The sequence below is a fragment of the Pseudophryne corroboree genome, chromosome 6, assembly GCF_028390025.1.
Source record: "Pseudophryne corroboree isolate aPseCor3 chromosome 6, aPseCor3.hap2, whole genome shotgun sequence".
Classification (NCBI taxonomy): domain Eukaryota; kingdom Metazoa; phylum Chordata; class Amphibia; order Anura; family Myobatrachidae; genus Pseudophryne; species Pseudophryne corroboree.
The window spans coordinates 87354610-87642967 of NC_086449.1; the positions used below are offsets into that span (position 1 = coordinate 87354610).

General features: G+C 46.9%; 2 protein-coding genes across 6 annotated transcripts; one reads left to right on the forward strand and one right to left on the reverse strand.

Moving 5' to 3' along the window:
* The first annotated feature begins 309 nt into the window (after positions 1 to 309).
* On the forward strand, positions 310 to 184983 carry DNM2 (dynamin 2). 5 transcript variants are annotated; one of them, XM_063931416.1, is made up of 22 exons: positions 310 to 714; positions 37930 to 38003; positions 40007 to 40156; positions 42515 to 42718; positions 44538 to 44636; positions 45660 to 45820; positions 57973 to 58115; positions 65570 to 65705; positions 67533 to 67600; positions 67702 to 67840; positions 90530 to 90616; positions 91091 to 91161; positions 92556 to 92582; positions 95628 to 95679; positions 96372 to 96383; positions 99313 to 99426; positions 100909 to 101018; positions 101212 to 101323; positions 102262 to 102426; positions 103294 to 103529; positions 121914 to 122162; positions 143269 to 146801. In XM_063931416.1, exons 1-22 carry the CDS (start codon positions 554 to 556, stop codon positions 143336 to 143338), a joined length of 2640 nt encoding a protein of 879 aa, XP_063787486.1. In that variant the 5' UTR covers positions 310 to 553; the 3' UTR covers positions 143339 to 146801. The 5 variants fall into 5 exon arrangements, with proteins under 5 accessions (XP_063787486.1, XP_063787489.1, XP_063787487.1 ...); XM_063931419.1 differs by lacking the exon at positions 143269 to 146801 and adding an exon at positions 183979 to 184983 and having other exon boundaries at positions 311 to 714; XM_063931417.1 differs by lacking the exon at positions 96372 to 96383 and having other exon boundaries at positions 311 to 714.
* A 10991-nt stretch (positions 184984 to 195974) lies between these two features.
* Positions 195975 to 229146, reverse strand: TMED1 (transmembrane p24 trafficking protein 1). The gene is made up of 4 exons (XM_063931421.1): positions 228858 to 229146; positions 213830 to 213927; positions 213514 to 213697; positions 195975 to 197914 (listed from the first exon to the last, which is right to left on the reverse strand). Exons 1-4 carry the CDS (start codon positions 229017 to 229019, stop codon positions 197696 to 197698), a joined length of 663 nt encoding a protein of 220 aa, XP_063787491.1. The 5' UTR covers positions 229020 to 229146; the 3' UTR covers positions 195975 to 197695.
* Between the last annotated feature and the right edge of the window lie 59212 nt (positions 229147 to 288358).

The following is a 288358-nucleotide window of genomic DNA, read 5'->3' on the forward strand; positions in this document are numbered from 1 at the left end:
TGGTAAGTTTGGAAATTGTAAAAGTGTTGTTATAGCACAAAAAAAAAAGCGACAGGTGTCACGAGCCAATTCCAAGACACGTGGAACGTTTGTGCCGTAGCTTGATAAGTCTTCACACCTGCCTGACCCTCTGCAACTGTTGAAGAACTAAAAGTCCCAGCATGCCCTGCCCAGCTAGGACTTGCAGCTCCATAACAAATAGATGTAAGCGACGGCCAGCTTCCGGGTCCGTGGGAAATGTTCATGACTGGTGGATCACGTGACGTGAGTGACTGCAGAAAGGAGCCAATCAGATTCGCTCGCCCCTGACGGCCATCACGTCGCTGAGCAATCAGAGCTGCTTAGACTGCCCTTCCTACGTAGCCCCGCCTACCGGCTTCTCCGCCCTTCCTCGGCGGTGACGAGCCCGAAAGAGCCACCAATCAGGTCACAGAATTTGCAGACTGACATAAACGGTGACCAATACGGAATGCCGGGTGGCGGCCGTTGGGCTGAGTGGATGGCAGAGGAAGCCGAGCGGTAACGGAGAGAGCTGCGGAAACCGTGAGCAACCATGGGGAACCGGGGGATGGAAGACCTCATTCCCCTCGTCAACAAGCTTCAGGACGCCTTCGCTTCCATAGGCCAGGCCTGTAACCTCGACCTGCCGCAGATAGCCGTGGTGGGAGGACAGAGCGCCGGCAAGAGCTCCGTCCTCGAGAACTTCGTAGGCCGGTAAGTTGCACCAACCGGGACTCTGGGTCGCCCGGCGCCTCCCAGGCACTCGTCAGGGCTACCTATTCACGGAACGACTTTGCGCACTTCCCGTAGCTTCCTGCGGGCTTCTCAATGGGTGACGTCACCGGGCAACGCTCCTACTAGTGACAGCAGGGGCTGCTCAGGAGTAGGGTTACCCCACAGATGTCTCCAAGGAGATGGGAGACTGATAATGTTGTCCAAACTAATCACTTAATTGTTTCAAGGGTGTGAATGTTTGTATGTATGTATGTATGTATGTATGTGTGTGTGTGTATATATATATATATATATATATATATATATATATATATATATATATATATATATAAAAAAAATGTTGTATTTATTTCATTTTGTCAGTTTAATTTTTACCCACAGCAGTGTTTTTTTTATACATATCTTCTATGCAAGTCACGAATAACAAGTGTCTCACAAGCTTAGCATATTGAAGCAAAGTACTGTTTGTTATTTTAAGTGTATATTTACACATTTGTAGTTGGCTGTATAATGTGTCTCTGCTAGTCCCGCTAGGCAGAAACACTTGTGTATGTTAGTAAAGTGATCTGCATGAAAGCTTATAGTTGTCACTGATGTGTCTATGAGGCTGCGTATAGTAGAATAGTTATCTATTGTTATGTCTATACAGGGACCTGGGAGTGTGAAACAGGTATTGCTTCATCTGGTTCTGCATGAATTGATAGGTTTAATATTGGATCAACCTACGTAATGGCTGCTTCCTCTGTAGAAAACCGACCTGCATTTAATGTGAATCGTTGTTCTTGTCCCCATGTGGGTGTTCAGGAGGTTTTCCTGGAACATCAAATTTCAAACGTTTATTACCAACATTGATAAATGTTGAGAAATTCAGATGTTGGGCGCCGGACTGGTGGTATTCAATGAGTTCCGCGTGCGTTCACCATTTTTGCTCACACACTACGGATAATGATGAGCAGAAATCCAACCAAATCTGGGACGTTTAAGTACCCAAACTCAATGGGGTTGATTCAATTCGGCAACTTATGAATAGCGCCGGGAATTAGCTCCCGACGCTATTCAATTCAGCTAAAGTTAAGTCGGCGAATGCCCGTTCTCGCCGACTTAACAGGTAGTTTTGTCGGGAGAACAGGCATTTTCCGACTTAACTACCCGCGGCGATGCTGATTCCCGACAGAATCAGCCGCGCGGCAGCACTTTTGTCGGATTTCTTCTCTCACCCCCAGGGGATGAGAGAAGAATTCCCGACAATTGCGGGTAACCAGCAGCTGAATTGAGTAGCATCGGGAGCTAATTCCTGGCGCTATTCATCTGTTGCCGAATTGAATCGACCCCAGTGTGTCCAGTAGGGTTTAGTAATGGGCATCTGTGACACTTTTGCCAATCGACAAACAATTAAATTTTGTCCATTACTGAAAGTCTCCCAAAAACAGTTTAATCCCCCCCCCCTCCCAATGCGTGGTACGGGTTTTGTTCTGATGTAAAGATATGGGGAGGATACAATTGTGCGCAATACATGTGATGTCCCTTTCCAGAATAGCACTTTGAGCCCACTGGCATCGCAAGTTTTCCCTTGTAACTCTACCTTGCAAAGTCTGCACTACTGTAGCTGGTAGATGTGTGCAGCCAGGCTTTCATGGCACATCACCTACAATCAAATTGCCCTGAAGGTTTGTTATGTCATTGTCCAGGATTTAGTAACTTGTAGTAGATGTGTGTTCAAGGGTTGCCTGCAACCAGTTGATAAGTGAAACAAGCCCACCCATAGGACTCAGTGGGGTGGAATTCAATTCGTTTCACCCCCTTCAACACCTGTTATGTTTCTGTTGATGGGCGAGAGCTAATAATTTCAGCGGCGCCCAACCTTTTATGTAGCTAAACCTGATTACAATGGGCACGATACGCGCAATAACGGTTATCACTTTAGAAAGGAGATTGGGCGTGATATATCATTTGAATACCACCCAGTATGACTAATTGAGTCTTCTTTAAAATATGGTTAGTATATCGGAAACCTACCCAGCATGCCTGTGACTAATGGAATACTTTTGTTTTTGCAGCCTTTGTTTAAACTTTTACTCGTCGCCCCCACACGCCGCGTAGGCAGCCATTTTTTGAGGCTAAATCAGTGTTTGTGGAAATGCCACCTGCTGATTCACGAGGAACTAGTGACCTCTAGTTCTCCCATGATTGATTTAGCCCACAAATTGGCTGCTGCAATGGTGTCGTACTGCAATTGTGTTGTGTATAGCTTCCTTTAACAAAGACATTAATAAGTATGTGAACCCTTGAATTCTCTGGGGCAACGCCATCCCATTTTAGCTTATCGGACCCTGCTCTGTAGCAGACATCAACCTTCTTCTCTGTAGTGTGGAGAGAACCTGCGAATGGCCCGAACGGCAGTGTTTTATCTTCTGATGACTGTATCAAGATGGGCTGTGGAATGCAAAATTGTTGGGGACAAGAAATCCTGCCCCACAGAGCTTGCAATCTGATGTACAAAGGAAAAGAGAAGAATTAATCCGCATGCATGTCAGAAGAAATGTATTTTCTAGAATGTGCAGTAGGTGATTGATCACATCCATATTGATTAAGCTATTTCCTCATCCATTACTGGCACTCATCCCCCTCCCCTCATTAGATGACTGGAGTCTGGTTGCTGACACAGACAGTAATATACAAGGAAAGTGGAAGTGTTGTGAGAATGGAGTCTTGTACAGACAGCTCTGAACAAAGTGCAGGATTCCAAGCAACAAGCACATTTGTATTACGTAGTCTATTAACTATTCCTGGTAACACCTGCCCTTTTGGAGACTTCATAGGCTATAAATAGTGCTCTGTAAATGGAGACTAGCAAGAACTGGGCATTTTAGTGAATACACCTTTGGTTCCATAGAGGGGGAGTAAGAACTTAATGCAGTAGTAGACAATATGCTGTTGGTGAACTACAAGTCCCAACAGCCAGAAGCTAGTACTCCTACAATAGCTGGACAGTTCCAGGTTTCCTAGGCCTGCTTTGTGTAGTAATGCACAGTAGTTCTGTGATTGTAGTTTATTTAGTCTATGCAGCACGCTCAGTACCCTTTGTTTTCATTCTGTGGGTCTAGATGGTCTGCTCAGCGCACACGCACGCCTAAGGCCTGTTGTAAGGAGGTACCGCTACATACTACGCTGTCGAGTCACATTATTATGACCACTTCCTACATTTGACGTCAGCAGCGCGAAGCCCATGAAATACGTTGCGTGTCGTGCGCTGGCTTGTTGGGTATATAAGGTGTACGATAGGCCATCTGCACACATATCACTCGTTGCTATCATGAGTAAAAGGGCGATTTATACGAGTTGCAAAAAGGGATGATTATCGGCTCTCGGGCCAAGGGTGGCAGTATTTCTGACACAGCGCAGTGTGTGACCTGTCCGCGTGCTGCTGTGGTAAAGGTGTATGGTGACTGGACAAATGGCATAGTTGCAAATAACAGACGTGGAAACTGAGGAGCACCACGCGCCATTGATGTGAGAGGTGAACGTCGGCTGTGAAGGTGCGTGAAGGCTGCCCGACACGCTACAGTGGAGCAGCTCACCGTCAGAATGAACCTGGGGGCTACCAGACGTGTGTCTAAAATGACTGCAGTGAACATCTAGCTGATGTCTGTGCTGCACACGGCGGTTACTCTGGCTATTAGCTGGTGGTTGTAATAATGTGACTCTCGTGTATACGTGTACTTTACTGTCACGCTTACACTTGGCATTTCAGTCCAGCGTACGACTATTTTACAACTACCACTGAAATAAAATGTGTTCTCCTGACATGCTGCTTGGTCTAACCTCGTTTATGGCTTAAATTGATGAGGATGACTTTTTACATGTATCACTTGAGTGTTGTTCCTAACAATTCTCTCTTAACCCTTTTATGACCCATTGTATGTTTCCGGTGTATCCCAGTGATGACACTGGTAAAGTAGACAAATGAGGCCATAAGTAACCCCTAAAAAAATTATAGTTTGATAATTTAGACCCAATGCACACTTTGGTAGCGTTGTACACCAAAACATTGTGTTCTAATTCAATATTTTGTTACTCTAGCAACTCCTTTTCTCTGACGTCCTAGTGGATGCTGGGAACTCCGTAAGGACCATGGGGAATAGACGGGCTCCGCAGGAGACTGGGCACTCTATAAGAAAGATTTGGTACTATCTGGTGTGCACTGGCTCCTCCCTCTATGCCCCTCCTCCAGACCTCGGTTAGATTTCTGTGCCCGGCCCGAGCTGGTTGCACACTAGGAGCTCTCCTGAGCTTCTAGAAAGAAAGTTTAAATTAGGTTTTTTATTTTACAGTGAGACCTGCTGGCAACAGGCTCACTGCATCGAGGGACTAGGGAGAAGAAGCGAACCTACCTGCTTGCAGCTAGCTTGGGCTTCTTAGGCTACTGGACACCATTAGCTCCAGAGGGATCGACCGCATGGAACTGGCCTTGGTGTTCGTTCCCGGAGCCGCGCCGCCGTCCCCCTTACAGAGCCAGAAGCATGAAGATGGTCCGGAAAATCGGAGGCAGAAGACTTCAGTCTTCACCAAGGTAGCGCACAGCACTGCAGGTGTGCGCCATTGCTCCTCATACACACTTCACACTCCGGTCACTGAGGGTGCAGGGCGCTGGGGGGGGGGGGCGCCCTGAGAAGCAATAATATCACCTTGGCTGGCAAAATAACCACAATATATAGCCCCAGATGGCTATATATGTGGTAATTACCCCTGCCAGAATACAGAAAAATGCGGGAGAAAAGTCAGCCGAAAAAGGGGCGGAGCCATCTCCCTCAGCACACCGGTGCCATTTTCTCTTCACAGTGTAGCTGGAAGACAGCTCCTCAGGCTCTCCCCTGTAGTTTTCAGGCTCAAAGGGTTAAAAAGAGAGGGGGGGCACTAAATTTAGGCGCAATATTGTTTATACAAGCAGCTATTGGGGAAAATTCACTCAGTGATAGTGTTTATCCCTACATTATATAGCGCTCCGGTGTGTGCTGGCATACTCTCTCTGTGTCTCCCCAAAGGACTTTGTGGGGTCCTGTCCTCAGTCAGAGCATTCCCTGTGTGTGTGCGGTGTGTCGGTACGCTGTGTCGACATGTTTGATGAGGAGGCTTATGTGGAGGCGGAGCAGATGCCGATAAATGAGATGTCGTCCCCTGTGGGCCGACACCAGAGTGGATGGATAGGTGGAAGGTATTAACCGACAGTGTCAACTCCTTACATAAAAGGCTGGATAACGTAACAGCTATGGGACAGCCGGCTTCTCAGCCCGCGCCTGCCCAGGCGTCTCAAAGGCCATCAACGCTCCCTCAGATGGCAGACACAGATGTCGACACGGAGTCTGACTCCAGTGTCGACGAGGTTGAGACATATACACAATCCACTAGGAACATCCGTTACATGATTCCGGCAATAAAAAATGTGTTACACATTTCTGACATTAACCCAAGTACCACTAAAAACAAAAAAGGGTTTTATGTGTGGGGAGAAAAAGCAGGCAGTGTTTTGTTCCCCCATCAAATGAGTGAATGAAGTGTGAAAAAGCGTGGGTTCCCCCGATAAGAAACTGGTAATTTCTAACAAGTTACTGATGGCGTACCCTTTCCCGCCAGAGGATAAGTTACGCTGGGAGATATCCCCTAGGGTGGATAAGGCGCTCACACGTTTGTCAAAAAAGGTGGCACTGCCGTCTTAGGATACGGCCACTTTGAAGGTACCTGCTGATAAATAGCAGGAGGCTATCCTGAAGTCTGTATTTACACACTCGGGTACTAGACTGAGACCTGCAGACTGCTGCAGCGTGGTCTGTACCCCTTACAAACAGGGATACTATTTTGCGAACATAAGACGTCGTCTTATATATGAGGGATGCACAGAGGGATATTTTGCCGGCTGGCATCCAGAATTATTGCAATGTCCACTCTGTCAGGAGGGTATTAGAGACCCGACACTGGACAGGTGATGCTGACTTTAAAAGGCACATAGAGCCTTATAAGGGTGAGGAATTGTTTGGGGATGGTCTCTGGGACCTCGTATCCACAGCAACAGCTGGGATGAAAATTTTTTACCTCAGGTTTCCTCACAGCCTAAGAAAAGCACTGTATTATCAGGTACAGTCCTTTCGGCTTCAGAAAAGCAGGCGGGTCAAAGGCGCTTCCTTTCTGCACAGGGAAGAGGGAAAAAGCTGCACCAGCAGCCAGTTCCCAGAATCAAAATTCTTCCCCTGCTTCCTCTGAGTCCACCGCATGACGCGGGGGCTCCACAGGCGTAGCCAGGTACGGTGGGGGGCCGCCTCAAAAAATTCAGCGATCAGTGGGCTCGCTCACAGGTGGATCCCTGGATCCTTCAAGTAGTATCTCAGGGGTACAAGCTGGAAGTCGAGGCGTCTCCCCCCCCCCGCCGTTTCCTCAAATCTGCCTTGCCGACAACTCCCTCAGGCAGGGAGGCTGTGCTAGAGGCAATTCACAAGCTGTATTCCCAGCAGGTGATAGTCAAGGTGCCCCTACTTCAACAAGGACGGGGTTACTATTCCACACTGTTTGTGGTACCGAAACCAGACGGTTCGGTGAGACCCATTTTAAATTTGAAATCCTTGAACACTTACATAACAAAATTCAAGTTCAAGATGGAATCGCTCAGGGCGGTTATTGCAAGCCTGGACGAGGGGGATTACATGGTATCCCTGGACATCAAGGATGCTTACCTGCATGTCCCCATTTACCTTCCTCACCAGGAGTACCTCAGATTTGTGGTACAGGATTGCCATTACCAATTCCAGACACTACCGTTTGGACTGTCCACGGCACCGAGGGTGTTTACCAAAGTAATGGCAGAAATGATGATACTCCTTCGAAAAAAGGGAGTTTTAATTATCCCGTACTTGGACGATCTCCTTATAAAGGCGAGGTCCAGGGAGCAGTTACTGGTCGGAGTAGCACTATCTCTGGAAGTGCTACAACAGCATGGCTGGATTCTAAACATTCCAAAGTCACAACTGGTTCCTTCCACTCGCTTACTGTTCCTGGGGATGATTTTGGACACAGAACTGAAAAAAGTGTTTCTCCCGCAGGAGAAAGCCAAGGAGCTGTCATCTCTAGTCAGAGACCTCCTAAAACCAAAACGGGTATCGGTGCATCACTGCACACGAGTCCTGGGAAAAATGGTGGCTTCGTACGAAGCAATTCCATTCGGCAGGTTCCATGCAAGGACCTTCCAGTGGGACCTCTTGGACAAGTGGTCGGGATCGCATCTTCAGATGCATCATCTGATAACCCTGTCTCCAAGGACCAGGGTGTCTCTACTGTGGTGGCTGCAGAGTGCTCATCTTCTAGAGGGCCGCAGTTTCGGCATACAGGACTGGGTCCTGGTGACCACGGATGCCAGCCTTCGAGGCTGGGGAGCAGTCACACAGGGAAGAAACTTCCAAGGACTATGGTCAAGTCAGGAGACTTCCCTGCACATAAATATTCTGGAACTGAGGGCCATTTACAATGCCCTAAGTCAGGCAAAACCCCTACTTCGAAACCAGCCGGTACTGATCCAGTCAGACAACATCACGGCAGTCGCCCATGTGAACCGACAGGGCGGCACAAGAAGTAGGATGGCGATGGCAGAAGCCACAAGGATTCTCCGATGGGTGGAAAATCACGTCTTAGCACTGTCAGCAGTGTTCATTCCGGGAGTGGACAACAGGGAAGCAGACTTCCTCAGCAGACACGACCTACACCCGGGAGAGTGGGGACTTCATCCAGAAGTCTTCCTACTGTTGGTAAACCGTTGGGAAAGGCCACAGGTGGACATGATGGCGTCCCGCCTCAACAAAAGAGATATTGCGCCAGGTCAAGGGACCCTCAGGCGATAGCTGTGGACGCTCTAGTGACACCGTGGGTGTACCAGTCGGTTTATGTGTTCCCTCCTCTGCCTCTCATACCAAAGGTACTGAGAATAATAAGAAAACGAGGAGGAAGAACGATACTCGTGGTTCCGGATGGGCCAAGAAGATCTTGGTACCCAGAACTTACAGAAATAATATCAGAGGACCCATGGCCTCTACCGCTCAGACAGGATCTACTACAGCGGGGGCCCTGTCTGTTCCAAGACTTACCGCGGCTGCGTTGGACGGCATGGCGGTTGAATTCCGGATCCTAAAGCATAAGGGCATTCCGGAGGAAGTCATTCCTACGCTGATAAAAGCCAGGAAAGTAGTAACCGAAAACCATTATCACCGTATTGGCGAAAATTGGTTGCGTGGGGTGAGGCCAGGAAGGCCCCAACAGAGGAATTTCAGCTGGGTCGTTTTCTGCACTTCCTACAGTCGGGAGTGACTATGGGCCTAAAATTGGGTTCCATTAAAGTCCAGATTTCGGCTCTGTCGATTTTCTTCCAGAAAGAACTGGCTTCACTGCCTGAAGTTCAGACTTTTGTAAAGGGAGTGCTACATATTCAGCCCCCCTTTGTGCCTCCTGTGGCACCGTGGGATCTCAACGTGGTGTTGAGTTTCCTGAAATCACATTGGTTTGAGCCACTTAAAACTGTGGATCTGAAATATCTCACGTGGAAAGTGGTCATGTTATTGGCCTTGGCTTCGGCCAGGCGTGTGTCAGAATTGGCGGCTTTGTCATGTAAAAGCCCTTATCTGATTTTCCTTATGGATAGGGCAGAATTGAGGACTCGTCCCCAGTTTCTCCCTAAGGTGGTATCAGCTTTTCACTTGAACCAACCTATTGTAGTGCCTGCGGCTACTAGGGACTTGGAAGATTCCAAGTTACTGGACGTAGTCAGGGCCTTAAAAAATTATATTTCCAGGACGGCTGGAGTCAGGAAAACTGACTCGCTTCTTATCCTGTAGGCACCCAACAAAATAGGTGCTCCTGCTTCTAAGCAGACTATTGCTCGCTGAATTTGTAGCACAATTCAGCTGGAGCATTCTGCGGCTGTATTGCCGCATCCTAAATCAGTGAAAGCCCATTCCACGAGGAAGGTGGGCTCATCTTGGGCAGCTGCCCGAGGGGTCTCGGCTTTACAACTTTGCCGAGCTACAACTTGGTCAGGGGCAAACACGTTTGCTAAATTCTACAAATTTGATACCCTGGCTGAGGAGGACCTTGAGTTCTCTCATTCGGTGCTGCAGAGTCATCCGCACTCTCCCGCCCGTTTGGGAGCTTTGGTATAATCCCCATGGTCCTTACGGAGTTCCCAGCATCCACTAGGACGTCAGAGAAAATAAGAATTTACTCACCGGTAAATCTATTTCTCGTAGTCCGTAGTGGATGCTGGGCGCCCATCCCAAGTGCGGATTGTCTGCAATACTTGTTTATAGTTATTGCCTAACTAAAGGGTTATTGTTGAGCCATCTGTTGAGAGGCTCAGTTATATTTCATACTGTTAACTGGGTATAGTATCACGAGTTATACGGTGTGATTGGTGTGGCTGGTATGAGTCTTACCCGGGATTCAAAATCCTTCCTTATTGTGTCAGCTCTTCCGGGCACAGTATCCTAACTGAGGTCTGGAGGAGGGGCATAGAGGAAGGAGCCAATGCACACCAGATAGTACCAAATCTTTCTTATAGAGTGCCCAGTCTCCTGCGGAGCCCGTCTATTCCCCATGGTCCTTACGGAGTTCCCAGCATCCACTAAGGACTACGAGAAATAGATTTACCGGTGAGTAAAATCTTATTATTGTTTGCGTAACGATTTTGGCGAAATTCGGTTGATAAAGTCCGTCTGTTTACTTGTAAAGTGGGATACTCGCCTCGTGGCAAAATTTCTGGGCAAAGCCATCTTTCAGACTTGCAGCAACCATTACAAGCCAGTCCTGCCATCTGCCGGAAAATTTTCACTGGATTTCGTAAATGTAAATGGACATTGGGATTTAAATGGCAACAGTCATCACACTACAGACTACCTAAAGAATGTTTTAATAATGTCTATTTAAATGGACAAGGGGTCATAGGGGTTACAGTACATCAGTGTGAAATGCGTCTCCAAAGAAAGGATAGGTAAACTAAAAACAGGGGAGGTGACCCAGTGTTTCCCAGCTCACTGCTGGTGCATCATTGAAATCTTTCTTACTAGAGGAAATGGATGTACACCAGTGCTCACAGTGGGATTCTCTACTGCCCTATTGCACACCCACTTGTGGCCACACTAAAACATTGCCACACCTGCTCTCTCCTATTATTCTGTGGATAAAGGCTGTAAGGTGAAGGGTAAGACTTTGTGTCCCTGTCTTGGAAATTATAGTAAATCTTTCATTCATACAGTCTTAACATGAATTAATGAAAGAGTCCAAGAATACAGTGCGCCATCTACTGAGACAGCAATGTAATATGTACTGGTCCTAAACTACTGTTACTAGTCCATGTACCCGGCTTCTATCATTTCTCATAGCATATAATATAAACAATGGCTCATGAAGTTACTGCAGCTACTTATAGTCCCCTGATGAGGATAAATCATGGCTGAGAGAGAATGCTGGGAGTTGTAGTTCAGCGCAGGATTAAAGCGGTTTGATTTAAAAGTGTATTTCTACATAATCCCAATGTTTCCAGCATCCGTTTAGTATTTATGCATCTGAATGTGTTACAGATACAAAAGGAGTATTAGTGATTCCCCCATTCAGTCATCTCCCCAAACGTTGCCTCAGCAGCCATGTTGTAAACCACAAAAGTCTTTCTCCTCTCTCCTTAATGAATAACGGGAAAAGGAAGGGAACATGATATACTGTAGTTCCTCATGTTCTTGTAAATAAATAATTTTTTTACCAGGGCGACCGACCCACTGTATAGCTTTCCCTGCGCCCAGTGATCGGAGGTCACTGCTCTGTGATCGTCTGGCACTGCGACATGGTTACTTCATGCTTTGCATACATGTTATGTCCGGTATTCAACCTGAAAGCTCTTGTGTATTGTCTGCACTCTATTGCGTTATATGAAGCCTATTTGCAGTGCTGTTCATTCTGCTGTCACTAAGCCACAAGAACAGGGAAAAAGTCTCTGAGCCCTAAAGGTAAATTATCCTGAAATACAGCTTCTGAGAGCAGATTGTTTAACTACATGTAGGATATCCCATACCTGAGCAAAGTTTTATTATTAACATATGGGTTTATAAACTCTGTTTTCCGCTATGTTCCACTCATCCCTCAGAGTTTCTAAGTTTATATTTTTCTCCTGCTCATGTATTGTTTGTACCATCAGGATTTTTTTTAGATTGTGTGAATTGTGTTTTGTGTATTTCGGTTCAGCCATGGTCTAGCCCAGTGGTTCCCAAATTCAGTCCTTAAGGACCCCCAACAGTTCATGTTTTAGAGGTCTCCCACATTATCACAAGTGAAATCCTTTGCTCCACATGTGGATCGTTTAAAATGTGTCTGTGAGTAATAACCCTTTTCCACTAGCTCAAAAAACAAGGGTAAATGCACAGGGACGCGCATTTACCCGTATTTTTTTGCTAGTGGAACGTGCTCCCTCTGCAAAAACCCGGATCAAGTGATCCGGGAATCCTACCCGGGTAGCTTACCGGGTTGAACACGAGTTCAACCCGGTAAGCTGTGCAGTGTAAACGGAAGCCGTGTCAATGCGACACGGCTCCCGTTCAGTGTGTGGAAGAGCAGCGCTGGGAGATCATGTGATCTCCCAGCACCGCCCCTGCCACGTCACCAGCAGCGTCACCAACCCGGCAATATGCCGGGTTGGTGAGTGCAGTGGCAAAGGGGGCTCTGATGCGGGTCGCAGCCGAGTAGCACTCGTGTCAGGCTCCCGGCTGCGACCCGCATCACTAATGAAAAAGGGGTATTAATACACCGTTCGCCTGCTAGGTGACCTGGAAAACATGAACTGTTGTGGATCTTTGGGGACCAAGTTTCGGAACCACTGGTCTGGAGCGGTAAGGTGAGCAGCCATCTTGTAGGCTATACCAATAGCTCTACGAAGGGTTGGGTATAAAGGTTGCCGCTAGTGACGATGGGAAGATGCTTGGTCATACCACAGGTTCTCCAGAGACTGCTTTATGCCAGGTACTTATTAGTGCTGCTTATGGTGCAGACTCTCTTTTCGATTTAAATGACCAGTAAAACAGTTTTGGGCATAATTTGCCACACGCGGCAGCATGCATTTGCCTGAGAAGTGCTTGTCTGACGGAGGGACAAACCACACAAATTTCTGCTCGCCACCTCAGGAGTATTGCAGAAATGTGTGCGCCTGCTGCATTCACACCTGAACCGAGTAACAATTGAATAGATATGTCTGTCATGTCTAATTCACTGACATGTTATACCCCTCTGGATAATATAACAGCATGGTGTGTTGTATGCCAGCTGTCATTCAGATCCATCTTCAGTGGTCCACTCGCCAGGTGACCACTCGTGCTGTGATGTGGGATCCAATCAGCTTGGTCTATGCCTGACTGTTAGATTTGACCATACAAGGCACAGGGATCCAGCAGTTCTGTCGACCACCTTAATATCCCTTGTTCTGGAATTATAATTTTCCTGTTGTTGTTTTTTTATTTTTTTATTTATCACATATCTGAGTTTAGGAGTCTGAATCTTCTACTTTCTGTCCTTCTCTTCTTCTTTTTTTGTTTTAAATGAATAATATATAATCTAAAAAAAAATAACTTGTTATATTCTGGGCCTGCAGACATCCGTGTACTAGTAACGTGAACTTCTCTTATGAGAGATGATATATAAATCTCACTGGAGGCTGTACTGAAGTTCTGCCTTATGCCTGCTCTGCGTTTCCAGACTGTCACATGGCAGGAACCTGCCATATAAATATGGGGACATTGTTCTGTAATGTTCTTTCTGTTGACAAAATTCCTGTTTGATTTTAATATCTTATGCACACAAACGTTCACGCTGGAAATAACCTACATTCCAAGAAACAGCACCTTTGCTTTATCTTGTTACCCTTTGGGGATAATATTCCTCAGCCCCCCAGACTCGTGAATATTACGCTGGCTCAGAGTTTATCCATTATTCTGTCCACCCCTGAGTGTGAATAATCTGCAGCCTGTGTAACTACAGGCTGTGTCATTTGTTTTCTGACCGCAGGAGGCAAATATGTTACACGCAGAAAATCTCTTAAGCCGTGAAGTGTAAAACATGGAGTGGCCTCTGACCTGTGCAGGTTTGATGGTAGGCGCTTTACGCTCGGCTGCTAACTGACTGTAAATATTGCGCGCTATTTTCTAAACTGCTGGTGTCTCAGATAAGCTGAACTCAAACAGGTCACACCCTCCGGAGTCCTTTCCCAGAAATGGCACACAACCTGTAGGTATTAACCTTCTGATGATATGTGTATAGTGCACTAAAGATATTCCTCAGGGATAATAGTTCAAACACATACTCCTAACAAGCCATTAATAGGAGAAAATTACACACCGGTAAACTTTATACAAGTGAAGGATCAGTAACTGTCCAAAGTCCCCCTCGTTTATTCACCTCCACAGTGACCCTAATCTGGCTTCACACCTACCCTTCTGGGCTTCCAGCCAAATCCAGGGTCCGTACAGGTCCACACGGTCTTATTACTTTATAGTGCGATGATGGGGCTGGTTGAGCAAACACCCAGATCTGCGCAAATTCATCATGAACATGTATTGGGCGCAGAGCCAATTGTTACTTATGAATTTGTCCCGAATCCAGTTTCCTGTTAATGTCATCATGTTTCTGCTGCGGGGTACACTGGGCTCCTCAAGGAAAGACATAGGGGTGTAGAGTAGGATCTTGATCCGAGGCACCAACATGCTCAAAAGCTTTGACTGTTCCCAGAATGTATAGCGCCGCCTCCAGTATAACGCCGCCTCCAGTATAACCCCGCCTCCCTGCACAGGAGCTCAGTTTGTAGTTGGTGCCGCAGATAGCAGGAACATAACAGAGGGGCTGCTCTGGGCAGCCCTAAGAAGAGCTTTTTTGAGAAGAAAAGTGAAGACTTCAAGGGCTATTGCAGTGTGTACATATCTGGTGACATTCACTGCTGCAGCTCCATCTCTCCCCAGCGGCGCTGTACACTCCCGAGCCCTGGTTGCCGGGTAACTACAGCAGGAGGCTCCGGGTTTCTTTTTGTCAGGCACACACAACGGGGGCTCTCCGGGATCGCATGGCCGCGCTTCGGGAGGTGGTGAGTGGGTCCCGCTCGCGGGACCCGTGCTTTATCGCAATCCGGCGCGGTTGGTGGGAGGCGGGCTGTACGCGCTGGTGGTGGACACTGTGGCAGTACAGGCGATCCCACTAGATCACCAGGGCATGGGTGCAGGTCAGGTTTTCCCTTAAAACCTTTTTATGTGTAGCCCGCAGTACCTGGTGGTTTTGCCAGCAGAGGGGATAAGGCTTAGACCTGGAGCTCGTCCCCCAGCCCCAGGGCGCCATTTCCAGCAAATGTTCCCGCCCTGGAGCTGCATATCTGTCACTCCCTCACTCCCTGTCAGTGTTTGGGCGCCATTTCTCTCAGCTACACTGTTCCTGGGACTGCTTGGGCAAATCCTCCTGTGTAAAGCCGCCTGGTTGTCAGCGCTGTGACTTTACATGACACTTAAGTATTCTACATGTCAATTAGACAGTGTTAGTTAAGAAAGAGTGCATTTAGTCAGGGTTCTCTGGTACAAGTACCCTGTGATATACATTCAGTTCTTACTGTGCAGTGTTATATCTATTGACTGCATAGCTATATATATAAGCTGGTCCAGTGCAGTATTATTGTTTGTAATAACCTCTGCGTTGTTTAACTGTGACTATATGTGTGTGCATTACCTTGCTGAGTGGTTTCCGTTTTGTGTCTCTCACTCAACTTGCTATCCCTATATTCTATAACCTGAGGGGGCTTGGTGCGTCAGGTTTTATATTTATATAGGATTTTCACAAGATATACTTTAATACGTATTTTTCTCTGTGATTTTAGTCACTATATCTCTCCTGTATCTCTGCTTGTGCTGACTACACTGCGCAGGGGTTTGGGTAAGAGGTATTGTGCTTCTGACAATTGTACTGTTACCTGGTACTGCAAGTTATATCATGTCTGCTTCTGAGGGTAACTGTTCTGGGGCTGAACACACTGCCGGTGTTGCTGAAGCCACAGATCCCTATGAGGAGACTATAGCAGCTGTGGGCTCTGGTTCTGGGGGCTCCTTGCCCCCCCAGTGGGACTGTGGCAACGGGGGTACATAATGACCCACCGTGGGCTACTTTCTCCACGCTTCTACATACGCTAGTTACTAAACTAACACCCCCTATGGGACCTCCTATGCCGGTTCAACCGGATGTGATCCCCGCAGCTAACCCGCTGTGGGCGGAATTTTTTGTCTGTTCAATTGAAGAAGTTGAACCAGTCCTTGACTACTAAGAAGTCTGACCCTCGCTCGCCTAAGACCAAGGGGTCCTCTAAGCGAGCTCTTATCTCCTCACAATCCACTTCTGTCACTGACACCTCGTCTGATGAAGATGGCGCTTACACTGACCCCACAGATTCTGACACAGATACTGCTGATGGGGAGGGTAGTTCACATGTGGATGTTCCTGATCTTTTGGAGGCTATTAAGTTAATTTTACAGATTACGGATGATCCCGAGCCATCCGCCCCTCCTAAGAAACCAGATAGGTTCAAGCGTCAGAAGGTGGTTTAACAAGTTTTACCTCACTCTGACCACCTAGTGGATATACGTCAGGAACCTTGGGGAAACCTGGGTAAGAAGTTTGTGCCTCAAAAGAAGATGCTGGCTCGCTATCCCCTCTTGCCAGAGCTGTCTAAAAATTGGGAAACGCCTCCTCCAGTAGACTCGCATGTGGCTAGGATGGTGGTTTCCTCAGCTTTACCTGTCACTACCGTCACGTCTCTAAAAGAGCCTACGGATAAACGTGTGGAGGGTTGTCTGAAAGCGATTTACACCCTCGCGGGTGCTGCACAAAGGCCCACTTTTGCAGCAACATGGGCTGCAGAGGCTGTTGAAGCATGGGCCCTAGAGTTAGAAGATGAAATCTCTTCTGACCATGCTAGACAATGCTTGTCATATATTGTCACAGCTTCTCACTATATTAAAGAGGCGGCTTCTGATGCCGGTATCCTAGCAGCCAAGGACTCTACTACGTCAGTCCTGGCTCGCCGGATATTGTGGCTGAGATCCTGGTCTGTGGATCTGGACTCTAGAAAAACCCTGGAGGTACTCCCTTTCAAGGGAGATATTCTGTTTGGGGAGGACTTAAATAAGATAGTGGCTGACTTGGCTACTGCCAAAACTGCCTGTCTACCAAGTACCGCTCCTTCTGTGTCGAAGGCTAAAGGTACTTCCTTTCGCCCCTTTCGTCCTTCAGATAAAGCAAAAGGTCAGGCGTACAACAAGCAGGCCCGCACTTCCAAACCTGGTAAGCCGAAGCCCAAAAGAGCCTGGGCTGCCAGTCCGCCAGCTTCCAAGACCGATAAGCCTGCCGCATGACGGGGCGGGCCTCCCCCTGGGGGATCCCAGGGTGGGGGGGCAGCTTCTAGGGTATACCCAGAATGGTTGAAGACCACTTCAGATGCCTGGGTACGGGAAGTCGTCACTTGAGGTTACGCCATAGCCTTCAAAAACCGACCCCCTCATCGATTTTTGCCGGACAGACGTCCCGTTGGACCAGGCAAAGGCAAACACTCTACATTCGGTGGTACAGACCCTCCTGGATACAGGAGTTGTAGTACAGGTGCCTCTTGCTCAGAGGGGCCGGGGGTACTATTCTCCGCTGTTTCTAGTCCCGAAACGAAAGGGTCCTCCCGGCCCATTCTCAACCTCAAGGCATTGAACAGGTTTGTGAAAGTTTCCAAGTTCCGTATGGAAACCTTTCGCTCTATAGTTCTAGCCTTGGAACCTGGGCACTACATGGTCTCCCTGGACATACAGGATGCTTACCTGCATATTCCTATAGCAGTGTCACATCAGCAATACCTGAGGTTTGCGATTGGCAACCTCCATTACCAGTTTTGGGCATTACCTTTTTGGTTTAACTACGGCTCCGCTAGTCTTCACCAAAGTTATGGCGGTGATGACAGTGGTACTCCGCCGTCAAGGGGTCAGGATACTGCCGTATCTGGACGACTTGTTAATCCTGGAAAATTCCCCAGAACTTCTCCTACGTCATCTGGATATAACTGTCCGGTTTCTACAAGCCCACGGGTGGCTCATCAACTGGAAGAAATCCTCCCTGGTCCCTGCTCAGAGCATGGTGCACCTGGGAGCGCTATTGGACACTCACAACCAGCGGTTGTTCTTGTCTCAGGAGAAAGTCCTGAAGCTTCAGGACGGGATTTGTTGCTTCCTTTCTCGTCCGCAAGTGTCGATACATTCGGCGATGCAGGTGCTGGGCCTCATGGTGTCAGCATTCGACATGGTGGAGTATGCTCAATTCCATTTTCGCCCCCTCCAGAGGCTGATTCTAGCCAAGTGAGATGGCCTGCTTCACCGGATCAGGTCTCACATGATCTCATTGACTCTGGAGGTTCGTCTGTCGCTGCACTGGTGGCTCCAGGACCAACAACTGTGCAGGGGCCGTCCCTTCTGGATATCCGACTGGGTCCTGTTGACGACAGATGCCAGTCTAAGAGGTTGGGGCGCGGTGCTGGAGCAACACTCCCTTCAGGGTCGGTGGACCAAGGAGGAATCTCTCCTCTCGATCAACATTCTGGAATTGCGGGCGGTCTTCAATGCGTTGAACCTGGTCCAGCATTTAATTCAGTACCGTCCTGTTCAAGTACATTCGGACAACGCCACCACAGTGGATTACATAAATAATCAAGGCGGCACTCAAAGCCGTTTGGCAATGAAGGAAGTCTCGCGGATTCTACATTGGGCGGAACGCCATCTACCGGCCATATCGGCAATATTCATTCCGGGAGTCCTGAATTGGGAAGCGGTCTTTCTCAGTCGTCAGGACGTACATGCCGGAGAGTGGGGCCTCCATCCAGAAGTGTTTCAACTCCTAGTGGAAAAGTGGGGCCTTCCAGACGTAGACCTGATGGCGTCTCGACACCATCACAAGGTTCCGGTCTTTGGAGCAAGGACAAGGGATCCTCAAGCAGCATACGTGGATGCGCTGGCGGTGCCGTGAAGGTTTCGGCTGCCGTACGTGTTCCCTCCGGTGTCACTCCTGCCCAGGGTAATTCGGAAGTTCAAGCAAGAAAGAGGAATTCTGCTTCTCATAGCTCCAGCGTGGCCCAGATGGCACTGGTTCTCAGACCTGCAGGGCCTATCGTCATAGCGTCCAATTCTACTTCCACAATGCCCACACCTCGTTCAGGGCCCCTGTGTCTACCAGGACCTAGCCCGGCTGTCTTTGACGGCGTTGCTTCCGTCTTGAGGGCTAAAGGGTTTTCTGAGGCGGTCATTCAAACTATGTTGCGGGCCCGGAATCCGGCTTCTGCTCTGATTTTACTATATGGTCTGGCATTCTTACTTTGTTTGGTGCGCAACTAACCGTTATGGCGCTTCCAAGTTTAGTATAGCCAAGCTGTTGGCCTTTCTTCAGCAGGGCCTGGACTTAGGCCTGCGTCTGGCCTCCCTCAAGGTTCAAATATCTGCCTTGTCGGTGTGGTTTCAGAGAAAGATTGCGACCTTACCTGATGTGCATAACTTTACTCAGGGCGTGTTGCGTATCCAACCTCCCTATGTCCCGCCTGTGGCTCCTTGGGACTTGTCGGTGGTTTTGGAGGCGTTACAAGAGTCTCCGTTTGAACCTTTTGGTTCAGCTGATCTTAAGTGGCTTTCTCTTAAGGTGGCGTTTCTGCTGGCTATTGCTTCAGCTAGAAGAGTGTCGGATTTGGGTGCTTTGTCTTGTAGTTCCTCATATCTGATGTTTTCACCGTGACCGGGCGGTTATTAGGACTCGTCCCGGATAGTTACCTAAGGTGGTTTCTTCGTTCCACCTTAACCAGGAGATTGTGGTTCCGGCACTTGTTTCTCCTGATCTGTCTCCCAAAGAGCGGTCTTTGGATGTGGTACGGGTTCTCCGTATCTATGTGAAGAGAACTGCTTCTATTCGGAAATCTGATTCTCTCTTTGTGCTGTTTGGATTTCACAAACGGGGCTGGCCTGCTCTCAAGCAAACTTTGGCCAGATGGATTAGAATGGTGATAGCCCAGCCCTCACATAAGCATGTGCAATCAGCTCCTGCTCACATTACGGCCCATTCTACTCGGTCTGTTGGACCTTCTTGGGCGGCCCGCCGTGGTGCGACCCTTGAACAATTGTGCAAGGCAGCTACGTGGTCCTCTGTGAACACGTTCATAAGGTTCTATTCCTTCGATACTGCGCTTCCCAGGATGCTTCCTTTGGACGCCGGGTTCTTGTGCCCGCTACAGTGCGTCCCCTCCCATAAGGAACTGCTTTAGGACATCCCCTATGTCTATCCTTGTGGAACCCAGTGTACCCCGCAGCAGAAAACGAGTTTTATGGTAAGAACTTACCTTTGTTAAAACTCTTTCTGCGAGGTACACTGGGCTCCACAAGGAGCCCACCCTGACGCACTTAGCTTCTTTGGGTTGGTATGGCATTAGCCGCTGACACTTCTCCTGTCGTGAGAGTGTGGTGTATGTGGCTACTAACTGTTGTCTCTTTTCCTGCTACTGCATTGGGCTGGTTAACTAAAAACTGAGCTCCTGTGCAGGGAGGTGGGGTTATAGAGGAGGCGGCGCTATGCATTCTGGGAACAGTCAAAGCTTTTGAGCCTGTTGGTGCCTCGGATCAAGATCCTACTCTACACCCCTATGTCTTTCCTTGTGGAGCCCAGTGTACCTCGCAGAACGAGTTTTAACAAAGGTAAGTTCTTACCATAAAACTCGTTTTTTTTATGAGAAAATGTTTGTTGCTGGTACACTGTGGCCTGTAAAGAAACCAAGCTTTCAACCGGTCATTGTCTCACTCTCCCTTCTGTATTAAAGAGAAATAAGCATTGAACATGTCTTTGGTAAAGCACTTTAGTTTCCCTGCCTGTTTGTATCTGAGCAATCTCTGCTGCTTCGCCCTGCACGATCTCCTGTCCTAGGGATGTCCCGCGGTCATAGGCGTGTGTTAGACAGAGGCTTGGGACATCAGACGGCAAGGTCTGGTACAGACAAGGCTCAGTCTGCGGAAGGGGTCTCACACAGCGTTCAATTACTAGAACTGGATGTACTTTGTCAGGGCTCTGCTCCGTGCTTCCTTCCTTTCTGCTGCGCTTCTAAATCCTGCAGCTCAGTCACACCAGCCATTGCATGTGTGTCATCCCTTATACTGTACCTTGCTTACTCCTGCTCTCCATTCATTATCTTCCCCCTGACATCATTGTATTGTTATGTGCTGCTTTACTTGTATCTGCCCAGGTAATAAGCTGACCTACTTCCTGTGTTCTAAGGTCCCTGACTCTTGTATAAAGTCACCTAGTAACATGTCATTATCACACACTGGTACACAGGTAAGACCACACCTCACATCGATTGTCACCTCTTACCTGGCCATCCTTCTCGTGTCACAGCTCTCACTTTGTCAGCTGTATAAAGTGCCTGCTTACACATACATACGCACACACACACACTTGTATAATACAGCCCTATATTCTGTGGTATCTTGTATTTTCTTTTTGTTGCGTTTCATCTATGCTTTTAAATATAGGGCTTATGTTAAAATTTTACGAAACAAATAAAATGTTGATGGTTTTATCAGTATTAAATCCCTGTGATGGGTTATTTACTAAAACCGTGCGACTCAAGTAAAATCTCCGCAGTCAGACAAACATTGCCTACCTGTGTTTAATTAGCTCTGGGCAGGTAAAGTCTGATTGGCTGATAAATATTTTAGTACAACGTTCACAAAAACATCCGCGTTGTGTGCCGCCAATGGTCTACTTTTAAGGACAGATGGGTCTCCCTGTGGTATAACCGTCATTGGTATACCAACTTTGCTCCACTGTACCAGCTTATAATTGGTGACACCTGGAAACAGGCAACTGCACGCTTACGTCCAGCTCAGCACGCCCACATTGAAATTTGGCCTCAGCTAAAACACCCCGCTGAAGCCCAGCTACACCTCCTCAGTCACAAACGGAGGTTGTGAAGAGTAAATACACTCAATACGCTGTACAAGCAGCCGTGCGTTCAACTCTGCATCATTCCCAAAGTTTGTAATTAAGTCTCAGAAACCCTCTAAAGCTCCTTGTCCTCATGGTTTCTCCATGTCATGTTACAGAACTTTTGACCCCACATTTGGATCAGCCTTATTGTAGTGATCTCTAAACGTAACCAGGATCTTACCAGATACGCCAGCTATAGGCCTAGCTCTCTGCTGTGCACAGATATCAACAGATTCAACAACTATATGACTCGGCAATTTGACCTGTATCAAGTAGGCTGCGTTCCTGCTAGACAGGCTCGTGATAACACCCTAGGGCCACAAAACTAATTTCCCACAGTGGTTTTGGTAGTGGCTACCACTACATTTTTAAAAGACCTTTATCTTTAAACTTTGAGAAATATTGCCAATTTCTTACAGACTATTTTAATTTTTTTTCTTTAATTTTGCATAGTCTTTGCTAATGGGCTAGGATCATCCTTGTTTAACTTGAGCAGTGTCTCTATACAATGTTGGACCCGCTTTCCCAGTGTACACCCTCTGTTTTGAACCCCCTAGCAGCCATGATCACATTTAACCTAAATACAAGTAGAATACCATTTGACACCAAATTGACCATGTACAACATGCTGGGTACAGAACATGTAGAGTATTCGGTCACAAAGGTAGGTTGCTTATCCGTCCATGCGCAGGCCAACCTTCATGGCCAACACAGAAAACTGGTCCTATACCAGATTGTCCCCTCTAAATTACGGGTGTGGATCATTGGGTCAACAGTAACTAGGTCGACCACTATTGGTCGACAGTGACTAGGTCGACACCTGAAATAGGTTGACGTGGCCATTAGGTAGACATGGAAAAAGGTTGACACGAGTTTTTTTTTTTTTTTTTTCTAAGTGGGGTCGTTTTCTTCGTAAAGTGACCGGGGCAAGGTTACTATTCCCAATCGTAGTCCACGTGGATCGTAAAGTATGAAAAAGTAAAAAAAAAAAAAATGTAAAAAATTGAAACTCATGTCACCCTTTTCATGTGTATAGTGACCATGTCGGCCTAAGTGCTATCGACCTAAAGACTGGATATCCAAAATTACATGGCATCTACCCCCTTCAATGGTATTGTCTGTGCAGGGAAAATCAGGACACGTAAGCATGGTCCTACACCTCTGGTGGGACGGGTGTTCTTCAGGTTGCCGAATGTCTGGATCCTGGCACACAGTATACCGGCGCCGGAATCCTGACAGCCGGCATACCACAGATATTCTCCCTCGTGGGGGCCCACGACCCCCCTGGAGGGAGAATAAATAGCGTTGCGCGCGTCGCAAGGGGCTCATTTGCGGTTGGGCTCCCGGCGCCGGTATGCTGGTCGCCGGGAACCCGGACGCCGGCATACCATACTACATCCTGATGGACTGATAAATTCTGGATTTTGGAGTGATTTATGATCCTTAATTCAACAAATTACTTAAATACAACTCCCCCAACACTGACAATGACTGGGGGGGACAAGTTATTTCTGATAGCAGACTGATCTCTTATGTTTTATAATAACACAGACAAAAATCAAGCGGCCAATGATTGCAAAAGCCAGCCCAGCGAGCTAGTAATATATTTATCAGCGGAATCTGACATTCGTGACAAAACCTGGATCCCTTGGTTTCTCTCTAATGATGCAACTTTGCCAGGAAGTATACAGCATTATGACTATCGAATAAATCCATCCCTTCCTTGTTTCTTAATAAAGAAGTTAAATATGATGAAAGAAAATAAGTCCTAGTTTTGTCACTCTGGCCTACTTGCCTTTTTATTTCCTGTTGTTATAACACTTTTGATGTCTTTACTATACAACCTGTCCGTTGCTAGTTCTAGTCATGTGATTATTCTGGTTACTGGTGTGTTACTGTAATTATTTATATGTTCTGAATGTTTGGTTTGTGACCTGCTGGTCTATATATAATAATGAAAATTAAAGAGAGGTGATTTTTTCTTCAGTACAGGATTACTCCATGCCTTATCCTATGTGTATCCGTCAACTTCCTGTTGGTCCTGTGCCCAGCTGAACAATACTTCGGTGCTCCGGTTATCAGAGGCCTGACGCAGCACATGGCACAGAGACCAGGCATATTTCTGTTTGTTTGTTAACCTTGATTGTCACAATCAGCCGCTCTGTTGCCTTCCTTCCTCTGTAGAGAGCAGCACGCTGCACTTGTCGGGGGCTAAAAATATATTCTGTATTTCTCTGACGTCCTAAGTGGATGCTGGGACTCCGTAAGGACCATGGGGAATAGCGGCTCCGCAGGAGACTGGACACAACTAAAGAAAGCTTTAGGACTACCTGGTGTGCACTGGCTCCTCCCACTATGACCCTCCTTCAGACCTCAGTTAGAATCTTGTGCCCGGCTGAGCTGGATGCACACTAGGGGCTCTCCTGAGCTCCTAGAAAGAAAGTATATTTTAGGTTTTTTATTTTACAGTGAGATCTGCTGGCAACAGACTCACTGCAGCGAGGGACTAAGGGGAGAAGAAGCGAACCTACCTGACTGGAGATAGCTTGGGCTTCTTAGGCTACTGGACACCATTAGCTCCAGAGGGATCGAACACAGGACCCGACCTCGATCGTTCGGTCCCGGAGCCGCGCCGCCGCCCCCCTTACAGAGCCAGAAGCAAGAAGTGGTCCGGAAAATCGGCGGCAGAAGACCTCGGTCTTCAACAAGGTAGCGCACAGCACTGCAGCTGTGCGCCATTGCTCCTCCTGCACACCTCACACTCCGGTCACTGATGGGTGCAGGGCGCTGGGGGGGGAGGGCGCCCTGAGCAGCAATATAAACACCTTGGCTGGCAAATCATCACAATATATAGTCCCAGGGCTATATATGTGATAAATTACCCCTGCCAGAATTCCTGAAAAAAGCGGGAGAAAAGTCAGCCGAAAAAGGGGCGGGGCTAACTCCCTCAGCACACTGGCGCCATTTTTTCTTCACAGTGCAGCTGGAAGACAGCTCCCCAGGCTCTCCCCTGTAGTTTTCAGGCTCAAAGGGTTAAAAGGAGAGGGGGGGGCACTAAATTTAGGCACAATATGTGTATACAAGCAGCTATTGGGGGAAAAATCACTCAGTTATAGTGTTAATCCCTGCATTATATAGCGCTCTGGTGTGTGCTGGCATACTCTCTCTCTGTCTCCCCAAAGGACTTTGTGGGGTCCTGTCCTCAGTCAGAGCATTCCCTGTGTGTGTGCGGTGTGTCGGTACGGCTGTGTCGACATGTTGGATGAGGAAGGTTACGTGGAGGCGGAGCAGAGGCCGATAAATGGGATGTCGCCCCCTGTGGGGCCGACATCAGAGTGGATGGATAGGTGGAAGGTATTAACCGACAATGTCAACTCCTTACATAAAAGGCTGGATGACGTAACAGCTGTGGGACAGCCGGCTTCTCAGCCCGCGCCTGCCCAGACGTCTCAAAGGCCATCAGGGGCTCAAAAAACGCCCGTTACCTCAGATGGCAGACACAGATGTCGACACGGAGTCTGACTCCAGTGTCGACGAGATTGAGACATATACACAATCCACTAGGAACATCCGTTGCATGATCTCGGCAATGAAAAATGTGTTACACATTTCTGACATGAACCCAAGTACCACATAAAAGGGGTTTTATGTTTGGGGAGAAAAAGCAGGCAGTGTTTTGTTCCCCCATCAGATGAGTGAATGAAGCGTGGGTTCCCCCGATAAGAAACTGGTAATTTCTAAAAAGTTACTGATGGCGTACCCTTTCCCGCCAAAGGATAGGTCACGTTGGGAGATATCCCCTAGGGTGGATAAGGCGCTCACACGTTTGTCAAAAAAGGTGGCACTGCCGTCTTAGGATACGGCCACTTTGAAGGAGCCTGCTGATAAAAAGCAGGAGGCTATCCTGAAGTCTGTATTTACACACTCAGGTACTATACTGAGACCTGCAATTGCCTCAGCATGAATAGTGCTGCTGCAGCGTGGTCTGATACCCTGTCAATATTAATACCCTAGACAGAGATAATATTTTGCTAACATAGAGCATATTAAAGACGTCGTCTTATATATGAGGGATGCACAGAGGGCTATTTGCCGGCTGGCATCCAGAATTAAGGCAATGTCCATTCTGCCAGGAGGGTATTAGAGACCCGGCAGTGGACAGGTGATGCTGACTTTAAAAGGCACATGGAGATTCTGCCTTATAAGGGTGAGGAATTGTTTGGGGATGGTCTCTGGGACCTCGTATCCACAGCAACAGCTGGGAAGAAATTTTTTTACCTCAGGTTTCCTCACAGCCTAAGAAAGCACCGTATTTTCAGGTACAGTCCTTTCGGCTTCAGAAAAGCAAGCGGGTCAAATGTGCTTCCTTTCTGCACAGAGACAAGGGAAGAAGGAAAAAGCTGCACCAGACAGCCAGTTCCCAGGATCAAAAATCATCCCCCGCTTCCTTTGAGTCCACCGCATGACGCTGGGGCTCCACAGGTGGAGACAGGTGCGGTGGGGGCGCGTCTCGGAACTTCAGGGACTAGTGGGCTTGCCCACAGGTGGATCCCTAGGTTCTGCAAGTAGTATCACAGGGATACAAGCTGGAGTTCGAGGCGACTCCCCCTCGCCGTTACCTCACATCAGCCTTGCGTGCTGCCCTCGGAGAAAGGGAGGTAGTACTGGCGGCAATTCACAAGCTGTACTTCCAGCAGGTGAAATCAAGGTACCCCTCCTTCAACAAGGCCGGGGTTACTATTCCACAAATGTTTGTGGTACCGAAACCAGACGGTTCGGTGAGACCCATTCTAAAATTGAAATCCTTGAACACTTATATACGAAGGTTCAAGTTCAAAATGGAATCGCTCAGGGCGATTATTGCAAGCCTGGAGAATTTCATGTTATCACTGGACATCAAGGATGCTTACCTGCATGTCCCTATTTACCCTCCTCACCAGGAGTACCTCAAAATTGTGGTACAGGTTTGTCATTACCAATTCCAGACGTTGCCGTTGGTCTGTCCCCGGCACCGAGGGTATTTACCAAGGTAATGGCCGAAATAATTATCCCGTACTTGGACGATCTCCTTATAAAGGCGAGGTCCAGGGAGCAGTTGTTCGTCGGAGTAGCACTATCTCGGGAAGTGCTACAACAGCACGGCTGGAATCTGAATATTCCAAAGTCGCAGCTGGTTCCTACGACGTGTCTACTGTTCCTGGGTATGGTTCTGGACACAGAACAAGAAAAAAGGGTTTCTCCCGGAGGAGAAGTCCAGGGAGTTGTCGTCTCTAGACAGAGACCTCCTAATACAAATACAGGTGTCTGTGCATCAATGCACGCGAGCCCTGGGAAAGATGGTAGCTTCTTACGAAGAAATTCCATTCGGCAGGTTCCATGCAAGGATCATCCAGTGGGATCTGTTGGACAAGTGGTCCGGGTCGCATCTTCAGATGCATCGGCGGATAACCCTGTCTCCAAGGGCCAGGGTGTCGCTGTTGTGGTGGCTGCAGAGTGCTCATCTTCTAGAGGGCCGCAGATTCGGCATACAGGACTGGGTCCTGGTGACCACGGATGCCAGCCTTTGAGGCTGGGGGGCAGTCACACAGGGAAGAAACTTCCAAGGACTATGGACAAGTCAGGAGACTTCCCTACACATAAATATTCTGGAACTAAGGGCCATTTACAATGCCCTAAGTCAGGCTAGACCCCTGCTTCAACACGGCCGGTGCTGATCCAGTCAGACAACATCACGGCGGTCGCTCATGTAAACCGACAGGGCGGCACAAGAAGCAGGATGGCGATGGCAGAAGCCACAAGGATTCTCCGATGGGCGGAAAATCATGTGTTAGCACTGTCAGCAGTGTTCATTCCCGGAGTGGACAACTGGGAAGCAGACTTTCTCAGCAGACACGACCTCCACCCGGGAGAGTGGGGACTTCATCCAGAAGTCTTCCAAATGATTGTACACCGTTGGGAAAGGCCACAGGTGGACATGATGGCGTCCCGCCTCAACAAAAAGCTAAAAAGATATTGCGCCGGGTCAAGGGACCCTCAGGCGATAGCTGTGGACGCTCTGGTAACACCGTGGGTGTACCAGTCGGTGTATGTGTTCCCTTCTCTGCCTCTCATACCCAGGGTAATGAGAATAATAAGGAGGAGAGGAGTAAGAACTATACTCATTGTTCCGGATTGGCCAAGAAGAGCTTGGTACCCAGAACTCCAAGAAATGATCTCAGAAGACCCATGGCCTCTGCCGCTCAGACAGGACCTGCTGCAGCAGGGGGCCTGTCTGTTCCAAGACGTACCGCGGCTGCGTTTGACGGCATGGCGGTTGTACGCCGGATCCTGAAGGAAAAGGGCATTCCGGAGGAAGTTATCCCTACGCTTATTAAAGCTAGGAAGGAAGTGAGCGCAAACCATTATCACCGCATATGGCGGAAATATGTTGCGTGCTGTGTGGCCAGGAAGGCCCCAACGGAGGAATTTCAGCTAGGTCGATTTCTGCACTTCCTACAGTCAGGGGTGACTATGGGCCTAAAATTGGGTTCCATTAAGGTCCAGATTTCGGCTCTGTCGATTTTCTTCCAAAAAGAACTGGCTTAACTGCCTGAAGTTCAGACTTTTGTTAAGGGAGTGCTGCATAGTCAGCCCCCGTTTGTGCCTCCAGTGGCACCGTGGGATCTCAACGTGGTGTTGGATTTCCTGAAGTCGCATTGGGTTGAGCCACTTAAATCCGTGGAGCTAAAATAACTCACGTGGAAAGTGGTTATGCTGTTGGCCTTGGCGTCGGCCAGACGTGTATCAGAATTGGCTGCTTTATCATGCAAAAGCCATTATCTGATTTTTTTATATGGATAGGGCGGAATTGAGGACTCGTTCCCAATTCCTTCCTAAGGTGGTATCAGTGTTTCATGTGAACCAACCTATTGTGGTGCCTGCGGCTACTTGGGACTTGGAGGATTCCAAGTTACTGGACGTAGTCAGGGCCCTGAAAAAAATATGTTTCCAGGACGGCTGGAGTCAGGAAAACTGACTCGCTATTTATCCTATATGCACCCAACAAGCTGGGTGCTCCTGCTTCTAAGCAGACTATTGCTCGCTGGATCTGTAGCACGATTCAACTTGCACATTCTGCGGCTGGACTGCCGCACCCTAAATCTGTAAAAGCCCATTCCACGAGGAAAGGGGCTCTTCTTGGGCGGCTGCCCGAGGGGTCTCGGCTTTACAATTTTGCCGAGCTGTTACTTGGTCGGGTTCAAACACTTTTGCAAGAGTCTACAAGTTTGATACCCTGGCTGAGGAGGACCTAGAGTTTGCTCATTCGGTGCTGCAGAGTCATCCGCACTCTCCCGCCCGTTTGGGAGCTTTCGTATAATCCCGATGGTCCTTACGGAGTCCCAGCATCCACTTAGGACGTCAGAGAAAATAAGATTTTACTCACCGGTAAATCTATTTCTCGTAGTCCGTAGTGGATGTTGGGCGCCCATCCCAAGTGCGGATTGTCTGCAATACTTGTATATAGTTATTGCCTAACTAAAGGGTTATTGTTGAGCCATCTGTTGAGAGGCTCAGTTATATTTCATACTGTAAACTGGGTATAGTATCACGGGTTATACGGTGTGATTGGTGTGGCTGGTATGAGTCTTACCCGGGATTCAAAATCCTTCCTTATTGTGTCGGCTCTTCCGGGCACAGTATCCTAACTGAGGTCTGGAGGAGGGTCATAGTGGGAGGAGCCAGTGCACACCAGGTAGTCCTAAAGCGTTCTTTAGTTGTGCCCAGTCTCCTGCGGAGCCGCTATTCCCCATGGTCCTTACGGAGTCCCAGCATCCACTACGGACTACGAGAAATAGATTTACCGTTGAGTAAAACCTTATTAGTACAATGCAGCGTGCATTCCCTAAGCCACGCTCCATTATCACAGCTATACGGTCTGTCTGGAAAAAAAATGGTATTTGCCAAAACGTTCAGTGTTTTTTTTTTTTTTTTTTTTAATCAATGTCTTCCCGCTCAATTAATGGTTTTACCCTGATGTTAACGCAGTAATCTACTCAAAGTTGTGGGGGAACCTGTCTTGCCCCCCCCCCCCCCCCCAATCTGTTTTCAACAGGTGTGTGTGTGTGTGTGTGTGATGCCTCTAGCTATCATTTGGTGGAGAGGAGTGAGTCTGATGTTGATACTGGAAGTGTGACGGGGGGCCCTAGTTTGGAGTTGGATGCTTCCCTTTGTATTACGCTGGCCTTTGGTGTAGTTTCCATTTTCATAGAGAACTTCATGGCAGCTCCCTGACAGCAGTAGCTGAGATTGTAGAAGACTAAGGGGTATATTCAATACCTGTCGGAAAGACGGCAGTTTCCTACAGGTTTAGGTCGGAAGGGGTTCCGACCTATTCAATGCCGGGCCATTTTGTCCGACAAGTCAGGAATTCCCTTCTTGTCCCTTCTTTCGGATTAGTCGCGGATCCACGTGTTCTGCGGCCAAATCGGTCAGGTTTTGACCCCGGTTCCAACAATGTCAGTCCGACTCTTTTTAAAGTCTGATTGCCATTGTCACAATCGGGGAGATGATACTGGGGAGTGGGGACACAGTGAGCATGTGACGGAGACCACCATGGAGAGGAGTGGGGTGGGGACGGAGACCACCATGGGGAGGAGTGGGGTGGGGACGGAGACCACCATGGGGAGGAGTGGGGTGGGGACGGAGACCACCATGGGGAGGAGTGGGGTGGGGACGGAGACCACCATGGGGAGGAGTGGGGTGGGGACGGAGACCACCATGGGGAGGAGTGGGGTGGGGACGGAGACCACCACGGGGAGGAGTGGGGTGGGGACGGAGACCACCACGGAGAGGGGTGGGGTGGGGACGGAGACCACCACGGAGAGGGGTGGGGACGGAGACCACCACGGAGAGGAGTGGGGTGGGGACGGAGACCACCACGGAGAGGGGTGGGGACGGAGACCACCACGGAGAGGAGTGGGGACAGGTGAGTAGTGTAGCACAGTAGTGGCAGCGGCAGCACGGACTGCCACCGGCGCTCAGCATAGAGGACCCGGACGTGACTGGATGGGGTTTGAGCAGCGTCTGCCTCCCCAGAATTGTCGGGAGCGGACAAATCCGACAGTCGGATTTGGCCGCTCATTGCATACTGACCTGTCGGCTCCTTTCCATCGGAAAGGACCTGACAGGTATTGAATACACCCCTTGAGGTCACAAATGCGTCGGTCTCCTGACATCCAGGATCCCAACAGCCGACCAATTAATGCCTCCCCTTTGGGATTTTTATGTGGCATGCAGAGGTCTACCAGGAAGGACTCGCGTGTCGCGTTGATTGAATTTATTGGCAGAGCAAACGTACCAAAATGTTCCATTGAAGCTTTTGGCTATTAAATATATGATGTATGTAGCTAAATATATGACAGAGAAAATGTAAAGGGAAAGAAGGCATTGTATTTGATTCTCTCCCCCAGTACCTGTGTTTAGAAGGAGCTTGGTACTTGCCCATAGACAGGACCACTGAGAATCAGCTCTTGGTGCAGTTTGTATGGGAGATCAGACTGATGTTCCACTAAGGGCTGTTATATAGGGTCTACTGTTTTGGCGACAGCCCTTCAGCTGCTAGTGATCGGCAGGTGTCCCAGATATAGGTAATACAAAGCTGTTATTAGGGGAAAGGGGGATTTGGTAAAATTCATATATTAGGTGGTAAAGCTCTTTAAAATGTTTTAAATGTGTATAAATGTCAAGAACAAGTCATATATGCAAATCCTGTGGTGTGGCAGCCAGTGCACACTGTGATCCTCAGTCACCGCTGTGATTTAGCTCTGCTGGTGTCGGTCTCGCCAGTTCACGTCTGTGCAGAACTTGCCACATACTGCTAAAGTCCTCTCTACTCATCCAGGATGAGATGCATCTAACCTATGAGAGTGATATTGGAGAAGTTGTCATTTTATAGACTGTGCTAGATAATTCATAGATAGGTGCTACTTGGTAGTTTCTCCTCTTCTTTGCTCTTGGTGGTTTGATACATTTCTCTTACGTCCTAGAGGATGCTGGGGACTCCGTAAGGACCATGGGGTATAGACTGGCTCCGCAGGAGACATGGGCACTATAAAGAACTTTAGATATGGGTGTGCACTGGTTCCTACCTCTATGCCCCTCCTGCAGACCTCAGTTAGATCCTGTGCTCAGAGGAGACTGGGTGCATTACAGGGGAGCTCTCCTGAGTTTCTCTGAATAAGAATTTTGTTAGGTTTTTTTATTTTCAGGGAGTACTGCTGTCAACAGGCTCCCTGCATCGTGGGACTGAGGAGAGAGAAGCAGACCTACTTATGTGATAGGCTCTGCTTCTTAGGCTACTGGACACCATTAGCTCCAGAGGGAGTCGGAACGCAGGTCTCCCCTCGCCGTTCGTCCCAGAGCCGCGCCGCCGTCCTCCTCACAGAGCCGGAAGATAGAAGCCGGGTGAGTATAAGAAGAAAGAAGACTTCTTAGGCGGCAGAAGACTATCAGATCTTCCCTGAGGGAAGCCCATTGCTCCCACACACAGCACACACTAACAGGCACTGATGGGTGCAGGGTGCAGGGGGTGCGCCCTGAGCAGCAATAAAAACCTCTCAATCTGGCATTTATAAGTTTATGGGCTGCGGAGGCAGTTATTATATAAATCCCCCGCCAGTTTTTATACTTTGAGCGGGACCGAAGCCCGCCGCTGGAGGGGGCGGAGCTTGGTCCCTCAGCACTAATTAGCGCCATTTTCTCCACAGATCTGCAGAGAAGCTGGCTCCCCGGTCGCTCCCCTGCTGAACACTGTGACACAGGGCTGAAAAAAGGAGGGGGGGGCACTTGTAAGGCGCAGTGAGTGTATTACACAGTAAATTATATATATATATATATATATATATATATATATATATATATATATATATATATATATTTATATATATATATATATGCGCTATATCTGGGAAATTGTCTCCAGTGTCAATTGGCGCTGGGTGTGTGCTGGCATACTCTCTCTCTGTCTCTCCAAAGGGCCTTTTTGGGGAACTGTCTCCTTATAACTATATCCCTGTGTGTGTAGAGGTGTCGGTACGAGTGTATCGGCATGCCTGATGCGGAAGGCTCAGCTAAGGAGGAGGTGGAGCAGATGATTGTGGTGTCTCCGTCGGCAACGCCGACTCATGATTGGATGGACATGTGTAATGTTTTAAATGCCAATGTGACTTTATTACATAAGAGACTGGACAAAGCAGAGTCCAGGGAAAAAGCAGAGAGTCAATCCACGGCTTCGACTGGGTCTCAGGGCCCTTCTGGGTCTCAAAAACGTCCCCTATCCCAAATAGCAGACACTGATACCGACACGGATTCTGACTCCAGTGTCGACTACGATGATGCGAGGTTACACCCAAGGGTGGCCAAAAGTATTCATTATAGGATTATTGCAATAAAAGATGTTTTGCATATCACAGATGACCCCTCTGTCCCTGACACGATTGTGCGCATGTATAAGGAAAAGAAACCTGAGGTAACCTTTCCCCCATCTCATGAGCTGAATGAGTTATTTGAAAAAGCTTGGGAAATTCCAGATAACAAACTGCAGATTCCCAAAAGGATTCTTATGGCGTATCCTTTCCCTGCACAGGACAGGGTATGTTGGGAATCCTCACCCAGGGTGGACAAGGCTTTAACGCGCCTGTCCAAGAAGGTGGCGCTACCGTCTCCGGACACAGCAGCCCTCAAGGATCCTGCTGATCGCAGACAGGAAACTACTTTAAAATCTATTTATGCGCATACGGGTGCTTTACTCAGACCGGCAATAGCATCGGCTTGGGTGTGTAGTGCGGTTGCAGCTTGGACAGATACCTTGTCAGCTGACCTTGATACCCTAGACAGGGATACAATTTTATTGACCTTAGGTCACATTAAAGACGCAGTCTTATATATGAGGGACTCTCAAAGAGATGTTGGGCTGCTAGGTTCGAGAGCCAACGCTATGGCGATTTCTGCCAGGCGAGCCCTGTGGACCCGCCAATGGACGGGTGATGCCGACTCAAAGAAGCATATGGAGGTTTTACCATACAAAGGTGAAGTTTTATTTGGGGAAGGTCTCGCGGACCTGGTTGCCACAGCTACCGCAGGTAAATCTACTTTTTTGCCTTTTCCCCCACAGCAAAAGAAAACTCCACAATATCAGATGCAGTCCTTTCGGTCGCATTAGTCCAGAAGAGGTCGGGGCTCATCCTTCCTCGCCAGAGGTAAGGGTAGAGGGAAGAGAACACCTGCTTCGGCTAGTTCCCAGGAGCAGAAGTCCTCCCCGGCTTCTAAATCCACTGCATGACGCTTGGGCTCCACTGAGGGAGTCAGCACCGGTGGGGGCACGTCTTCGACTCTTCAGCCAGGTCTGGGTTCTGTCAGACGTGGATCCTTGGGCGATGGATATTGTATCCCAAGGCTACAAACTGGAATTCGAAGAGGTGCCCCCTCGCCGATTTTTCAAGTCTGCCTTGCCAGCTTCTCCCCCAGAGAGGGAAGTAGTGTTAGCTGCAATTCAAAAGCTGTGTCAACAGCAAGTGATTGTCAAGGTTCCCCTAGTCCAACAGGGGAAAGGGTACTATTCAACCCTGTTCGTGATCCCAAAGCCAGATGGTTAGGTGAGACCCATTTTAAATCTAAAATCCCTAAACTTGTACTTGAAAAAGTTCAAATTCAAGATTGAATCGCTCCGGGCTGTGATCTCCAGTCTGGAAGGGGGGGATTTTATGGTGTCACTCGACATAAAGGATGCATACCTTCATGTCCCCATATATCCTCCTCATCAGGCGTACCTGAGATTCGCTGTACAGGACTGTCATTACCAGTTTCAGACGTTGCCGTTTGGGCTTTCCACGGCCCCGAGGATTTTCACCAAGGTAATGGCGGAGATGATGGTGCTCCTGCGCAGGCAGGGAGTCACAATTATCCCATACTTGGACCATCTCCTGATAAAAGCGAGATCGAGAGATCAATTGCAGAAGAGCGTGTCGCTCTCCCTGAGAGTGCTACAACAACACGGTTGGATTCTCAATCTGCCAAAGTCACAATTGATTCCAACGACTCGACTATCATTCCTAGGCATGATTCTGGACACGGAACAGAAGAAGGTTTTTCTCCCGATGGAAAAAGCCCGGGACCTCTAGAACAGGGTCAGAGACCTGCTAAAACCAAAAAGAGTGTCTGTACATCAATGCACTTGAGTTCCGGGGAAAATGGTGGCAGCCTACGAGGACATCCCCTTCGGCAGGTTTCATGCAAGGACGTTTCAGTGGGACCTCCTGGACAAGTGGTCCGGGTCCTATCTACAGATACATCAGAAGATAAGCCTGTCCCCCGGGGCCAGGGTGTCTCTCCTGTGGTGGCTCCAGAGTGCTCACCTTCTAGAGGGTCGCAGGTTCGGCATTCAAGACTGGGTTCTGGTGACCACGGACGCGAGCCTCCGAGGATGGGGAGCAGTCACACAAGGAAGAAATTTTCAGGGGCTATGGTCAAGCCAGGAGGCTTGTCTACACATCAACGTACTGGAATTGAGGGCCATATACAACGGCCTACGACAAGCGGAGAATCTTCTTCGCGACCTACCGGTTCTGATTCAATCAGACAACGTCACAGCCGTGGCTCATGTAAACCGCCAAGGCGGGACAAGGAGCAGAGTGGCAATGGCGGAAGCCACCAGGATTCTGCGCTGGGCGGAAAATCACGTAAGCGCTCTGTCAGCGGTCTTCATTCCGGGAGTGGACAACTGGGAAGCAGACACGATCTCCATCCAGGAGAGTGGGAACTTCATCAAGAAGTTTTTACAGAGATAACAAGTCTTTGGGGAATTCCTCACATAGACATGATGGCGTCCCGCCTCAACAAGAAGCTTCGGAGGTATTGTGCCAGGTCAAGGAACCCTCATGCAGTATCGGTGGACGCCCTGGTGACACCATGGGTGTTTCAGTCGGTCTATGTGTCCCCCCCCCCCCCCCCCCCTCTTCCTCTGATCTTAATAATATTGAGAATCATAAGACAAAAGAGAGTGAAAACAATACTCATTGTTCCAGATTGGCCTCGAAGGGCCTGGTATTCAGATCTTCAGGAGATGCTCACAGAAGATCCGTGGCCTCTTCCTCTCAGGGAGGACCTGTTCCAAGAATTACCGCGGTTACGTTTGACGACATGGCGGTTGAACACCGAATCCTAGCTGAGAAAGGTATTCCGGAGGAAGTCATCCCTACTCTGATAAAGGATAGGAAGGAGGTGACTGCGAAACATTATCACCGTATCTGGAGGAAGTATGTATCTTGGTGTGAAGCCAAGAATGCTCCTACGAAAGATTTCCATCTGGGCCGTTTTCTCCACTTTCTACAGACAGGAGTGGATATGGGCCTAAAATTAGGCTCCATTAAAGTACAGATTTCGGCCCTGTCTAATTTCTTTCAGAAGGAATTGGCTTCTCTCCCGGAAGTCCAGACTTTTGTAAAGGGAGTGCTGCACATCCAGCCTCCTTTTGTGCCCCCAGTGGCACCATGGGACATTAACGTGGTGTTATGGTTCCTGAAGTCTCACTGGTTTGAACCTCTTCAAACGGTTGAATTAAAATTTCTCACTTGGAAGATGGTTATGTTGTTGGCCTTGGTATCTGCAAGGCGGGTGGCCGAATTGGCGGCCTTGTCTCACAACAGCCGCTATTCGATTTTCCATGTGGATAGAGCAGAGTTGAGGACTCGTCCTCAATTTTTGCCTATGGTGGTTTCTTCTTTTCATATGAACCAACCGATTGTGGTGCCTGTGGCTACGGGTGACTTGGAGGATTCCAAGTCCCTGGATGTAGTCGGGGCCTTAAAAAACTTTGTAGCCAGGATGGCTCGGGTTAGGAAAACAGAAGCACTGCTTGTCCTGTATGCAGCCAACAAAGTTGGCGCTCCTGCTTCGAAGCAGACTATTGCTCGCTGGATCTGTAACACGATTCAGCAGGCTCATTCTACGGCAGGATTGCCGTTACCAAATTCGGTAAAGGCCCATTCCACTAGGAAGGTGGGCTCTTCTTGGGCGGCTGCCTGAGGCGTCTCGGCTTTATAGCTTTGCCGAGCAGCTACCTGGTCGGGTTCAAACACTTTTGCAAAGTTCTATAAGTTTGATACCCTGGCTAATGAGGACCTTGCGTTTGCTCAGTCGGTGCTGCAGAGTCGTCCGCACTCTCCCGCCCGGTCAGGAGCTTTGGTTTAAACCCCATGGTCCTTACGGAGTCCCCAGCATCCTCTAGGACGTAAGAGAAAATAAGATTTTAAACCTATCGGTAAATCTTTTTCTCCTAGTTCGTAGGATGCTGGGCGCCCGTCCCAGTGCGGACAAAATCTGCAAGTTTTGTATATAGTTGTTGCTTACATAAGGGTTATGTTACAGTTGAGATCAGTCTTTAGCTGATATTGTTTTGTTCATACTGTTAACTGGTTGCGTATATTCCAGGTTATACGGTGTGGATGGTGTGGGCTGGTATGAATCTTGCCCTTAGATTAACAAAATCCTTTCCTCGTATTGTCCATCTCCTCTGGGCACAGTTTCTCTAATTGAGGTCTGGAGGAGGGGCATAGAGGGAGGAGCCAGTGCACACCCATATCTAAAGTTCTTTATAGTGTCCATGTCTCCTGCGGAGCCCGTCTATACCCCATGGTCCTTATGGAGTCCCCAGCATCCTCTACGGACTAGGAGAAAAATGTTTACCGGTAGGTTTAAAATCTTATATTTTTTACCCTCCAGTCTGATGTCTTCTCACACTGCACTTCAGACTTCTCCAGGCTGCTGTCAGTGGCAGAGCGTTTAGTAGCAGGTGCTATGGGTTGGGGCGTCCATTTACCTGTTAATGTGTATATGAAATGTATTATTTGTTACTTCACCACTAAACCGTGTCCGCTGTAGCTGGGTCCAGGACACATTAACGTGTGTTACGGCAGATCTGTTCACCTAGTACCATATTAAACATGTAATGTTCTATTTACACTATCAGTGATCTATAACCCTTATGTAGGTTAAGAGTGAGACATTGCGGGTACTGGATTTCTCCCACAAATTCCGATCTTTAACTTTTTTTCTTAATCTTGTTATTTCTTGCAGAGATTTCCTGCCCCGTGGATCTGGAATTGTCACACGTCGCCCCCTCATCCTCCAGCTCATCTTTTCTAAGACAGGTACTTCTACTGCATCACTTTTCTTCTTTTCAACATCATGTGTATCTGGCCTCTGCCTTTGTGCTGCATCCTGGGTGTGAGCTGCCGAATACCTGTCCCAGGTGTACCCTGGGTGATGTCTTCTCCCGTACCTTGCTGGAGAAGAGACCTGTATAAGCACAGGGACTGTATACCAGACCGTACAGGGAGCAGTCTGCAGCAGCTCCGAATGAGAAGTCCATGGACGTGAGCCAGGCGTATGATCCTTTATATCCACTGACTGTTCTTTGTGCAAATAAATGCAAATTATCTTCAAAGTCCTCCGCTAGGACGGTGGTAGGCAGTCTGCGTTGCTCCAGCTGTTGTGTAACGACAGGGTATCCTGAGCCTTGTAAAATATCTCTATCTATCTATCTTTATATCTCTATCTATCTTTATCTCTATCTAGTCTAGTACCACAAGCTACTTAAAGCCATTTCTTACAGGTAGAACCTGTTTGACAGTTTCCCTTTGGCCAAACTACCGTTTGTAATTGGATCGTAAATTAAGTTACAGATTACGGTTTGCAGAAATGTTTTGCAAGTAGAGCCGCCATTAACCCTTAGAAAACACAAACCGGGCTCTCGTGTCCAGCAGAACATTTATTTTATCAATTCATTTTTTATATATTTAAGTCTTGAGGTGTGTTATGACACTGGATTGCTAGGATTGGAGGCAATAGAATTATATAATAGTTTTAACACAACCAAAACGTAGAACAGAATGTTCCTTACGAAAGAGATAGAGGGACGCTAAAAATTGTATTGCAGTTTTTCCCCTCTAATAAATACATTATAAAGCAACAAAACTTTGTCCTGTGGAGACTTCATAGTAGTGGACATTATAGCAATATTCCTTTTTTATACAGCTATTGTTCACTTAAACTTAGGGTTCCTGTGTGTCTGACAGATGTTGCACTTTACGGAAAATATACTGTGGAAGAGGAGTCCCACAAGAGTGAAGCAAAGGGGCTATTACATGTATCTGGTTAGATGTGTCATAAAACAGGGCACACGCTTGTTGAAAATATAAATGCTATTGCTTGATTTCTTTATATCGTACCCATTTGTATAATTTTGCGTGCATTTGTATTGATCGTGGAAAATAGACCCCTGATATTGTTTTACAAAGGCTAGGTTCCAGACATGGAATCTGTCCCTCCCACCACAAGATGACACAGACAGGAGGGAGCTATGTAACATAGGGTCTGTCCCTCCCACCACAGGGCGACACAGATAGGGGGGAGCTATGTAACATAGGATCTGTCCCTCCCACCACAAGGCGACACTGACAGGAGGGAGCTATATAACATAGGGTCTGTCCCTCCCACCACAAGGCGACAGACAGGAGGGAGCTATATAACATAGGGTCTGTCGCTCCCAACACAGGGCGACACAGATAGGGGGGAGCTATGTAACATAGTTTGTCCCTCCCAATACAGGGTGACACAGACAGGAGGGAGCTATGTGACATGGAGCCTGTCCCTCCCACTACAGGGCGACACAGATAGGAGGGAGCTATGTAACATAGGGTCTGTCCCTCCCAATACAGGGTGACACAGACAGGAGGGAGCTATGTGATATGGGGGTCTGTCCCTCCCAATACAGGGTGACACAGACAGGAGGGAGCTATGTGACATGAAGCCTGTCCCTCCCACCACAGGGCGACACAGATAGGAGGGAGCTATGTGACATGTGGTATGTCCCTCCCAATACAGGGTGACACAGACAGGAGGGAGCTGTGTGACGTGGGGTCTGTCCCTCCCACTACAGGGTGACAGACAGGAGGGCGCTATACTATAATTTGGTGCTTATTTAATAAAATGGAACACTTACATGATGGTTAGTAAGCATCTGGTTACAATCTACTCGTGACTGTACCTTTTATCTGTGCAATTTTCTGGTGCAATAAAAATGTTAATAAACCTCTTTAATATGAACTTGTAACATGACTGACATATAACCTGCACTTTTCCTGTTCTCTAGAATATGCGGAGTTCCTGCACTGTAAATCCAAAAAATTCACAGATTTTGATGAAGTTCGTCAGGAAATCGAAGCAGAAACTGAGCGAGTAACTGGATCAAACAAAGGCATCTCACCTGTCCCCATCAACCTGCGGGTGTATTCCCCCCATGGTGCGTAGTGACGGGGGATAGCGGTCTGCAGACACACAGCTGCTAGCTATCCTGATGGATGAAATAACTTGAATGATCAAAGCCAATGTGTTTAGCCACAGAGAAGTTGTTTCCAGTTCTGGAAGTGACCCGTCGTGCTGCCCCTTTGGACGTGCTCCTTTTATGATCTAGGCCGAGCACTTTCATTTTTGTGTTATTTTTAGATAATACGCTTTCAGCCAGATGTAAGTTAGAGCCTCAGGAAACATATAGAGCACAGCTAGCTGCAATGAAGTGATGCATTATGGGTAACTGTAGTGCCACTGGGTATATCGCATTTTGAGACATAGTAGACAAAAGACGACTGAGTTTCTCCCCCAAGAGCTTACAGTCTAATTAATGAGAATAAGTTGATTTCCGTGTTATTTTGCTAATGACTGTAGTAACTCCATTGTGATGCTAGTTATGAAGAAGTGTATATAAAATGAAATTGAACTGACCCTATACCAAGGGATACATATTCATACTGTACATCAGACTTTCCCAGACTCTGCATTTACAGACCAGGTCTTAAGGATATCCATGCCTGAGTCCAGATGGTTAAATCAAAATGACTGAGGTACTATTTAAGTAGCCTGTGCTCAAGCCTGGATAGCCTTAAAACCTGGACTGTAGTGGCAGAGTTTGGAAAGTTCTGCTCTACATATTAAACCTAAAACAAAACCAAAAAAAAAGTAACGTTCCACCAAATTATTCTTGCCCAGGGTGTTTTTCTCTCCACACAGCTGGTGTGCGGAAGCTGGCACAAAAAGTCACAGGGTAGCATATGATTAGCTGCCATGCCCCCTGTTCACAACTTGTACTGTATCATCTGTTCTCTGGGTTACGTATATTGCAGAAGGTGGAGAGTATGACTTCAATATGTATGGCCCACATGGGGTGTATACTTAATCTGTTTCTGTTTTGGGAGAAGAAATCCTCGAAGGGAATTTGTTTTGCAGAGCTTTCTGTTGACATTGGTGTCCTGAGCCGTGAGTGTTACTGGGCCTGCTCTTAATAGCCGATAGTAGCGAGCACTGCGGCCTGCTCAGTAGGGAGGAACCATACGCTGCACACTCTACACCAGGGGTGGGGAACCTTTTTTCTACCAAGGGCCATTTGGATATTTATAAAATACTTCGGGGGCCATACAAAAATTATCAACTTAAAAAATAGCCTCCCCCCAGCAGATATGCCCCAGTAGTTATGCCCCCCAGTAGATATACCCCCAGTCAGTTGTTATGCCCCAGTAGATATGCTCCCAGTCAGTTGTTATGCCCCATTAGATATCCCCCCAGTCAGTTGTTATGCCCCATTAAATATGCCCCATTAGATATGCCCCCTAGTAGCGCCGCTTACACACACACACACATTAAAAGAAAAAAACCCCCACAATACTCACCAGCCCCGCTCCTGCTTCCGGACCGTTGCCCTCTGCCTGGCCACCCGCTCCTCAGAGCTATGGGAGAGACGTCATGACATCACTCCCATAGCACCGCCAACGTACACTGCCAGAGCTGGAAGCTGGAGCTCAGGAGTGAGCTCCTGCCTCCGTCTGCTGCTGAGGGGAAGAAGCTGGGCGCCCGCTAGTAACAAAATCTCAGCGGGCGCCCGGCATCTCCCTCGGTTAGGTGAGCCTGGCCGGGCCGGATCAAGTGGCTCTGAGGGCCTTATACGGCCCGCGGGCCTGAGGTTCCCCACCCCTGCTCTACACCATGGGCAGTTATGTCCAGCACGGAATGTGTTTGGTGGCTGAATGTTCCAGCTAATGTTTTAGCATCAACTCGTATTTGAGTATGAATCTGTAAGAAGCAGTTTCGACTGTCAGAGAAAATGTCGACTTACTAGATACGTGAGGGGTGGCTGCAGGAGAATGGTGTAAATATGTGCTAACATCCGGCTCCAGTCACCAGGTTACATTACATCACAGGATCAGAGTGAATGTTACATTACTATCATACAATCCTAAACCCACCCTTGTGTGTGATAAGACCCCAAAAGGGAGGTCTGAGAATAAGATTTAAGTACTTATGTGATCGTATAATTGACTTAAGGTGCGTACACAGATGCGACCCGTGCGGCGGCCGATACGGACTATCTTGACGCTGTAGGCATGAGCCTCTGATATATACAGTATATTTCATTACAATGTCGAACCCGCAGGACCACGCATCGGCATCACAAGGTGCATACACATGGTGCGAAATACACTTTATTTACTTCCAATATGGACTATATAGTCCATATCGGAGGTAAAATCGCACAGTGTGTATGCACCTTTAGTTATGTGCTCAGTTGTCTAACTAATTTGTATTTATGGCACTCTTTTCCACCTCTCAGTTTTGAACCTGACCTTGATTGATCTCCCGGGTATTACAAAGGTCCCAGTCGGTGACCAGCCTCAGGACATTGAGTACCAGATCAAGGACATGATTCTGCAGTTCATCAATAGGGACAGCTGCCTCATCCTGGCAGTCACACCCGCCAACACAGACCTGGCAAATTCGGATGCCTTAAAAATGGCAAAGGAGGTGGATCCACAGGGTAAGGCTGAGCCATCATTTATAGTCATCGTTCTGTTTCTAATGCGGTTTGTAAAATGAGAGAAAGCATTTTAAGGTTGCTATGGTTACATTACTTTACATCATATATGTGCTGCAATGTGTGTGGGATGTTTTTTTTTCTGAACAGCATGTAGGGATATCTCTCGGATCCCAGGATTCTCAATATCCACAGCAGTATACACCATCGGCCATTCACTTACTGGATTGATGATTTGGATTTATGTTGGGTAATACGTATGTGTATATACCTTGGGGGTCATTCAGACCTGATCGCACGCTAGATTTTTTTTGCTGCACTGCAATCAGGTCATAACTGCGTATGTATATACACCGCAATGCGCAGACGTGTTGTACAGATACAAAGCGGATCATTGCTGTGCGATGGATTTTACGAAGAAGCTATTCGCACAGCCCATCGCAAGGAGATTGACAGGAAGAGGGCGTTCATGGGTGTCAACTGACCGTTTTCTGGGAGTGGTTGGAAAAACGCAGGCGTGTCCAAGCGTTTGCAGGGCGGGTGTCTGATGTCAATTCCGGGCCCGGACAGGCTGAAGTGATCGCAGCGGCTGAGTAAGTCCTGGGCAACTCAGAAACTGCACAAAACTTTTTTGTAGTGCTCGTCTGCACATGTGATCGTACACTTGCAAAGCAAAACTACACTCCCTCATAGGCGGCGATTATCTGATCGCAGCGCTGCAAAAAATAGCGTTCAGGTCTGAATTAGGCCCCTTGTTCAGTCTGGGTTTTCTCAGTATTACTCATTGGACGGCTGCAGACTGAGAATAGTGTAGTGCATCATTGGGCCAGCTTTAGAATTACACTGTAGTTGGTAGTAGTGATAGGCTGGGCCCCAATCACACATTTAAATTGTGTTTTGCACATCTTTGGTAGTTGCATGTACTGGATCATGGGGTCATATTGCATCATAATTCAGACAGGGGGAAGTAGGTCAGGAAATGTGGTTTAGCTGGAATTAGGAGGTTATTTTGTTGTGTGTGTTTTTATTTTTTATTTTAGAATTTATGGTTTCGGTTGTGTCGTCATGCACAATGTATCTGTTATACAGCACAAATGTAAACTATCTGTACGACTGAACTGTCTGATTGCAGGGACTATTACATCAAGCTTATATAATCCGCAGATACTGTTCTCTCACCCTTCGTACTCAACGTCCAGTAGGGCGACCACTATAAACTCTTGCCAGATACTCCTAGCCCAAACAATGTACCACATTAACTCACAGTACTCTATTAATGGTTTATATTAATTTTGCCTTTTACAACTCAAATGATTTGTTACTTTTTCCATTATCTATCAAGTGTGCGTTTGTCACACCACGTTATTTTTACAGTGCGCACACATTCCGCAGCACTTTATATAGAATATTTGGCCATTCACATCAGATTCTGCCCCTGTAGAGCTTACACTCTATATTCCCACACACATGTACTCGCACACACATTTATGCTAGGATTCATTTTATTGGGAGCCAATTAACCTACCAGTATGTTTTTGGATTGTGGAAGGAAACCGGAGTACCTGAAGGAAACCCGGGCAAGCACAGGGTTTCCTCCGGGTGCTCCGGTTTACTCCCATAATTTAAAAAATATATACTGGTAGGTGAATTGGCTCCCAATAAAATAAACCTGTTACTAATCGTGTTTGCTTATATGGGGGAGACTCAAATGTTTGAAAAGTCGGTTGGGTGTCTGTTTTTTCCTGTCTATTAGATAGGAAAAAACAGACACCCAACTGATTTTTCAAACATTTGAATTCCACCCTATGTATCTTCCTTCTAGGTTTGAGGACTATTGGTGTAATAACCAAGCTGGACCTAATGGATGAAGGCACAGATGCCAGAGATATTCTGGAGAACAAGCTGTTGCCGTTAAGGAGAGGTAACAACATCCTGTGGGCAGCATGAATGTATTATATGGAGGGGCTGCTCAGGCCAGACATATGGAAAACGCCTTGGCCTTAGCCTTATTTATTGCCTGAAAATCCTCCATGTACTTATTGCTGTGTAAATGGAGGCAGCTATTTTATGGGCTGGACCAATATATATCTGGACACTTATAACCAAAGGGACATGTTCCCCTCTAGATATTGATTCTAGTGACATAACATCCTTGACACGGGTTGTCTCAGCACATCTTTGTGGTTCCTGTGCAGCTGTTAACCACTATAATTGTTAAGGAACAGTATCAGAGGAAGTGGTTAATATCAGATATGTCCCTTCCTAAAGCACATATGTCCCTTCCTAAAGCACTCTTTATAAAAGGTTTGCCAGCTCACAAGATAGCTGCCTCCACTGAAGGCAACAGGTGCCCGCTGGTCCTGGTAATGTGTCATGATTACTGCATCTGTTCTAGCATTGTGCTTGGTATCCAGATGAAAGCTTGTCATGTCTACTTCCACAATAAAAAGGTTGTCACCCCATGGTTGACATGCATTAGGTCAACAAGTACAAAAGGTCAGCAATGACATGGTTGACATGTGCCTATCAACATTGTTAGGGGTTGGCACTAGGGGGAGGGTTGGGCAATAGGATGGGACGGTTGGGGTTGTGCTGCTGCGGGGGGCGGTTGGGGTTGGGCTACTGCGGGGGACGGTTGGGGTACTGCAGGGGACGGTTGGGGTTGGGCTACTGCAGGGGACGGTTACAGGTAAGCACTAGGGACAGTTATGGTTAGATATGGATTAAAATAAAAAGAGGAGAAAATGGGTTTACCATTCATCTTTCGACCTAATATTTAACAGGCATGTGGTGTCGACTTATTGATTATCTATCTAGACATTGTCGATCTATTAATCCACACCCAATGTGCTTACCTGGCGGAGTGATCAGAAAGTTCTGTTTTTCACACTTAGCCATATGGTGCATCCTCACCTGTCATGACCCAGGCCCTTCTCTTATGTAGGCTATGTTGGGGTTGTGAATAGAAGCCAGAAGGACATTGATGGTAAGAAGGATATCCGAGCTGCCCTCGCTGCAGAAAGAAAGTTCTTCCTCTCTCATCCTGGGTATCGGCACATTGCAGACAGAATGGGGACTCCACACCTGCAGAAAGCCTTGAACCAAGTAGGTGATGCCTATAATTCAGTGTGATCTGCTTACAGTAATACTCAATAATAAGATAAGGCTGTGCAATTTGTGTAACTGCGTGATTGCTGCCAAAATAAAGGAAAGCTTTAGATTTTAGGGAGAGCCTAAGTGAATGGTCTTTACTCTGCATATACTTGCAGGTATTCATGGTACAGGAAACATGGCTTATTTCTCTAACGTCCTAGGGGATATTGGGGAGTATTAGTACCATGGGGTATAGATCAGGTCCGTTGGAGCCTGGCACTTTAAGAACTCTTCAGTGTGTGCTGGCTCCTCCCCAGATTCAGTTTAGAAAAATGTGCCAAAGGAGCCGGGTGCATTCTCTGGAGCTCCAGAGTGTGTTCTTCAGAAATTTGTTTTAGTTTGTTATTTTCAGGCAGCACTGGCTGGCACCAGTCTTCCTGCGTCGTGGCACTTTGAGGGGGGGGCGGGGCACTGAACCAACCTCTTACAGGGTTAATGGTCCGGATCCCCGTTGACAGGACAAAGCTCCTGAGGTGCTGTTTTGCATACCCCCAGGGTGTGTGCGCACGCCGACAGCATGCCGCTAACCTAACAGATGCCGAAGACGCGGTTCGGTGAGTACAGACACCGGGTCCCCGGTTAGCGGGCCTCCGCTGACAGTGGCGGCATAAGAGCGCGACGGGCACTTGGCTGCGTTGCCCGCTGTGGACACCCACACTGACGCTAGTACAGGAAGGGGTTTTAACTAGTGATGAGCGGATTCGGTTTTACTCGGTTTTACTCGGTTTTACTCGGTTCTCAAAACGGCATCTTATTGGCTCACGGATGTCACGTGTTTTGGATAGCCAATAAGATGCCGTTTTGAGAACCGAGTAAAACCGAGTAAAACCGAACCTCGCTCATCACTAGTTTTAACCCCGTTTCCATGCAATTTGGACACAAATGCCAGTATAATACATGAGAGGGGACCACGCGTCATTACGGGGGCGGGGCTTCCCGGAGAGCGGGACGAGAGGTGAATAGGTGCCATTTCCTGCTACTTTAGCCTGCTGACTGCACACAGGGAAGCGCTGCTCCTACACAGATCCTCCAGAGTCACTTTGTACGGTACCAGTGGGATTTATAGAAAGGGGAGAGCTTTTCTAGTATCAGAAAACCTGTTACCTTATCTAAAGCTCTGGTTTATGACCAGCAAAACACTGCTTTAGCTGTGAGGCATTGTGTGCTGGTCTCATCCCTCTCTATATCACTCCATACAGGCTGTCTGGAGTTCTGTGTTCATATTACTGTGTTTTTCACTATTTCTGTATTATTTCACTTAGTGTATGTGTGTGTGTGTGTGTGTGTGTGTGGGGATCTGGTCTGAAGATCGACAGTGTCTAGGTCGACAATGTTTAGGTCGACCACTATAGGTCGACAGTCACTAGGTCGACATGGATGGAAGGTCGACAGGGTTTCTAGGTCGACATGTGCTAGGTCGACAGGTCTAAAGGTCGACATGAGTTTTTCACATTATTTTTCTCTGACGTCCTAAGTGGATGCTGGGACTCCGTAAGGACCATGGGGAATAGCGGCTCCGCAGGAAACTGGGCACAACTATAAAGAAAGCTTTAGGTCTAACTGGTGTGCACTGGCTCCTCCCACTATGACCCTCCTCCAGACTCCAGTTAGAATCTTGTGCCCGGCTGAGCTGGATGCACACTAGGGGCTCTCCTGAGCTCCTAGAAAGAAAGTATATTTAGGTTTTTTATTTTACAGTGAGATCTGCTGGCAACAGACTCACTGCAGCGAGGGACTAAGGGGAGAAGAAGCGAACCTACCTAACAGGTGGTAGTTTGGGCTTCTTAGGCTACTGGACACCATTAGCTCCAGAGGGATCGACCGCAGGACCCGACCTTGGTGTTCGTTCCCGGAGCCGCGCCGCCGTCCCCCTTACAGAGCCAGAAGCATGAAGAGAGACCAGCTATTGCTTCAGCATGGATGTGCAGTGCTGCAGCTGCATGGTCAGATTCCCTGTCAGAAAATATAGATACCCTAGACAGGGACACTATATTGCTAACCGTAGAGCATATAAAAGACGCACTTTTATACATGAGGGATGCACAGAGGGATATTTGCCGGCTGGCATCCAAAATTAGTGCAATGTCTATTTCTGCCAGGAGAGGGTTATGGACTCGGCAGTGGACAGGAGATGCAGATTCCAAACGACACATGGAAGTTCTGCCGTATAAGGGTGAGGAGTTGTTCGGGGATGGTCTCTCGGACCTCGTTTCCACAGCAACAGCTGGGAAGTCTACATTTTTACCCCATGTTCCCTCACAGCCAAAGAAAGCACCGTATTATCAGGTACAGTCCTTTCGGCCCAATAGGGGCAAGCGGGTTAAAGGCGCGTCCTTTCTGCCCAGAGGCAGAGGTAGGGGAAAAAAGCTGCAGCATACAGCCAGTTCCCAGGAGCAAAAGTCCTCCCCCCGCTTCCTCTAAGTCCACAGCATGACGCTGGGGCTCCACAGGCGGAGCCAGGTACGATGGGGGCCCGTCTCAAATATTTCAGCAATCAGTGGGCTCGCTCACGAGTGGATCCCTGGATTTTTCAGATAGTATCTCAGGGGTACAAGCTGGAATTCGAGACGTCTTCCCCCCCGCCGTTTCCTCAAATCTGCTTTGCCAACCACTCCCTCAGGCAGGGAGGCAGTGTTAAAGGCAATTCACAAGCTGTATTCACAACAGGTGATAGTAAAGGTACCCCTACTTCAACAAGGACGGGGTTACTATTCCACAATGTTTGTGGTACCAAAACCGGACGGTTCGGTGAGACCCATTTTAAATTTGAAATCCTTGAACACATATATAAAAAAAAATTCAAGTTCAAGATGGAATCGCTCTGGGCGGTTATTGCAAGCCTGGACGAGGGGGATTACATGGTATCACTGGACATCAAGGATGCTTACCTGCATGTCCCCATTTACCATCCTCACCAGGAATACCTCAGATTTGTGGTACAGGATTGTCATTACCAATTCCAGACGTTGCCGTTCGGTCTATCCACGGCTCCGAGGGTCTTTACCAAGGTAATGGCCGAAATGATGATACTCCTTCGAAAGAAGGGAGTTTTAATTATCCCGTACTTGGACGATCTCCTGATAAAGGCGAGGTCCAGAGAGCAGTTGTTGGTCGGGGTAGCACTATCTCGGGAGGTGCTACAACAGCACGGATGGATTCTAAACATTCCAAAGTCGCAGCTGGTCCCTACGACACGTCTACTGTTCCTGGGGATGGTTCTGGACACAGAACAGAAAAAAGTGTTTCTCCCGGAGGAGAAGGCCAAGGAGCTGTCATCTCTAGTCAGAGGCCTCCTAAAACCAAAACAGGTGTCGGTGCATCACTGCACGCGGATCCTGGGAAAGATGGTAGCTTCCTACGAAGCAATTCCATTCGGCAGGTTCCATGCAAGAACCTTTCAGTGGGACCTGTTGGACAAGTGGTCCGGATCGCATCTTCAGAAGCATCGGCTGATAACCCTGTCTCCAAGGACAAGGGTGTCTCTGCTGTGGTGGCTGCAGAGTGCTCATCTTCAAGAGGGCCGCAGATTCGGCATACAGGACTGGGTCCTGGTGACCACGGATGCCAGCCTTCGAGGCTGGGGGGCAGTCACACAGGGAAGAAACTTCCAAGGACTATGGTCAAGTCAGGAGACTTCCCTGCACATAAATATTCTGGAACTAAGGGCCATTTACAATGCCCTAAATCAGGCAAAACCCCTGCTTCAAAACCAGCCGGTACTGATCCAGTCAGACAACATCACGGCGGTCGCCCATGTAAACCGACAGGGCGGCACGAGAAGCAGGACGGCGATGGCAGAAGCCACAAGGATTATCCGATGGGCGGAAAATCACGTGTTAGCACTGTCAGCAGTGTTCATTCCGGGAGTGGACAACTGGGAAGCAGACTTCCTCAGCAGGCACGACCTCCACCCGGGAGAGTGGGGACTTCATCCAGAAGTCTTCCAACTGATTGTAAACCGTTGGGAAAGGCCACAGGTGGACATGATGGCTTCCCGCCTAAACAAAAAGCTAGAAAAGTATTGCGCCAGGTCAAGAGACCCGCAGGCGATAGCTGTGGACGCTCTAGTGACACCGTGGGTGTACCGGTCGGTTTATGTGTTCCCTCCTCTTCCTCTCATACCAAAGGTACTGAGGATAATACGGAGAAGAGGAGTAAGAACTATACTCATTGTTCCGGATTGGCCAAAAAGAGCTTGGTACCCGGAACTTCAAGAAATGATCTGAGGACCCATGGCCTCTACCGCTCAGACAAGACCTGCTGCAGCAGGGGCCTTGTCTGTTCCAAGACTTACCGCGGCTGCGTTTGACGTCACGGCGGTTGAACATCGGATCCTGAAGGAAAAGGGCATTCCGGAGGAAGTCATTCCTACGCTGATTAAAGCTAGGAAAGAAGTAACCGCAAACCATTATCACCACATATGGCGAAAATATGTTGCGTGGTGTGAGGCCAGGAAGGCCCCAACGGAGGAATTTCAGCTGGGCCGTTTCCTGCACTTCCTACAGTCAGGGGTGACTATGGGCCTTAAATTGGGTTCCATTAAGGTCCAGATTTCGGCTCTATCGTTTTTCTTCCAGAGAGAACTGGCTTCACTACCTGAAGTTCAAACTTTTGTTAAGGGAGTGCTGCATATTCAGCCCCCTTTTGTGCCTCCAGTGGCACCTTGGGATCTCAACGTGGTGTTGGATTTCCTAAAGTCACATTGGTTTGAAATATCTCACGTGGAAAGTGGTCATGTTGTTGGCCTTGGCTTCGGCCAGGCGTGTATCAGAATTGGCGGCTTTGTCATGTAAAAGCCCTTATCTGATTTTCCATATGGATAGGGCAGAATTGAGGACTCGTCCCCAGTTTCTCCCTAAAGTGGTATCAGCTTTTAATCTGAACCAACCTATCGTGGTGCCTGCGGCTACAAAAGACTTGGAGGCTTCCAAGTTGTTGGACGTAGTCAGGGCCCTGAAAATCTGTTTCCAGGACAGCTGGAGTCCGAAAGACTGACTCGCTCTTTATCCTGTATGCGCCCAATAATAGTATAATAGTTGGGTGCACCTGCTTCAAAGCAGACTATTGCTCGCTGGATCTGTAGTACGATTCAGCTTGCACATTCTGCGGCTGGACTGCCGCATCCTAAATCAGTGAGAGCCCATTCCACGAGGAAGGTGGGCTCTTCTTGGGCGGCTGCCCGAGGGGTCTCGGCTCTTCAACTTTGCCGGGCAGCTACTTGGTCGGGGTCAAACATGTTTGCTAAATTCTACAAGTTTGACACCCTGGCTGAGGAGGACCTAGAATTTGCTCATTCGGTGCTGCAGAGTCATCCGCACTCTCCCGCCCGTTTGGGAGCTTTGGTATAATCCCCATGGTCCTTACGGAGTCCCAGCATCCACTTAGGACGTCAGAGAAAATAAGAATTTACTCACCGGTAATTCTATTTCTCGTAGTCCGTAGTGGATGCTGGGCGCCCATCCCAAGTGCGGATTGTCTGCAATACTTGTATATAGTTATTGTTTAACTAAAGGGTTATTGTTGAGCCATCTGTTGAGAGGCTCAGTTGTTATCATACTGTTAACTGGGTATTGTATCACGAGTTATACGGTGTGATTGGTGTGGCTGGTATGAGTCTTACCCGGGATTCAAAATCCTTCCTTATTATGTCGGCTCTTCCGGGCACAGTATCCTAACTGAAGTCTGGAGGAGGGTCATAGTGGGAGGAGCCAGTGCACACCAGTTAGACCTAAAGCTTTCTTTATAGTTGTGCCCAGTCTCCTGCGGAGCCGCTATTCCCCATGGTCCTTACGGAGTCCCAGCATCCACTACGGACTACGAGAAATAGAATTACCGGTGAGTAATTCTTCTTTTTTTTTTGTTTGTGGATTTTTTCATACTTAACGATCCATGTGGACTACGATTGGAACGGTAAAAAGGGGGCCGAGCGAAGCGGTAGCGGAGCGAAGGCACCATGCCCGAAGCATGGCGAGCGAAGCGAGCCATGCGAGTGGACGCGGTGCACTAATTTGGGATCCCGGTCACTTTACGGAGAAAACGACACCAAAAAAAATAAAAATCCTCATGTCGACCTTTAGACCTGTCGACCTAGCACATGTCGACCTAGAAACCCTGTCGACCTTCCATCCATGTCGACCTAGTGACTGTCGACCTATAGTGGTCGACCTAGACACTGTCGATAAAACGAACCACACCCGTGTGTGTGTGTGTGTGTGTGTGTTTATCAATATGTCTGGTAAAAAAGGCTGTGTCCACCCTGCAACACAAAGTTTTTCCCTTTCTCCAGGGGGGGATCTCTACTATGTAATCAATGCTTTCTCCCTTCTCAGGGAATCAGTACACAGGAACCAGAGTGGTTAAAATCATTTAAAGGAATGATATCTAATGTAAATTCTGACTTGGCTACTGCCAGACAGGAAAGGCAAATGCTAAAGAAATCTGTGGATGATTTTTTAGTCAATGCTGCTGACCAGACAGGCTTCACAGCCCTCCCTGCTGCTATCGCTTAACCGCACACTCCCACATGTACTCCAATCTGACTCTGGAAATGACTTGCCAGATTTGGAAGGTGATAATACGCTGTCTCTGGGTGTTGAAGCCCTAATATATTCTATTAGAGAAGTCCTCAATATACCAGATAAAGAGACAGAACCTGATGAGTTGTTTTTTAATGTGAAACCAAAATCTACTGCCACATTCCCTGTCTCCAAGGAATTAAACACAGTTTTTTTAAAGAGGCGTGGGTTAATCCTGACAAAAAATTTCAAACCCCTAGGCGGTTGCTAAATACCTTCCCTTTCCCCCCTGAGGATAGGAAGGTATGGGAGAACCCTCCAATTGTGGATACCTCAGTGTACAGGCTGTCACGCAAGTTTGTGCTGCCTGTACCTGGTGCTATCTCTCTAAAAGACCCTGCTGACCAGAAAACTGAGACTACACTCAAATCCATTTACACCGCAGTGGGAGTCGCAGAGGCCCACCGTTGCTTGTGGGCGGATCACAAGGGCCATGGTTAAGTGGTCTTGGGGTTTCACACTTTGCCTCAGGATGAGATCCTGACTCTACTGCAACATATGTAAGAAAAAACATTTTGTTATCCCTAATGCACACGGAGTGAAAAATAATACTACATAATAATCAGATAATACGGAGAGCTTAGTTGTGTATATCTGCAGATATAGGGTTAATCCCCCAGGCCGATCGGCAAGGCGTCTCCGTCACTGGGGTCCCTAATACTAGGTATGGCTCAGGGGTGCAGGACACCATCAGGTCGGCTACCCCAGGTCAGCACACAGGTGAAAATTAATAAGGGTTAATAAGAAGCACATAAGTGCTATGTAAGTGAAGTGTGATTAAAATAATACAAAAGTATATACAAAGTGATAGGGAAAATCATAAGTGTTAATAAAGTGTTAGGGTGTGCCGACCTGAATCCGCCCAGCCATACCGACATAGGGGCCACCGCACCCCACACCCACCCCATAAATAACATACCAGGATGCTGCTAACTTCATGAGTGAGGCAATCAAGGAGATAGGCCTCATTAATGCCTGATTCATGGCTATGGCGGTCTCAGACCGCAGGGCTCTGTGGCTGCGACAATGGACAGCGGATACTGATTCCAAAAGTGTGGAAAATCTTCCCTTTATGGGGGATGCCCTGTTTGGGGAGGAATTAAATAAGTGGATTTCTCAAGCAACGGCGGGTAAGTCCACCTATCTGCTGTCTTCTGCGCCTCCGGCTAGACGTCTTTACCCCGGTCCCACTCTACAGTCCTTCCGTGTGGCCAGGTTTAGAGGCAGGACCAGGGTTGCCTCAAATGCAGCCAGAGGAAACAGGTAAATCTCGCAGACCCAGCGAATGCTGGATCACTGGACAAGACCTCATGTTCTTCCTCCACAAAGCTTTCCGCGTGACGGTTGGCCCCAGCTGCAGGGGATCTTTCAGGTGGGTGCTCGACTGCAATATTTCTCTCGTATCGGCGGCGTCCTGCCGGGACCCTCGAGTGAGGGATCTCGTATCCCAAGGGTACCAGTTGGAATTTCAAGCACTCCATCCTCAGAGATTCTTCAGGTCAGGCTTACCAGTTTCACCTGTAGCGAAAGTTACCTTGCAGGACGCAATTCAAAAACTTCTACACACACTAGTGATTGTTCTGGTCCTTCCTCTGCTCAGAAGCAAGGGGTTTTATTCAAGCCTATTTGTGGCTTGAATAAAACCGGATGGTTCGGTACGGCCAATCTTGAACCATAGATCTCTGAACCCGTATCTACAAGTGTTCAAGATGGAATCTCTCAAAGCAGTGGTTTCTGGTCTGGAGGAAGGGGAATTCCTGGTATCCCTGGATATCAAGGATGCATATTTGCACATTCTGATATGGCCCTCGCATCAAACTTATCGCAATACAGGACCACCACTTCCAGGCCTTGCCCTTTGGCCTATCCACGGCACCGAGGGTGGTCACAAAAGTTATGACGGAAATAATGCTGCAGCTACGCTTGATGAGTGTGAACATAGTCCCTTACTTGGACAATCTCCTCATAAAGGCGGTGTCCAAGGAGCTTCTGTTACAAAGCATCAACTTAACTACACGTCTTCTTGCGGACTATGGGTGGATCCTCAATTTCCAAAAATCACACCTGGAACCGTCAGAGGCTTCATTTCCTGGGGATGATACTGGACACTGTGTCTCAGAAAGTTTTCCTCCCTATGGACAAGCCTTGACAATTCAGGCCATGGTCCGCTCTGTGCTCAGACTCCGCAGGAACTCTGTGCACCTTTGCATCCGACTACTGGGCAAAATGGTGGCCTTCTACGAGGCAATCCAATACGACAGTTCCAAGCCCGTCCGTTCCAGCTTGATCTTTTGGACAAGTGGGCAGGGTTTTGCTTCCCTATCGCCGAAAGCAAGGATCTCCCTGTTATGGTGGCTAGAAGTCTCTCACCTTGTGGAGGGTCAGAGTTTCGGAATCCAGTCTTGAACTCTGCTGACGACGGATGCAAGCCTCCGTGGTTGGGGGGCTGTGACCCAGGGGGCATAGTTCCAAGGGAGGTGGTTGAGTCAGGAGTCTTCTCTTCTGATAAATGTTCTGGAACTCAGGGCGATTTACTATGCCCTTCTACAGGCATCCTCTCTCCTCCAACATGAAGCCATACAGGTACAGTAGGACAACGCCACGGCGCTGGTGTACATAAACAGACAGGACGGAATAAAAAGCAGGGCTGCAATGCGAGATGTCTCAAGGATACTCCTCTGGGCAGAAGCCAACGCAAGGGTCATATTGGCCATATTCATTCCGGGGGTGGACAACTGGGAAGCAGACTTCCTGAGCAGGCACGACCTTCATCCGGGGAATGGGGCCTTCTCCCTCAGGTGTTTCAACAGCTGGTTTAGTGGTGGCGCTGCCCGCTGATAGACATGATGGCTTCTCGTCTCAACAAGAAGCTCCGTTGCTACTGCTCCAGGACGAGGGATCTGCAGGCTGCAGCGGTGAATGCTCTGAAGGCGCCATGGACCTACCAGTTTGTCTGTCTGTTCCTTCCGATTCCTCTCGTTAACAGAGTTCTAAAAAGACTCAAAAGGGAAAGAGTTCAAGCAATTCTAATTGCCCCGGATTGGCCTCGCCGGGCATGGTATGCGGCCACTTCTAAAGGATCTTCTTCAACAAGGGCCGTTCATCTATCCAGACTTACTGCGGCTATGCTTGGAAGTTGAGAGGGAGATTCTAGCCAGAAAAGGTCTAACTTCCAGGGTCATCTCAACTATGGTCCAAGCCCGAAAGGTGGTCACGTCGATGCATTACCACCGTATCTGGAAGAATACTTGTTTCTTGGTGTGAGAGTAGAAAATATTCTATGATGGATTTTCAACTTCACTGTTTTCTGCTCTTCCAGCAAGTAGGTGTGGATATCCATCAAGGTTCAGATTTCGGTCCTATCTATTTACTTCCAGAGACAGCTGGCGGTAATTCTGGAGGTACAAACATTCCTGAAGGGTGTCCTTCGCATTTAGCCACCCTTTGTCCATCCTACGACTCCGTGGGATCTCACGGTGGTCCTGACCTTTCTCCAGTCGGACTGGTTTGAACCTTTTACACAGGGTGCACTTGAAATATCTTACTTGGAAGACCGTCATGTTGCTAGTTTTTGCCTCTGCTAGTCGTGTGTCAGATTTGCGGGCCTTATCCTGTAAGAGCCCTTATTTGATATTTCACGAGGATAGGGTGGAGCTCAGGACTCGCCCGCACTTTTTGCCGAAAGTGGTATTGGCTTTTCACATTAATCAACAGATAATGGTTCCGGTATTGTCTGACACTTCGGTTGCTCCAAAGTCCTTGGACGTGGTTCGGGCTTTGAGGATTTACGTCAAGAGGACTGCTTGTCACATTATGTCTGACTCTCTCTCTTTGTCCTTTACGACGCTACCAAGATTGGATGTCCTGTTTTCTAAGCAGTCCACTGCCCGTTGGCTCAGGCTTACTATCAAACAGGCTTATTCTTCGGCAGCGTTGCCTCTGCGAGTTCTATTCAGGCCCACTCCACTAGTTCGGTGGGTTCCTTCCTGGGCAGCTGCCCATGGCGTCTCGGCCTTACAGTTGTGCCGAGCTGCTGCTTGGTCGGGTTCAAACATGTTTATTAAGTTCTATAAGTTCGATACCTTGGCCGGTGAAGACCTTCAGTTTGGTCAAGCGGTTTTGCGGGGATCTCGGCACTCTTCCACCCTTTCTGAGAGCTTTAAGACTTCCCCATGGTACTAATACTGCCCAGTATCCCCTAGGACGTTAGAGAAAATAGGAACTTCATACCTACCGGTTATTCCTTTTCTCGTAGTCCGAACCGGGCGCGCACCTCAGTGCTTCGTTTTCCTGCTTACTTGGTTGCAAGGTCTTGGTTGAGTTTGCTATTGCTGTCCCTATTCCTGTTCTGGTTAGCATTGCTATACTTTTACTGTTGTGTGTTGGTTTGTTGCCTCACCGCTATTATTGTATGTTTTCCTTCTCTCAAAGTATGTCCGTCTCCTCGGGCACAGTTTTCCTAGACTGAGTCTGCAGGAGGGGCATAGAGGGGAGGAGCCAACATACACTGAAGATTTCTTAAAGTGCCAGGCTCCAATGGACCCGATCTATACCCCACGGTACTAATACTTCCCAGTATCCCCTACGGACTACGAGAAAAGGAATTACCAGTAGGTATTAAATTCCTATTTTTTGCTCGCACCTCTGCAAATCTCCTTCAGAATTGTGGCTGCAATCAGATTTCCATATCTAACACAAGGGTCTGACTCAGAAGAGAATCCCTGGCACACAAACCACACCTGCAGTGCCCAGAACTAATACCTATTAATACATTACCGAGCGGTGTCCACCTCCGTGTCGTCTTCAATGCTCACTACTAATACTGCATTTTTTAGTTCCCAGTCATATTTTCCCTGTAGCTCCCAACACTGTATTTTATATTAAACACACTAGCTAGTTATGCTTCAGTAGTTATGGAAGTAGTATACAATTGGTTACAGTACTAGATATAGTGAGTAGCTGTGTTCTCCATGTGAATGTGTGAATAGTTACTCACATGAATTGCTGGTACAGAGCTTACTACTGGTGGGTGGTTGCCTCTGTCATCAGTGGAGCAGCAGCACTGTTTTCCTGGGGCCGACTGTGCTGTAGGTACCACACGGGTTGGGTTTGTCCTGTCCCTGTGCCCTGCCAACTCACCAGCTTCAAACTTCAAGTCTCAGAATACTTTTCCAGCTGATTGGTGGAACAGTATGCTGTGATTTGTAGTTTCGCAACAGCTGTAGAGCCACAGTTTGGCCTGGCTTAGAGGTACTGTATTATGTTACACACCTCCCCAGCACGTCATTGGCTGCTATACCTACAAGGAGACTGACTTGGAGGCAGCCTGTGGCTCGTTACTCAAGTGTAACCACACAGCACTTCATAAAACAACAGATATTAGTAAAGCATAATGTCCTGCCTGACTCGCGATACAAATAAGTGGAGCAGCAAAACCCTAAAATCTCCAGAAAGCTGGTCCGGACCTGTCTGCTACAACCTGTTACAGCAAATTAAGTTTGTAAATCCATCTCCCCCTCCATATTTTAGCAACTCACGAATCACATCCGGGAAACCCTGCCTGCACTGAGGAGTAAGCTGCAGAGCCAGGTGCTGTCCCTGGAAAAAGAGGTTGAAGAGTACAAGAACTTCCGGCCTGATGATCCGACAAGGAAAACCAAAGCCCTTCTCCAGTAAGTGACCAGTCCCCCACCCCCATCTCACTTCACAGATTAACACTGGGGGGAGGGGGGGTTCAGTTAGCCACAGTAAATTCAATTGATGCCGCTAGTTGGCATTATCAGGTATTTTGTTTCACCTTCCTTGAGGCAAACAAAATCCCGGGTAAGTGCCATTTTTTTGTTACTGCGTTCGTGAAAACACATGGATTGAGGAACTTATCCCGGATCCTGTGTGTTCGCACGAAAACAGGTACATTTTTCGACCAAGAAAAGGCAATACTGAAATTGCCCTAAAAAAAAAAATCGGCCAAAAAATATGAATGGAAAATTTACCATGGCTAATTGAATACTCCCCTGTATGTCTGACAAATTGACGTATTCTGTAGTTTAAAGGGCCCTACACACTAATAGATTTTAATAAACGATATGAACGAGAACGCGTTCAAATCGGTTAGTGTGTAGGACCCAACGATGAACGATGTGCGGCCCCGCGCTCGTTCATTGTTGATGCCCAGTCGATTATGCATGCAGGCCAATATGGACGATATTGTCCATATTAGCATACACTGCTATGGAGCCGGGTGAGGGGGGGAGTGAAGTTTCTACCCCGCCGCTGAGTCGGCTATATCCGCAGTCGGGCAGCTCGCCAAATGTGCAGGGGCCTTAAGCGTAACAATCTTTTACTTTCCTACATACAGTACATAATGCAAGGGTAGCTCGTCTCTTAGGGGTATATTTATTAAAGGTCGATTTTTATCAATATTTTTCTCTGACGTCTTAGTGGATGCTGGGCACTTCGTAAGGACCATGGGGAATAGACGGGCTCCACAGGAGACTGGGCACTCTAAAAGAAAGATTAGGTACTATCTGCTGTGCACTGGCTCCTCCCTCTATGCCCCTCCTCCAGACCTCAGTTAGATTTCTGTGCCCGGCCCGAGCTGGTTGCACACTAGGGGCTCTCCTGAGCTCCTAGAAAGAAAGTATATGTTAGGTTTTTTATTTTACAGTGAGACCTGCTGGCAACAGGCTCACTGCAACGAGGGACTAAGGGGAGAAGAAGCGAACCTACCTGCTTGCAGCTAGCTTGGGCTTCTTAGGCTACTGGATACCATTAGCTCCAGAGGGATCGACCGCAGGACCCGTCCTTGGTGTTCGTTCCCGGAGCCGCGCCGCCGTCCCCCTTACAGAGCCAGAAGCATGAAGATGGTCCGGAAAATCGGCGGCAGAAGACTTCAGTCTTCACCAAGGTAGCGCACAGCACTGCAGCTGTGCGCCATTGCTCCTCATACACACTTCACACTCCGGTCACTGAGGGTGCAGGGCGCTGGGGGGGGGGGCGCCCTGAGCAGCAATAAAAACACCTTGGCTGGCAAAATAATCACAATATATAGCCCCAGAGGCTGTGTGTGTGATAATTACCCCTGCCAGAATCCATAAAAAAGCGGGAGAAAAGTCCCCGAAAAAGGGGCGGAGCTATCTCCCTCGGCACACTGGCGCCATTTTCTCTTCACAGTGTAGCTGGAAGACAGCTCCCCAGGCTCTCCCCTGTAGTTTTCAGGCTCAAAGGGTTAAAAAGAGAGGGGGGGCACTAAATTTAGGCGCAATATTGTTTATACAAGCAGCTATTGGGGAAAATTCACTCAGTGATAGTGTTTATCCCTACATTATATAGCGCTCTGGTGTGTGCTGGCATACTCTCTCTCTGTCTCCCCAAAGGGCTGTGTGGGGTCCTGTCCTCAGTCAGAGCATTCCCTGTGTGTGTGCGGTGTCGGTACGGCTGTGTCGACATGTTTGATGGGGAAGCTTATGTGGAGGCAGAGCAGATGCCGATAAATGGGATGTCGCCTCCTGTGGGCCAACACCAGAGTGGATGGATAGGTGGAAGGTATTAACCGACAGTGTCAACTCCTTTCATAAAAGGCTGGATGACGTAACAGCTATGGGACAGCCGGCTTCTCAGCCCGCACCTGCCCAGGCGTCTCAAAGGCCATCAGGGGCTCAAAAACGCCCGCTCCCTCAGATGGCAGACACAGATGTCGACACGTAGTCTGACTCCAGTGTCGACGAGGTTGAGACATATACACAATCCACTAGGAACATCCGTTACATGATCCCGGCAATAAAAAATGTGTTACACATTTCTGACATTAACCCAAGTACCACTAAAAAAGGGTTTTATGTGTGGGGAGAAAAAGCAGGCAGTGTTTTGTTCCCCCATCAAATGAGTGAATGAAGTGTGAAAAAGCGTGGGTTCCCTCGATAAGAAACTGGTAATTTCTAAAAAGTTACTGATGGCGTACCCTTTCCCGCCAGAGGATAAGTTACGCTGGGAGATATCCCCTAGAGTGGATAAGGCGCTCACACGTTTGTCAAAAAAGGTGGCACTGCCGTCTTAGGATACGGCCACTTTGAAGGTACCTGCTGATAAATAGCAGGAGGCTATCCTGAAGTCTGTATTTACACACTCGGGTACTAGACTGAGACCTGCAGATAGTGCTGCTGCAGCGTGGTCTGTAACCCTGTCAAACAGGGATACTATTTTGCGAACATAAGACGTCGTCTTATATATGAGGGATGCACAGAGGGATATTTTGCCGGCTGGCATCCAGAATTAATGCAATGTCCATTCTGTCAGGAGGGTATGAGAGACCCGACACTGGACAGGTGATGCTGACTTTAAAAGGCACATAGAGCCTTATAAGGGTGAGGAATTGTTTGGGGATGGTCTCTGGGACTGCGTATCCACAGCAACAGCTGGGAAGAAATTTTTTTACCTCAGGTTTCCTCACAGCCTAAGAAAAGCACTGTATTATCAGGTACAGTCCTTTCGGCTTCAGAAAAGCAAGTGGGTCAAAGGCGCTTCCTTTCTACACAGAGACGAGGGAAGAGGGAAAAAGCTGCACCAGTCAGCCAGTTCCCAGAATCAAAATTCTTCCCCCGCTACCTCTGAGTCCACCGCATGACGCGGGGGCTCCACAGGCGTAGCCAGGTACGGTGGGGGGCCGCCTCAAAAATTTCAGCGATCAGTGGGCTCGCTCACAGGTGGATCCCTGGATCCTTCAAGTAGTATCTCAGGGGTACAAGCTGGAATTCGAGGCGTCTCCCCCCCGCCGTTTCCTCAAATCTGCCTTGCCGACAACTCCCTCAGGCAGGGAGGCTGTGCTAGAGGCAATTCACAAGCTGTATTCCCAGCAGGTGATAGTCAAGGTGCCCCTACTTCAACAAGGACGGGGTTACTATTCCACACTGTTTGTGGTACCGAAACCGGACTGTTCGGTGAGACCCATTTTAAATTTGAAATCCTTGAACACATACATAAAAAAATTCAAGTTCAAGATGGAATCGCTCAGGGCGGTTATTGCAAGCCTGGAGGAGGGGGATTACATGGTATCCCTGGACATCAAGGATGCTTACCTACATGTCCCCATTTACCATCCTCACCAGGAGTACCTCAGATTTGTGGTACAGGATTGCCATTACCAATTCCAAACACTGCCGTTTGGACTGTCCACGGCACCGAGGGTCTTTACCAAGGTAATGGCAGAAATGATGATACTCCTTCGAAAAAAGGGAGTTTTAATTATCCCGTACTTGGACGATCTCCTTATAAAGGCGAGGTCCAAGGAGCAGTTGTTGGTCGGAGTAGCACTATCTCGGGAAGTGCTACAACAGCACGGATGGATTCTATACATTCCAAAGTCACAGCTGGTTCCTACCACACGCCTACTGTTCCTGGGGATGGTTCTGGACACAGAACAGAAAAAAGTGTTTCTCCTGCAGGAGAAAGCCAAGGAGCTGTCATCTCTAGTCAGAGACCTCCTGAAAACAAAAACAGGTATCGGTGCATCACTGCACACGAGTCCTGGGAAAAATGGTAGCTTCTTATGAAGCAAAATTCCATTCGGCAGGTTCCATACAAGAACCTTTTAGTGGGACCTCTTGGACAAGTGGTCGGGATCGCATCTTCAGATGCATCGGCTGATACCCTGGTCCTTGGAGACAGGGTTATCTCTACTGTGGTGGCTGCAGAGTGCTCATCTTCAAGAGGGCCGCAGATTCGGCATACAGGACTGGGTCCTGGTAACCACGGATGCCAGCCTTCGAGGCTGGGGGGCAGTCACACAGGGAAGAAATTTACAAGGACTTTGGTCAAGTCAGGAGTCGTCCCAACACATAAATATTCTGGAACTGAGGGCCATTTACAATGCCCTAAGTCTGGCAAGGCCTCTGCTTCAAAACCAGCCGGTACTGATCCAATCAGACAACATCACGGCAGTCGCCCATGTAAACCGACAGGGCGGCACAAGAAGCAGGATGGCGATGGCAGAAGCTACAAGGATTCTCCGATGGGCGGAAAATCACGTCTTAGCACTGTCAGCAGTGTTCATTCCGGGAGTGGACAACTGGGAAGCAGACTTCCTCAGCAGACACGACCGACACCCGGGAGAGTGGGGACTTCATCCAGAAGTCTTCCAACTGTTGGTAAACCGTTGGGAAAGGCCACAGGTGGATATGATGGCGTCCCGCCTAAACAAAAAACTAGATATTGCGCCAGGTCAAGGGACCCTCAGGCAATAGCTGTGGACGCTCTAGTGACACCGTGGGTGTACCAGTCGGTTTATGTATTCCCTCCTCTGCCTCTCATACCAAAGGTACTGAGAATAATAAGAAAACAAGGAGTTAGAACGATACTCGTGGTTCCGGATGGGCCAAGAAGAGCTTGGTACCCAGAACTTACAGAAATAATATCAGAGGACCCATGGCCTCTACCGCTCAGACAGGATCTGCTACAGCAGGGGCCCTGTCTGTTCCAAGACTCACCGCAGCTGCGTTGGACGGCATGGCGGTTGAATTCCGGATCCTAAAGCAAAAGGGCATTCCGGAGGAAGTCATTCCTACGCTGATAAAAGCCAGGAAAGAAGTAACCGCAAACCATTATCACCGTATTTGGCGAAAATATGTTGCGTGGTGCGAGGCCAGGAAGGCCCCAACTGAGGAATTTCAGCTGGGTCGTTTTCTGCACTTCCTACAGTCGGGAGTGACTATGGGCCTAAAATTGGGTTCCATTAAGGTCCAGATTTCGGCTCTGTCGATTTTCTTCCAGAAAGAACTAGCTTCACTGCCTGAAGTTCAGACTTTTGTAAAGGGAGTGCTACATATTTAGCCCCCCTTTTGTGCCTCCTGTGGCACCGTGGGATCTCAACGTGGTGTTGAGTTTCCTGAAATCACATTGGTTTGAGCCACTTAAAACTGTGGATCTGAAATATCTCACGTGGAAAGTGGTCATGTTATTGGCCTTGGCTTCGGCCAGGCGTGTATCAGAATTGGCGGCTTTGTCATGTAAAAGCCCTTATCTGATTTTCCATATGGATAGGGCAGAATTGAGGACTCGTCCCCAGTTTCTCCCTAAGGTGGTATCAGCTTTTCACTTGAACCAACCTATTGTAGTGCCTGCGGCTACTAGGGACTTGGAAGATTCCAAGTTACTGGACGTAGTCAGGGCCGTAAAAATTTATATTTCCAGGACGGCTGGAGTCAGGAAAACTGACTCGTTTTTTTATCCTGTATGCACCCAACAAAATAGGTGCTCCTGCTTCTAAGCAGACTATTGCTCGCTGGATTTGTAGCACAATTCAGCTGGCGCATTCTGCGGCTGGATTGCCGCATCCTAAATCAGTAAAAGCCCATTCCACAAGGAAGGTGGGCTCATCTAGGGCGGCTGCCCGAGGGGTCTCGGCTTTACAACTTTGCCGAGCTGCAACTTGGTCAGGGGCAAACACGTTTGCAAAATTCTACAAATTTGATACCCTGGCTGAGGAGGACCTTGAGTTCTCTCATTCGGTGCTGCAGAGTCATCCGCACTCTCCCGCCAGTTTGGGAGCTTTGGTATAATCCCCATGGTCCTTACGGAGTTCCCAGCATCCACTAGGACGTTAGAGAAAATAAGATTTTACTCACCGGTAAATCTATTTCTCGTAGTCCGTAGTGGATGCTGGGCGCCCATCCCAAGTGCGGATTGTCTGCAATACTTGTATATAGTTATTGCCTAACTAAAGGGTTATTGTTGAGCCATCTGTTGAGAGGCTCAGTTATATTTCATATTGTTAACTGGGTATAGTATCACGAGTTATACGGTGTGATTGGTGTGGCTGGTATGAGTCTTACCCGGGATTCAAATTCCTTCCTTATTGTGTCAGCTCTTCCGGGCACAGTATCCTAACTGAGGTCTGGAGGAGGGGCATAGAGGGAGGAGCCAGTGCACACCAGATAGTACCTAATCTTTCTTTTAGAGTGCCCAGTCTCCTGCGGAGCCCGTCTATTCCCCATGGTCCTTACGGAGTGCCCAGCATCCACTACGGACTACGAGAAATAGATTTACCGGTGAGTAAAATCTTATTTTAATTTTTATCGATTTTTAAATCTGTCTAAATTGATATGATTCAGGGACTGAAACACATATAATTACTAACCTTTAAAAATATAAAAAATTGTCTGTTGATAAATGTGTTTTAGCCCCTTAAACACACATCGATTTAGATCGATTTAAAATCGGTTACTATCACATTTTGAAAATATGCGCCATATTCTCTCCTACATAATGTCTGCATTAAAAAATGGGGGGGGGGACGGGGACTGCACACCTTTATTTCAAACATAATAAGAGGTGCTTCCATGCCGAGAGCCATAGTGCCATGCAGAAAAAATAGCAGGTGCACACTTTAAGCACTGAGAATACTAATAATCAGATCGATTATAATTAACTATACAGTTTACCATAATAATAAGCTTTCTTAGTACATGTTTGGACAAAAATGTAAGTCCACCTACCTACTCTTATCGTCCTACATACAGTCTGTAGTGTAAGGGTACTGGTCTCTTACTCCAACACACAGCCTGTAAGTTAAGAGTAGCAGTCTCTTATCCTCCTACATACAGTCTGTAGTATAAGAGTATCTTATGTCAGCATGGATGGTCTGTCAAAATCCACAATGTCAACATGGTGATTATATCGACATTGTATTTTTTTCCCACTATTTAAACCCTACCCTAAAGCTAGTACTTATATGTACTATTGACATTCTGACTGGATATCCTCTTTAATAGAATAAATTACAAAAACATTAATATATATCAGTACATACGTTTTCATAGTGTAATTTTGTTACTCCACAAGTTCCTTCCCTGTTGCCTGTCCCTGTAGTCTAACAATAAAATAGTTTCTTTAGATCTTGTCCATTTATTCAGTGAGGAATGCATTACCCAGCTAGACTACCGTGTTTAGCAATGCGTATTGGTTCGCTGAGAGTTATTGACATCACTAATGCACGAGGTCTAAAGCCTCATTGGTGTCTTCTTACCAATGAACTGACATACTGAATCCGTGTGAATATTACATCTGCTCACAAAATGGTAGCTTTCACCATGTGTAGGTGACAGGTCCAATTATCACTTTGCTCCTCTTGCAGGATGGTCCAGCAGCTTGGGGTTGACTTTGAGAAGCGGATTGAAGGATCTGGGGATCAGGTGGACACGCTGGAGCTGTCCGGGGGGGCCAGGATAAACCGCATCTTTCATGAGCGCTTCCCCTTTGAGCTTGTGAAGGTAATCTATTTCCTTATGTACCTGTAATAACTCTGTATTTACTGTAGACTATTTTAGCACTATCCTCTAGCCTTATCCAAATAAGCTCTGTGGTTAGCTATAGGTGTTTTGCCAGGATGTGTACATTTAAATGGGTGACAATATCCTTTTGCCCTTTTCAATGATGGTTCAGGAATTTGACAACCCTCCCCTGGCTCTTCAGGGCCGCTGCCTGCAGTCCCTTTCCTTCCTCACCAGATCATTTGCCGTCAACCCCTTCCTTGCTTCCTAGGCCTGCAGCTCCACTACTAGCTCTCTAGAAGCTCTGCCTGCGGCCCTTCTCCTGACTACTACTACTGTGTATTTCTGACTGGATGTTCCCCCCCCCCTGTTTCTCCTAATAATCCATGTATCCACTCTAAGTACCTCCCCTGGCTCTTTAGGTCTGCTGTCTGTAGTCCCTTCCCTGCCTTGCTATATCATATGCCTTCAACCCGCCTCTTTAGATAATCTGCTTTCAGCTCCTCTCCTGGCTTTCTAGAACCTGTGTCTATAGACCCAGAACCTCAACTTTCACACCCAACCCTGGCTTTCTAGAACCTCTGCCTGCAGACCCGCCCCTGAACACGCTCTCTAGAACCTCTGCCTGCATACCTACCCCTGGCTCTCTAGAACCTTTGCCTGGAGACCCACCCCTGGCACTCTAGAACCTCTGCCTGCAAACCCACCCCTGTCTCTCTAGAACCGGTGTGGCCAACCAGTCAGAGACAAAAAGCCAACAAATCTTGTTAGGTACGTCAAAGAGCCGACATCAAGCGTGTGCAAAAATGGGGTGTGTCCTTGTACCTGCTAGGCCACACCCCTGGTATAAAATACAATGAAAATTCCAGATCCACATAAAATACATTTTAAAGCCAGAATCAACATAAAATACATTGAAAAAGACACTTTCACATAAAATAATAAAAAAAAATCCAGATCCACATAAAATCTATTGAAAAAGCCATATTCACATAATACACTTCAGCTCCTCCATGTGTCACTCCAGCCAGCTCCCCTATGTGTCAATGTGTCACTCCAGCCCATTGTGTCTCTCCTCCCAGGATTTTCCTTTGTCACTCCAGCCAGCTCCCCATTGTGTCTCTCCTGCTAAGATTCTCCTTTGTCACTCCAGTCAGCTTCCCATTGTGTCTCTCCTCCCAGGATTCTCCTTTGTCACTCCAGCCAGCTCCCCATTGTGTCACTCCTGCCCACCCTCATATGTCACTACAGCCCAGTATCTGGCTCCCTCAGTATTCAGTCGCCATAGTGCTGCTGTGTGTCTGACTGGAGTGCACCAGTTTCCAGGATCTGTTGTGGTCAGGTGACTTTGAGTGTTGGGAGCCACATTTGAATAAAGAAAGAGCTGCATGCGGCTCAAGAGCCACAGGTTGGCCACTGCTGCTCTAGAACCTCTGCTTGTAGACCACCCCCTGGCTTCCTAGAGCAGAGGTTCTCAAACTCGGTCCTCGGGGGCACACACAGTGCATGTTTTGCAGGTCTCCTCACAGAATCGCAAGTGAAATAATTAGCTCCACCTGTGGACCTTTTAAAATGTGTCAGTGAGTAATTAATACACCTGTGCACCTGCTGGGTTACCTGCAAAACATGCACTGTGTGTGCCCCCGAGGACCGAGTTTGAGAACCTCTGTTCTAGAGCCTCTGCCTGCAGACCCACCCCTTGTTCCCTAGAACCTCTGCCTGCTGACCCACCCCTTGTTCCCTAGAACCGCTGACTGCAGAACAACCCACCTTTGACTGCATCTTCTAATGATTTATAAATTGCCACTTTCTTTGTGTTCTGTAAAGATGGAGTTTGATGAAAAGGATCTACGGCGAGAAATTAGCTATGCCATTAAGAATATCCATGGTGTAAGGTAAGTGTGATCAGGGCGAAAATGTTGTCCTCCTCAAAGTCACAGTGGCCACATTGCACTCTCCCATTCCTCTACTGACACATTCATCTCTTCCCATACAGGACGGGCCTGTTTACCCCAGATATGGCCTTTGAAGCTATAGTGAAGAAGCAAGTTGTGAAGTTAAAGGAACCTTGTCTGAAATGTGTGGACCTGGTCATCCAGGAACTGATAAACACTGTGAGACAATGTACAACCAAGGTAGGAGCCTATCTCTGTTACCGTGAGGCACTGTATATCCAGGATGGAGCGACTGTCCCATTGCACTTTGCCTGATTGATATTTTGCAGCCATGTGTCGTTCTAAATCTGAGCAATATAAAACTGAACTATTCTTTAGCAGCATCTGCTTCTACAACCCATTTCCAAGTTTAACATGAGGCATATTTCATTAAGAAGCAAGTTCGCCCAGAGTAATTTTAATTATTGTGCGACAAAGGTCAGGGACTGGAAACTAACTGTATTAGGAAAGTAGGTAATTGGGAACAGAAGCTTTTATGGCCTCGTGATCTATTTATCCTACTTTTAATATGGTAAAAATGAATTATACTGAGTCATATCTTCGCCATGTAGTCGTCATGAGTGGGGGATTGCAGTAAAGGTCTCTGCTTCAGATATTTATAGATGGACAGAATGTAAATTTTGGACCTCAGAAGTATAGCATGCCACAAATACACTGCCATGTACTAATGTACTCCGTGTCATACAGGCACTGGCAGCTGTTACATCCATTACATTGGTGCAAATTTCCCCTCTGGCTCTTTTAAGTTTAGTTACAAAGGAAGATATTATTCTTTCTCTAACGTCCTAGAGGAGGCTGGGGTCCATTTTAGTACCATGGGGTATAGACGGTTCCGCATGAGCCTTCGGCACTTTAAGACTTTTTAACAGTGTGAACTGGCTCCTCCCTCTATGCCCGTCCTCCAGACCTCAGTTTAGAAAATGTGCCCGGAGACTGGATGCACACTAGTGGAGCTCTGCTGAAAAAATACTTTCTTAGGTTTTTTATTTTACAGGGAAGCTGCTGGCAACAGCTTCCCTGCTTCGTGGGACTTAGGGGAGGAAGTAGGAACCAACTTCTCAGTGAGTTAATGGTTCTGCTTCCGCTGATAGGACACCATTAGCTCCTGAAGGGTACTGAACACAGCCCAAGCCTGGCCAGCGTTCACTCCCACAGCACTGCCACCACCCCCTAACAGAGCCAGAAGTCAGAAGGCTGGTGAGTATATTACCGGAGTCCTGCAGAGAGGGGTCCTCCGGTCGTTGTTGGCGGAACACAGGTACACGCGCAGCGGCGGGACGCTGCGCGCCATGTCTCTCAGCACAAAGGTGCAGAGCGCGCGGGGGACACGCCCTCTAAGTGGCATGGTGAAAATCCTTACTCTCACTGGCTTAAACGTACATACAAGTTAGCCGCTGATGTACTAAATCCCCGGCCAGTATAAATATTGCTGAGGCTGAATTGCTGAGGCTGAATCGTGCCATCACAGGGGGGCGGGGCTTCTCCTCAGACTTGCCAGAACACTCACAGGGTGCTATTTTTCTCCTGCAGAGACGCCAGTGGGAAGCTCCTGAACGCTGTTTCTCCTCAGGACAACGCTGATACAAGTACCAGGAGTTGTAGAGGGGGAAGAGAGTGTTCTATATAATTAGATCTGTAGGCCTAATATTGGTTTATGCGCTGTAATTGGGAAATATTTCCTTAATTCACATATAAGGTGCAGTGTGTGGACTGGCAAATCCATCTGTGTCTCTCTGACAGACTTTTGTTGGTTCCGTCCCCGATAGCTCCCCTGTGTGATAGGGGTGTGTGTGTATGTGTACAAGTGTATACCATGTCAGACATCGGGGAGGGTTCTTCCCCGGAAGAACCCATTTTAGATGCACGAGAGCGTAATATGGTGGCCCTTCCCTCTCAGAAGGAACCGGAGTGGGTGAGAATGTTGCAGAAGAATATGTCAATACTGGCAAAGAAATTCTTCGAGTCTGAACAACAGACCAAATATTCGAGGCAGTGTGTCCATATCATACACTCGGATCCCATCCAGTTCCCAGAAAAGGTCTCTGGCCCAGATAATGCAAGGGGACACAGACACGGTTTCCGACACTGACGTAGACACTGGGGATTTGAGAGGGGTAGACCTTAAATTAGCCAAAAGCATACAATGTATGATAGTCGCTATAAAGGAAGTGTTGTAGTTTCCTGAAATAACACTGGTCCCAGAGGAAATGGATTATTTAAAATTAAATAAAAGCAGGTGGTGACTTTTCCTCCTTCAAAGGATCTGAATGCGTTCTTTGAAGAATCCTGGTCTAACCCAGAGAATAAATTTACTATTCCCAGAAGGATACATGTAGCGTACCCTTTCCCTGAGGAAGACGGGCACAAATGGGAGACACCCCCAATGATAGACACCTCAGTTTTGCGGCTGTTTAAGAAAATTGTTTTGCCTGCCCCTGGGTCAGCCTCAACAAAAGATCCGGCTGACCGTAAATTAGAAGCATCCCTAAAATCCATATATACGGCTAATGGAACCGTGCCCAGGCCCACCATTGCTTGTGCGTGGGTGGGTAACGCTGTGGAAAAATGGTCTGACAACTTGCTTGGTAACATAGACACAGTTGACTGGGATGAAATAGTCCTAACTCTCAGCCATATCAAAGATGCTGCAGGTTACTTAGTTGAAGCTATGAAGGATATTGGGTTGCTGAGTTCAAGATCCTTCGCTATGGCGATTTCAGCCCGCAGGGCGCTGTGGATCCACCAATGGAATGCTGATGCGGAATCAAAAAAGAATATTGAGGCGCTCTCTTACAATGGAGAAGCCCTCTTTGGAGACAAGCTGGATGCCATGATTTCAACAACTACATCAGGCAATTCGGCATTTCTGCCTTCCGCAGCTGCTCCACCTAGGAAAGGATTTCATTCTCATACGATGCAGTCCTTTCGGCCCAACAAGTCCAAAAAGGCAAAGGGTACCCCCTTCTTCGCAGGAAAAGGGCAAGGAAGAGGTAAAAAATCTACAACACCATCAGGGTCACAGGAGCAGAAGTCAACAGTTACTTCTGCTAAAACCTCAGCATGACACTGGGGTTCCCCTGCGGGAGTACGATCGGGTGGAGGCCCATCTATGGTTTTTCAGCCAGGGCTGGGTTCACGCATATCTGGATCTTTGGGTTTTACAGATAGTATCCCAAGGGTACAAGTTGGAATTTCAAGACCTCCCCCCCCCCCCATGCCGATTTTTCAAATCAGCCTTACCAGCTTCTGTTCAGGACAGATCAAAAGTGCTGAACGCGATACAGAAATTATGTCTAGACAACGTAATTTCATTCGTTCCTGTGTTACAACCGGAAAAAGGTTTTTATTCAAGCCTGTTTGTAGTGCGGAAACTGGATGGCTCGGTCAGACCGATTCTAAACCTAAAGACTCTAAACCTCTATTTGAAAAGGTTCAAATTCAAGATGGAATCCCTGAGAGCGGGGATCTCCAGCTTGGAGGAAAAGGAATTTCTGGTGTCGATGGACATCAAAGATGCTTATTTGCATGTTCCCATCTACCCTCCGCATCAGGCATACCTGAGGTTTGCGGTGCAGGACTGCTACTACCAGTTCCAAACATTGCCTTTCGGGCTCTCCGCGGCTCCGAGAATATTCACCATGGTGATGGCGGAGATGATGGTTTTCCTTCGCAAGAAAGGAATCAACATTATTCCTTACCTGGACGATCTCCTGATTAAAGCGAGATCCAGGGAGAAGTTAGTGCAGAACATTGCACTATCCCTGACTGTGCTTCAACAACACTGTTGGATCATAAACCCTCCAAAATCACAATTGGAACCGACAATGAGGTTATCATTTCTGGGAATGATATTGGACACGGAAGCACAGAAAGTTTTCCTACCGGTGGAAAAGGCTCTGGAGATCCAGAGGATGGGCAAGCAAGTTTTGAAACCAGCACGCTTATCGATTCATCAATGCATCCGCCTGCTGGGGAAGATGGTAGCGGCCTACGAGGCTCTACAATATGGCCGATTCCATGCCAGGGTGTTCCAATGGGACCTACTGGACAAGTCCGGATCGCACCTACACATGCATCGGAGGATAGTCTTGTCAACAAAAGCCAGAATTTAATTCTTGTGGTGGCTACAAAGTTCTCCCCTCCTGGCGGGACGCAGGTTCAGGATTCAGACTTGGGTCCTGGTGACCACAGATGCAAGCCTCCGAGGTTGGGGGAGCAGTCACGCAAGGGGAAAGCTTCCAAGGAAGATGGTCAAGTCAAGAAGCACTCCTTCACATAAACATTCTGGAGTTGAGAATTGTGTACAACAGCCTTCATCAAGCGGCGCACCTTCTTCAAGGTCGTCCCATACAGATCCAGTCAGACAATGTAACGGCAGTGGCTTACATAAACCCGCGAGGGCGGAACGAAAAGCAGAGCGGCAATGACAGAGGTGACAAAAATACTCCTCTGGGCAGAAAGACATGCAAAAGCTCTGTTGGCAATTTTCATTACGGGAGTGGACAACTGGGAAGCGGACTTCCTCAGCAGACACGATCTCCATCCAGGAGAATGGGGCCTCCACCCAGAAGTCTTTGCAGAGGTAGCAGATCGTTGGGGTGTTCCTCAAGTAGACATGATGGCATCACGTCTCAACAAGAAGCTTCAGAAATATTGTTCCAGGTCGAGAGACCCACAAGCAATAGCAGTAGATGCACTGGTGACCCAGTGGGTGTTTCAGTTGGTGTATCTGTTCCCTCCACTTCCACTAATACAAAAGTTCTCCAGATCATCAGAAGAACAAGGGTTAAAGCAATTCTCATTGCTCCAGACTGGCCAAGGAGGGCTTGGTATCCAGATCTTCAGGAGTTACTACTGGAAGATCCTCGGCTTCTTCCTCTTTGCGAGGACCTGCTTCAGCAGGGGCCATTAGTTTATCAAGACTTACCACGGCTACGTTTGATGGCATGGCTGTTGAGCACCAGATCCTAGTAAGGGTATTCCCAGTGAAGTCATTTCCACACTTATTCTGGCCAGGAAAAGGGGTAACGCCCAAACATTACCATCGTATTTGGAGAAAATATGTATCTTTGTGTGAATCCAAGAAGTCTCCTGCGGTGGAGTTTATATTAGGACGTCTTCTCCTATTTCTACAGGCGGGTATGGATGCTGGCGTGAGATTAGGGTCTATCAAGGTCCAAATTTCGGAGTTGTCCATTTTCTTTCAGAAACAATTGGCTTCCCTACCTGAGGTCCAGACGTTCGTGAAGGGGGTTCTGCGCATCCAACCTCCCTTTGTGCCTCCTGCAGCGCCATGGGATCTTAATGTGGTGTTGCAGTTCCTTAAATCGGACTGGTTTGAGCCTCTGCAAGAGGTGGAGTTGAAGTTTCTCACTTGGAAAGTGGTCATGCTGTTGGCCTTGGCTTCAGGCAGACGAGTGTCTCAATTAGGGGCTCTGTCACACAAGAGTCCTTATTTGATTTTTCATGAAGATAGAGCTGAACTGCGGACACGTCAGCATTTTCTTCTAAAGGTGGTGTCTTCTTTCCATATCAACCAACCTGTGGTGGTGCTAGTGGCTTCTGACACCTCGGCCGTTTCAAAGTCCTTGGATGTCGTCAGAGCGTTGAGGACTTATGTTACAAGAACGGCTCGGATAAGGAACACAGAATCTTTGTTTGTCCTCTATGACCGCAACAAGATTGGGGGGTCCTGCTTCTAAGCAGACTATTGTGCGCTGGATCAGAGGTACCATTCAGCACGCTTATTCCACGACAAGATTGCCGTTACCGAGTTTGGTAAAGGCCCATTCTACTAGGAAAGTGGGTTCTTCCTGGGCGGCTGCCGGGGTGTCTCGGCGTTGCAGATTTGCCGAGCAGCTACTTGGTCAGGGGCAAACACGTTTACTAAGTTTTACAGGTTTGACACCTTGGCTGCTGACGACCTTCAATTTGGTCAGTCAGTTCTGCAGGAACATTAGCACTTTCCCGCCCATACTGGGAGCTTTGGTACATCCCCATGGTACTAAAATGGACCCCAGCATCCTCTAGGACAGGGGTGTCAAACACAAGGCCCGCGGGCCAAATCCGGCCCGCCAGACCTCGTCTGATGGCCCGCGGGGCCGCCGCCAGCCTTGCAGCCTCCCCTTTTTTTTTTTCAATGAATTTACTCCGTGCCTTACCTTCCGGGACCTGGCCCGACTTCTTCCTGCCCCGCACTGCTCCCTGGGTGTCGGACGTGACGTCATCACGTGACGTCCGCCCGACATCTCCAGGGATCAGAGGAGCGCGCGGACGCCGCGGAGAGGAGCAAGAAGAAAGAAGTAAAAGAAAGAAAGAAGTAAAAGGTAAGTAAAGTAAATGGAGGGGGCAGATGGCTGGGCACTATAAAAGGGGGCAGATGGCTGGGCACTATAAAAGGGGGCACATGGCTGGGCACTATAAAAGGGGGCAGATGGCTGGGCACTATAAAAGGGGGCAGATGGCTGGGCACTATAAAAGGGGGCAGATGGCTGGGCACTATAAAAGGGGGCACATGGCCTTGTGTTTTCCATATGTTTAATAAACAGTGTTTGGCAATATTTGTATGTTTAAAAAAAAATTAATGTTTGTTACCAAAAAACATTTTTCAATACATTGTACAATAATTGTACATTTGAATATCTACTTGTCATTATTCTGACTATGTTTCTGCTTTCAGAGCTAGTTATTACTTACATTATTACAAAAAACAGTAATAATTGAATGCAGTGACATTAATTTATGATAATAAAGAGTGGACACATAGACCTACAGATACAACCGGCCCTTTGATGGGGACCAAACTGCTGATGCGGCCCCCGATGAATTTGAGTTTGACACCCCTGCTCTAGGACGTTAGAGAAAATAGGATTTTAATAACCTACCGGTAAATCCTTTTCTCGTAGTCCGTAGAGGATGCTGGGCGCCCGCCCAGTGCTCATTTTTCCTGCAAATTACGTTTTGTCTTTTTACACAGGTTCTCATGTAAGATGTTTTACAGCAGTTGCTGTTACGTTATGCATGCACATTAGCATGGGTTATGTTAAAGGCCATGTTAGGCGGCATGTTTTGTATGGTGTGAGCTGGTGTGAATCTCGCCACTAGTTTAATGTAAAATTCTTCTCTCAAAGTTGTCCGTCTCCTCGGGCACAGTACCTATACTGAGGTCTGGAGGAGGGGCATGGAGGGAGGAGCCAGTTCACACTGTTAAAAAGTCTTAAAGTGCAGAAGGCTCCTGCGGAACAGTCTATACCCCATGGTACTAAAATGGACCCCAGCATCATCTACGGACTACGAGAAAAGGATTTACCGGTAGGTTATTAAAATCCTCTTTTTCTCAGTTTTACATTGTAAAACACCTGAGTGTCAGACGTTGCCAGTGTTGTTCCCTGTCATGTCAATATACCAAAACATACAAATTCCAAGCTGAAATCCCCATAGTGATATTTTATGTATCGCATGCACAGCTAAATCCCAAACTAAACAATCAGTATCTACATTTCTCTATCGTCCTAGTGGATGCTGGGGTTCCTGAAAGGACCATGGGGAATAGCGGCTCCACAGGAGACAGGGCACAAAAAGTAAAGCTTTATGATCAGGTGGTGTGTACTGGCTCCTCCCCCTATGACCCTCCTCCAAGCCTCAGTTAGGTTTTTGTGCCCGTCCGAGAAGGGTGCAATCTAGGTGGCTCTCCTAAAGAGCTGCTTAGAAAAGTTTAGCTTAGGTTTTTTATTTTACAGTGAGTCCTGCTGGCAACAGGATCACTGCAACGAGGGACTTAGGGGAGAAGAAGTGAACTCACCTGCGTGCAGGATGGATTGGCTTCTTTGGCTACTGGACATTAGCTCCAGAGGGACGATCACAGGTACAGCCTGGATGGTCACCGGAGCCTCGCCGCCGGCCCCCTTGCAGATGCTGAAAAGAGAAGAAGGTCCTGAATCGGCGGCAGAAGACTCCTCAGTCTTCTTAAGGTAGCGCACAGCACTGCAGCTGTGCGCCATTGCTCTCAGCACACTTCACACGGCAGTCACTGAGGGTGCAGGGCGCTGGGGGGGGGCGCCCTGGGAAGCAATGTAAACCTATTTTTTGGCATAAAATACCTCACATATAGCCTCCGGGGGCTATATGGAGATATTTAACCCCTGCCAGAATCCGTTAAAGAGCGGGAGACGAGCCCGCCGAAAAAGGGGCGGGGCCTATCTCCTCAGCACACAGCGCCATTTTCCTCACACAGCTCCGCTGGTCAGGAAGGCTCCCAGGCTCTCCCCTGCACTGCACTACAGAAACAGGGTAAAACAAGAGAGGGGGGGCAAAATTGTGGCAAAATTATATATATTAAAGCAGCTATATAGGGAGCACTTATTATAAGGCTATCCCTGTCATATATAGCGCTTTTGGTGTGTGCTGGCAAACTCTCCCTCTGTCTCCCCAAAGGGCTAGTGGGGTCCTGTCTTCTTTAAGAGCATTCCCTGTGTGTCTGCTGTGTGTCGGTACGTGTGTGTCGACATGTATGAGGACGATATTGGTGTGGAGGCGGAGCAATTGCCAAATATGGGGATGTCACCCCCTAGGGAGTCGACACCAGAATGGATGGCTTTATTTATGGAATTACGGGATAGTGTCAACACGCTAAAGCAGTCGTTTGACGACATGAGACGGCCGGACAATCAATCAGCACCTGTCCAGGCGCCTCAAACACCGTCAGGGGCTGTAAAACGCCCGTTACCTCAGTCGGTCGACACGGACCGAGACACAGGCACTGATTCCAGTGGCGACGGTGACGAATCAACCGTATTTTCCAGTAGGGCCACACGTTATATGATTTTGGCAATGAAGGAGGCGTTACATATTCCTGATACTACAGGTACCACAAAACAGGGTATTATGTGGGGTGTGAAAAAACTACCTATAGTTTTTCCTGAATCAGATGAATTAAATGAGGTGTGTGATGAAGCGTGGGTTGCCCCCGATAAAAAAACTGCTAATTTCAAAGAAGTTATTGGCTTTATACCCTTTCCCGCCAGAGGTTAGGGCGCGCTGGGAAACACCTCCTAGGGTGGACAAGGCGCTCACACGCTTATCAAAACAAGTGGCGTTACCCTCTCCTGAGACGGCCGCACTTAAAGATCCAGCAGATAGGAGGATGGAAAATATCCAAAAAAGTATATACACACATACAGGTGTTATACTACGACCAGCTATAGCGACAGCCTGGATGTGCAGTGCTGGGGTAGCTTGGTCAGAGTCCCTGATTGAAAATATTGATACCCTGGATAGGGACAATGTTTTACTGTCTTTAGAGCAAATAAAGGATGCGTTTCTTTATATGCGTGATGCACAGAGGGATATCTGCACACTGGCATCACGGGTAAGTGCTATGTCCATTTCGGCCAGAAGAAGTTTATGGACGCGACAGTGGTCAGGTGATGCGGACTCAAAACGGCATATGGAAGTTTTGCCGTATAAAGGGGAGGAGTTATTTGGTGTTGGTCTATCGGATTTGGTGGCCACGGCTACAGCCGGGAAATCCACCTTTTTACCTCAAGTCACTCCCCAACAGAAAAAGACACCGACTTTTCAGCCGCAGCCCTTTCGTTCCTTTAAAAACAAGAGAGCAAAGGGATATTCATATCTGCCACGAGGCAGAGGAAAGGGGAAGAGACTGCAACAGGCAGCTCCTTCCCAGGAACAGAAGCCCTCCCCCGCTTCTACAAAAGCCTCAGCATGACGCTGGGGCTTCTCAAGCGGACTCGGGGGCGGTGGGGGGTCGTCTCAAGAATTTCAGCGCGCAGTGGGCTCACTCGCAGGTGGATCCCTGGATCCTGCAGATAATATCTCAGGGTTACAGGTTGGAACTAGAGACGTCTCCACCTCGCCGTTTCCTGAAGTCTGCTTTACCAACGTCCCCCTCCGACAGGGTGACGGTCTTGGAAGCCATTCACAAGCTGTACTCTCAGCAGGTGATAGTCAAGGTACCCCTTTTACAACAAGGAAAGGGGTATTATTCCACTCTATTTGTGGTACCGAAGCCGGATGGCTCGGTAAGACCTATTCTAAATCTGAAATCCTTGAGCCTGTACATAAAAAAGTTCAAGTTCAAGATGGAGTCACTCAGAGCGGTGATAGCGAACCTGGAAGAAGGGGACTTTATGGTATCCTTGGACATCAAGGATGCGTATCTCCACGTTCCAATTTACCCCTCACACCAGGGGTACCTCAGGTTCGTCGTACAGAACTGTCACTATCAGTTTCAGACGCTGCCGCTTGGATTGTCCACGGCACCTCGGGTCTTTACCAAGGTAATGGCCGAGATGATGATTCTTCTTCGAAGAAAAGGCGTATTAATTATCCCATACTTGGACGATCTCCTAATAAGGGCAAGGTCCAGAGAACAGCTAGAGATGGGACTAGCACTGTCTCAAGAAGTGCTAAAGCAGCACGGGTGGATTCTGAATATTCCAAAATCCCAGTTAATTCCGACAACACGTCTGCTGTTCCTAGGGATGATTCTGGACACTGTTCAGAAAAAGGTTTTTCTCCTGGAGGAAAAAGCCAAGGAGTTATCCGAGCTTGTCAGGAACCTCCTAAAACCAGGAAAGGTATCTGTACATCAATGCACAAGAGTCCTGGGAAAAATGGTGGCTTCTTACGAAGCAATTCCATTCGGCAGATTCCACGCAAGAGTTATCCAGAGGGATCTGCTGGACAAATGGTCAGGGTCGCATCTTCAGATGCACCAGCGGATAACCCTGTTTCCAAGGACAAGGGTATATCTTCTGTGGTGGTTGCAGAGTGCTCATCTATTGGAGGGCCGCAGATTCGGCATACAGGATTGGATCCTGGTGACCACGGACGCCAGCCTGAGAGGCTGGGGAGCAGTCACACAAGGAAGAAACTTCCAGGGCGTGTGGTCGAGCCTGGAAACGTCTCTTCACATAAACATTCTGGAACTAAGAGCAATCTACAATGCTCTAAGCCAGGCAGAACCTTGGCTTCAAGGAAAACCGGTGTTGATCCAGTCGGACAACATCACGGCAGTCGCCCATGTAAACAGACAGGGCGGCACAAGAAGCAGGAGTGCAATGGCAGAAGCTGCAAGGATTCTTCGCTGGGCGGAGAATCATGTGATAGCACTGTCAGCAGTGTTCATCCCGGGAGTGGACAACTGGGAAGCAGACTTCCTCAGCAGACACGACCTTCACCCGGGAGAGTGGGGACTTCATCCAGAAGTTTTCCACATGCTTGTAACCCGTTGGGAAAGACCAATGGTGGACATGATGGCGTCTCGCCTCAACAAAAAACTGGACAGGTATTGCGCCAGGTCAAGAGATCCGCAGGCAATAGCTGTGGACGCGCTGGTAACGCCTTGGGTGTACCAGTCGGTGTATGTGTTTCCTCCTCTGCCTCTCATACCAAAAGTATTGAGAATTATACGGCAAAGAGGCGTAAGAACGATACTAGTGGCTCCGGATTGGCCAAGAAGGACTTGGTACCCGGAACTTCAAGAGATGATCACGGAGGATCCGTGGCCTCTACCTCTGAGAAGGGACCTGCTTCAGCAGGGTCCCTGTCTGTTTCAAGACTTACCGCGGCTGCGTTTGACGGCATGGCGGTTGAACGCCGGATCCTAAAGGGAAAAGGCATTCCGGAAGAAGTCATTCCTACCTTGATTAAAGCAAGGAAGGAAGTAACCGCGCAACATTATCACCGCATTTGGCGAAAATGTTGCGTGGTGCGAGGATCGGAGTGCTCCGACGGAGGAATTTCAACTGGGTCGATTCCTACATTTCCTGCAATCAGGATTGTCTATGGGTCTCAAATTGGGATCTATTAAGGTTCAAATTTCGGCCCTGTCGATTTTCTTCCAGAAAGAATTGGCTTCAGTTCCTGAAGTCCAGACTTTTGTTAAGGGAGTACTGCATATACAGCCCCCTGTGGTGCCTCCAGTGGCACCGTGGGATCTCAATGTTGTTTTGGACTTTCTCAAATCTCATTGGTTTGAACCACTAAAAAATGTGGATTTGAAATATCTCACATGGAAAGTGACCATGCTACTAGCCCTGGCTTCGGCCAGGAGAGTGTCAGAACTGGCAGCTTTATCTTACAAAAGCCCATATCTGATTTTCCATTCGGACAGGGCAGAACTGCGGACTCGTCCACATTTTCTCCCTAAGGTGGTGTCAGCATTTCATCTGAACCAGGCCATTGTAGTGCCTGCGGCTACAAGCGACTTGGAGGACTCCAAGTTGTTGGACGTTGTCAGAGCTTTAAAAATATACATTTCAAGGACAGCTGGAGTCAGGAAATCTGACTCACTGTTTATACTATATGCTCCCAACAAGTTGGGCGCTCCTGCGTCTAAGCAGACTATTGCTCGCTGGATTTGTAGTACGATTCAGCTTGCACATTCTGTGGCAGGCCTGCCACAGCCAAAATCGGTAAAAGCCCACTCCACAAGGAAGGTGGTTTCTTCTTGGGCGGCTGCCCGAGGGGTCTCGGCATTACAACTCTGCCGAGCGGCTACGTGGTCGGGGGAGAACACGTTTGTAAAATTCTACAAATTTGATACCCTGGCTAAGGAGGACCTGGAGTTCTCTCATTCGGTGCTGCAGAGTCATCCGCACTCTCCCGCCCGTTTGGGAGCTTTGGTATAATCCCCATGGTCCTTTCAGGAACCCCAGCATCCACTAGGACGATAGAGAAAATAAGAATTTACTTACCGATAATTCTATTTCTCGGAGTCCGTAGTGGATGCTGGGCGCCCATCCCAAGTGCGGATTATCTGCAATAATTGTACATAGTTATTGTTACCTAAATCGGGTTATTGTTGTAGGGAGCCATCTTTCAGAGGCTCCTCTGTTATCATACTGTTAACTGGGTTTAGATCACAGGTTGTACGGTGTGATTGGTGTGGCTGGTATGAGTCTTACCCGGGATTCATAAATCCTTCCTTATTGTGTACGCTCGTCCGGGCACAGTATCCTAACTGAGGCTTGGAGGAGGGTCATAGGGGGAGGAGCCAGTACACACCACCTGATCATAAAGCTTTACTTTTTGTGCCCTGTCTCCTGCGGAGCCGCTATTCCCCATGGTCCTTTCAGGAACCCCAGCATCCACTACGGACTCCGAGAAACAGAATTATCGGTAAGTAAATTCTTATTTTTTATTTTTTTAAACCCTTTCCCCACATTAGTGCTGCGGCTGTTTGCTTGGTTCTGCAGTGTCCTAATACATACAGTAGTGGGACCTATGCTGGCTGGCTGGCCGGACTCTCTAATAACCACAGAAGGAAGGGACTTAAGTCTAGAATTAAGCTCCTGGCTGTTGATAGGCTGAGGCATTCTTCTGAGAATGGGTACCGGAAAGAACGTCTAGCTGTGAGTTGTTTAATCAAATGGTCACAGATTACGGAAACTCACCAGCAGAGGTCGTCAGTAAATGGAAGTTTCAGGGCTTTGCTGGTTAAAGCAAACAGTGGAGATATACCCAACAGAGTTCTAGTGTGAGGCAAGAGACTTTAAACAATAACGTTATACATTTCAAAACACTTTATTAGAATATTGTCAAGTTCAGAGCCCCTCTGCTTTTTCCTGCAGATCACACATTGTAAAATCGTACTATTTCTCTTCCACAAGTATAAATTCAGTGAAAATTGGATTTAAGATCCTTCTTGATTGATCTGTCTTTTAGTAGAGGAGTGAAGTATGTTTGCAGCATTAGTACCAAATGCAGTAGTGTGTGGGATGCTGAGAGTCCCAAGATTTTGGCGACTTAGCTGATAAATTAAAGCAGCAATGTCGCTTTAAATATATCTGCTAACTCGCTGAAATCTTGGGACTTTCAGAATCCTGCCCTCTATTACATTTGACCACAAGATATTGAATTTGGCATATATGTGTGTGAAATTATATCCGTCACTTGTTTGCCCTCCCCGCACCCTTCTTCCTCTGTCACCTACTAACTGTATCCTATTGTTTTACTGTCTGTCACTCCTTCTTTTTCTTCCCTCTGCTTTGCTCCTCCCCCGCCTGTGACATCACTGGGTCAGAGGGCATCGCTTCAAACAGAAGGGTAAACGTCCAATAATATCTCCATTTGAGAGTGTATTCAAAACTGGTAATTAAAGATGTATGTATCAAGACATTGGTGTGCTGTGTAATAGGGCAGTGGATTTATAATGTCTCCATGTGTGGGGGAAAAATACTGCCCTGGTATCTCTTGGTTCACCTATAGCTATGGAAAGCATAATGTTCCTCCTAATAGTCATATATGCGTTTCCCCATTTGCAAATGCTGGTTGCAAGGAACGTTTCTGTGTAAGTATCTTTGTGCAAAGGGGATCAGTACGAAATCCCGCTGGACAGGATCCCGGCGGTTGAAATACCGACACCGGAATCCCGACCAGCAGAATCCCGACAGGGGTGGCGAAAGGAACATATCTGGTCTACATACATAAACGCTGATGAAGAGGAATTCCTGTCCCATTGTTGTATTGGGCTGCACCTGTACATATGTCCTTCAAAGCACAAAATCCAACATTAAAGACTGTGTGCCCCCTAATAGGGGTGCAACAGAAGGTGGATGAACGTATGGATCTAGAAGTCTTCACTTTGCTGTGTCTTGATACATATATTTCCATCGTAGATATTTGTACAGTATATTCTCCGTATAGCTGTATACCTTATTGCAGTGGTTCTCAAACTCGGTCCTCAGGACCCCCCACAGTACATGTTTTGCAGGTCTCCTCACAGAATCGCAAGTGAAATAATTAGCTCCACCTGTGGACCTTTTAAAATGTGTCAGTGAGTAATTAATACACCTGTGCACCTGCTAGGTTACCTGCAAAACATGCACTGTGTGGGGTCCTGAGGACCGAGTTTGAGAACCTCTGCCTTATTGCATCTGTTCACTCTGGTCATCTGAAATTCCACTTACTACTATTCTACTTGTGACCATTCATTGGTGCTTCCGTTGGGCTGTTAATCGTTTGCATTTATCCCTGTTTCATCATCCTTGGGTATCATATATTTACCGAATCCACGCTTATTATTTTGCTTCCCATCCTCCTAACGTTTATTTCAGGTCGAGCTTCAATGATGTCTGGAGCTGACATGGGGGCACGTCACCCAGGCCATCTGTGGCCACCTCCAGCTTCGTCGCTGGCCTAGGATCTGTGTGTTTTGTGTCCCTTGCTTGAGGTCCCAGACATGCAAAAAAAAAAAAAAAAGGCACCTATAGTAGCTTCCATGCTTTGGCCACCATATCCCCTTTACTCTCCCACCTAATGGGATGCGTGTGCCATATTCACCTTCACGTGCTAAATACTTTCACTGGGAGAAAATCTTACCACTGAAATATGCAAACTGGTGCAAACTGCACACATTTGCGTCCGGTCGGCTGTGCGGGATTCCGGCTGAACTCTGACTTTTTTTTTTCTCTGACGTCCTAGTGGATGCTGGGAACTCCGTAAGGACCATGGGGAATAGACGGGCTCCGCAGGAGACTGGGCACTCTAAAAGAAAGATTAGGTACTATCTGGTGTGCACTGGCTCCTCCCACTATGACCCTCCTCCAGACCTCTGTTAGATTTCTGTGCCCGGCCGAGCTGGATGCACACTAGGGGCTCTCCTGAGCTCCTAGAAAGAAAGTTTATTTTAGGTTTTTTATTTTACAGTGAGACCTGCTGGCAACAGGCTCACTGCATCGAGGGACTAAGGGGAGAAGAAGCGAACCTACCTGCTTGCAGCTAGCTTGGGCTTCTTAGGCTACTGGACACCATTGGCTCCAGAGGGATCGACCGCATGGAACTGTCTTGGTGTTAGTTCCCGGAGCCGCGCCGCCGTCCCCCTTACAGAGCCAGAAGCAAGAAGAGGTCCGGAAAATCGGCGGCAGAAGACTTCGGTCTTCACCAAGGTAGCGCACAGCACTGCAGCTATGCGCCATTGCTCCTCATGCACACTTCACACTCCGGTCACTGAGGGTGCAGGGCGCTGGGGGGGGCGCCCTGAGGGCAATATATGACACCTTGGCTGGCAAATCTACATCATATATAGTCCTAGAGGCTATATAGATGTAAAATTACCCCTGCCAGTATTCCACAAAAAGCGGGAGAAAGTCAGTTGAAAAAGGGGCGGGGCTTCTCCCTCAGCACACTGGCGCCATTTTCTCTTCACAGTGCAGCTGGAAGACAGCTCCCCAGGCTCTCCCCTGTAGTTTTCAGGCTCAAAGGGTTAAAAAGAGAGGGGGGGCACAAAATTTAGGCGCAATATTGTATATACAAGCAGCTATTGGGAAAAATTCACTCAATATAGTGTAAATCCCAAAATTATATAGCGCTCTGGTGTGTGCTGGCATACTCTCTCTCTGTCTCCCCAAAGGGCTGTGTGGGGTCCTGTCCTCAGTCAGAGCATTCCCTGTGTGTGTGTGCGGTGTGTCGGTACGGCTGTGTCGACACGTTTGATGAGGAGGCTTATGTGATGGCAGAGCAGATGCCGATAAATGTGATGTCGCCCCCTGTGGGGCCGACACCAGAGTGGATGGATAGGTGGAAGGTATAAACCGACAGTGTCAACTCCTTACATAAAAGGCTGGATGACGTAACAGCTGTGGGACAGCCGGCTTCTCAGCCCGCGCCTGCCCAGGCGTCTCAAAGGCCATCAGGGGCTCAAAAATGCCCGCTCCCTCAGATGGCAGACACATGTCGACACGGAGTCTGACTCCAGTGTCGACGAGGTTGAGACATATACACAATCCACTAGGAACATCCGTTACATGATCCCGGCAATAAAAAATGTGTTACACATTTCTGACATTAACCCAAGTACCACTAAAAAAGGGTTTTATGTTTGGGGAGAAAAAGCAGGCAGTGTTTTGTTCCCCCATCAAATGAGTGAATGAAGTGTGAAAAAGCGTGGGTTCCCTCGATAAGAAACTGGTAATTTCTAAAAAGTTACTGATGGAGTACCCTTTCCCGCCAGAGGATAAGTTACGCTGGGAGATATCCCCTAGGGTGGATAAGGCGCTCACACGTTTGTCAAAAAAGGTGGCACTGCCGTCTTAGGATACGGCCACTTTGAAGGTACCTGCTGATAAAAAGCAGGAGGCTATCCTGAAGTCTGTATTTACACACTCAGGTACTAGACTGAGACCTGCAGATAGTGCTGCTGCAGCGTGGTCTGTAACCCTGTCAAACAGGGATACTATTTTGCGAACATAAGACGTCGTCTTATATATGAGGGATGCACAGAGGGATATTTTGCCGGCTGGCATCCAGAATTAATGCAATGTCCATTCTGTCAGGAGGGTATTAGAGACCCGACACTGGACAGGTGATGCTGACTTTAAAAGGCACATAGAGCCTTATAAGGGTGAGGAGTTGTTTGGGGATGGTCTCTGGGACCTCGTATCCCCAGCTGTTGCTGTGAAGAAAATTTTTTACCTCCGGTTTCCTCACAGCCTAAGAAAGCACTGTATTATCAGGTACAGTCCTTTCGGCTTCAGAAAAGCAAGCTGGTCAAAGGCGCTTCCTTTCTGCACAGAGACGAGGGAAGAGGGAAAAAGCTGCACCAGTCAGCCAGTTCCCGGAATCAAAATTCTTCCCCCGCTTCCTCTGAGTCCACCGCATGACGCAGGGGCTCCACAGGCGTAGCCAGGTACGGTGGCGGGCCGCCTCAAAAATTTCAGCGATCAGTGGGCTCGCTCACAGGTGGATCCCTGGATCCTTCAAGTAGTATCTCAGGGGTACAAGCTGGAATTCAAGGCGTCCCCCCCCCCCCCCCCCCGCTGTTTCCTCAAATCTGCCTTGCCGACAACTCCCTCAGGCAGGGAGGCTGTGCTAGAGGCAATTCACAAGCTGTATTCCCAGCAGGTGATAGTCAAGGTGCCCCTACTTCAACAAGGACGGGGTTACTATTCCACACTGTTTGTGGTACCGAAACCGGACGGTTCGGTGAGACCCATTTTAAATTTGAAATCCTTGAACACATACATAAAAAAATTCAAGTTCAAGATGGAATCGCTCAGGGCGGTTACTGCAAGCCTAGAGGAGGGGGATTACATGGTATCCCTGGACATCAAGGATGCTTACCTACATGTCCCCATTTACCATCCTCACCAGGAGTACCTCAGATTTGTGGTACAGGATTGCCATTACCAATTCCAAACACTGCCGTTTGGACTGTCCACGGCACCGAGGGTCTTTACCAAGGTAATGGCAGAAATGATGATACTCCTTCGAAAAAAGGGAGTTTTAATTATTCCGTACTTGGACGATCTCCTTATAAAGGCGAGGTCCAAGGAGCAGTTGTTGGTCGGAGTAGCACTATCTCGGGAAGTGCTACAACAGCACGGATGGATTCTATACATTCCAAAGTCACAGCTGGTTCCTACCACACGCCTACTGTTCCTGGGGATGGTTCTGGACACAGAACAGAAAAAAAAGTGTTTCTCCCGCAGGAGAAAGCCAAGGAGCTGTCATCTCTAGTCAGAGACCTCCTGAAACCAAAACCGGTATCGGTGCATCACTGCACACGAGTCCTGGGAAAAATGGTAGCTTCTTACGAAGCAAAATTACATTCGGCAGGTTCCATGCAAGAACCTTTCAGTGGGACCTCTTGGACAAGTGGTCGGGATCGCATCTTCAGATGCATCGGCTGATAACCCTGTCTCCAAGGACCAGGGTATCTCTACTGTGGTGGCTGCAGAGTGCTCATCTTCAAGAGGGCCGCAGATTCGGCATACAGGACTGGGTCCTGGTAACCACGGATGCCAGCCTTCGAGGCTGGGGGGCAGTCACACAGGGAAGAAATTTCCAAGGACTTTGGTCAAGTCAGGAGTCGTCCCTACACATAAATTTTTTGGAACTGAGGGCCATTTACAATGCCCTAAGTCTGGCAAGGCCTCTGCTTCAAAACCAGCCGGTACTGATCCAATCAGACAACATCACGGCAGTCGCCCATGTAAACCGACAGGGCGGCACAAGAAGCAAGATGGCGATGGCAGAAGCCACAAGGATTCTCCGATGGGCGGAAAATCACGTCTTAGCACTGTCAGCAGTGTTCATTCCGGGAGTGGACAACTGGGAAGCAGACTTCCTCAGCAGACACGACCTACACCCGGGAGAGTGGGGACTTCATCCAGAAGTCTTCCAACTGTTGGTGAACCGCTGGGAAAGGCCACAGGTGGACATGATGGCGTCCCGCCTAAACAAAAAACTAGATATTGCGCCAGGTCAAGGGACCCTCAGGCAATAGCTGTGGACGCTCTAGTGACACCGTGGGTGTACAAGTCGGTTTATGTATTCCCTCCTCTGCCTCTCATACCAAAGGTACTGAGAATAATAAGAAAACGAGGAGTAAGAACGATACTCGTGGTTCCGGATGGGCCAAGAAGAGCTTGGTACCCAGAACTTCAAGAAATGATATCAGAGGACCCATGGCCTCTACCGCTCAGACAGGATCTGCTACAGCAGGGGCCCTGTCTGTTCCAAGACTTACCGTGGCTGCGTTTGACGGCATGGCGGTTGAATTCCGGATCCTAAAGGAAAAGGGCATTCCGGAAGAAGTCATTTTTACGCTGATAAAAGCCAGGAAAGAAGTAACCGCAAACTATTATCACCGTATTTGGTGAAAATATGTTGCGTGGTGTGAGGCCAGGAAGGCCCCAACAGAGGAATTTCAGCTGGGTCGTTTTCTGCACTTCCTACAGTCAGGGGTGACTATGGGCCTAAAATTGGGTTCCATTAAGGTCCAGATTTCGGCTCCGTCGATTTTCTTCCAGAAAGAACTGGCTTCACTGCCTGGAGTTCAGACATTTGTAAAGGGAGTGCTACATATTCAGCCCCCTTTTGTGCCTCCTGTGGCACCTTGGGATCTCAACGTGGTGTTGAGTTTCTTAAAATCACATTGGTTTGAGCCACTTAAAACTGTGGATTTGAAATATCTCACGTGGAAAGTGGTCATGTTATTGGCCTTGGCTTCGGCCAGGCGTGTATCAGAATTGGCGGCTTTGTCATGTAAAAGCCCTTATCTGATTTTCCATATGGATAGGGCAGAATTGAGGACTCGTCCCCAGTTTCTCCCTAAGGTGGTATCAGCTTTTCACTTGAACCAACCTATTGTAGTGCCTGCGGCTACTAGGGACTTGGAAGATTCCAAGTTACTGGACGTAGTCAGGGCCTTAAAAATTTATATTTCCAGGACGGCTGGAGTCAGGAAAACTGACTCGCTTTTTATCCTGTAGGCACCCAACAAAATAGGTGTTCCTGCTTCTAAGCAGACTATTGCTCGCTGAATTTGTAGCACAATTCAGCTGGAGCATTCTGCGGCTGGATTGCCGCATCCTAAATCAGTAAAAGCCCATTCCACAAGGAAAGTGGGCTCATCTTGGGCGGCTGCCCGAGGGGTCTCGGCTTTACAATTTTGCCGAGCTGCAACTTGGTCAGGGGCAAACACGTTTGCTAAATTCTACAAAATTGATATCCTGGCTGAGGAGGACCTTGAGTTCTCTCATTCGGTGCTGCAGAGTCATCCGCACTCTCCCGCCCGTTTGGGAGCTTTGGTATAATCCCCATGGTCCTTACGGAGTTCCCAGCATCCACTAGGACGTCAGAGAAAATAAGATTTTACTCACCGGTAAATCTATTTCTCGTAGTCCGTAGTGGATGCTGGGCGCCCATCCCAAGTGCGGATTGTCTGCAATACTTGTATGTAGTTATTGCCTAACTAAGGATTATTGTTGAGCCATCTGTTGAGAGGCTCAGTTATATTTCATACTGTTAACTGGGTATAGTATCACAAGTTATACGGTGTGATTGGTGTGGCTGGTATGAGTCTTACCCGGGATTCAAAATCCTTCCTTATTGTGTCAGCTCTTCCGGGCACAGAGGAGCCAGTGCACACCAGATAGTACCTAATCTTTCTTTTAGAGTGCCCAGTCTCCTGCGGAGCCCGTCTATTCCCCATGGTCCTTACGGAGTTCCCAGCATCCACTACGGACTACGAGAAATAGATTTACCGGTGAGTAAAATCTTATTTTAAGGGGCAATCTCTTACAAGGCATGGTTTAGCCTTGTAAGTGATTGTCCCTTTAAAAAACTAACCAGTTTGGCCGGCATCCCGCATGGACACCGTACTCGGGCAGCATTAGATACCGCCGTTGGTGTTACACTAATCAGAACTAGCTGGTTACATTTTGGATACATTTCTAAGTTTACATTGGGGTCGATTCAATTCACCGACAGTTGAATAGCGCCGGGAATTAGCTCCCGGCGCTATTCAATTCAGCTCAAGTTAAGTCGGCGAATGCCCGTTCTCCCGGACCTAACAGGTTGATTTGTCGGGAGAATGGGCATTCTCCGACTTAACTCCCCGGCGTGATGCTGATTCCCGACAGAATCAGCATCGCGCCGGCCGCGCGTCAGCACTTTTGTCAGATTTCCTCTCTCATCCCCCGGGAGTGAGAGAAGAATTCCCGACAATTGAGTGTCACTTGGCGCTGTATTGAATAGCGCTGGGAGCTAATTCCCAGCGCTATTCAACTGTCGGTGAATTTAATCGACCCCTTGTTTTCTAAGACACAGCTTTGGGCAAAATCATCTTATTTTTGGCTTTTTTGTTTTGCTTAAATATACCTCTAGTCATATTTATTCCAATAGGATATCTATTCTAGATATTCATACCAAAGTGTTACCAAAAAGTAAGCTCTATCTCATAATTTATCATTTTTATTATTAACAGTTTCATGTAGAGCGCCGTAAATTCCATTGCGCTTTACAATCTATTTATCCAGAAAGTTATGTTTGTGTGGCTGGGATTGGATTTAAGGAACTACCATGAAAAAGTTTCACTTGTGACCTAAGTAGTTGCTGTAGTGGGGGCAATGCATTTCTCTGTGATGTGTCTTCTCTTATTCTGCCCCATACCCCTAGGGTTGCATGGAAAATGTAGCAAAGACTACTTACCGTAATGAGTGGTAATCTGTCCAGCTGGACTTCCAGGCGGCATGTCGCAGAGAATTGAATTGCGCCCAGTGTGTGTGTCTTTCATTCATACAGTTAATTAAGACATAGCAGTAGAACCTAAAATCTGAACTGAAAACATTTATATACAGACTGCATTACCAAATGCAAGTTTTAAAGCTCTGTATATATTAGAACATGTTTCTCAAGTTGCTTGGTAATGTATGGTGTGTTTTATATGTAGTGTGTTCTAGTTTAAGTCACTTATTGTCCAAATGTGTTCTTAGGCGATGAGAACTTCCCTCCCACATTACAGTATTAACGGCTTCTAAATTGTACTTAATTTTTAATACTGTTCCTACTTGTACATTTCTGGTTGTATATTTGTTGCATTTATATCTTGAGGTTTAACAGTGCATAAAATGAGGAATTAAAAACTAATTCTAATTAGGGTTTCTAATGACTGCTTTCCTGCCATTGAAAATGGATTAGATGTGAACCGTGCCGGAATTCACTCCTCTATAAGTAAAGCATGGATGACTGATATGTAAGCAGGGGGCGTTGCTTGTAGTAACCAATTAGTTTTTAGCTTTCATAGTCTAAGCTGTCTAGGTCTGGTATCTATAGGAAAGGCCACCTCCTGTTTACATATCTAAACTATGGTTTATGACTAGTGAGACATGCTCTTTGTGAGGCTATAGGTGTGTGTTGGTCATGTGATGTCTGGCATGTCTGTGTTTCCCATTATTAATCTCCTGTACCATCGTCTCACTCATGCATGCTGAAACTTAAGGAGATTGCTAAGAAGATGCTGCAGAGCCAATATGTACAGTCAACTAAATGCTATTAAGTGTGAAGGAAATAAGATTGGGTGAATTGTGCACTATAGGGACTATCTGTTTCTCCCCCATGTAGCTGGCTTCCTACCCAAGGCTCAGAGAAGAGAGTGAGAGGATTGTCACAACGTACATCCGGGAGAGAGAAGGAAAAACAAAGGAGCAGGTAAGTAATAACTCTGCCGGAATATTCCTAGAACAGACCTAAGTTGTCTGTTAAAAAACAAATAAAAAACAAATTGCTCGTAGTTTTCAATGGAGGTCAGTATGTAGTTCTCCACCAGTGTCATGTAATAGGCTGTACAATGGAGTGTAGTTCTCCACCAGTCTCATAATGGTCTGTACAACTAATGCATGTAGTTCTCCTCCAGACTCATGTACTATTCTGTCCAGAACTTAATAAATGTTAATCAATAATGGGCCTAACTATAGGTTGGTATTTAGTTCTTAGCGTTTATGTGGAATATACCTAATGCCAGATGACCCATATCTGATTGTGAACTCATGATGGGTGCTAGTATAGGAGTGGACCCATTAGCTCATCATAGCTGAGGATGTGGTAAACGATAATGACAGGTGATCTGTTGCAACTGGGGCTCCTTCCAGCATCAGATATAGCCTCTCTCTTCTGTGCCCACAGATCCTCCTACTAATAGACATCGAGCTGTCTTACATCAACACTAATCATGAAGACTTCATCGGATTCGCCAAGTAAGTTCCCGGCGCCCCAGAGGTCACAGCTATGAGCAGCCCGCATGAGGCTTCTCTACAACGACTGCATGGAAATGACTTGTATTCTGTTTTTATAACAATCTTGTTGTAAACCGTAGATGAACTAAAATGTTGAGTGTAAAAGTGGCTAATAACCCTTTTAAGTGGTTTTATATTAACAAAATGCCATGAGAAAGCATCCGGAACATTTGTCAACATTGGTGCATAGGGAGACGGGTTGTTATGCGTGTAGCAACCAGTCAGACCTGTATTGCTAGTGGAGTTTAGGAAAAGCTGATCACTTTTTCAGTTCAGTACCCAATGCTTCGGCCATAAGCCTATGGGAGTTTGTAACCGCACCTGATCTGCGCTGTCACCCTGAAAGGTAACTAGGTGAGATATAAAGTGCTTCCCTGAGCTACACTGATGTTACCAAGGCTTTAGACTTCATATGTGGTAGCATAAACTGTAAATAATCTCCCCAATTATCATTTTATTTTTTTAAAATGAAGATTGCTATCTTTTCTTTTTAGCATTATGCTGGAAGGGAAACAAAAAGGAAGGATACCCAGTTTAGGTGAAGAGGGGATGGCTTGCTTAGGTCTTTTGCTTCAGCTGTGAGATGTTTGTGTAATGTACCCTGTTGCCTGTACACAGTGGAAGCAGCCTAGTTAGGGATTTAATTAGTGACATCACTGATGTACTTTGGAATACAAATGGTGGAAGCAGACATTTTGTGGGCGGAGCCAGTTCACATTCTCCTCAGAAACTGTGACTATACTCTGGCCCTACACATCTCAAAGTTGTCCCTGGCTCTTAGTGAATGGAAAGGGCACATTCTCACGAACATTGGTACAGGTCACAAAATGGCTGCCGCTGCTCTGAGTGGCTGATGGGTAAAACGTTAATAGGCCATGTGCTATCATTTAGCCAATCTTAAGTCAATTTAAATGACAAAAGGTTGGAAAGTCATTAATAAATAGGAGGGCTTTTTTTCTATGCACATTTTGTAGAGATCAATGTGAATGGTGTGGTTTTCTCTTTACGAAACTGGCTGTTATGGTGCATATTGTTATATATTTTCTGCTGTAATTGGGTCCCAGTGTCTGTAACTCCTAACTCTGTGAAATAGTCCAGTTGTTGCTTGAGAGTGTAGTTTGTGTGTGCAGCCATCTTGTTTGTGCAGCACCATTGCTCTTGCCCCGCTCATGCTTGCTTTAGCTCACTCTTCCCTGTTGCTGGTTGTCTCACACTGTCTTCCTCTCCACAGTTTACTCCTCTCTCCAGTAATTTCTTTCCTGTGTTTTTCTTCTCACTGTCACTTTTGACCTGCACTCTGTCTCTTTCTGCATCCTCACGATCATCGTTCGCTCCCCCATTCTTTCACAACCCAGCTGTTATACCGAGCAGCACATCCCAGGGTGGGTATTCAATATACGTTCTACATGTGTGTGAATGTATTACATGTGTCTGAGTACTTGTGTAGAATACATAAATGTCAGATCAGTTTCATTTGTGTTTATAGATTCATAATCCCTGTGACCTCTGTAAATCTACTCCCATCAATGTGCATTGCTTGCACAATGTGGTGGCCGGCCATTTTGTGGGCTGAACAAGCATTCATAAAAATCCAGTGTTGCTGCACTCCAAAATATCATATTGTAACTTAGTGAATGCCATTTTGTGGGAGAAACCAGTGTAAAATCATGTGTCAGTAGGCGGTAATCTCATGTTCAGTCACAAAATGGCTGCCTGCACTCTAAATAGTTGAACAGTACACTTTAAGCCATCTTAGAGATACCTAGTAATGATGTTGCTATTACATGAGCAGAGAATGTGTCCCCAGTTAACGCCTAGAATGATGTTGCTGGATTGAAATTGAGAAAATACCTGGGACACAGAGGAAATCTCATTAACTAGAGTACTGAGTGGTGGTTAGGTTCCCCATGCCTACCTTTTGTGTCACCAATGGAAGACATAGTCCTTGGAGGTAACAAATGTACAGTGCATCCAGAAAGTATTCACAGCGCTTCACTTTTTTCCACATTTTGTTATGTTACAGCCTTATTCCAAACTGGAATAAATTGTTTCCCTCAATATTCTACACACAATACCCCATAATGACAATGTGAGAGAAGTTTTTTTTTTTTTCAGATTTTTGCAAATTTATTAAAAATAAAAAACTAAGAAATCGCATGTACATAAGTATTCACAACCTTTGCTCAATACTTTGTTGTTGGACCTTTTGCAGCAATTACAGCCTCAAGTCTTTTTGAATATGATGCCACAAGCTTGACACACCTAGATTTGGGCAGTTTCGCCCATTCCTGTTTGTAGCACCTCTCAAGTTCCATCAGGTTGGATGGGACGCGTCGGTACACAGCCATTTTCAGATCTCTCCCGAGATGTTCAATCGGATTCAAGTCTGGGCTCTGGCTGGCCCACTAAAGGGCAGTCAGAGTTGTCCTGAAGCCATTCCTTTGATATTTTAGCTGTGTGCTTAGGGTCGTTGTCTTGCTGAAAGATGAACCATCACCCCAGTCTGAGGTCAAGGGCACTCTGGAGCAGGTTTTCATCCAGGATGTCTCTGTACATTGCTGCATTCATCTTTCCCTCTATCCTGACTAGTCTCCCAGTTCCTGCCACTGAAAAACATCCCCACAGCATATGATTCTGCCACCACCATGCTTCACTGTAGGGATGGTACTGGCCTGGTGATGAGCGGTGCCTGGTTGACTCCAAACATGATGCCTGGCATTCACGCCAAAGAGTTCAATCTTTTGTCTCATCAGACCATGTTCATTTTGGCAAACTCCAGGCAGGATGCCATGTGCTTTTTACTAAGGAGTGTCTTCCGTCTGTCCACTCTACCATACAGGCATGATTGGTGGATTGCGGCAGAGATGGTTCTCCTTCTGGAAGGTTCTCCTCTCTTCAGAGGAATGCTGTAGCTCTGACAGAGTGACCATCGGGCTCTTGGTCATAGAATTTGTCGGCAGATAAGAACCACTTGGCCCATCTAGTCTGCCCCTTTTTTTTTTTATATTATTTTTATCTCTAACCTTATTTGATCCTTATTTCTTTGTAAGGATATCCTTATGTCTATCCCATGCATGTTTAAATTGCTCTACTGTCTTAGCCTCCCATCAGAGGTGGTAGAGGCTATTCCACTTGTCCACTACCTCCCTGACTAGGGCCCTTCTCCCCCGGTCGCTCAGTTTAGACGGCTGGCCAGCTCTAGGAAGCGTCCTGGTGGTTCCGAACTTCTTCCATTTACCAATGATGGAGGCCACTGTGCTCATTGAGACCTTCAAAGCAGCAAATATTATTCTGTACCCTTCCCCAGATTTGTGCCTCGAGACAGTCCTGTCTCGGGGGGTCTACAGACAATTCCTTTGACAGCGTGGTTTGTACTCAGACATGCGCTGTCAAGTGTGGGAGCCTATATAGACAGGTGTGTGCCCTTCCAAATCATGTCCAGTCAACTGAATTTACCACAGGTGGACTCCAATTAAGCTGTAGGAACATCTCAAGGATGATCAGTGGAAACAGGATGCACCTGAGCTCAATTTTGAGCATCATGTAAAAGGCTGGGAATACTTATGTACATGGGATTTCTTAGTTTTTTATTTTTAATAAATTTGCAAAAATCTCAAAACTTTTTTCACGTTGTCATTATGGGGTATTGTGTGTAAAATTTTGAGGGGAAAAAAATGAATTATTCCATTTTGGAATAAGGCTGTAACATAACAAAATGTGAAAAAAAGTGAAGCGCTGTGAATACTTTCTGGATGCACTGTATACCTGCAGCCATGTTGCCTTGGGATGGGTTAAGATGCCGGCAGTTGGAAACTCGACAGGGTCAGGACACAGACCCCGGCATCCCGGCCGTAAGTATAGCAGGGGGATTTGGGTGTACACGCCACTTGGGAATGGGGTAGGTTAGGGTTAGGCTGTGGGGAGGGGGGTTAAGTTTAGGCACTAAGGGGGAGGGTTAGGGTTAGACTGTGGGGAAGAGGGAGGTTAGGATTAGGCTGCGGGAAGGGAGGGTTAGTGTGTAGGAGAGAGGGGAGAACATACTGTACTTACCTCGTCCTGTTGGGATTTCAAACATCGGGATGCCGGCGACAGTATTGTGACCGCCAATATCCCATCCACCGGTCAGTTATACTGAACCCATTGCCTTAGAACCTCTCTGCAAAGTCCCACGATGTCAGTAGCTATTTACCAGCTATTGCTTTCTGGATACTGGGATTTGTGATATCCCCCCTGGTGACAATCTCCTCCTTCTGATAACTCTCCTGTAGAATGACCTGTGTGGTTCTATTCTTTTTAGGTGATTATTAGACATGGTCATTATTCATGTTCAGCATTGTTGATTTGTCTACAGCCTTGCAATATAGGGATTGAGAATTAGGCTATAACCTCTCAAGCCACTATAACCCTGATCCTGCTCTATTTTCCAGTGCACAGCAGAGAAGCACGCAGCTCAACAAGAAGCGGGCTGTTCCAAACCAGGTAAAGCACAGGCGCGGCAGGGTCTCCTGTCCCTAGCACAGCCCCATGCTCACGCTTGTTAGGGCGCCAGTGACCGCACCTTAGACGTTAACAGCTGTGTGCACCTAGCCTTGTTAGCCACTTGTGCCCAGGGCACCTTCCAATACAATAATCCTGGCGATTTTCAAGACATGCTGATTTAAGGAGCTCGTGGAGACTGGTGCTTGACATGCTGCATATTCAGGACACGCCCGGGAGCCCATTTAAGTGACTAGAAAGCTTCCTGTATATGAGATTAGGGTATAGTGATACTCTGGAACCCACAGCGTACCGTGTTCCTCACACTCTTGTCTCTGACCTCCTTACACGCGTTCTCCAACAAACTCATTAAACTCTACTGCGTTCTCTACACAGCATTGCATGTGCATTTTAATATTAAAATCGGCATGTACAGATAATTTTCCCACTGACTTTTTTTCTTATTTTACTCTGTTTTGTTGTTGGTATGATGGGATTTTAATATTAACTGTATATTAATTGCATGTAATTTTTTCCCCTTTCTCCTTGTTGCTGCTCTTCCGTTCTGTGTTTACACTCCATCCATCCTTCATTCTCTTTCCATAACTCTTTTCCCATAAAACTTCCTCTCTGTTTTTGCACTGTACTGTACTCCCGCATCACTCTAATCTTGTGGCTCCTTATCCTAAACTCAGGGGGAGATATTGGTAAGTACTTGCTAAGTGTGAGTAGCCATGCTTTGGTCAGAAAAAGAAAACCCACTTCAACCAATGGTACAAATTATATTTATATATTTATGATGGGGAAAAAAAGGCAACTTAAAACTTAGTTCATTTTTAGGATTTGGCCCTTTGTCTTTTTTTAATTAAATTGATAAAGTATTTTATTTGTACTCTATTCCAATTTTAGAGAACATTTGAACCTTATTTAAGTCAAGCCATTCTCGTCCACAAGTCACCAAAGTGGTTGAACGTTGGGACAGATGTATTAAGGCTGGAGAAGTGATGAAGCAGTGATAAGTGGAAGGTGATAATGCACCAGCCAACCAGCTCCAATATGTAAATTGACAGGAGGTGATTGGCTGGTTCGTTATCACCTTCCACTTATGACTGCTTTATCACTTCTCCAGACTTTATACATCTGCCCCATTATGCTAGATTACAGACAAAGAACGGGCAGTGCCTCCTGGCTTGAAGGGTCTTGAATCTTGATAGTTACTCTGAATCAGTGAATGTGGAAGTAATGGCTTCTAGTTACTGGACAGAAATAGCTTAACTTGAGTCAGTGTGCTGCTGCTAGGTCTCTAGACTATTAATTGACCTTGACAAATTACCTAATTTCAAAATTTTCCCGACCAGTTGACCTTATGGGTAGTATTGGGTTAGACAGTGCTTTCATTTTGGAGTTTGGTGGGAGTCCCAGTAGGTTTGATGGAGTAACCCGACTTACTGTTATATTAGGAGGGGTTAGTGGGTCCAAGTTAAAATCACCTTATTGTATTTGCCTTATGTTAACATGATCTCATTCAACAAGTACCACCCACATTTTATTACATTATTATTATTATTATTATATGGATGACTTATGGATTACTTTCTGTAAACCGCATACTGCTCTGGACATACTTATCCACACTTATTATAGAAGCACTCTTCTTAAACATTACTTATTTCAATATCTCTTCCTGTGAGGGTTAGGCTTTATGAGGGGATGGTAAGGGTTAGCCTGCTGAAGGCAATGGTTATTGTTAGGCTGCGGGAAGAGTGAGTTAGGGTTAGCCTGCCAAATGCGATGGTTAGGGTTAGGCTGCAGGAGGCGTGGGTAAGGATTAGCCTGTTGAATGCGACGGTTAGGGTTAGGCTGCAGGAGGCGTGGGTTAGGATTAGCCTGTTGAATGCGACGGTTAGGGTTAGGCTGCAGGAGTAGTAGGTTAGGATTAACCTGTTGAATGCGATGGTTATGGTTAGGCTGCAGGAGGCATGGGTTAGGATTAGCCTGTTGAATGCGATGGTTAGGCTGCGGGAGGAGTGAGTTAGGGTAGGAATACTCACCAAAATTTGTCTGGATTCTGCTGTCAGTATTGTGACCGCCTGGATGGTGACCACCAGGATATTGTACTCAACCCGTTGAGTGTAGTTGCCTCATAATTAGGTGTATCCCTAATACAACCAGACTACTGCGTATCTGTACACTGGAATACTTGTTTTACTTGTTTTCCTACACAAGCTTTCCCAGTACAGACCTCTATGTGAAATTAGTCCCAGTGGGAAGTGTGGTTTGCTTTCAATGGCTAACAAGTGGTTTGTCTTGTTGCAAGCTGAAATAAGGACATGCTTTGAAGTTGTAACATTTTCTGCCTGTGGCACCCCTCTATCTTACCTGGTTTACACTGTGCCAACTATCGCTTGCCCGGGACTGTTATTCTGCAGCCAATCAGATAAACAATATTCTATATGTGCATGATTCATCAGGATCAATATCTCCACAAAACGCAGGGTTGGGGAACTGATTATAGTGTCACTGCTGCTAACGGATGCGTTTATGGTCATATATGTGAGGTTATTGATCTGAAAGGGAACGATACGAATGCTTTGGTGTTGGGTTTAAATTTTTGATTATTATTATGATTATTTTTTATTTTGCTTGTTATGTTAGATGTATGTAGAAATGATTATGTGCTATGTGTGTAGGCCCCTGTGTGTTCTGCAAATTAGCCACACCCACGTATGTGGCCCTCATAGTGACTGCTTGCGCTTAGTGTAGGTGACCGGTTGTCCTTCTTTTTTTTTTAAAAAATTGTATTCTTGGATATGAAAATACAGTGGCTGATATACTTCCAACAGGATGTAGTCATGTTACCGGCAGCCTGGATCCCTGTGGTAAGCATACCGACGCCGGGATCCTGACCGCCAGAATGCTGTCAGGGGGCCCAGGGCTATTCCCATAGAATGGGAGTAGAACCTGTGGCGAGCCACCGAGCCCGCAGGGAGCTTTGTTTCGGTCGCCGCCCCCCCCCCCCCCCCCCCCCAGTCGGCATTCTGGCTGCCGGGATCCCAGTGTCTGTATGCTGGCCGCCGGGAACCTGACCACCGGTCACCCAACCCACTTCTAACACCCCACCAGATCACCAATGCGTGTTAATTGTTCTAAGCGTAAGGCTAAGGCCAAAAATTACAAAAAAAAATAAATTGTATCGCTATGTACACACAGGCCATAGTTAAAGACATTTCTCATGGGCTTGTTTTTGACAAGTTATCAGAGACATGATGGACGCTCAGGTCGAGGGCCTTGACTGCAGCGCAACTAAAATAAAAATTGTCCCTGTAGTGAATAGGATTTATGTGCATAGCACCTATGTAGGTTTTCCTGTGCATCGTGCTTCTGTAGGTTTACCATGGGCCCATCTGACATAAGTAGTGTTAATATAAAGATCATTTGTGCCCGTTTAAAATCTTCAAGTGACAATATGGCCTCTTCCAAGCCACCAGTATCGCCCGCAGCCGTTTCTAAAGGGAAAGTATTAGGCTGCATATAGAACCCGCATAATGGATTCTTGCTGCCTGTCTTTTGTTTCCCTTCTCCCATCCCCCATTTTCTACTTTTTTTTTTTCCCCCCCCCCCTCTGTCTCCTTGCAGGTCATCAGGAGAGGCTGGCTAACCATCAACAACATAAGTATCATGAAAGGAGGCTCCAAGGAGTACTGGTTTGTGCTCACAGCAGAGTCCTTGTCCTGGTATAAAGACGATGAGGTAAAACTGGACACAGGGGTCTGACAATGTTTTTATTTTGCGGTTACAGTTCACATCCATGACTTTTACATATTATGATGACGATATACATAGCTATGCATCTGTGTATGTTCGGCATGCAGCGACTGTTGCTCCTGTAGACGTTTTTTGTGTCTCTCTCTCATCTGTCGTTGTCCATCCCAGTTTAACCAGTGTGTAGACTACTGTTCACATTCAATCCAACGAACACGTAGTCTGAACACTGGGAGAACGGGGCCAGCCATATGTAACCAGTCACTCTCTGTATCCCACAAGTTCAGTTCCAGCCGCTCAGGAAAATTCCTTGCAACTTCCTGTGCTTGGCGTAGCTGCAGAATAGTCAAAGCTTTGTGCCCCTCGGACAGCCAGATGTGCGTCTGTCTCTTTGTAACCTCACATTACATTCTCTAGTGATTAGCCTAGCCCTGTAAATACCATGCGCATTAGCCCTATATATCTTACTGTTCAGAGTCTCCCTGTTACATATATCCATATCTACACCCAGCTGCCAGACACTCTTATCGGTGGCCTTTAGTGGCCAGCCACTATCCACAGCTTCCTATTTAACCCTAGGTAAACCATATGGCATTTCTATCGCCCTCCCTGCACATTTAGGTATGCACTACTTCCCATACCCCGTAACCGTGTATCTTATTCATTCTCATACATACAGCACTGCAATCTTCTACCCGTTCCCCTTTTTCCCATTTGCACCATGCAGTAATCGGCACACACAGCAATATTCTTACCCTCATCCGAAGCAAGTTTTATCCCCCCCCTCGCAAGTATGTTGCATTGTCTGGTATTAAACAAACTGACTATGCGTACACCAGCTTTGTAACCCCTCTCCTGACCCCATCCCCAGTTACAGATCTTACCAGCTTTCCCTAAATCTGCCGTGGACGGATGAGCCGTGCGATCCCAGGGATATCCAGGCTGCTGTGACGTGGCATTGATATGCTGTGAGCCTCCTCGGGAGCACATTTGTGGTTCTGCAGGAAGTGAGAGAGGAGGGGTTAGGAGGCTGGGGGGGCCCTACATCCAGCACCTTCCTTGGGCCAAAAATCCTCCCAGACACTTAAACTGTTCCAGATGTTGCATTTCTAGCCGAAACATAAGTTCCATTCCTTTTAACTCCTCACACTCCTGTCTAGCTAGGCGTGCGCTGGTCAGCGCCATTGCGGCCGGGCCAGTTGATGAAAGTCCTCTATTTAAGTTTATGTTTAATAGTTTGGATAACTATTACACACTAACATAAAAAGCACCACATTTCTGTACTGCTTAGCGCCTTGAAAGTGTAAATGCAAAGCATCGTAAACTGTAAGCCGCACATCTATAAGCCGTTCTTCCCTATTCCTGTTCCATTAGATAATGGGGATGTGAATTGTTAAAAAGACTTGGTACATGTGCAAGTTTCCTTTCCAAATGCTCATACAGTGCTCAGCTCTGCTCTGCCCTCTGCAGGAGAAAGAGAAGAAATACATGCTGCCCCTTGATAATCTGAAGATCCGAGATGTAGAGAAGGGATTCATGTCCACAAAACATATTTTTGCCATTTTCAACACAGAACAGCGGTGAGTAGCAGAGGTGGGGGCTCTTCTGTCCGGTAACTTGGCGCATGTCCTGGCTTTAGGTGGTGTTTTAGGGAGTGGCATGTGCCTGACACATTGCATGATGCATGGGTACCATGTAATTCTAAAGGATGGCCTCCTTCCATGCAGTATTGTCAAGAATCTAGACATATGTACTGCCCATTTGTCATTTCAGTAATGTATATAAGGATTTGCGTCAGATAGAACTCGCTTGTGATTCTCAAGAAGATGTGGATAGCTGGAAAGCATCATTCCTCCGAGCTGGAGTTTATCCTGAAAAAGATCAGGTAAATGGACTGCTCCAGTGTATTGTGTGTTATGGTTATTATTGTGTGTTATGGTTTCTTATTGTCTGAGAGTGAATGCCTTGTCATGGGGTTTGTTGACGCCTGTTCATGGGTTGTAGAATATGACCAGTAGGGCCTGTCATCTTATGTCTGCTCTGGTGGGTGGTTGGGGTGGGGAGGAAGAGAGCAGGTTGCTGCTACAGTCACTGGGTGTGAGGAGAGTGGAATGCCTGCCACAGCAGTCATTGGAGGGGGAGGCGCAGGGGTGGGGGGGTATGAAGAGGAGGAGGAGAGCAAGTTCCTCTGCTGCAGGCCCTTACTGTGATGAGTGGAATGCCTGCCACAGCAGTCATTGGAGGGGGAGGCGTGGGGGTAGGGGGGTAGGAAGAGGAGGAGGAGAGCAAGTTCCTCTGCTGCAGGCCCTTACTGTGATGAGTGGAATGCCTGCCACAGCAGTCATTGGAGGGGGAGGCTCGGGGGGGGGGGTTTGGGGTAGGAAGAGGAGGAGGAGAGCGAGTTCCTCTGCTGCAGGCCCTTACTGTGATGAGTGTAATGCCTGCCACTGCAGTCTTTGGGGGAGTGGTGAGGAGGAGAGCGGGCTGCTGCTGCAGTCACTGTAGGTGTGAGGTAGAGGCTGGACTGATGATGCACTTAGTGTGTGGAGAGGGTGGGTTACCGCTGCAGTCTCTGGGTGTTGGGTGAGTGGGGTAGATGTGGAGTCGCAGAGTGTGGGGATGGAGGGCTGCCGTGGCAGTCATTGTGTTTGTGGAATGGGAACGGTTTCTGATGTTTGACGCACGGATTACTGCTGCAGTCATGCTGTGATAGGAGCGTGGACTTCAGCAAGGTGTGAGTGTACCTTCCATATATCACATGCATAAACGGTGGCTTTTACTTATTGGCATGAAACAGATCATTTCTCTCCTCTTGACTTCCAGACGGAGAATGATGAAGAAGTCCAGGAAAATACGTTTTCCATGGATCCACAACTGGAGAGACAAGTGGAGACCATCCGGAACTTGGTGGACTCTTACATGGGAATAGTCAACAAATCCATCCGTGACTTAATGCCAAAGACCATAATGCACCTTATGATCAATAATGTGAGCAGACTGTAATCTATCGCCGCATATTAGGGGAATAAGCGCTGGGCTTTTCCTCGCAGAATATGTCCATCTAACTCACGAGTTTTACACCATAATATGAACGCAACGTTTCTAACCAGTTCCTATTACGCAAATATGCAATTCCAAACCTGATTTATTATATATGCAAATCGCACTATTTCATTCAATTAGCCCTTTTATGTTTCTAGTGTAATGTATATAGGAAAATAGAAAGATTTTTGGCTTTTGTGAATGATCAGAAGTAGACCAGTTAAAGTGGCAGAGAGTTCTCAATTACTGATCGAGATAAAGTATACAGCGGACCGCATTTTGCTTTATTGGAGCTGTTATGTGTCAGGAGCCCCGGTATCACGCCATGCTCTGACTCATAATTACCACTACACCAAATAATGATCCTCTGCTAATCCTTTGGATCACTATCAAGCATGACGGAAAGTGTGCTAAGAAGTTGATCACTGTCGGCCTTTTTGTGCGGTCATCTTTCACCTCGAATAGGCTGGAATGCAATCCTGGGCATCTTGATAAAAACGATCAAGTAGTGTTACCTGTCACCGTTGCATAGCTAAATAGAACGGTCATCCTGCTGTTCAACTCTCTGGCCAATAGACAAGATCGTCCAATGGGCGGCTACCTTTTCAGCTAGCTGTCTTCACGAGCAGATGATTGCCAAATGTTTTGTCTGCTGATAACACACACAGACAGACAGAAGTGTCGCTTGTAGAGTTGTGGGTTTTATTTAATATTTTTCTCTTTGTTGAGCTGATGTATTATTTCTCATGGATGGGTTCATCCCATCGCACCGGAATTTGGTCACCTGGTAATTTTCCCCTTCCTGGTCTGCAGGCAAAAGACTTCATCCACTCGGAGCTGCTGGCGTACCTGTACTCCTCCACCGACCAGAACAGCCTAATGGAGGAGTCTGCAGACCAGGCGCAGCGACGAGACGAGATGCTGAGAATGTACCACGCACTGAAAGAGTCTCTGAACATCATTGGCGACATTACCACTAGCACAATCTCCACCCCGGTCCCCCCACCAGTGGATGACACCTGGCTGCAGAACCAGAACAGTGGACACAGGTTAGTATCTCATAGGATGGTTTGTACATGGGTGAGAATACTTATCCTACTGTATAAATGAAGGTCATAGTGAGTCTCTCTATATGTGAATATCTGTATTGCAGGTTGCCAAAAGCAATAAGTGATTGCAAACCATAGAGAGCTAGGAAGGGATTACATCAGCATAGATTTCCTCATGGTATATCCTGGCAGAGAGCGCACAGTGGCCAATGCTGCAACATCCGATCTATGGGGATCACCGCTGCTTCTGCAATACAGGGCGCGTTGTGCAGACTGCTCTCCACTGACTTCATCTCATCCTCCCCACATGCCCCTGTCCTTATTGGAAGGTGGGGCTCTTTGCTTGCCCCCACACGCATGCTATGACATCTGCACTCTCTTCACCAGAGCACATTAACCTGTCCTCCTGGTATTGTCGCACCGCAGAGTCCGAATTCTGCGGAGGGATAAAGCCACCAGTCCCAGGGGTCAGCTGTAACACCCCTCCACTTACACTTCCAGTAGAAAGGAGACCTGGTGGCCAGCACCTATAAGTTCTCCCCAGTGAGTGTCAGGTGACCATTGTGTCGCACTTTGGGTTCAGAAAAGGATGCAGGTGTTGTGTATAGGCGCCAAAGAAACATTTGTTTTAAATCTCCCTGTAAGAATCTTATTTCATACATAAAAAGGTGCATAATAAGTAATGATGGGTTTAGTAGCTTTCTTTGATCTGATGGTTGCACTGATGACCATGGAGAATGATATGGGAAATTAGCTAATCCATGCTGATTCACAATTTCAATAGATAAATGAGGGCAGAAATGACATAGCATATATCGCTGGTAACAGTGCAGGTCATTGACTAGATTAACTTATGATTGAGACCAGATTTCTACATCCTGAATTACCAGACATTCAAGAAAAGGCAAGAATCTGCAGTTTCCCTCCCTCTGAAACATGTTCAAATATGGTTTCTCTAGTATCCCATAAGGGATATTTGGGAGACTTAGTACGATGGGGTATAGATGGGGTCCAAAGGAGCCGGTGCACTTTAAATTTCTTCGCTGGGTGTGCTGGCTCCTCCCCTCTATGCCCCCTCCCACAGGCAGTTTAGAAAAAAGTGCCCTCAGGAGAGGAAGCACATCTCTGCAGCTCCAGAGAGTTTTCTTCAATTAATTTTAAACTTTTATTTCTAGAGGATGCTGGGGACTCTGCAAGGACCATGGGGTATAGACGGGCTCCGCATGAGACATGGGCACTATAAAGAACTTTAGATGGGTGTGCACTGGCTCCTCCCTCTATGCCCCTTCTCCAGACCTCCGTTAGATCCTGTGCCCAGAGGAGACTGGGTGCATTACAGGGGAGCTCTCCTGAGTTTCTCTGAAAAGAATTTTGTTAGGTTTTTTTATTTTCAGGGAGCACTGCTGGCAACGGGCTTCCTGCATCGTGGGACTGAGGGGAGAGAAGCAGACCTACTTAAGTGATAGGCTCTGCTTCTTAGGCTACTGGACACCGTTAGCTCCAGAGGGTCGGAACGCAGGTCTCACCCTCGCCGTTCGTCCCGGAGCCGCGCCGCCGTCCCCCTCACAGAGCCGGAAGATAGAAGCCAGGTGAGTATCAGAAGAAATAAGACTTCAAAGGCGGCTGAAGACTTCAGATCTTCTCTGAGGTAACGCTGCGCGCCATTGCTCCCACATACGGCAGGCACTGGAGGGTGCAGGGCGCAGGTTGGGCGCCCTGGGCAGCAATATTAAACCTCTTGGGACTGGCTAAAGTATATAGGTATACTGGGGAGGCAGTATATAAGATAATCCCCCGCCAGGATTGTGAATTTGAGCGGGACCGAAGCCCGCCGCTGAGGGGGCTTGGCTTGATACTCCAGCACTAACCAGCGCCATTTTCTCCACAGCACACTGCAGAGAAGCTGGCTCCCCGGACTCTCCCCTGCTGAACACGGTGACAGGGGGCAAAAAAGAGGGGGAGGGGGGCACATTAGATTGGCGCAGTGAGTGTATATACATATATTGGTATAAAAGCGCTGCTTAACTGGGAATTATGTTTCCAGAGTCAGGTGGCGCTGGTGTGTGCTGGCATACTCTCTCTCTGGGGTAAATTTACTAAGGTGGGAGTTCTATTTAAGATGGGATGTTGCCCATAGCAACCAATCAGATTGTATTTCTCATTTATCTAGCACCTTCTAGATGATGATATCTGGAATCTGATTGATTGCTATGAGCAACATCCCATCTTAAATAGAACTCCCATCTTCGTAAATGTACCCCTCTGTCTCTCCAAAGGGCCTTAGTGGGGAATTGTCTCCATATAAATATATCCCTGAGTGTGTGGGGGTGTCAGTACGTGTGTGTCGGCATGTCTGAAGCGGAAGGCTCATCTAAGGAGGAGGTGGAGCAAATGATTGTTGTGTCGGCAACGCCAACACCGGATTGGTTGGACATGTGGAATGTTTTAAATGCAAATGTGTCTTTATTACATAAGAGATTGGACAAAGCAGAGTCCAGGGATAGAACAGGGAGTCAATCCATGGCTTTGACTGTGTCACAGGGCCCTTCAGGGTCTCAGAAACGTCCCCTGTCCCAAGTAGCAGACACTGATACCGACACAGATTCTGACTCCAGTGTCGACTACGATGATGCGAGGTTACACCCAAGGGTGGCCAAAAGTATTCATTACATGATTATTGCAATAAAGGATGTTTTACATATCACAGATGACCCCTCTGTCCCTGACACGAGGGTACACATGTTTAAGGAAAAGAAACCTGAGGTAACCTTTCCCCCATCTCATGAGCTGAACGCGTTATTTGAAAAAGCTTGGGAAACTCCAGACAAGAAACTGCAGATTCCCAAAAGAATTCTTATGGCGTATCCTTTCCCTGCGCAGGACAGGTTATGGTGGGAATCCTCGCCCAGAGTGGACAAGGCGTTAACGCGCTTGTCAAAAAAGGTGGCGCTGCCGTCTCCAGACAAAGCAGCCCTCAAGGATCCTGCTGATCGCAGACGGGAAACTACCTTAAAATCAATTTATACACATACGGGTGCTTTCCTCAGACCGGCAATAGCATCGGCTTGGGTTTGTAGTGCGGTAGCAGCTTGGACAGATACCTTGTCAGCTGACATTGATACCCTAGATAGGGATACCATTTTATTGACCTTAGGTCATATTAAAGACGCAGTCTTATATATGAGAGACGCTCAGAAAGACGCTGGGCTACTAGGTTCAAGAGCCAACGCCATGGCGATTTCTGCTAGGCGAGCCCTGTGGACCCGCCAATGGACGGGTGATGCCGACTCAAAGAAGCATATGGAAGTTTTACCTTACAAAGGTGAGGATTTATTTGGGGAAGGTCTTGCGGACCTGGTTTCCACAGCTACCGCGGGTAAATCTACCTTTTTACCTTATGTTTCTCTAACGTCCTAGTGGATGCTGGGGACTCCGTAAGGACCATGGGGAATAGACGTGCTCCGCAGGAGACGGGGCACTTCAAGAAAGAATTTGGATTCTGGTTTGTTCTGGCTCCTCCCTCTATGTCCCCCCTCCAGACCTCGGTTTGAATCTGTGCCCGGACGAGCTGGGTGCTACTTAGTGAGCTCTCCTGAGCTTGCTATAAGAAAGTATTTTGTTAGGTTTTTTATTTTCAGGGAGATCTGCTGGCAACAGACTCCCTGCATCGTGGGACTGAGGGAAGAGAAGCAGCCCTACTCTCTGAAGATAGGTCCTGCTTCTTAGGCTACTGGACACCATTAGCTTACCCTTTGTCGTCCGATCCCGGAGCTGCGCCGCCGTCCCCCTTGCAGAGCCGGAAGACAGAAGCCAGGTGAAAGAAGCAAGAAGACTTCGAAATCGGCGGCAGAAGACTCCAGTCTTCAAACTAAGGTAGCGCACAGCACTGCAGCTGTGCGCCATTGCTCCCACACTACACCCACATACTCCGGTCACAGTAGGGCGCAGGGGGGGGGGGCGCCCTGTTCAGCAATTAGGACCTCTTGGCAAAAGTGGGCACATATATACAGTTGGGCACTGTATATATGCATGAGCCCCCGCCAAAAATTGTACATGAAAGCGGGACAGAAGCCCGCCGTCGAGGGGGCGGGGCTTCTTCCTCAGCACTCACCAGCGCCATGTTTTTTCTCCACAGCACCACAGAGGAAGCTCCCCAGCCTCTCCACTGCAATTACACGGTAGAAGAGGGTAAAAAGAGAGAGGGGGGGGGGGGGGGGGGCACATAATTAGGCGCAAAAATCAATATAAACAGCAGCTACGGCGTTAACATTAAGTTACTGTGTTATTCCTGGGTTAATAGCGCTGGGGTGTGTGCTGGCATACTCTGTCTCTCCAAAGGGCCTTATGGGGGAATTGTCTTCAGATGAGCATTCCCTGAGTGTGTGGTGTGTCGGTACGTGTGTGTCGACATGTCTGAGGTAAAAGGCTCCCCTAAGGAGGAGATGGAGCAAATGTGTGTAAGAGGGTGTCTCCGTCGACAATGCCGACACCTGTTTGGATATGTGTAATTAAGTGCTAAGGTGAATTTATTGCACAAAAGATTAGAGAACTGACAGGGACAGACATGGGTAGATTCCCTATGTCGCAGAGACCTTCAGAGTCTCTCAATGCTCACTATCCAAAATAATAGACACTGATATCGACACGGAGTCTGACTCCAGTGTCGACTACGATAATGCAAAGTTACAGCCAAAATGGCAGAAAAGTATTCAATATATGATTATTGTAATAAAAGATGATTTGCATATCACTGATGACTCATCTGTACCTGACACAAGGGTACACATGTTTAAGGGGAAGAAAGCTGAGGTAAATTTCCCTCCTCTCATGAGGAAAAAGAGTGGGAATCTCCAGACAAGAGACTGCAGTTTCCTACAAAGAATTTTCAAGGAGTATCCTTTCCCCACTAGGGCCAGGATACGATGGTAATCTTCCCCTAGGGTGTCACGTTTGCCCAAAAGGTAGCCCTGACGTAACAGCTATTCTCAGGGATCCTGCAGATAGCGTGCGCATTCTGGTACACTACTCAGACCGGCGATGGTGTCGGCATGGGTTTATAGCGCTGTGGCAGCGTGGACAGGTACCTTATCAGCAGAGATGGAGACCCTAGCATATAGATAGATAGATAGATATAGATATAGACTGTCGAAAAATGGAGAGCGCACTCTTGATTATATAAGAAGTAACAACTTTTACTTTGTAGCATTTGATTACATACATTAAAAGTTAAAATTCATCAGCATGGTGTTTCCACCGCAACTTAGCCGGTATATCTCCCGAACCACAGCTCGTCTAGTCTCCGGCTCTGAATCCGGAGGATGACGTCACGGCGTCTACGTCACTTAGCCACGCCCAACGCGTTTCGTACGTCAGGTACTTCGTCAGGGGGTGTGGTTAATTAACAACTTGATCTCTTTATATACCCGTTCTAGGTATTGTTCTCAATGAATTAATTACAACATGATTTCACTTAAAAATACAAATAGACAATTCATACAACTTATAAACCATTGGCATTTCACAATTACATCACAAAAGATAAGCTCAAATTATCCATATTTTCATTATCGATTATCAAAGACTAATAATAACCTTACACGGTTTCACATCAATGAACCTATTAATTAACATTACAGCTGGAGTCCATCTCATACATAAATGAACAGCAAATTAGTTCGTATGATCCATTCGCGCAAAGGTCTGCATCCTACCCTATGTGTAATACTTTTATACACTATTTTTCTCTAAAAAATCCCAGTGGAAATTAATTAGAATCGTTCTGATCTTTAAAGCTAATGTGCTTATTCTCTTCAGTCATCCGCCGCGTATATGCTATTCGAGAACACCAGTCGGGACGTATAGATATATATATATATATATTAAAGATGCTGTCTTAAGAGATATATATATATATATATATATATATATATATATATATATATATATATATATATATATATATATATATATATATATATATATATATATATATATATATATATAACATGCACAAAGAGACATGAGTCTACTGGGTCCTAGAGACAAAAGCTATGTCTATTTCTGCTTGACGTGTCCTGTAGAATATGCAATGGACAGATGATGCCGACTTAAGAGGCATATGGAAGGCTGAGGATTGTGTGGAGAAGGGTTCTCGGACCTGGTCTCCACAGCTATAGCTGGTAATTCTGATATTTTGCCTTATATTCCTGCACAGCCTAGGAAAGCACGACATTATCAAATGCAGCCTTTCAAATAAAGAAACAAAGTCCGAGGTGTGTCCTTTCTTGCCAGAGGCGGGGGCAGAGGAAAGAAGCTGCACAACACAGCTAGTTCCCAGGAACAGAAGTCCTCCCCGGCCTCCACAAGATCCACCGCATGTCGCTGGGGCTCCACAGGCGGAGCTAGGCCCGGTGGGGGCACGCCTTTGTAAGTTCAGCCACAAGTGGGTTCACTCCCTGTTAGATCCCTGGGCAATAGATATTGTGTCTCAGGCATACAAGCTGGACTTTGAGGAGATGCCCCCTCACCGACGGCCCTGCCGGCTTCCCCCCACGAAAGGGAAACAGTGTTAACTGCAATTTACAAATTGTATCTTCAACAGGTGGTCGTCAAGGTTCCCCTCCTTCAACAAGGAGGGGGTTATTATTCGACCATGTTGTAGTCCCGAAACCAGACTGTTCGGTCAGACCCATATTGAATTTAAAATCCCTGAACATATACCTGAAAAGGTTCAAGTTCAAGATGGAATCGCTAAGAGCGGTCTTTGCAAGCCTGAAAGGGGGAGATTTTATGGTGACTCTGGACATAAAGGATGCATACCTTCATGTCCCCATTTATCCACCTCATCAGGCGTACCCCAGAATTGCGGTACGGGATTGTCATTACCAATTTCAGACGTTGCCGTTTGGTCTCTCCACGGCCCCGAGAATATTCACCAAGGTAATGGCGGAAATGATGGTGCTCCTGCGGAAGCAAGGTGTCACTATTATCACGTACTTGGACGATCTCCTCATAAAAGCGAGATCAAGAGAGCAGTTGCTGAACAGCGTATCACTTTCTCTGGAAGTGTAAAGGAAACCCGGCTGGAGTCTATATATTCCAAAGTCGCAGTTGGTTCCTACAGCTCATCTGCCTCTCCTAGACATGATCCTAGACAAAGACCAGAAAAGGGTTTATCTCCCGATAGAGAGAGCTCAGGAGCTCGTGACACTGGTCAGGAATCTATTAAAACCAAAACAGGTGTCAGTGCATCACTGCACTCGAGTCCTGGGAAGGATGGTGGCATCATACGAGGCCATTCCCTTCGGCAGGTTCCATGCGAGGACCTTCCAATGGGACTTACTGGACAAGTGGTCCGGATCACATCTTCAGATGTATCGGTTAATCACCCTATCCCCCCAGGGCCAGGGTGTCTCTCCTGTGGTGGCTGCAGTGTGCTCACCTTCTCGAAGGTCGCAGATTCGGCATTCAGGACTGGGTCCTGGTGACCACGGATGCAAGCCTCCGAGGGTGGGGGGCAGTCACACAGGGAAGAAATTTCCAAGGGCTGTGGTCAAGTCAGGAGACTTGCCTTCACATCAACATCCTGGAACTAAGGGCCATATACAACGCCATACGTCAAGCGGAGTCCCTGCTTCGCGACCAACCGGTTCTGATTCAGTCAGACAACATCACCGCAGTGGCTCATGTAAACCGCCAAGGCGGCACAAGGAGCAGGGTGGCGATGGTAGAAGCCACCAGAATTCTTCGCTGGGCGGAGAATCGCGTAAGCGCACTGTCAGCAGTGTTCATTCCGGGAGTGGACAACTGGGAAGCAGACTTCCTCAGCAGGCACGACCTCCACCCGGGAGAGTGGGGACTTCATCAAGAAGTCTTCACGCAGATTGCAAGTCGGTGGGAACTGCCGCAGGTGGACATGATGGCATCCCGCCTCAACAAAAAGCTGCAGAGATATTGCGCGCCAGGTCAAGAGACCCTCAGGCGATAACTGTGGACGCACTGGTGACACCGTGGGTGTTCCCGTCGGTCTATGTATTTCTTCCTCTCATACCCAAGGTGCTGAGAATCATAAGGAAACGAGGATACAAATACTCATTGTTCTGGATTGGCCAAGAAGGACTTGGTATCCAGATCTGCAAGAAATGCTCACAGAGGACCCGTGGCCTCTGCCTCTAGGACAGGACATGTGCAACAGGGGCCCTGTCTGTTCCAAGACTTACCGCGGCTGCGTTTGACGGCATGGCGGTTGAACGCCGGATCCTAGCAGAAACAGGCATTCCGGATGAGGTCATTCCTACGCTGATAGAGGCTAGGAAGGATGTGACGGCTCAACATTATCACCGTATATGGCGAAAATATGTTGCTTGGTGTGAGGCCAGTAATGCCTCTATGGAGGAATTCCAGCTGGGCCTTTTCCTTCACTTCCTACAGTCGGGAGTGACTTTGGGCCTTAAATTGGGTTCCATTAAGGTTCAGATTTTGGCCTTATCCATTTTCTTTCAAAAAGAATTGGCTTCTCTGCCTGAAGTTCAGACGTTTGTAAAGGGAGTGCTGCATATTCAGCCCCCTTTTGTGCCTCCAGGGGCACCTTGGGATCTTAACGTGGTGTTGAGTTTCCTGAAATCTCACTGGTTTGAACCACTCAAAACGATGGAAGTAAAATATCTCACGTGGAAGGTGGTCATGCTATTAGCCTTGGCTTCGGCTAGGCGTGTGTCAGAATTGGCGGCTTTGTCACATAAAAGCCCTTATCTGGTTTTCCATGCGGATAGAGCAGAATTGCGGACCGCCCACAATTTCTGCCGAAAGTGGTTTCATCCTTTCATATAAACCAACCTATTGTTGTGCTTGTGGCTACTACTGACTTGGAGGATTCCGAGTCACTGGATGTAGTCGGGGCTTTGAAGGTTTATGTAGCCAGAACGGCTAAGGTCAGGAAAACAGAATCTTTGTTTATCCTGTATGCTTCCAACAAGCTTGGGGCGCCTGCTTCAAAGCAAACTATTGCTCGCTGGATCTGTAACACGATTCAGCAGGCTCATTCTGTGGCTGGGTTGCCGCTGCCTAAATCCGTTAAGGCCCATTCCACAAGGAAGGTGGGCTCTTCTTGGGCGGCTGCCCGAGGGGTCTCGGCATTACAGCTTTGCCGAGCAGCTACTTGGTCAGGTTCAAACACCTTTGCAAAGTTCTACAAGTTTGATACCCTGGCTGAGGAGGACCTTGTGTTTGCTCATTCGGTGCTGCAGAGTCATCCGCACTCTCCCGCCCGTTTGGGAGCTTTGGTATAATCCCCATGGTCCTTACGGAGTCCCCAGCATCCACTAGGACGTCATAGAAAATAAGAATTTACTTACTGGTAAATCTATTTCTCGTAGTCCGTAGTGGATGCTGGGCGCCCGTCCCAAGTGCGGACTTCTTCTGCAATACTTGTATATAGTTATTGCTTAAATAAGGGTTATGTTATGGTTGCATCAGGGTTGATCTGATGCTCTGTTGTTGTTCATACTGTTAACTGGGTATGTTTATCACAAGTTATACGGTGTAATTGGTGTGACTGGTATGAGTCTTGCCCTGGATTCCAAAATCCTTTCCTTGTACTGTCAGCTCTTCCGGGCACAGTTTCTCTAACTGAGGTCTGGAGGAGGGACATAGAGGGAGGAGCCAGAACACACCAGAATCCAAATTCTTTCTTGAAGTGCCCTGTCTCTTGTGGAGCCCATCTATTCCCCATGGTCCTTACGGAGTCCCCAGCATCCACTACAGACTACGAGAAATAGGTTTACCGGTAAGTAAAATCTTATTTTCCCCACAGAAAAAAAAACCGACGCAATATCAGATGCAGTCCTTTCGGTCGCATAAGTCCAGAAGAGGTCTTCCTTCCTCGCCAGAGGTAAGGATAGAGGGAAAAAACTGCCGGCTACGGCTAGTTCCCAGGAGCAGAAGTCCTCGCCGGCTTCTACTAAATCCACCGCATGACGCTGGGGCTCCACTTAGGGAGTCTGCGTCAGTGGGGGCACGTCTTCGACTCTTCAGCCACGTCTGGGTTCAGTCAGACGTGGATCCTTGGGTGATGGAAATTGTATCCCAATGTTACAAGCTGGAATTCGAAGACGTGCCTCCTCGCCGGTTTTTCAAATCGGCTTTACCAGCTTCTTCCCCAAAAAGGGAGATAATTCTAGCGGCAATTCAAAAATTGTGTCAACAACAAGTGGTTGTCGAGGTTCCCCGGGTTCAACAGGGAAAAGGGTACTATTCAACCCTATTTGTGGTCCCGAAACCGGATGGCTCGGTCAGACCCATTCTAAATTTAAAATCCCTAAACCTGTACTTGAAAAAGTTCAAATTCAAGATGGAATCGCTCCGTGCAGTAATCTCCAGCCTGAAAGGGGGGGATTTTATGGTGTCACTGGACATAAAGGATGCATACCTTCATGTCCCCATATATCCCCCTCAACAGGCGTACCTGAGATTCGCTGTACAGGACTGTCATTACCAGTTTCAGACGTTGCCGTTTGGGCTTTCCACGGCCCCGAGGATTTTCACCAAGGTAATGGCGGAAATGATGGTGCTCCTGCGCCGGCGGGGAGTCACAATTATCCCGTACTTGGACGATCTCCTGATAAAAGCGAGATCGAGAGATCAGTTGCTGAAAAGCGTGGCGCTCTCCCTGGGAGTGCTGCAGCAACATGGCTGGATTCTAAATCTACCAAAGTCACAGTTGGTTCCAACAACTCGACTATCGTTCTTAGGCATGATTCTGGACACGGAACAAAAGAGGGTTTTTCTCCCAACGGAAAAAGCCCAGGAACTCCAGAACATGGTCAGAGACCTGTTAAAACCGAAAGGAGCGTCGGTCCATCAATGCACTCGTGTACTGGGGAAAATGGTGGCAACCTACGAGGCCATCCCCTTCGGCAGGTTTCATGCGAGGACTTTACAGTGGGACCTTCTGGACAAGTGGTCCGGGTCCCATCTCCAAATTCATCAGAAAATAAGCCTGTCCCTCAGGGCCAGGGTGTCTCTCCTATGGTGGCTGCAGAGTGCTCATCTTCTAGTGGGTCGCAGGTTCGGCATTCAAGACTGGGTTCTGGTGACCACGGACGCGAGCCTCCGAGGTTGGGGAGCAGTCACACAAGGAAGAAACTTTCAGGGGATATGGTCAAGTCAGGAGGCTTGTCTACACATCAACGTACTGGAATATACAACGGCCTATGTTAAGCGGAGAATCTTCTTCGCGACCTACCGGTTCTGATTTAATCCGACAATGTCACAGCCGTGGCTCATGTAAACCGCCAAGGCGGAACAAGGAGCAGAGTGGCAATGGCGGAAGCCACCAGGATTCTGCGCTGGGCGGAAAATCACATAAGTGCTTTGGCAGCAGTCTTCATTCCGGGAGTGGACAACTGGGAAGCAGACTTCCTCAGCAGACACGATCTCCATCCAGGAGAGTGGGGACTTCATCAAGAAGTTTTTGCAGAGATAACAAGTCAGTGGGGACTTCCTCAAATAGACATGATGGCTTCACGCCTCAACAAGAAGCTTCGGAGGTATTGTGCCAGGTCAAGGGACCCTCAGGCAGTTGCAGTGGACGCCCTGGTGACACCATGGGTGTTTCAGTTGGTCTATGTGTTCCCTCCTCTTCCACTCATCTCAAAGATATTGAGAATCATAAGACGAAAAAGAGTACAGACAGTACTCATTGTTCCAGATTGGCCTCGAAGGGCCTGGTATTCAGATCTTCAGGAAATGCTCACAGAAGATCCGTGGCCTCTTCCTCTCAGAGAGGACCTGTTGCAACAGGGGCCCTGCGCGTTCCAAGACTTACCGCGGTTACCTTTGACGGCATGGCGGTTGAACACCGAATCCTAAATGGGAAAGGCATTCCGGAATAAGTCATCCCTACTCTGATAAAGGCTAGGAAGGAAGTGACGGCGAAACATTATCACCATATCTGGAGAAAGTATTTATCTTGGTGTGAATCCAAGAATTCTCCTACGGAAGATTTCCATCTGGGCCGTTTTCTCCACTTTCTACAGACAGGAGTGGATATGGGCCTAAAATTAGGCTCCATTAAGGTACAGATTTCGGCCCTATCAATTTTCTTTCAGAAGGAATTGGCTTCTCTCCCAGAAGTCCAGACTTTTGTAAAGGGAGTGCTGCACATACAGCCTCCTTTTGTGCCTCCAGTGGCACCGTGGGACCTTAACGTGGTGTTACAGTTCCTAAAATCTCACTGGTTTGAACCTCTTCAAACGGTTGAGTTAAGATTTCTCACTTGGAAGGTGGTCATGTTGTTGGCCTTGGCATCTGCAAGGCGGGTGTCCGAATTGGCGGCTTTGTCGCACAAGAGCCCCTATCTGATTTTCCATGTGGATAGAGCAGAATTAAGGACTCGTCCTCAATTTTTGCCTAACTTGGTTTCATCGTGTCACATGAACCAACCTATTGTGGTACCTGTGGCTACGAATGACTTGGAGGATTCCAAGTCCCTGGATGTAGTCAGGGCCTTAAAAAATGATGTAGCCAGGACGGCTAGGGTTAGGAAAACAGAGGCACTGTTTGTCCTGTATGCAGCCAACAAGGTTGGCGCTCCTGCTCCTAAGCAGACTATTGCTCGCTGGATCTGTAACACGATTCAGCAAGCTCATTCTACGGCTGGATTGCCGTTACCAAATTCGGTAAAGGCCCATTCCACCAGGAAGGTGGGCTCTTCTTGGGCGGCTGCCCGAGGCGTTTCGGCGTTACAGCTTTGCCGAGCGGCGACTTGGTCGGGTTCAAACACTTTTGCAAAATTCTACAAGTTTGATACCCTGGCTGATGAGGACCTCATGTTTGCTCAATCGGTGCTGCAGAGTCATCCGCACTCTCCCGCCCGGTCTGGAGCTTTGGTATAATCCCCATGGTCCTTACGGAGTCCCCAGCATCCTCTAGGACGTACGAGAAAGTAAGATTTTAAACCTACCGGTAAATCTTTTTCTCCTAGTCCGTAGAGGATGCTGGGCGCCCGTCCCAGTGCGGACATTTTTCTGCAAGGCTTGGATATAGTTATTGCTTACATAAGGGTTATGTTACAGTTGGGATCAGTCTTTGGCTGATGCTGTTTTGTTCATACTGGGGGCGTATATTCCATGTTATACGGTGTGGATGGTGTGGGCTGGTATGAATCTTGCCCTTAGATCAACAAAAATCCTTTCCTCGTATTGTCCGTCTCCGTTCTCTAACTAAGGTCTGGAGGAGGGGCATAGAGGGAGTAGCCAGTGCACACTCATCTAAAGTTCTTTGTAGTGCCCATGTCTCCTGCGGAGCCTGTCTATACTCCATGGTCCTTACGGAGTCCCCAGCATCCTCTACGGACTAGGAGAAAAAGATTTACCGGTAGGTTTAAAATCTTATTTTTTGCTAAGCTGTTTGGACAACAGCATACCTGCACAGTGAGAGTTAGGGGGGTGGGCGGTCACCTGCCTTGCGAGGTGCAGAATCGCTTCCCCGCTGCAGGACCACCGTCCTGAGAGGTTGTTTGTTCAGCGGGGCACTGTGCCTTGGCTGTCGCAATCGCAGCATGCCGAACACCCCTAATACTAGCCTGAAGGTGACGTCTGTGGTGAGTACAAGCCTGGGGGGTGTTCGGATTGCTGCAACTGAACGCGGCATACGGTACCCTCCTTGGGGGGGACCCGATAGAGCCCCCCCGTGTAAACTGGCTCAAGATGGCTTAAACTAGCACTGATGCGATGTTTTTAAGCGTGATTGGAGATATTGCCAGTATAAAAACCACTGTAGCTCTGGTGCCATGAGGGGGAGGGGGGGGAACTACCTCAGAGCGGGACCAGAGGCATTTTGGCGATTTCCTCTGCTTACTGCAGCAGCAATCAGCACACACAGCTCTTCCTGACTCCCAAGATGTGCTGGAAAACTGGTACAGGGTATAGCAAAGGGGGAGAGCCGCTATTGTACACAATCTGGGTCCTCTACAGGACAGAATTTACTATTGTTTCACTGTTATATAATTAGCTGACAGCCTCACTGGGACTGGTGTCTCTCTCTGTGTGTCTCGTCTCTCACATACAGTAAGGGCAGGCTTGATCAGTATTACTGTCTGTGTGGGTTCCGGTATGAATGGTCGACCATGTTATGGTCGACAGTCATTAGGTCGACCACTATTGGTCGACATTGACATGGTCGACATGGACACATGGTCGACACATGAAAATGGTCGACACTTGAAAGGTCGACACATGAAAAGGTCGACATGAGTTTTTTAACTTTTTTTGGTGTCGTTTTTTGCGTAAAGTGACTGGGAACCCCAATTAGTGCACCGCGTCCCCTCGCATGGCTCGCCATGCTTCGGGCATGGTGCCTTCGCTCCGCTACCGCTTCGCTCGGCACACTTTACCGTTCCAATCGTAGTCCATGTGGATCGTAAAGTATGGAAAAGTTCCCCAAAAGAAAAAAAAGTTAAAAAACTCATGTCGACCTTTTCATGTGTCGACCTTTTCATGTGTCGGCCATTTTCATGTGTCGACCATGCGTCCATGTCGACGATGTCAATGTCGACCAATAGTGGTCGACCTAATGACTGTCGACCATAACATGGTCGACCATGTGAACGGATACCGTCTGTGTGTATGTCATTGTAATTACTGTAAACATGGGTAAACACACACACTGTAGTGTATGCCACACTAGATTATCTCCCTTATCTTGTTTCATGTGAACAATGCAGCCAATGTTCACAACTTGGTAAAGGGGCTGGGGGAGAGGGTCCAGAGCCCTCCTGGCTAGGGGCTCTTAAAACTATGATGTCTGATATGTCATCACAACTGTCTGCAAATGTTCAGAAAACTCATTTACTACAACTGGCTGTTGCAGACTTAGTTGCTTGGGCTGATTTTACACAGCCCTTCATCTCTCAGGCAGGTCCTCAAAAGCGTGTTTTACCTGTTAGTGGGGATCCTGATTCTGCTCAGGGTATTGAACCCCTCATTCTGGCTATATGGAACGTGTTAAAGCTCCCTCTAGAGGACGCTGCGTCAGAGCAGTCGGTTTTTCTTTACGCAAAACAAGTCAAATGTCACTTTCCCTGAATATGCAGAGTTAGATGACCTATTTAAGTTTCTCTGGGGCCCCACCGGCTAGGCGTTCCTACCCGGGGCCGTCTGTTCAGTCTTTTCGGTCTAACAGATTTCGTTCTAGGGCCAAAGGTGCCACCAATGCAAATAGAGGCGCCAGAGGTAAGTCAAAAAGACCTGCAAACACCGGTTCTCAGGAACAGAGCAACAGTTCTGCTTCCACCAAGTCCTCAGCATGACTGTGCCCACCCACCCGAGGGGATCTCGAAGTGGGAGCCTGACTGTATCACTTCAGCCGCATCTGGGAAAGCTCCTGCCAGGATACCTGGGTAAAGGACCTCATTTCTCAAAGCTACAAGCTGGAGTTCGATGGTGCTCCTCCCCAATGATTTTTCTAATCAAGCTTACCAGCTTTGGAGGATACGCAAGTTACATTGCAACAAGCCATACAAAAGTTGGTCCAGTCCCACGTCATTGTTCCAGTACAGATACCACAACGAGGCAGGGGTTATTACTCCAACCTGTTTGTGGTTCCAAAGCCGGACGACTCTGTATTGCCCATTTTTAATCTAAAGTCCTTGAATCCTTACCTAAAGGTTTTCTAGTTCAAAATGGAATCTCTGAGGGCAGTGATTGCGGGTCTGGAAGAACAGGAGTTCCTGGTTTCCCTGGATATAAAGGACGCCTACCTTCATATTCCAATTTGGCCACCGCATCAGGCTTGTCTGAGGTTTGCCCTACTGGACGATCAGTTCCAGACACTACCCTTTATTTGGCCTGTCCACGGCTCCGAGGGTATTCAAGAAGGTGATGGGGGAGATGATGTTCCACCTCCGGGTCCAGGGGGTCAATGTTGTCCCTTACCTAGATGATCTTCTGATAAAAGCAATAAAAGCAAGATCCAGGGAGCTTTTGTTACTCAATATCGACCACACTATCCCAACTTCTGTCACGCCACGGGTGGATTCTCAATCTGCAAAAGTCCCACCTGGAACCGACTCGGCGGCTCCTGTTCTTAGGGATGTTACTGGATACGGTGGCCCAGAAGGTGTTCCTCCCAGAGGACAAGGCGAGAACACTTCAGGAGATGGTCCGCATGGTGCTCCGACCTGCCGTGTATCCATTCATCTTTGCATCAGATTGTTGGGGAAGATGGTCCCCTTCTACGAGGTACCATGCCAGAACATTTCAATTGGATCTCCTGATCAAGTGGTCCGGATCACATCTACAGATGCACCGGATGGTTTGGCTGTCACCTCAGGCCAGGATATCTCTCCTGTGGTGGCTGCAGTCCTCCAATCTTCTGGAAGGCTGGAGTTTCTGTATTCAGGATTGGATCCTCCTCACAATGGATGTGAGTCTGAGAGGATGGGGAGCTATCACCCAAGGGGCGCAGTTCCAGGGCAGGTTGTCAGCCCACGAATCCCTGCTTCCGATCAACATTCTGGAACTTCGGCCGATCTACAATGCTCTGCTTCAGGCCTCTCCTCTGCTCATGAATCACGTGATCCAAGTTCAGTCGGACAACGCCACTGCAGTGGCGTACATCAGTTGGCAAGGAGGGACAAAAAGCAGACCCTGCATGCGAGTGGTGTCAAAGATACTCCTCTAGGTGAAAGGAAATGCAAGAGCAATGTCTCTAATCTTCATTCCGGGGGTAGACAACTGGGAAGCGGGCTTCCTCAGTCGTCAGGACCTCCACCCGGGAGAGTGGGGACTTCACCATCAGGTGTTCCAGCAGACCATCCACTGGTGGGGCTGCCCGCAGATAGACATGATGGCTTCTCTTCTCATCTCAACAAGAAACTTCACTGGTATTGCTCTCGAACCAGGGACCCTCAGGCGAGGGCAGTGGACGCACTGACGTCGCCTTGGCCTTACCGGCTGGTCTACCTGTTACCTCCGATTCCGTTGCTCCCAAGGGTGCTCAAGCGAATCAGAAATCAAGGAGTCCAGGCAATTCTGATTTCCCCAGATTGGCCTCTGAGGGCGTGGTACGCGGATCTTCTGGACTTGTCCGTCGAAGACCCTTGGCCTCTACCACGAAGAAGCGATCTTCTCTTTGTTGTCTTGTTCATTCTCTCAAATGTGTCCTTTCTCCTTTGGACACTGTTTTACCTATAACTGCCTGTGGGAGAGGCATAGAGGGGAGGAGCCAGCACACCCAGTGAAGAAATTTAAAGTCAACCTGCTCCTTTGGACCCTGTCTATACCCCATTGTACGAAGTCTCCCCAATATACCTTATGGACTACGAGAAAAGGATTTACCGGTAGGTAATTAAAATCCTATTTTTTCGGATTTGATTTCAGGAGAAAACTAGAATTAGTTACTGTTGACTAGTTGGGGTTTTCAGAGGTAAGGAGCAGCATTTTACAGCCTTGGTAGAGCTTCTGGTCGTTAGGTGGGCATATAAGTAGGTGGCGAGAGTCAAAGGAGAGAATTGTAGAATATTTGGTACTGAATATCAAGCAAAGTAGGTGTAAGATGGGAAGACTGAATTTCACAATATGTTTGCATTGTCTATATTTCAAAGAAAGCAAAAAAAATATTGTAATAGTTAAAGGAAAAAAAGGATAAGGAATTTATTTATAAGAAGTTTGGAGAGAGAAATTAAGTAGAGAGAGATAAACTACCAACCAATCAACTCCTGTCATTTTTTGAAACACAGCCTCTCTCTCTCTCTCTCTCTCTCTCTCTCTCTCTCTCTCTCTCTCTCTCTCTCTCTCTCTCTCTCTCTCTCTCTCTCTCTCTCTCTCTCTTTGTATGTATGCCCCTAAATTGGTTATGGTGGGATCACACGTTACTGGAAAAACTTCTGATATTTGAAATTGGCTTCCTGCCTGCAAATGACAGTTGAAATTGCAGAAACACACACACACTTGCAAACTGCCAACAAGTTAAAGAACACCTGTAACCATAGTAGTAATCGGGATGCAGTTAATGATCCTGGCGGTTGGGATCCCGGCAGTCAGTATACAGACGCCGGGATCCCGGCCGGCAGGGGGCCCAGGACTATTTCCACTCGTGGGTGTCCACGACACCCATAGAGTGTGAATAGAACATGTGGCAAGCCGCCAAGCCCGCAAGGGCCTTCGTTGCGCTCGCCCTCCTGTCGGTCACCCATTCCCAACCCTAATAAACTGCACTACACTGGCACTTTCTCTGTTTACAGGTGTTTATTATTAACAACCTGTGCCAAACAGGGCAGCTGCTCTATAAAGACCAGAGAAAATTAGCACACACGTAGGTTGATGGGGGAGATGGACGGAGAATGTTTTCTGTTTATAACCTATTTTTTTTTTTTTTGTCCTCTAGCCCTACCGTGCAGAAGAGACCGGTTTCCACCATCTTGCCTCCAAGCCGGCCTCCTGCAGTCAGGGGTCCAACCCCTGGGCCCCCTCTCATTCCTGTGCCAGCAGGAGGTTCTGCTTATCCTCCCATCCCCTCCCGCCCTGGCCCTGCGGGGCCTTTCCCTGCTGCTAATAATGACCCTTTCTCAGCGCCACCTCAGATCCCATCCCGACCGGCTCGTATTCCTCCCAGTCTTCCACCTGGAGTACCCAGGTAAGGGCCACCCTCTATTGCATGCTGTAATGATAATACTGCATGACATTAAATCTATGTACTGATTATGAACACATCGCACTCAGTATGTTTATCTCTCTAGATGAATACTCTGCACAGAGCAACGGTAATGAATGCTGTGCCAGTTTTTTATGGAAATTCTGCAGCCAATTACATTATTTATTTGGTTTTGGGTTTTTTTTGGCAAGCCCAACTTTCAGTATATAAGGTAGACCTGTAGTGGTCCCCAGTGCAGATTATAAACCATACCATCCTCATACATGCCTCTGCCACCTTGTACTGCCCTGTAAGTCAAGACAGAAAAGGCTTCATAGTTTTATCAAGTCTATTTAGGAGTTCATATATTAGGGGTGTATGTGCTTTGTCTTAGTCTTGAGCTGTACACTCACTCAGTGTTTTACCCATTTTCTCTTACGACCTAGAGGATGCTGGGGTCCAATTTAGTACCATGGGGTATAGACTGGTCCTTTGGGAGCTACTGGCACTTTAAGAGTTTAATAGTGTGGGCTGGCTCCTCCCTCTATGCCCCTCCTACCAGACTCAGTCTAGAAACTGTGCCCGAGGAGACGGACATACTTCAGAGAGAAGGAAACACACAGATAGTGGTGAGATTCACAAAAAGGAAATCCAAGCTAACCAACTTGGAACTATTCAGCAATGGCTGAACCAACAAACTGAACCAAGTAACAATTCAGAAATACGAAGCACTGGGCGGGTGCCACTGGCACTTACAGGGCGGTGTTCAATTCTTTTCACCCACTTCCACACCCGTACTGTTTCTGCTGATGGGCGTGGTATAATCATTTCAGCTCGCTACCCCCGGGGTAGCGAGGGCGCCTGACCCTTTACGCAGCTAAACCTGAATACTATGGGCGCGATATGCACGATAACGGGGAACACTTTAGAAAGGAGATTGGGCGTGATCTATCATTTGAATACCACCTTAAGAGTTTAATAGTGTGGGCTGGCTCCTCCCTCTATGCCCCTCCTACCAGACTCCGTTTAGAAAATGTGCCCGGAGGAGCCAGTCACAGCTAGGGAAGCTCTTAGGAGTTTTTCTAGTTTTGTTGTTTTCTAGAGTTAGGTACAGGAAGGCTGCTGGCAACAGCCTCCCTGCTTCGTGGGACTTAGGGGGGGGGAGTAGGAAGCAACTTCCTGAAGAGTTAATGGTTCTCTACTCCGCTGACATGACACTGAGCTACTGAGGGTACTGATCGCAAGCCCACGAGGCGACCGCTCACTCCTGCAGCACGGCCGCCACCCCCTAACAGAGCCAGAAGAAAGAAGAGTGGGGAGTACAGAGTCTGCGTCCCGGTTAGCGGGTCGCCGACGGGAATGGCGGCACAAGGGTGGGAGCGCAGCTCTGATAGGCTGCGCTTCAAGAATGCTCAGCAACACAGTGTAGGCGCTTAGAGACGCGTCCTGAGCCGGCGCGGATACACCCTACACTGGTCACGCACCTAACAGGGGCTAATCCCGCTGTTAGTACAAATAAACTACAGGCCAGTATAAATAATTAGGGTGGAAAATCACGCGCCATTACAAGGGACGGGGCTTCCTCTCCGAGCAGATCCATCACTCACCAGCGCCATTTTCTCCCCGCAGATCATAGGAGACGCTGACAGGGAGCGCTGCTCTCCACATAACTACAGCTATAGCTCTGCGTTACCAGGGTGTTATAGACTGGGGGGGGGGGGGGGGGTGGAGTGTGATAGTAGTACAAATTAACCTATTAAGGTTAGTTGGTCAGCGCCGGGCTTTTATCATAACAACTGCCTACAGGGGCGCTGTGTGGCTGGTTCCTTATACTCTGTGACTCTCTGAAGGTGCTCTGGGGCAAACTGTGTGACATTTTTCTGTGTGTGTGTGTGTGTGTATTAGTGTGTATATCCACATTACCATGTCTAAGGACTCTGTGTCCTGTGCTGCAGAGTGTTTATCTTCTCCTGAGGAGTCTATTCCGTGTACTCAGTACTGCAATTTACTGTCTCAGCCGTCTGAATCCGAACCCCCATGGGTGGATTCTTTAACGGGAATGATATCCCAGATTGCAACTAGGATGTCACATTCTGAGAAAAAAACGCAGTTTTTGAGAAAATCTATAGAGGGTTTGAAGTATTCAGCTCCCACTACTTCGTCTAAACCTCCACCTACATTTTCGAAAAAACTTACACTTGCCCAGATAATGCAAGCTGACACGGATACCGACTCTGATACAGGGGACGGTGATGGGGATATGCAGGGGTGAGATGCATCCCTTGCTAAAGGAGTGCAACTGATTGAAGCCATTAGGGATGTTTTGCGTATTTCTGAGAAAGTACCTGAAAAGGAATCTTATTTTACAGTAAATAAGAAATCCTCGCTTACCTTCCCTGCTTCTAAGGAGTTAACTCCTTGTTTGAAAAATCCTGGGAAAACCCAGAGAAAAAATTCGAGATCCCTAAAAGAATTCACATTGCTTTCCCTTTCCCTGAAGAGGATAGAAAGAAGTGGGAAAACCCACCTATAGTAGACGCTTCTGTATCTAGGTTGTCTAAAAAAGTGGTTTTACCTGTCCCTGGTTCAACCGCCTTAAAGGATCCGGCTGACCGCAAGATTGAGACTACACTCAAATCACTATACACTGCTACAGGCGTGGCTTTAAGGCCCATTATTGCTTGTGCGTGGATTTCTAAAGCCATAGTAAAGTGGTCAGGCACATTACTAGAGGAATTAGATACTATGGATAGGAGTGACATTGATTTGTTTTTACGTCACTGCAGGTTTCTGCAGGTTTCATGGTGGAGGCTATGAAGGACATAGGCCTGCTTAATACAAGGGCTACTTCCATGGCGGTATTGGCATGCAGAGGACTCTGGCTGCGCCAATGGACTGCGGATGCAGAATCCAAGAAAAGTGTGGAGAACCTGCCCTTCACAGGTCAGGCCCTATTTGGGTATGCATTGGATGCGTGGATTTCCATGGCGACCGCAGGTAAGTCGACATGTCTTCCCTCCGCACCGACTAGGAAATCTTATCCTACACCTACACTGCAGTCCTCTCTGACCGCAAAATTTAAAAAGAAAATTACGGTGGACCTCCCAGCCTGGAGATCAGGCAGGTTGGAGCGAGACTAAAAGATTTCAGTCATGTCTGGGCGTCATGATGCCTAGACCTCTGGTTGACAGACATTGTTACCCAGGGCTACAGACTGGAGTGTCAGAAACTCCCACCTCACAGATTCTTCAAATCAGGCTTACCAGTTTCGCTGAAAGAAAGTGCTATCCTGCAGGAAGCCATTCAAAAATTGTTACAGACAAATGTAATTGTTCCAGTTCCACCTCACTTAAAATCCAAGGGTTATTACTCAAACCTATTTGTGGTACCGAAACCGGACGGTTCGGTAAGGCCTATATTGAACCTGAAGTCATTGAACTCCTACTTGAGGGTTTTCCAAATTCAAGATGGAGTCTCTGAGAGCAGTGATCTCAGGTCTAGAGGAGGTGGAATTTCTAGTATCCCTGGATATCAAGGATGTGTACCTTCACATTCCGATCTGGCCGCCAAACCAGGCTTATCTATGATTAGCACTACAGCACTGTCACTATCGGTTCCAGACATTGCCATTTGGCCTCTCCACAGTACCGAGGGTGTTCACCAAGGTCATGGCGGAGATGATGCTCCTCTGACGAAAACAGGGAGTGAACATAATTCCATTTCTCTATCGTCCTAAGTGGATGCTGGGGTTCCTGAAAGGACCATGGGGAATAGCGGCTCCGCAGGAGACAGGGCACAAAAGTAAAGCTTTTACAGGTCAGGTGGTGTGTACTGGCTCCTCCCCCTATGACCCTCCTCCAGACTCCAGTTAGATTTTTGTGCCCGGCCGAGAAGGGTGCAATTCTAGGTGGCTCTCATAAAGAGCTGCTTAGAGAGTTTAGCTTAGGTTTTTTATTTTACAGTGATTCCTGCTGGCAACAGGATCACTGCAACGAGGGACAGAGGGGAGAAGAAGTGAACTCACCTGCGTGCAGGATGGATTGGCTTCTTGGCTACTGGACATGAAGCTCCAGAGGGACGATCACAGGTACAGCCTGGATGGTCACCGGAGCCACGCCGCCGGCCCCCTCACAGATGCTGAAGCAAGAAGAGGTCCAGAATCGGCGGCTGAAGACTCCTGCAGTCTTCTTAAGGTAGCGCACAGCACTGCAGCTGTGCGCCATTTTCCTCTCAGCACACTTCACACGGCAGTTACTGAGGGTGCAGGGCGCTGGGGGGGGGCGCCCTGGGAGGCAAATGTAAACCTTTAAAAAGGCTAAAAATACCTCACATATAGCCCCAGAGGCTATATGGAGATATTTACCCCTGCCTAAATGTACTAAATAGCGGGAGACGAGCCCGCCGGAAAAGGGGCGGGGCCTATCTCCTCAGCACACGGCGCCATTTTCTGTCACAGCTCCGCTGGTCAGGAAGGCTCCCAGGTCTCTCCCCTGCACTGCACTACAGAAACAGGGTATAACAGAGAGGGGGGGCAAAATAAATGGCAATATATTAATATAAAAGCAGCTATAAGGGAGCACTTAATCATAAGGCTATCCCTGTCATATATAGCGCTTTTTGGTGTGTGCTGGCAGACTCTCCCTCTGTCTCCCCAAAGGGCTAGTGGGTCCTGTCTTCGTATAGAGCATTCCCTGTGTGTCTGCTGTGTGTCGGTACGTGTGTGTCGACATGTATGAGGACGTTATTGGTGTGGAGGCGGAGCAATTGCCAAATATGAGGATGTCACCTTCTAGGGGGTCGACACCAGAATGGATGCCTTTATTTGTGGAATTACGGGATAGCGTCAACTCGCTTAAGCAGTCGTTTGCCGACATGAGGCGGCCGGACACTCACTTAGTGCCTGTCCAGGCGCCTCAAACACCGTCAGGGGCTGTAAAACGCCCCTTGCCTCAGTCGGTCGACACAGACCCAGACACAGGCACTGATTCCGGTAGTGAAGGTGACGAATCAACCGTATTTTCCAAAAGGGCCACACGTTATATGATTTTGGCAATAAAGGAGATGTTACATTTAGCTGATACTACAGGTACCACTAAACAGGGTATTATGTGGGGTGTGAAAAAACTACCAGTAGTTTTTACCGAATCAGAAGAATTAAATGACGTGTGTGATGAAGCGTGGGGTGCCCCGATAAAAAACTGCTAATTTCAAAGAAGTTATTGGCTTTATACCCTTTCCCGCCAGAGGTTAGGGAGCGCTGGGAAACACCTCCTAGGGTGGACAAAGCGCTAACACGCTTATCAAAACAAGTGGCGTTACCCTCTCCTGAGACGGCCGCACTTAAAGATCCATCAGATAGGAGGATGGAAAATATCCAAAAAGGTATATACACACATGCAGGTGTTATACTACGACCAGCTATTGCGACTGCCTGGATGTGCAGTGCTGGGGTAGTTTGGTCAGAGTCCCTGATCGAAAATATTGATACCCTGGACAGGGACAATATTTTACTGTCGTTAGAACAAATAAAGGATGCATTTCTTTATATGCGTGATGCACAGAGAGATATCTGCACACTGGCATCACGGGTAAGTGCTATGTCCATTTCGGCCAGAAGAGCTTTATGGACACGACAGTGGACAGGCGATGCGTAGAGGAGTTATTTGGGGTCGGTCTATCGGATTTGGTGGCCACGGCTACGGCCGGGAAATCCACCTTTCTACCTCAAGTCACTCCCCAACAGAAAAAGGCACCGACCTTTCAATCGCAGCCTTTTCGTTCCTTTAAAAATAAGAGAGCAAAGGGCTATTCATATCTGCCACGAGGCAGAGGACGAGGGAAGAGACAGCAACAGGCAGCTCCTTCCCAGGAACAGAAGCCCTCCCCGGTTTCTACAAAAGCCTCAGCATGACGCTGGGGCTTCGCAAGCGGACTCGGGGGCGGTAGGCGGTCGTCTCAAGAATTACAGCGCGCAGTGGGCTCACTCGCAGGTAAATCCCTGGATCCTGCAGATAATATCTCAGGGGTACAGGTTGAAATTAGAGACAGAGCCACCTCGCCGTTTCCTGAAGTCTGCTTTACCAACGTCCCCCTCAGAAAGGGAGACGGTTTTGGAAGCCATTCACAAGCTGTATTCTCAGCAGGTGATAGTCAAGGTACCTCTTCTACAACAAGGGAAGGGGTATTATTCCACTCTTTTTGTGGTACCGAAGCCGGATGGCTCGGTAAGGCCTATTCTAAATCTGAAGTCCTTGAACCTGTACATAAAGAAGTTCAAGTTCAAGATGGAGTCACTCAGAGCAGTGATAGCGAACCTGGAAGAAGGGGACTTTATGGTATCCTTGGACATCAAGGATGCGTATCTCCACGTTCCAATTACCCCTCACACAGGGGTACCTCAGGTTCGTTGTACAAAACTGTCACTATCAGTTTCAGACGCTGCCGTTTGGTTTGTCCACGGCACCTCGGGTCTTTACAAAGGTAATGGCCGAGATAATATTTCTTCTTCGAAGAAAAGGCGTATTAATTATCCCATACTTGGACGATCTCCTAATAAGGGCAAGGTCCAGAGAACAGCTAGAGATGGGTTTAGCACTATCTCAAGAGGTGCTAAAGCAGCACGGATGGATTCTGAATATTCCAAAATCCCAATTAATGCCGACAACTCGTCTGCTGTTCCTGGGGATGATTCTGGACACAGTTCAGAAAAGGTTTTTCTTCCCGAAGAAAAAGCCAAGGAGTTATCTGACCTGGTCAGGAACCTCCTAAAACCAGGAAAGGTGTCTGTACATCAATGCACAAGAGTCCTGGGAAAAAATGGTAGCTTCTTACGAAGCAATCCCTTTCGGCAGATTCCATGCAAAGGGATCTGTTGGACAAATGGTCAGGGTCGCATCTTCAGATGCACCTGCGGATAACCCTGTCGCCGAGGACAAGGGTATCCCTTCTGTGGTGGTTGCAGGAGGCTCATCTATTGGAGGGCCGCAGATTCGGCATGCAGGATTGGATCCTGGTGACCACGGGTGCCAGCCAGAGAGGCTGGGGAGCAGTCACACAGGGAAGAAATTTCCAGGGAGTGTGGTCGAGCCTGAAAAAGTCTCTTCACATAAGCATTCTGGAACTAAGAGCAATCTACAATGCTCTAAGCCAGGCGGAACCTCTGCTTCAAGGAAGACCGGTGTTGATCCAGTCGGACAACATCACGGCAGTCGCCCATGTAAACAGACAGGGCGGCACAAGAAGCAGGAGGGCAATGGCAGAAGCTGCCAGGATCCTTCGCTGGGCGGAGAATCACGTGATAGCACTGTCAGCAGTATTCATCCCGGGCGTGGACAACTGGGAAGCAGACTTCCTCAGCAGACACGACCTTCACCCGGGAGAGTGGAGACTTCATCCAGAAGTTTTCCACATGCTATTAAACCGTTGGGTAAAACCAATGGTGGACATGATGGCGTCTCGCCTCAACAAAACACTGGACAGGTATTGCTCCAGGTCAAGAGATCCGCAGGCAATAGCTGTGGACGCGCTGGTAACATCTTGGGTGTACCAGTCGGTATATGTGTTTCCTCCTCTGCCTCTCATACCAAAGGTATTGAGGATTATACGGCAAAGTGGAGTAAGACTAGTGGCTCCGGATTGGCCAAGAAGGACTTGGTACCCGGAACTTCAAGAGATGGTCACGGACGCTCCGTGGCCTCTACTACTGAGAAGGGACCTGCTTCAGCAGGGTACTTGTCTTTTTCAAGACTTACCGCGGCTGCGTTTGACGGCATGGCGTTTTGAATGCCAGATCCCAAAAGGAAAAGGCATTCCAGAAGAAGTCATTCCTTCCTTGATAAAGGCAAGGAAGGAAGTCACCGCGAAGCATTATCGCCGTATTTGGCGAAAATATGTTGCGTGGTGCGAGCAGCGGAGTGCTCCGATGGAGGAATTTCAACTGGGTCGTTTTCCTACATTTCCTGCAATCAGGATTGTCTATGGGTCTCAAATTGGGATCTATTAAGGTTCAAATTTCGGCCCTATCAATATTCTTCCAAAAAGAATTGGCCTCAGTCCCTGAGGTCCAGATTTTTATCAAAGGAGTACTGCATATACAGCCTCCTGTGGTGCCTAAGGTGGCACCGTGGGATCTAAATGTAGTTTTAGATTTCCTCAAATCAAATTGGTTTGAACCACTAAAGAAGGTGGATTTGAAATATCTCACATGGAAAGTGACTATGTTACTGGCCCTGGCTTCGGCCGGGAGAGTATCTGAACTGGCGGCTTTGTTTTATAAAAGCCCTTATTTAATTTTCCATTCGACATAGGGCAGAGCTGCGGACGCGTCCGCATTTTCTCCCTAAGGTGGTATCAGCGTTTCACCTCAACCAGCCTATTGTAGTGCCTGCGGCTACAGACGACTTGAAGGACTCCAAGTTGTTGGACGTTGTCAGAGCCTTAAAAATATACATTTAAAGGACGGCTGGAGTCAGAAAATCTGACTCGCTGTTTATACTGTATGCACCCAACAAGTTGGGTGCACCTGCTTCTAAGCAGTCGATTGCTCGTTGGATTTGTAACAAAATTCAACTTGTACATTCTGTGGCAGGCCTGCCACAGCCTAAATCTGTTAAGGCCCATTCCGCAAGGAAGGTGGGCTCATCTTGGGCGGCTGCCCGAGGGGTCTCGGCATTACTACTCTGCCGAGCAGCTACGTGGTCAGGGGAGAACACGTTTGTAAATTTTTACAAATTTGATACCCTGGCAAAGGAGGACCTGGAGTTCTCTCATTCGGTGCTGCAGAGTCATCCGCACTCTCCCGCCCGTTTGGGAGCTTTGGTATAATCCCCATGGTCCTTTCAGGAACCCCAGCATCCACTTAGGACGATAGAGAAAATAAGAATTTACTTACCGATAATTCTATTTCTCGGAGTCCGTAGTGGATGCTGGGCGCCCATCCCAAGTGCGGATTATCTGCAATACTTGTACATAGTTATTGTTAACTAATTCGGGTTATTGTTTAGGAAGCCATCTTTAAGAGGCTCCTCTGTTATCATACTGTTAACTGGGTTTAGATCACAAGTTGTACGGTGTGATTGGTGTGGCTGGTATGAGTCTTACCCGGGATTCAAAATCCTCCCTTATTGTGTACGCTCGTCCGGGCACAGTACCTAACTGGAGTCTGGAGGAGGGTCATAGGGGGAGGAGCCAGTACACACCACCTGACCTGTAAAAGCTTTACTTTTGTGCCCTGTCTCCTGCGGAGCCGCTATTCCCCATGGTCCTTTCAGGAACCCCAGCATCCACTACGGACTCCGAGAAATAGAATTATCGGTAAGTAAATTCTTATTATCTGGACGATCTGCTGATAAAGGCATCTTCCAAAGAGAAGCTGTTGCAGAGTATTGCACTCTCACTTCAACTGCTCCAGGATCATGGGTGGATCCTGAACCTGCCAAAGTCACATTTGGAACCGACGCAGAGTCTGTCCTTCCTGGGGATGATACTCGACACGGAAGTGCAGAGGGTGGTTCTACCACTGGAGAAAGCGTTTGTGATCCAATCAATGGTCCGGGATGTTTTGAAGCCAGCCCGGGTATCGGTTCATCAGTGCATTCGCCTTTTGGGAAAGATGTAGAGCCTCGTAGGAGGCTACCAGTACGGAAGATTCCATGCAAGGTTCTCCCAGCTGGATCTCCTGGACAAGTGGTCGGGATCACATCTTCACATGCACCAGCAGATACGCCTGTTGCCGAAAGCAAGAATTGCGCTCCCCTGGTGGCTGCAAACTTCTCACCTACTCGAGGGCCGCAGGTTCGGGTTCCAGAACAGGATTCTTCTGACCACGGATGAAGTCTCAGAGGTTGGGGAGCCAGTCACCCAGGGGGGTAAACTTCCATGGAAAGTGGTCAAGTCAGGAATCTGTCCTTCCAATAAACATTCTGGAACTAAGGGCCATATACAACAGCCTTCTACAAGCGGCTCATCTTCTACAAGATCGAGCCATTCAGGTACAGTCGGACAACGTCACAGCGGTGTCCTACATAAACAGGCAGGGCAGAATGAAGAGCAGAGCTGCGATGTCAGAGGTAACAAGAATATTCCTCTAGTCAGAAAGGCTGGCGCTGGCGGCAATCTTCATTCCGGTAGTGGACAACTGGGAAGCAGACTTCCTCAGCAGACACTATCTCCATCCAGGAGAATGGGGCCTCCACCCTGAGGTATTCGCAAGCCGATGGGGTGTACCTCAGATAGACTTGATGGCCTCTCGCCTCAACAAGAAGTTTTGGAGGTACTGTTCCAGTTCACGAGACCCACAAGCAGTGGCGGGGGACGCCCTGGTAACTCCGTGGGTGTTCCAGTCAGTGTATGTGTTCCCTCCACTTGAACTCATCCCAAGTGTCAAAGTCAGAAAAATATCATGCTACACGTTGCCATATATTCACCTCATGCGCGTGCCTGCTGCACGTGCACATTCTCTCCCGTGCGTGCGGATATACGCAGCCGCGTGATGGCGCCTCGGCCATGCGCTCGAGCGCGTGGTATGTGCATTTACGGTAGAGTTTGTGTGCGTCTAGCGGGCGACTCAATCGTTTAATAATAGAACCAAATAGCATGTTTTATAGATAATAATAATCTTAATAATGACTTAATAATGACTGTAAGTTTGGTTAATGTAAATGGTCGCTGGACAGAGGAATTCCTCTTGGTATGGTACGAAGGGTCAGACAGGGTTTGAACAGCTGTGTCTGGTACCTAACTAAAGAACATTTTAATAGCAACAATCCGGTGTTGATTAGGTAAAGATTAATCGCTCCTGCGTATAGTTATGGCCATTAGTAGATTCTGGACATTTCATATATTTGCGATTCATTACCCATGCGGCGGGAATCTTCAGATTCCCTCCCACTTGAGCAGTTTGATATAGTCACAGCCCACCTGTTTAAACTAACCTATGACCTTTTGTTATGATGCGAGGAGACATTCCTGTGTCCAATGAACAATGAGATTATAGGTCCCTTTGTAGTATACTGTACTCAGTGTATATAAGATCAGCCAGCCTGGGCAGCTCGCTCTCACTCCACAAACGGTTTTCATATTGACTAACTCGGAGCTGGTACCAGGCTGCGCAGCGATCATTCCCAGTGTGTGTAAGTAATTCTCTGCAAACCAACCTATTCTCTGTGTGTATTGGCCATTCCCTTTCTCTCTGTTATAGTATAAGATTGTAACGTTATTGTATATTTCTGTCTAGATAATCTGTTAGAATTATATGTTAGTCTGTAGTGTATGACTTGTGAACTGTTTACCTTTTTCGATATAACTTAAAAGCTTGTTAGTAAAGGTGTTGGATCCTTAGCACGGTATCGTGTGTTCATTACATTGCAGTGGGTAATAGGAGCGTCTCGATCGCTCAAACAGCTTTAGTGTTAATCAGGTTAAGCAGCGTTATATCGCTACAGTGTTTCAGTACAAGGTTTACAGTATAAGAGTATCCTTTCTGTGTGTTACATTCAAGGTTTACTGATTGTCATCTTGTGAGCGTCTGCGCCGCTCGTGATCTCCTCGTGGTCTCGAGCGTCCGCTACGCTGGTAGCGTAGCATTACGGTAGTCGCTCGCCTATAGCGTGCTCGAAACCACGCATTAAGCTGTGAGCGAGCGTGCCGCATGTGCGTCTCGATCACGGCCGAGCGTATGCTACGCTAGGTGTGTAACCTTACGGTACCCCATACGCCAATTGCGTACTGTGTCTCTTACCCATTATTGTGAAGGTTATAAGGTAATCAAATCAGCATTATCACAAGGATTCTCAAACTACTAAAAAGAACAAGTGTTCTGGCGATCCTCATTGCTCCGGACTGGCCAAGAAGGGCTTGGTATGCGGATCTTCTGGCATTACTGCTGGAGGATCCGAGGCCTCTTCCTCGTCGCAAGGACCTTCTACTACAGGAGCCGTTCGCCTATCAAGACTTACCGTGGCTACGTTTGACGGCATGGAGGTAGAACACCAGATCTTTGCTCGGAAGGGCATTCCGAACAAGGTCATTCCTACTCTGATCCAAGCTAGGAAGAGGGTAACGTCTAAGCATTACCATCGGATTTGGAAAAAGTATGTGTCTTGGTGTGAATCCATGAAGTTTCCTACTGTGGAGTTTCAACTTGGACGTTTTCCCATCTTTCTGCAAGCTGTTGTGGATGTTGGCCTACGCTTGGGCTCCATCAAGGTCCAGATTTCGGCCTTGTCTATTTTCTTTCAGAAACAATTGGCTGCTCTCCATGAGGTTCAGATCTTCTTGAAAGGAGTTCTGCACATCCAACCACCTTTTGTGCCTCCTACGGCACCTTGGGATCGTAATGTGGTGCTGCAGTTCCTACAATCGGATTGGTTCGAACCTTTACAGGAGGTGGACGTGAAGTTTCCTACTTGGAAGGCAGTCACACTGTTGGCATTGGCATCTGCGAGACGTGTGTCTGAATTAGGGGCATTGTCGCACAAGAGCCCCTATTTGATTTTCCATGAAGATAGAGCTAAACTCAGCAATTTCTTCCAAAGGTTGTGTCTGCTTTTCATATCAACCAACCTATTGTGGTGCCAGTGGCTACTAACACCTCTATTACCTCAAAGTCCTTGGATGTCGTAAGAGCTTTGAAGAGATATGTGAAGAGGACTACTCGTCACAAGAAGTCGGTCGCGCTGTTTGTCCTTTATGATCCCAACAAGATTGGGTGTCTTGCTTCTAAGCAGACGATTTCTCGCTGGATCAGGCTTACTATCCAGCATGCTTATTCTACGGCAGGTTTGGCATGTCCAAGATCTGTTCAGGCCCACTCTACCCGTAAAGTGGGTTCTTCCTGGGCGGCTGCCCGGGGTGTCTCGGCTATTCAGCTTTGCCGAGCGGCTACTTGGTCAGAGTTGAACACGTTTGCTAAGTTATACAAGTTCGATACTTTGACCAAACTTTAGGTCCTCAGAGGCCAATCAGTTCTGCAGGTACCTCAGCACTCTCCCTCCCATACTGGGAGCTTTGGTACATCCCCATGGTACTAAATTGGACCCCAGCATCCTCTAGGATATAAAAGAAAATAGGATTTTAATTGCCTACCAATAAATCCTATTCTCGTAGTCCATAGAGGATGCTGGGCACCCGCCCAGTGCTTCGTATTTCTGAATTGTTACTTGGTTCAGTTTGTTGGTTCAGCCATTGCTGAATAGTTCCAAGTTGGTGTCACAACTGAGGGCCTGAGCTGACGGGAGGCAGCCTCAGTTGTAGGGGCTGAGATGTACCGGAACCTGGGAGGTTGTATCAGACCCCTGGACATGTAAGTAACATAAATAATAACTGCCCGAAGGCGTGACCACGACAACTTGGATAAAAGTCAATGATGTTTATTATGACAACTCCGCAACACAGCAGCAGTAAAAGAAAACGTAAAAGTCAGCAAAGAATAAATACAGTTCCTGGGTACTACAGGATGGCAGGAGCCACAGGGCACTGGTAGTGTGAGATAGTTCTTATGATCTTCTAGATGGAAAGTCCTTACCAGGCCCGACTGTAGCAATGGAGATAACCCAGGATTGTGCCAGCTGGTGTTCCAGGAAAAGCTGGGTTGCTGAAGATAAAACAGCTGCTGTGGATACTGGCTGGAACCAGACTGTTGTTAGCACGGAGTGGATACTGGCTGGAACCAGTTAAATAATAAATGAACTTGGGAGCGATGAAATATGAACTGAAATGTAGAACTTGAGAGCGGAGAAATAATAATACCGGTGGAGAGTGGTAAAGTGTAGAAAGGACACCGGCCCTTTAAGGGAAGCTGTACTCTGCTGGAAGCTGAGCTGGAAGCAGGTAATGTTGTAGCTGGAAACAGATGAATCCACAATGGATTGGAGAGTCAGGCTACACCGCAGGTGGAATGCTGGTGCGGGTCTCTATGGTGGAAGTCTTGAGACAGGAGCTGGAACCTGGAAGACAATCACAGGAGAGAGACAAACAGGAACTAGGTTTGACAACCAAAGCACTGACGCCTTCCTTGCTCAGGCACAGTGTATTTATACCTGCAGCAAGGAAGGGATTGGCTAGGCAATTATGCAGATTAACAATACTGACAACAGATTGGAGGAAATGATCAGCTGACCGAATCCAAGATGGCTGCGCCCATGCAGACACTTGGAGGGAAGTTTGGTTTGTAATCCATGTGGTAATGAAAACAGTAATGGCGGCGCCGGCCACTGGAGACAGGAGACGCCAGGCTGACAAGTGCACATCCAACCACGCGGACACAGCGGAGGCCGCGGCTGACGTAATCGCCACTCTGACACTCTGCATGCAGAAGCTCAGGGACGGCGGCGGAGGCCGCGGAAGACGCCATGCCAGATGTAATAAGGCGTTACTGTGACAGCGTCTCAGAGAGACAGGAGAGGATGCAGGAATGTGAACATTAGGATAACAGATGGGATCCGGTCCTGGAGCGCTGAGCCAGCCTTAGGAGGCATCTGATGGGTAAGAAATGGCGTCCAGATACCCGGATCGTGACAGCACCCCCCCCTTTAGGAGTGGCCCCAGGACACTTCTTTGGCTTTTGAGGAAACTTGGAATGGAATCTCCGGACCAAGGCAGGAGCATGGACATCAGAAGCATTGGTCCATGAACGTTCCTCAGGGCCGTAACCCTTCCAGTCAATAAGATATTGTAGTTGACCGTAACGGTGACGTGAGTCCAGGATCTTGGCCACTTCATACTCAACGCCTCGTTGAGTTTGGACTTTCGGAGTTGGAGGAAGTGAGGAATGAAACCGATTCAAGATCAGCGGTTTCAACAGGGAAACATGGAATGTCCTGGGTATTTTTAAGAGGGGAGGCAACTGGAGTCTGTAAGCAACAGGATTGATGACTTGTTCAATCTTGAAAGGACCGATATAGCGAGGTGCAAACTTCATACTGGGAACTCTTAACCTCAAATTCTTCGTGGATAACCATATCCGATCACCCACCTTGAGAGCAGGAACTGCTCGACGCTTCTTATCCGCAAACTTCTTGTACCTGAACGATGCCTTGAGCAGAGCTGATCGTACGCTCTTCCAGATATTGGCAAACTGATGCAAGGTGATATCCACTGCGGGAACAGAAGTTGCTGGAAGCGGTTGGAACTCAGGAACTTTAGGGTGGAATCCAAAGTTAGTGAAGAATGGTGTTGAAGCAGATAAAGAATGATACTGGTTGTTATGACAGAACTCGGCCCAGGGAAGTAATTGAACCCAGTCATCTTGAGAGGAGGACACATAGATGCGGAGGAAGGCCTCCAAGTCCTGATTCACCCTCTCGGTTTGACCATTGGTCTGAGGATGGTAAGCCGTGGAAAACTTTAGCTTGACTTGGAGGACTTGACATAAACTTCGCCAGAATTTGGCTGTGAATTGAACTCCTCGATCTGAGATAATTTCTTCAGGAAGACCGTGGAGTCGGAAGATCTCTTGTATGAATACTTGAGCCAACTTGGAAGCTGACGGAAGACCGGTGAGAGGAATGAAGTGTGCCATCTTGGTGAACCGGTCAACTACCACCCAGATGGTATTGAACTTGTTGCACATGGGTAAGTCTGTAATGAAATCCATCGACAAGTGGGTCCATGGTCGACGGGGAACGGATAGTGGAACCAGTTGCCCCGCAGGCGACTGGCGGGATACTTTATGTTGGGCACACTTTGGGCAAGATGCAATAAACTCCAAGACGTCCTTTTTCAGAGTTGGCCACCAATAGGACCTAGAGATAAACTCCAGGGTTTTTTGGATACCTGTATGTCCGGCAAAACGGGAAGCATGGGCCCAATGCATGAGCTTCTTCCTTAGCATCGGCTTCACAAAACTTTTCCCTGATGGGGGCGTAGAGTCCATCCCTACCGTGGAGAATGCCAACGGATTTATAATAGGATGCTTGTCTGAAGACTCTGACTCATTTTCTTGCTCCCATGAGCGGGAAAGGGCATCGGCCTTGCGATTCTGAGAGCCCGGACAGAACTGGAGTTTAAAGTCGAACCTGGAAAAGAAAAGTGCCCATCTGGCCTGACGAGGGTTGAGACATTGTGCGCCCTTCAGGTATAAAAGGTTCTTGTGGTCTGTAAGTATGGTGATTGAATGAGAAGCTCCCTCCAACAGATACCTCCACTCTTCTAGAGCGAGCTTGATGGCTAGCAACTCCTGGTCGCCAATGGCATAGTTGCGCTCAGCTGGGGAGAACTTCCGGGAGAAGAAACTGCAAGGGTGTAAATGGCCATCTTTAGCCCTCTGAGATAACACCGCTCCTACTCCAACGGAGGAGGCATCCACCTCTAAGATGAAAGGAGAGTCGATGTCAGGCTGTTTCAGAACAGGCGCAGAGATTAACCTTTGTTTTAAAAGATGAAATGCTTGCATGGCTTCTTCAGACCACTTGGACGGGTTAGCACCCTTCTTAGTGAAAGCAGTAATAGGCGCCACAATGGTGGAAAAGTCTCGTATAAACTTTCGGTAATAGTTGGCGAACCCTAAGAACCTCTGGACCCCTTTGAGGGTTAAGGGTACCGGCCAATTTTGGATTGCTTGTAGTTTCTCAGGATCCATCTCTAGTCCGGAACCGGACACAATGTACCCTAGAAACGGAATGGACTTGACTTCAAAGACGCATTTTTCTAATTTGCAATAGAGATGATTGACACGGAGACGGGACAGAACCTCTTTAACCCAAAAATGATGTTCCTCTAAATCGTTGGCAAAAATGAGGATATCGTCTAGATAGACCACGACATGACGGTATAGAATGTCTCTGAAGATCTCATTGACAAAATGCTGGAAGACAGCTGGAGCATTGCTCAATCCGAAGGGCATGACGAGGTACTCATAATGTCCGTCACGGGTGTTAAAGGCGGTCTTCCACTCGTCACCCTCACGGATCCGGATGAGATTGTATGCACCTCGCAAGTCCAGCTTTGTAAAGATGGTAGCTCCGCTAACTCTGTCAAAGAGCTCAGTAATCAGGGGTAAAGGATAACGGTTCTTGATGGTAATGTCGTTCAAACCTCTGTAGTCGATGCACGGCCGTAGACCACCATCTTTCTTTTTTACAAAAAAGAAGCCTGCGCCGGCTGGAGAAGAAGAAGGTCGAATGAACCCCTTTGCTAGGTTCTCTTTAATATATTCCTCCATAGAATGCGTCTCAGGCAGAGACAACGGATAAGTTCGGCCTCGAGGTGGAACCTTCCCTGGAACGAGATCAATCGGACAGTCCCATTCTCTATGAGGAGGAAGGATATCAGCAGAAGCTTTACTGAACACATCCGTGAAATCTTGATATGGAGGAGGTGGAACATCAGACGACCTGGGGGAGGAAGAACAGACAGGCAATACTTTAAACAAACATGTCTCAGCACAGGAGGAACCCCATGCCAGGATTTGCGTAGTCGTCCAATCAATTGTAGGATTGTGAAGACGGAGCCATGGAAGGCCCAGGACCACAGGATGTGTGGCTCTTGGAATCACTAAAAAAGAAATAAGTTCGGAATGAAGAACTCCCACTCTCAGACGAACTGGTAGAGTCCTTAAAGAAATGACTGCATCAAAAATTTTGCTGCCATCCACGGCAGTTAAAGAAATGGACGAAGGAAGTCTCTCGGTGGGTAGGGACCACCGTTTAACATAGGCTTCGGTAATAAAGTTCCCAGCTGCTCCGGAATCAAGGAGGGCAATGACGTTCCGATAACGTTGAGCAACTTGAAGCGAGACTGGGAGATTACAATCTTGAGGAGATGGAGAGGAGATCATTACTCCTAGCCGGCCCTCTCCTTGGCGAGCTAGGATTTGGAGTTTCCCGGACGTTTGGGACAGGCATTAATGGTGTGAGACGGAGCTGCACAATAGAGACAGAGAAACTCGGAGAGACGTCTTCGGCGCTCAGCAGGAGTTAAACGGGAACGGCCAAGTTGCATGGGCTCATCTTTAGATGGTGACAGTTGACGAGGAGGAGGAGCAGAAGATTTTGGAGCAGATGATCTTCCACGCTCAGTTGCTCTCTCTCTGAAACGTAAATCAACTTTCGTGCAGAGTGAGATTAGCTCATCTAACTTAGAAGGTAAGTCTCTGGTAGCTAACTCATCTTTAATACGCTCAGATAAGCCATGCCAGAATGCAGCATACAGGGCCTCGTCGTTCCATGCCAGTTCGGATGCCAGGATCTGGAACTGTATCAGATATTGTCCTACAGTACGTGACCCCTGGCGTAAACGGAGAATCTCGGATGAAGCTGAGGTTACCCGGCCTGGCTCATCGAAGATGCGCCTGAATGTTGACACGAAGGCAGTGTAGGAAGATAGCAGGGTGTCGGACCTCTCCCATAACGGTGATGCCCAATCAAGGGCTGAGCCACTGAGAAGAGAAATAATGTAGGCAATTTTTGTACGGTCACTGGGAAAATTGCCAGGTTGTAGCTCAAACTGAATCTCACACTGGTTGAGAAATCCCCTGCAGAATCTTGGAGATCCGTCAAATTTTGCTGGCGTTGGAAGATGAAGACGTGGAGCAGAAATGGGTAAGGTGGGTGGGGTTATAGCTGGAGTCACTGTGGTTGACGCACCAGACGCGCCTGATCCACGGAGAGTTGTCTGAATCCCATCCAGCCGAGTAGAGAGATCCTGGAGACAGCGGATGATGTGGCCCTGTGCAGCCTCCTGATGTTCTAGTCGGGCTGCCAGTTCTTGCATCGGCCTGGCCGCTTGATCCTGGTCTCCGGCTGGATACATTAGGTCAGTGCTTACTGTCACAACTGAGGGCCTGAGCTGACGGGAGGCAGCCTCAGTTGTAGGGGCTGAGATGTACCGGAACCTGGGAGGTTGTATCAGACCCCTGGACATGTAAGTAACATGAATAATAACTGCCCGAAGGCGTGACCACGACAACTTGGATAAAAGTCAATGATGTTTATTATGACAACTCCGCAACACAGCAGCAGTAAAAGAAAACGTAAAAGTCAGCAAAGAATAAATACAGTTCCTGGGTACTACAGGATGGCAGGAGCCACAGGGCACTGGTAGTGTGAGATAGTTCTTATGATCTTCTAGATGGAAAGTCCTTACCAGGCCCGACTGTAGCAATGGAGATAACCCAGGATTGTGCCAGCTGGTGTTCCAGGAAAAGCTGGGTTGCTGAAGATAAAACAGCTGCTGTGGATACTGGCTGGAACCAGACTGTTGTTAGCACGGAGTGGATACTGGCTGGAACCAGTTAAATAATAAATGAACTTGGGAGCGATGAAATATGAACTGAAATGTAGAACTTGAGAGCGGAGAAATAATAATACCGGTGGAGAGTGGTAAAGTGTAGAAAGGACACCGGCCCTTTAAGGGAAGCTGTACTCTGCTGGAAGCTGAGCTGGAAGCAGGTAATGTTGTAGCTGGAAACAGATGAATCCACAATGGATTGGAGAGTCAGGCTACACCGCAGGTGGAATGCTGGTGCGGGTCTCTATGGTGGAAGTCTTGAGACAGGAGCTGGAACCTGGAAGACAATCACAGGAGAGAGACAAACAGGAACTAGGTTTGACAACCAAAGCACTGACGCCTTCCTTGCTCAGGCACAGTGTATTTATACCTGCAGCAAGGAAGGGATTGGCTAGGCAATTATGCAGATTAACAATACTGACAACAGATTGGAGGAAATGATCAGCTGACAGAATCCAAGATGGCTGCGCCCATGCAGACACTTGGAGGGAAGTTTGGTTTGTAATCCATGTGGTAATGAAAACAGTAATGGCGGCGCCGGCCACTGGAGACAGGAGACGCCAGGCTGACAAGTGCACATCCAACCACGCGGACACAGCGGAGGCCGCGGCTGACGTAATCGCCACTCTGACACTCTGCATGCAGAAGCTCAGGGACGGCGGCGGAGGCCGCGGAAGACGCCATGCCAGATGTAATAAGGCGTTACTGTGACAGCGTCTCAGAGAGACAGGAGAGGATGCAGGAATGTGAACATTAGGATAACAGATGGGATCCGGTCCTGGAGCGCTGAGCCAGCCTTAGGAGGCATCTGATGGGTAAGAAATGGCGTCCAGATACCCGGATCGTGACAGTTGGTTAGCTTTGATTTCCTTTTTGTTATGTGTGAGCTGGTGTGAATCTCACGACTATCTGTGTGTTTCCTTCTCTCTGAAGTATGTCCGTCTCCTCGGGCACAGTTTCTAGACGGAGTCTGGTAGGAGGGGCATAGAGGGAGGAGCCAGCCCACACTATTAAACTCTTAAAGTGCCAGTAGCTCCCAAAGAACCCGTCTATACCCCATGGTACTAAATTGGACCCCAGCATCCTCTACGGACTACGAGAAAAGGATTTACTGGTAGGTAATTAAAATCCTATTTTCATAATTTTGCACTGTATTTTATGGTTTTAGATTCTACCTTTTTGTGGGGGTTTTCTGGGTTTTTTTAATAACAAAGTTTGACCTCTTGAATCCTTGATCTGTTAGTAATGCCTTGCGTAGACTAAGCCAGCTACCCCAAGCAAGGACCAGGCTTGCTTATCTGGAGGAACATTCTAGTGCCGTTACTATGGAAAATGGAGGCTTCCATTTTATGAGCTTAACCAATAGTCATGAGACACTAGGTCATTCACTAGGCACTATTGGCATTGCAGAGGCATGAGGAATCCTGTGAGCTCATTGTTCCTAGTCAGACGATGGGCTGAATATTCAGTCAGCCCACAAAATGTCTGCCCCCACTATTTGTAGGCAATGAGTGTACTGTGAGGATCCATATGTTCAGCTCTTTTATAATATTGTCAATAACCAGTACACACTGAATTGTCTAAATTATGCATCTAAAGAGATATGCAGCTTTAAGTTCTATTTAAGGCCGGTCTTTCTGACAAAATAACATCATATATAACGTTCAGATATTGTATAAAATTCTGGATAATGTTAATGCCAATTATTCCTAATAGCAAACGCTACACATTCTGTGAGAGTAATAAATAATCTATTTTAGGACTTGCAGAACGAATGATGATGCCTCTGTGGGGTTTTTATTGTATGGATACCCCACATAACTATCTCCATCTCTGTGCCTTTCTTAAAACAGCTCTTTCTCTTGCCCTCTCTTCCTTTTTGCAGCCGGAGACCTCCCGCCGCCCCAAACCGGCCCACCATAATCCGACCTGCAGAGCCCTCCTTACTAGACTAAGCGTCAGGAGGGGCGGTAGCGAAAAACCAATGGCTCTGCAGTTATCTTTTGGGAAGAGGGAGAGATTTATACGCAGGGTGTTCATTTTCGTTGTCACAGACGCTGTGCCCGCCCAGGCGTGTAATCTGTCAGTATTGTCGTCGTTGACCAGTTTTATAGAAATAGGCTTTATACACCTCATGAAATCCATTAGACCGACAAATGTGTCATTTAATGTTTGTGTGTGTGTTGGAATTACACTTGAGTATATTTCTTGGCTGGAAGCTGAGACTGAGAGAAAGAAGCCATTTTGAATCTGTGAATCTAAAATGACTGGCATCTCCCTTCAGATATTTATAATGCCTGCTAAACATACTGCCATGACAGCTTCTATTTCCATGATCTTCTTTAAAAGAAGCCTGAATTTAAAAAAAATATATATATATTTTAATTGGATTAAATGAGACACAAAGTCTATTTCTATCAGTAGTTTCTGGTCTAATGATAGAAAAATACAGGGTTTAATTCAATGTTGAGTGGAAAAGTGTAACTTTCATGGAAGAAAACTAGATTAACACCAACTATTGTAATATACGACATCCAGTGTATGCTGGTTATTTGGCCCCTATGTAACCATCTGAGTATTTAAGCAATTTCTTCATATTACAGATGTGTAATTTACAATTTGTTTCTAACCTAATGGAATTATGTACAGTTTTTGTTTTTTCGAGTCAATTTGCATTAATTTTCATATATATATATTTAACAGTCTATCAAACCTATGTACTGTGAGATTTTTTTTTCTGCAGAAATTTAGACTGAATTATTCACTTTAAATCGGTGCCTTTATTGCCTACGGGTGGGGTTGGGAATTAGAAGATTCTATGAATTGAGAAACACAAACATGATTTGGAATAATCGTAATTCTGGCTTTGTAAAGAGTTTGACAAACCGCTTAGAACTGAAACCAATAAGGCTGAAGTTAATAACGCAATCGGTAAAAGATAATTTGAATTGTGTTTAATACTAAAGACTGTTACTGAAAAACTACTCCCAAAATATCATGTTTTAGTTTTAACTAAGGCATGATGAATACAGAGGTTCTCTAAACCAGAGATTTCCCAAAGACGTCCAGGTCGGTCCACCGCTGTTCTTTTCCTTTCAGATTTTCACTATTAAATCGTGAGCATAAAATTGACTGCTGGAAGGTTTTTTGTTTTTTTAAAGTAGGTTATAATCTGAAATCCATTACTCACAAACTGCAAAAGTCACATCCCCACATCTACAACAGTGACCAAAGTTCTACTGATAAAGAGCAACGAGCTCAAAGAGCAAAACCTAGCATGTCAGTTGTATTCCTTTTTTGTTGTCGTTCTTTTTGTAATTTACCCGGCACGTATCCATGTTGTACTTTATTCCACTGCTCTGAATAGTAGATTTGAAGGACTACTTGCCGGTCACTCTGACTTTATAGCCTGGCATGCCGCAGCAGGATGGGAAGATGAAGAAGCACATAGCCTTCAAAGAATCTTCTTTAATAAAACACCACCGCTATTAAAGTGTGATCACAACATCCTTGTAAATTGATATGCCACATTCTACTAAATATTGGGAAAGCACACAGAGTGGACACCTATTTGTCTTCTACCTTCGGATGGCTTTAATGTATTGGCTTGTAGATGTGTTCATGCACATTTGACAAAATACTTAGATTTATTTTCTTCCTTCAGTGCTTTTCAGTCCTGTATTTCTAGCAGGATCATTTGTGTATCATACCTCCCAACATTACCCTCTCCAGGAGGGACAGAATGCTCTGTTACTGGACTTCCCTCTTAATGTATGATTGCCGGCACCTGTGGTGAACTAGTTGTTTGATAAGAAAGGTGTTTCACCACAGGTGATGGCAATAAGTAATTAAGAGGGAAGTCCAGGAGCAGAGCATTTTGTTCCTCCTGGAGAGGGTTATGTTGGGAGGTATGGTGTATTGTCATTTCCCAAGGACATGGTACAATTTTGCATCACTCTCTGCATGCATGGAATACAATAGTAACCAGAGTGCATCTTTGTATTTTATCATTATCCCAAGCCTATCAAACTAAATTCTGTGATAACAATGCATTACTAATAAGCACTTAAAGAAGTTGGTTATGAATGTAGTTAGTGAAGTTGTTCGTCTGGCCCCAACACCCCTTGGCACTTTTTTTTATTCAAGTCTGACAAACCTGCTCTGCCTCATTCCCCAGAGACCTCCAGCAATTGAAACTACCTACTGCAATCCGCTTTCTGTAGATGCTCTCATTCCTGCAGCTGCTAAGGTGAAAGCACTGGTGGACGTGCGATCTGCTTCTTTGCAGAATGAGTCATATGGCAGATTGAGGTCTATTTACTAAGCCGTTGAGAGAGATAAAGTACCAGCCAAGCTGCTCCAAACTGCCACGATACAGGCTGTGTTTGAGAATTGACAGGAGCTGGGTGGCTGGTACTTTATCTCTCTCCACTTTTATGCCTCTCTACATGCATCTAACTGTGGTTATACTTCTTGTACTAGACCACTGTTTCCCAAACTCTGGGGCTGATGTATTAACCTGGAGAAGGCATAAGGAAGTGATAAACTAGTGATATGTGCATTTGATAAAGGCACCAGCCAAACTGTTAATTTACATAATGGCACCAGCCAATCAGCTCCAATATCACCTTGCACATATCACTGGTTTATCACTTCCTTATGCCTTCTCCAGGTTAATACATCTGCCCCTCTGTCCTCAGCACCCCACACAGTTCATGTTTTCCAGGTCACCTGTGGAGTTTTAAAATGTGACAGTTGGTGATACACAGTGCACCTGCCGGGTGATCTGGAAACCGTGAACTGTTTGGGACGCTGAGGACTGAGCTTGAGAACTGTACTAGACAGTGCAGATTACAAGAGAGCGCACGCAAATGCTATGTCTCTTTATACCCCTTTCACACCGCACAAATAACCTGGTATCGACCCAGTATATTGCCGGGTCGTCACGGGTTGCTGTGTGGTGTGAAAGGGCCCATGGCGAATTCCCGAGGTCGCCTGACCCGGTAATTTAACCCGGGAATAAAGCAGTGAATTGATTGGCTGCAGTCTTACAGATATTTGTTCAGCCTGTAATATGCCTCCATGTTGTGTTGGTGACAGGTCCACTCTAAGGACCTGCTGCAATCTATAGTGATGCGCTGTGGCAATACACGGTCACTGGGCATATTACACGCTGCTGTTATACTGCCTTTGTGTTTGTTGCAGCAGTTTCCCCCCCAGATTGTTCCCATCATGTTTGTGTTTCAGCAGTTTTTAGTAGGAGTCAAAGAAGAATGTTACAGACTTTTTTTCTTTTTGTAATTCTAAGGAGAGGCTGATGTATTGCCACCAAGAAAACTGTGTACAATTACCTCCCCTATTCTGTATCTTATTAATAAACTAAAATAAAGGGAACTTTATCCTTCTGGTGATTGGTGATTTCACTTGTTGGTGTTTGCTTACTGTTGGTGAATTTATTCTCATGCACTTGGAAACTTCATCACTTTTTTACACTGTGCTATATAACCCTTCTTATTTCCTATTACTCCGTATAACCGCTCCCTATATCTCCGGTTACTCCGTATAACCTCTTCCTATACCTCCTGTTACTCCATATTTCCTCTCCCTATATCCCCTCCTAATACTTCATATACTCTCTCCCTGTGTCTCCTCCTATTACTCCATATACCCTCTCCCTGTATCTCCTGTTACTCCGTATAACCTCTCCCTATATCTCCTCCTATTACTCCATATACCCTCTCCCTGTATCTCCTGTTACTCCGTATAACCTCTCCCTATATCTCCTCCTATTACTCCATATACCCTCTCCCTGTATCTCCTATTACTCCATATAACCTCTCCCTATATCACCTCCTATTACTCCCTATAACCTCTCCCTGTATCTCCTCCTATTACTCCGTATAAACTCTCCCTGTATCTCCTCTTATTACTCCCTATAACCTCTCCCTATATCTCCTCTTATTACTCCCTATAACCTCTCCCTATATCTCCTCCTATTACTCCCTATAACCTCTCCCTATATCTCCTCCTATTACTCCCTATAACCTCTCCCTATGTCTCCTCCTATCTCCTCCTATTACTCCCTATAACCTCTCCCTATATCTCCTCCTATTACTCCATATACCCTCTCCCTATATCTCCTCCTATTACTCCATATACCCTCTCCATATATCTCCTCCTATTACTCCATATACCCTCTCCATATATCTCCTCCTATTACTCCATATATCTCCTCCTATTACTCCATATACCCTCTCCCTATTACTCCATATACCCTCTCCCTATATCTCCTCCTATTACACCATATAACCTCTCCCTATATCTCCTCCTATTACTCCATATAACCTCTCCCTATATCTCCTCCTATTACTCCCTATAACCTCTCCCTATATCTCCTCCTATTACTCCCTATAACCTCTCCCTATATCTCCTCCTATTACTCCATATACCCTCTCCCTATATCTCCTCCTATTACTCCATATACCCTCTCCCTATATCTCCTCCTATTACACCATATAACCTCTCCCTATATCTCCTCCTATTACTCCATATAACCTCTCCCTATATCTTCTCCTATTACTCCCTATAACCTCTCCCTATATCTCCTCCTATTACTCCCTATAACCTCTCCCTATATCTCCTCCTATTACTCCCTATACCCTCTCCCTATATCTCCTCATATTACTCCATATAACTTCTCCCTATATCTCCTCTTATTACTCCATATAACCTCTCCCTATATCTCCTCATATGACTTCATATAACCTCATCCTGTATTGCCTCTTATTACTCCCTATAACTCCCCCTTATATTTATAGCAAGTTGACCTATTTTGTGGTTTTGATTCCTGCTGTTAATTTTTCAAATGCTGGTTTGTTACTTTATTGTACATTTGATGATTTAATTTTTGACAGTTACAACTAATTTTTGGACACTTCCTAAATGAGTTACTCATTTCCCTGCCTAAAACAGTGTTTCCTGAGAATGTCCATATTTGTGAGAACTGCTATAACACACTACTTTAGTGGTAGGCAATCTGATCCACTTCATGGCCCTTACAAAACTTATCTGGTCAGATGATCAACAGTATATTGACATGGTGCAGTGGGTCACCATCATCAGACTGTCTATATGTTCAGTATGCTGTTATCTGAAACGTCGACATTCCCAGAATGACTGTGGATAGGTGCCACCTGAAGGGTTAGGTGGAGGGGCATGGGTTATGCATCGAAGGTTAGGATTAGGGCGAAAATACGGGAATGCTGCAGAGTCGTCTATGCCGGTACTGCTGCATACATGACCGCCGGGACCCGGAAAAAGATGTTGGAGACATCGCTGCCGCCGGGAACAGGTAATTGACCACTGGGCCTCCAGGCATGTTAGGTCCACATTTTATCAAGTCGGCATTATTTATGTTTAGATGTGATGACTGTCGGCCCAACATACCACATCCCTTACAAAAAAAAAAAAGAGACCCCTATCGGTAATAACATCAGAAAATCTGAACACACCTGACAATAATGCAGGATGGGGATGGGGGCCAAGTGATGCCTTGTAGGGCTACCTGTTGCACATCACTGCACTAGAGCAGAGATACTAGTGCATCAAACAGGTCCCCCTGTGAGAGGAGGAGGAGGAGCAGTGTAGTGTGTAGCTCAGGCCTGGCCAACCTTTGGCTCTCCAGCTGTTGTGAAACTACACGTTCCAGCATGCCCTGACACAGTTTTAGCATTCCCTAATTGAAAACTGTGGCAGGGCATGCTGGGACTTGTAGTTTTGCAACAGCTGGAGAGTCGCGTGTTGGCCAGGCCTGGTGTAGCTAGTAGAAGGACTGGGCCTGTAGGTGCCACTGTAAGAATGCTCCGGTGCAACCTTGTGACTAGTAGCAAGGACTGTCTAACCCTTGCACTAGTGTATCTTAACACAATGAATACTTGCTATTAGTTTTGCAGTAACCGCACAACAAAGTTGGTATAACCCATTGTTCTGGAGGAAACCCTCAGAATTTCGTTTCGATTTCCTTACTTCTCAAACCACAATCCTATATCCCCAGCCAGCAGTGAGAGTGGGATGGTATGCAGACAGTAGCCAGGAACACTCCTAGGACCCTTACATCTGCAATGGAAGGTGATCCATAGTAGAGTGACAGCTTGTGGCCATTAATCCTTATATATTCTTATGCTTTGACAGCATTTCAGTGCCTACACGTTCACATTACCTTATTTACCACACTGGAAGGTTCTGTCTGCTGCGATCAGCTGATTTAGGTCTCCTGTCATGTCCTTAATGTCACTGTCTGATGGGCTTGAGAGAAGGGTTTTTGCAGAGTCGGTACTAAGCACTACTACTATCTGTAGGTAGAATCATGCACATTATCCCTGCGGAAAGCCAGCTGAATGTAATCCATGACTGGGTATCCTCTGTACTGGGCTCCCTTTAATGTCTGTTATTTAGTTCTACCAGACAAGTATATGCTCCAGTCACATACAGCTGGTGCCGAATGCTACGGACCGGTTCCCACCAACCAGCCTTGTCTCATGCACAGAGCACCAGATCTTTTATGCCAACAAAATGGAGAATTTATTGTAGATTGACATTCTCACTTTCCCGTATGTGAAAATAGGATTTTAATACCTACCGGTAAATCCTTTTCTCCTAGTCCGTAGAGGATGCTGGGGACTCCAAAAGGACCATGGGGTATAGACGGGATCCGCAGGAGCTTGGGCACACTTTAAATACTTAAACTGGGTGTGAACTGGCTCCTTCCTCTATGCCCCTCCTCCAGACCTCAGTTATAGGAACTGTGCCCAGGAGAGACTGACATTTAGAGGAAAGGATTTTTGTTTAAACAAAGGGCGAGAAACATACCAGCCCACACCACAACATACCGTACAACTGGAGTAGTATGAAACCAGATAACCGTATGAACTAACAGCAACAAGCTGAATAACCAAATACACAACCCATGTGTAAACAGATACAACCAGTAATACTACAACTGCAAGTAACAGTCCGCACTGGGATGGGCGCCCAGCATCCTCTACGGACTAGGAGAAAAGGATTTACCGGTAGGTATTGAAATCCTATTTTCTCTTACGTCCTAGAGGATGCTGGGGACTCCAAAAGGAGCATGGGTTCTATACCAAAGCTCCAGACCGGGCGGGAGAGTGCGGACGACTCTGCAGCGCCGATTGAGCAAACATGAGGTCCTCATCAGCCAGGGTATCAAACTTGTAAAACTTAGCAAATGTGTTTGAACCTGACCACGTAGCTGCTCTGCAAAGCTGAAGTGCCAAGAATTCTCCGGCAGCCGCCCAAGAAGAGCCCACCTTCCTAGTAGAATGGGCCTTTACCGACTTCGGCAACGGTAGCCCATCCGAAGAATGAGCCTGCTGAATCGTATTACAAATCCAGCGAGCAATAGTTTGTTTAGAAGCAGGATTTCCAATCTTGTTGGAAGCATACAGGACAAACAAAGCCTCTGTTTTCCTGGTAAGAGCCGTTCTGGCGACATAAATTCTCAAAGCTCTTACAACATCAAGAGACTTTGGAACCGCCACAGCATCCGTAGCCACAGGCACCACAATAGGTTGGTTAATGTGAAACGAAGAAACCACCTTCGGCAGAAACTGCTGATGAGTCCTCAATTCCGCTCTATCCGAATGTAAGATCAAATAAGGGCTCTTGCAAGACGAGGCCGCCAACTCTGACACTCGCCTAGCCGATGCCAGAGCCAAAAGCATGACCACTTTCCAAGTGAGAAACTTTAACTCAACCTTACGCAATGGTTCAAACCAGTGAGATATAAGGAACTGCAAGACCACTTCAAGATCCACCGGCGGCACAAATGGAGGGTGGATATGCAGCACTCCCTTCACAAAAGTCTGAACCTCGGGAAGGACGGCCAATTCTTTCTGAAAGAAAATAGATAAAGCCGAAATCTACACTTTTATGGAACCCAATTTCAGGCCTGCATCTACGCCTGCCTGCAAAAAATGGAGGAACCGACCCAAGTGAAACTCCTCCGCCGGAGCTGCTTTGGTCTCACACCATGAAACATATTTCCTCCAAATACGGTGATAATATTTTGCCGTAACCTCCTTCCTAGCTTTAAGGAGAATGGGGATGACCTCCCCGGGAATACCCTTCCGAGCTAAGATTTGGCGCTCAACTTCCACGCCGTCAAACGCAGCCGCGGTAAGTCCGGAAACACGCAGGGCCCCTGCAACACCAGGTCCTCTCTTAGAGGAAGCGGCCAGGGATCTTCCACTAGTAATTCTTGAAGATCTGGATACCAGGCCCTCCGTGGCCAATCTGGAACGACGAGTATCGCCTGAACCCTTGTTCATCTTGCGATCCTCTGCACCTTCGGAATGAGAGGAAGCGGAGGGAACACATACACCCACGGAGTCACCAGGGCGTCCACTGCACTGGCTTGGGGGTCCCTTGACCTGGAACAATACCTCGGAAGCTTCTTGTTGAGGCGAGACGCCATCATGTCTATCAGAGGAATTATCCAACGCTTTGTCACATCTGCAAATACCTCTTCATCACACTCCCGGATGGAGATCGTGTCTGCTGAGGAAGACTGCTGACAGAGCGCTCACGTGCTGTTCCGCCCAGCGTAGGATTCTTGTGGCCTCGTCCATAGCCACCCTGCTCCATGTTCCGCCTTGACGGTTTACGTACGCCACCGCTGTTATGTTGTCCGAGTGGATCAGGACAGGGAGACCCTGAAGAAGGTTCTGTGCTTGCAGCAGGCTGTTGGAAATGGCTCGCAACTCGAGAACATTTATGTGGAGACAAGATTCCTGGCTTGACCATTTTCCCTGGAAATTTCTTCCTTGCGTGACCGTGCACCAGCCTCGGAGACTTGCATCTGTTGTCAGCAGGACCCAGTTCTGGATTCCGAATCGGCGCCCCTCTAGAAGGTGAGAGCCTTGCAGCCACCACAGGAGCGAAATCCTGGCCCTGGAAGATAGACTTATTTTCCGGTGCATGTGCAGGTGAGACCCGGACCAGTTTTTCAGTAGATCCCACTGAAACACCTGGGCATGAAACCTGCCAAACGGAATGGCTTTGTAAGCCGCAACCATCTTCCCTAGTACCCGAGTGCATTGATGAATCGACACCCTAGACGGCCTCAGAAGCTCCCTGACCATGGTCTGGATTTCCAGAGCTTTGATCTCTGGAAGAAACACTTTCTGTATCTCCGTGTCCAGGACCATGCCCAGGAAGGACAGCCGAGTGGTCGGGATCAACTGAGACTTTGGCAAATTTATCATCCAACCGTGATGCCGCAGAACCGACAGAGAGAGATCCACATTTCTTAACAACTGTTCTTTGGACCTCGCCTTTATCAGGAGATCGTCCAAGTACGGGATAATTGTGACCCCTTGCTCGCGAAGGAGGACCATCATCTCTGCCATTACCTTGGTGAACACCCTCAGGGCCATGGAAAGCCCAAACGGCAACGCTTGAAATTGGTAATGACAATCCTGCACCACGAACCTCAGGAAAGCCTGATGAGGAGGGAAAATTGGGATGTGTAAGTAGGCATCTTTTATGTCTACTGACGCCATAAAATCCCCCCCTTCGAAGCTGGAGATCACCGCTCGAAGAGACTCCATCTTGAACTTGAAAGTTTTCAAGTATGGATTGAGGGATTTTAGGTTCAGAATCGGTCTGACCGAACCGTCTGGCTTCGGTACCACAAAGAGGCTCGAATAGAACCCTTTCCCCCGATCTGACGGGGGGAACCGGCACCACGACCCTCTGTTGACACAACTTTTGTATCGCCTCCTTCACCACCTCTCTTTCGGGAAGAGAAGTTGGCAAAGCTGTCACGAAAAACCGGTTGGGGGGCATCTCCTGAAACGCCAGTCTGTACCCTTGGGACACTATGTCTAAGACCTAAGGATCCAGGCCGAACGAGCCCAGACCTGACTGAAGAATTGGAGACGGCCCCCCCACCGGTAGGGACTCTCCCTGGGGAGCCCCAGCGTCATGCAGTAGACTTGGTAGAGGCAGGGGAGGACTTTTGGTCCTGGGTGCCCGACACTGCAGGCGACTTCTTTCCCCTACCTCTACCCTTTGAAGTGAGGAAGGACGAGCCCTTACCTCTTTTGTATTTATTAGGCCGAAAGGACTGCATCTGCTGATGGGGTGCCTTTTTCTGTTGTGTGGGAACATAGGGAAGAAAAGATGACTTACCCGCCGTAGCGGTCGACACCAGGTCAGCCAGGCCGTCACCGAACAAGACACTACCTTTAAAAGGGAGAGCTTCCATATTCTTGGAGTCGGCATCAGCATTCCATTGGTGAATCCACAGGGCTCTCCTGGGCGAAATCGCCATGGCATTGGCTCTTGATCCCAAGAGTCCAACATCCCTTGCCGCATCCTTTAGGTAATCTGCAGTGTCCTTGATATAACCAAGAGCCAAAAGAATATTCTCTTTATCAAGAGCATCCATGTCAGAAGCCAAATTCTCAGCCCACTTTGCAATAGCACTACTCACCCATACCGACACCACAGCAGGTCTGAGCAATGCACCAGTATTGACGAAAATGGACTTCAATGTCGTCTCCAGCTTGCGATCCGCCGGATCCTTGAGAGCAGCCGTGTCAGGAGACGGAAGCTCCACCTTCTTGGACAATCGTGAGAGAGCTTTGTCCACATTTGGAGACGACTCCCATTTGTCCCTATCGTCAGAGGGGAAAGGATATGCCATCAAAATTCTTTTGGGAATCTGCCACCGTTTTTCAGGCGACTCCCAAGCCTTTTCACAAAGCTCATTCATCTCATGAGAGGGGGGAAATTTTACCTCAGGTCTTTTCCCTTTAAATAAACAAACCCTTATGTCAGGAACTGCAGGTTCCTCAGACATACGTAAAACCTCTTTAATGGCTATAATCATGTACTGAATGCTCTTGACAACTCGTGGATGCAAAGAAGCCTCATTCAAATCGACATCGGAGTCAGAGTCTGTGTCGGTACCTGTATCTGCCATCTGGTTAAAAGCACGCTTCTGTGACCCTGATACTGTTTGTACCTGAGACAATGCGTCCTCCACAGACTGTCTCCATGTTTGTGTTTGAGAATCAGATTTATCTAGTCTCTTGGACAATAAAGCCACATTCGTATTCAGTGTACTCAGCATAGTCATCCAATCAGCAGGCGGCTGTGCCGACAGACACATACTTAAATATTTTTCTGCAGCCCCCATAACTTCCTCCGGGGAGGAACACCCAGGCTCAGACATGTCGACACCTCGTGCCGACACACTCACACAGTCCACAAGCCCGGGGACAGACCCACAGAGAAGCCCTAGGGAGAACACAGAGAGAGTATGCCAGCTCACACCCCAGCACCCATACACTGACAGAAGCTAGTAGTATGCTCAGCGCCGACAGTAGAAATTGAAAATCGCCAAATTTATGTGGCCCCCCCCCCCCCCATTTTTCCTCCCCGTGTACTTGCGGGAGCTCGGAGATCCGGGCAGCGTCTCTGCAGCGCTGTAGAATAGGAGAAAATGGCGCTGGTGAGCAATGTGCGGCTAAGCCCTGCCCCCTTCTGGCGCGCTATAGCCGCTAAAATTTGAATCTGGAAACTGGCGGGGGCAACCAAAACCTCAGTAACTGCTGCCCAGGGCACTCCCCCCTAGCACCCTGTGAGTGCCGTTGGTGAAGTGTGTGGGAGCATTGAGCGCAGCGCTACCGCTGCGCTGTACCTCCGTTACTGAAGTTTTCTGCCGTCACTGAAGTCTTCGGTTCTTCTAATACTCACCCGGCTTCTTTCTTCTGGCTTCTGTGAGGGGGGTGACGGCGCGGCTCCGTGAACAAGCAGCTAGGCGAACCAAGTGATCGAACCCTCTGGAGCTAATGGTGTCCAGTAGCCTAAGAAGCAGAGCCCTTAACTAAGAAGAAGTAGGTCTGACTTCTCTCCCCTCAGTCCCACGATGCAGGGAGCCTGTAGCCAGCAGGTCTCCCTGAAAATAAAAAACCTAACAAAAGTCTTTTTCCAGAGAAACTCAGTAGATCTCCCCTAGTGTGTGTCCAGTCAGTCCTGGGCACAAAGTCTAACTGAGGTCTGGAGGAGGGGCATAGAGGGAGGAGCCAGTTCACACCCAGTTTAAGTCTTTATAGTGTGCCCAAGCTCCTGCGGATTCAGTCTATACCCCATGGTCCTTTTGGAGTCCCCAGCATCCTCTAGGACGTAAGACAAAGAAAAATTTCTACCCATACTACCTCAGATGTAATCAGTCTTCCCAGAAACCAAGTTTATTTGCCACCAAAGCTGTTTTTCACAGAATCTGGTACTGACAAACTAGCTTCCTTCAGTCTTCACCATTGTTTAGAGCAGAGATGGGGAACCTTCGGCCCTCCAGCTGTTGTTGAACTACACATACCAGCATGCCTTGGTACATTTTTGCTATTTGGCCGTGTTAAAACTGTTGCAGGGAATGCTGGAATGTGTAGTTCAACAACAGCTGGAGGGCCGAAAGTTCCCCACCCTGGTTTAGAGTCTTTTATTAACCATTCATATAACTCATCTCGCATTTTACAGTTAAGGGGCGTATAAATGTTCCTCCTGTATACAAAGTAATGGCTAAGTATGTTTTGTTGCTTCTTCTTTACTTAGAACAATATGTATCATAAACTGGGTGGACAGATAACTGGATCGTGGGTTTGGCAATTGGGTTGAAGCTAGCAGGTGTCACAGGTGGGAGTCTATTCAGTCCTCTGATCTTGTACCCAAAGTATGGGTGAGCAGTCAGAATCACTGAAGGGGACAAGGCAGTGGAGCACTGGTGATATGGAATATATGAGGGAGGAACAAGAGGGAGCTTACATGAACTGGAAAGGATGCACTTTGGAGGTGAACACATGAGTTACACGGATGGGCTGGTTTAGCTAAAATGTATGTTGTGTTTAAAGCTGATCTGACTGGTTGAGGGAGTGAGTTCTAGGGAATGGGGTTGCCTTAAATGAAATTTTGTAAGCGACGTAAGAGGTAGATACGAGCGTGGAGGATGGGCGTTGGTCAGAGAAGTGTAGTGGGCCAAGAGGGAGTGTGGCTAGAGATGAGGTTAGGGTTGTAGGGAGGGGAGGAGTGACTTAAGGCATTGTAATTGAGAGGGAGAAGTTTTCTAACTAGATTTTGAGCGAGATAGGAAGCCAGTGAAGTAGGTTGCTGTATGATATAAGAAGAAAATGTACTGAGCAGCAGCATTAACAAGATGAGGTTACAGCAGTCTGAGGAAATGATGAGTGTGACTGAGCGTATTGGTGGGAGGGGTAATGAAGGGCCAGTTCCTAGTAATATTGTGGGAGAGGAGTTGGTTGATTTGACGTCGCCTGAATGTGGGCAGTGAAGGAAAGAGTGGAAATGAGAATGACACCTAGGAGGTGTATTTGGGGAACAGAATGGAGGTTGATATCCACAAAAACTGGGCGTGGGAGGGAGTGGAGGATGTACCCTGGAAAGGAATAAACTAATTTTGGTTCATCCAGGAGGAGAAGGAGAAGTCAGATAGGCAACTGGAGATGTGGGAGGATGAAGGGTGAGACATTGAGGGAGGAGGATTTGATTGTCTTTAGCTTCTAGATGGTATCGAAGGCTGAAGGAGCTGATTACATTTCCAAGTAAGATATGTAGAGGGAGAACAGAAGGGGACCAAAAAATGGACTCTCGTGGGATGCCTACAAGTAAGAACTGAGTGGGAGGCAGAGACAGGTAGATATAGAAATGGAGTGCTTGGAGAGGTAGCACTTGAACAAAGGGGGTAAGTCATACCTGATCGCTAGTCTGTGTTTTCTCACAGCCTGCGATCAGGTCTGTACTGCGCATGCGTATGCACCGTAATGCGCAGACGTATCGGATGACTGCACCAGGCATAGGTGCATAGCGACGGGATCGTGCATAAAAAGCAATCGCACAGGCATTCGCAAGGAGATTGACAGGAAGAAGGTGTTTGTGGGTAGCAACTGACCCTTTTCAGGGAGTGTCTGGAAAAACGCAGGCGTGTCCAAGCGTTTTCAGGGAGGGTGTTTGACATCAAATCCGGTCCCGGACAGGCTGAAGTGATCACAGCGGCTGAGTAAGTCCTGGGCTGCGCAGAGACTGCACAAAAGTAGTTTGTACAGCAGTGCTACACATGCCTGTAGGCGGCGACTATCTGATCGCAGGACAGCAAAAATCGTCCAGCAATCAGGTCTGAATTAGGCCCAAAGATAGGACAAAGTCACAGTGGTTGTCAGTGTTGAAGGAGGATGAGGGGAGAGATGCAACTCTTAGATTTGGCCATGAGAACATCATTGCTGACCATGGGGAGAGCTGTTTCAGTGAAATAGCTTGAAGTGAATGGGTGGAAAGGGACAATGCTCTCAAGATTGGAGACATTGCAAAGGAGAGCGACAGGACAGTAGTTTAGGGAGTCAAGGTGAAGTGAGGATTTATTAAGTATGGGTGAAACTGGGGCATGTTTGGAGGAAGAGGTGACGTAGCTGCTAGAAAGCATTAGGGGAGAGAGCTTGAATAGTTACGGTTCCACTGTCTGGAAGTAATGATATCTGCTGTCACACTTTTTTCCAAATCTACCATTCAAATTTCTCTGAATGGTAGATTTTTTTTGTTACCATTCCAGTTGGATGGCTCTTCTACATTCAAATAGATGTAAATGAAATCTATTGCGCAATGTCCATAATGAGGCACCGGCATACTTAGGAACTGGAAATGTCTTCGCTCTTTATTCTAGCGCACAATAACCGGAATGCAAACTACATGTTGATAATACCCTAACATGGAGCATATCTAATTGTTTCTTGGTGTGGCCACCTTTGGTGAGGTCACTGTCCGAATAAGAGCTTGATACCAAGTTGAAATCTGTGAAAGTTTTGTTCTCATTAGCCGATAACTCATTATAGTTAATACGGCTTTCATAATCACTCCAGTGCTCTCCAAATGGTTACCTGAAGACCACTTTTATTTCATCATACAAACTTTCTAAGCATAGTTTTTTGTTCTATGTGCTTCTATTTATCTCTGCGGCTCTGCCATCCAGATAATGATTTGAGGATTAGCTAATAACAATGACTACAATGTATAACTAAAACTACAGTGGTAGTGCTGCATCAAGTGCATCTTCAAAATTACAAATAGGGGAACCACATCTAATATACAACTGAGATAAACAAACTTTTAATTTTTCATGTTTTATTGCCTTACAACCTGGAATTAAAATGGATTGTTTGAAGGTTTGCATCATTTCATTCACAGAACAAGGCTACAACTTTGAAGATGTGTGTTTTGTTTTTTTTTATTGTGAAGCTTACAACAAATAGGACGAAATAACAGAAAAAATAAGATTTTACTCACCGGTAAATCTATTTCTCGTAGTCCGTAGTGGATGCTGGGAACTCCGTAAGGACCATGGGGAATAGCGGCTCCGCAGGAGACTGGGCACAACTAAAGAAAGCTTTAGGTCACCTGGTGTGCACTGGCTCCTCCCACTATGACCCTCCTCCAAGCCTCAGTTAGGACACTGTGCCCGGACGAGCTGACATAATAAAGAAGGATTTTGAATCCCGGGTAAGACTCATACCAGCCACACCAATCACACCGTACAACTCGTGATACTATACCCAGTTAACAGTATGAATATAACTGAGTCTCTCAACAGATGGCTCAACAATAACCCTTTAGTTAGGCAATAATTATATACAAGTATTGCAGACAATCCGCACTTGGGATGGGCGCCCAGCATCCACTACGGACTACGAGAAATAGATTTACCGGTGAGTAAAATCTTATTTTCTCTGACGTCCTAGTGGATGCTGGGAACTCCGTAAGGACCATGGGGATTATACCAAAGCTCCCAAACGGGCGGGAGAGTGCGGATGACTCTGCAGCACCGAATGAGAGAACTCCAGGTCCTCCTCAGCCAGGGTATCAATTTTGTAGAATTTAGCAAACGTGTTTGCCCCTGACCAAGTTGCAGCTCGGCAAAGTTGGAAAGCCGAGACCCCTCGGGCAGCTGCCCAAGATGAGCCCACCTTCCTTGTGGAATGGGCTTTTACAGATTTTGGCTGCGGTAGTCCAGCCGCAGAATGCGCCAGCTGAATTGTGCTACAAATCCAGCGAGCAATAGTCTGCTTAGAAGCAGGAGCACCCAGCTTGCTGGGTGCATACAGGATAAACAGCGAGTCAGTTCTCCTGACTCTAGCCGTCCTGGAAACATAATTTTTCAAGGCCCTGACTACGTCCTGTAACTTGGAATCCTCCAAGTCCCTAGTAGCCGCAGGCACTACAATAGGTTGGTTCAAGTGAAAAGCTGATATCACCTTAGGGAGAAACTGGGGACGAGTCCTCAATTCTGCCCTATCCATATGGAAAATCAGATAAGGACTTTTATATGACAAAGCCGCCAATTCTGATACACGCCTGGCCGAAGCCAAGGCCAATAACATGACCACTTTCCGCGTGAGATATTTTAGATCCACGGTTTTTAGTGGCTCACACCAATGTGATTTTAAGAAACTCAACACCACGTTGAGAACCCAAGGTGCCACTGGAGGCACAACCGGGGGCTGAATATGCAGCACTCCTTTTACAATGTCTGAACTTCAGGTACTGAAGCTAGTTCTTTCTGGAAGAAAATCGACAGAGCCGAGATCTGTACCTTTAATGGAGCCTAATTTTAGGCCCATAGACACTCCTGCTTGTAGGAAATGCAGAAATCGACCTAGTTGAAATTCCTCTGTTGGGGCCTTTTTTGGCCTCACACCAAGCAACATATTTTCGCCATATGCGGTGATAATGTTTTGCAGTTACATCTTTCCTGGCTTGAATCAGCGTAGGAATGACTTCCTCCGGAATGCCCTTTTCCTTTAGGATCCGGCGTTCAACCGCCATGCCGTCAAAACGTAACCGCGGTAAGTCTTGGAACAGACAGGGCCCCTGCTGCCGCAGGTCCTGTCTGAGCGGCAGAGGCCATGGGTCCTCTGATATAATTTCTTGAAGTTCTGGGTACCAAGCTCTTCTTGGCCAATCCGGAACCACGAGTATCGTTCTTACTCCTCGCCTTCCTATTATTCTCAGTACCTTTTGTATGAGATGCAGAGGGGGGAACACATAAACCGACTGGTACACCCACGGTGTTACCAGAGCGTCCACAGCTATCGCCTGAGGGTCCTTTGACCTGGCGCAATATCTTTTATAGCTTTTTGTTGAGGCGGGACGCCATCATGTCCACCTGTGGCCTTTCCCAATGGTGTACAATCCTTTGGAAGACTTCTGGATGAAATCCCCACTCTCCCGGGTGGAGGTCGTGTCTGCTGAGAAGATCTGCTTCCCAGTCGTCCACTCCGGGAATGAACACTGCTGACAGTGTTAACACATGATTTTCCGCCCATCGGAGAATCCTTGTGGCTTCTGCCATCGCCATCCTGCTTCTTGTGCCGCCCCGTTGGTTTACATGGGCGACTGCCGTGATGTTGTCTGATTGGATCAGTACCGGCTGGTTTTGAAGCAGAGGCCTTGCCTGACTCGGGGCATTGTAAATGGCCCTCAGTTCCAGAATATTTATGTGTAGGGAAGTCACCTGACTTGACCAAAGTCCCTGGAAGTTTTTTTCCCTGTGTGACTGCCCCCCAGCCTCAAAGGCTGGCATCCATGGTCACTAGGACCTAGTCCTGTATGCCGAACCTGCGGCCCTCTTGAAGATGGGCACTCTGCAGCCACCACAGTAGAGATACCCTGGTCCTTGAAGACAGGGTTATCAGCCGATGCATCTGAAGCTGTGATCCGGACCACTTGTCCAACAGGTCCCACTGAAAAGTTCTTGCATGGAACCTGCCGAATGGGATTGCTTCGTAGGAAGCTACCATTTTTTCCCAGGACTCGCGTGCAATGATGCACCGATACCTGTTTTGGCTTCAGGAGGTCTCTGACTAGAGATGACAGCTCCTTGGCTTTCTCCTCCGGGAGAAACACTTATTTCTGTTCTGTGTCCAGAACCATCCCCAGGAACAGTAGACGTGTCGTAGGAACCAGCTGTGACTTTGGACTGTTTAGAGTCCAACCGTGCTGTTGTAGCACTTACCAAAATAGTGCTACCCCGACTAGCAACTGCTCCTTGGACCTTGCCCTTTTAAGGAGATTGTCCAAGTACGGGATAATTAAAACTCCCTTTTTTCGAAGGAGTATCATCATTTCGGCCATTACCTTGGTAAACACCCTCGGTGCCATGTACAGTCCAAACGGCAGTGTCTGGACTTGGTAATGGTAATCCTGTACCACAAATCTGAGGTACTCCTGGCGAGGATGGTAAATGGGGACATGCAGGTAAGCATCCTTGATGTCCCGGGATCCCATGTAATCCCCCTCGTCCAGGCTTGCAATAACCGCCCTGAGCGATTCCATCTTGAACTTGAATTTTTTTATGTATGTGTTCAAGGATTTTAAATATAAAATGGGTCACACCGAACTATGCGGTTTCGGTACCCCAAACCGTGTGGAATAGTAACCCCGTCCTTGTTGAAGTAGGGGCACCTTGAGTATTACCTGCTGGGAATACAGCTTATTAATTGCCTCTAGCGCAGCCTCCCTGCATGAGGGAGTTGTCGGCAAGGCATATTTGAGGAAACGGCGGGGGGGGAGACATCTCGAATTCCAGCTTGTACCCCTGAAATACTACTTGAATGAAACAGGGATCCACCTGTGAGCGAGCCCACTGATCGCTGAAATTTTTGAGACGGCCCCCCACCGTACCTGGCTACACCTGTGGAGCCCCCGCGTCATGCTGTGGACTCAGAGGAAGCGAGAGAAGAATTTTGATTCTGGGAACAGGCTGACTGGTGCAGCTTTTTCCCTCTTCCCATGTCTCTGTACAGAAAGGAAGCGCCTTTGACCCGCTTGCTTTTCTGAAGCCGAAAAGACTGTACCTGATAATACAGTGCTTTCTTAGTCTGTGAGGAAACCTGAGGTAATGGATACGAGGTCCCAGAGACCATCCCCAAATAATTCCTCACCCTTATAAGGCAGAGTCTCTATGCGCCTTTTAAATTCAGCATCACCTGTCCAGTGACAGGTCTCTAATACCCTCCTGACAGAATGGACATTACATTCATTTTGGATGCCAGCCGGCAAAATATCCCTCTGTGCATCCCTCATATATAAGACGACGTCTTTAATATGTTCTCATGTTTGACAGTGTCACCGACCACGCTGCAGCAGCACGATCTGCAGGTCTCAGTCTAGTACCTGAGTGTGTAAATACAGACTTCAGGATAGCCTCCTGCTTTTTATCAGCAGGTGCCTTCAAAGTGGCCGTATCCTAAGACGGCAGTGCCACCTTTTTTGACAACCGTGTGAGCGCCTTATCCACCCTAGGGGATATCTCCCAGCGTAACTTATCCTCTGGCGGGAAAGGGTACGCCATCAGTAACTTTTTTAGAAATTACCAGTTTCTTATCGGGGGGAACCCACGCTTTTCACACACTTCATTCATTCATCTGATGGGGGAACAAAACACTGCCTGCTTTTTTCCCCCAAACATAAAACCCTTTTTTAGTGGTACTTGGGTTAATGTCAGAAATGTGTAACACATTTTTTATTGCCGGGATCAAGTCACGGATGTTCCTAGTGGATTGTGTATATGTCTCAACCTTGTCGACACTGGAGTCAGACTCCGTGTCGACATCTGTGTCTGCCATCTGAGTGAGCGGGCGTTTTTGAGCCCCTGATGGCCTTTGAGACGCCTGGGCAGGCGCGGACTGAGAAGCCGGCTGTCCCACAGCTGTTACGTCATCCACCCTTTTATGTAAAGAGTTGACACTGTCGGTTAATACCTTTCACCTAACCATCCACTCTGGTGTCGGCCCCACAGGGGGCGACATCACATTTATCGGCATCTGCTCCGTCACCATATAAGCCTCATTAAACATGTCGACACAGCTGTACCGACACACCGCACACACACCGGGAATGCTCTGACTGAGGACAGGACCCCACAAAGCCCTTTGGGGAGACAGAGAGAGAGTATGCCAGCACACACCAGAGCGCTATATAATGTGGGGATTAACACTATAACTGAGTGAAATTTCCCCAATAGCTGCTTGTATATATAATATTGCGCCTAAATTTAGTTCCCCCCCCCCTCTCTTTTTAACCCTTTGAGCCTGAAAACTACAGGGGAGAGCCTGGGGAGCTTTCTTCCAGCTGCACTGTGAAGAGAAAATGGCGCCAGTGTGTCTGAGGGAGATAGCTCCGCCCCTTTTTCGCGGACTTTTCTCCCGCTTTTTTCTGGATTCTGGCAGGGGTATTTACCACATATATAGCCTCTGGGGCTATATATTGTGGTATTTTTGCCAGCCAAGGTGTTTTTATTGCTGCTCAGGGCGCCCCCCCCAAGCGCCCTGCACCCTCAGTGACCGGAGTGTGAAGTGTGTATGAGGAGCAATGGCGCACAGCTGCAGTGCTGTGCGCTACCTTGGTGAAGACTGATGTTTTCTGCCGCCGATTTTCCGGACCTCTTCTTGCTTCTGGCTCTGTAAGGGGGACGGCGGCGCGGCTCCGGGACCGAACACCAAGGCTGGGCCTGCGGTCGATCCTTCTGGAGCTAATGGTGTCCAGTAGCCTAAGAAGCCCAAGCTGGCTGCAAGCAGGCAGGTTCGCTTCTTCTCCCCTTAGTCCCTCGCTGCAGTGAGCCTGTTGCCAGCAGGTCTCACTGAAAATAAAAAACCTAATTCTATACTTTCTTTCTAGAAGCTCAGGAGAGCCCCTAGTGTGCATCCAACCTCGGCCGGGCACAAAATCTAAAAGAGGCTTGGAGGAGGGTCATAGTGGGAGGAGCCAGTGCACACCAGGTGACCTAAAGCTTTCTTTAGTTGTGCCCAGTCTCCTGCGGAGCCGCTATTCCCCATGGTCCTTACGGAGTTCCCAGCATCCACTAGGACGTCAGAGAAACTTAAGTGTGCATAACTATGCCCCCGCCCCCCCCCCCCCCCCTCTCCCTCCCCCTAAAGTCAGTACTTTGTAGAGCCACCTTTTGCGGCAATTACAGCTGCAAGTCATAGAAACATAGAATTTGACGGCATATAAGAACCACTTGGCCCATCTAGTCTGCCCCTTTTTATCCTTTAGATAATCAGATGAGGCCGTACCAATAACCTATACAGTGGCATTATTACTTCTTTTTTCCTGCTACTGATTCCTCTCCCTATGCAACCAAGCATCTGACTTGCCTTTCTCATTGCTTTGTTGCATTGCTTTCCTGCCTTTAAGTCACTTGAAATAGTGACTCCTAAATCCCTTTCCTCCTCAGTAGTTTCCATTATAGTACCCTTTATACTATATTTAGCCTTTGGGTTTTTGAGACCCAAGTGCATGATTTTGCTTTTTTTTAGCATTAAACTGTAGTTGCCATGTTCTTGACCATTTCTCAAGCCTAGCTAGGCCATCAATCATTTGTTGTACCCCTCCTGGTGTGTCTACCCTGTTGCAGTCGCTTTGTATAAGTCTCTCTGAGCTTGCCACTGTGATTTTTGCCCATGCCAAGGCAAAACTGCTCCAGCTCCTTCATGTTGCACGGTTTCCACTTGTGAACAGCAATCTTCAAGTCTGACCACAGATTCTCAATTGGATTGAGATCTGGGCTTTGACTAGGCCATTCCAACACAGTTAAATGTTTCCCCTTAAGCCACTCGAGTGTTGCTTTAGCAGTATGCTTCGGGTCATTGTCCTGCTGGAAGGTGAACATCTGTCCCAGTCTCAAATCACAGGCAGACTGAAACAGGTTTTGCTCAAGAATATCCCTGTATTTAGCACCATCCATCTTTCCGTCGACTTGAAACAGTTTCCCGGTCCCTGCTGCTGAAAAACATCCCAACAGCATGATTCTGCCACCACCATGTTTCACTGTGGGGATAGTGTTCTTGGGGTGATGGGATGTGCTGGGTTTACGCCAGACATAGTGTTTTCTTTGGTGGGCGAAAAGTGAAATTTTAGTCTCATCTGACCAGAGCACCTTTCTCCATACATTTGGGGAGTCGTCCACATGCCTTTTGGCAAACTCAAAACATGCCTTCTTATTTTTAACACTTAAGTAATGGCTTTTTTCTGGCAACTTTACCATAAAGCCCAGCTCTATGGAGTGTACGACTTATTGTGGTCACATGCGCAGATACACCACTCTCTGCTGTGGAACTCTGCAGCTCCTTCATGGTTACCTTTGGTCTCTGTGCTGTCTTTCTGATTAAGGCCCTCCTTACCCGGTCTGTGAGTTTTGGTGGCCGGACCTCTCTTGGCAAGTTTGTTGTGGCACCATGTTCTTTTCATTTGAAGATGATGGATTTGATGGTGCTCCGAGGGATCATCAAAGATTTGGATATATTTTTTTTTATAACCCAACCCTGACTTGTACTTCTCAACAACTTTGTCCGTGATTTGTTTGGAGAGCTCCTTGGTCTTCATTGTGTGATGCCTCTTGCTTAGTGGTGGTGCAGCCTCTGGGGCCTTTCAAACAGGTGTGTTTATACTGACAGATCATGTGACACTTAGATTGCAAACAGGTGGACTTCATTTAACTAATTATGTGACTTCTGAAGGTAATTGGTTGCACCAGAACTTTTGAGGGGCTTCATATCAAAGGGGGTGAATACATATGCACATGCCAATTTTCAGATTTTTATTTTTAAAAAAGTATTTTTTATATAAATTTCTCATTTCACTTCACCAACTTAGACTATTTTGTGCAGATCCATCACATAACATGTAGATTACAACCTGTAATTTCATATTTTTTTAATGTAACAAAATAGGTAAAAAGCCAAGGGGGGTGAATACTTTAGCAAGGCATTGTATATAATATAAACAGTTTCTTATATAGCACAGCAAATTCCGTTGCGCTTTACAATTGTACACAATGAAAAAAAAAAAAAAGTATGTGTGTATATATATATATATATATATATATACTGTGTATATGTGTGTGTGTGTGTGTGTGTGTGTATATGTGTGTATATATATATATATATATATATATATATATATATACTGTGTATGTGTGTGTGTGTGTATATATATATATATATATATATATATATATATATATATATACAGTGTGTGTGTGTATATATATATATATATATATATATATATATACTGTGTGTATGTGTGTGTATATATATATATATATACTGTGTATGTATGTGTGTGTGTATATATATATATATATATATATACTGTGTATATGTGTTTATGTATATGTGTGTGTATATATATATATATATATATATATATATATATATATATATATATATATAATATATTTATTATTATTATTATTGTTTATTTTTTCAGAGTCCCTTGCAAAGATTCACAGTACTTATTACTCTGTAAGGTAGAAAATTCTGATGCTGGGGTATTGAAGAGAAACTAAATTATTAGGGAGGCTTATATGAAGTGTATAGCACTGAGACTTACAGATATGCACGTTTATGATAAGGTTTTGTCCTACATTCTATATGTATATCTATATGTAAAGTCCAGAAATGAAGCGCACACACTTAAATGAGATCCAGGGGTGCCGTGTCAATTCCTAGTAATACAATCGTTCCCAATGTTTACCCAGCAGGGTCATACATAAGGAGACCAGCACACCACCAAGTAGAAAAATGAAAAAAACATTTAATATTTCTCTAACGTCCTAGTGGATGCTGGGGACTCCGAAAGGACCATGGGGAATAGCGGCTCCGCAGGAGACTGGGCACATCTAAAGAAAGCTTTAGGACTATCTGGTGTGCACTGGCTCCTCCCCCCATGACCCTCCTCCAAGCCTCAGTTAGATCTCTGTGCCCGAACGAGAAGGGTGCACACTAGGGGCTCTCCTGAGCTTCTTAGCGAAAGTTTTAGTTTAGGTTTTTTATTTTCAGTGAGACCTGCTGGCAACAGGCTCACTGCATCGAGGGACTAAGGGGAGAAGAAGCGAACTCACCTGCGTGCAGAGTGGATTGGGCTTCTTAGGCTACTGGACATTAGCTCCAGAGGGACGATCACAGGCCCAGCTTGGATGGGTCCCAGAGCCGCGCCGCCGGCCCCCTTACAGAGCCAGAAGGCAGAAGAGGTCCGGAAAATCGGCGGCAGAAGACGTCCTGTCTTCAACAAGGTAGCGCACAGCACTGCAGCTGTGCGCCATTGCTCTCAGCACACTTCACACTCCGGTCACTGAGGGTGCAGGGCGCTGGGGGGGGCGCCCTGAGACGCAATAATAAACACCTTGGATGGCAAAAAATGCATCACATATAGCTCCTGGGCTATATGGATGCATTTAACCCCTGCCAAAATACATAAAAAAACGGGAGATAAGGCAGCCGATAAAGGGGCGGAGCCTATCTCCTCAGCACACTGGCGCCATTTTCCCTCACAGCTCCGTTGGAGGGAAGCTCCCTGGCTCTCCCCTGCAGTCACTACACTACAGAAAGGGTTAAAAAAGAGAGGGGGGCACAAATTAGGCGCATTATTAACTATACAGCAGCTATAAGGGGAAAAACACTTATATAAGGTTATCCCTGTATATATATAGCGCTCTGGTGTGTGCTGGCAAACTCTCCCTCTGTCTCCCCAAAGGGCTAGTGGGGTCCTGTCCTCTATCAGAGCATTCCCTGTGTGTGTGCTGTATGTCGGTACTTTTGTGTCGACATGTATGAGGAGAAAAATGATGTGGAGACGGAGCAGATTGCCTGTAATAGTGATGTCACCCCCTAGGGGGTCGACACCTGAGTGGATGAACTGTTGGAAGAAATTACGTGACAGTGTCAGCTCTGTATAAAAGACAGTGGTTGACATGAGACAGCCGGCTACTCAGCTTGTGCCTGTCCAGATGTCTCATAGGCCGTCAGGGGCTATAAAGCGCCCGTTACCTCAGATGGCAGATATAGACGCCGACACGGATACTGACTCCAGTGTCGACGGTGAAGAGACAAATGTGACTTCCAGTAGGGCCACACGTTACATGATTGAGGCAATGAAAAATGTTTTACACATTTCTGATAATACGAGTACCACCAAAAAGGGGTATTATGTTCGGTGAGGAAAAACTACCTGTAGTTTCTCTAACGTCCTAAGTGGATGCTGGGGACTCCGTCAGGACCATGGGGATTAGCGGCTCCGCAGGAGACAGGGCACAAAAATAAAGCTTTAGGATCAGGTGGTGTGCACTGGCTCCTCCCCCTATGACCCTCCTCCAAGCCTCAGTTAGGTTTTTGTGCCCGTCCGAGCAGGGTGCAATCTAGGTGGCTCTCCTAAAGAGCTGCTTAGAAAAAGTTTTTTAGGTTTTTTATTTTCAGTGAGTCCTGCTGGCAACAGGCTCACTGCATCGAGGGACTTAGGGGAGAGAATTTCAACTCACCTGCGTGCAGGATGGATTGGATTCTTAGGCTACTGGACACCATTAGCTCCAGAGGGAGTCGGAACACAGGTCTCACCCTGGGGTTCGTCCCGGAGCCGCGCCGCCGACCCCCCTTGCAGATGCCGAAGTTGAAGAGGTCCAGAGGTCCAGAAACAGGCGGCAGAAGACTTTCAGTCTTCATAAGGTAGCGCACAGCACTGCAGCTGTGCGCCATTGTTGTCAGCACACTTCATACCAGCGGTCACTGAGGGTGCAGGGCGCTGGGGGGGGGGCACTCTGGGCAGCAATGTATTATACCTTTTTTATGGCTAAAATACATCACATATAGCCCTTGAGGCTATATGGATGTATTTAACCCCTGCCAGATCTCACAAACTCCGGGAGAAGAGCCCGCCGTTTTAGGGGGCGGGGCCTATTCTCCTCAGCACACGGCGCCATTTTCCTGCTCAGCTCTGCTGAGAGGAAGGCTCCCAGGCTCTCCCCTGCACTGCACTACAGAAACAGGGTTAAAACAGAGAGGGGGGGCACTTATTTGGCGATATGATTACATATGTGAAAATGCTATAAGGGAAAACACTTGTATAAGGGGTTGTCCCTGTATAATTATAGCGTTTTTGGTGTGTGCTGGCAAACTCTCCCTCTGTCTCCCCAAAGGGCTAGTGGGGTCCTGTCCTCTATCAGAGCATTCCCTGTGTGTGTGCTGTGTGTCGGTACGTGTGTGTCGACATGTAGGAGGACGATGTTGGTGAGGAGGCGGAGCAAATTGCCTGTATGGGTGATGTCACTCTCTAGGGAGTCGACACCGGAATGGATGGCTTATTTAGGAATTACGTGATAATGTCAACACGATGCAAGGTCGGTTGACGACATGAGACGGCCGGCAAACAAATTAGTACCTGTCCAGGCGTCTCAGACACCGTCAGGGGCTTGTAAAAACGCCCATTTACCTCAGTTGGTCGACACAGACACGGACACTGACTTCAGTGTCGACGGTGAAGAAACAAACGTATTTTCCTTTAGGGCCACACGTTACATGTTAAGGGCAATGAAGGAGGTGTTACATATTTCTGATACTACAAGTACCACAAGTACCACATATAAGGGTAGGGTGGGAATAATCTACTTGTAGTTTTTCCTGAATCAGATAAATTAAAGTGTGTGATGATACGTGGGTTTCCTCCGATGGAAAATTATTGGAGGTATACCTTTTCCCGCCAGAAGTGAGGGCGAGTTGGGAAACACACCTTAGGGTGGATAAGGCGCTCACACGCTTATAAAAACAAGTGGCGTTACCGTCTCCAGATACGGCCGCCCTCAAGGAGCCAGCTGATAGGAAGCTGAAAAATATCCTAAGAAGTATATACACACATACTGGTGTTATACTACGACCAGCAATCGCCTCAGCCTGGATGTGCAGCCCTGGGGGGGCTTGGTCGGATTTCCTGACTGAAAATATTGATACCCTTGACAGGAACAATATTTTATTGACTATAGAGCATTTTAAGGATGCATTTCTATATATGCGAGATGCGCAGAGGGATATTTGCATTCTGGCATCAAGAGTAGATGTGATGTCCATATCTGCCAGACGATGTTTATAGACACGACAGTGGTCAGGTGATGCAGATTACAGACGGCACATGGAAGTATTGCCGTATAAAGGGGCGGTCCATCGGACCTGGTGGCCATGGCAACAGCTGGAAAATCCACTTTTATTACCCCAAGTCACATCTCAGCAGAAAAGGACACAGTCTTTTCAGTCTCAGTCCTTTCGTACCCATAAAGGCAGGCGGGCAAAAGGCCAGTCATATCTGCCCAGGGTTAGAGGAAAGGGAAGAAGACTGCAGCAGGCAGCTCATTCCCAGGAACAGAAGTCCTCCACAGCTTCTGCCAAGTCCGCAGCATGACGCTGGGGCCATACAAGCGGACTCAGGTGCGGTGGGGGGTCATCTCAAGAGTTTCAGCACGCAGTGGGCTCACTCGCAAGTGGACTCCTGGATCCTACACGTAGTATCCCAGGTGTACATTGGAAATTCGAGACGTCTTCCCCTCACAAGTTCCTGAAGTCTGCTTTACCAACGTCTCCCTCCGACAGGGAGGCAGTATTGGAAAAAAATTCACAGGCTGTATTCCCAGCACGTGATAATCAAAGTACCCCTCCTACAACAAGGGAAGGGGTATTATTCCACACTATATTGTGGTACTGAAGCCAAACGGCTCGGTGAGATCTAAAAGATTTGAACAATTACATACAAGGGTTCAAATCAAGATGGAGTCACTCAGAGCAGTGATAGCGAACCAGGACGATATGGTGTCACTGGATATCAGGGACGCTTACCTACAAGTCCAAATTTTGCCTTTCTCACCAAGGGTATCTCAGGTTCGTGGTACAGAACTGTCACTATCAGTTCAGACGCTGCCGTTTGGATTGTCCACGGCACCCCGGGTCTTTACCAAGGTAATGGCCGAAATAATGATTCTTCCTAAAAGAAATATGGACGCTTTCCTGATAAGGGCAAGGTCCAGAGAACAGTTGGCGGTCGGAGTAGCACTATCTCAAGTAGTTCTACGACAGCACGAGTGGATTCTAAATATTCCAAAATCGCAGCTTTTTCCGACAACACGTCTAATGTTCCTAGGGATGATTCTGGACACAGTCCAGAAAAGGATGTTTTCTCCCGGAGAAGAAAGCCAGGGAGTTATCCGAGCTAGTCAGGAACCTCCTAAAACCAGGAAAAGTATCAGTGCATCATTGCACAAAGGGTCCTGTGAAAAATGGTGGTTTCTTACAAAGCGATCCCATTCGGTAGATTTCACGCAAGAACCTTTCAGTGGGATCTGCTGGGAAAATGGTCCGGATCGCATCTTCAGATGCATCAGCGGATAACCCTGTCTCCAAGGACAAGGGTGTTTCTTCTGCGGTGGCTGCAGAGTGCTCATCTATGAAAGGGCCGCAGATTCGGCATTCAGGACTGGGTCCTGGTGACCACGGATGCCAGCCTGAGTGGCTGGGGAGCAGTCACACAAGGAAAAAATTTCCAGGGAGTGTGATCAAGTCTGGAGACTTCTCTCCACATAAATATACTGGAGCTAAGGCCAATTTACAAGGCTCTAAGCTTAGCAAGACCTCTGCTTCAAGGTCAGCCGGTATTGATCCAGTGGGACAACATCACGGCAGTCGCCCACGAAAACAGGGCGGCACAAGAAGCAGGAGGGAAATGGCAGAAACTGCAAGGATTCTTCGCTGGGCGAAAAATCATGTGATAACACTCTCAGCAGTGTTAATTCCGGGAGTGGAAAACTGGGAAGCAGACTTCCTCAGCATAACCTCCACCCGGGAGAGTGGGGACTTCAGCGGGAAGTCTTCCACATGATTGTAAACCGTTGGGAAAAACCAAAGGTGGACATGATGGCGTCCCGCCTGAACAAAAAACTAGACAGATATTGCGCCAGGTCAAGGGACCCTCAGGCAATAGCGGTGGACGCTCTGGTAACACTGTGGGTGTACCAGTCATGGTATGTGTTCCCTCCTATGCATCTCATACCAAAAGTACTGAGAATCAAGGAGATGAGTAAGAACGATACTCGTGGTTCCGGATGGGTCAAGAAGGACTTGGTACCCGGAATTTCAAGAGATTCTCACGGAAGAACCGTGGCCTCTACCTTTAAGAAAGGACCTGCTCCAGCAGGGGCCTTGTCTGTTCCAAGACTTACCGCGGCTGCGTTTGACGGCATGGCAGTTGAACGCCGGATCCTGAAAGGGCATTCCAGATGAAGTCATCCCTACCCTGGTCGAAGCCAGGAAGGATGTAACCGCAAAACATTTTCACCGCAATTGGCAAAAATATGTTGCGTGGTGTGAGGCCAAGAAGGTCCCTACAGAGGAATTCCAACTGGGTCGTTTCCTACATTTCCTGAAAACAGGACTGTCTATGGGCCTAAAATTAGGGTCCATTAAGGTTCAAATTTCGACCCTGTCAAATTTATTCCAGAAAGAACTGGCTTCAGTGCCTGAAGTTCAGACGTTTGTAAAAGGGGTACTGCATATACAGCCTCCTTTTGTGCCCCCAGTGGCACCTTGGGATCTCAATGTTGTTTTGAGTTTCCTAAAGTCACATTGGTTTGATCCACTCACCACTGTGGACTTAGAATCTTCACCTTCCATGTGAAATATTTTATTAGCCCTGGCTTCAGCCAGGCGTGTGTCAGAATGGGCGGCTTATCATATAAAAGCCCTTACTTAATTTTTCATTCTGACAGGGCAGAATTGAGGACTCGTCCTCAATTTCTCCTTAAGGTGTTTTCTGTTTTTCACATGAACCAACCTATTGTGGTACCTGCGGCTACTAGGGACTTGGAGGACTCCAAGTTACTTGACGTTGTCAGGGCCCTGAAAATATATGTTTCCAGGACGACTGGAGTCAGAAAATCTGACTCGCTGTTTAGCCTGTATGCACCATACAAGATGGGTGCTCCTGCTTCTAAACAGACGATTGCTCGCTGGATTTGTAGTACAATTCAGCTTGCTCATTCTGTGGCAGGCTTGCCACAGACAAAATCAGAAAAAGCCCATTCCACAAGGAAGTGGGCTCATCTTGGGCGACTGCCTGAGGGGTCTCGGCTTTACAACTTTGCTGAGCATTTACTTGGTCAGGGGCAAACACGTTTGCTAAATTCTACAAATTTGATACCCTGGCTGAGGAGGACATGGAGTCTCTCATTCGGTGCTGCAGGGTCATCCGCACTCTCCCGCCCGTTTGGGAGCTTTGGTATAATCCCCATGGTCCTGACGGAGTCCCCAGCATCCACTTAGGACGTTAGAGAAAATAAGAATTTACTTACCGATAATTCTATTTCTCGTAGTCCGTATTGGATGCTGGGCGCCCATCCCAAGTGCGGATTGTCTGCAATACTTGTACATAGTTATTGTTACAAAAAAATCGGGTTGTTATTGTTGTGAGCCGTCTGTTCAGAGGCTCCTACGTTTTGTCATACTGTTAACTGGGTTCAGATCACAAGTTGTACGGTGTGATTGGTGTGGCTGGTATGAGTCTTACCCGGGATTCAAGATCCTTCCTTATTGTGTACGCTCGTCCGGGCACAGTATCCTAACTGAGGCTTGGAGGAGGGTCATAGGGGGAGGAGCCAGTGCACACCACCTGATCCTAAAGCTTTATTTTTGTGCCCTGTCTCCTGCGGAGCCGCTAATCCCCATGGTCCTGACGGAGTCCCCAGCATCCACTACGGACTACGAGAAATAGAATTATCGGTAAGTAAATTCTTATTTTTCCTGAATCTGAGAAATTAAATGAGGTGTGTGATGATGCGTGGGTTTCCCCCGATAACAACTGATAATTTCTAAAATGTTATTGGCATTATATCCTTTCCCGCCAGAGGTTAGGGTGCGTTGGGAAACACCCCCTAGGGTGGATAAAGCGCTCACACGCTTGTAGGGGCTCTATCCTCTCCTGAGATGGCCGCCCTTAAGGATCCTGCTGATAGAAAGCAGGAGGATATCCTAAAATGTATTTACACACATACTGGTGTTATACTGCGACCAGCAATCGCCTCAGCCTGGATGTGCAGTGCTGGGTTGGCGTGGTCGGATTCCCTGACTGAAAATATTGATACCCTAGATAGGGACAGTATATTTTTGCCTATAGAGCATTTGAAAGATGCATTTCTATATATGCGTGATGCACAGCGGAATATTTGCCGACTGGCATCAAGTCTAAGTGCGTTGTCCATTTCTACCAGTAGAGGGTTATGGACACGTCAGTGGTCAGGTGATGCGTATTCCAAACGGCATTTCGAAGTATTGCCTTATTAAGGGGAGGAGTTATTTGGGGTCGGTCTTTCAGACCTGGTGGCCACGGCAACAGCTGGGAATTCCACGTTTGTACCCCAGGTCGCCTCTCAACATGAGAAGACGCCGTATTATCAGGCGCAGTCTTTTCGTGGATAAGCGGCCAAAAGTTCCTCATTTCTGCCCCGTGACAGAGGGAGAGGAAAAATGCTGCAGAAATCAGCCAGTTCCCAGGAACAGAAACCCTCTCCCGCCTCTGCCAAGCCCTCAGTATACGCTGGGGCTTTACAAGCAGAATCAGGCACGGTGGGGGGCCCGTCTCAATGAATTTCAGCGCGCAGTGGGCTCACTCGCAAGTAGACCCCTGGATCCTTCAGGTGATATCTCAGGGGTACAAATTAGAATTTGAGACGTCTCCCCCTCGCCGTTTCCTAAAGTCGGCTTTACCGATGTCTCCTTCTGACAGGGAGACAGTTTTGGAAGCCATTCACAAGCTGTATTCCCAGCAGGTGATAATCAAGATACCCCTCCTGCAACAGGGAACGGGGTATTATTCCACACTGTTGTGGTACCGAAGCCGGACGGCTCGGTGAGACCGATTCTAAATCTAAAATCTTTGAACACTTACATACAGAGGTTCAAATTCAAGATTGAGTCACTCAGAGCAGTGATTGCGAACCTGGAAGAAGGGGACTACATGATGTCTCGGGCCATCAAGGATGCTTACCTTCATGTTAAAATTTACCCTTCTCACCAAGGGTACCTCAGGTTTATGATACAGAACTGTCACTATCAGTTCAGACGCTGCCGTATGGATGGTCCACGGCACCCCGGGTCTTTACCAAGGTAATGGCCGAAATGATGATATTCCTTCAAAGGAAGGGAATTTTAGTTATCCCTTACTTGGACAATTCCCTGATAAGGGTAAGATCCAGGGAACAGTTGGAGGTCGGTGTAGCACTATCTCAGGTAGTGTTGCTGCAGCACGGTTGGATTCTCAATATTCCAAAATCGCAGCTGGTTCCGACGACTTGTCTTCTGTTCCTAGGGATGATCCTGGACACAGTCCAGAAAAAGGTGTTTCTCCCGGAGGAGAAAGACAGGGAGTTATCCGAGCTAGTCAGGAACCTCCTAAAAACCGAGCCAAGTCTCAGTGCATCAATGCACAAGGGTTCTGGGTAAAATGGTGGCTTCCTACGAAGCAATCCCATTCGGCAGATTCCACGCAAGAACTTTCCAGTGGGACCTGCTGGACAAATGGTCCGGGTCGCATCTTCAGATGCATCAGCGGATAACCCTGTCACCAAGGACAAGGGTGTCCCTCCTGTGGTGGTTGCAGAGTGCTCATCTTCTAGAGGGCCGCAGATTCGGCATTCAGGACGGGGTCCTGGTAACCACGGATGCCAGCCTGCGAGGCTGGGGAGCAGTCACACAGGGAAGGAATATCCAGGACTTATGGTCAAGCCTGGAGACATCACTTCATAAATATCCTGAAGCTAAGGGACATTTACAATGCTCTAAGCTTAGCAAGACCTCTGCTTCAAGGTCAGCCGGTGTTGATCCAGTCGGACAACATCACGGCAGTCACCCACATAAACAGGGTGGCACAAGAAGCAGGAGGGCAATGGCAGAAGCTGCAAGGATTCTTCGCTGGGCGGAAGATCATGTGATAGCACTGTCAGCAGTATTCATTCCGGGAGTGGACAACTGGGAAGCAGACTTCCTCAGCACGACCTCCACCCGGGAGAGTGTGGGGACTTCACCCAGAAGTCTTCCACATGATTATAAACCGTTGGGAAAAACTCGACAGGTATTGCGCCAGGTCCAGGGACCCTCAGGCAATAGCTGTAGACGCTCTGGTAACACCGTGGGTGTACCAGTCAGGGTATGTGTTCCCTCCTCTGCCTCTCATACCCAAGGTACTGAGATTGATAAGATGGAGAGGAGTAAGCACTATATTTGTGGCTCCGGATTGGCCAAGAAGGATTTGGTAACCGGAACTTCAAGAGATGCTCACGGAGGATCCGTGGCCTCTACCTCTAAGAAGGGACCTGCTCCAGCAAGGACCCTGTCTGTTCCAAGACTTACCGCGGCTGCGTTTGACGGCATGGCGGTTGAACGCCGGATCCTGAAGGAAAAAAGGCATTCCGGATGAAGTCATCACTATCCTGATCAAAGCCAGGAAGGATGTTACCGCAAAAACATTATCACCGCAATTGGCGAAAATATGTTGCGTGGTGCGAGGCCAGTAAGGCCCGACGGTGGAAATTCAACTAGGTCGATTCCTACATTTCCTGCAAACAGGAGTGTCTATGGGCCTGAAATTGGGGTCCATTAAGGTTCAAATTTCGGCCCTGTCAATTTTCTTCCAAAAAGAGCTAGCTTCAGTCCCTGAAGTTCAGACGTTTGTAAAAGGGGTACTGCATATACAGCCTCCTTTTGTGCCTCCAGTGGCACTTTGGGATCTCAATGTAGTTTTGGGTTCCAAAAGTCACATTGGTTTGAACCACTTAAATCTGTGGAGTTAAAATATCTCACATGGAAAGTGGTCATGCTGTTGGCCCTGGCCTGGGCCAGGCGCGTGTCAGAATTGGCGGCTTTATCCTGAAAAAGCCCTTATCTGATGTTCCATTCGGACAGGTCGAAATTGAGGACTCGTCCTCAGTTTCTCCCTAAGGTGGTTTCAGCGTTTCACCTGAACCAACCTATTTGTGGTGCCTGCGGCTACTAGGGACTTGGAGGATTCCAAGTTGCTGGACGTAGTCAGGGCCCTGAAAATATATGTTTCCAGGACGGCTGGAGTCAGAAAATCTGACTCGCTGTTTATCCTGTATGCACCCAACAAGCTGGGTGCTCCTGCTTCTAAGCAGACGATTGCTCGTTGGATTTGTAGTACAATTCAGCTTGCACATTCTGTGGCAGGCCTGCCACAGCCAAAATCTGTAAAAGCCCATTCCACACGGAAAGTGGGCTCATCTTGGGCGGCTGCCCGAGGGGTCTCGGCTTTACAACTTTGCCGAGCTGCTATTTGGTCAGGGGCAAACACGTTTGCTAAATTCTACAAATTTGATACCCTGGCTGAGGAGGACCTGGAGTTCTCTCATTCGGTGCTGCAGAGTCATCCGCACTCTCCCGCCCGTTTGGGAGCTTTGGTATAATCCCCATGGTCCTTTCGGAGTCCCCAGCATCCACTAGGACGTCAGAGAAAATAAGAATTTACTTACCGATAATTCTATTTCTCATAGTCCGTAGTGGATGCTGGGCGCCCATCCCAAGTGCGGATTGTCTGCATTACTTGTACATAGTTATGGTTACAAAAATCGGGTTTTTTGTTGTTGTGAGCCATCTTTTCAGAGGCTCCTTCTGTTATCATGCTGTTAACTGGATTCAGATCACAAGTTGTACGGTGTGATTGGTGTGGCTGGTATGAGTCTTACCCGGGATTCAAAATCCTTCCTTATTGTGTACGCTCGTCTGGGCACAGTATCCTAACTGAGGCTTGGAGGAGGGTCATAGGGGGAGGAGCCAGTGCACACCAGGTAGTCCTAAAGCTTTCTTTAGATGTGCCCAGTCTCCTGCGGAGCCGCTATTCCCCATGGTCCTTTCGGAGTCCCCAGCATCCACTACGGACTATGAGAAATAGAATTATCGGTAAGTAAATTCTTATTTTAAGCAGCATTATCAGGCCTTTTGAAAAAAGTTATTGGTACTCATCAAAGTTCGCTGAAACGAGTCCATAATACATCATATCAGCCATCCCTACGGCCCGTTTCGGTTGTTACACCTTCATCATGCTGACCCCATGATGAAGGTGTAACAACCGAAACGGGCCGTAGGGATGGCTGATATGATGTATTATGGACTCTTTTCAGCGAACTTTGATGAGTACCAATAACTTTTCAAAAGGCCTGATAATGCTGCTTAAATATTAAATGTTTTTTTCATTTTTCTACTTGGTGGTGTGCTGGTCTCCTTATGTATGACCCTGCTGGGTAAACATTGGGAACGATTGTATATGTATATCTATCAAATGTTCTGCAAGTACAGAAGTACTATTGTGAGTTTGTTTCAGTATACAGAAAGCAGGCTACAAATGTCCTTTAAATGGAGCGCTACAGGCCGTCCTGGACTGTGCATCTATCTGTTATTAATTATTAACAGTTTCTTACATAGCGCTGCATATTCTGTTGCGCTTTACAATTGAAAACAACAGTGGTAAAACAAAATTGGGTTATAATAGACAAGGATAGAGGTAGGAAAGCTATGCTTGCAAGTTTACAATCTATAGGGAATAGGCATTGCTATTGATACACAAGGATAGATGCTAGCTATTACATAATGGTCCAGCCAGATTGCAGAGTTTCTTGATGAGCTGTATGATAGTCACACAGCAATATTGACCATGTGGCAGGAGGAGGTCAGATTGAATAAAGGAAAATGTGTGGACTGTACAGAAGGGATGTATGTAATTAGATATGAAGGATACAGCATATTCCTGAGATACAGCATATGCCGCAGTGCATTGGGTGCTACAGGCAGGCCTGGACTGTGCATCTATTAGATCCAGTAGATCCTAAAGTACCAGCATATACGTGGGTTGTGCAATTAGTTTCCGGCTGTGCAGTGCATAGGTAAACTAGACACAGTCTGACTGGTTGTTTACTGGAATCGCCAAAGTTCTTGGGAAATGTCAAGGCACGGAACCATATATAAGCAGCTTTGCACGCCGAAGAAGTCGGCATGTTCACTTCCTTAATGAACTTGTTATGGCACTTGGCAGAGGCCACCGGAGAGCCATGATCTTCTATGACTACAAGAATGGCCTTTGACAGCAGGAAAATTTTGATCAACTGCAAGCTGCTTGTGTGGAGGAAGCACCATCCTGAACCACTGTGTTTGAATAGTTTGCAGAATTTCCGCCCAGGAGACTGTTCATGGAAGACGAGAAGTGCTGTGACCGACCTACATCTGCCATCACCAAGAATATTTCTGCCATATGGGCCATAGTTGAGGTAGACACAAAGGTGAGGAGATAAGCATCTCAGCGGGATCCATCTGCTGGAAACTCCATGAAAAGCTTGGCCTGAGCAAGGTTTCTTCACACTGGGTGCACCATCAGCTGACTCGAGAGCAGAAATGGAGGCTCGAGTGACTTGGTGCTGCAACATGCTGGTCAGGTTTGATGGTAGTTGCTCAAACTCTGTCTGGGAGATAATCAAGCGCAAAATGCATGGAATTTGTTTTTGGTCACCAAAAGCTGAAGTGTAGCATGTAGAAGATATACATGCTCAGACTGGTCCAGCTGCTTCACCAAGTCTTTGCATAGACTGCTCTGGTGAAATCTTTGAAAAAATTTTTAATGTTCACTTTGTAAATATATTTTTTAAGCATCCAGAAACTTATTGCACACACCTCGTACCTGAGAGTATCAGGTGCTATAGGCAAGCCTGGACTCTGCATCTATCACAGTAGTTCCCAAACTTGGTCCTCAAGGACACCCAACAGTTCATGATTTCCAGGTCACCTAGCAGGTGCACAGGTGTATTCATTACTCACCGATACATTTTAAAAGATCCACAGGTGGAGCTAATGATTTCACTTGTGATTCTGGGAGGAGACCTGGGAAATGTGAACTTTTGGGGGTCCTTGAGGACTGAGTTTGGTAACTACTGATCTGTCAGAATACCCATATACCTGAGTGCATAGAGTGCTACAGGCAAACCTGGACTGTTCATGTATCAGAATCCCCATATACCTGAGGGGGATGCGTTTAATTTACCAGCTGTCAGGATACCGACGCTGGAATCCCGACAGTGCCACCAGCCGGGATCCCAGCGCAACAGGGCTGTTCCCACTCGTGGGTGTCCATGACACCCATAGAGTGGGAATAGATCCTGTGTCAAGCGCAGAAGGCCCGCAAGAGGACTCTAAGCGCTAGCCACGCTGCCGGCATTCTGGCGGGTGGGATGCCGTCCGCCGGTCATCCATACCAAACCCTACCTGAATGCATGGGTTGCTACAGGCAGGGGCAACTTTAGGGGTGAGGGTGCCCCTAGGTACAACAGTAATGGCAGTCCCCCCCTTGCCTAAGTTTATTATTTTAATTGATTGGTAATAAGACCTCATTTGATAGTAGCCAATTAAATAGAATAATAAAAAAAAAAACTGACATAATTTTTTTTTTTTTATTATGTACTGTATACATATTACTAAGTAGGGCAGCTCACGGGTGCAGTATGTGCATGTCCTACCCATTTACACTCCATTCAAGATGGCATATGGTACAGTATAGTGGAAATATTTTGCAATTACTGGTACATTCTGGGTTGGCAGTACAAACACAAGCATCCAAGTGCAGCCTGTAGGCACGTGCCTAATGGGAATTCACCACTGCCTGCACCATGCATCTATGAGATCCAGCAAATATCAGAGTCCGTAGGGTGCTGTAGGCAGGCCTGGACTCGGCATCTATCAGATTCTCCATATACCCGAGGGCATGGAGCACTACAGGCAGGACTGGAGCATGCCTGTATCAGACCACCCTATATAGGAAAACCTTTGCACAAGATGCTTTTTCCTGGTCAATCAGCCAGCATTACTGGCTTAAGTAGTCCCAGTGACAAGCACACAGTAGCTCCAAGCCTCTCACATATAAATAAGACTTAATGCCCCCAGTATGTGTCACAGCCAAGTTAGGGAAAGCAGTTGTCTAGGGAGCTTTGAAGGAACCAGAGTGTGACAATAAGGGTTTATGGCCTCGGCCGAGCAAGAAAATATTTCATTTTAATACAACTGCACCAATACTAACCATCAGCTGACCAAAATGTTATTTGAGGAGGCTCCTAAAATAGGTTTACAAGTACCCATAGTTTGCAGGTACCTCACTATCTGGCTGTGTATTCCATGAGATTACAAATTGTTCCATGAAGAACCCTTATCTAATTTATATATTTGTGTGTTGGAGTGGGCGGAGCAGTTTTATTATGAATGTGTGGCAGACCGATAAAAACACTAATCGGCGACTGGGTTTTGTTTTTTTTTTAAACTTCTTTTTATTAACTTTTAACACAAGATACATACGGGATCCGGTCTGAAGATCGACAGTGTCTAGGTCGACAATGTTTAGGTCGACCACTATAGGTCGACAGTCACTAGGTCGACATGGATGGAAGGTCGACAGGGTTTCTAGGTTGACATGTGCTAGGTCGACAGGTCTAAAGGTCGACATGAGTTTTTCAATTATTTTTTCTTTTTTTGAATTTTTTCATACTTAACGATCCACGTGGACTACAATTGGAACGGTAAAGTGTGCCGAGCGAAGCGATGGCACCATGCCCGAAGCATGGCGAGCGAACGCGGTGCACTAATTTGGGATCCCGGTCACTCTACGAAGAAAACGACACAAAAAAAAAATCCTTGTCGACCTTCAGACCTGTCGACCTAGAAACCCTGTCGACCTTCCATCCATGTCGACCTAGTGACTGTCGACCTATAGTGGTCGACCTAAACATTGTCGACCTAGACACTGTCGATTTGATGAACCACACCCGATACATACGGTAATACATGTAGTTCAAGAAAAGAATGCAATAGCAAACATGTACATCAATAAAGACATCCGGATCATAACTAGATTTTAAGTTAAGAAAATCAGCCCCTTATAAAGACTAAAAAGTATGATCTGTAAATTCAATCAAGATTAAATTGTCATATTTTGTGATAGAATGCCATCGACCGTTCAGTAGAAAATGGTGCTAATATCTGCACATGATGTACCAAGAAATAAAAAAAAATAAAAAAAAGATAAGGGGAGAACAGGATGAGAGGGTGGGAATTCCGTCTGACTAGACATGTTAATCCTCATAATAAACAGATATGTTAATAAACCTGCTGTTTCGTGTATCATGTCTTTGTTCTATCTTGGATAAAGTAGGTAATAATATAAGTTCACCTAGTGCCTTAAAATATCATACCTTAATGTTATTATCAGGCCCTTTTACAGGAGATAACTTCAGTTATTCAACAACTAGTGTGTATACTTTTGTTGTGTTTTCAAACACTTTCATAATATCAGTTTGTAATGCGTCATCAAGGTGTCTGATTTAAACTTCCCATCTCTTGTAAAACAAATTCACCCCAGTTTCTATATCAGGAAAAACTGAATGTCTTTCAAAATAAAGGATGTCTAACAAATCACTTTGAACATTGGATAGATATGGGACACTTGGTTTTGTCCACTTTCCTAACCGGGCTTTCTTTGCCACTGTTAAGATTTTTATAGGAAATGGAAGCAGGTCAGGTAGTGAATGCTCCTTTTAGGTGGGGAAGAATAGGTACAACATGAAATGGAAGCCGTAATTTGGTGATGTCTCTTATAAGACCCAAAACTTTATTCCAAAATCGTGCTCCTTTTCTACATTCCCAAAAACAAATAGAGTAGCTCCAGGTTGTTTGCATTTTGGACATTTCCCCACTTCCTCAGTTACAAAGTGATTTTTCTCTATAGGTGAAATATATGCTCTGTTGATTAACTTAGGGGGACATTTACTAAGCAGTGATAAGAGCAGAGAAGTGAGCCAGTGGAGAAATTGGTTGATGGGGCAATCAGCAGCTCTGTATCATTTTATAGTATGCAAATTATAGATGTTACTTCAGTGCTGATTGGTTTTCATGGGCAACTTCTCCACTCTTATCACTTAGTAAATGTCCTCCTAAATGTGTGTTTCCATTAAGGTACAACAATATAAATATCTTGGCGTATTGGGATAATATTTAAGGATGTAATCCGATGACTCTGTTTCTGCTATATTAGGAGCCCAAGCTTGATATGTACGTGACCATACCTTAGACCAAGCATTCCCAACCACGGTCCTCAAGGCACACCAACAGTACAGGTTTTAGTGATCTCCAGGCTGCAGCACACATGGTTACATCTGAATAACTGAGCTACTAATTAAGTCACCTGTGCTGAAGCCTGGATATCACTAAAACCTGCACTGTTAGTGTGCCTTGAGGACCGTGGTTGGGAATGCCTGCCTTAGACAAATCTGTTTCTATTAATTCCGAATAAAGCAGCTTGTTAGAAAGTGGAGTAGTAATTCTAGTTTGTCTGAAGGGGGTAATAGGGAAGATGCAGAGGTTAATATCTTTGCGTAGTTGCGAAGTTGTAAGTACATGAAGGGTTACTGTGGTTTTAGTGTAAATGGCAATGTTGGTGGGGGCCGTTTCCATCATGTCCAACATATTAAATACAACCAAGGTAATGACTATTTTTAGATTTGACTCATAAATTCCTGATATAACCTTTCCATGAGAGAATATGATATTGGAGTCTTCTCCATCTCTGGTTATATACTTTTTTTTTTTTTTTTTCCCCCATACAGGCGACCTCCTCCAACAGCTCCAGCTAAGTCACAGTTCTGGTGACCAGATCTTTCCTTACCGCATGGATCCATGGCCTTACACTTGGGGCTACTCCATGGACTTGGCTTGTTCATCATACTAGTCAAGCATCATGCAGGAATGGGCCACAGGACACTTCTACAGCAAACATCTCAAACAAAGGATTTGAAAAGCTGCTTGAAAACTTGGGCCCATGCTCCTGTATGCATGTGATACTGAAAAGCTTCAAACCTGCCCGAGGATTTAAACCAACTTCCTACAGAAGGCAGCTGTACTCTTTCCTAATCACATGAACACTTTGTTCCTAGACTTATCTGTAGGGTTATTCTGCTTTAACACAACAAATGGCTGATATTGTAGCTACTGGGATCTTTCGTAATAAGCTGCAATGTTATTGCCCCTGTAATGTAATGATTATCGATGCCTTCCAAGGTTCATCTGGTGAAGAGGTCAGGTCTTGTCTCCGCAGCTGGACTTCCTGGCCGTAGGTGTGGAGATACAGTATGAAATGTTCTCATTTTATTAGTGAGCACTCCAAAATAGAACATTATCTAGGGCTGCCTTTGTGGTGCAGCCCATGCCCTGTTGGGATCAGTAAAATGCAGTTAACATAAAACTACAAGAAAAGTGTTTTATTTTTATTTTATAGATATATACATATATGTTTGGCATTTCAGATTCTATTTTGATTGAGAAGATAAAAAGTGGTGAACTCCAGGCTCTCTCACATCCCTTTACTGGCTTGAGATAAGTCCCGAAGACTCCATTCCCACCAGCAGACCACAAAAAAGTCAACTATTAATTAACCGAAAAACCACAAAGGCCCAATGTCTATAATCAGCGTGGTTTCTCTACAGTAGATCTGGTATATTCTGAGAATCAGAGGGTGAAAAGTGCTTGTATGAACTAACTCAAATTTATATTTGATGTAAAAGATGGTTAAAATTAGGGAGTTTCTTTATTCTTAATAAAAATCTTTTACCCAAGGTCTATTTATTTGTATGCCAAGCCCTTGTGCCCAGTTCTCTTCTCTTTATACTTTATTATTGACTTGCAAACCTCATTGTTTTACCACTGCATATATAGACCTAATTATGTAAATAAGAAAACAAACAACACTATTGAATAGAACAAAAATGAAAAATTAATATGGCCTGGGACCTTTCCCTATTATGTGTTCTAATACATCTTCCCATGTCTTAATCTAGTCTGAAACAATATATATACTGTGTGTATATAATATAAAGTGTCCCTTATCCCAGTTTAGTTTCCTTTGCCTCAAAATTTGTAGAAAAAGGTTTAAAAAAATGTAAATTTAATAGGTTGAGATCTTGTGCTTCCATTCTTAGGTCCTACATAATATCTCTGTATAATTAACTGTCACTGTAAACATTCTTTAAAGCATCTTAATAAAGCAGACAATTATTTATGCAAGATTTGGTAAATATGCAAATATTTTATACTCTAATCAACTGCTGCCGGGAAGGGAAGAATGAAGCTTGTTTCTGCACATATTATGTGGAGGAGGCAGCCTTGGGCACGTATGGCTGTGGATGCTAGAACCTGTAGCTTAGTAAAGGCCCATACACACGGTGAGATTCGTGATATGCCCGATTCTCACTATGCGACAGGGGCTAGGTCGCCATCGCAAGCACATAATGAGTATGCTTGCAATACTGACTATGTGTGATTTTGGCTAAGTGTCAATTTTGACTATCTCTTCTATAGATAATCAAAATGACTTGCCTGCACAGTCTATCTAGGCTTGCGAGGCTGACCGCGCATCGGGATCGCAAGGTGACTTTCACTTTGTGATCTGCACTAACTTTCCTTACGATTTTGACTATATAGCCAAAATCGTAAGAAAATCTTATCGTGTGTACACACCATAAGACTACCAGGTGTATTCAATTGATGTCTGATCCTTTCTAATCGAAAGGATCCGACAGTTTAGTATGCAATTTGAGGCCAAATCCAACAGGTATTAGCCATTTTCGACAATGTCAATCCGACTTTTTTTAAAGTCGGATTGACATTGTCGAAAACGGGACCAAAAACCTGTCTGATTTGGCCGCAAATCCGACAAAACACGTGGATCCGCGGCCCCATTGAATAGGTCGAATCATGATTAGACCTAAGAAAAGTCGGAAAACTGCAGTTTTCCTGACTAGACGGCAGTTGCCACTTCAATTTAATACGGTCCTACGTCTGGTTTTAGGGTTTCCTTGTTTTACCCTTTCTCCAATGTTTTTTTCTAATTTTAATCTAAAGCAGGGCTGGCCAGACCGGTCCTCGAGATCTACCAACAGTTCATGTTTTCCAGGCCTCCTGGAGATCTGTAGAATTGTCAGTTAGGAATGAATGCAGCACATCTTAATTAGTAATGACTACACCTGTGCACCAGCTAGGTGGTCTGGAAAATGTGTACTGTTGGTAGATCTTGAGGACTGGTTTGGCCAGCCCTGATCTAAAGCTTCTCTGTATCCCACTTGCTGGGTAACAGACCTTCATATAAAAGTCCTCACGCAGTGTTTCCCAAACCTGGTCCTCAACAGTCCGCGTTTTAAGGCTAGCCATGCTTAGGCACAAGTGACTTAATTAGTACCTCAGGTCAGTTTAATTATACCATCTGTGCACAAGCAGGGATATACCTAAAACTTTGGCTTTTGTGGTGCCCAAAGACCTGAGTTTAGGAACCACTGCCCTAAGGAACCAACCCAGAGGCATTAACAGCTTATTGCAGAGGTTCTCAAATGTGGTCCTCAAGGCACTACAAGGGTCCAGGTTTTAGGTATAGCCATGGCTCTGTACAGATGGTTAAATCAAATTGACTGAGGTGCTAATTAAGTAATCTGTGCCCAAGCATGGATAAACTTAAGACCATAGGGGTGCCTTGAGGACTGCGTTTGAGAGCTTCTGTCATATTTACTAATGCTTCTAAAAATAAAAAGTGGTGTTGCCCACAGCAACCTATCAGATTCTAGCTACCATGTCACTCTTGCATTCTAGAAAATGATAAACAGAAGGATTGGTTGCTATGGGCAACATCTCTACTTTTTAATTTTAGACACTTTATACCCATCTTCCACCTAAAACCCAAATCTGGGTAATTGAACACTGGTTTCAAGCTGTCTCACAGCGGTCTGAAAACCCTGTTAACACCACAGGCTGAACCCAGGTTAGTGGCAGGTCTTTCTTTTGCTGGCGCTTGGAGATATCATCCTCTCCAAGCACCGCTAAGCCAGCTCTCCATAGGGCTTTAACGGGACCCTGGTCTCATAACCCTTGTCATCCGATTTCTACTCCAGGGACATGCGGTGAGCTAAATGGCTTAGGAGCCACTGGCTAGCACCAGAGCCAGATTTACATGCAATATATGAGCCAAAGGGTACATCTGGGCATTATACACAGGTGCAGCAGTATAAACCCCTGGAAATTTGGTTAGTGTTAATCAGAGATGTGCGGAAAATATAAGCAGGTGAGGCAGTGCCATAGACTTTTTACTCCAGAGTTTTGGCTATAAAAATTATTAGAATAATGCAAAGAAGATATTTCAAACACATTCTTTGTATTTGCCATATAATTTATACAGTCAAAACGTTGCCACAAACGTTAGTGTGGCAGGAAAGTCTCTGCCTCAACCCCACCGCACGTCACTGTTCTACTCCAGCCTTACCAAGGTTGGTTTCCGGGGTAACTGGACCTGGGTTATTTTTCAGGGCCCCTATTCCACTGAGCTGCGACCTGGGCAGTTCTGGCAATAATCGCAGGTTATTGTGGCAGTGTTAAAAATGGGTATTAGTAAATGTACCCTTATGGGACACACACGTGCTAAATTACGATCTCAACATATTGTAGACTTGTTTTGGAGTTTTTGGGTGCTTTTTTTTTTTTTTTTTTACAGGTTTTGAAAACTTATCTGCCAAAATAACCCAGTTGTACAGAAATGAATTGGAGGGAGGTTTTGTTGTAAGATAAAATATTGTTTTCTGCAAAATTTCACTCCTTTATTATATTTGCTTGGCAAGTGAGTCACATAGAAAGTTATGTTTGTATCAATTATTCAACAGTGTTTGGTTGGGTGACCAAACTATTTAATAGGCTGTTTCATAAAGGAAAATAAAATGGCAAATGTTAGCTGCCTCCCAACTTTATTTCCTTAACTGATAGCTACAGAGACAAACACACACAGTAGCACAAATTAATTTATTATAAGATTCATTCTACACTAGTACCATTTGTTCTAGCGGCTCATATCTGTGCGGAGAAGGGGGCAAAAAAAAAAAAACGACATTGAAAAAGAACAGATCACGGAAGCTGGAGTTAATGGTTTTTCCAAATCCCATGGTTTTTGTTTTTAAATTGGGTTGAGACAGGCACTGAGGATAGTCTATAAAAATACAAAATTTCTTTGTAGCAGCAATGTGGTTTGTCAAATGGTGTTTGACGTATTAAAAACCCAGCCTCCAGCAGCTCCACGCGGTACCCGACACAAGTAGAGTGATAAGATGATTGCACAACAATTAAACATTTAACATTTCCTGCATTGGGTGTATTGCTTTACAATGACAAACAAAAAAATATCTTCGATAGGCTGACAAAACTACTGTATACACATCCACAGCATTAATAAGTCCTATGCATAGTGTTTCTATATATATTATATGAGGTTGCTGCATCTAGGTAGAATTTTATTCCGTAAATGGAGATTTGACAATGGATGCCGTTTCAGCAGAGTCACTTACTTGACTGTTTTCTCCTAATTAACTCTGATTGGGGAAATCTCAGCTGCATGTTATGTACTACAGGTTGAGTATCCCATATCCAAATATTCCGAAATACGGACTTTTTTTGAGTGAGATAGTGAAATTTTTGTTTTCTGATGGCTCAATGTACACAAATTTTGTTTAATATACAAAGTTATTAAAAATATTGTATTAAATGACCTTCAGGCTGTGTGTATAAGGTGTATATGAAACAAATGAATTGTGTGAATGTAAACACACTGTTTAATGCACAAAGTTATAAAAAATATATTGGCTAAAATGTCCTTCAGGCTGTGTGTATAAGGGGGGTAATTCCAAGTTGATCGCAGCAGGAAAATTTTTAGCAGTTGGGCAAAACCATGTGCACTGCAGGGGGGGCAGATATAACATGTGCAGAGAGAGTTAGATTTGGGTGTGGTGAGTTCAATCTGCAATCTAAATTGCAGTGTAAAAATAAAGCAGCCAGTATTTACCCTGCACAGAAACAAAATAACCCACCCAAATCTAACTATCTGCACATGTTATATCTGCCCCCCCTGCAGTGCACATGGTTTTGCCCAACTGCTAAAAAATTTCCTGCTGCGATCAACTTGGAATTACCCCCAAGGTGTATATGAAACATAAATGCATTCTGTGCTTAGCTTTAGGTCCCATCACCTTGATATCTCATTATGGTATGCAATTATTCCAAAATACGGAAAAATCCCATATCCAAAATACCTCTGGTCCCAAGCATTTTGGATAAGGGATACTCAACCTGTAATAGGAGTAGATGTCACTACAATGGGTTCTTTGAGGGTAAAGGTGTTGGTGGTGGTGGCAAATGATTTTACTTCCTTTACTGCCCTGTGCTTAATACAAATTATGCTACAGCCTGATTTGCTTGGAACATAATAAGCTTCACATGTTTTCCTCTTCTAGGGACAGAAAATAAGATTTTACTTACCGATAAATCTATTTCTCGTAGTCCGTAGTGGATGCTGGGACTCCGTCAGGACCATGGGGAATAGCGGCTCCGCAGGAGACAGGGCACAAAATTTAAAAGTTTGACCACTAGGTGGTGTGTACTGGCTCCTCCCCCTATGACCCTCCTCCAAGCCTCAGTTAGGATACTGTGCCCGGACGAGCGTACACAATAAGGAAGGATTTTGAATCCCGGGTAAGACTCATACCAGCCACACCAATCACACCGTACAACTTGTGATCTGAACCCAGTTAACAGTATGACAAACGTAGGAGCCTCTGAACAGACGGCTCACAACAATAACAACCCGATTTTTTTGTAACAATAACTATGTACAAGTATTGCAGACAATCCGCACTTGGGATGGGCGCCCAGCATCCACTACGGACTACGAGAAATAGATTTATCGGTAAGTAAAATCTTATTTTCTCTGACGTCCTAGTGGATGCTGGGACTCCGTCAGGACCATGGGGATTATACCAAAGCTCCCAAACGGGCGGGAGAGTGCGGATGACTCTGCAGCACCGAATGAGAGAACTCCAGGTCCTCCTTAGCCAGGGTATCAAATTTGTAGAATTTTACAAACGTGTTCTCCCCTGACCACGTAGCTGCTCGGCAGAGTTGTAATGGCGAGACCCCTCGGGCAGCCGCCCAAGATGAGCCCACCTTCCTTGTGGAATGGGCCTTGACAGATTTAGGCTGTGGCAGGCCTGCCACAGAATGTGCAAGTTGAATTGTGCTACAAATCCAACGAGCAATCGTCTGCTTAGAAGCAGGAGCACCCAGCTTGTTGGGTGCATACAGTATAAACAGCGAGTCAGATTTTCTGACTCCAGCCGTCCTTGAAATATATATATTTTCAATGCTCTGACAACGTCCAGCAACTTGGAATCCTCCAAATCGCTAGTAGCCGCAGGCACCACAATAGGCTGGTTCAGGTGAAACGCTGAAACCACCTTAGGCAGAAAGTGAGGAAGCGTCCGCAGTTCTGCCCTGTCCGAATGGAAAATCAGATATGGGCTTTTATACGATAAAGCCGCCAATTCTGACACTCTCCTGGCTGAAGCCAGGGCCAGTAGCATGGTTACTTTCCATGTAAGATATTTCAAATCCACCGATTTGAGTGGCTCAAACCAATGGGATTTGAGAAAATCCAAAACTACATTAAGATCCCACGGTGCCACTGGGGGCACAACTGGGGGCTGTATATGTAGTACTCCTTTTACAAAAGTCTGGACTTCAGGAACTGAAGCCAATTCTTTCTGGAAGAAAATCGACAGGGCCGAAATTTGAACCTTAATGGACCCTAATTTGAGGCCCATAGACAATCCTGTTTGCAGGAAATGTAGGAATCGACCCAGTTGAAATTCCTCCGTCGGGGCCTTCCTGGCCTCACACCACGCAACATATTTTCTCCAAATGCGGTGATAATGTTGTGCAGTCACCTCCTTCCTGGCTTTTACCAGGGTAGGGATGACCTCTTCCGGAATGCCTTTTTCCCTTAGGATCGGCGTTCAACCGCCATGCCGTCAAACGCAGCCGCGGTAAGTCTTGGAATAGACACGGTCCCTGCTGAAGCAGATCACGTCTTAGAGGTAGAGGCCACGGATCTTCCGTGAGCATCTCCTGAAGTTCCGGGTACCAAGTTCTTCTTGGCCAATCCGGAGCCACGAGTATCGTTCTTACTCCCCTTTGCCGTATAATTCTCAGTACTTTTGGTATGAGAGGCAGAGGAGGAAACACATACACTGACTGGTACACCCATGGTGTTACCAGAGCGTCTACAGCTATTGCCTGAGGGTCTCTTGACCTGGCGCAATACCTGTCCAGTTTTTTGTTGAGGCGGGACGCCATCATGTCCACCATTGGTCTTTCCCAATGGACCACAATCATGTGGAAGACTTCTGGATGAAGTCCCCACTCTCCCGGGTGCAGATCGTGTCTGCTGAGGAAGTCTGCTTCCCAGTTGTCCACTCCCGGGATGAACACAGCTGACAGTGCTAACACATGATTTTCTGCCCAGCGGAGAATCCTTGCAGCTTCTGCCATTGCCCTCCTGCTTCTTGTGCCGCCCTGTCTGTTTACGTGGGCGACTGCCGTGATGTTGTCCGACTGAATCAACACCGGCTGACCCTGAAGCAGAGGTTTTGCCAGGCTTAGAGCATTGTAGATTGCTCTTAGCTCCAGTATATTTATGTGAAGAGACGTCTCCAGGCTTGACCACACGCCCTGGAAGTTTCTTCCCTGTGTGACCGCTCCCCAGCCTCTCAGGCTGGCATCCGTGGTCACTAGGACCCAGTTCTGTATGCCGAATCTGCGGCCCTCTAACAGATGAGCACTCTGCAACCACCATAGCAGAGACACTCTTGTCCTTGTGGACAATTTTATCCGCTGATGCATCTGCAGATGCGATCCGGACCATTTGTCCAGCAGATCCCACTGAAAAGTTCGTGCATGGAATCTGCCGAATGGAATCGCTTCGTAAGAAGCTACCATTTTTCCCAGGACTCTTGTGCATTGATGCACAGATACTTTTCCTGGTTTTAGGAGGTTCCTGACTAGATCGGATAACTCCCTGGCTTTCTCCTCCGGAAGAAATACCTTTTTCTGAACAGTGTCCAGAATCATCCCTAGGAACAACAGACGTGTCGTCGGGATCAGTTGGGATTTTGGAAAATTCAGAATCCACCCGTGTTGTTGGAGCACTACTTGGGTTAGTGCTACTCCGACCTCCAGCTGTTCTCTGGATCTTGCCCTTATCAGGAGATCGTCCAAGTAAGGGATAATTAAGACGCCTTCTCTTTAGAATCGGTCTTACCGAGCCGTCCGTCTTCGGTACTACAAATAGCGTGGAGTAATACTCCTGTCCCTGTTGTAGGAGGGGTACCTTGACTATCACCTGCTGAGAATACAGCTTGTGAATGGCCTCCAATACCGTCGCCCTGTCGGAGGGAGACGTTGGCAAAGCAGACTTTAGGAAACGGCGAGGAGGGGACATCTCGAATTCCAACCTGTAACCCCGAGATACTACCTGCAGGATCCAGGGGTCCACCTGCGAGTGAGCCCACTGTGCGCTGAAATGTTTGAGGCGATCCCCCACCGCCCCTGAGTCTGCTTGTAAGGTCCCAGCGTCATGCTGACGCCTTTGTAGAAGCCGGGGAGGGCTTCTGCTCCTGGGAAGGAGCTGCTTGTTGCAGTCTCTTACCCTTTCCTTTGCCTCGGGGCAAATAGGAATGTCCTTTTGCTCGTTTGTTCTTATAGGAACGAAAGGACTGCGGCTGAAAAGCCTGCGGCTTTTTCTGCTGGGAGGTGACCTGGGGTAAAAAGGTGGATTTTCCGGCCGTTGCCGTGGCCACCAGATCCGATAGACCGACCCCAAATAATTCCTCCCCCTTATACGGCAATACTTCCATATGTCGTTTGGAATCCGCATCACCTGACCACTGGCGCGTCCATAAACTTCTTCTGGCAGATATGGACATCGCACTTACTCTTGATGCCAGAGTGCAAATATCTCTCTGTGCATCTCGCATATAAAGAAATGCATCCTTTAACTGCTCTATAGTCAGTAAAATACTGTCCCTATCCAGGGTATCAATATTTTCAGACAGTGACTCCGACCAAGCCACGCCAGCACTGCACATCCAGGCTGAGGCGATTGCTGGTCTCAGTATAACACCCGTATGCGTGTATATACTTTTTAATGTATTCTCCAGCCTCCTATCAGCTGGATCCTTGAGGGCGGCCGTATCAGGAGACGGTAACGCCACTTGCTTTGATAAGCGTGTGAGCGCCTTATCCACCCTAGGAGGTGTTTCCCAGCGCGCCCTAACCTCTGGCGGGAAAGGGTATAATGCCAATAACTTCTTTGAAATTAGCAGTTTTCTATCTGGGGTAACCCACGCTTCATCACACACTTCATTCAGTTCCTCTGATTCAGGAAAAACTATCGGTAGTTTTTTCACACCCCACATAATACCCCTTTTTGTGGTACTTGCAGTATCAGAGATATGCAAAGCCTCCTTCATTGCCGTGATCATATAACGTGTGGCCCTACTGGAAAATACGTTTGTTTCTTCACCGTCGACACTGGATTGAGTGTCAGTGTCTGGGTCTGTGTCGACCGACTGAGGTAAAGGGCGTTTTACAGCCCCTGACGGTGTCTGAGACGCCTGGACAGGTACTAACTGGTTTGCCGGCTGTCTCATGTCGTCAACCGACTTTTGTAGCGTGCTGACACTATCCCGTAATTCCATAAACAAAGCCATCCATTCTGGTGTCGACTCCCTAGGGGGTGACATCACCATTACAGGCAATTGCTCCGCCTCCACGCCAACATCGTCCTCATACATGTCGACACACACGTACCGACACACAGCAGACACACAGGGAATGCTCTGATAGAAGACAGGACCCCACTAGCCCTTTGGGGAGACAGAGGGAGAGTTTGCCAGCACACACCCAAGCGCTATATATATATATATATATATATATATATATATATAGGGACAACCTTAATAAGTGTGTTCCCTTTATAGCAGCTCAAATATTATAAATATCGCCAATAAGTGCCCCCCCTCTCTGTTTTTACCCTGTTTCTGTAGTGCAGTGCAGGGGAGAGTCCTGGGAGCCTTCCTCGCAGCGGAGCTGGGCAGGAAAATGGCGCTGTGTGCTGAGGAGAATAGGCCCCGCCCCCTTTTCGGCGGGCTTCTTCTCCCGGTTTTTTTGGAACCTGGCAGGGGTTAAATACATCCATATAGCCCCAGGGGCTATATGTGATATATTTTAGCCAGAATAGGTATATTACATTGCTGCCCAGGGCGCCCCCCCCAGCGCCCTGCACCCTCAGTGACCGCTGGTGTGAAGTGTGCGGAGAGCAATGGCGCACAGCTGCAGTGCTGTGCGCTACCTCATGAAGACTGAGACGTCTTCTGCCGCCGGTTTCTGGACCTCTTCTCTATTCGGCATCTGCAAGGGGGTCGGCGGCGCGGCTCCGGTGACCCATCCAGGCTGTACCTGTGATCGTCCCTCTGGAGCTAGTGTCCAGTAGCCTAAGAAGCAAATCCATTCTGCACGCAGGTGAGTTCACTTCTTCTCCCCTAAGTCCCTTGTTGCAGTGAGCCTGTTGCCAGCAGGACTCACTGAAAATAAAAAACCTAACAAACTTTTTCTAAGCAGCTCTTTAGGAGAGCCACCTAGATTGCACCCTGCTCGGACGGGCACAAAAACCTAACTGAGGCTTGGAGGAGGGTCATAGGCGGAGGAGCCAGTACACACCACCTAGTGGTCAAACTTTTAAATTTTGTGCCCTGTCTCCTGCGGAGCCGCTATTCCCCATGGTCCTGACGGAGTCCCAGCATCCACTAGGACGTCAGAGAAATGTGTGATTTACAAATTGTCAGACAAGAAAAGTGTGAGACATTGGACTAGTACAGATTACTGCCAGTGCTAAATTGGTTTGTAGACATTAAGATGAAAGAGTTAAGCTGTATACACACTTAACAATTATCTGACCAATCTTTCTGGTTGGAGTGAAAATCTGGTAATGTATGGGAGCAAATGACACTCAACCATTTGCTCCCAAAATGGTCGCTCTGATAAACTGGTTAAGTCAAATGGATTTAACAAATTTGCTTTCCAGTGTTAAGGTGCAAATGGTCAGTTGTCATTTGCTTCCATGGACGATTCTCCGTGTTGCATGGGACAGCTACACAAATTCAGACGACATACTTCTCCAAGATACCAAGATTTTATTGCAGAGGTTCTCAAACTCGGTCCTCGGGGGCACACACGGTGCATGTTTTGCAGGTCTCCTCACAGAATCGCAAGTGAAATAATTAGCTCCACCTGTGGACCTTTTAAAATGTGTCAGTGAGTAATCAATACACCTGTGCACCTGCTGGGTTACCTGCAAAACATGCACTGTGTGTGCCCCCGAGGACCGAGTTTGAGAACCTCTGTTTTAGTGGGTCTTAAATTATAGGGTAAGGCATTGCTACTAAGTAATTAAGTTTTTCTAGAACAACAATTTAACAGACCAGTTTAAAAGAAAAAATGAATTAAAAAAAATGTTTTAAAAGCATGTGATGAACAGGACTTTGTTTACTTTCTGGAGAATCACCCCCATGCATTACCAGATTTTCGCTCCAACCAGAAAGATTGAACAGATAATCTTAGTGGGTATCCAGCTTAAAAGAAGCTATCAGCACAAGCACATTTGCATCATGCAAATTTAGGTACAGCTGCGTAAAGTCCAACTGAAGCGACTTGATCTTTAATAGATATCAAACCCTGTGTATTACAGAGCAAGTAATTAGATAAAAATGTTGTGCAAATACAGTTGGGCAGTAGAACAGGCAGATATGCCAAAAACCAAAGTTCCAGTGACGACTACTGCATTCTGCTGTATATTACTCTGCACTCTGGGCCTAACTCAGCATGGATCGCTATTGAGAATGTCTCAAAACCGCTACTGCTAAAAATCACATGTGAAGTGGTAAAAGTCGCCCACCGATGCAATTGCAACTCTGCGTACTCAGTCGCAGAATCGTGATCCACGCGCAGAAACAGAGTACCATCGACAGCTGCAGTTGACCCAGGCCTACTCAGAATAATGCAGATGCAGTCGCACCGGTGCCATGTTTTTAATCGCAAGCGATCGCAGCTGACGTCACATATACGCCCCAAATACAGCCATGACCCACCTGCCTTTTCCCAGCCACTCCCCACAAACGCCATGCTGCCTCCCACAAGCGGTCACTTCCTGTCAAATTGCAATCGCATCTCACTAAACCTGCAAATGGACGGCAATCGCAATTCAGTCTTCGAGCACGCGCAGTCTGCCAATAATCGGCAGATTGACGTTTTTGCAATTTAGCGATCCATGCTGCACTAGGCCCTGTCTTTGTACATTTGCATTTAGATGAATTGATAGACTAGATCTGGGACGATGACCATTAATGATCTGTGTGGTGCAGTCACTGAAACTGGCACCATGTTCTGACCAGAGAATGAGAAGTCTTTTGCTCATCTCTACAAGTAATATACTTGTAATAAGACAGATTTATACTTTACTAACTGTAAAGTAATGTTTTGTATAGAATAAGACTAAACCTAAAGTCTTGATGCTAAATACATTATTGCCTTACAAACAATGCTGTTGGCACATCAGAATCCCTTACACTAATCAAAAGTCCATTCAAGATAAGAGTCTAAACTGTGCAGTAATCTACATTATGCTGTCAGTGCATTATAATTAAATCCCAGGCTGGTCTATTAAGAAGACAAACGTGACACTGTGGAACATATTTACTAATCTGGTGCAAAAAGCAATGGTATACTGTAACCCATGGGTCTTCAACTTGCGGCCCTCCAGCTGCTGTGGAACTACACATCCCAGCATGCCATGCCACATTTTTGCTATTAAGGCATGCTAAACCTGAGGCAGGGCATGCTGGGATGTGTAGTTCCACAGCAGCTGGAGGGCTGCAGGTTAAAAGACCCATGCTGTAACCCATAGCAATAGGATATAAGCTTTTGTGAGCCAAATTATACAAGGCTGCAAGCTGTTTAGGTGCCTTGGATTATAGTATTGTTAGTTGCACCAGTTTAGTTAATAAGGCCCCTCCACTGAATCCGCTGTAGACTGGCCTAGTATGACACTGCCACAATGAACTCCAAACTGCCAGATTTACGGTCAATTCCATCCTTGTTGGGAACAGGGAAATTGCTAGTCATCCTGAAATGAACGGAAATTAGAGCCCCCATGTTAATTTAACATATGGCTCCTGTATACCAACGTACTACGTCACTATCCATCTGATGCAGACTGCAGGACCGGAACGGATCTTTGTGCTTTTCATTCGAACGTGGATCTCATTCAAGTGGCAACTGAAAGTCTGGCTTGGTGACCTTGTGGAAGACTGTGGATTAGAAATGACTGGACTAAAATGGAGAATTATCCTGGTATTACGTCTGAATCTTGCGCTTGTCATAAAAGAGGCTCTTTAGCATGTACACCTGGAGGAAGGCGACAGTGACCAGTACGCCAACGTTCACAGCTGACCAGAAGTTGACCCTCTCCAGATTGCTCTCCTGTAGGTTGCGGTCTCTGGCTTCAAAGGCTCGCAGAACTGTCTGCATTTGCATGCTCCGCTCCAGCCTGGACTTCATACTCTCTATGGACTCCTGGTGGGAAGAGGACACAATGAAGATGATGGGAGATATATACTGTTGTGGATCAAAAGAAACTGGACTATATTCGCAGAAGTAATAATTGTTAATATGTTATCTCAATATTTATTTTCAGGCCATTTTAGGTCTTAATCGACATAATACAGATTAAGCTAGACATGCCCAAGTATTGGCTCCGCCACAAAATATCTTTCTCCATTATGTATAAGAGAGCATTTAATTAGAACCCATTTTAAAAATGCTGATAAAGTCTTAGAACATCTGATGTTAAATACGTAGTTACGGTAAACTTACCGTCGATAACTCTATTTCTCCTAAGTCCACAGGTTATTCACAGGATAAACATTGGGATATGAGGTAGCGTCAGCAGATTGGCACCAACGATCAAAGCTTTCGGCCTCCCAGAATGCAACGTGCCAGTCCCCTATATCCACACCTCATGGCTCGGGAAATTCAGTTGTTTTCCAAAACTCAAGGCAGGAGCATCACAGAGAGCCCTAATCAGGCGAGAAGAACATACATGCACACCCTTCCATATAAGAAGGTTAGTAGGTGAAAGGATCCTCAAATCAGGTGTGTCAGGGTGGGTTCCCTGTGGATTCTGTGGACTTAGGAGAAATAGAGTTATCGACGGTTAGTCTACCATAACTACGTATTTCTTTTTCATCCACTAGGGGTCACTGGAGTACTCTTGGGATATGGATGGTGTTAGCAAGGACTGGGCACTGAATATTCAAATTTCAGTAACTCTCCTCCCCTCCATACTCCCAGAATACCTCAGTGTTTTTTCGGTGCTCACATGGACAGGAAGCACAAGTGTGGACCTCCAGAGGGGGACATACATTTTTTACTTTTAAATATTTTTGTTTTTATTTTTTATACATTACAATCCTTTCCCAGCTTACACAAAAGCTCTGGGTACGGGATTACAGAAGCTGCTGCGTGCAGCTCTTGGCGTGTCGGGCCTCACAAAGGAGCCCCCTCACAGCCACAAGCAGCTCAGCTAACAACAGCTGAGACTGCAGAAAGGACTGAACGGAGCTTGCTGGAAGAAGCCCCGTCAGAGCCCAAGTACATCAGCTACCTTCAGCTGAGAATGCAGAACGGAGCTTGCTGTAGAAGCCCCGTCAGAGCACAGGAACCAAGGTATTTATGACCGGGGCGGTTAGCTCACGCTGCCGCCCCGCCGTGTGGGGGGGACTGCTCTGTGCGTCGCCCCAGGCATCCCGCTTCTCCGTCCCCGCCACCGCTCCCCTATTCCCGGCCGCCGCTCCGAGGGACGCGCTGGACGGCCGCTACAAGCGCCGTTCTCAGCGCTCCCTGCTTGTAATGCAATCAGACCGCGGACAGCGTTCAGTGCTGCCGCGGTCTGTTCCTGTAACGGCCGGAGGCTTAGGGGAAGGTAACTGCTCAGACCGCGGACGGCGCTCACTGCTGCCGCGGTCTGTCTCAATAACGGCCGGCAGCTCAGCACTGCCAGCGCTCCCTGCACACGCTAAGAGGGTAGCAGGGGGGGGGGGGGGGGGGGGGAGATGCCGGCGCCTATGATCACTCAGACCGCGGACAGTGCACACTGCTGCCACGGTCTGTCCCTGTGAAACAGCCCTCTTAACTAGTGGGCTCATGCTGGGCAGTCAGGAGTTTCCCTGTCCCTATTACATGTAGCGCAGCTGCAGGGGGTAGGGGGGGGGGGGGGGGGGGAGAGATTATGCCACAGCAGCAGCAGCAATAGATCTGTACTAAAAAAGGGGCTTTTTTTAATCAGGTTTCTTATGGTCTGGCCACGTGCACTGCATTTTGACCATATGCACATTTTCGCAATTTTACTGAGGTGGAATTGGTCTATTTATTTGTCTGGTTACATAATAAGTAAGTCACCAGCAAAGACGGGAAAGTTGTTTCAATATTTTATACTCCCATTTCATCTCCTCTTTTGCAAAGATAGTTCTCATTTGCCTTATAAATTACCAGTTTCTGCTATGTTGCAATCCTGACGATTCTATGCCAGGCCTAACTGCGCAAGATGATTGTGAGAAGGGTGAATAGACCAGCAGTCAGATAGTGTGGGTGCGTCAGACTGAAGAGGCTCTGACAATTTATAAGGTGGTCTTTACAAGACCACAGATCTTATTTTTTTTTTTTTTTTCGGAATCTCTAAATAATATGTTAATAGGATCCTGATACACAGGTTTCTAAACCTCGCCGATTTCAGTCTAGTTACCCGTTTCCAAAGTCAGTGACATCTCCATGGGAGCTATGCTAGAGTCGCTGTATACAGCAGCAGGGGTGTTGCTTCGACCGTGTTTGGTTGGCATTTGGGTAACTACGGCGTTGCTTGTCTGTATAACATGACTCAGGTCCGCCCTACAAAACGTCCACCTTATGCTTCTCACTGATCAAATCTGCGAAGCTGCTGATTATCTATGTACAGCTTCTACGGATGTCTGCCTAGTCAGTTCTCGCATTTCAGCGTCATTCGTGGTGGCACGACAAGTGCTCTGGCTGCAGAAGAATCAAAGCATTACCTTATGCGAAGGTTGTTTGGTCCTAATTTGGACAAAGGTATACTCTGGACCAGTGTTCGAATCCTTTAGACCTCAGCCCTTTTGAGGCCATGGTAGAGAAACAGCCACGCCTGGTAGGCGAGGTCGAGGACGTGGTTTTCAACAAACCAACACCAGCGTCCGGACGCTAAGGTCACCGGCAAGCCAGTGGCAGGACGGGCTCCCAGCCCATCTCGGTTCTCCAGTTGTGGGAGCACGCCTTCAGACGTTTCATTTGGCGTGGTTCCAGACATCCACAGATGGGTGGATCCGCAATTTAGTGTTACAAGATAACAGTTCGACTGTCTACCACCTCTGCGGTTTTTCAAGACAGGACTGCCTGTGTCGGACGGCAAGAGGGCGGTTCGGGAAATTGCCATTCACTCTCTGCTGGATTCAGCAGTTTTGTTTCCAGTCCCTGTACACCAACAAGGTCAGGGTTATTATTCCAGTCTGTTTGTGGTACCACAGCTGGATGGCTCGGTCAGGCCAATATTGAATACTTACTACAGATTCAAGATGGAATCTCTGCGGACAGTACTTGCAGGTTTAGAGCCACAGGAAATTCATGATTGCGTTGGATCTCGAGGATGCGTATTTACACATTCCGATTTGCCCACCTCATCAGAGGTTCTTGCGTTTTGCGATACGGCAGATCCATTATCAGTTTCAAGCTCTACCGTTTGCCCTCTCGTCGGCGCTTAGGGTATTCACCAAAGTGATGGCTGTTATGATGGCTCATCTCATATCCCTGGAAGTGATAATAGTTCCGGATTTAGACTATTTGCTCTTCAAAGCTCCGTCTCACCAAATGCGCCTGCAACATGTGTTGCTAAAGTACAATGTGCTGGTTCAGCACGGTTGGATTGTCATCTTCAAGAACTCACATCGGATTCCGTCTCAACGACTTCAATTCCTAGGGAGGATTCTCGATACGGTAGATCGAAGAATTTGCCTACCAGAACAGAAAGTACAGACTATTCGTCATCTGGTACGATTAGTGCTCAAGCCTCGGTACATTTGTGCATTCGCCCGTTAGGCACAATGGTGGCGATTTTCAAAGCGCTTCTGTTCGGAAGATTTCACTCGCGTCCTTTTCAACTGCATGTGCTCGCACAGTGGTCGTCCTCATATCTGCAGATTCACTAGAGGTGAGGTTGTCTCCACGGGCCAGAGATTCTGTACTCTAGTGGCTCCAAGTACACAATCTAATTGCAGGAAATCGGTTCGGCGTCTGGAATTGGATAGTTCTAACCACAGACGCGAGTCTCAGAGTTTGGGGAGCTGTAGTTCAAAATCGTCAACTCCAGGGTCTCTGGGTGGATCACGAAAGATTGCTGTCTATAAATGTCCTGGAACTCCGCGCAATTTACAATGCACTACAACAAGCAGTACACATGCTTCGCTCTCAGACTGTCCAAGTGCAGTCAGACAACGCAACGGCAGTCGCATACATCAACAAACAAGGAGGAACGAGAAGCCGCATGGCAATGCGGGAAGTAGCTCGAATCCTCAATTGGGCCGCCCATCACCAAGTGATATTGTCGGTAGTGGTCATTCCGATAATGGACAACTGGGAGGCGGATTATCTCAGTCATCGTGATTTTCATCCAGGAGAATGGCCATTAAATCCAGAAGGGTTTCACATGTTGGTCCAGAGGTGGGGTTACCCTCAAGTGGACCTGATGGCATCTCGCCATAATCACCAAACGCCCCAGTATGTGTCCAGAACGCGAGATCCAAAGGCAGTGGCAGGGGATGCTCTCACTATTGCGTGGCCGTACAGCCTTGTGTATCTGTTTCCACCGTTTCCGCTACTCCCTCTGTTGCTAAAACGGATTTCCGCTGCTCCCTCTGTTGCTAAAACGGATCAAACGAGAGTCCGCCACAGTCATACTAGTGGCGCCTCATTGGCCTCGGAGAGCTTGGTTCTCGGATCTTCACGGGCTACTCGCAGACGATCCTTGCCCGCTTCTGCTACGTCCGGACTTGTTACAACAGGGTCCATTCCTTTACCCCGATTTAGCGCAAATGCGTTTGACGGGGTGGCTGTTGAGACTGCCTTCTTAAGAAGAGAGGGCATTCCACTATCGGTTATAGTAACCATGTAATGTGCTAGAAATCCAGTTACGACAGCTCATTATTACAGAATTTGGCGCGCCTATATAGGTTGGTGTGAAGCTCGGAAGTTTCCAACATCATCTTTCAAGTTATCCCGTCTTTTGTTATTTCTACAGACTGGCTTAGATGGAGGACTGCGTTTATCTACACTAAAGGTGCAGGTATCTGCTTTGTCAATTTGCTTTCAAAGACGATTGGCTCTATTGCCGCCTGTACACACTTTTCTGCAAGGTGTCCTCAGAGTACAGCCTCCATTCATTCCACCTACAGCGCCATGGGACTTGAATCTGGTTTTAGATTTTGTACAGTCTTCATACTTTGAACCCTTACATCAAGTGGATATTAAGTTTCTCACTTGGAAAACGATTTTTCTCCTAGCCTTAGCTTCGGCAAGGCGTGTTTCAGATTTGGGTGCATTGGCATGCAAGCCACTGTTTTTAGTGTTTCATGATGACAGAGCGGAGCTTCGGACGAATCCCGCTTTCTGGCCAAAGGTAGCGTCATCTTTTCACATCAATCAACCAATAGTAGTTCCTGTGTTAACAGGACATTCTGGAACTTTGGATGTGGTACGCGCATTAGGCGTTTATGTATCCCGAGCGTCTACAGTTTGTAAGACGGATACGTTGTTTGTTCTCTATGATGCTGCCAAAATGGGTTGGCCAGCTTCTAAGCAGACCTGGGGGGTAATTCCAAGTTGATCGCAGCAGGATTTTTGTTAGCAATTGGGCAAAACCATGTGCACTGCAGGGGAAACAGATATAACATGTGCAGAGAGAGTTAGATTTGGGTGGGGTGTGTTCAATCTGCAATCTAATTTGCAGTGTAAAAATAAAGCAGCCAGTATTTACCCTGCACAGAAATAAAATAACCCACCCAAATCTAACTCTTTCTGCACATGTTATATCTGCTTCCCCTGCAGTGCACATGGTTTTGCCCAATTGCTATCAAAAATCCTGCTGCGATCAAGTTGGAATTACCCCCCTTATCCAGATGGATTATACTGACCATAAGTCAGGCTTACCTTCATGCTAGGTTACAGCCGCCTACATCAGTAACGGCTCTTTCCACACGTTCTGTGGAAACTTCATGGGCAGCTGGTCGTGGGGCTTCTACGACGCAGCATTGCCGTGCGGCTACATAGTCATCAGTGCACACGTTTGTGCGCTTTTACAATTTTGATACGTTTGCGGCATCAGCATCTAGCTTTGGCCGCCTAGTGTTACAGGTGCCAAACAGCTCTCCCGCCCACGAGGGAAGCTTTGGTACGTCCCAAGAGTACTCCAGTGACCCCTAGTGGATGAAAAAGAAAATAGGATTTTGGTACTTACCAGGTAAATCCTTTTCTTTGAATCCATAGGGGGCACTGGACGCCCACCCAGAGCAGTTTTACCTGGTTGTGGCAAGTTCAGTGGATCTTATGGTAACACATTCTTACCGATTTATCGGTTATGGTGTCAACTGGTTAGTTGTCAGTTACGTTATGTGTCAACTTTATTGTTGTCCGTTATGTTATAATGTTATAGGTAATTCTCCATTGTTCATCCTCTCTATCCTGTGCGCCTCAGGAAAAAACACTGAGGTATTCTGGGAGTATGGAGGGGAGGAGAGTTACTGAAATTTGAATATTCAGTGCCCAGTCCTTGCTAACACCGTCCATATCCCAAGAGTACTCCAGTGCCCCTATGGATTCAAAGAAAAGGATTTACCTGGTAAGTACCAAAATCCTATTTTCTCCTGCAGGGTCCACAGGATAAACAATGTGATGTCCCAAAGCAAATTTGGTGGTGGGGACGCTCCTGATTGGACAGGAGAATCCTTCACCCGAATTCAGCGTCCTGAGAGGCAAAAGGTATCAAAAGGCATAATGTCTTATGAATGTGTTAATGGAAGACCATGTGGCTGCCTTACATATGTTCAGCTGAAGCACCACGTTGTGCTGCCCATGACGGACCTACCTTTACGAGTAGAGTAAGCAGAGACATTAGTGAGAATAGGGCTGATCAGCATGAGAATATGCTTCTGAATAGTCATCCGAAGCCACCTCGCCACTGTCTGCTTGTCAGCAGGCCATCCTCTCTTGTGAAAACCATAGAGGACGAAGAGAGTGTGTCTCTTTCTGATGGCACTGGTATGATCCTCGTAGATCCTTAATGCACAGACTACGTCCAATGATACATCTCCCGCAGAAAGGTCCGGGCCTTGGAAGGCCGGGACTACAATTTCTTAGTTATGGTGGAATTTAGACACCACCTTAGGAAGATAACCAGATTTGGTTCGGAGAACCGCTCTATCTGGATAAATATCAGAAAAGGAGGGCGACATAATAATGCCCCTAAATCTGAAACTCTTCTAGCTGAAGCAATAGCTAGTAGAAAGAGAACTTTAGCAGTCAACCATTTAAGATCCACTTGCTTCAGTGGTTCATATGGGGCAACTTGAAGCGCCTTTAGGACTAAACTTAGATCCCAAAAGGAGCTGTAGGAGGAACAAAAAGGAGGTTGGATGTAAAGCATTCCCTGGAAAAAAGTGCGAACATCCTGTAGGTTAGCAGTTTTCTTTTGGAACCATACAGTCAAATTTCCAGTCACTGCACCATTGAATAAAGGCTTGCCATATTCTGTGATAAATGTGAGCCGAGGATGGTTTCCTTGATCTGAGCAATGTTTAAATTACCCGTTGTGAGAATCCTCTTGCTTTCAGGGTGGAAGTCTCAAGAGCCACACCGTCAAAGACAGTCAATCCAGGTGCTTGTAATAGCAAGGACCCTGAGACAGTAGATCTGGACGTTGAGGGAGCAGGAATGTAGCATCCATCAAAAGCCTCTGCAGATCTGTGTACCAATGTCTTCTAGCCTGAGCTATTAGTATCACGGCGCCCTTTCCTTGTTTTACCTTTCGCATCACCCTGGGCAACAGGGCAATCGGTGGAAACACATAGGCCACACGAAAGTCCCATCTTACTGACAGGGCATCCACAAAGGTCGCTTTGGGATCCTTTGTTCTTGACCCGTATGCGGGAACTTTGTTGTTCTGACCGGACGCCATGAGATCCATCTCCGGTAACCCCCACATGTCTACAAGAGTCTGTAAGACCTCAAGTTGTAAAGCCCATTCGTTTGCATAAATGGCATGTCGACTAAGAAAATACGCTTCTCAGTTTAGGACTCCCAGAATGAATGCTGCGGACAAGGCTGGATGATGGATTTCTGCCCACCTTAACATGCAGCTTACCTCCTGCATTGCTTTTTGGCTGCAAGTTTCTCCCTGATGATACGCTACTGCCATTGTATTGTCCGAGCAAATTTAAATTGGTTTCTCTTGAAGAAGGAGTGCCATATATATATGGCCCGAAGCTCCAACATTTATTGGCAGACCACTTTCTTCCTTGGTCCACAGCCCTTGGAAGCAAAGTTCTTCCTGACACTGCTCCCCAGCCCCGAAGACTGGCATCCGTTGTCAGAACTTCCCAATCCGATATCCAAAGGGTCTCCCTTTGTCCAGATGGGATGTCTGTAGCCACCAAACTAATGACCTTGTTACTACCAGAGGAAGGACCATAGACTGCATTTTTATTGTCTGATGTAATTTGGAAAGGAAAGGATCAGACATTGTAGAGGCTTTGAGCGTACTCCACCATGTTGAATGTCGACACCATATATCCCATCACACGCATTGCTGCGTAAATGGATACCCTCTGACTTTATAGCAGCTCTTGAATCCTTGACTGAATTTTGTATATTTTGTTCAGAGGTAATATTACTCTCTGTAGACCCGAATCCAACACAGCCCCCAAATGAGTCATCCGTTGTGATAGATCCAGAGACGACTTTGCCCAATTTATGAGCCAACCGTGTCTGTAAACAATATTGTCTGTTGCAGGCGACACTGAAGCAAATCCTGAGATTGTGCCAAGATTAATAAATCGTCAGGGTATGGAAAAACCCTTATCCCCCGCTGACGGAGATAAGCCGCCATTACCAACATAATTTTGGTGAACACTCTGGGAGCTGTGGCCAGTCCAAATGGTAGAGCCTGAAACTGAAAATGTTGCTGGAGGATAGCAAACCTGAGATTGCACTGATGGGACAGTGCTATAGGAATATGTAGGTAAGCATCCTGTATATGCAGGGATATCATAAAATCCCCAGGCTCCATGGCCAAAATAATGGAACGTAAAGTCTCCATATGAAAACGAGACACCGAAATGTACTTGTTCAGCACCTTGAGATTGAGTATAGGCTGAACGACCCATTTGGCTTCTGGACTAGAAACAGGTTGGAAAAAAACCTTGTCCTCGTTGCGCAGGAGGAACTGGAATTATCACTCCTGACTGAAGCAACTTCTAAACTGCCTCTTGCAAAGCTCTGACCTTCGTTTCCACTGAAGACGGACTGGTAAAAAAAAAAAAAAAAAAAAATTTAAGGAGGGTGTTTCCTGAAGGCAAACGCCTAACCGTGAGATACCGCTTCTTGCATCCAGGCATCTGTGGTGGACTGCTGCCAGATCTGTGCAAAATGAAGAAGTCTGCCTCCCACCCTGGGATCCCCCAGGTGGAGGCCCGCACCATCAGGCTGATGGTTTATCTTCTGGATTGGAAGCCAGCACTCTGGTAGCCCAATGCTTTTTAGTCTTACCAGACTTGTCAGATTGAGACTGTTTGCCAGACCCCTTTCCTTTTGCTTGTCCTTGAGTCCAAAAGGGACGAAAAGCTGGAAATCTAGGCTTGGATTTGTGTGTGGAAGGAAACTTCACTTTCTTGGAGTCTGCCTCTGACTCCAAAATACTGTCTAATTCTTTACCAAAAATAAAAGGCAAAAGACTCCAGAACCTTCTTGGATTCTGAGTCTGCTTTCCATGTACGTAGCCAAAGGGCTTTGCAAGATGCTACTGCTGAGGCTGATGCTTGAGAGGCAATTGTACCCATATCCAAGGATGCTTCTTCCATAAAAATCGCCGCCTGTTTAATATGTGTAATATGGTATTTTTGCTCTCTAGATGCAAATGAAAAATCATCCTCCAATGCATCAGCCCAGACAGCCACTGCTTTTGCTATCCAGGCTGAAGCCATGGCTGGTCTTACGATTGCCCCAGAGAAGGAGAAAATGGTTTTAAAAACCCATCTATTTTCCTATCCATGACATCATTTAATGCTGTTGAAGGCAGAGGTCATGTAGATTTTTGCACTAAATCGAATGACATGCGTATCTACTTTGGGAGCCACCTCCCTTTTAAATAGTCCCCAGCTGGGAGAGTATATTGGGAATTCCATTTCTTTGGAATTCTTTACTTCTTACTGGGTGATACCAAGCTTCTTGCATAATTCCCGTCAGCTGTTCTGACCCAGGAAATTCAGTTCTGATTGTTTTGGGACGTTTAAACACAGATGCCTTAGATTTTAACAAAGGCTCTGTTCCTTCCTCTAAGGATAGAATGGCTGTCATAGCACTAATTAGCTCAGGTATGTCCACTGAGCTGCCTTCATCCTCGTCTCTGTATGCAGACCTGGAGTGTGAAGAGTCCTCATCCTCCGACGAGTCCCCATCTGACACATGTGTAGACTGTGAAGATGTTGTTTCATGTCTATGTGATTTACCTTCCACCGGCCTTTCAGCCTGCTTTTGTTGAAAGGCTGCAGTTTCCTGGACTGGATGTGATAAATCCCAGGGGAAATGTTGCATGTAAGGGTTAATAGGATAACCTATCCCTGGTATAGGAGCTGGCATTATCCGCTCAGCTATACTAGATAATTGCCCTCATTCCGAGTTGATTGCTCGCTAGCTGCTTTTAGCAGCAGTGCACAAGCTAGGCCGCCGCCCTCTGGGAGTGTATCTTAGCTTAGCAGAAGTGCGAACGAAAGATTAGCAGAACGGCTTGGAAATCTTTTCATGCAGTTCCTGAGTAGCTCCAGACCTACTCCTTCATTGCGATCACTGCAGACAGTTTAGTTCCTGGTTTGACGTCACAAACACACCCTGCGTTCGGCCAGCCACTCCCCCGTTTCCCCAGCCACTCCTGCGTTTTTTCCAGGCACGCCTGCGTTTTTTTAGCACACTCCCTGAAAACGCAGAGTTGCCGCCCAGAAACACCCACTTCCTGTCAATCATACTACGAACACTCGAGCGACTGAAAAACGTAGCTCGAGCAAAACTACAAAGTTTTGTGTGAAAGTACTTAGCGTACGCGTGCTGCGTACCATGCGCAGAAAAAACGGCAGCGAGCAATCAACTCGGAATGAGGGCCAATGTCTGTGCAAAAGTAGCCCATGGGGGTTCAACTTGAACCTGTGCCTGCCTTGGATTATTAAGGAGGCTTTGGTGAAAACTAAAACAATTTGCACCTAATCCATTGCGAACCAGGTCTTGAGAGGTTAACCCAGTTTTGCAAGACAAACATGAAATCAGTGTTGGTGCTGCTGTGAAGAATGTATTCTCCTCACCCTTGCCTCTCTTAGACATGATAAATAAATCACACACCTGTACAGTGTTAACTACACAATTTGTGACTGAAATCACTTTAAAAACTTGTTACATGACATACAATCCGATCCCTCCCTGCTTTGCACCAGCATTGAGGATCGAAATACACAGAAACGGACAGAAATAGTAAAGTCAGCAATCAGTCACAGGTTATACATTAGTATAATAAGCAATATGAGCACACATTCAACTACAGATACATTTCAAGTATGTAGGAGAAACCTATTACTGCATTACCTTATATAGGATTTTAAACGTATTCAGTCGCACAGCGAAAGAAACAACAGTAATAGTTACAGACTCATATGCATCAGGCACTTATCCAACTACTCGTACTTAATAGTAGGTAGAGACTTAGTGCTGTATCATCCGGCTCAGGAGAGTGGGATACAGGGAGACTTCACCCCGCTTCCAGGATCGATCAATACGTTAGTGAACGCTGAGTGGATCCAGATGCTAACAGTGTACACAACCACCCAGTGAACCTACAGTGAACACAGACGCCCAAGTGAACACAGACACACCAGTCCCACAGCCGCCTTTGCTGCGACTGGGTCCTTTCAGATACACAGCGCCTCAGACGGAAGCGGGAAATCAGTTCATGGCGGGAAACTGGTCATGAACCGGAAGGAGGGGTGACCAGGGGAGCGTCTTACTCCCCACTGCTGACATCAACCCCAGGGATTGCGGCCTCACACTAATCCCTGGAGCCTAGCGCTGGTGCACCAGAGGTGGCAGCTGCGTCAGCTACTGTTCGGTAGTCTCCTTCCCGAAAACAGTGCAGCTGTGTCTTGCATCTCCCCCACTAAGCGGAACCGACGCCTCACCTTCTCCCCGTGCTCCGGCCACAGCCTGGTAATGTCTGCTGGACTTGCTAGTACATCCGACACAGATGCCCACCAAAACAGCACTGTACACATGGGTAAGTTTTGTCGCGACCCGGCAGAGTTGTTGGAGCGACTTTTTCGAAGGTGCGTGTAAGACGCTTGTTAGAAAACTCGCTCAAAAAACGTTTAAGACTATAAAAATAAATTAAATAACAAGCTTATGGCTGCCAAAATCAGCAGCCCAAAGATTGTGGTCCGGCTCCTGCCTTACCAATAAAAAAACTGAATTGCCTGAGCCAGGAGGCGGGGATATAGGGGACTGGCTCCTTGCATTCTGGAAGGCCGAAAGCTTTGATCGTTGGAGCCAATCCGCTGACGCTACCTCATATCTCAATGTTTATCCTGTGGACCCTGCAGGGAAAGTCTATTAAAAGCTAATCCTCCTCCTTATCTCCCTTATACTGTTATTATTGTAGAATGATCTGTGTTCTATCCTAACCTCCTTCACTCCTGCCTGTTATGACACATACAACCAGCAGAGACTAGGGCTATATGAATGGGCGTGGCACAGTTCAGCCTGTTAATAATAGCTAGAAAGGCTATGAGAGAGAGAGAGAGCGAAGTGTCCAAAAATGTTGGTTTTCACAAAGTTTGCTGCTTCAGTGTTTTTAGACCTTTTGATCAGATGGTATACTGAAGTACAATTACAAGCATTTTCATGAGAGTCAAAAGGCTTTTACGGACAATTACATTAAGTTTATGCAAAGTGTCAGTATTTGCAGTGGTGACCCGTCTTTTTCAAGACCTCTGCAATTCGCCCTGGCATGCTGTCAATCAACTTCTGGGCCACATACTGACTGATGGCCGCCCATTCTTGCATAATCAATGCTTGGAGTTTGTCAGAATTTGTGGGATGTAGGAGGCTGGGAGCGTAAAGTACGGGGTGTGCATTATGCAGCAATAAACAAAGACTTAGTCCCTTATATATCAATGTGTGGTATACAAGTCTCGCTATTCCTGATCCAATATTTTTGCTATACTATCAAACAAAAGGTAAAGCATCATACAGCCTGAGATGTAATATAGGTCACTTTGTCCTCGACTCTTCTGCATTGTGAATCTGTCTGCCTCCACTGAGTTGTGATATGAAGCCTCACAGCCATTCATAGATGCTGGAGAGAACATGTTGCCCAATAAGATAATTGGTGTTGTAGTAGTAAAATACCAAGAATCTCTAATAGGGTTTTACATTAAGAGACCTCAGAGCTGCATTCTACCTAGGACAATACTTGCATTCTCCTAGGCCCAGCCATCATTACATATGTCTTTAAAGAGAAAAAATATAAACTATCAAAGGAGATTTCCAATTTTGTTTCATGGCTTGAAAGACCTAAACATACAGAAATCTCTCTCCTACAGACATATAACATCACAGTTAGGGAAAGGATAATGGAATAGGATCACCATCTTGGGAAGCAATGGGTAAAGGTTCCCCAATCATTTGCAAATGATTGTCACAGTTTTCAGCTTCCCCAGCGCCGGGTCAGGTATTTGGGGATATTCAACAGGTAGAAAAGATCTTGATTCCCTGCCCCTGACCCCAAAATTGTAGGGAACTGCAAATTAGGGACTTTTAACTTTTGAAGAATTTCCCTGATTGATCGCTGATCGATGGCCGCGGACTGGAAAAACAGCTGCCAGATGTATCGGGCCCTTTATCCCCAGTGATAGATACATGCTCCCTCAGTAGGATCGTGGTAATGAGATTCCAGATCACAGTTTAGGTCAAATCCATAAAAAAACCATGAGACTATGCAGTGTAATGCCGGGAGATTGGGAAGCCCTCCTGAAGATAGGTGGTGGAGGGAGAAATAAATAGATCAGTGTATCCCAAACCCGGTGCTCATGGCCCACTCACAGTCCAGCTTTTAAGGCTATCCATACGAGATGTAGTTGTGTGACCGGCAGTCAGGAGACCGCAGGTCACAATACCAACGCCGGGATCCCACCGCCTTACAATCCAGATAGTCGGCATGCAGACTAACAGGGACTATTCCCCCTCGTGGGTGTCCATGACACCCACAGAGCGGGAATAGAGCCTGTGGCGAGCACAACTCGCCACCGAGCCCGCAAGGGGCTTCATTGCGCTCGCCCGCCCACCGGGCATCTCAATGCCAGAATTCTGGCGTCTGTATTGTCACACATACCCAACCTATCCATACATGAACACAAGTCCTAGTGATAATGGAGCACTATTCACATCCATAAGTGACCAAACAGCGGACATTTAGCTCACCATTAAAAGGATAATTCCTAAATGTATAGTTTTGATTTGAATATCTCAAGTAAAACCCAGCGAGACAGGATGGTGTTGTCAGGACTTTGGAAATAGTGGTTTAGCATACTGGACAAACGGTGTTTAACAAAGCTTGCATTGTACTTTTTTTTAACCCTATTTGTATTTTATGTCCATTGTACAATATTTAAATGTTGCCTTATGGCTTTGAATACACTGCTATTATTGTGTAAGCATGTCTGTTGTTAGTTACTGTGAAAGGTCTCCTAACCATTGCAGCTATACTTGGGCAGCAGTCATCCCACTAAGCCACATTCTGCTTTAGCGGATATGCTAGAGCCACACAGTGTAGTCCTTCCTGCAAGTGCTTTGGACTAGGAGAGGTTATGAAAAGGGTTTAAAAGTTATGCTAATTCAGGGCAAAAGCTGTCTCTCTCCTGCACAGTGCTGACACACAGTAAGGCTCCGGTTGAACTGGGTGCATGGCGGTAAAGGTTCAGCCACAAGTGTGTGCTGAAGCCTCAGTGGACTTCACTATGGAATGTAGCCACCATAAGCAGGACACTGAGCACAGTCCCTACCACCTGGCAAAAGGAGTGAAGAGAGTGAATTAGCAGCTGGTATTGATATGACATTCACTATTTTATTATTTATATAACCCATGTTATAAACTGGGAAGGGCAGGCTGACCTACAGGCAGACCAGTCTTCTGCCGGTGCGGAACAAGCTAAATCAACACTCCAGTATTGTCAAACAAAAACTGCTGAAAGCGCCTCGTAATATAATATTCTATAGAACAATTCCACAATTTCAATGCGCTGCTGTGTAGGCACTGTGTAATTGCCTAATTTAAGGGAATGAAAATTCTTTTTTATAATATATCTCAGCATACGTCAGCTTTTGTTCATGTTTCCAATTTCATTGCACAGCTGAGTCCTTTTTCAGTCGAGTTCCAGTATTGTCACCCCTGGTCTGAAAAAAACCCAAAACCTTATTATGAGTGGGATCTAGAACATTTTACATATCCCAACTGCTGTTAAATTCCTGCTGCCAGTATGTAGTTGGTGTACCAAACACTGACTATATAAAAAGAGACTGCTCCAATAGGGGCCGGCTTATCCGGTGATGCCTTCTGCACTCTCCTTGCTCCTGCGATCCAGACTGTTGCCAGCACAACTGCATTAAGACGCACACTCAAGACTACAAGGAACCTGGATAGCCAGAGAGTTGAACCTTAATCATTTTTTTGGTTGGAACCAAAAGTTGAGAATGTGGACAGAATATACTTTTAGGTACGAAGAAAGACGGGTATTTATTTTTATGCTTACCTTGATATCCTCTATCTTTATATCTAAGAGTTCATCTGGCTCTACAATGTCCGCCCAACTGTCCGGTTCATCGTCCCCCTGCTGAGTATCAAATATCAACTCAAAGAAGACCAGCTTCTCAGAGATGGTGCTAAATGAATTGTCAAAGCATATCATATAATCTCCAGCTTCGGTGGGTTCCACCCTGCAAAGCGACAAGAGGACAGATCCTGGTCAGACTTCAAAATCATTATAAAACGCACCGCTGAGAGAACAAGAGAAAATGAGGCATTAGGAACATGCAGAACATGGAAGAGGAATGGGTGATTTCACTCACGTATGTACCCCATCAGATCGCCTGTGCTCCATAATCAGCCGTACCCCCGAAGGGGTAGTGACAGAGAAATCCACATCCAGTCCTGCCCCGCCAATCACCTGGGGAGGGAAGGGACATGGTTATTCAATTCAGTTTATCTCACACTACAAATTTTATTAGCCTACACAAACAAAGGTCACGCTGGTTCCTACAGGGTAAAACCACCATCAACTAAATGTGGCTTATGTCGTCTAGGCAAATTTGTTAGATTTTTGGGATTGTGGAAACAACAACAATAGAGTTCTGGACTATGCATTGGATATTACTGTATCTATATAGCAGATCTGTGGTTGTATATTGTCTTTTATTTATCTTTTTTCATTAGAAGCAATATGTACGAATCCCCCTGGACGATAAGAGTTCTCTGCATATAGCAGCAGCCATTTATAGATGACTGGGATAGCTAAACATCCAGATCAGTTCTGTATGCACAAGATATTCCTAAGGAAGTGTTCTCCATATGTGGCTGTGCCGTTCTGACCTGTCATGTAATATATCGTACCAGCGAGTTTTTCCTGTGCTCACTGCTTTGTTGTGAAAGCTGTTCAGCCTTTCTATTCCGGATTCAAACAGGAATGGATGGTACAGCATTGCACCAGTGGTATGTGCCAGATGTCATACACTAAGGGAAAATGCAGGTGTGGGACTAAAGAAAGACTCCAATATAGTTTTCAAAGGGTACGCTGAATTTTAATTGCATTTGGCTGCCAAGTGGGATGGGTTGGGGACAGGGGTGGTGGAGGGTACTGGATGGATGTGTATGGACCAGCTGGTGTGTGATGTGTATAGCAGAATCCTGATTCAGCGATGGACACAAAGTGGCAGTGCCAGTGGATTTGTACAGTCTTTCTTGTCTTCCCTGGGGCCAGTGAAGTGTTCATGTGCTTGTACTAAAGTGCCACCTGCTTGGTTGTGCATGGTGGTGGGACTGAAAGACTTACCAGGAAGTTTTTCTTTTAGCCCGGTGCAAGTTCTCTTTGAATTGAACACTGAAGATGCCTACTTCCCAGCAAGGAAATAGTTTGCTTATGAAGTGGGGCAGATTGGAGTCTGCTGTTTATGTATGGCTGTTGTTCAGCTGAACGCTGCACCTCTGACCGTGCTGTGTTCTGAAGACCCCCCCAGTCAGGGAGCTGCTGGACATCACATTCCTGTAAAGAACTGGGTACGTTGGAGGGAGGATCTCTACTGCCGTCTCTGGTAGCTAAGATCTTTGCAGTATAGACTTCACACAGAGCTTAAGTGTTAACAGGTGTGTGGTGTCATCCACGCATTTCAGCTTGCAGCCTCTCCCAAGAATGGAGTGCTGCTATGTGTTCATTTCAGGTTTTTTTATAGTTTTGACAGAGCCCTAATAGGCACTTGGGAGGCTTGTCTCTAGAAACTCGGTTGTAAAGTTGAGGGACGATGGGTTTGGTGGTCTTCTGGTAACTGAGGGAGTGTATGGCTGATTGGTCTTTGGTACGACAACATACATGACTGAGGTGATGGGAGTATCAGTGACCTATGCATTGATACAGGTGTATATGCGGCGGTTGGGGGTGTGATTATGATGCAGCGGATACAGACTGGATCTTCGGCTGTGTGTTGATGTGATATACAGAAAGAGCAGTGGATAGGAGGAATAGCCTCCCATCAGAGGTGGTAGAGGCAAAGACAGTAGAGCAATTTAAACATGATTAGGATAGACCAGTGGTTTCCAAACTTTTTTGAATCACGGCGCCCTAGAATATCAGAATTTTTTTCACAGCACCCCTAGGCCAAAAATTTCTTATTGAGAAATTTAGAAAGAAAAATTACATTAAGTAGATCGCGTCTGTATGTCATTCTTATGGTCAGCTGTGTGGTGACGGACAAGATTTGCTTCTGTTTGGCCACATATTTTATGACTGGCAGCCACCAGCACTGGTTTTGCCTATTATATCGACCATGAATAATTTGAATTGGTCCTGGACCACCAACCCAGGGCACCCCTGCAAGTGTCCCGAGGCACCCCAGGGAGCCACGGCACACAGTTTGGGAACCTCTGGGATAGACATAAGAACATCCTTACAAAGAACTAAGGATCAAATAAGGTTGAGGTTACTAAAAGGTAAATAAGGGGCAGAATAGATGGACCAAGTGGCTCTTATTTGACGTCAAATTCTATGGGACCGATTCAATTGTTTTGGGCGTCTATTTTGTCCGTCTAAACAGGACTGTTTAGACGCCCAAACAGTTGTCAGTATTCAATTGTTGCTTGGATCACATGCATATTGCACATGTCATGCCCGAACAGACAGGGTTCAGCCGCATAAAACAGCTAAACCCGTCTAAAATCCTGCTTTGGGTGTCCAAACTCCCATTTGGATGCCCTAAGTGCAGACTTATTGCACATTTCTTCTCGTAACTGAGGAGGCGGAGAGAAGAAATGTCATTCCCACGGCTACCGGGCATCTACACGGAGCAAAAATTGAATTGCTCAGTTTTGTACCCCTAGTGGTAGCTGCGGGGTAAAACAATTGATTCTGACCATATGTTTCTATGATGTGGGTAGAGGCAGAGACTGAGAAAAATAAGAATTTACTTACCGATAATTCTATTTCTCATAGTCCGTAGTGGATGCTGGGGACTCCGTAAGGACCATGGCGAATAGCGGCTCCGCAGGAGACTGGGCACATCTAAAGAAAGCTTTAGGACTATCTGGTGTGCACTGGCTCCTCCCCCTATGACCCTCCTCCAAGCCTCAGTTAGGATACTGTGCCCGGACGAGCGCACACAATAAGGAAGGATTTTGAATCCCGGGTAAGACTCATACCAGCCACACCAATCACACCGTATAACCTGTGATCTGAACCCAGTTAACAGCATGATAACAGAGGAGCCTCTGAAAGATGGCTCACAACAATAATAACCCGATTTTTGTAACAATAACTATGTACAAGTATTGCAGACAATCCGCACTTGGGATGGGCGCCCAGCATCCACTACGGACTATGAGAAATAGAATTATCGGTAAGTAAATTCTTATTTTCTCTAACGTCCTAAGTGGATGCTGGGGACTCCGTAAGGACCATGGGGATTATACCAAAGCTCCCAAACGGGCGGGAGAGTGCGGATGACTCTGCAGCACCAAATGAGAGAACTCCAGGTCCTCCTCAGCCAGGATATCAATTTTGTAGAATTTTACAAACGTATTTGCTCCTGACCAAGTAGCTGCTCGGCAAAGTTGTAAAGCCGAGACCCTTCGGGCAGCCGCCCAAGATGAGCCCACCCTTCCTTGTGGAGTGGGCATTTACAGATTTTTGGCTGTGGCAGGCCTGCCACAGAATGTGCAAGCTGAATTGTACTACAAATCCAACGAGCAATAGTCTGCTTAGAAGCAGTAGCACCCAGCTTGTTGGGTGCATACAGGATAAACAGCGAGTCAGATTTCCTGACTCCAGCCCTCCTGGAAACACATATTTTCAGGGCCCTGACAACGTCTAGCAACTTGGAGTCCTCCAAGTCCCTAGTAGCCGCAGGCACCACAAATAGGTTGGTTCAGGTGAAACGCTGAAACCACCTTAGGGAGAAACTGAGGACGAGTCCTCAATTCCGCCCTGTCCGAATGGAACATCAGATAAGGGCTTTTTCAGGATAAAGCCGCCAATTCTGACACGCGCCTGGCCCAGGCCAGGGCCAACAGCATGACCACTTTCCATGTGAGATATTTTAACTCCACAGATTTAAGTGGTTCAAACCAATGTGACTTTTGGAACCCAAAACTACATTGAGATCCCAAAGTGCCACTGGAGGCACAAAAGGAGGCTGTATATGCAGTACCCCTTTTACAAACGTCTGAACTTCAGGGACTGAAGCTAGTTCTTTTTGGAAGAAAATTGACAGGGCTGAAATTTGAACCTTAATGGACCCCAATTTCAGGCCCATAGACACTCCTGTTTGCAGGAAATGTAGGAATCGACCCAGTTGAATTTCCACCGTCGGGCCTTACTGGCCTCGCACCACGCAACATATTTTCGCCAATTGCGGTGATAATGTTTTTGCGGTTACATCCTTCCTGGCTTTGATCAGGATAGGGATGACTTCATCCGGAATGCCTTTTTTCCTTCAGGATCCGGCGTTCAACCGCCATGCCGTCAAACGCAGCCGCGGTAAGTCTTGGAACAGACAGGGTCCTTGCTGGAGCAGGTCCCTTCTTAGAGGTAGAGGCCACGGATCCTCCGTGAGCATCTCTTGAAGTTCCGGTTACCAAGTCCTTCTTGGCCAATCCGGAGCCACGAATATAGTGCTTACTCCTCTCCATCTTATCAATCTCAGTACCTTGGGTATGAGAGGCAGAGGAGGGAACACATACCCTGACTGGTACACCCACGGTGTTACCAGAGCGACTACAGCTATTGCCTGAGGGTCCCTGGACCTGGCGCAATACCTGTCGAGTTTTTCCCAACGGTTTATAATCGTGTGGAAGACTTCTGGGTAAAGTCCCCACTCTCCCGGGTGGAGGTCGTGCTGAGGAAGTCTGCTTCCCAGTTGTCCACTCCCGGAATGAATACTGCTGACAGTGCTATCACATGATTTTCCGCCCAGCGAAGAATCCTTGCAGCTTCTGCCATTGCCCTCCTGCTTCTTGTGCCACCCTGTCTGTTTACGTGGGTGACTGCCGTGATGTTGTCCGACTGGATCAACACCGGCTGACCTTGAAGCAGAGGTCTTGCTAAGCTTAGAGCATTGTAAATGACCCTTAGCTTCAGGATATTTATGTGAAGTGATGTCTCCAGGCTTGACCATAAGTCCTGGATATTCCTTCCCTGTGTGACTGCTCCCCAGCCTCGCAGGCTGGCATCCGTGGTTACCAGGACCCAGTCCTGAATGCCGAATCTGCGGCCCTCTAGAAGATGAGCACTCTGCAACCACCACAGGAGGGACACCCTTGTCCTTGGTGACAGGGTTATCCGCTGATGCATCTGAAGATGCGACCCGGACCATTTGTCCAGCAGGTCCCACTGGAAAGTTCTTGCGTGGAATCTGCCGAATGGGATTGCTTCGTAGGAAGCCACCATTTTACCCAGAACCCTTGTGCATTGATGCACTGAGACTTGGCTCGGTTTTAGGAGGTTCCTGACTAGCTCGGATAACTCCCTGGCTTTCTCCTCCGGGAGAAACACCTTTTTCTGGACTGTGTCCAGGATCATCCCTAGGAACAGAAGACAAGTCGTCGGAACCAGCTGCGATTTTGGAATATTGAGAATCCAACCGTGCTGCAGCAACACTACCTGAGATAGTGCTACACCGACCTCCAACTGTTCTCTGGATCTTACCCTTATCAGGGAATTGTCCAAGTAAGGGATAACTAAAATTCCCTTCCTTTGAAGGAATATCATCATTTCGGCCATTACCTTGGTAAAGACCCGGGGTGCCGTGGACCATCCATACGGCAGCGTCTGAACTGATAGTGACAGTTCTGTACCATAAACCTGAGGTACCCTTGGTGAGAAGGGTAAATTTTGACATGAAGGTAAGCATCCTTGATGTCCCGAGACATCATGTAGTCCCCTTCTTCCAGGTTCGCAATCACTGCTCTGAGTGACTCAATCTTGAATTTGAACCTCTGTATGTAAGTGTTCAAAGACTTTAGATTTAGAATCGGTCTCACCGAGCCGTCCGGCTTCGGTACCACAACAGTGTGGAATAATACCCCGTTCCCTGTTGCAGGAGGGGTATCTTGATTATCACCTGCTGGGAATACAGCTTGTGAATGGCTTCCAAAACTGTCTCCCTGTCAGAAGGAGACATCGGTAAAGCCGACTTTAGGAAACGGCGAGGGGGAGACGTCTCGAATTCTAATTTGTACCCCTGAGATATCACCTGAAGGATCCAGGAGTCTACTTGCGAGTGAGCCCACTGCGCGCTGTGAGCCCACCGTGCCTGATTCTGCTTGTAAAGCCCCAGCGTATACTGAGGGCTTGGCAGAGGCGGGAGAGGGTTTCTGTTCCTGGGAACTGGCTGATTTCTGCAGCCTTTTTCCTCTCCCTCTGTCACGGGGCAGAAATGAGGAACCTTTTGCCCGCTTATCCACGAAAAGACTGCGCCTGATAATACGGCGTCTTCTCATGTTGAGAGGCGACCTGGGGTACAAACGTGGATTTCCCAGCTGTTGCCGTGGCCACCAGGTCTGAAAGACCGACCCCAAATAGCTTCCAAATGCCGTTTGGAATACGCATCACCTGACCACTGACGTGTCCATAACCCTCTACTGGTAGAAATGGACAACGCACTTAGACTTGATGCCAGTCGGCAAATATTCCGCTGTGCATCACGCATATATAGAAATGCATCTTTCAAATGCTCTATAGGCAAAAATATACTGTCCCTATCTAGGGTATCAATATTTTCAGTCAGGGAATCCGACCACGCCAACCCAGTACTGCACATCCAGGCTGAGGCGATTGTTGGTCGCAGTATAACACCAGTATGTGTGTAAATACATTTTAGGATACCCTCCTGCTTTCTATCAGCAGGATCCTTAAGGGCGGCCATCTCAGGAGAGGATAGAGCCCTTACAAGCGTGTGAGCGCTTTATCCACCCTAGGGGGTGTTTCCCAACGCACCCTAACCTCTGGCGGGAAAGGATATAATGCCAATAACATTTTAGAAATTATCAGTTGTTATCGGGGGAAACCCACGCATCATCACACACCTCATTTAATTTCTCAGATTCAGGAAAACTACAGGTAGTTTTTCCTCACCGAACATAATACCCCTTTTTGGTGGTACTCGAATTATCAGAAATGTGTAAAACATTTTTCATTGCCTCAATCATGTAACGTGTGGCCCTACTGGAAGTCACATTTGTCTCTTCACCGTCGACACTGGAGTCAGTATCCGTGTCGGCGTCTATATCTGCCATCTGAGGTAACGGGCGCTTTAGAGCCCCTGACGGCCTATGAGACGTCTGGACAGGCACAAGCTGAGTAGCCGGCTGTCTCATGTCAACCACTGTCTTTTATACAGAGCTGACACTGTCACGTAATTTCTTCCAACAGTTCATCCACTCAGGTGTCGACCCCCTAGGGGGTGACATCACTATTACAGGCAATCTGCTCCGTCTCCACATCATTTTTCTCCTCATACATGTCGACACAAAAGTACCGACATACAGCACACACACAGGGAATGCTCTGATAGAGGACAGGACCCCACTAGCCCTTTGGGGAGACAGAGGGAGAGTTTGCCAGCACACACCAGAGCGCTATATATATACAGGGATAACCTTATAAAAGTGTTTTTCCCCTTATAGCTGCTGTATAGTTAATACTGCGCCTAATTTGTGCCCCCCTCTCTTTTTTAACCCTTTCTGTAGTGTAGTGACTGCAGGGGAGAGCCAGGGAGCTTCCCTCCAACGGAGCTGTGAGGGAAAATGGCGCCAGTGTGCTGAGGAGATAAGGCCGCCGATAAGGGGGCGGAGCCTATCTCCCGTTTTTTTATGTATTTTGGCAGGGGTTAAATGCATCCATATAGCCCAGGAGCTATATGTGATGCATTTTTTTTGCCATCCAAGGCGTTTATTATTGCGTCTCAGGGCGCCCCCCCCAGGGCCCTGCACCCTCAGTGACCGGAGTGTGAAGTGTGCTGAGAGCAATGGCGCACAGCTGCAGTGCTGTGCGCTACCTTGTTGAAGACAGGACGTCTTCTGCCGCCGATTTTCCGGACCTCTTCTGCCTCTGTAAGGGGGCCGGCGGCGCGGCTCTGGGACCCATCCAAGCTGGGCCTGTGATCGTCCCTCTGGAGCTAATGTCCAGTAGCCTAAGAAGCCCAATCCACTCTGCACGCAGGTGAGTTCGCTTCTTCTCCCCTTAGTCCCTCGATGCAGTGAGCCTGTTGCCAGCAGGTCTCACTGAAAATAAAAAACCTAAACTAAAACTTTCACTAAGAAGCTCAGGAGAGCCCCTAGTGTGCACCCTTCTCGTTCGGGCACAGAGATCTAACTGAGGCTTGGAGGAGGGTCATAGGGGGAGGAGCCAGTGCACACCAGATAGTCCTAAAGCTTTCTTTAGATGTGCCCAGTCTCCTGCGGAGCCGCTATTCCCCATGGTCCTTACGGAGTCCCCAGCATCCACTTAGGACGTTAGAGAAACTATATTAGAGTCTATCTTTATTTCCACACCTACACAATCTCACATACAGTAGAAATACTTACCCCTTCCATTGTCGGGATCTGCAATGTCTGGATGCCGCGGTTGGTCATGTGACCGCCAGCATCCCGACAGCTGGGATATACTAAGTATTCCGTTTGTAAGTATTACGTAGCAAGTAACTATACAGTAAGAGGCATACACTATACATCTGTAACTAACTCCTGCATAAGGCATATTGTCTGTAGATATCTATATACAGTAAGGCATATACTAGGTGATCACTATATAACATACTGTCTCCAGGTATTTTGTAGTCTGTAACTACATACAGCATGAAACATACATTATACATCTTTATGTCATCCAGATATAATGCATGTTTTCTGCCTGTATTATGTGGTTGGTGGCTATATACAGTGACAAATACACGATACTGTAGATCTAAAGAGGACACCTATATAAAGAGGACCTTCTGCAGATAGTGTATAGTTGGTAATGATGTACAGTGAGAGGCATAACCAACACATTTACAGATGATCCATACTGCACTGTGGATTCAGATAATATGTAGCTGGCGACAGGCATACAATACAGACGTATAGGAGAGCACTATATAAGGCATACAATCTACAGCTATTATGTATCTTGCTATTATATAGGGTGAGGAGCATATTCTATACATCTTTAGGTGATCGACAAACTTAAGGCACAAAGCGAGAAGCATACACTATACAGCTGTCCCCAGGTACTATAGAACTGGTGATAATATACAGGGAGAAACATACACTATTATACATCCATAGGTGATCCCTATATAAGGCATACTACCTGCATGTATTATGTAGCTATTAGCTATATATGGTAAGAGGCATACACAATACATCTGTAGATGATTCATATAGAAGGCATACTGTATGTAGGCATATCTGGTGACCATATACAGTAAGACGAGGCTGAAGTTAGCTTCTTATTCGGCCAGCTTCTTATTCACTTCTTATTCAAGCTCCAGCTTCTTATTCACTTCTTATTCGAGCTCCAGCTTCTTATTCAGATCATTCAGTTTTGCAAGGGTTAATGTGTCTTGGGCAACACATTTGACGCCTGAAATTCACAGAGTAGGGTCCCTTTCATATGACCCACCTGTATTTTGGCTTGCCAAACGCTGGTTTGGGCATGAAATACGCTGGCAAAGTGGGCACATACACTATAATTCACCATTTTGAATAAGTAGCTGTAGTTTTGCAGGGGTTAACGAGTCTCGGGCAACAATTTTGACACCTGAAATCAATAGAGTCGGGTCACTTGCATATGACCCACATGGATATTGCCTTGCCCAACACTGGTTTGGCCATGAAATACGCTGCCCAAGTGGGCACCTTAACACTATCATTTTCTATTATGAATAAGTAGCTGTAGTTTTGCAAGGGTTAACGAGTCTCGGGCAAGAATTTTGACACCAGAAATCAATAGAGTCGGGTCACTTGCATATGACCCACATGGATTTTGCCTTGCCCAACGCTGGTTTTGCCATGAAATACGCTGCCCAAGTGGGCACATTCACAGTATTATGAATTACTAATTTGAATAAGTAGCTGTAGTTGTGCAAGGGTTAACGAGTCTCGGGCAAGAATTTTGACACCTGAAATCAACTGAGTCGGGTCACTTGCATATGACCCACATTTATTTTGCCTTGCCCAACACTGGTTTGGCCATGAAATAAGTTGCCCAACTGGGCACCTTAACACTATCATTTTCTATTATGAATAAGTAGCTGTAGTTTTGCAAGGGTTAACGAGTCTCGGGCAACAATTTTGACATCAGAAATCAATAGAGTCGGGTCACTTGCATATGACCCACATGGATTTTGCCTTGCCCAACACTGGTTTGGCCATGAAATACGCTGCCCAAGTGGGCACCTTAACACTATCATTTTCTATTATGAATAAGTAGCTGTAGTTGTGCAAGGGTTAACGAGTCTCGGGCAAGAATTTTGACACCTGAAGTCAACTGAGTCGGGTCACTTGCATATGACCCACATGGATTTTGCCTTGCCCAACACTGGTTTGGCCATGAAATACGCTGCCCAAGTGGGCACCTTAACACTATCATTTTCTATTATGAATAAGTAGCTGTAGTTTTGCAAGGGTTAACGAGTCTCGGGCAAGAATTTTGACACCAGAAATCAATAGAGTCGGGTGACTTGCATATGACCCACATCAATTTTGCCTTGCCCAACACTGGTTTGGGCATGAAATACGCTGCCCAAGTAGGCACCTTAACACTATAATTTTCTATTATGAATAAGTAGCTGTAGTTTTGCAAGGGTTAACGAGTCTCGGGCAACAATTTTGACACCAGAAATCAATAGAGTCGGGTCACTTGCATATGACCCACATGGATTTTGCCTTGCCCAACACTGGTTTGGCCATGAAATACGCTGCCCAAGTGGGCACATTCACAGTATTATGAATTACTAATTTGAATAAGTAGCTGTAGTTTTGCAAGGGTTAACGAGTCTCGGGCAAGAATTTTGACACCTGAAATCAACTGAGTCGGGTCACTTGCATATGACCCACATGTATTTTGCCTTGCCCAACACTGGTTTGGGCATGAAATAAGTTGCCCAAGTGGGCACCTTAACACTATCATTTTCTATTATGAATAAGTAGCTGTAGTTTTGCAAGGGTTAACGAGTCTCGGGCAACAATTTTGACACCAGAAATCAATATAGTCGGGTCACTTGCATATGACCCACATGGATTTTGCCTTGCCCAACACTGGTTTGGGCATGAAATATGCTGCCCAAGTGGGCACCTACACAGTATTATGAATTACTAATTTGAATAAGTAGCTGTAGTTGTGCAAGGGTTAACGAGTCTCGGGCAAGAATTTTGACACCTGAAATCAACTGAGTCGGGTCACTTGCATATGACCCACATGTATTTTGCCTTGCCCAACACTGGTTTGGGCATGAAATACGTTGCCCAATTGGGCACCTTAACACTATCATTTTCTATTATGAAAAAGTAGCTGTAGTTTTGCAAGGGTTAACGAGTCTCGGGCAACAATTTTGACACCAGAAATCAATAGTCGGGTCACTTGCATATGACCCACATGGATTTTGCCTTGCCCAACACTGGTTTGGCCATGAAATACGCTGCCCAAGTGGGCACATACACAGTATTATGAATTACTAATTTGAAGAAGTAGCTGTAGTTGTGCAAGGGTTAACGAGTCTCGGGCAAGAATTTTGACACCTGAAATCAATAGAGTCCGGTCACTTGCATATGACCCACATGGATTTTGCCTTGCCCAACACTGGTTTGGCCATGAAATACGCTGCCCAAGTGGGCACCTTAACACTATCATTTTCTATTATGAATAAATAGCTGTAGTTTTGCAAGGGTTAACGAGTCTCGGGCAACAATTTTGACACCTGAAATTAATAGAGTCGGGTCACTTGCATATGACCCACATGGATTTTGCCTTGCCCAACACTGGTTTGGGCATGAAATACGTTGCCCAATTGGGCACCTCAACACTATCATTTTCTATTATGAATAAGTAGCTGTAGTTGTGCAAGGGTTAACGAGTCTCGGGCAAGAATTTTGACACCTGAAATCAACTGAGTCGGGTCACTTGCATATGACCCACATGTATTTTGCCTTGCCCAACACTGGTTTGGGCATGAAATAAGTTGCCCAAATGGGCACCTTAACACTATAATTTTCTATTATGAATAAGTAGCTGTAGTTTTGCAAGGGTTAACGAGTCTCGGGCAACAATTTTGACACCAGAAATCAATAGAGTCGGGTCACTTGCATATGACCCACATGGATTTTGCCTTGCCCAACACTGGTTTGGCCATGAAATACGCTGCCCAAGTGGGCACATACACAGTATTATGAATTACTAATTTGAAGAAGTAGCTGTAGTTGTGCAAGGGTTAACGAGTCTCGGGCAAGAATTTTGACACCTGAAATCAACTGAGTCGGGTCACTTGCATATGACCCACATGTATTTTGCCTTGCCCAACACTGGTTTGGGCATGAAATAAGTTGCCCAAGTGGGCACCTTAACACTATCATTTTCTATTATGAATAAGTAGCTGTAGTTTTGCAAGGGTTAACGAGTCTCGGGCAACAATTTTGACACCAGAAATCAATAGAGTCGGGTCACTTGCATATGACCCACATGGATTTTGCCTTGCCCAACACTGGTTTGGCCATGAAATACGCTGCCCAAGTGGGCACATTCACAGTATTATGAATTACTAATTTGAATGTGCCCACTTGGGCAGCGTATTTCATGGCAAAACCAGCGTTGGGCAAGGCAAAATCCATGTGGGTCATATGCAAGTGACCCGATTCAGTTGATTTCAGGTTTCAAAATTCTTGCCCGAGACTAGTTAACCCTTGCAAAACTACAGCTACTTATTCATAATAGAAAATGATAGTGTTAAGGTGCCCACTTGGGCAGCGTATTTCATGCCCAAACCAGTGTTGGGCAAGGCAAAATCCATATGGATCATATGCAAGTGACCCGACTCTATTGATTTCAGGTGTCAAAATTGTTGCCCGAGACTCGTTAACCCTTGCAAAACTACAGCTACTTATTCAAATTAGTAATTCATAATACTGTGAATGTGCCCACTTGGGCAGCGTATTTCATGGCAAAACCAGCGTTGGGCAAGGCAAAATCCATGTGGGTCATATGCAAGTGACCTGATTCAGTTGATTTCAGGTGTCAAAATTCTTGCCCGAGACTCGTTAACCCTTGCAAAACTACAGCTACTTATTCATAATAGAAAATGAGTGTTAAGGTGCCCACTTGGGCAACTTATTTCATGCCCAAACCAGTGTTGGGCAAGGCAAAATACATGTGGGTCATATGCAAGTGACCCGACTCAGTTGATTTCAGGTGTCAAAATTCTTGCCCGAGACTCGTTAACCCTTGCAAAACTACAGCTACTTATTCATAATAGAAAATTATAGTGTTAAGGTGCCCACTTGGGCAACGTATTTCATGCCCAAACCAGTGTTGGGCAAGGCAAAATCCATATGGATCATATGCAAGTAACCCGACTTTATTGATTTCTGGTGTCAAAATTGTTGCCCGAGACTCGTTAACCCTTGCAAAACTACAGCTACTTATTCATAATAGAAAATGATAGTGTTAAGGTGCCCACTTGGGCAATGTATTTCATGCCCAAACCAGTGTTGGGCAAGGCAAAATACATGTGGGTTATATGCAAGTGACCTGACTCAGTTGATTTCAGGTGTCAAAATTCTTGCCCGAGACTCGTTAACCCTTGCAAAACTACAGCTACTTATTCATAATAGAAAATTATAGTGTTAAGGTGCCCACTTGGGCAACGTATTTCATGCCCAAACCAGTGTTGGGCAAGGCAAAATCCATATGGATCATATGCAAGTAACCCGACTTTATTGATTTCTGGTGTCAAAATTGTTGCCCGAGACTCGTTAACCCTTGCAAAACTACAGCTACTTATTCATAATAGAAAATGAGAGTGTTAAGGTGCCCACTTGGGCAACGTGTTTCATGCCCAAACCAGTGTTGGGCAAGGCAAAATACATGTGGGTCATATGCAAGTGACCCGACTCAGTTGATTTCAGGTGTCAAAATTGTTGCCCGAGACTCGTTAACCATTGCAAAATTACAGCTACTTATTCATAATTGAAATTGAGAGTGTTAAGGTGCCCACTTGGGCAGCGTATTTCATGCCCAAACCAGTGTTGGGCAAGGCAAAATACATGTGGGTCATATGCAAGTGACCCGACTCTATTGATTTCAGGTGTCAAAATTGTTGCCCGAGACTCGTTAACCCTTGCAAAACTACAGCTACTTATTCAAATTAGTAATTCATAATACTGTGTATGTGCCCACTTGGGCAGCGTATTTCATGGCCAAACCAGTGTTGGGCAAGGCAAAATCCATGTGGGTCATATGCAAGTGACCCGACTCAGTTGATTTCAGGTGTAAAAATTGTTGCCCGAGACTCGTTAACCCTTGCAAAACTACAGCTACTTATTCAAAATGGTGAATTATAGTGTATGTGCCCACTTTGCCAGCGTATTTCATGCCCAAACCAGCGTTGGGCAAGCCAAAATACAGGTGGGTCATATGAAAGGGACCCTACTCTGTGAATTTCAGGCATCAAATGTGTTGCCCAAGACTCATTAACCCTTGCAAAACTGAATGATCTGAATAAGAAGCTGGAGCTTGAATAAGAAGTGAATAAGAAGCTGGAGCTTGAATAAGAAGTGAATAAGAAGCTGGCCGAATAAGAAGCTAACTTCAGCCTCGTTACAGTAAGAGACTATGCAGGTGAACCCTATGTAGGACATAATAGGATTATTCCGAGTTGGGAGTAAAGGCAGAAAAAGAAAGTAACTTTGTATCTGGAACAAACCATGTTGCAATGCAAGGGGAACAAATACATATATGTTCCCATGTTGGCTGATTCTGCATATAGCCCACAAATACCAGTTGTTTTAAGACTGCAACTTTGATCTGCTTTTGGTCACACAACCCTCCAAGCTAATTTCCCCTGTGCACTTTACATCAACCCCACCTGCAGTGCAGAATGCCTTGTGTCAGGTACAAAGTACTTTTTTCCTCTTTGCTCCCACTCAGTCCTAATGTGTATATACAGTATATACGGTAGGTGATTCCTCTATAAGGTATACTGTCTGGGGGTGATTATATAGGTTAAGGGATTATGCATCTATAGTTATGATCTCTATAAAAGGCATATTATCTTCAGCTAACTCTACACACTATGCAGCTATAGGTGGTGATACCTATATATAAGTCACACTATATGTAAGTATGTAGGTGGGTAGGCTCACCTGGTACTCCACCTCCATGCTGCCATTATAAAGGGCCGTTTGGTAGAAACACTCCTGTCTCCCAGCCGGTAGCAGGAAGGTCAGCTCCGAGTCCTGAGGCTGATTTATCCCACCTGATACAAGGGGCAGCACTAGCAATAGCAGGCCGCGTAGCGAAGCCATAAGAGCGGCTAGGAAACCACTCGGACACCGAGGCAGCTTCCGCAGAGACAACTCTTCCTCTCACTGGCTGATTCACCTGTCCATTACCGGAAACCGGTTTCCCATTGGCTAGCCAAGCAATCGCTCCATGAAATCCTGCTGCCCATTGATTGTTGAGTATATGCACCGCCCCTCACCTCTCCACCATGTATGGGCAAGAAGCAGTCCTGGACCAATCAGAGCAGCGGCAGAGACAGGCCGGTGTAACTTACACGTACACGTAGCGCAGCACCCTGGCTCTGACCTGTCATGTACATACGCCTATACATTATACAACAGCAGGTCACAGTCCTGCTACTAGTCATGGTCTATGATAAAATGGTGACTCTGTCATGTAGTGTCCAGGGATACATTCCATTCTGATTAATAATATTTTTTTTTTTACAGTATATAGATACAAGGAGCAAAAATAGGAACACTGTAGGTATAGTAGTTAATACATTCATTGTGAATATATGTACTGGCATCTAGGTAAATTTAATAGCCAATGAGAAATCTGTATTATTATTATTACTATTATTATTATTATTACGTAATCATCATCATCATTATTATCCTTTATATGGTGCCACAAAGGTTCCGCAGCACCTTACAAAGTACATAAACATATAATTTTACACATAAAAATCGGTACAAAATAGGGAAGGGGCATGACCACGGGTAAATGGAGGCGCGGTCACGCTCCCTTTCCTATACTTTCATTGGGAGTTTGGAGAGTCAAAGGGGATAATTCAGAGTTGATCACAGCAGCAAATTTGTTAGCAGTTGGGCAAAACCATGTGCAGTGCAGGTGGGGCAGATATAACGTGCAGAGACAGTCAGATTTGGGTGGTGTTAAAGTCGAAAAATATTGTAATGCATATGCCTTTTACTAACCCCATGCACATGCCCGCTGCGCGTGCACTCGCTCTGCCGTGCTTGCGCATATCCGCAACTTGCGTAACGGAGCTTTCCACGGCCATGCGCCTTAGCGCGTGGTATGCGCATTTACGGTAGGGTTTGTGAACGCATAGAGGGTTATTAGAACATTACATATTTAACCCTTATAGTGCACATTGTACACATAGCCCCCTGCACCACATCAGAAAGAAATAGCTGTTTAAAATGATAACAGAACAAAGGGATTCACCTTTACAGGATAGGAGGGGACAGAACAAGGTTACAAGGTGGTGTTTGGTATCCAGCTGTAGGGCATTTTAAGGGAAACATTCTGGTGTTGGTTTGAGGAAAATCGCATGTTCCTGAGGATAGTTAGATGCAGAAGCAGAATATAGGTTTAAACTTTATTTACTGTATATTATGTATGCGGGGGGAATCCAGAGTAGACCACCCACAAGAGCAGTTGAGAAAGACATAGCCCACCTTTTCAAATTAACCTATGACCTCTCCCGTAATGAAAAGGTACATCTCTGTGTCCAATAGACAAAGGGATTACAGTGACCATTGTATTGTTTTGGATGAAGTGAATAAAGAGAGCTTGCAGCAGGCTTGGACACACAAGACTCTGAACGCTATCTGTATGACCAGCGGAGGACCGGCTCGGGTTGCGCTTGCGAATATTCTCACGTATGTACATTCTCTGTAGCCATTATTCTGTTTAGATTTACTTGTTAGCCTGTAGTGTATGATTTGTATTGTTTTACCTTTTTGGAATTAATCCACTGAGGCCTTAGAACCCTGTGGTTCCAACTACAAATCAGTGTTGTGTTTTCACTTTCCTGCATGGGCTTTATGGTGTATTAATCTGTATAAGGTGTATTGGTATTGATATGGTGTACGCACTGCGGGTACTTTATACCGCCAGCGCTACTTAAGGTTTAAAGGTATTACATCGTTGCAGTACTTTGCTGCTAAGGTTTAAAGTGTAAGCATATCATTACATTGTATCATTAACAAGGTTTAAAGGTTATCAATCTGTGTGTGCACCCGCTGTGTGTTCTCTGTACACTCAGCGCGGCGTGAGTACGCCGAGTGCGTACACGGTACGGGACTCTGTGCGCAAATAGCGTACGAAGTACGTAGCGTGAGCTAGCGACCGCAGCAGCTCCATGGTAAAGGTGTGTTTAAAGGTATAGCTTTATGGTTTAAGATAATATCGACATTATCAATTGGGGGCTACGTCCTGGTTTTCCTCATACCCACAGCCTAGCAGGTTAAAGCAGACTCTATCAGCAAAAGGGCGGACAGGTATCCTACGTAAGCTTTTTTTTGGCTGTAGAATACACTGGTAAACCCTATTTCATTGCTGATAAGATGGTGTCTGCTCTGCAAGGTTTGTTGGGATGCTGGTGGGATCCGGAAGGTAAGAACGCAAAGCTATTTTAAAATCTGTAAATTTCTGTTTGGCGCCAAATGCGCACACAATACAAGCATACACCTGTACTCTGCATATCTGATCATATTGTTGCAAAACAAGGTTCAAATGAGTCATGTTGTGTTTGATTCAGATTGGATTGCTTATCTGTTAAGTAGGGTAAAAATAAGATTTTACTTACCGATAAATCTATTTCTCGTAGTCCGTAGTGGATGCTGGGGACTCCGTAAGGACCATGGGGATATAGCGGCTCCGCAGGAGACAGGGCACAATAATAAAAGCTTTAGGATCAGGTGGTGTGCACTGGCTCCTCCCCCTATGACCCTCCTCCAAGCCTCAGTTAGGATACTGTGCCCGGACGAGCGTGCATAATAAGGAAGGATATTGAATCCCGGGTAAGACTCATACCAGCCACACCAATTACACCGTACAACCTGTGATCTGAACCCAGTTAACAGTATGATAACAACGAAGGAGCCTCTGACAAGATGGCTCACAACAAGAATAACCCGATTTTTGTAACAATAACTATGTACAAGTATTGCAGACAATCCGCACTTGGGATGGGCGCCCAGCATCCACTACGGACTACGAGAAATAGATTTATCGGTAAGTAAAATCTTATTTTCTCTGACGTCCTAGTGGATGCTGGGGACTCCGTAAGGACCATGGGGATTATACCAAAGCTCCCAAACGGGCGGGAGAGTGCGGATGACCCTGCAGCACCGAATGAGAGACTCCATGTCCTCCTCAGCAAGGGTATCAAATTTGTAGAATTTAGCAAACGTGTTTGCCCCTGACCAAGTAACTGCTCGGCAAAGTTGTAAAGCCGAGACCCCTCGGGCAGTCGCCCAAGATGAGCCCCCTTCCTTTTGGAATGGGCTTTTACAGATTTTGGCTGTGGCAGGCCTGCCACAGAATGTGTAAACTGAATTGTATTACAAATCCAGCGAGCAATCGTCTGCTTAGAAGCAGGAGCACCCATCTTGTTGGGTGCATACAGGCTAAACAGCGAGTCAGATTTTCTGACTCCAGCCGTCCTGGAAACATATTTTTCAGGGCCCTGACAACGTCAAGTAACTTGGAGTCCTCCAAGTCCCTAGTACCCGCAGGTACCACAATAGGTTGGTTCATGTGAAAAACAGAAAACACCTTAAGGAGAAATTGAGGACGAGTCCTCAATTCTGCCCTGTCAGAATGAAAAATTAAGTAAGGGCTTTATATATGATAAAGCCGCCAATTCTGACACACGCCTGGCTGAAGACAGGGCTAATAGCATCGTCACCTTCCATGTGAGATATTTTAAGTCCACAGTGGTGAGTGGTTCAAACCAATGTAACTTTAGGAAACTCAAAACAACATTGAGATCCCAAGGTGCCACTGGGGCACAAAATGAGGCTGTATATGCAGTACCCCTTTTACAAACATCTGAACGTCAGGCACTAAAGCCAGTTCTTTCTGGAAGAAATTCGACAGGGCCGAAATTTGAACCTTAATGGACCCTAATTTTAGGCCCATAGACAGTCCTGTTTTCAGGAAATGTAGGAAACGACCCAGTTGGAATTCCTCTGTAGGGGCCTTCTTGGCCTCACACCACGCAACATATCTTCACCAAATGCGGTGAAAATGTTTTGCGGTTACATCCTTCCTGTCTTTGACCAGGGTAGGGATGACTTCATCTGGAATGCCCTTTCAGGATCCGGCGTTCAACCGCCATGCCGTCAAACGCGGCCGCGGTAAGTCTTGGAACAGACAAGGCCCCTGCTGGAGCAGGTCCTTTCTTAAAGGTAGAGGCCACGGGTCTTCCGTGAACATCTCTTGAAGTTTTGGGTACTAAGTCCTTCTTGGCCAATCCGGAACCACGAGTATCGTTCTTACTCATCTCCCTCTTATGATTCTCAGTACTTTTGGTATGAGAGGCATAGGAGGGAACACATACTCTGACTGGTACACCCACAGTGTTACCAGAGCGTCCACCGCTATTGCCTGAGGGTCCCTTGACCTGGCGCAATATCTGTCTAGTTTTTTGTTCAGGCGGGACGCCATCATGTCCACCTTTGGTTTTTCCCAACGGTTTACAATCATGTGGAAGACTTCCCGATGAAGTCCCCACTCTCCCGGGTAGAGGTCATGCCTGCTGAGGAAGTCTGCTTCCCAGTTTTCCACTCCCGGAATGAACACTGCTGAGAGTGTTATCACATGATTTTTCGCCCAGCGAAGAATCCTTGTAGTTTCTGCCATTTCCCTCCTGCTTCTTGTGCCGCCCTGTTTACGTGGGCGACTGCCGTGATGTTGTCCCACTGGATCAATACCGGCTGACCTTGAAGCAGAGGTCTTGCTAAGCTTAGAGCATTGTAAATTGCCCTTAGCTCCAGTATATTTATGTGGAGAGAAGTCTCCAGACTTGATCACACTCTCTGGAAATTTTTTCCTCGTGTGACTGCTCCCCAGCCACTCAGGCTGGCATCCGTGGTCACCAGGACCCAGTCCTGAATGCCGAATCTGCGGCCCTTTCATAGATGAGCACTCTGCAGCCACCGCAGAAGAAACACCCTTGTCCTTGGAGACAGGGTTATCCGCTGATGCATCTGAAGATGCGATCCGGACCATTTTTCCAGCAGATCCCACGGAAAGGTTCTTGCGTGAAATCTACCGAATGGGATCGCTTTGTAAGAAACCACCATTTTTCACAGGATCCTTGTGCAATGATGCACTGATACTTTTCCTGGTTTTAGGAGGTTCCTGACTAGCTCGGATAACTCCCTGGCTTTCTTCTCCGGGAGAAAACATCCTTTTCTGGACTGTGTCCAGAATCATCCCTAGGAACAGTAGACGTGTCGTCGGAAAAAACTGCGATTTTGGAATATTTAGAATCCACTCGTGCTGTCGTAGAACTACTTAAGATAGTGCTACTCCGACCTCCAACTGTTCTCTGGACCTTGCCTTTATCAGGAAAGCGTCCATATTTCTTTTAAGAAGAATCATCATTTCGGCCATTACCTTGGTAAAGACCCGGGGTGCCGTGGACAATCCAAACGGCAGCGTCTGAACTGATAGTGACAGTTCTGTACCACGAACCTGAGGTACCCTTGGTGAGAAGGCAAATTTGGACATGTAGGTAAGCGTCCCTGATATCCAGTGACACCATATCGTCCCCTACTTCCTGGTTCGCTATCACTACTCTGAGTGACTCCATCTTGATTTGAACGCTTGTATGTAAGTGTTCAAATATTTCAGATCTCACCGAGCCGTCTGGCTTCAGTACCACAATATAGTGTGGAATAATACCCCTTCCCTTGTTGTAGAAGGGGTACTTTGATTATCACCTGCTGGGAATACAGCCTGTTAATTGTTCCCAATACTGCCTCCCTGTCGGAGGGAGACGTTGGTAAAGCAGACTTCAGGAACTTGTGAGGGGGAGACGTCTCGAATTTCCAATGTACACCTGGGATACTACGTGTAGGATCCAGGAGTCCACTTGTGAGTGAGCCCCCTGCGTGCTGAAACTCTTGAGATGACCCCCTACCGTACCTGAGTCCGCTTGTACTGCCCCTGCGTCATGCTGCGGACTTGGCAGAAGCTGTGGAGGGCTTCTGTTCCTGGGAATGGGCTGCCTGCTGCAGTCTTCTTCCCTTTCCTCTACCCCTGGGCAGATATGACTGGCCCTTTTGCCCGCCTGCCCTTATGGGGACGAAAGGACTGAGACTGAAAAGACTGTGTCCTTTTCTGCTGAGATGTGACTTGGGGTAACAAAAGGTGGATTTTTCAGCTGTTGCCATGGCCACCAGGTCCGATGGACCGCCCCTTTATACGGCAATACTTCCATGTGCCGTCTGGAATCTGCATCACCTGACCACTGTCGTGTCTTCGTCTGGCAGATATGGACATCACATTTACTCTTGATGCCAGAATGCAAATATCCCTCTGCGCATCTCGCATATATAGAAATGCATCTATAGTCAATAAAATCTTGTCCCTGTCAAGGGTATCAATATTTTCAGTCAGGAAATCCGACCAAGCCCCCTCAGCGCTGCACATCCAGGCTGAGGCGATTGCTGGTCGTAGTATAACACCAGTATGTGTGTATATACTTTTAGGATATTTTTCAGCTTCCTATCAGCTGGCTCCTTGAGGGCTGCCGTATCTGGAGACGGTAACGCCCCTTGTTTTTATAAGCGTGTGAGCGCCTTATCCACCCTAAGGTGTGTTTCCCAACTCGCCCTAACTTCTGGCGGGAAAGGGTATACCGCCAATAATTTTCTATCGGAGGAAACCCACGTATCATCACACACTTCATTTAATTTATCTGATTCAGGAAAAACTACAAGTAGTTTATTCACACCCTACATAATACCCTTATTTGTGGTACTTGTAGTATCAGAAATATGTAACACCTCCTTCATTGCCCTTAACATGAAACGTGTGGCCCTAAATGAAAATACGTTTGTTTATTCACCGTCGACACTGGAGTCAGTGTCCGTGTCTGAGGTAAATGGGCGTTTTTACAAGCCCCTGACGGTGTCTGAGACGCCTGGACAGGTACTAATTTGTTTGCCGGCCGTCTCATGTCGTCAACCGACCTTGCAGCGTGTTGACATTATCACGTAATTCCTAAATAAGCCATCCATTCCAGTGTCGACTCCCTAGAGAGTGACATCACCAATACAGGCAATTTGCTCCGCCTCCTCACCAACATCGTCCTCCTACATGTCGACACACACGTACCGACACACAGCACACACACAGGGAATGCTCTGATAGAGGACAGGACCCCACTAGCCCTTTGGGGAGACAGAGGGAGAGTTTGCCAGCACACACCAAAAACGCTATAATTATACAGGGACAACCCCTTATACAAGTGTTTTCCCTTATAGCATTTTTATATATGTAATCATATCGCCAAATAAGTGCCCCCCCTCTCTGTTTTAACCCTGTTTCTGTAGTGCAGTGCAGGGGAGAGCCTGGGAGCCTTCCTCACAGCAGAGCTGAGCAGGAAAATGGCGCCGTGTGCTGAGGAGAATAGGCCCCGCCCCCTTTTCGGCGGGCTCTTCTCCCGGAGTTTGTGAGATCTGGCAGGGGTTAAATACATCCATATAGCCTCAAGGGCTATATGTGATGTATTTTAGCCATAAAAAGGTATTATACATTGCTGCCCAGGGCGCCCCCCCCAGCGCCCTGCACCCTCAGTGACAGTTGGTGACTGTTGGTGAAGTGTGCTGACAACAATGGCGCACAGCTGCAGTGCTGTGCGCTACCTTATGAAGACTGAAAGTCTTCTGCCGCCTGTTTCTGGACCTCTTCAACTTCGGCATCTGCAAGGGGGGTCGGCGGCACGGCTCCGGGACGAACCCCAGGGTGAGACCTGTGTTCCGACTCCCTCTGGAGCTAATGGTGTCCAGTAGCCTAAGAAGCAAATCCATCCTGCACGCAGGTGAGTTTACTTCTCTCCCCTAAGTCCCTCGTAGCAGTGAGCCTGTTGCCAGCAGGTCTCACTGAAAGAAAAAAACCTAACTTAAACTTTTATTCTAAGCAGCTCAGGAGAGCCACCTAGATTGCACCCTTCTCGGCCGGGCACAAAAATCTAACTGAGGCTTGGAGGAGGGTCATAGGGGGAGGAGCCAGTGCACACCACCTGATCCTAAAGCTTTTATTATTGTGCCCTGTCTCCTGCGGAGCCGCTATATCCCCATGGTCCTTACGGAGTCCCCAGCATCCACTAGGACGTCAGAGAAAGTACATTTAAAAGTTGCTGCAAAAGCCTTGATATAGTGTTTTTTTTTTTTTTAACTCAGGCCTAAAATAACTTCAGGGGCTTGCATGGTGTGTGATTTTTTTGTGACAAAGGAAGCCGCATGGTTTGTCCTCCATTTTGGACTAACCACATGGCCTGTCCACCATTTTGTGTAACCCTCATGGATGTGGAAGGGGGAGGAGCAGCGGCCATGTTGGGAAGGTCATTTTTCTAAATGGCTGATTTTCACTGCCAAGAATAATCAGCCCTCCCTGGTCAAAAAGAAATCACCATTTATGAGTTACCAATGCATTTATTTAAACCATGCCATAGTCATTTACAAATAGTTTCAGATGGGGCCTAGTGAAAGTTAATAGTGAGATGAATACTTGATGTAAGAACGACACACAGATATAAACAAAGTTTTTTTTTTTCTCTTTTACCTCTAAGATTCAGTTAACTCTGCTGGCTATAAGATAGCCATTGAAATGCAAATTAACCTGTGTAACTGCTTTTTCCTAGCAGTGGAAAAAAAACACCTTTACAGGCAGCCAATAGCACATAGCATTCATATGCAAATTAGAAGCACTTAATGGGTAAATGAGTCTCAGGAGACCAGTGAATGGTACATATATATAATATTATAATTATGTGTATATTTATATCAGTGTATGTTCTGCAAGATAGCTATCCAATCTGAATCATACCATTTGAATTATTGATTACTAGATTCATTTTGACCTGTACTGAAAAAAATTGTTGCTATTTAGTTTAAATATAGAGTTAATATTTAAGAAATAAGTGTAAGACGCACATGCAGCCTGGCCTAGTTGTAAAGGTTTATACAGAAGAAACTGTGTGTGTGTTAAGTAAGTGATTATAGTTAAATATCGCTTACATTTATAGAAGTGTGGGATTTGTAGTACTGCGGACGTACGGCCTTGGTACACGTGTCTTGGACAAAACACGGGACTGCGTACGCAACGTAAAGGCATACACACGTGGCGGGTTTACGCAACGTGCGTAAAAGTACGCCCACTAAGTACAAATCACACAATAGCATTGTTTTAGTTTAAGCGAAAGACGGTAGCCGCGCGATAATAGCACAAATTTGTTCAGTTTCCAAAATTTAGTTTAAAAACCTTTTTTTTTCTGTATTACCTCTGGGGAAAGCTATCAGTTAACAGGAAAGGATTTTTCTGATCAGAAAACTATAGAATGTTAGTGTGGGCTGAATAGGGTTCGAATATATTGAACCCCGCTTGGTGAACTTGGTGAATCTTGGTGAAGCTTGGTGAAGCTTGGTGAAGCACGGTCTAGGTGAATACGTGCAACGGAGTGTGATAAAGTTTTCGTGGTATTAGGCTCCGGCTGTTTTGGAGCACAGTGTGGAGACTCCAGTGATCCTACCACTTATAGATAGCAAGTGTCTATGAGCGGTATGATTGGACCGCACAGTTGTGTGGGCAATAAACGGCGCAACGTGATACGAAGTTTTGCATATTTGTGCGTAAATCTCGTCATCATAAGCGTTCTGTGAAGCACATACAAGCGTGATTTGTGTAAAGTAAAGGTTTAGGGAGTTTTCGCTGGTCTCTCAGGAAAATCTCCAGAGGCAGATATTCACTGGGTACCTAAAGGCCCAGGGGATATAGGTCGAAGTAGGGCCTGCAACGGCTACACGTGTCTGCTAAAAGGCGGATCCGTGCTACTCGGAGCAGAAAAAGTTAGTGGAAGAACTTTGAGGACTTCCACCGGTAGACTACTGTGTTTGGTGCATTTTAGGAAGTTTTCCCGTGTTAAAAAGGTCCACAATGGAAGCCAAGTGCACAACACAGGGACGTTCAGCATTCAGGGTTCAGACTGCAGATTTCAGACCCAGGGGGTCAGCTCGGTTAGTAATGTGGGGGAAGTATGGTCCCCACACTGAGACCTTTTGTGATGAATGGACACGAATGACTGTGGGGGATAAAGCACCATTTCCTGGGATAGGTAGTTTTGACTCAGAGGTATTGCATAATCTAAGGCTTAGGATCTGTCTGATAAAATCTCAAAAACAAAGGATTAGACACACAAACTGTTTAAATTTATGGCAGCAAGAGGGTGATATGCAGAGGGAACTAGCTTACACAGCCGGTTCCAACCCTAGCAGGAAACTGATGGCAACCGCACCACCACCACCGTATATTACAGGGAAGAAAGTGGCTACAGACAATGGCATACCGATATATGATAAGAGTAAAGTTGATAAATGTATTAATGACGATAAGAGTAAAACTGATAAATGTATTAATTCTAACCCGTGCAAGTTGCATCCCATTTTAAACTTCCCTCAGGACTACAAGCAAGAAGATGAACCCAGCACGATATCGGCACTTTCTCTAGCAGCCACCATACAGGACACCCAGGTGGGCACAGCCCAACCGGTAAGAGCAGTAGCAAAGCCCCCTAGCGGAGGGATAAGTGAAGTCGTGTCCACAGGTAAGTACGGTACTGTACATTATGCAGAGATAATAGCACCTCACATTGTAGAGTCAACACAAAATGGTGTAATTGAACTAAATCCTGTCAGGGTGATCGCAGTCCCCAATGGGAAGACTGATGCTCAGGGAATCACTCCCGTCAGGAACATTGCTATGCATTGTCCTTGGTCCCGGACAGAATTGAGGACAATTATGTCTGAATTTCCCGATCCCAGAAAGGATCTAGCCGCATGTCAGAGGTTTATTAGAGAACTAGGTAATGCCACCGAACCCACAAACAAAGATTGGCGGACAGTGCTACGGGCATGTTTGCCCTCCAATATTGACCCTGTGAAATTCATTGCTGATTGTAAATTAGACGCAGAAGTACCTCTCACTGATGAGTACACTCAGGAGAATGTACGACAGATCAATCTGCAATTAGGAGTATATTTCCCAACTGTTGTCAAGTGGAATAAAATCTTCTCCATTAGACAAAAAGAAGGTGAAACGGCTTCTGAATATTTCCATCGAGCACTGCAGGAAATGGCTAGATACACTGGGGTCGAGGACATTAAGGAAAATGTACATCATAGAGAGGTAGCTATGTCCGTATTAATGGACGGTTTGAAAGAAACGTTGAGAACAAGGGTACAAACCACTCAACCTAACTGGAGAGGTATCTCGGTGACTGCATTAAGAGAGTCTGCTATCGATAATGACCATAATATCCAAAGAACCACAGAGGCACAGGGAGAGCGGTTGATGTTGATGAGCATCCAAGCACTGGAAGCATCAACTCGACCAAAACCCCAGGCCCCTGGCACATGGAGGAAGCCAAGAGTTTGTTATCTGTGTAAAAGGGAAGGGCATTATGCCAGCAACTGTAACAGCACACATAAATTCAGACCCCCTAGACAAGAACACGAGCAAAGTTATGATACACGTAATTGGGATCAGGGATCACATAGGAAAAATTTTGGGCCGCACCCGTAGTCTGCAGCCAGTGAAGTTGATTGCTAGCCTTGGTAGTAAACCTGAGGTCACAGTTGATGTAGTTGGTAGATCATTCCTTGTAGATGCAGGGGCGGCCAGGTAAACTCTGTGATTTATCTTTAAAGTTTCCTCTTCAACTCTGACGTTAACCGACAGATTTACAGCTCAAACGTCACATATCTACTCTGTCTTTTCAGAGGTCTGCCTAACCCCAGTATATCTCACCAGCATCATTGTGCCTGGCCATGCACAGAGGGTGGAGAGTGGAAATACTGGTGAAGGGAGAATGTGCAGAGATACCGATAGACATGATGGTGTGACAGCCTGATGGTGAACGCAAATCTGACAAATTTTATTTTTATTATTCTCTCTCTTTTTTCATTTTCTACGGATGGTTTATTTCACACAACAGTTAAACACATGGTAATGCAAGATTTATGTTCCCTACAGAAAGGTCGCTGACTCAGAAAGAACATCGTATCACTGGAGTGTCTGTTCCAGGAAGGTTGAGAAGGCAGCACTGTTGAGACGGCACCTGAGCACGGAGAACAACAAGACTAGAGACGGTTGTCGTACCAGTTTTTCTTTTTCCTTTTTTATTATTTTCTCCATTACCCTCTTTTCCTCCCCCTTCCTTGCTCCTTTTTCTCTCCCCTTAACAAGATGGACTTACCCCAAGAGACTGCATTCCGGGTTTTCCTGTTGACCCTGTTGTTGACCAGAGCAGTCTGTTTCGGTGAGAGTACCAGAGAGGTCGAGAAAGGATCTGGAATGGGTTCTGATGGCAAGGACGGATTTGTAGAATTCCAAGAGCAACACATCCATCGAGCAAAGGCGAGTATCAGAAAACGATCTAGTAGTCAAGAAACTAGGAGGCACTGTGAAGGGTTATTGGCTGAGGAAAAATAAGATTTTACTTACCGATAAATCTATTTCTCGTAGTCCGTAGTGGATGCTGGGGACTCCGTCAGGACCATGGGGGATTAGCGGCTCCGCAGGAGACAGGGCACAAAAATAAAGCTTTAGGATCAGGTGGTGTGCACTGGCTCCTCCCCCCATGACCCTCCTCCAAGCCTCAGTTAGGATACTGTGCCCGGACGAGCGTACACAATAAGGAAGGATTTTGAATCCCGGGTAAGACTCATACCAGCCACACCAATCACACCGTACAACTTGTGATCTGAACCCAGTTAACAGTATGACAAACGTAGGAGCCTCTGAACAGACGGCTCACAACAATAACAACCCGATTTTTTTGTAACAATAACTATGTACAAATATTGCAGACAATCCGCACTTGGGATGGGCGCCCAGCATCCACTACGGACTACGAGAAATAGATTTATCGGTAAGTAAAATCTTATTTTCTCTGACGTCCTAGTGGATGCTGGGGAATCCGTCAGGACCATGGGGATTATACCAAAGCTCCCAAACGGGCGGGAGAGTGCGGATGACTCTGCAGCACCGAATGAGAGAACTCCAGGTCCTCTTTAGCCAGGGTATCAAATTTGTTGAATTTTACAAACGTGTTCTCCCCCGACCACGTAGCTGCTCGGCAGAGTTGTAATGCCGAGACCCCTCGGGCAGCCGCCCAGGATGAGCCCACCTTCCTTGTGGAATGGGCCTTGACAGATTTAGGCTGTGGCAGGCCTGCCACAGAATGTGCAAGTTGAAATGTGCTACAAATCCAACGAGCAATCGTCTGCTTAGAAGCAAGAGCACCCAGTTTGTTGGGTGCATACAGGATAACAGCAAGTCAGTTTTCCTGACTCCAGCCGTCCTGGAAACCTATATTTTCAGGGCCCTGACAACATCTAGCAACTTGGAGTCCTCCAAGTCCCTAGTAGCCGCAGGTACCACAATAAGCTGGTTCAGGTGAAACGCTGACACCACCTTAGGAAGAAACTGGGGACGAGTCCGCAGCTCTGCCCTGTCCGAATGGACAATCAGATATGGCTTTTGTGAGACAAAGCCGCCAATTCTGACACTCGCCTGGCCGAGGCCAGGGCCAACAGCATGGTCACTTTTCATGTGAGATATTTCAAATCCACAGATTTGAGCGGTTTAAAATGTGATTTGAGGAATCCCAGAACTACGTTGAGATCCCACAGTGCCACTGGAGGCACAAAAAGGGGGTTGTATATGCAATACTCCCTTGACAAACTTCTGGACTTCAGGAACTGAAGCCAATTCTTTCTGGAAGAAAATTGACAGGGCCGAAATTTGAACCTTAATGGACCCCAATTTGAGGCCCATAGACACTCCTGTTTGCAGGAAATGCAGGAATCGACCGAGTTGAAATTTCTTCGTGGGGCCTTCCTGGCCTCACACCACGCAACATATTTTCGCCACATGTGGTGATAATGTTGTGCGGTCACCTCCTTCCTGGCTTTGACCAGGATAGGAATGACCTCTTCCGGAATGCCTTTTTCCCTTAGGATCCGGCGTTCCACCGCCATGCCGTCAAACACAGCCGCGGTAAGTCTTGGAACAGACCTGGTACTTGCTGAAGCAAGTCCCTTCTTAGCGGCAGAGGCCATGAGTCCTCTGTGAGCATTTCTTGAAGTTCCGGGTGCCACGTCCTTCTTGGCAAATCCGGAGCCACGAGTATAGTTCTTACTCCTCTACGTCTTATAATTCTCAGTACCTTGGGTATGAGAAGCAGAGGAGGGAACACATACACCGACTGGTACACCCACGGTGTTACCAGAACGTCCACAGCTATTGCTTGAGGGTCTCTTGACCTGGCGCAATACCTGTCCAGTTTTTTGTTCAGGCGGGACGCCATCATGTCCACCTTTGGTCTTTCCCAACGGTTCACAATCATGTGGAATACTTCCCGATGAAGTCCCCACTCTCCCGGGTGGAGGTCGTGCCTGCTGAGGAAGTCTGCTTCCCAGTTGTCCACTCCCGGAATGAACACTGCTGACAGTGCTATCACATGATTTTTCGCCCAGCGAAGAATCCTTGCAGTTTCTGCCATTGCCCTCCTGCTTCTTGTGCCGCCCTGTCTGTTTACGTGGGCGACTGCCGTGATGTTGTCCCACTGGATCAATACCGGCTGACCTTGAAGCAGAGGTCTTGCTAAGCTTAGAACATTGTAAATTGCCCTTAGCTCCAGTATATTTATGTGGAGAGAAGTCTCCAGACTTGATCACACTCCCTGGAAATTTTTTCCCTGTGTGACTGCTCCCCAGCCTCTCAGGCTGGCATCCGTGGTCACCAGGACCCAGTCCTGAATGCCGAATCTGCGGCCCTTTAGTAGATGAGCACTCTGCAGCCACCGCAGAAGAAACACCCTTGTCCTTGGAGACAGGGTTATCCGCTGATGCATCTGAAGATGCGATCCGGACCATTTTTCCAGCAGATCCCACTGAAAAGTTCTTGCGTGAAATCTGCCGAATGGAATCGCTTCGTAAGAAGCCACCATTTTTCCCAGGACCCTTGTGCAATGATGCACTGACACTTTTCCTGGTTTTAGGAGGTTCCTGACTAGCTCGGATAACTCCCTGGCTTTCTTCTCCGGGAGAAACACCTTTTTCTGGACTGTGTCCAGAATCATCCCTAGGAACAGCAGACGTGTCGTCGGAAACAGCTGCGGTTTTGGAATATTTAGAATCCACCCGTGCTGTCGTAGAACTACTTGAGATAGTGCTACTCCGACCTCCAACTGTTCTCTGGACCTTGCCCTTATCAGGAGATCGTCCATTTTCTTTGAAGAAGAATCATCATTTCGGCCATTACCTTGGTAAGGACCCGGGGTGCCGTGGACCATCCAACCGGCAGCGTCTGAAACTGATAGTGACAGTTCTGTACCACGAACCTGAGGTACCCTTGGTGAGAAGGGCAAATTGGGACATGGAGGTAAGCATCCCTGATGTCCCGGGACACCATATAGTCCCCTTCTTCCTGGTTCGCTATCACTGCTCTGAGTGACTCCATCTTGATTTGAACCTTTGTATGTAAGTGTTCAAATATTTCAGATTTAGAATAGGTCTCACCGAGCCGTCTGGCTTCAGTACCACAATATAGTGTGGAATAATACCCCTTTCCTTGTTGTAGGAGGGGTACTTTGATTATCACCTGCTGGGAATACAGCTTGTGAATTGTTTCCACTACTGCCTCCCTGTCGGAGGGAGACGTTGGTAAAGCAGACTTCAGGAACCTGCGAGGGGGAGACGTCTCAAATTTCCAATCTGTACCCCTGGGATACTACTTGTAGGATCCAGGGGTCCACTTGCGAGTGAGCCCACTGCGTGCTGAAACTCTTGAGACGACTCCCCACCGCACCCGAGTCCGCTTGTACGGCCCCAGCGTCATGCTGAGGACTTGGCAGAAGCGGTGGAGGGCTTCTGTTCCTGGGAATGGGCTGCCTGCTGCAGTCTTCTTCCCTTTCCTCTATCCCATGGCAGATATGACTGGCCTTTTGCCCGCTTGCCCTTATGGGGACGAAAGGACTGAGGCTGAAAAGACGTTGTCTTTTTCTCCTTTATACGGCAATACTTCCATGTGCCGTTTGGAATCTGCATCACCTGACCACTGTCGTGTCCATAAACAACTTCTGGCAGATATGGACATCGCACTTACTCTTGATGCCAGAGTGCAAATATCCCTCTGTGCATCTCGCATATATAGAAATGCATCCTTTAAATGCTCTATAGTCAATAAAATACTGTCCCTGTCAAGGGTATCAATATTTTCAGTCAGGGAATCCGACCAAGCCACCCCAGCGCTGCACATCCAGGCTGAGGCGATCGCTGGTCGCAGTATAACACCAGTATGTGTGTATATACTGTTTAGGATATTTTCCAGCCTCCTATCAGCTGGCTCCTTGAGGGCGGCCCTATCTGGAGACGGTACCGCCACTTGTTTTGATAAGCGTGTGAGCGCCTTATCCACCCTAAGGGGTGTTTCCCAACGCGCCCTAACTTCTGGCGGGAAAGGGTATACCGCCAATAATTTTCTATCGGGGGAAACCCACGCATCATCACACACTTCATTTAATTTATCTGATTCAGGAAAAACTACAGGTAGTTTTTTCACACTCCACATAATACCCTTTTTTGTGGTACTTGTAGTATCAGAAATATGTAACACCTCCTTCATTGCCCTTAACAAGTAAAGTGTGGCCCTAAAGGAAAATACGTTTGTTTCTTCACCGTCGACACTGGAGTCAGTGTCCGTGTCTGTGTCGACCGACTGAGGTAAAAGGACGTTTTAACGCCCCATGACGGTGTTTGAGACGCCTGGACAGGTACTAATTGGTTTGCCGGCCGTCTCATGTCGTCAACCGACCTTGCAGCGTGTTGACATTATCACGTAATTCCTTAAATAAGCCATCCATTCCGGTGTCGACTCCCTAGAGAGTGACATCACCATTACAGGCAATTGCTCCGCCTCCTCACCAACATCATCCTCATACATGTCGACACACACGTACCGGCACACAGCACACACACAGGGAATGCTCTGATAGAGGACAGGACCCCACTAGCCCTTTGGAGAGACAGAGGGAGAGTTTGCCAGCACACACCAAAACGCTATAATTATACAGGGACAACCTTTATATAAGTGTTTTTCCCTTATAGCATCTTAATATATATAATCATATCGCCAAATAAGTGCCCCCCCCTCTCTGTTTTAACCCTGTTTCTGTAGTGCAGTGCAGGGGAGAGCCTGGGAGCCTTCCCACCAGCATTTCTGTGAGGGAAAATGGCGCTGTGTGCTGAGGAGAATAGGCCCCGCCCCCTTTTCGGCGGGCTTCTTCTCCCGTTTTTCTGAGACCTGGCAGGGGTTAAATACATCCATATAGCCCCAGGGGCTATATGTGATGTATTTTTTTAGCCAGAACAAGGTATTCTCATTGCTGCCCAGGGCGCCCCCTGCAGCGCCCTGCACCCTCCGTGACCGCTGGTGTGAAGTGTGTGACAACAATGGCGCACAGCTGCAGTGCTGTGCGCTACCTCATGAAGACTGAAAAGTCTTCTGCCGCCGGTTTCTGGACCTCTTCACTTTTCGGCATCTGCAAGGGGATCGGCGGCGCGGCTCCGGGACCGGACTCCATGGCTGGGCCTGTGTTCGATCCCTCTGGAGCTAATGGTGTCCAGTAGCCTAAGAAGCCAATCCATCCTGCACGCAGGTGAGTTCACTTCTTCTCCCCTAAGTCCCTCGTTGCAGTGAGCCTGTTGCCAGCAGGACTCACTGTAAAATAAAAAACCTAAAAACTTTTTCTAAGCAGCTCTTTAGGAGAGCCACCTAGATTGCACCCTGCTCGGACGGGCACAAAAACCTAACTGAGGCTTGGAGGAGGGTCATGGGGGGAGGAGCCAGTGCACACCACCTGATCCTAAAGCTTTATTTTTGTGCCCTGTCTCCTGCGGAGCCGCTAATCCCCCATGGTCCTGACGGAGTCCCCAGCATCCACTAGGACGTCAGAGAAATTGTATTTGTAGAAACTGTGAAAACATAGTTGAGGACGGGTGCATCCAGAGATGTCAGTCCAGCCTTAATATTAACATGGACCGTCATCCATTGAGTGATTATCACTCACTAGTGGGTAAGGTTTTAAACCAAACAGAATGCTGGGTGTGCTCACAAGTACCTCAAGGTCAGAGCAAGTCAGGACTAGTACCGTATCCATTAACAATAGATGAGGTACTTAAATTAAGGGGTGGGAGACCGGTGGACAAGAAATTTAATATTTCTAGGCCCCCTAGTTTGAAGCTTCACCAATATCATGTGGATAGATCCTTAGTATGTTTCAACATTTCCAATTCCCGAAAGCCGGGAAATTGAGAAGTGACATGGAATAACCAAACCATGGCATTTTCACACAGAGCCGACAGAATGCCCATAGACACTGAACTTATACGCCAAATAGCCGACGGTGGAAGGTATTTTCGGTACAGGTATACTTTAGGAAGTAGGACCATGCGGGTTGGAGAAGTATCACCAGGATACTGTGCGCATGTCATACAGCCTGATACGTGTACTGAACAGATGAGAGAGTTAGGGATAGGATTTTTCACTTGGAAGGTTTGCAATATGGTAATGTCATATTCTGTCCCATATGTTCTCCCCGATGATGCATTATTCATATGCGGGAGGAAGGCGTATAAGTGGCTTGCCCCAAACTCAGAGGGATTGTGTTACATTGGAAGAGTGTTGCCAGAAGTTATGACCATAACCCATGATAAGATGAACGACGTTCACCGCAATGCTCAAGCTCCTCACACTCACTATGAACACATCGTTAAGAGACACCTTATAGATAGGACAGAGCACGCAGCCTCTGTTTAGATCCACGAATCCACCGGGATTCAATTCCTGCTCGCGTTAGATATCACCCGTACCGCCAGAGGAATTATAAATTATAGGTATATTCATGCGCTAGCGAACCTGATAGATAATATCACCGAGATGTATGATGACACCTTCAGGTATACAGGGAGGGAGTTGCAAGCTTACAAAACGGAACTGATCCAGCACAGGATGGTTCTAAATTATATCACAGCGGTGACAGGCGGGTACTGTGTCACCTTGGCAACTCAGTATGGTGTGAAGTGCTGCACGTACATTGCAAACAGCACTGATGACCCAACCGAGGTCATAGATCAAAAGATGGACGATATTTTGCAATTGAAGTGGGAGTTCAGGAGGAGACAGAACCTTACCCTTACTGCTGTGAGTAATGAACTGACCGGCTGGGTCTCATGGTTGAACCCAGGCAATTGGTTCTCAGGTTTAGGAGAATGGGCTCAAAATGTTATCGTGAGTGTATGAAAGTTTCTCCTTTGTATCCTGGGAGTTGTCATAATGATTGGTTTGATATTCAGATATGTTCGAATTTTAATGCGGTGCAAGCGCGGTACCAAAGTGATGAGTTTGAGGAGCGGGGGCATTGTTACAACAACTGATTTAATTTATGACCCATCAATCGAGACAATGTTGTGATAAGACGTGATTCCACGGTCCGTTTCTCTCACCCGTTTCTCCTTTGTTTTCCCTCAAGCAAAAATACATCCATTCGGAAGAAACTTTGATGAACTATACATTCATTCGGAAAAGACTTTAATGGACACTCTAAAGACTTTGATGGACATTCTAAAGACTTTGATTAACACTTTCAGCAAAGATACACCCATCCGGACAAGACTTCAACCAACACCCAAGAATGATTGCACAAATGTTATGTGATTGTATTTGTGATACGTGTCTCATCTTCATCTCTACAACCTTTAGTTAGTGACACACATAGTCGACAGGTGATATATATATACATATTAGTATTCACATGTGTTTCCCCCTCCATGTATCATCAACTAAATTTGCACCCCATTTGTTGGAACAAGAAGCCGAAAAGAGCTCGGTAGTGTTTGTTGGCCCACTTACAGACCCTTAATACGGGATGAGAAGGATTTAATGTATACTTCGCAATACCTCGAAGCTTATCTAGAACATGTACGGCACGATGATACATGCCCCTCAGACATGGATTTCATACATACATGCTTTTACTATCCCACTAGGTCATCCATTTCCCGCCTACTCCTCTCCTCCTACCATCCAATTATTTTTATAGATATTGTAATATATATTTTTCTGTTTAATGTTTAGATAGTGGCAGTTATTATTGACTGCCAAAGGGTGGACTGTTAGAGTCGAAAAAAATTGTAATGCATATGCCTTTTACTAACCCCATGCACATGCCCGCTGCGCGTGCACTCGCTCTGCCGTGCTTGCGCATATCCGCAACTTGCGTAACGGAGCTTTCCACGGCCATGCGCCTTAGCGCGTGGTATGCGCATTTACGGTAGGGTTTGTGAACGCATAGAGGGTTATTAGAACATTACATATTTAACCCTTATAGTGCACATTGTACACATAGCCCCCTGCACCACATCAGAAAGAAATAGCTGTTTAAAATGATAACAGAACAAAGGGATTCACCTTTACAGGATAGGAGGGGACAGAACAAGGTTACAAGGTGGTGTTTGGTATCCAGCTGTAGGGTATTTTAAGGGAAACATTCTGGTGTTGGTTTGAGGAAAATCGCATGTTCCTGAGGATAGTTAGATGCAGAAGCAGAATATAGGTTTAAACTTTATTTACTGTATATTATGTATGCGGGGGGAATCCAGAGGAGACCACCCACAAGAGCAGTTGAGAAAGACATAGCCCACCTTTTCAAATCAACCTATGACCTCTCCCGTAATGAAAAGGTACATCTCTGTGTCCAATAGACAAAGGGATTACAGTGACCATTGTATTGTTTTGGATGAAGTGAATAAAGAGAGCTTGCAGCAGGCTTGGACACACAAGACTCTGAACGCTATCTGTATGACCAGCGGAGGACCGGCTCGGGTTGCGCTTGCGAATATTCTCACGTATGTACATTCTCTGTAGCCATTATTCTGTTTAGATTTACTTGTTAGCCTGTAGTGTATGATTTGTATTGTTTTACCTTTTTGGAATTAATCCACTGAGGCCTTAGAACCCTGTGGTTGCAACTACAAATCAGTGTTGTGTTTTCACTTTCCTGCATGGGCTTTATGGTGTATTAATCTGTATAAGGTGTAATGGTATTGATAAGGTGTACGCACTGCGGGTACTTTATACCGCCAGCGCTACTTAAGGTTTAAAGGTATTACATCATTGCAGTACTTTGCTGCTAAGGTTTAAAGTGTAAGCATATCATTACATTGTATCATTAACAAGGTTTAAAGGTTATCAATCTGTGTGTGCGCCCGCTGTGTGTTCTCTGTATACTCATCGCGGCGTGTGTACGCCGAGTGCGTACACGGTACGGGACTCTGTGCGCAAATAGCGTACGAAGTACGTAGCGTGAGCTAGCGACCGCAGCAGCTCCATGGTAAAGGTGTGTTTAAAGGTATAGCTTTATGGTTTAAGATAATATCGACATTATCAGTGGGTTATTTTGTTTCTGTGCAGGGTAAATACTGGCTGCTTTATTTTTACACTGCAATTTAGAATTCAGTTTAAACACACCCCACCCAAATCTAACTCTGCACATGTTATATCTGCCCCCCCCCCCCCTACCCCCTGCAGTGCACATGGTTTTGCCCAACTGCTAACAAATTTGCTGCTGCGATCAACTCTGAATTACCCCCATAAATCGGTACAGACCATAAAATAAAGGTACTGTACCTGGCAAAAAGGTACAGTTGGAGGGTATGACGTATGCATAAAACAAGAAAACAGGGACTTAAGGTGGGTACACACTGATAGATATTAGATTGAAAAAAGAACTCAGCTGCGCAATGAAATTGGAAACATGAACAAAAGCTGACGTATGCTGAGATAAATTATAAAAAAGAATTTAATATCACAATAAAAGAAAATTTCATGCAATAAAACATATAGTCTGGACTTAAACTTTATAGGGAAAATAGTAAAATACCCTGTACCAGGGACGTGCAGTCAGGGGAGGCAGTGCCTTCCCTGTCATTAATGAGTAAAATAATACAAAGAAGAAACTTATGACACATAAGTATCTTCTTTATTATTTTACTCATCATTAAAGTGTGCATAATTAGTTTGGGAGGCACTGATCGTGGTGCCTCCCGTAGTGATTGAGAAAAGATATGGGAGCGGGGGGCGGGCACAGGCGGGGCCTAGCAATGGGCAGGAAAAGCCCATTGAAATTGCATGGGAAAGCGGCACCGTTAGAGGTGCCGCTTTCCTACAGGGACGTGCTTTCAACCTATGAAAGCACGCCCCTGTGAGTGAGGCCACAGTGATTGGCCAGCGGATCCGTCACTGGATCCGCTGTCAATCACTGTGTGGGCGGCGGAGGTGCGGGATACGGCAGGCCGGGCGGCGGAGGTGCTGGCGGTGGAGATGCGGGCGGCGGTAGCGGCGGCGGGACGCGGCAGTCAGGACAGTTCTGCAGAGTTTGGCAGCAGAAGCGGTACCCATTTCAAAAATGGCGCCTCAGCGTAATTTTTGAAATTCAAGATGGCTGCCGCGAGCCAATCATGGCTTGCCACGTCATCACCCCGCTCCCTCCGCTGACTTATATAAGTCAGCGCGAGGCAGCGGCTGTCAGTCCGACGGCGGAGGAGGAGCTGAGAAGAGCTCCTGAAGACCGAAGATGCCGTGGAAGCAGTGCCAGATTAAGGTCCTCATGGGCCTGGAGCTGAAATTTCTGAAGGGCCTATTGAGTGCCACTGCAGGGGATGTGACCAGCACAGCGGGTGTGTGGCTAATGATATGGCGGTGGGATCAGTGCTGTATATATATTGTGTGTGTGTGTGTGTGTATACATGTATGTTGCATGTGTTTTAAAAATTATGAACCCCCCTCTCCCCTACCCGGCAGCCTAACCATAACCTTCCCCTTTAGTGCCTGACCCTAATCACGCCCCCAGTGGTGCCTAAACCTAATCCCCCATCCCCCGCAGATATGTATTTATGAAAATTTTAATTTATCCTTTATTGAAAAATGATGGATAATTAAAAACAATGGCCCTCATTCCGAGTTGTTCGCTCGCAAGGCGATTTTAGCAGAGTTGCTCACGCTAAGCCGCCGCCTACTGGGAGTGAATCTTAGCATCTTAAAATTGCGAACGAAGTAATCGCAATATTGCGATTACACACCTCGTAGCAGTTTCTGAGTAGCTTCAGACTTACTCGGCATCTGCGATCAGTTCAGTGCTTGTCGTTCCTGGTTTGACGTCACAAACACACCCAGCGTTCGCCCAGACACTCCTCCGTTTCTCCGGCCACTCCTGCGTTTTTTCCGGAAAAGGTAGCGTTTTTTCCCACACGCCCATAAAACGGCCTGTTTCCGCCCAGTAACACCCATTTCCTGTCAATCACATTACGATCGCCAGAACGATGAAAAAGCCGTGAGTAAAATTACTAAGTGCATAGCAAATTTACTTGGCGCAGTCGCAGTGCGGACATTGCGCATGCGCATTAAGCGGAAAATCGCTGCGATGCGAAGATTTTTTCCGAGCGAACAACTCGGAATGAGGGCCAATATCTGGTTAATTAGGACACAGTGGTGTGTAGAGTGGTTAATAATTAAAATGAAAGGTTGTGAAAAATTGATGTATAGGATAAAAAATTCCTAAAAGGAAATTGCTTATGTGATTATTAAAAAGTGAATCTTAATACCGGTATATGGAAATAGGGACAACAAACATGCAATGGACAAACAAACATAGTAACAGTAAGACACACAAAAAACATAAAAACACTCAATTGCCCCAATATACAAGTCTTTAGTGAGTGATGAATAGGATTCCCAGTCTGCGGTGGATGCGCAAAATGCGGCTTTAGGGCCATAACTAGATGTGTGCCAATAGTGCCTTGCCCACAGCGCAAATGCACTGAGCGCACCATCTGGCAGCACACCCGCACGGCCACTATGGCACACTTACACTTACTACCATCGGCCGCCGCTGCTACAAGGGAGTGCTGCCGCACCCGCCGACAGCTTCTGCTTCTCATTAAAGTATGCCGGAGTCGGGCGGGCAGAATAATGGGGGATTTTCAGCATGAGAAGAGGAGGGGGATCCTCTCCTCCCCTCTCCACCTCTGGCTCCTCCTCTCTGAGACCTACAGCAGCCGGCGGGGATGAGAGATCGTGGTGTCTGATCCCCGGCGGGGAGCAGGCTTTGATGTCCCTTACATCTCTCCACTGAAACAGGTAGCTGGGCTGGCGGATTGGGGAATGGGGGGTGGGCTCTGACTGCTGTCTCTTGTGATTTCTAAGTCCCTTAAAGTGCCACCTCTTTTGGTCTATATATGTTGGTTGCCCCCCCCTTGTACTCTGCTGCCACAATGTGTAAAAAGGGGGACTCTGCTGCCGTAATGTGTAAAATGGGGGACTCTGCCGCCGTAATGTATAAAATGGGGAACTCTGCCGCCGTAATGTGTAATAAGAGGACTCTGCAGCCGTAATGTGTAAAAAGACAACTCTGCCCGTCGTAATGTGTAAAAAGCGGGACTCTGCTGCTGTAATGTGTAAAAGGGGGACTCAGCTTGTCGTAATGTGTAAAAAGGGGGACTCTGCCTGTCATAATGTGTAAAAAGCGGGACTCTGCTGCTGTAATGTGTAAAAAGAGAGACTGCTGCCGTAATGTGTAAAAAGGGGGACTTTGCTGCTGTAATGTGTAAAAAGGGGGACTGCTGCTGTAATGTATAACAAGAGGACACTGCCTGTCGTAATGTGTAAGAATGGGGACTCTGCTGCTGTAATGTGTAAAAAGGGGGACTCTGCTGCTGTAATGTATAAAAAGGGGGACTCTACCTACCATAATGTATAAAAGGGGGCGCTACCTGCCATAATGTGTGACAGAGGCTCTACCTGGTGTAATGTGTGTAAGGCCCCTATAATTTTGGCGCACGCCTACGCTGTGCACTGGCCCGTTTTTAAATATAGGTTGGGGGGGGGGGGGGGGGGCACCAATGCTGTTTCTTGCACACAGGGCTAAAATGTCCAGTTACAGCACTGTGCGGCTTATTCCCTTTATTATTCCCAAGGGATCCTGCTGTGTGAAATTGAATATTTGTAATCCTTGTAGGGGTTATTATAATTGAATTGATAATCTCTGCACAGCATTTGGTGCAAATAGCCCTCTTCAAGCTTCAACGGACGTAGTATGTGTCCATGCTCCCTGGGGTAATCTTTCCTAGGTACTGTAGAAATAGGCAGGTCCAGGGACGGATTGGGATCGAAAACCAGCCAGGGAAATTTATGGAAGCAGCCCTAATAGGGGTGGGGTTCTGTTGAGGGGTGGAGTCTGTGAAGTGGGCGGGATTACTGCCCAGAAGGCCTAATTAAACGCAGGAAAGTAAAGCGCACGTCACAAAATTTTAGGGACGTGGCTTCGTGGGGAAGGGGCGTGGCCACATAATAGTGCCAATTCACATTACACCACACAGTAGCGCCGCTTATACACATTGCACCAGGTAGAAACTCCTATACACACTGTGCCAGGTATGTCTACACTTTGCGCCAGGTAGAGCATGGTATACACTTTGCGCCAGGCAGAGCAAATTATACACCTTGCACCAGGTAGAGCACGTTATACACATTGCACCAGGTAGAGCACGTTATACACATTGCACCATGCAGAGCACGTTATACACATTGCACCATACAGAGCACATTATACACATTGCACCAGGTAGAGCATATATGTAGGATGACAGAGGGACAAACAGTGCACATGGACACAATTTTCCCCTCACCCCAATAGCCACTGACCTGGTCGGCTACCACTGTAGTGTGTTTCTTGTCTGCGCGGGGTCTTATGTTATGTGTACCGCTAGCTGGAGTTAACTGCCATTGTAAACAGGCTGCGCATGTTGGGACTCCAGCAAGCCGCTGGGTCCTAGTGACCGGTGGCTGCCTAACTTCCCTCCAGCAGGGCTGCGGCAATTTACAGGTGCAGCCAGGAGTAGCAGAAAAGGAGGTATGGGGGTTGGGAGCAGGGGCAGATCCAGAAGAAAATGACAGTAGGAGCAGCATGACAGGGCAAGGGCGAGTTGACCAATTCTAGGTATATTTGCACTCGCCATAGGCGCGTGTGCTGACAGAAGAGCAGTGTGGTTTCACTCCAAGGGGTGTGGTCTCTCAGGATATGCCATCCCCACGAACCACATCCCTCTTGTTTGTCATGCAGGGTGACAGTGGCGCACATACACAGGGTGATGGAGGGCGGACACACGCGTGGGGTGACGGAGGGGACGTACACACAGGGGTGACGGAGGGGACGTACACACAGGGGTGACGGAGGGGACGTACACACAGGAGTGACGGAGGGGACGTACACACAGGGGTGACGGAGGGGACGTACACACAGGGGTGACGGAGGGGCGTACACACAGGGTGACGGAGGGGATGTACACAGGGTTGACGAAGGGGATGTATGTACGGGAGTGATGGAGGGGATGTATGTACGGGAGTGATGGAGGGGGATGTACGTACGGGAGTGATGGAGGGGACGTACACACCGGGTGACGGAGGGGACATACGTATGGGGGTGATGAAGGGGAGGTACATAGGGGGGATGGAGGTGCACCCTCACCCCCATTGTTAACCAGGCCCTGAGCAGACAGTGACCTGGCAGTGACCCCACATCTTTAATACATTGCCTGATTTACCTCATCATGTCCAGCCTGTCTGTATGGGAAAACAATGACACAGCCTCCCCCCTCCCCCCCCCCCCAGTGCAGAGCTAAGAGTGCTTTTTGTGTCTCCCTGTGGAGCTAATCAGTGACTCGCCAGCGACACAGTAGCTCCTCCTGGCTGGAACGGAGTTTCATGTGCCGGCCAGGGCAGACTCAGCACAGATGATTGATGTGCTCCCCGGCTGCTGGTATGTGGAGGCGGGGCTGCCTGGGAGGAAGGACCTCACAGCTCACACACTGGAGGGAAATGTACAGTGAGGAGTGACAGAGGTAGAGCCGCGGAAGCCGCTCCCCTCACACTCACATGGGGTGCACGTCTTCCGCAGCAGCAGCGCAGCAACACAATATCCGAGCTGGGGACGTCCCTCACTCTGCTGTTGTGATAATGGGCGGCTCACAGAACCTTCCTTCACCGCTGCAGCCCCAGCTTGAGCTGCAGCGGCCGTAGCTATTTGGCATTGGGGGGAACAGCCACTAAATTGCGCAAGTCTGGCAGCCTACTGACAATCTGTCCCGGCGTACCAATCCGCCGCTGGGCAGGTCCTACCTGATGCATGCGGGGGTATCCCCAGGGGCTCAAGGGGCCAGTTAAAGTCCGTGGAGGGTCAGTGGTGGTGGTGCCCACTTGTGAGGCCAGATAGGGGTGTCTGCCTGTGCTGCTGCTGTTCCCAATCCCTTCAGAAGTTCACACACAGAGCGTGCGCCGCGCGGTGGTGCTGGGGCGGTGCTTCTGATATCGATGCACATCCTCTCCTGTGTATGCGGCACAAGGAGGCTCAGGCTGAGAACACAGTTTATCATGCCGCGCCCGCCGTTAATGAGGGAGCCGAGTGAGAGAAAGGGGAGCTGGCGTCAGGACGGATGAACTCTAGCAGGCTGCTGTATCAGGAATAAATGTTTTCCTGTCTACAGTAGCAGCAGAGCAGATACTGTGGGCCTATTTTGATGGGGGGCCTGGAGCTGCAGCTAAATCCGCCCCATTGTTAATCCGGCCCTGCGTGGAAGTCCTGGATGGGCGGCGGCAATGCAAAAGAGCTTAGCAGCCGCCACCTACCAGATGAAGACGCTGGAAGTCCTGGGAAGGCGGCGGCCATGCAAAAGAGCTTAAAGGCCGCCGCCTCCCAGGTAAAGACGCCGGAGGAAGACGCCAGAAGCCCTGGGGAGGTGGCGCCCCCCCCCCCCCCAGGTGAAGACGCCAGAAGCCCTGGGAAGGCGGCGGCCACGCAAAAGAGCTTAAAGGCCGTCGCCCTCAGGTGAAGACCCTGTTTAATAAAGGTTTTTTTAAAGTACGTGTAGTGTGGTTTTTTTATATTTTCTTTACAGGTGGACTACAGGTGCCAGCGGGCCCTTTATGTTCGGGCATGCTGGCACTTGTGGTTCTCCAAGTGCCAGCATGCTGGGGCAGGCTTGCTGGGACCTGTAGGCCACCTGTAAAGAACAATATTACTATTCTTTACAGGTGGACTACAGGTGCCAGTGGGCCATTTATGTCCGGGCATGCTGGCACTTGTGGTTCTCCAAGTGCCAGCATGCTGGGGCAGGCTTGCTGGGACCTGTAGGCCACCTGTAAAGAACAGTATTAGCATACAATGAACCCCTCACCCACCGCCACCAGGGGTGCGGGGCATAGCACTGGTTATTGCTCGGGAGGGGAGACCCCATTTTCATTTTTTTGGGGCCCCACTTTCTGAGGAATTCCAGCCCTCGGCTGACTGGTTTGGGGGGTGTTTAATGGCATGGCAGGGGGACCCCACACTGAGTGTCTCCCCTGCTATGGCATTACCGGGGGGACTGCACTTTTTTTTCCGGGGGGGTGTTTAGCTGCAGTGCCTCCCCAGCCCCTGACCTCACCGCACGTCACTGCCCTGTACTGGATATCAGATAAAACAAGCACTTATGATATGAGCGGTAACAATATGCAACATTTGTATCCAACAAGTAGAGACAGTATTGTATTCTGGATATGAATGAAATGTTAAGATGTAGAGAAATTCATAGGTTTTAGACTGGTAACTGCAGTCCCATGAATGTTTTAATAGAGCTCCGTTATGTAGAAATACTCCGATGTCAGATAAAGTCAAAATTACCTCTCCTGTGGGCTGGTTTCTAACCGAGCGTCCTCGGTTAGACGATCCTACGTTGCCCACCACGTAGCTGTCACTGGGAGGGAGAGTGCAAAGCTTGCACCGGGCGGAGTCCTACACGGAGACGCTGCTGGGGGTATGAAGGAGCCGCTATGGAGACTGAGTTGCCAATGCCGCTCGGCGGGCCTCGATATCAGCTGTCACCACAGGAGTCACAGGGGGTCTCAGCAGTCGGGGAAAGGGGTCCCATGTGTAAACATTGGACCCCTTTCAGTACGTGGTCCGGGTTTTGCGTTTTATTTTTTTGCCAAGTACGTGGATTACAAAAAAGAAGAGGACAGATCTACACTGGATTTTGGTGAGTATAATTTTATTTTCAGGTACCCTGTGGATTCTACTTGAAGAAATGGACCGAGTCGGCGTGTGAACATAGGTAAGTATGTGTGTGTCGGCGTGCATGTATGTAATAAAGTTTTGCTTTCACGGTGTGCGTGTACTGTTTTTATTTGGGTATTTTTTTGCAGTAGAACTACAAGTACCAGCGCCCCCCCCCCCCCCCCCCCGCATGCTGGTACTTGTGGTTCTCCAAGTACCAGCTTGCGGGGGAGGCTTACTGGGACTTGTAGTTCTGCTACAAAAACCAATATTCTTTATTTTTGTCATTTGGCTATCAGCCTCCCATCCGCAGCCCTTGGATGGGGGGGGGGGGGGGGGGACAGCCTCGGGCTTCACCCCTGGCCCTTGGGTGGCTGGATGGGAGGACCCCTTGATTTAAGGGATCCCCACTCCTCCAGGGTACCCCAGCCAGGGGTGACTAGTTAGTGATTTAATGCCACGGCCACAGGGTCCAGTATAAAAGTGTCCCCCGGCTGTGGCATTATCTCTCTGACTAGTGGAGCCCGGTGCTGGTGTTAAAAATTCGGGGGACCCTACGTTTTTTGTCCCCCGTATTTTTGGCACCAGGGCCAGACGCAGAGCCCGGTGCTGGTTGTGAAAATACGGCGGATCCCCTGTCATTTCCCCCCCCGTATTTTTACAACCAGGACCAGCTCATTGAGCCCGAGGCTGGTTATGCTTAGGAGGGGGGATCCCACGCATTTTTTTTCACGATTTTTAACCCACTCCCACCCCTTCCCACTGAAAAACATGCTCTGATCTCTCCATATTATTTTAGTCAGTTAAAAAAAAAAATATTCTTTTAAAAAATATATAAATATTACTTGTAGCTCCTAATAGACAAACCAAGTACATAATCCCTTCTAATATAAATAGATATGCTACTAGCAATAAAAAAAACATGTTTTTAAAAATTTTTATTAGATCCCGCCAGCAAAATGAGGCGGACTGAAATTGACGAAATGACTGTCGAAAAGCACTGTTGTCGAATCGACATTCTTCAATTGAATATACTTTTGTCGAAAAGCCGCATTTTTACCATTGCAGACATGTCGAATTTGAGTAAATGTCGAATTGCAAAAAGTCGAATCTGAAATGGCAGTTTTTTTGTCGAAAAGTACTGTATTGCATTGTCGAATCATTTTTTTGTGTCGAAAATGCCCCGTTTTTCGACATTTGCGGCAATTCGACCGCAATTGCATATACCCCTATATGTTTTATTGCATGAAATTTTCTTCTATTGTCATATTAAATTCTTTTTTATAATTTATCTCAGCATACGTCAGCTTTTGTTCATGTTTTCAATTTCATTGCGCAGCTGAGTTCTTTTTTCAATCTAGTTCCCTTCAATTAGGCAAATACACAGTGCCTACACAGCAGCGCATTGAAATTGTGGAATTTTTTATAGAATAATTTATTACGAGGTGCTTTCAGCAGTTTTTGTGTTTTACACTGATAGATAAATCTGCAGATCAACTGATCTGCAGATATATCTATGGACGGATCAGGCAGTGTGCTGTGCATACACACTGCCCGATCCGTCGGGGACTGACATCATGAACTGGGCGGGCACCAGTTCAGCTGTCAATCACCGCCGGCCGCTGCAGCAGGTGTACGGGCAGCCGGCTGGTCGCCCGTACACACACAGAGATGCACCAATATATCGGTAGATATATTGGCCGTCGGCTGTGCTGCGGGCCCGTAGCGATATGTCTGTGAACGATGGAGTTCACAGACATATCGCCTGTACACACTGGCTGACGGACCCGCGATATATCGGTCGTTCAATAGAACGGCCGATATATCGGCCAGTGTGTACCCACCTTTACAGTACAAGAGACAGTAGGACAAGGTTTACAAACATTTCTGCATCAATGGTCATAACAATCAAATAAACAGAGTGACAGAAAACAAGGGTTAGATGCCATTGTAGGGAGTATGGTGTAGATCAGGGGTGGGGAAACTTTAGCCCTCCAGCTGTTGTTGAACTACACATCCCAGCATGCCTTGCTACCGTTTTGCTATTTGACCATGCTAAAACTGTTGAAGGGCATGCTGGGATGTGTAGTTCAACAACAGCTGGAGGGCCAAAGGTTCCCCACCCCTGTGCAGTGTAGATGATAGTATAAGTAAGGGAAGGAAAAGCACACAAGGGAAGAGGTCCCTTCTCGTGAGAGCTTACATTCTAAAGGGGTGGAGCAGACAGACAGGAGTGACACAGATGGGGTAGACAGTGTGCATGTGGCAGTGGTTTAGTACGAGAGCTGACTTTGATTTAGGCTGCACATCGATGGTTGCACTCAATGTCACCATCAGTGATAACCATCGATGGCACTTAAACTATCTACGGTGAACCATTGATGGTTTGCACCACTTGATGGGCTCCACCGGGAGGTGCTGGCCGGGCCATGGGCCAATAAAAACTGGGGCTTAGCGTGATTCGTGGGCGGGGCTAAGCACTGTGCCAGTAAAAAAATAAAATTATTTGGTTATACTCAGCCATTTATGGCAGGAAACCATTGGCGCTCGGTCATCGATGGCAAAACCATTAACCATCTATAGCTAGCCATCGATGTTTGGTAACTGTTGATAGTCGATGGCCATCCCTACTTTGATGAAGAAGTGGATCTTGAGAGCCCGTTTGAATTTGAAGTTTGTTTAGAGGTGGAAAGTTTGATGGGGAGAGATGGAGAATTCCAGAGGTACGGCAAAATCTTCGAGGTGGGAATGGAAAGAACTAATCAGTTAGTAGGAGAGGGGGCATGCATCTGTGGATGAAGAGGACAGGCGGGTGTGTGAAAGGAGCTAAGGTCAGAGATGTAAATGGGAAAGGAATGGGTGAAAGCTCTGTGAATGTGAAAAGCTTGAATTGGGTTCTGAAAGAGAAGGGAAAGCAGACATACCATGTTTGGAAAGGAAGATGAGCATTGAGGATAGATTGGAGGGGAGAAAGGTGGGAGTTAGGGAGGCAAGATATGAGGAGGTTACAGTAGTCCAATATGGATATGACCAGTGAGTGGATGAGGGTCTTAGTAGCATTCAGGGTGAGAAAGGGTCTGATCCTAGAAATATTTTTGAGATGGAAACGGCAGTACTTCAAAAGGTACTGTGTGGTTTGAAGGAGAGGGAGGAGTTACGTACATCTCCAAGATAGCGCAGTTGGGGGCAAGAGGAGATGGTAGTCAATAGATAATTAAATTGTCGGAGGTGAGGTTATGTGGGAGGGAGAGAAGATGATCAGCTTAAGATAGCCCTGGGACATACAAGAAGAGAAGGCAGAGAGACAGTTGGAGATACGAGTGAGGAGAGAGGGGGGAAAGCTCAGGGGAGGAAAGGTATATAGATGTGCCCTTGCCATGTGTGTACGCATCATGGGTGTGATTATTCACACCTACATGTGACTCAGCCACGGGAGCATGCGCATCATGAACTCCTATGGATCCGGGTGCATACGCAGTGCCCACGCACATTCAGAGTACTGGAAGGTAAAAAAGGCAACTTGGAGGCCCTTGTACAAATTAGCTTTGCATTACTTAAGCTGCCCGACCTCCAGTGTGTACTCGGAGAGAGTTTTTAGCACAGCCGGAAAACTTGAGAGCGAACGGCATAGAAGGCTACTCTCAAAATGTGAAGATGATGTTCATCAAAGTGAACTGGAAATTCCACAAGGAATGCCTTTCCCGGCAATTAGATCAATGTACAGAGACTCCTGTAATGGTTGATTCCAGCGGGGATGAATTAATAATGTGTGAGGATGATATACACATTGATTTTTCCAACTGTAGAGCTGTTGTCTTAAACCGATTGGTATCTTGTTTTGTGGGGGCCCAAACAAACCAAACACTTCAGCCACAACAGTGACAATATGTGTTGCTGAAGTGCTTGGTTTGTTTAAGTATGTTTGTCCATTTTAATATCCAACATATCCAAGGACAATTCCATCTTGCACCAACTTTCATTTCTGCCACTGCTTTGTGGCAATGTTTTATAAATGTGCTATAAACTGCTGTGTGTTTGTGCAAGTGCTTTGTCGCTTAGTAACCAACCAGGTCGATGCAGCCTTAGCAATAATGGTGAAAACAATATTGTAAGCTGTGAGGTGGTCAAAATTGTCTGGAAATTATGGGAAATTAATATTATTGAGGTTAATAATACTATAGGAACAAAGGCCACCATTATGTGATAATAGCTTTTTTTGTCGATGTAAAAAAAAAACAGTTACAGTGGTTTTGCAAATCCAAATCTAGCAAAAATGGTCTGGTGCACATCTCTAACATATATATGCATTATATACAATAACTGTGGTGTTTATTCTGTCAAGTCTAGAATAAATGTATAAATCTATAATACATGTAATAATGTAAAAAAAGGCAACATTTTTATCAAAAGTATTTTCAAATAAAATAAACTGCTTCTGAACCAATAAAATATGTAGCAGTACTGAAATTCACAAATACAACAGCTTAGGGCCTTAGGCAATAAAAAAAGATGAAAAGTAAACAATAAAAATAAAATAAAAAAATGCTCATTGTATGCCTTCTTGAGGAAACGAGGCTGAAGTTAGCTTCTTATTCGGCCAGCTTCTTATTCACTTCTTATTCAAGCTCCAGCTTCTTATTCACTTCTTATTCGAACTCCAGCTTCTTATTCAGATCATTCAGTTTCGCAAGGGTTAATGAGTCTTCTGTCACAAATTTGACACCTGAAATCAACAGAGTAGGGTCCCTTGCATGTGACCCACTTGTATTTTGCCTGGCCCAACACTGTTTTGGGCATGAAATACACTGGCAAAGTGGGCACACACACCATATTTTGCCATTTTGAATAAGTAGCTGTAGTTTTGCAAGGGTTAACTAGTCTTGGGCCACAAATTTGACACCTGAAATCAACAGAGAGTGGTCACTTGCATGTGACCCACTTGTATTTTGCCTGGCCCAACGCTGTTTTGGGCATGAAATACACTGGCAAAGTGGGCACACACACCATATTTTACCATTTTGAATAAGTAGCTGTAGTTTTGCAAGGGTTAACCAGTCTTGGGCCACAAATCTGACACCTGAAATCAACAGAGGGTGGTCACTTACATGTGACGCAGTTGTATTTTGCTTGGCCCAATGCTGTTTTGGGCATGAAATATACTGGCAAAGTGGGCACACACACCATATTTTGCCATTTTGAATAAGTAGCTGTAGTTTAGCAAGGGTTAACTAGTCTTGGGCCACAAATTTGACCCCCAAAAACAACAGAGGGTGGTCACTTATATATGACGCAGTTGTAATTTGCCTGGCCCAACGCTGTTTTGAGCATGAAATATACTGGCAAAGTGGGCACACACCATATTTTGCCATTTTGAATAAGTAGCTGTAGTTTAGCAAGGGTTAACTAGTCTTGGGCCACAAATTTGACCCCCAAAAACAACAGAGGGTGGTCACTTACATATGACGCAGTTGTATTTTGCTTGGCCCAACGCTGTTTTGGGCATGAAATACACTGGCAAAGTGGGCACACACACCATATTTTACCATTTTGAATAAGTAGCTGTAGTTTTTCAAGGGTTAACCAGTCTTGGGCCACAAATCTGACACCTGAAATCAACAGAGGGTGGTCACTTACATATGACGCAGTTGTATTTTGCTTGGCCCAACGCTGTTTTGGGCATGAAATACACTGGCAAAATGGGCACACACACCATATTTTGCCATTTTGAATAAGTAGCTGTAGTTTAGCAAGGGTTAACTAGTCTTGGGCCACAAATTTGACCCCCAAAAACAACAGAGGGTGGTCACTTACATATGACGCAGTTGTATTTTGCCTGGCCCAACGCTGTTTTGGGCATGAAATACACTGGCAAAGTGGGCACACACACCATATTTTACCATTTTGAATAAGTAGCTGTAGTTTTGCAAGGGTTAACCAGTCTTGGGCCACAAATCTGACACCTGAAATCAACAGAGGGTGGTCACTTACATATGACGCAGTTGTATTTTGCTTGGCCCAACGCTGTTTTGGGCATGAAATACAGTACACTGGCAAAGTGGGCACACACACCATATCTTACCATTTTGAATAAGTAGCTGTAGTTTTGCAAGGGTTAACCAGTCTTGGGCCACAAATTTGACAACTGAAATCAACAGAGGGTGGTCACTTACATATGACCCACTTGTATTTTGCTTGGCCCAACGCTGTTTTGGGCATGAAATACACTGGCAAAGTGGGCACAGACACCATTTTATAAATTGCCATTTTGAATAAGTAGCTGTAGTTTTGCAAGGGTTAACTAGTCTTGGGCCACAAATTTGACCCCTGAAATCAACAGAGGGTGGTCACTTACATATGACCCACTTGTATTTTGCTTGGCCCAACGCTGTTTTGGGCATACAATACACTGGCAAAGTGGGCACACACACCATATTTTGCCATTTTGAATAAGCAGCTGTAGTTTTGCAAGGGTTAACTAGTCTTGGGCCACAAATTTGACCCCTGAAATCAGCAGAGGGTGGTCACTTACATATCACCCACTTGTATTTTGTTTGGCCCAACGCTGTTTCGGGCATGAAATACACTGGCAAAGTGGGCACACACACCATATTTTACCATTTTGAATAAGTAGCTGTAGTTTTGCAAGGGTTAACTAGTCTTGGGCCACAAATCTGACACCTGAAATCAACAGAGGGTGGTCACTTACATGTGTCGCAGTTGTATTTTGCTTGGCCCAACGCTCTTTTGGGCATGAAATATACTGGCAAAGTGGGCACACACACCATATTTTGCCATTTTGAATAAGTAGCTGTAGTTTAGCAAGGGTTAACTAGTCTTGGGCCACAAATTTGACCCCCAAAAACAACAGAGGGTGGTCACTTATATATGACGCAGTTGTATTTTGCCTGGCCCAACGCTGTTTTGAGCATGAAATATACTGGCAAAGTGGGCACACACCATATTTTGCCATTTTGAATAAGTAGCTGTAGTTTAGCAAGGGTTAACTAGTCTTGGGCCACAAATTTGACCCCCAAAAACAACAGAGGGTGGTCACTTACATATGACGCAGTTGTATTTTGCTTGGCCCAACGCTGTTTTGGGCATGAAATACACTGGCAAAGTGGGCACACACACCATATTTTGCCATTTTGAATAAGTAGCTGTAGTTTAGCAAGGGTTAACTAGTCTTGGGCCACAAATTTGACCCCCAAAAACAACAGAGGGTGGTCACTTACATATGACGCAGTTGTATTTTGCTTTGCCCAACGCTGTTTTGGGCATGAAATACACTGGCAAAGCGGGCACACACACCATATTTTGCCATTTTGAATAAGTAGCTGTAGTTTAGCAAGGGTTAACTAGTCTTGGGCCACAAATTTGACCCCCAAAAACAACAGAGGGTGGTCACTTACATATGACGCAGTTGTATTTTGCCTGGCCCAACGCTGTTTTGGCCACGAAATACACTGGCAAAGTGGGCACACACACCATATTTTACCATTTTGAATAAGTAGCTGTAGTTTTGCAAAGGTTAACCAGTCTTGGGCCACAAATTTGACACCTGAAATCAACAGAGGGTGGTCACTTACATATGACCCACTTGTATTTTGCTTGGCCCAACGCTGTTTTGGGCATGAAATACACTGGCAAAGTGGGCACACACACCATATTTTACCATTTTGAATAAGTAGCTGTAGTTTTGCAAGGATTAACCAGTCTTGGGCCACAAATCTGACACCAGAAATCAACAGAGGGTGGTCACTTACATGTGACGCAGTTGTATTTTGCTTGGCCCAACGCTGTTTTGGGCATGAAATATACTGGCAAAGTGGGCACACACACCATATTTTGCCATTTTGAATAAGTAGCTGTAGTTTAGCAAGGGTTAACTAGTCTTGGGCCACAAATTTGACCCCCAAAAACAACAGAGGGTGGTCACTTACATATGACGCAGTTGTATTTTGCTTGGCCCAACGCTGTTTTGGGCATGAAATACACTGGCAAAGTGGGCACACACCATATTTTGCCATTTTGAATAAGTAGCTGTAGTTTAGCAAGGGTTAACTAGTCTTGGGCCACAAATTTGACCCCCAAAAACAACAGAGGGTGGTCACTTACATATGACGCAGTTGTATTTTGCTTGGCCCAACGCTGTTTTGGGCATGAAATACACTGGCAAAGTGGGCACACACACCATATTTTACCATTTTGAATAAGTAGCTGTAGTTTTTCAAGGGTTAACCAGTCTTGGGCCACAAATCTGACACCTGAAATCAACAGAGGGTGGTCACTTACATATGACGCAGTTGTATTTTGCTTGGCCCAACGCTGTTTTGGGCATGAAATACACTGGCAAAGTGGGCACACACACCATATTTTGCCATTTTGAATAAGTAGCTGTAGTTTAGCAAGGGTTAACTAGTCTTGGGCCACAAATTTGACCCCCAAAAACAACAGAGGGTGGTCACTTACATATGACGCAGTTGTATTTTGCCTGGCCCATCGCTGTTTTGGGCATGAAATACACTGGCAAAGTGGGCACACACACCATATTTTACCATTTTGAATAAGTAGCTGTAGTTTTGCAAGGGTTAACCAGTCTTGGGCCACAAATCTGACACCTGAAATCAACAGAGGGTGGTCACTTACATATGACGCAGTTGTATTTTGCTTGGCCCAACGCTGTTTTGGGCATGAAATACAGTACACTGGCAAAGTGGGCACACACACCATATTTTACCATTTTGAATAAGTAGCTGTAGTTTTGCAAGGGTTAACCAGTCTTGGGCCACAAATTTGACCCCCAAAAACAACAGAGGGTGGTCACTTACATATGACGCAGTTGTATTTTGCCTGGCCCAACGCTGTTTTGGGCATGAAATACACTGGCAAAGTGGGCACACACACCATATTTTACCATTTTGAATAAGTAGCTGTAGTTTTGCAAGGGTTAACTAGTCTTGGGCCACAAATTTGACCCCTGAAATCAACAGAGGGTGGTCACTTACATATGACCCACTTGTATTTTGCTTGGCCCAACGCTGTTTTGGGCATACAATACACTGGCAAAGTGGGCACACACACCATATTTTGCCATTTTGAATAAGTAGCTGTAGTTTTGCAAGGGTTAACTAGTCTTGGGCCACAAATTTTACCCCTGAAATCAACAGAGAGTGGTCACTTGCATGTGACCCACTTGTATTTTGCCTGGCCCAATGCTGTTTTGGGCATGAAATACACTGGCAAAGTGGGCACACACACCATATTTTGCCATTTTGAATAAGTAGCTGTAGTTTTGCAAGGGTTAACTAGTCTTGGGCCACAAATTTGACCCCTGAAATCAGCAGAGGGTGGTCACTTACATATCACCCACTTGTATTTTGTTTGGCCCAACGCTGTTTTGGGCATGAAATACACTGGCAAAGTGGGCATAAACACCATTTTATAAATTGCTATTTTGAATAAGTAGCTGTGGTTTTGCAAGGGTTAACTAGTCTTGGGCCACAAATTTGACACATGAAATCAGCAGAGGGTGGTCACTTACATATCACCCACTTGTATTTTGTTTGGCCCAACGCTGTTTTGGGCATGAAATACACTGGCAAAGTGGGCACACACAGCATATTTTGCCATTTTGAATAAGTAGCTGTAGTTTTGCAAGGGTTAACTAGTCTTGGGCCACAAATTTGACCCCTGAAATCAGCAGAGGGTGGTCACTTACATATCACCCACTTGTATTTTGTTTGGCCCAACGCTGTTTTGGGCATGAAATACACTGGCAAAATGGGCACACACACCATATTTTGCCATTTTGAATAAGTAGCTGTAGTTTTGCAAGGGTTAACTAGTCTTGGGCCACAAATTTTACCCCTGAAATCAACAGAGGGTGGTCACTTACATATCACCCACTTGTATTTTGCTTGGCCCAATGCTGTTTTGGGCATGAAATACACTGGCAAAGTGGGCATAAACACCATTTTATAAATTGCTATTTTGAATAAGTAGCTGTAGTTTTGCAAGGGTTAACTAGTCTTGGGCCACAAATTTTACCCCTGAAATCAACAGAGAGTGGTCACTTGCATGTGACCCACTTGTATTTTGCCTGGCCCAATGCTGTTTTGGGCATGAAATACACTGGCAAAGTGGGCACACACACCATATTTTGCCATTTTGAATAAGTAGCTGTAGTTTTGCAAGGGTTAACTAGTCTTGGGCCACAAATTTGACCCCTGAAATCAGCAGAGGGTGGTCACTTACATATCACCCACTTGTATTTTGTTTGGCCCAACGCTGTTTTGGGCATGAAATACACTGGCAAAGTGGGCATAAACACCATTTTATAAATTGCTATTTTGAATAAGTAGCTGTGGTTTTGCAAGGGTTAACTAGTCTTGGGCCACAAATTTGACACATGAAATCAGCAGAGGGTGGTCACTTACATATCACCCACTTGTATTTTGTTTGGCCCAACGCTGTTTTGGGCATGAAATACACTGGCAAAGTGGGCACACACAGCATATTTTGCCATTTTGAATAAGTAGCTGTAGTTTTGCAAGGGTTAACTAGTCTTGGGCCACAAATTTGACCCCTGAAATCAGCAGAGGGTGGTCACTTACATATCACCCACTTGTATTTTGTTTGGCCCAACGCTGTTTTGGGCATGAAATACACTGGCAAAATGGGCACACACACCATATTTTGCCATTTTGAATAAGTAGCTGTAGTTTTGCAAGGGTTAACTAGTCTTGGGCCACAAATTTTACCCCTGAAATCAACAGAGGGTGGTCACTTACATATCACCCACTTGTATTTTGCTTGGCCCAATGCTGTTTTGGGCATGAAATACACTGGCAAAGTGGGCATAAACACCATTTTATAAATTGCTATTTTGAATAAGTAGCTGTAGTTTTGCAAGGGTTAACTAGTCTTGGGCCACAAATTTTACCCCTGAAATCAACAGAGAGTGGTCACTTGCATGTGACCCACTTGTATTTTGCCTGGCCCAACGCTGTTTTGGGCATGAAATACACTGGCAAAGTGGGCACACACACCATATTTTGCCATTTTGAATAAGTAGCTGTAGTTTTGCAAGGGTTAACTAGTCTTGGGCCACAAATTTGACCCCTGAAATCAGCAGAGGGTGGTCACTTACATATCACCCACTTGTATTTTGTTTGGCCCAACGCTGTTTTGGGCATGAAATACACTGGCAAAGTGGGCACACACACCATATTTTGCCATTTTGAATAAGTAGCTGTAGTTTTGCAAGGGTTAACTAGTCTTGGGCCACAAATTTGACACCTGAAATCAATAGAGGGTGGTCACTTACATATCACTCATTTGTATTTTGTTTGGCCCAACGCTGTTTTGGGCATGAAATACACTGGCAAAGTGGGCACACACCATATTTTGATATTTTGAATAAGTAGCTGTAGTTTTGCAAGGGTTAAATAGTTTTGGGCCACAAATTTTACCCCTGAAATCAACAGAGGGTGGTCACTTACATATCACCCACTTGTATTTTGCTTGACCCAATGCTGTTTTGGGCATGAAATACACTGGCAAAGTGGGCACACACAGCATATTTTGCCATTTTGAATAAGTAGCTGTAGTTTTGCAAGGGTTAACTAGTCTTGGGCCACAAATTTGACCCCTGAAATCAGCAGAGGGTGGTCACTTACATATCACCCACTTGTATTTTGTTTGGCCCAATGCTGTTTTGGGCATGAAATACACTGGCAAAATGGGCACACACACCATATTTTGCCATTTTGAATAAGTAGCTGTAGTTTTGCAAGGGTTAACTAGTCTTGGGCCACAAATTTTACCCCTGAAATCAACAGAGGGTGGTCACTTACATATCACCCACTTGTATTTTGCCTGGCCCAATGCTGTTTTGGGCATGAAATACACTGGCAAAGTGGGCATAAACACCATTTTATAAATTGCTATTTTGAATAAGTAGCTGTAGTTTTGCAAGGGTTAACTAGTCTTGGGCCACAAATTTTACCCCTGAAATCAACAGAGAGTGGTCACTTGCATGTGACCCACTTGTATTTTGCCTGGCCCAATGCTGTTTTGGGCATGAAATACACTGGCAAAGTGGGCACACACACCATATTTTGCCATTTTGAATAAGTAGCTGTAGTTTTGCAAGGGTTAACTAGTCTTGGGCCACAAATTTGACCCCTGAAATCAGCAGAGGGTGGTCACTTACATATCACCCACTTGTATTTTGTTTGGCCCAACGCTGTTTTGGGCATGAAATACACTGGCAAAGTGGGCATAAACACCATTTTATAAATTGCTATTTTGAATAAGTAGCTGTGGTTTTGCAAGGGTTAACTAGTCTTGGGCCACAAATTTGACACATGAAATCAGCAGAGGGTGGTCACTTACATATCACCCACTTGTATTTTGTTTGGCCCAACGCTGTTTTGGGCATGAAATACACTGGCAAAGTGGGCACACACACCATATTTTGCCATTTTGAATAAGTAGCTGTAGTTTTGCAAGGGTTAACTAGTCTTGGGCCACAAATTTGACCCCTGAAATCAGCAGAGGGTGGTCACTTACATATCACCCACTTGTATTTTGTTTGGCCCAACGCTGTTTTGGGCATGAAATACACTGGCAAAGTGGGCACAGACACCATTTTATAAATTGCTATTTTGAATAAGTAGCTGTAGTTTTGCAAGGGTTAACTAGTCTTGGGCCACAAATTTGACACCTGGAATCAGGAGCCTATCAATACAGTCTCTGCGCATAAAGCTTTTCTTAAATTCTGCAATGTAGTCTCTGCGGGCCTAGGGGGTAATTCAGACTGCATCACTGCAGCAGCAGCGGTCACAGTCTGAATTACTTTGTGGAGTGCGCAATCCGGGAGCCCAGTGTGATTCTATCAGCATCTCAGGGCTTCGATCGCCTCTGCCTGATTGACAGGCAGAGGCGGTCATGTGGTGGGAAGGGGCATGCCACCGGCTTTAGAACCACGGTCCGGACAACGGAGGCCTGTCTGGACCGTTGGGGGGTGGCCCGAGGCAGCTGCGTGGTGTTACACACAGACTCTGCGACCCGGGATGTGGCGAGTAGCAGACTGCCAGCGTGCAGGAGCTTCGTTTGCAGGGAGTTACTCATCAGGTACAAAATCATCGACACCGTGCAATGGTTTTGTACCTGTGCGAGGGGGATGGGGGGGGCTAGGGCCAGTCATGCAGGGCGGACCAGCCCTGTGCTGGGCATCCACCCGCATGTCAGAGTACATGATTGTAGATGTGCTACATTTAGCACATCTGTGATTAGATCTTGTCTGGGGACTGTTTCCTCAGACATTCAGTGAATGATGCTGCCCTGTGGCAAATTCGCGCATGCACCTACGCAGTGGCGGAACAAGACCATGGTGGGCCGAGGTGCAACAAAATGCGTTGCCCCAGCCCGCCCAAGATCCAAAACGTGTGTCAAAAAATAGGGCATGGTCTCATTGAAAAGGGGTGTGGGCACACAATAGTACCACCAATTCAAATTATGCCACACAGTAGTGCAACCTCATTACATTACACTGATTTACATTACATTACACTGAACAGTAGTACTCCTTATATACATTACGCTACACAGTACTGCTCCTGAAACACGTTATGCCACACAGTATTGCTTCTTATACGCATTACGCCACATAGTAGAGCTCCTTCTACACGTTACGCCACACAGTAGTGCTCCTGAAACACGTTATGCCACACAGTACTGCTTCTTATACGCATTACGCCACATAGTAGAGCTCCTTCTACACGTTACGCCACACAGTAGTTCTTATACACATTACAACACACAGTAGTGCCTCTTATACATGTTACGCCACACAGTAGTATCTTAATATACGTTATACCACACAGTAGTATCTTAATATACGTTATACCACACAGTAGTGCTCCTGATACACGTTACTCCACCCAGTACTGTTCCTTATACATGTTACGCAACACAGTAGAGCTCCTTATACACGTTACAACACACTGTAATGGTCCTTATACACTTTACGCCACACAATAGTGCTCCTTATACACGTTACGCCACACAGTGGTGCTTCTTATAGACGTTACACCAGACAGTAATACCCCTTATACAGGTTAAGCCACACAGTAGAGCTCCTTATACACATTACGCCACACAGTAGAGCTTCTTTTACACATAACGCCAATATAGTAGGCACTACGGTAAAGTTTTAGGGTTAGGCTGCTGGGGGGGGAGGGGTGAGGCACTGGGGTGGTGGCTAGGGTTAGGCTGTGGGGAGGGGTAAAGGTTAAGGTTAGCTACTAGGGAAAGGTTTAGGGATTAGGGATAATGGGGAAAATACTCACCAGAACACTGCTGAGACATCGCCAATGCAATGTGATCCAGAAAAAGGCACTGCTGTCACCGGTATAAAGTACGAAACTGCTATATCACAAGGGACTGTTTGTTGACAGTTCTTTATGTCGACATAATGAATATCAATATGATAACTGTCGGCCAATTGTATCCAACTCCCACAAAAACTCAGAAGACTTCTCACTGTATAAAAATGGGACAATTCCTTTGTACAAGGATACACAAGGCCCATGGAGACAGATGTCCACACTATGCATCATGCAGCCAGCAGCAGCACATGCACCCTGGGTGACAACACATGACCCTGTGCCTGGCTGCCTTAGTGGGGTCACTCTATGCTGTGCTGTATGTTATATGTCACTGCACAGTCACCATTACTATTTGCAGAGAGACCACCACCTCCCAATCTCCGCCCCCTCAATGTAGGCTCCGCCTCTTCGAGGTCCGCGATTCTGAGTTTGCAGGATGAAATGTACAATTAGAAAAATGTATAATAAAATAAAAATAAATAAACACACAGCTGCCTTACCGCCTTTACAAGGAATGCTGCTGCACTAACTCTACAGTTTAGCCGCATGGTCACGTGATGCTCCGGCTCCGGTAGCAAAAAGAAACAGCTGGGCTGCCCGTGAATGAGAGGGGAAGATGGCCCCTTCTCCTTCTCCAGACTCCTCCACTGCATCCTCCTCCCCCTCTGGCCAGACTGCAGCTCAGCCTCATTCTGTTAAGGGGAAGCGGCGGCTTGCAGCGCGCCGGCAGGTGGCATGTAATGAGTCAGTCTCACTCATTGTAGTGCCTCCGGCTGTGGGCCCCTTCATCGTGGAGGGGCCCTGCCGGTTGCACCGCTGCAAGTTCCACCCCTGAACCTACGATAATAGCCCACCAGACCAAAGAATATCCTGAGTTGCGACATACATTTTAGCTTAGGCCATGTGAAGACTGCTTCCACCTTGCCAGGTTGAGGTTTAACTTACCCTTGGCATACAATATACCCCAGATACTTTGCCTCCACAGATATGATGGCACACTTCTCCAGGTTAGCTGTGAACCCTTGTGCCTGTAGAGACTGTAACACTGCATCCACCTTTGGAAGGTGCGACTGGAACAAACCCACTGTGGTAGAGAAGGCTGTTGTTGCTTTGGCAGCTTCCATCAGAGGAATTTGCCAGTACCCCTTCAGTAAATCTAGCGTAGTTAGATACAGGCTTATTGCTAAGTTCATAAACCCGGGGCATAGGATAGGAATCAAACCGAGGAACTTTATTTAACTTTCTGAAGTCATTACAGAATCTCAAAGCTCCAAAAAGCTTGGGCTCTAAAAAAAAATGGGATTATTCCATTCACTGTTTGACTACTCTGTGACCCCCAAGCGCCGCATCACTTCCAGTTCCCGTTTTACTGCTGCCTGTTGGGCCTCAGATATACAATATTGCCTTTGTTTTATCACCCCCCTGGGTGGAGTAACATTGTCATGCTGTATGATTTGAGTTTTCCCCAGGAGGGCAGAGAACACAACCTGGTACTGTGCTACTAAGTTTACCACTTCTTGTTTCTGGCTAGGACTCAGTTACTTCAGTAGGCACCTGACATACTGGGGTTTTCATGGCCACTAAAGAGGGATGACTGGCACTTTCCAAGGCTTCAACAAATTCACATGGTAGACTTTTACCTCTTTCCTTCTACCTTCCTGCCGTACCTAGACACAAGTATCAGTACCTTGTTGCCCCTATTGAGAGTCCGGTTGACAGCAGTAACGCCATGACTGCGTTTTTGATCCTGTTGAGCTCTTGCCATATGCTTGGTCAGAAGTGGCGCAATTTGCCTTAGACAGCCATATAATTGGGACACAAACTGAACGATGTTAGGCTCTTGGGACGGGATCAGTACTAAATCCCGCAGGATGGGATCCCGGCGGTCGAAATACTGACGCCGGAATTTCGACCACACAATCCCGACAGGGGTGGCGAGCAGAACGCAGCCCATTGTGGGCTCGCTTTGCTCGCCACGCTGCAGGCACGGTGCTTTGCTATGCTCAGCACACTTTTATATTCTCCCTCTATGGGTGTCGTGGACACCCACGGAGGCAGAATATGTTGGGATTGTGCCGGTCGGGGTTCCGGCGTCAGTATTTCAACCGCCGGGATTCCGTCCGGCGGGATCTTAACCGCATCCCCTTGGGACAATTGCTGCTCCCACCCATCTTTTAATAGATCTAGTATCCCTCTGCGTTGTCTACCATAGAGGAGTTTGAAGGGTCTAAACCCCATACAGTCTCTATATAAAGTCTCTATATAAATAAAGGATAATAATAATAATAATAATAATAATAATAAAAAAAGAGGCTTGGGGTACCTCTCAAACTGCCAACATTAGCTAAGGTAAGAGTAGGTCCTAATCTCGCTTCTCCTGTGACACTGCCCTTTTCATCATCTGCATAAGGGTTCTGTTAAAGCATTCAACCAAGCCGTCTGTCTGCGGGTGGTAAACCGAAATGGTAATTCTATCCACCTTTAACAGGCGACACAGGTATTTCATTAATTTAGACACAAAAGGGGTACCTTAGTCGGTCAGGACCTCTATTGGTATTCCTAGACGGGTATACAGCATCAAGAACTCCTGGACAATAGTGCTAGATTTCATGTTACATAGTGGTATGGCCTCCGGGTACCCGGTGGAGTAGTCCACCGTCACCAATATATACTGATGCCCATGATCCGATTTTTCTACTGGCCCTATCAGATCTATAAAAATTGGCTGAATAGGCATGGAAATTATAGTCAGGAAAACCAAGGTCGCCCTAAATTCTGTCTGGGGTGCATTCTTTTAGTACACTGGGCATTCCTGACAATATTCTTTTACTGCAGCATGAATGCCTGGCCAGGAGAAACATAGCTGGAGAGTTTTCCTCTCCCCTAAATGGCCACCCCATAAATGCATGTGAGCCGCCCTCAGTACCAGCTGCTCGTGTTTTCGGGGAATCAGCAACTGGTCTACCCTTTTACCTTGCAAATAAGTTACAAGGTAAAAAAAAAATGTTTTTCACATAAAGTAAGGTACACCTTCAGGTGGTAAAGCAGAGTTTACCTTACCATTTACCACTACCACATTTTAAAAAGTATTAGACAAGTTGCCATCGTTATGTTGATCTCGCCTAAAGTCCTGCAAAGACACTCTTTCGCAAATGGGGGACTAATGTGTCTCAATCTCACTGGCAAGAGAGGGGTTTACAGTCATACAACCTTGGCTTCCAGTAGATCTTGGCCCCTGCGACAGCTTAACCTTTGTCTGTCTGCCAATGTCATGCCAGGTAACAAACTCCTGCAACAGTGGGAAGTCCTGGCCCAGGATTAGTGGATAAAGAGGTTTGGAAGCTACTGTGACTACCATTTTTACTGGTCTTACTTTAATCACCACCGGCAGGTGCACCAATGGGCATTCTTCTATGTCACCAAGTATACATAGCATCTTTACCAGAAGCACAACCTGGCCAGACCCGGGAAGAACCAGGTTAGCAGAGATGATAGATAATTCATTGCCAGTATCAACCAAGGCCCAGATATCCCAGCCTTCAATCTGTACCATCAGATGAAATGGTAGTTTCAGCTGGGGAAATAATTCCAGGCGCCATACTGAATACAGGTTGTACTGTTTTCCCTGAGCTGCAATCCACTAGCTCACCCTGCTTTAGGAAGTACCGCTGTGCATGACTGGGCTCTCTGCACTCAAAACATATGACTGGAGACGGGCTGTTTGGTTTAACAATGGGGATCTGGGTATTGGGCTTATGTACTGGCTGTAACCCTTGCTTGGCTTTATTAAAATTTCCCAGGGTCAGGTACCTCTCAATCACCACTGCTAGCTCCTCAATTGTCTGGGGTCAGCCTGCAAAGGCCCAGTGTTTTACACCACGGTCTGATACCCGTATAGCCTGGTCTAGAGCCATCACTTCCACTACCCACTGAGAAGAGTTTTTATCTGTAACCAGGTTTTACTCAGTTTGGCCAATTATGCCAGTTTGACCACTGGAGGCTCAGATGGGTTCAGCTGCAACTCATAATATTCTTGGGCTTTGCTGGGACCCGTCACCCCAATCCTGCTGAGTATAGCTTCCTTCAAGCAAGGATAAGAGCTGACTTCAGACAACTTTAACGCAACATAGACTCTCTATGACTCCCCTGTGCGATAAGGAGCTAATCTAACCCTTGATTTCTGGTATCAAATATGTCGCCCAAGACTAGTTAACCCTTGCAAAACTACAGCTACATATTCAAAATGGTAAATCATAATATGGTGGTTGTGCCTACTTTCCCAGCGTAATTCATTCACAAATCAATGTTGGGCCAAGCAGAATACAAGTGGGTGATATGTAAGTGACCACATTCTGTTGATTGCAGGTCTCACAATTGTGTCCCAAGACTAGTTAACTCTTGCAAAACTATAGCTACTTATTCAAAATGGTAAAATATGGTGTGTGGGCACACTTTGCCAGTGTATTTCATGCCCAAAACAGCGTTGGGCCAAGCAAAATACAAGTGGGTCATATGTAAGTGACTACGCTTTGTTGATTTCAGGTGTCAAATTTGTGGCCCAAGACTAATTAACCCTTGCAAAACTACAGCTACTTATTCAAAATGGCAATTTATAAAATGGTGTTTGTGCCCACTTTGCCAGTGTACTTCATGCCCAAAACCGCATTGGGCCAAGCAAAATACAAGTGGGTCATATGTAACTGACCACCCTCTGTTGATTTCAGGTGTCAAATTTGTGGCCCAAGACTGGTTAACCCTTGCAAAACTACAGCTACTTATTCAAAATGGAAAATATGGTGTGTGTGCCCACTATGCCAGTGTATTTCATGCCCAAAACAGCGTTGGGCCAGGCAAAATACAAGTGGGTCACATGCAAGTGACCACTCTCTGTTGATTTCAGGGGTCAAATTTGTGGCCCAAGACTAATTAACCCTTGCAAAACTACAGCTACTTATTCAAAATGGCAATTTATAAAATGGTGTTTGTGCCCACTTTGCCAGTGTATTTCATGCCCAAAACCGCATTGGGCCAAGCAAAATACAAGTGGGTCATATGTAACTGACCACCCTCTGTTGATTTCAGGTGTCAAATTTGTGGCCCAAGACTGGTTAACCCTTGCAAAACTACAGCTACTTATTCAAAATGGAAAATATGGTGTGTGTGCCCACTATGCCAGTGTATTTCATGCCCAAAACAGCGTTGGGCCAGGCAAAATACAAGTGGGTCACATGCAAGTGACCACTCTCTGTTGATTTCAGGGGTCAAATTTGTGGCCCAAGACTGGTTAACCCTTGCAAAACTACAGCTACTTATTCAAAATGGAAAATAGGGTGTGTGTGCCCGCTTTGCCAGTGTATTTCATGCCCAAAACAGTGTTGGGCCAAACAAAATACAAGTGGGTCATATGTAACTGACCACCCTCTGTTGATTTCAGGTGTCAAATTTGTGGCCCAAGACTGGTTAACCCTTGCAAAACTACAGCTACTTATTCAAAATGGAAAATATGGTGTGTGTGCCCACTATGCCAGTGTATTTCATGCCCAAAACAGCGTTGGGCCAGGCAAAATACAAGTGGGTCACATGCAAGTGACCACTCTCTGTTGATTTCAGGGGTCAAATTTGTGGCCCAAGACTAATTAACCCTTGCAAAACTACAGCTACTTATTCAAAATGGCAATTTATAAAATGGTGTTTGTGCCCACTTTGCCAGTGTATTTCATGCCCAAAACCGCATTGGGCCAAGCAAAATACAAGTGGGTCATATGTAAGTGACCACCCTCTGTTGATTTCAGGGGTCAAATTTGTGGCCCAAGACTGGTTAACCCTTGCAAAACTACAGCTACTTATTCAAAATGGAAAATATGGTGTGTGTGCCCACTATGCCAGTGTATTTCATGCCCAAAACAGCGTTGGGCCAGGCAAAATACAAGTGGGTCACATGCAAGTGACCACTCTCTGTTGATTTCAGGGGTCAAATTTGTGGCCCAAGACTAATTAACCCTTGCAAAACTACAGCTACTTATTCAAAATGGCAATTTATAAAATGGTGTTTGTGCCCACTTTGCCAGTGTATTTCATGCCCAAAACCGCATTGGGCCAAGCAAAATACAAGTGGGTCATATGTAACTGACCACCCTCTGTTGATTTCAGGTGTCAAATTTGTGGCCCAAGACTGATTAACCCTTGCAAAACTACAGCTACTTATTCAAAATGGAAAATATGGTGTGTGTGCCCACTATGCCAGTGTATTTCATGCCCAAAACAGCGTTGGGCCAGGCAAAATACAAGTGGGTCACATGCAAGTGACCACTCTCTGTTGATTTCAGGGGTCAAATTTGTGGCCCAAGACTAGTTAACCCTTGCAAAACTACAGCTACTTATTCAAAATAGCAAAACATGGTGTGTGTGCCCACTTTGCCAGTGTATTTCATGCCCAAAACAGCATTGGGCCAAGCAAAATACAAGTGGGTCATATGTAACTGACCACCCTCTGTTGATTTCAGGTGTCAAATTTGTGGCCCAAGACTGGTTAACCCTTGCAAAACTACAGCTACTTATTCAAAATGGAAAATATGGTGTGTGTGCCCACTTTGCCAGTGTATTTCATGCCCAAAACAGCGTTGGGCCAGGCAAAATACAAGTGGGTCACATGCAAGTGACCACTCTCTGTTGATTTCAGGGGTCAAATTTGTGGCCCAAGACTAGTTAACCCTTGCAAAACTACAGCTACTTATTCAAAATAGCAAAACATGGTGTGTGTGCCCACTTTGCCAGTGTATTTCATGCCCAAAACAGCATTGGGCCAGGCAAAATACAAGTGGGTCACATGCAAGTGACCACTCTCTGTTGATTTCAGGGGTCAAATTTGTGGCCCAAGACTAGTTAACCCTTGCAAAACTACAGCTACTTATTCAAAATGGCAATTTATAAAATGGTGTTTGTGCCCACTTTGCCAGTGTATTTCATGCCAAAAACAGCGTTGGGCCAAGCAAAATACAAGTGGGTCATATGTAAGTGACCACCCTCTGTTGATTTCAGGGGTCAAATTTGTGGCCCAAGACTAGTTAACCCTTGCAAAACTACAGCTACTTATTCAAAATGGCAATTTATAAAATGGTGTCTGTGCCCACTTTGCCAGTGTATTTCATGCCAAAAACAGTGTTGGGCCAAGCAAAATACAAGTGGGTCATATGTAAGTGACCACCCTCTGTTGATTTCAGGTGTCAAATTTGTGGCCCAAGACTGGTTAACCCTTGCAAAACTACAGCTACTTATTCAAAATAGCAAATCATGGTGTGTGTGCCCACTTTGCCAGTGTATTTCATGCCCAAAACAGCGTTGGGCCAAGCAAAATACAAGTGGGTCATATGTAACTGACCACCCTTTGTTGATTTCAGGTGTCAAATTTGTGGCCCAAGACTAGTTAACCCTTGCAAAACTACAGCTACTTATTGAAAATGGCAAAATATGGTGTGTGTGCCCACTTTGCCAGTGTATTACATGCCCAAAACAGCGTTGGGCCAAGCAAAATACAAGTGGGTCATATGTAACTGACCACCCTTTGTTGATTTCAGGTGTCAAATTTGTGGCCCAAGACTGGTTAACCCTTGCAAAACTACAGCTACTTATTCAAAATGGAAAATATGGTGTGTGTGCCCGCTTTGCCAGTGTATTTCATGCCCAAAACAGTGTTGGGCCAAACAAAATACAAGTGGGTCATATGTAACTGACCACCCTCTGTTGATTTCAGGTGTCAAATTTGTGGCCCAAGACTGGTTAACCCTTGCAAAACTACAGCTACTTATTCAAAATGGAAAATATGGTGTGTGTGCCCACTATGCCAGTGTATTTCATGCCCAAAACAGCGTTGGGCCAAGCAAAATACAAGTGGGTCATATGTAAGTGACTACGCTTTGTTGATTTCAGGTGTCAAATTTGTGGCCCAAGACTAATTAACCCTTGCAAAACTACAGCTACTTATTCAAAATGGCAATTTATAAAATGGTGTTTGTGCCCACTTTGCCAGTGTATTTCATGCCCAAAACCGCATTGGGCCAAGCAAAATACAAGTGGGTCATATGTAACTGACCACCCTCTGTTGATTTCAGGTGTCAAATTTGTGGCCCAAGACTGGTTAACCCTTGCAAAACTACAGCTACTTATTCAAAATGGTAAAATATGGTGTGTGCCCACTTTGCCAGTATATTTCATGCTCAAAACAGCGTTGGGCCAGGCAAAATACAACTGCGTCATATGTAAGTGACCACCCTCTGTTGTTTATGGGGGTCAAATTTGTGGCCCAAGACTAGTTAACCCTTGCTAAACTACAGCTACTTATTCAAAATGGCAAAATATGGTGTGTGTGCCCACTTTGCCAGTGTATTTCATGCCCAAAACAGCGTTGGGCCAAGCAAAATACAACTGCGTCACATGTAAGTGACCACCCTCTGTTGATTTCAGCTGTCAGATTTGTGGCCCAAGACTGGTTAACCCTTGCAAAACTACAGCTACTTATTCAAAATGGTAAAATATGGTGTGTGTGCCCACTTTGCCAGTGTATTTCATGCCCAAAACAGCGTTGGGCCAGGCAAAATACAAGTGGGTCACATGCAAGTGACCACTCTCTGTTGATTTCAGGTGTCAAATTTGTGGCCCAAGACTAGTTAACCCTTGCAAAACTACAGCTACTTATTCAAAATGGCAAAATATGGTGTGTGTGCCCACTTTGCCAGTGTATTTCATGCCCAAAACAGTGTTGGGCCAGGCAAAATACAAGTGGGTCACATGCAAGGGACCCTACTCTGTTGATTTCAGGTGTCAAATTTGTGACAGAAGACTTATTAACCCTTGCGAAACTGAATGATCTGAATAAGAAGCTGGAGTTCGAATAAGAAGTGAATAAGAAGCTGGAGCTTGAATAAGAAGTGAATAAGAAGCTGGCCGAATAAGAAGCTAACTTCAGCCTCGTCTTGAGGAAGTGCTTAGTTGCACTGAGTAACACATTGCCAAGTACAATCGTAATGGGCCTATTTATCAAATAATATTTGCGGGATATAGACCAAATGACACACATTTTCTAGGGGTATCCAGAAATATTACAGATTCCATGGGTGTTCTCTGGAAGGACTGCAGCAGAAGCCAGCTATATAACATCAGTACACCCCATGCTGTCACTTCCACTGCTCCCTGAGCGCATGCCATCATAAGCTCACGCCCCAGGGGGGGATGGGGTGGAAGTGCAATGACCGGGTAACTACGTCATTACCATTAGGACGCTCCGAGCAGCTGCACAGGTCCCACGATTCCACGCGGGGTACGCGGCTAAGTAAAGCGCCAGTCAGGAGGGCGCTGGCAGCCTGGAGTGGATGACGTCCCCCAGCCTATCGGAGAACCCATGCTGTAAACCGCCAGCTCCAGCAGTGCCTGCAGCCACAAGCAGATGGATGTTGCTATGGAGATGCGGACTAGTTACGCGGGCCGGAACCAGCTGCCAGTGGCGGATTCAGGTGGGGGGTGGGTCTCCATGCAGGCTGCAGCTATAGATAGGAAACAAATGTTTCCTACTACTGCAGCCTGCAGTGTCCTAGGCCCCGCCCCCTCCAACATCAACAAACACTCCCCTTTTCACCCGCGCTGTGTCCTACCCGCCGTGCTGCTCACCCTGGGCTGGCCGGACAATTACGGGAGCTGTCATGGTCTGCCACACACATGACAACTCCCGCTGGAAGATGCCCACCCGCCCACAGCAACTCCCGTCCGCCTGCCTGCCAGTGAGGGAAATAGTGCACGGTCAGCAGTGGTGGTGATGGAGGGGAGTGGAGAAAAGACAGTTCATGCGGTGGTGCCTGCTGCTGGGGCCATGCATGCCGAGGCACAGATCGCGGACAGGAGCGACTGGCAGCCAGGGAGGGAGCGGAGCCTGTGCTGCTTACCTGACAGCACCCAGATGGTGAAGACCAGGTGGAGCACTCTGAACGGTCTGGCCTCAAGTCTCATTCCCCACCCGCTCTGGACTGGGGCAGGGAGAAGGGCAGGCAGGGGTCTGTGAGGGGTCTTAGAAAAAGGGGCACAATTGGGTAGGGGTAGGTAGAATACTGGTGCAGAGTGGGGAGGTAGTATAGTGCTGTTATGTACTTTCGGGAGGCAGTACTGGAAAGTAGTATGGTGGTGTGGGAAGGTAGCGCAGTACGGTGGTGTGGGAAGGTAGCGCAGTACTATGGTGTGGGAAGGCAGCGCAGTACGGTGGTGTGGGAAGGCAGCGCAGTACGGAGGCGTGGGAAGGCAGCGCAGTACAGTGGCGTGGGGAGGCAGCGCAGTACGGTGGTGTGGGAAGGCAGCGCAGTACGGTGGTGTGGGAAGGCAGCGCAGTATTGTGGTGTGGGATTGTAGCGCAGTACGGTGGTGTGGGAAGGCAGCGCAGTACGGAGGCGTGGGAAGGCAGCGCAGTACAGTGGCGTGGGGAGGCAGCGCAGTACGGTGGTGTGGGAAGGCAGCGCAGTACGGTGGTGTGGGAAGGCAGCGCAGTATTGTGGTGTGGGATTGTAGCGCAGTACGGTGGTGTGGGAAGGTAGCGCAGTATGGTGCTGTGGGAAGGTAGCGCAGTATTGTGGTGTGGGATTGTAGCGCAGTATTGTGGTGTGGGAAGATAGCGCAGTACGGTGGTGTAGGAAGGTAGCGCAGTACTGTGGTGTGGGAAGGCAGCGAGTACGGTGGCGTGGGAAGGCAGCGAGTACGGTGGCGTGGGAAGGCAGCGCAGTACGGTGGCGTGGGAAGGCAGCGCAGTACGGTGGCGTGGGAAGGCAGAGCATTACGGTGCGTGGGAAGGTAGCGCAGTACGGTGGCGTGGGAAGGCAGAGCATTACGGTGGTGTGGGAAGGTAGTGCAGTACGGTGGTGTGGGAATGTAGCGCAGTACGGTGGTGGGAATGTAGCGCAGTACGGTGGTGTGGGAAGGTAGCGCAGTACGGTGGTGTGGGAAGGCAGTGCAGTACGGTGGTGTGGGAAGGCAGCGCAGTACGGTGGCGTGGGAAGGCAGCGCAGTACGGTGGCGGGGGAAGGCAGCGCAGTACGGTGGCGTGGGAAGGCAGAGCATTACGGTGGTGTGGGAAAGTAGCGCAGTACGGTGGTGTGGGAAGGTAGCGCAGTACGGTGGTGTGGGAAGGCAGCGCAGTACGGTGGTGTGGGAAGGTAGCGCAGTACGGTGGTGTGGGAAGGTAGCGCAGTACGGTGGTGTGGGAAGGCAGCGCAGTACGGTGGTGTGGGAAGGCAGCGCAGTGAGGTGGTGTGGGAAGGCAGAGCAGTACGGTGGTGTGGGAAGGTAACGGAGTATTGTGGTGTGGGATTGTAACGCAGTACGGTGGTGTGGGTAGGTAGCGCAGTATTGTGGTGTGGGATTGTAGCGCAGTATTGTGGTGTGGGAAGATAGCGCAGTACGGTGGTGTGGGAAGGTAGCGAGTACGGTGGTGTGGGAAGGCAGCGCAGTGCGGTGGTGTGGGAAGGCAGCGCAGTGCGGTGGTGTGGGAAGGCAGAGCAGTATTGTGGTGTGGGATTGTAACGCAGTACGGTGGTGTGGGTAGGTAGCGCAGTATGGTGCTGTGGGAAGGTAGCGCAGTATTGTGGTGTGGGATTGTAGCGCAGTATTGTGGTGTGGGAAGATAGCGCAGTATGGTGGTGTGGGAAGGTAGCGCAGTAATGTGGTGTGGGAAGGTAGTGCAGTAATGTGGTGTGGGAAGGTAGTGCAGTACGGTGGTGCAAGAAGGTAGCGCAGTATTGTGGTGTGGGAAGGTAGCGCAGAAATGTGGTGTGGGAAGGTAGCGCGGTATTGTGGTGTGGGAAGGTAGTGCAGTAGAGTGGTGTGGAAAGGTAGCGCAGTAATGTGGTGTGGGAAGATAGCGCAGTACGGTGGTACAAGCAGGGCCGGATTAACAATGGGGCGGATGGAGCTGCAGCTCCAGGCCCACACATCAAATAGGCCCACAGCATCTCCACTGCTCTATGCTGCTGTAGACAGGAAAAATGATTTCCTTCTACAGCAGCATTCCAACATCCCCGCTGCCTTCCCCCTCCTAACCTCCGCCGCCGCCTTAGAGATGATTCAAATGCCGCCACAGCCCACAGGCATAAAAATATTCACAATGGCGGCGCAGTGAAAGGCTTTCCTAGCCCTCCCTGCGCCGCGTTCTCACAGTGAGACCCGGCGCCTCCTCCGCGCAGCTGACGTCATGACGTGTGACGTCATATAGGCGCCGCCACGCCACCGCACACAGTGTCCAGCTTCGCAGCGCAGCACAGCACAGGCACTGCTCCCTCTGCTGCAAGCCCAGTGAAGGAAGCCCTGGCTGGTCCGGATAGTGTCTGACATCGTCGCTCCTCAGTAGAGAGGATCACAGTGAGATATTCGACACTTCAAGGGGCGGGCTGCCTGACTGTACATATGTATATATATTTATAACACATGTATATATCCTGTACAGTATGTGTGTGCGTATATATATATATATATATATATATATATATATATATATATATATATACACACAGTATCTGTATGTCTATATCTATATATATATCTATATATATATATATATATATAGATGAGGTAAATTAAGCAGCGGCACTCCGGTTTAAATCAATCAACGAACGTGTATTGTATCAAAAGCATGCATGAAGTGGTCACATAGGGCCAACGTTTCGGGTTCCGCAACCCCTTTGTCAAGACGTGAACAGTTCACACCTTGACAAAGGGGTTGCGGACCCCGGAACGTTGGCCCTATGTGACCACTTCATGCATGTTTTTGATACAATACACGTTCGTTGATTGATTTAAATCGGAGTGCCGCTGCTTCATTTACCTCATCTCTACTTTTTTCTGCGGGATACTTGCCAATATTGGGAGTGCCGGGCAAATCTGCTCTATATATATATATATATATATATATATATATATATATATATATATATATATATATATCGTCCTGTCGGCGGCACTCCGGTATCACAAAGACACAACAGCAGGTTTGCAGAAATAACAACGTTTCGAAGCTTTAATCACTCCGTCTTCAGGTTATACAAATGTTAAACACCACATACCTTTTATCCCCTCCCAATGTGCAAAGAGCCCCGGCGTTCCGACGCCCGCTAATGACGCTATCCCACCTGCCGAAGGCATTACTTTAATAAATGTGACTGTAATACCATATAAAAACATCTACAAACAAATACATAACATACATAAAATTAAAAGCAAATGTAGCACAGGCACAGATGCAGTGAATATATGTGGATAATCCAATTTCAAAGATAACATGTATAGCTGAAATATCAAGCATTATTTACCCAAATACTATACGTTCCTACCACAGAAATACATCTGGTTTACTTATAAAAAACAGTGTAGTCCCAGAGTCTCGTTGAGACCCCTGGGTGCCAATGTTTGAAGCTCATAAATCCACTTGGATTCTCTTTGCAGTAACTACAATGACCTATTCCCCCCTCTAATATTGGCCGGTACATGATCGATAATATTTCTCTGACGTCCTAGTGGATGCTGGGAACTCCGTAAGGACCATGGGGAATAGCGGCTCCGCAGGAGACAGGGCACATCTAAAGAAAGCTTTAGGATCACCTGGTGTGCACTGGCTCCTCCCCCTATGACCCTCCTCCAAGCCTCAGTTAGATTTTCTGTGCCCGACGAGAAGGGTGCACACTAGGGGCTCTCCTGAGCTCTTTGTGAAAGTTTTAGTTTAGGTTTATTATTTTCAGTGAGACCTGCTGGCAACAGGCTCACTGCATCGAGGGACTAAGGGGAGAAGAAGCGAACTCACCTGCGTGCAGAGTGGATTGGGCTTCTTAGGCTACTGGACATTAGCTCCAGAGGGACGATCACAGGTTCAGCCTGGATGGGTCACCGGAGCCGCGCCGCCGGCCCCCTTACAGAGCCAGAAGAGCGAAGAGGTCCGGAAAAATCGGCGGCAGAAGACTTTCCTGTCTTCAGATAAAGGTAGGCGCACAGCACCGCAGCTGTGCGCCATTGCTCTCAGCACACTTCACACTCCGGTCACTGAGGGTGCAGGGCGCTGGGGGGGCAGCGCCCTGAGACGCAATAAATCGATAGAAAACCTTTTATGGCTAAAATAAATGCATCACATATAACTCCTGGGCTATATGGATGCATTTAACCCCTGCCAAAACATACAAGAAAACGGATGATAAGGACGCCGAGAAAGGGGCGGAGCCTATCTCCTCAGCACACTGGCGCCATTTTCCCTCACAGCTCAGTTGGAGGGAAGCTCCCTGGCTCTCCCCTGCAGTCACTACACTACAGAAAGGGGTTAAAAAAGAGAGGGGGGCACAAATTAGGCGCAGTATAAACAATACAGCAGCTATAAAGGGAAAAACACTTATATAAGGTTATCCCTGTATATATATAGCGCTCTGGTGTGTGCTGGCAAACTCTCCCTCTGTCTCCCCAAAGGGCTAGTGGGGTCCTGTCCTCTATCAGAGCATTCCCTGTGTGTGTGCTGTGTGTCGGTACGTTTGTGTCGACATGTATGAGGAGAAAAATGATGAGGAGACGGAGTAGAGTGTCTGTAATAGTGTTGTCACCCCCTGGGGGGTCGACACCTGAGTGGATCAGACGCCGACACGGATACTGACTCCTGTGTCGACGGTGAAGAGACAACCGTGATTTCCAATAGGGCCACACATTGCATGATTGAGGCAATGGAAAAAGCTTACACTCTTCTGATAATATAAATACCACCAAAAAAAAAAAAAAAGGGGGTATTATGTTTGGTGAGGAAAAACTTCCTGTAGTTTTCCTGAATCTGAGAAATAAAATGAGGTGTGTGATGATGCGTGGGTTTCCCCCCGATAACAATTGATAATTTCTAAAAAGTTATTGGCAGTATACCTTTTCCCGCCAGAGGTTAGGGTGCGTTGGGAAACACCCCCTAGGGGGGATAAGGCGCTCACACGCTTGTAAGAACAAGGGCTCTACCCTCTCTGGAGATGGCCGCCCTTAGGGATCCTGCTGATAGAAAGCAGGAGGGTGTCCTAAAATGTATTTACACACATACTGGTGTTATACTGCGACCAGCAATCGCCTCAGCCTGGATGTGCAGTGCTGGGTTGGCGTGGTCGGATTCCCTGACTGGAAATTTGATATCCTAGATAAGGACAGTATATTATTGCCTATAGAGCAATTAAAAGATGCATTTCTATATATGCATGATGCACAGCGGAATATTTGCCGACTGGCATCAAGTATAAGTGCGTTGTCCAATTATACCAGTAAAGTGGTCAGGTGATGCGGATTCCAAACGGCATTTGGAAGTATTGCCTTAAAAAAAAAAAAAAAAAAAAAAAAGGGGAATGTACCCCAGGTCGCCTCTCAAAATAAGACGCCGTATTATCAGGCGCAGTCCTGGTTGGCAAGCGGACAAAAGGGTTCCTCTTTTCTGCTCGTGACAGAGGGAGAGGAAAATGGCTGCAGAGATCAGCCAGTTCCCAGGAACAGAAACCCTTTTCCGCCTCTGCCAAGCTCTCAGTATGACGCTAGGGCTTTACAAGTTCAGGCACGGTGGGGGCCCGTTCTCAATGAATTTCAGTGCGCAGTGGGCTCACTCGCAAGTAGACCCCTGGATCCTTCAGGTAATATTTCAGGGGTACAAATTGGAATTCGAGACGTATTCCCCTCGCCGTTTCCAAAAGTCTGTTTTACCGACGTCTCCCGCTGACAGGGAGGCAGTTTTGGAAGCCATTCACAAGCTGTATTCCCA

Bases quoted from the DNA above. Each gene is read 5' to 3' on its own strand.
- DNM2 (XM_063931416.1), top strand. From the start codon at position 554: ATGGGGAACCGGGGGATGGAAGACCTCATTCCCCTCGTCAACAAGCTT. The intron at 90,617-91,090 runs GTAAGTAATAAC...CTGTGCCCACAG, and splicing joins AAGGAAAAACAAAGGAGCAG to ATCCTCCTACTAATAGACAT. The intron at 91,162-92,555 runs GTAAGTTCCCGG...TTCACAACCCAG, and splicing joins GACTTCATCGGATTCGCCAA to CTGTTATACCGAGCAGCACA.
- TMED1 (XM_063931421.1), bottom strand. From the start codon at position 229,019: ATGGCTTCGCTACGCGGCCTGCTATTGCTAGTGCTGCCCCTTGTATCA. The intron at 213,928-228,857 runs GTGAGCCTACCC...TTCCCTCCCCAG, and splicing joins GCATGGAGGTGGAGTACCAG to GTGATTGGCGGGGCAGGACT. The intron at 197,915-213,513 runs GTAAGCATAAAA...TCTTCCCACCAG, and splicing joins TAAAGATAGAGGATATCAAG to GAGTCCATAGAGAGTATGAA.